The sequence below is a fragment of the Macaca thibetana genome, chromosome 4 (genome assembly GCF_024542745.1).
Source record: "Macaca thibetana thibetana isolate TM-01 chromosome 4, ASM2454274v1, whole genome shotgun sequence".
NCBI classification, from domain to species: Eukaryota; Metazoa; Chordata; class Mammalia; order Primates; family Cercopithecidae; genus Macaca; species Macaca thibetana.
In genome coordinates, this window is record NC_065581.1 from 36,367,479 (window position 1) to 36,635,563 (window position 268,085).

A 268,085-nucleotide genomic window follows, 5' to 3' on the forward strand; every position below is an offset into this window, starting at 1 on the left:
TTGTGCCATCTTGGGCTTCCTTACAGCATGGCAACTGCATTCCAAGAAGGAGTGTTTCAAGTATTGAGAGTGGAAGCTGCCGATGTCCTGGAGACCAGCCTTAAAAGTCACACAGCATCACTTCTGACGCCTTCTATTGATCAAAGCACGACACAGCCTGTCCAAATTCAAGGGGAGGGGAAACAGACTCCACTTCTTCATGGGAGGAGTGGCAAAGAAATTGCAGCCATCTTTATTCCATCACATATGGCTTGCCTGCATGATTCCTCAATTGGCCGCTTTTCCTTTGTTTCTTGGGTGTTCTTGCAGCTGCTGTTGATCTGCTCTAGTTGCTGCAAATAAGATTTTATTTATTTATTTATTTATTTGAGATGGAGTTTCGCTCTTGTTGCCCAAGCTGAAGTGTAATGACGTGATCTCAGCTCACTGCAACCTCTGCCTCCTGGGTTCAAGTGATTCTCCTGCCTCAGCCTCCCGAGTAGCTGAGACTACAGGCATGCTCCACCACGCCCAGCTAATTTTGTATTTTTAGTAGAGACGGGGTTTCTCCATGTTGGTCAGGCTGGTCTCGAACTCCCAACCTCAGGTGATCCACAATGCGCCCAGCCAAGATTTTATTTTAATACACTAGGGTGTGCCCCTCGCCCTCAAGGCATGCACTTTACTGCTTCTCACATTTGGGTGTATGTAAGGGGATGGGAAACCAGGCAGAGAGGTCATAGGCACAGACTCTGGGGCCAGATGGCCTGGGTTTGAATTCTGTGTGTGTCACCTGCTTACTGTGTGACCGTGCGCAGTCACATCATCTTTCTGAGCCTCAGTGTCGTTGCAAATGCTATGCAAGTATTTGCTTCTGCAGTTGCTGCTTCTCTATCTGCAGCCACAGGCACCCTCTGTGATCTTCCTTCTGCCCCTCTGCTGGATCCCTGCTGCTTTCAGCACTCTGGCCTATTTTAGTACTCAGGATCTTGGGTAGCTCCTAGGTTCACTGGAAATGGACTTTATGTTTCTGTATCTCATTCTCCATGTTGCTTCTAGTGATTTTTGAGAGGAGGGAGGAAAATGCCAATTTTATTCTACCATACACAAACCAGAAGTCCAACAAAAACAATTTATTTATTTTTATTTATTTATTTTTTTGAGACAGGGTCTTGCTCTGTCACTCAGGCTGGAGTGCAGTGGTGGGATCTGGGCTCACTGCAACCTCTGCCTCCCAAGTTCAAGCGATTCTCGTACCTCAGCCTCCCAAGTAGCTGGGATTACAAGCACAGGCCACCGCACCGGGCTATTTTTGTATTTTTAGTAGAGATGGGGTTTCACCATGTTGGCCAGGCTGGTCTTGAACTCCTGACCTCAGGTGATCCACCCACCTTGGCCTCCCAAAGTGCTGGGATTACAGGCGTGAGCCACTGCGCCTGACCCAACAAAAACAATTTTGAAGAGGAACAAGAAAAAGCTTTCACCACCAGCTATTATGATTAAAACTATAGTCTTGGCACATGGATAGCTCTTTTTCTCTCTGTCTCTCTCTCTCCATCTTAATAGAACAGAGTTGGCAGCCTAGAAAGAAATCCAACACGTGCAGGCCTTTGGCTGTGAGAGGTGGCATAACAAACCACGAAGGAAAGAATGGACTAAGTGGCACATGGTGCTGAAAAAGCTAATATTAGATCCTTACCGTCCACCATACAAAGTACATTCTAGATTAAATACCTACACAGTGTCCATTTAAATATAGAGGGCCGGGCGGGGTGCGGTGGCTCCCACCTATAATCCCAGCACTTTAGGAGGCCGAGGCGGGCGAATCACCTGAGGTCAGGAGTTCGAGATCAGCCTGGCCAACATGGTGAAACCCTGTCTCTACTACAAATACAAAAATTAGCCAGGTGTGGCCGGGCGCGGTGGCTCAAGCCTGTAATCCCAGCACTTTGGGAGGCCGAGACGGGCGGATCACGAGGTCAGGAGATCAAGACCATCCTGACTAACACGGTGAAACCCCATCTCTACTAAAAAATACAAAAAACTAGCCGGGCGTGGTGGCGGGCGCCTGCAGTCCCAGCTACTCGGGAGGCTGAGGCAGGAGAATGGCGTCAACCCGGGAGGCGGAGCTTGCAGTGAGCTGAGATCCGGCCACTGCACTCCAGCCTGAACGGCAGAGCGAGACTCCGTCTCAAAAAAAAAAAAAAAAAAAAAAATTAGCCAGGTGTGGTGGCGCACACCTGTAGTCCCAACTACTTGGGAGGCTGAGGCAGGAGAATCGTTTGAACCCAGGAGGCAGAGTTTGCAGTGAGCTGAGATCACGCCATTGCACTCCAGCCTGGGCAACAGAGCGAGACTCCATCTGAAAATAAATAAAAATAAATAAAAAATAAAAAAGGTGGGCCTAACGTACACTCCTCCCTATGGAAGCCCCTTTCCTCTGAAAAGACAGTAAAGGAATTTAAGAATTATAAAGCCAAAAGGACAAAGGGAATGAACAGGACAGGAGAGAGCAGCACACAGTGCTGGCAGAATTTTAGAAGCTGGAAAGCGGATGGCTGGAGGGTGACAGAGTCAGCAGCAGGGAGAAGGTGGCACCGAGTATGCAGACGACCTGACCAGCCAAAAAGAAGTGGGTTTGTAATGCAGAGCCTGCGCGAGGCAGCAGGTGCTTCTGAAGGCAGGGGTTCAGCATGGGGCAGAAAGAGAGGAGAAGCTGAAAGTCTTCCAGAGACCACTCCCATCGCATGCGGCCAGGCAGCTGCCCCTCCCTGCTCCAGGCAGAACTCTGGCCTCTTCTCTGGCAAGGCTGTGCCATCTACATGCTTGACTTGGTGACCTTGGCAATCCCAGACTCAGCTGAGGATGGAAGGAGGTAACAGCCTGGAAAGAGCATGGGTGAGTGGATGCTGAGTTCCAGGAAAATTCCTCTCTGGGGAAATGGACCAGCTCAAGAGGAAAGAGACACAGAGATTTCCATTCTGGTGCTTCCCAACAACCTTTCTTTTCTATTAAGAGACAGGGTCTCGCTGTGTTGCCCAGACTGGCCTTGAACTCCTGGGCTCAAGCGATCCTCCTGCCTCTGCCTCCTAAAGTGCTGCGATCACAGGTGTGAGCCACCGTGCCTGGCCCCTAATAACCTTTCATATGACAAGTTGCTAAGCCTCACCTATAATCAAGAACATAAAAATCAAAGCAACAGTGAGATATAATGTCCCATAAAATTGGAAAAAAATTAATGGATTTGCTAAAACCAAATGGTGGTAAATATGTAGGAAACCTGAACTCCTACTCACACTGATGGTTAGGTAAACTGGTTCAACTACCTGGGAGTTTGTCAATACCTAGTGAAGTTGCAGATGCTTAGACCCTATGTATACTTTCATACATGGATACAAGGAGACAGATGTACAACGATATGTATCATAGCACTCTTTGCAATAGTAAAAATATGGAAACAACCTAACTGTGCCCCAAGATGGAATGAATATAGTTGATAAGTTGTCTCTTAAAAAAAAAAAAAAAAAAAGGGTCTTGCTCTGTCACCCAGTCTGGTGTGCAATGACACAATCATGGCTCACTGCAGCCTCAAACTCCTGGGCTCAAGCAATCCTCCACCTCAACCTCCCCAGTAGCTGGCACTACAGAGGCATGCCACCCTAACCACCTAATTTTTACATTTTTTGTAGAGATGAGGTTTCACTGTGTTTCCCAAGCTGATCTCAAACTCCTGGACTCAAGTGATCCTCCCACCTCAGCTCTCCGGTAGCTGGGACTATAGGCAGATGCCACCACATGGGCTAATTTTATTTATTTTATTTATTTATTTATTTTTGAGTCTCGCTCTGTCGCTCAGGCTGGAGTGCAGTGGCGAGATCTCTGCTCACTGCAAGCTCCACCTCCCGGGTTCAAGCCATTCTCCTGCCTCAGTCTCCCGAGTAGCTGGGACTCCAGGCGCCTGCCACCATGCCTGGCTAATTTTTTTTTTTTTTTTTTGTATTTTTAGTAGAGATGGGGTTTCACCGTGTTAGTCAGGATGGTCTGGGTCTCCTGACCTTGTGATCCATCCGCCTTGGCCTCCCAAAGTGCTGGGATTACAGGCGTGAGCCACTGCGCCCAGCCTTATTATTTTTTTAAGAGACGAGGGTCTCACTATGTTGCCCAGGCTGGTCTTGAATTCCTGCTCAAGGGATCTTTCCACTTCAGCCTTCCAAAGTATTGGGATTACAGGCATAAGCCATCATGCCTGGCCAATCCTGTCTCTAAAATAAAAAATTTTAAAAGTCAGTTGCAAAAGCATCACCCTTTTCAACCAGATCCTTAACTGTAAGCAACAGAAAATCCTTCTGAGTTTAAGCAGGAAGAGGATTCATGGGAAGGATATTGGGTAGTTCACAGAATCACTGAGAGAGCTGAGGAACCACGATCCAAGACTAAACCATTTCTGCAGTCAAGCCCCAGCCCTTCGGCGGGTACAGCCATCACCTGTCAGCTCTGGGCAGGTACAAGGGAAGCTGCCTCTGCTACCCTGGAAACTTTCCACAATTGCTCTGCCTCGTGCAGTCTCTGCAACTCTAGTGCTGAATGCCAAGTTAGGGGAAGTGGGTCTGGCTGGCAGAGCCTAGGTCACATGCCTACCCCTATCACAAGGGCGGTGGGCAGGTGGCCTTTTAGCCTTTATGGTGGAAGTGGGCTCAGCCTCCTACATAGGAGGGGGTCTCAAACACTGAGCAGCTAAAAGAATGATAAATGGGGCTGGGCGTGGTAGCTCACACTTGTAATCCCAGTGCTTTAGGAGGCCGAGACGGGTGGATCACCTGAGGTCAGGAGTTTGAGCCCAGCCTGGCCAACATGGTGAAACCCCATCTCTACCAAAAATACAAACATTAGCTGGATGTGGTGGCAGGCGCTTGTAATCCCAGTTGCTTGGGAGGCTGAGGCAGGAGAATCGCTTGAACCCGGGAGGTGGAGGTTGCAGTGAGCCAAGATCATGCCATTGCACTCCAGCCTGGGTGACAAGAGCGAAACTCCATCTCAAAAAAAATAAAATAAATAAATAATTAAAAAGAATGATAAATGGGCACATCGCTATCATTTATGTAAAACTGATAAACACCCAAAGCAATGGACTAGATGGTGAATACGGAGATGGGTTGTTAACGTATAAATCACTAATAGGAATGATATACACTAACTCCAGGAGTGTAGGTACCTCTGAGAAGGGAAGGTAAAGGAAAAGATGTGGGACTCTAGTTGTATCCGTAACATTTTGTTTCTTAAAAATAAAACCTCTGGGCTGGGCGTGGTGTCTCACACCTGTAATCCCAGCACTTTGGGGGGCCAGAACGGGAGGATTGCTTGAGGCCAGGAGTTCGAGACTAGCCTGGGCAACATAGTGAGACCCCCATCTCTACAAAACAAAAACAAAAACAAAAAGTAGTGGAGAATAGTGGCGCATACCTGTAGTCCCAGCTACTAGGGAGGCTGAGGTGGGAGGATCGCTTGAGCCCAGGAGGCGAAGGCTGCAGTGGGCCGTGATTAAGCCACTGCACTCCAGCCTGGGTGACAGAGTGAGACCCTGTCTCAAAAAAAAAAAAAAAAAAAAACCTCTCAAAGAAGGCAAAAATGTTAATATCTGTCTATGCTAATGGTGGGTACATGGGTTATCACTATATTCTATACTTACGGAAATATTTCCTAATTTCAAATGGAAAAAATTTACTTCAGTGAATCAGAAATATGTCCCAAGCAGCTCAGGTCTCTGAGGTGTTTCCTTATGTGACTATTTACTTGTGAATTAGCCCTGTGCCCACCAAAGGAAGTAAAAAGCTTTGCTTGCTCTCACCTGCCTGTCTTTCCATGTGTCGCATTCTCAGTGAGAATGGCAGGGCGCTCTGCTGAAACTGTGAGGCTGATGAATACGTGGCCTAGTGCTGGTTACTGGAAAGGAGTGATTCATTTCATTACTGGAATTCTAAGTCTCTAGGCTGGGTGTGGTGGCTCATGCCTGTAATTCCAGCACTTTGGGAGGCTGAGGCAGGTGGATGGATCACTTGAGGTCAGGAGTTCAAGACCAGCCTGGTCAACATGGTGAAACCCGTCTCTACTAAAACTACAAAAATTAGCTGGGCATGGTGGCGCACGCCTGAAATTCCCAGCTACTTGGGAGGCTGAGGCAAGAGAATTGCTTGAACCCAGGAGGTGGAGGTTGCAGTGAGCTGAGATTGCACCACTGCACTCCAGCCTGGGCAACAGAGTGACTCTGTCTTTAAAAAAAAAAAAAAAAAAAAAATGTAAGCCCCTGAACAAGCCTTCTGAAAGTTATCTAGTTTGGAAAATCAGAGACAAGAAGAGAAGAGAGAACAAGAATCTCAGAAAAGTGGGAAAGATTTTGTCAAAAAAAAGCTTTTCTTCAAACATTGACTCTACTGCATCCAGGAGGAATGAATTAGTGTGTTTCTATATGATTTTTTCTTTTCTTTTCGTTTGAGTCAGGGTCTTGCTCTGTCAACCAGGCTGGAGTGCAGTGACACCATCATAGCCCCCTGCACCCTCTAACTCCTGGGCTCAAGTGACCCTCCCACTTTAGCCTTCCAAGTAGCTGGAACTACAGGCGTGCACCACCACTCTCAGCTAATTTTAAAATTTTTTGTAGAGACGAGGTCTCACTGTGTTGCCCAGGGTGGTCTCAAACTCCTGGGCTCAAGCAGTCTTTCCACCTCAGCCTCCCAAAGTGCTGGGATTACAGGCGTGAGCCACGGTGCCTGGCCTATATATGATTTTTAATAATAGGATATCAGTTTCTCCCTGTCCACCTTCCCACCCCTACCCCATAAATGTTTAGCGAATATTTAAAGACTATAGGTTTGAAAGGTGACCAAATTGTGAATTTGTCAGGGTTGCCACATCTCAGCTCGGCCCTGAGTATACTTTCTGGAACATAATGTGAGCGTAATATATATTAGCTATTGTTACTCAATGACCAAAAAAAAAAAAAAAAGAAAGAAACAACAACAACAAAACAAATAAAAAATGGGCAAATGCCCAGTGTGGTAGCTCATGCCTGTAATCCCAGCACTTTGGGAGGCCAAGGTGGGAGCATCACTTGAGTCCAGGAATTCGAGACCAGTCTGGGCAACAGTGAGACTCTGTCGATGAAAACAAAAAGCAGGATGTGGTGGTGCACGCCTGTAACCCCAGCTACTCAGGAGGCTGAAGTGTGGAGATCACTTGAGCCCAGGAGTTTGAGGTTACAGTGAGCTATGATCACATCACTGTACTCAAGCCTGGGTGCCACAGCAAGACCCTGTCTCTAAAACACAGAAGGAAAAAAAGGGGGGAAAGACTTGATTAGACATTTCTCTGAAGGTGATACACAAATGGTCAACAAGCATATGAAAAGATGCTCCATGTCGCTAACTTTCTGGCAAATGCAAATCAGAACCACAAAGGGGTAACATCTCACACTCACTAGAATGGCTGCTCTAAGAACAGAAAATAACAAGTGTTGGTGAGGACGTGGGCAACTGGGATCCTTGAGCACTGTTACTGGGGGTGTAAAATGGTGCCTCTGCTGTGGAAACTGTATGACGGTTCCTCAAAAAATTCAAAATAGAGTTACCCTTTGATCCAGCAATTCTACTTGAGGGCATAGAACCAAAATAATTAAAAGCAAGGTCTCTAGGAGATATTTGTGTAGACACGTTCATAGAAGCATTATTCACAATAGCCAAAGGTGGAAACATCCAGGCACCCATTGACAGATGAATAGACAAAACATGATATATGTATATGTACAATGCATGATTCAGCCTTAAAAAATGAAAACATTCCTTTCTTAGATCCAGGGACAGGCTGGAAAAAATTCTGACAGATGCTGCAACATGGATGAACCTTGAGGACATTATGCTAAGTGAAATATGCCAGTCACAAAAGGATAAATACCATAGCATTCCACTTATCTGTGGAACCTAGAGCAGTCACATGCATAGAAACGGTAGAATGGTGGTTGCCAGGGACTGGGGGGAAGGGGAATGGGGAGTTGTTTAATGGGTGCAGTGTGAGTTTTGTAAGATGAAAAAGTTTGAGATTGGTTGCACAATGTCAATATAGTTAACTGTGCATTGAAAACTGTTTAGGCTGGGCACTTTGGGAGGCCAAGACAGGAGGATCACTTGAATCCAGGAGTTTGAGACCAGCCTGAGCAACATGGCAAAAACCCATTTCTACTAAAAATACAGCAACAACAACAACAAAAAATATAGCTGTGCATGGTGGTGTGTGCCTGTGGTCATAGCTACTTGGGAGGCTGAGGTGGGAGGATCACTTGAGCCTGGGAGGTCAAGGCTACAGTGAGCCATGCATGTGCCACTGCACTCCAGCCTGGGTGACAGAGCAAGGCCCTGTTTCAAAAAAACAAGCGGGGCACAGTGGCTTGCACCTGTAATCCCAGTCCTTTGGGGGGCCGAGGTGAGTGGATCACCTGAGGTCAGGAGTTTGAGACCAGTTGTTGGAAACAAATGCTCGCTGCCACAAAGAGGAACCAGCACTGAGACAAAGGATCTCTCAGCAAGGCAAATTTGCTTCTGCAGAAGGGTGCTTCTCGTAGGTCTGGTTGCCACGAGAGCACCCTGAACAAAGGAGGGAAGGGGTTTTATTCCTAATGCAGCTTGTCCCCGCTACTGTGTCCTGTCTCCATTGGCTGGAGTTGGATTGCACAATCTAAGCTGAACCAGTTGGCTAACTTGAAAAGTACAGGAATGTGGTTACACTGGCAGGGGTGGGGGACAGTTTCCGCCAGAAGGGCCATAGCGGCAGGAGGGGTAATTCACAGAGTGGGTAGCAGATGTGGAATGTGGGCTCTGTAGATAAGGACTGGCGGGAAGGTCGTTTACCAGGACAGGGGGACACAGAGTAAGGAAGTCTGGTCTTGAAAGCGGGGAACAGAGGACAAGGAAACTGAAACAAGATAAACCTTTGAAGAAGAACTTCTTACTGTATTTAACAGTTCCTCCCTTCAATATTTTATAGTGCTTCTTCAAACTTTTAAAATATAATTTGGCTCTGTTGTTTTACGTGGTCTTTTAAAAGAAAAAGCTTATTTGAATAAGGAGGAAAAGGATTGAGGGAGGTTTTGGTGAGAGCTGTTTTAACAAGCTTTTGTATTAATCCTTGGGCACAGGGTATGATACAGCATCCTACAAGAATAAGCAACCCTATTTCCATGGTAAGAGAGGTGGGGATTGAGGACATAAGTCCCTTCCGTTTGCTGAACCAATTTCTCATTAAATTTGTGAAGGGGCCGTTTAGTCTAGAAGATTTGCTAACTTGTTGGATGAGGAGGTTAGGCCTTGCAAAGCCTTTGTTGTTGTTTTGTTGGGGGCTGTGTTATTAGGGATAAAAGTGTAAGATAAAAGTGTAAGATTGGACTTTCATTATGACACAGAATCCAACCTCTTTCGCTAGTATTATGTTGAATGCTATTCTGTTTTCCCAGGCCATTTGACTGGTGGGTCCTAATTGTTCAGCTATCATAGTATCTCTAGTATAATTAACAAATCGTTGTTGGTTGTAATAAACGTAATTTGTGTAATCTACATTTTTGTTTATAGTTGACAACTGAAACAGCACAGATTAAAATCCTGCAGCTATTTGATTCTGGGCTTTAAAGTTATCTGTTACTCTTTGTGGAATTCTAATAGCATCTATATAAACGTGAGGGTTAAAAGATCCGGTGAAGCACTTTTTTTTTTTTAAAACTCGGTTCTGACATTCTTGCTTACTGTGTTGGCGGAATGCCAGGGTGACAGGGATGGCCAATTGAACTGGAGCACAAGTGCCACTCCAGTTACTCGGCAGAGAACTTAATAGTAGTTTCCCGCAATACCACCACACGTCTGCTCGGGAGTGAGTAAGGGCAGCTTGACTGGGATTACAGGTGTGCACCACCAGACCTGGCTAATTTTTATATTTTTAGTAGAGATGGGGTTTTACCACATTGGCCAGGCTGGTCTCGAACTCCTGACCTCAGGTGATGCACCTGCCTCAGCCTCCCAAAGTGCTGGGATTACAAGCATGAGCCACCGAGCCTGACCTCTCTGATGTCTAATTTCTTCGTTGGCCCCCACCATGGTTTTTTAACCAATATAGCTTTCCCTGAAAATCACTTAAGCAAAACCAAAAACAATGGAAAGTCACATTTGTTTTTTTGGATTTATTTAAAGAACACACAAAAAAGTGCATCTAAATGATTAAAAAAAAAAAGTCTTTAATTCATCATATGCTGACTTGGCAATCCATATGCAGCCTAAAAGGTTGAAAGATGCCTGTGGACTTCTACACAAATTGTTTAAGATGACTGAATTTGATACCAGAATACGTGAAGTGTCTTCTTGAATGGTAATGGGCACCCTGTAGTTATTTGCCCAGAACCACTCACACACCCTTTCCCTCCCCACACACACTCTTGCCAGTTCCCCCTGGTGAAGCATAATACACACGTGAGAGACAGCTGGCACCATCTGAGTCTTGGAATAGCTTTCTTGTTTGTTATCTGCAAAAAGCTAGGTGGCCTTTTTAGTATCAAATTTCAATCTTGGCCTCACTGGAACCATACTCTACAGAGCTCTCCAAACAGTTTAACAAGTAAGCAAAATCAACGTTTGCTCTTCATATTTCGTAGGTGAGACTGGGGCTTTTAAAAGAAATATTTCATAAAAAAGACAAAAGCATAAATGAGAAATTAGAGGGATTTTAGTTATCATTAAAGGAAAAAACTCACAAATTGATTCCATTCATTCCGTGGAGAAGAAAAGTATTATAAAAGGTAATAACTTGATTTTTAGGTTTTAAGGGGGTCCTAATCTAATAATAAAAGTCTTTTGATAAAACCACCATAAAAATAAAAACTAATTTAAAATATAACTGCCAGTGTTTTTTAGGATTTAAAAAAGTGAGATGTTCCAGGTTTAAGCAAATGGTTCCTTGGGTTGCCAAATGCATTCCCATGAGTATTTCTTAGGCTGACGGAATAGAGAGCCATGCTCAATCTGTTTACCCGTAAGGACTGAAATTCAACTACATGTACACATTTATTTTAAGCCTTGCCCTAGTTCAATGCTCAGCTCAAGTACTGGAGATTGAGGCTGCTGGCTGGGTCCCGGCATGGGAAGCTGTCTGCAGCTCTTTCACAACTCACGCCAGAACAGAGAAGCTTGACAGGGCAGGAAAAGCGAGCAACTGTGTGTCAAACCTGAGGGTGAAACCCCTACCAGAGAAGAGCAACTACTTATTTGTCAACCCTATAGATTTTGTTTTTTAAAAATTAAGCTTAGTACTAAAAAGTCAAAATTTTTTTGCATGATAGAGGAGTGTAAATAAAGTTCCATAAACCAGTATACATATGCTTATGAGCCAATAATCTTAAAAAGACAAAAAAAGCTGCATGGATCCTAAATGGCTATGTAAATAGATCCACTCCAGGTCAAAAATATTGTAAGAACAAGTCTTAAATTCTTAATAGCAAGGATTAGAATGAAAGAAGCAGCTGAACAGTAGCAATGCTGGGAGGAAGTACTGTGTATTGAATATGATTTCCTAAAGGAATAGAGGAGGGAGAAAAAGCACAATTCTGACTGCTCTTTTCTTATTTCAGTATCTCAGACCTTCATCGAAAATAGGAAAAGGTAATCCAGAAACTCTCATCTGCTCATTATCATTGCTGAAGGTGTTTTAGGAATGACAGAATTACTCCCCCAGGGACAGGCTTCGTGCAGGAGAAACCCACTCTCACAAGGAGGCTGGCTGAGGAGGGGACTTTGGGGGGTGGCTAAGTCAGCAAGCAAGTGGCCTCTGAGGTTCTGGCTTTCACGTCTGTGACACTGCTGTGGAACTGGGGAGACATGAGACCCCTCTACTGTGGGTTCTGTTGGTTAAAAATGCAACAGATGACATTTATAGCACTTCAGTCATTTAAAAAAAAACAAGCTCATCCTCCTTCCCCTACCCTACCCAACTGTAGGAAAGAAGAAATTCATGACGCATTTTTTTAAAGGTTTCTGCAGTGCTATTAAAGTTCAAAGGTAAAACCTAACAGCCCCACATTGTTAGGATGATCTCAAGGGACCCTGAATTAGATACTGAAGGTTGATAGAAACTGAAATGAGCTGGACTTAAGCTGCTGGCTCACTCCCTCCACACCACAGTCATTTCTGTTTGTTCCACCTGGAGTGGTCCCATGCCACCCCTCAGTGAACCCTCCGGGCAGCAGCAGGGGGGCTGTTTTTGGGAAGCTACTGGTTTTGCCATTTGCTTCCAGAATCACATAGACTATAACAAACTTTACATTAAACACTGTTCAGTCCTGAGTTGGGGGAAAGCCCATTGAGGAGGGGGCCGAGTTCATTGGGACTCTTCCCTCCTTGGCGTGGCGTCATACGTGGCCCTCAGCTTTCTCTTCTTCCGCTGCTGGACTGTCTGTTCCTTTTTCATTAGTGACCCCTTCTGAAGTCTTCTTGCCCATCGCTTTATTGGCCTCTTCCTAAGGAAGAAATAAGCAATCAAGAAGGTCAGAGAAAAAAGAAGTGAAATAATTCCTGGCTCCTCCAGACTGTGTATCAGGTCCCAAACACAAGGGTATTCCAACGATCTTCTCTAGGTTATCCAGCTGGGTAGGTCAGTGCTGTGCTACGGGAGCTTCACCTTTCTTTGGTTGACACACAGGACAGCTGTGAGATAATGAAGTCTGGGCATTCCTGGAGACTGGGGACGGGACCAGAGTGCCAACTATGCTGTAGGGAGGCCGCCCTCTCTCCAGACAGACCTCTCCTGCCACACTTGCCAGCCTGGCTGCCAACCCTCAAGATAACAGGCGTGATGTTGGGGCTCCTATAACATCCCATTTCCTAGGAAAATCAGAAGTCTTAATGAGGAAGTATTACTTGAAAAAAAAAAAAATCCTGATGGGTTTACAATTTTTCAAAAATGACAAAAGGGCCAGGCATGGTGGCTCATGTCTATAATCCCAGCACTTTGGGAGACCAAAGTAGGAGGATTCCTTGAAGCCAGGGGTTCGAGACCAGCCTGGGCAACAAAGTGAAACCCTATCTTTACAAAAAATTTAAAAAAATTAGCCGGGTGTGGTGGTGTGCTTGTCCCAGCTACTCAGGAGGCTGAGGTGGGAGGATCACTTGAACCAGGGAAGTCAAGGCTGCAGTGAGCCATGACAGCACCACTGCACTCTAGTCTGGGTGACAGAGTGAGATTCTAACTTGGGGGTGGGGAGTTGGTGCAAAATTGCTGTTTTTACCATTGAAAGTAATGGTAAAATCCACAATTACTTTTGAACCAATCTAATACATCTGAAGGGAATTTACTTTTCTCATCTCTCACGACGTGTGCCTTTGGTGACTAGAACTGCCCTACTCAACCTTTGGATCCAAAGCATCCTCAGCCTCAGATCAGATTGGAAACCGTTTTTCCTACTCTTGAGCCTCTTGGGTTAACTGTTTCTGTCCCCTGAAATCAAAGGGGCACGGCAGGCTCTTGATCCGCCTGCATTCAGCGGGCTCTGCACACACCTTGGCATCCTGCTCTGCAAACTTCTTGAACATGTTGGCGTATATCCTGCGGTCCCGCTCGTTGTGCTCCTTGGCCTTTTTCTGGCACATGGAGATCTGCAGTCTTGCAGCCTTATTCTGGGGGTTTACTTCCAGCACTTTCTCAAAGTCACCCTTGGCTGACTCAAACTCGTTCATGAGCAGCTGGGCTTCACCCCTCCTATACAAGCCTTTCTCATTGGCACTGTCCAGTCCAAGGGCCTAGGAATAGATGGTTTATATTTTAGAAAGGATGAATTTTAATAAATTCAGCAAACAGCTTACCAAAGTTCTCTTGCCAAAGGAGATGGAAAAAGTGTATCTAAAAAATGGGGCTCAAGATAATTATATACTACTGATCAAAATTTACTACCCAAATTATTTTCTGCATTTAATGCAATTTCTAGAAAGATACCAAGGAGATTTGAGAGGGGGCTCTTGAGAAGTTCATTTTAAAGTTCATTGGAACAAGTAAGTGCCCAAGAATGGCTGAAAAAAAATGGGAAAAAAGAAAAAACTAAGAGGCATTGTCCTACCAGAGAAAAAGACAAACTTTAAAACTACTGAAATTAAGACAGTGTGGTTACTAGTATGTGGACAAACAGCTCAGTGAAACAGAACGAATCATTCAGAAACAGTCACGTGTCTGCATATAAAAACGTTTGAAAATGACAAGGGTGGTAATATGAATCAGTGGAGAGTTAACTTTAAAATAAATGGGGCCAGGACAGCAGCTATCCACGTAGAAAATAAGAGTTAAGGCTGAGTGCAGTAGCTCATGCCTGTAATCTCAGTACTTTGGGAGGCTGAAGCAGGTGGATCACCTGAGGTAAGGAGTTCAAGACCAGCCTGGCCAACATGGCGAAATCTTGTCTCTGTTGAAAATACAAAAATTAGCCAGGCATGGTGGCACGCGACTGTAATCCCAGCTAGTTGGGAGGCCGAGGCAGAATTGCTTGAACCAGGGAGGTGGAGGTTGGAGTGGGCCGAGATCATGCCACTGCACTCCAGCGTGGGTGACAGAGTAAGACTCTGTCTCCAAAAAAAAAAGTTAAATTCTAACCTCATATTGTAAGCATAAAAATAAATTCTAGATCAATCATATTTACATACAAAAAAACATTAAATGTTTCTATTGTTTTTTATTTTAAGATATTTAAAATCTAATTATTATTTTTTTGAGGCAGAGTCTCACTCTGTTGCCCCGGCTGGAGGGCAGTGCCTCAATCGCAGCTCACTGCAGCCTCTACCTCCTGGGCTCAGGCAATCCTCTCGCCTTAGCCTCCAAAAGTCTGGGGGTTACAGGTCACAGGTGTAAACCACTGTGCCTGGCCTCAGTTATTTTTATAATCTTGGTGTGGGGATGTCTTTTCTAACTAGAAAGGAGAAGATAAATTTGACTACATAAACATTAAAACCTTCTTTAAAGAGAATGATATAATCAACAAAGCTAAAAGAAAATTGCTGGGGTGTGGTGGCTCACACCTGTAATCCCAGCACTTTGGGAAGCTGAGGCGGCAAATCACCTGAGGTCAGGAGTTCGAGACCAGCCGGGCCAACATGGTGAAATGCTGTCTCTACTAAAAATACAAAAACTAGCCAGGCGTGGTGGTGGGCATCTGTGGTCCCAGCTACTTGGGAGGCTGAGGCAGGAGAATCGCTTGAACTCGGGAGGTGGAGGCTGCAGTGAGCCAAGATTGTGCCATTGCACTCCAGCCTGGGTAACAGAGAAAGACTCCATCTCCAAAAGAAAAAAAAAAAAAAAAAAAGGAGAACAGGCTTCCTATTGCCAAAAAATAGGGTTAACAGTGATGCTATATGACTGCTTCTGTCAATAGAAGACAGACAAATAATGTAGTCAAGGCTGTGCTGGGTGTGATACCTCACAACTTTAATCCCAGCTCTTTGGAAGACACCCATCTCTACAAAAATAAACTTAAAAATTAGCAGGGTGTAGTGGCATGCACTTGTAATCCCAGCTACTCAGGAGGCTGAGGTGGGAGGACAGCTTGGGCCTGAGAGTTTGAGGCTGTAGTGCATTATGTTCATGCCTATGAATAGCCACTGCACACCAGCCTGGGCAAAATAGCAACACCTTGTCTCTAAAACAGAAACAAAACACACACACACACACACACACTCTCTCCACTGTGTATGAAAAAAATGAAAAAATATGTATAAAATTAATAACCGGTCTTGGGAGACAGGATGCGATAGGAAACACTGATCCACAAAATTAAAAAATAATCTCACAAAGAATGTACAAAATAGTTGCCTTGTTTTTCTTTTCCTTTTATGTCTACCTTTAAGATACATCCAATGATTAGTTTTTACTTTTACCCACAGTATAATATACACTGTTCACCCTGAGACCAGATACCTAAAATAGTATCAGCTGGTGTATATCAGAATGACACATAACGATACAGATGATAAACCATTGTTATTACTGTGTGTAAGCACTCAAAGACCAAAGAGAGTATTAATAAGACAAATGTAAAAATGAAAAGGCTGCTGATGCTCTGTGGACCTTTCAAATTATTTATGCATATCAGTGAATAAATGATTATAATAAAAATTGACCTACATATATGCTTTATATGAACAGTTGCAGTCTGTTAAAGTCCAGAAAAGCTTAAGTTAAATTTGCTCTTATTAAACTGAACCTGAGAAGTTATACATCTACTCTGATATACATACTACAGTTATAAGGAAGGTCACAGATAAAATTATTTAATTTTAATCAAAACTTTTCTTCAGAATGCATTATGACAAACAGTCCTAGGTATCATAAAAGTCTGGCTATAATAAAAATCTTGCTCAATTTCCCAATTCATACTGAGAAACAATCCCAAACATTCAAATAAACAAAACAAAATGAAAAATCCTTCAATCTTTGGCTGAGAGGAAGCAAAAGACAGAGATGGAGAAAAGATCTGGAATATCTCAAGTCTATCTCACAGGAGACACGGCGTTACCTTGTCACAGCATTCGACAGCTTTGGTGTATTCTCTAAGCTTCAGGTAGCACATGGCCAGGTTCAGAAAGGCAGCAAGCAGAAATGATTCAGAAGCTTTTGATTCCTTTTCTGATAAACCATATTCCATCTCTAACCAGGATACTATCTTCCCATACTGAATCACCGCCTGCATGTATTTGCCTCCCTAGGAGAAAAAAGTGTCATTACTTGTACTCGGTCTTGAGGGTGTACAAAAGAAAAGCAAATCCTCAAAGGGAAGCAACCCCTCCAGCAAACCCTGGTACAGCTGGTTTCTTTCTTTCCTTCTGGAGGTAGCTCTCCAGGTGCCTTTCCCACTCCCTTGGAGGCCTCGGTGGCCTGCGAGCTGGTTTGGGGCAGTGCCTGAGCACTGTCTAGTGCTTCTCTCCAGCATTTCCATCCATCCCTTTGGCGTAGTACAGCCAGAGTACTACGGTTGTACTATCCTTTGGTGTAGTAGAGCAAGGCTTCTGGGCTACGTTCTTTGATGCCAATATTCTTTGGTGTTTTTTTTTTTTTTTTTTGAGACAAAGTCTCGACTGTCTCCAGGGCTGGAGTGCAATGGTGTGATCTCAGCTCACTGCAACCTCCGCCTCCCAGGTTCAAGCGATTCTCCTGCCTCAGCCTCCTGAGTAGCTGGGACTACAGGTGGCCACCACCACGCCCAGCTAAGTTTTTCTTATTTTTAGTAGAGACAGGGTTTCACTATGTTGGCCAGGCTGGTCTCGAACTCCTGACCTCATGATCCGCCTGCCTTGGCCTCCCAAAGTGCTGGGATAACAGGCATGAGCCACTGCTCCTGGCCTATTCTTTAGTCTTTCAAAAGGACTGTGAGCAGTTTTAGACCATGCCACTAAAAAAAAGAAGAGGAAGTTACTTTTCTCTTCAGCACTTCACAGCAAATACTACATTCTGGCAAGTGCTAGTTCCCAACACAGCCAATCTTATTTGAACCAATCTCTGTTGCAACTACTAAACTCTTGTCATTCATAGTGCAAAAGTTGCTCTAGACAGTATGTAAATCAATAGGTGCAACTGTGTTTCAGTTAAACTGTACTTACAAAAACAGGCAGAGACCAGATTTGGCCAGCAAACTGTAGTTTCTGACCCCTGATCTATAGGCAATGGGAATACGAATAGTTGGATAGTAGCATACAACATAAATCACAACTACAAAACAATATACATCAGAAAGGTCTTTCAGCTATGTGAGAAAAATCTTTCTCCTACTCATATTTTTGTTCTTACCTGATTAGAATTAGAATTCTAACAATTTTAACAATCACATCAATAAATTATATATACATATATATATGCATGCTCATATAAGAAACTCTGGGGGCCGGGCGCGGTGGCTCATACCTGTAATCCCAGCACTTTGGGAGGCCAAGGCCGGCGGATCACTTGAGGCCAGGAGTTCGAGACCAGCCTGGCCAACATGGTGAAACCTCTTCTCTATTAAAAATACAAAAATGAGCCAGGTGTGGTGGCACATGCCTGTAATTCCAGCTACTTAGGAGGCTGAGGCACGAGAATCGCTTGAACCCAGGAGGCAGAGGTTGCAGTGAGCTGAGATCATGCCACTTGCACTCCAGCTTGGGTGACAGAGCGAGACTCCTTCTCAAAAACAAAACAAAACCCCTCTAGGGCTGAGACAATGTGTTCACTGAGATTTAAGATGAATGAAAGAACTGGGGGATCGCTGGTAAACACGCAAATAGAAACAGGAGTGCAACTGGGGACTCTCCTTTGAGGAGGCGATAAGCTCAAAACCACAGAGGACACATCTTGCCAGATGGCAGAGGAGCAGCCAGACCTATTAGGACATTAAATTCAATGCCTGACCAACAGTGTTAAGACTGTGTTACTAGGATTTACCACCGTCAAAGGAGCGTGTACATCTCACCGCCGCGTTGTCTCTCCCCACAAATACTCCAACCCTCCCCCAAGGAATCTGAGTAAGAGAAAAACCATAGAGCAGGTGTAAAAGGATGCTCCTGTGACACAGGACTTAAAGCGGGTGACATAAGAAACGCGCTCTGCCTGTAGAAAGGAAGCCCCGGTGTAGATTTTCTGGTGATGAAGATGGGGCAGACCTGTTCCAGCTGGAGGGCCTGGGTGTGAATGAGGGCCAGGCTACATCCTCGAACATCCTTCTTCCCAAGTCACTCGCTTAGGAGAGAGGAGACTGGCACTAAAATCAAAGACTGTCACCCTCTCTGCCTCAGAAATGTGTGATACAGGTTATTCATAAGGACCCAGGGCATTTTATTATAAATGCTGAAATTCTTGAGGACATTAGATTTGCTATGGACTAAATTGTGTCCCCCATCCCAAATTCCTATGTTGAAGCCCTCACCCCCAATGTGACATCTGCAGATGGAGCATTTGGGGAGGGAATTAGGTTAGATGTGGTCATGAGGGTGGGGCCTCATGATGGGATTAGAGCCTTTACAAGAAGAAACACGGTGCTGGCTGCCCTCTGCCCTCTCTCCACTCACGTGCACATGGAAAGGCCACGTGAGGTCACAGCAAGAAGGGAGCTACAAGGAACCAGAGGAGAGGCCCTCCCCAGGCACTGACCCTGCTAACAACTTGATCTTGGACTTACAGTCTCCAGAAGTAAATTCCTGTTGTTGAAGCCACCCAGTGTAGGTATTTTGCTGTGGCAGCCCAAGCTGACTAAGACAATACTTACATTTTGTCATAGCCTTAGGCCTACCCCCTCCTTTTTTGGATGCTACAAAAAAATAAGAATAAAGTCCTCACCAGTTTCAGGTCGAAATTTTCTTTCTGTCACTGCCTATTCTCTTGCTGGTCTTTGAGGACAGGCAGCATTCTCCTCTCCCTTTTGGAATATTCAGGGTTTAGCACCAAGAGGTCTTTAATAAAGGTTTGTTGAGTAAATATTGAAATCAAAGGAATGTAAGTATGGAAACAAAACTTTTTCTAAAGTGGTGTGGTGGCTCACGTCTGTAGTCCCAGCACTTCGGGAAGCTGAGGCAGGAGGATCTCTTGAGTCCAGGAGTTCGAAGCTGCAGTTAGCTATGCTTGTGCCACTGCACTCCAGCCTGGGTGATAGAGTAAGACCCTGTCTCTCTCTAGAAACAATACCAACAACAAAACCTTTTGCTATCATTGGGAGCAAAAACGTGTGGGTGGGAATGAAAGGTGCTGTTTCATTGAGATGAGATGGGAAGGACAGGCATTTCCCCTGTCATGCCTCATTTCTTCATCCTCTCTCCTCCTCCATCTCTAATGTACCTATTAACTTTTCTGATTATCTCCTAATACATTGTGTAGGGAAAGAAAAGAAGAGCCAGGGAGGACAAAAACCTAGATCGTATCATTTCAGTAAGTTCTGAATAATCAGAATGGTAGAAGGCTATGGTAAAACAAAACACAAAAAAACAGGTATTAGACTTCTTAATAGTCCCTTTACATTTATAGGGCATTTAAATTCTTTGAAAGCTCTTGCATATATATCATGTAACTTTATTTAGACTTGAACTTCCAATGAGCGAAAAATCTGTCTTGTACTCCCTGCTTCTGAGGTACTAAAGCAGTTCTCAACCAGGGGGTGATTTTGCCCCCCCAGGGAACACCTGGCAGGTCTGGAGGCATTTTTAGTTGTCATAACTGGGTAGGATGCTACTGGCATCTAATGGGCAGAGGCCAGGAATGCTGCTAAATATTCTACAATGCACAAGACAGCCCCACACAACCGAGAATTATCCCACTCCAAATGTTGATAGTACCAAGGTTGAAAAATTCTGCACTAAAAGAAGAGATAAAAGAGGGTGGACTCCTCTTAGGAATTTTTTAAAATCTCAAATTCTGGAGTCATAAATGGCTTGTTTCTAAATCACACTACTGGTATCTTGGAAGAGCAAGGGTGGTGAAAATATAGCAAAGCCCGATTTATCTGAAGAGTTCAGAGGTTGAACGATTCTCCTCAACTAGTTTGTTTTAGAAATGTTTCTTTCCAGGAGAAGCACAAGGGGGCGCAAGAATCCCACATCACTTCAGTGTCCTTAGCCTTCTTGCCACTCTGCTGCCAAGTCAGAAAAAAAAAAAAAAAAAAACAAAACACTGACCAGGTGTGAGTTAATGCTCCTGTCCTGCAGAACACTGTCAGCTATGAGGGCAAAAACTGTGTCTGTTTAACTGGCTTGCACAATGCCTGGCTTAGTATTATGCTGTTACCTGTACTTAATAATTATTTTCAGAACCAAATAAAGAGTTCTCTATTTTTCTTCTCTTTGGTAGTCAGAGGTTGAAATGAGGATTTTACATCTTCAATGGCAAAATCATTCCCACTTAAAAGCTGAGTACAATTCAACCCTACTCAGGAGAGAGGCTTTACCCATTTAGGTATAAACCAAACCAACAGATCAATGGAAACAGAATTCCAAGATGCAGATGGCATGATATATAGATTTTTAGTTCAGCCCATCTCTGCTCTCACCTACACATCTGGACTCTGTGCAAATGCGTAACATGCCGAGTCAGACACCCTGGAGCGACAAGGCCCAGGAGGGCAGTATGGCAGCTGGAAACCTTCCCTGAAAGTTGGGAAGGGAATATGTACAGGAAACTATCTACTAACCATTTTGAAGCTAAAGCTAGGACTACTGCTGGGATCTTTTACCTATAATTATAAAGGTGCCTCCAGGGAAGTTTTTAGTGGTACAAAATGTTCAGAGACATTCTGGGAGAAAAATCTTAGGTCAGTGGTTTTGAACCTTTCATTAATTTTTCCCCAATGGACTAATGTTTTGAAAGATTTTGCCTATCAAATTCCATGCTAAAAATAATTTCTTCCGTATGTGTGACTGCTGATCCAGATTTTTATCCAAAGATTGGTAATTTTAAGAAGGTTCATAATAGTATCACTCTTGCAGTTGTGATGCTAATAAGCAACAAAGTTAAGTAACTGTACAGACACTTACTCATTGCTTTCCGCTACTGATTACTAATTCTGGCCATCTCTCTGTATATATTCAGAACACAGCTATATGACACATGGCTTCATAACATTATTTCATTACCAATAATGTTCTCCAAAATTCTGTATCATAGCAACCAATTAGAGCCTCTGAATAGCTGAGCTGCTTTACTACACTGAATCGATATGATTCTACTCAAAGGCCAAAAGCCTCAAATCTTCCCAAACTGTTAATATTCTACTTAGAAGTATTAAGAAATATGTAAAATATATAAAATACAGTTCAGGATTTTTACGGACTTCAGAAATATAGAAAATACCGTTAAGGACCCATGATCTTTTTTTTTTTTTTTTTTTTTTTTGAGACGGAGTCTCGCTCTGCCACCCAGGCTGGAGTGCAGTGGCCGGATCTCAGCTCACTGCCAGCTCCGCCTCCCGGGTTCCCGCCATTCTCCTGCCTCAGCCTCCCGAGTAGCTGGGACTACAGGCGCCTGCCACCTCGCCCGGCTAGTTTTTTGTAGTTTTTAGTAGAGACGGGGTTTCACAGTGTCAGCCAGGATGGTCTCGATCTCCTGACCTCGTGATCCGCCCGTCTCGGCCTCCCAAAGTGCTGGGATTACAGGCTTGAGCCACCGCGCCCGGCAAGGACCCATGATCTTAAGAAATTTTGTAGAAACATTTTTCACTCTAGTGTATTACGTATTTGGATATACAAACAACCCATTTGGAATCTTACTTGAATAGTTTAGAAGTATCCATATACCTCAATTAGAATTAAAAACAGGCCGGGTGCGGTGGCTCACGCCTGTAATCCTAGCACTTTGGGAGGCCAAAGTGGGCAGATCATGAGGTCAGGAGATGGAAACCATCCTGGCCAACACGGTGAAACCCCATCTCTACTAAAAATACAAAAAATTAGCCGGGCATGGTGGCAGGTGCCTGTAGTCCCAGCTACTCGGGAGGCTGAGGTGGGGGAATGGCGTGAACCTGGGAGGTGGAACTTGCAGCGAGCCGAGATCGCGCCACTGCACTCCAGTCTGGGCTACAGAGCGAGACTCCGTCTCAAAAAAAATAATAATAAAAAAATCAAAACAAAACAAAAAAATCTCCTTGTTCTTGAGAGTTTAGAAACTCACAGAAATTCAGGCTGGAAGGAAACTTGAGGAACATCTAACTCCCCTATTTTTCACTTGAAAATATAACCTCTTTGGACCTTAAATGACTTTAAAATAAAGCCCATTTTCCCCAATTCCGAGCTTATTCTATCATACCCCAATGCTTTCTGGTGATCCATAAAAGAGTTTAGTACACATAGTAAATAATGATAAAATAAGTATAAATATATAAATGTTATCTAAACCCATGATTTTAAATTTGTTTGAATACAACCTACAGTAAGAAATGTGCAATCCAGTACTTACTCATACACACGTAAAGTTTTATGCAACAAAACTGATCCTTATATTGCAATACACTTCCACAAAACTGATTTCACGACCCAATATTGTCTTGGCTCAAATTCTGAAAACACATGGTGCCCTCTGGCTGTGTTAATTTTGGGTTGATTATATATTCTTACATAATTCTCTAGTTGTTTCATTTGGATTAACATTGCCACCCCTCCCTCCTGACAAGGTTGTAACTTAATAATAGCATGGCTTATAGCAGATGCCCCATAAAGACTTGTTAAAGTACACTTATGCCTCACTGCTTTATACTGCTGAAAAACACTGCATGTATTGCAGTGGTAGAAAATGAAAGAAACCTTGACAAAACTCCCATTCTCCCTCTAATTCTCATCACTAAGCCCTTTCTGCTTGACATGGAGAAGGCATATATTTGGGGTGGGGAAGCAATGGGTAGAACACTGATTACAACAGAATAAAGTGCAGTTTCTTTTCTTCTTACATCTAGAGGTTTAAGATCTAAGTGAGAAAATATCACACTCCAGATGCTCCAAGAAGGGTTTTTGAGAAGCAATCTACGATGAATATCATTCAGGAATATCTGGAGATTCCTCACAAAAGCAAGTGTGCACGAATCATCTTGGCTGTGAGAAGCAGTCAATACTCTCCTGTCAGTTCTTTTTAAAATCTGTATATGTTCTCTTTCCCTTTGTCATATGCTCTAGTGACTTCATCAAGACAGTATAAAGGAAGATGGGCTGGGTGCAGTGGCTCACGCCTGTAATCTCAGCACTTTGGGAAGCTGAGGCGGGAGGACTGCTTGAGGCTAGAAGTTTGAGACCAGCCTGGGAAAGAAAAGGAGGCCCTGTCTCTCATACAAAAAAAAAGGAAGAAAAATGATAAGAAACTTACCCCTATGAATTCCATTCTTTGTTAATAATTATTCTATTCATTCTTTTTTCATTCCAAAAACACTTGTTGAGTGCCAAGTATGCACCAAGCAAGATGCTTTAGGAGTAAGTGATACTGTGGTGGGTGGGGATACCAGACCTGGTCTGCCTGTGTGGAAGGTTACAATCTAGAGCAGAATGTGTAAAAGAGGAATATGTACCTTTTTTTCCCCACATTATTCTTTTCTCACCATTTTTCATATTGAAAATGACAGATTTGTAAAAATTTCAGCTTATTCTTACCAAGCAGAGTGTTGATAAAATTCAGAGTAGGGAATATCAGCACAATTCACTGACACTTGAGTAAATTATTTGAGATGGAAAGGATTGTACAGGGACTCACACACCTTGAAGTATACGGTTCCCTTCTCTTTGACAATGGCAGCCTGCTCCAATTTTTCTTTGGTATCCATCTCCCAGGATTCTTTGGCCTGTGTGTAAATTTGTGACAATGGTTAGATGAACAGAGAGAAAAGCATCAGTTGAGCCCTATTAGAACAAAGAGCAGCTAATTCTAGAAGATACTCCAAACTGAAAACACTCTGGCTGTTGAAATTGTGTGTCAGTGCCAATTTACTGCTAGGCCAGTGCTTCTTTACACTGTTTTAAGAACTCACTTTCCATTATGACCAAGCTGCAGCTTGAACAATGTTGCTCAAGAGGGAGGAGCCGCAAAAACACAGCAAGGAACACACTCTGGTAAGCACTGCTACAAAGTGAATCTTTAGAAATATAAGGTGAAGACACAAAGTTAAGGTCATGCCTTATATCCTCCCTCTTGCAAGCCTCTCCACTAGACTGTTTCTCTCAAGCCTCAGTTTTTCAACTCTAAAATGGGAACATGACCGTAGTCAAGTTGTAGTTTGTATATTCATACAGAATTTTCAAAATTCTGGGTCAGGTTGTCTTGTCACTCTAAAACAACCAGATATACTAATAATACTGCTAAATTGTATCAACTTGCAGATGTATACTGGGGGACTTCAAGCAAAATATAACTGGGAGTTAAAGCTCATGCAAAAATATTACTTTAGAGCCATAAATAAATGATTTCATTATCATGTGCTAGCTTGTATTGTGTGTATTATTACTTCTACCATTACAGATACAGATCCAGAAATAACTGCACTTGCCATTTAAAAGCTGGATTTAGAAGGATCATAGAGTCAAGAGAACAATCTGGGATCCTTTAGGAAAAGTGACAGTGGGCGTGGTCAGTGCTATTTACTGGATATAAATTATGAAGTTTAAATGGGTAACCAAAATTCTCTCTATTCAAAAGATAAGGAGTGTGTGTTCCTGGTGTCACAGCCCCTGTTATCCTCTACTTTTATTATATTATTATTATTACTATTATTATTTTTTGAGATGGAGTTTCACTCTTGTTGCCCAGGCTGGACTGCAATGGCGTGATCTCAGGTCACCGCAACCTCCGCCTCCCAGGTTCAAGTGATTCTCCCGCCTCAGCCTCCAGAGTAGCTGGGATTACAGGCATGTGCCACCACGCCCCACTAATTTTTTGTATTTTTAGTCGAGACGAGGTTTCTCCATGTTGGTCAGGCTGGTCTCAAACTCCCAACCTCAGGTGATCTGCCCACCTCAGCCTCCTAAAGTGCTGGGATTACAGGCGTGAGCCACCGTGCCAGCGACTATCCTCTACTTTTTTTTTTTTTTTTTTTTAATTTATTTATTATTATTATTATACTTTAAGTTGTAGGGTACATGTGCATAACGTGCAGGTTTGTTACATATGTATACTTGTGCCATGTTGCTGTGCTGCACCCATCAACTATCCTCTACTTTTTAAAAGTGAATAATGAAAGGGTTACTCGTCTTGCTGGCAACTCATATAATTCTGCTTCCTAATAATGTAGCTCAATTATTCAAAAACCTAGTTATGGTTCAATTCCAGGTTTTAGCACCCAAAAAAACAAAAACAAAGAACACCTAGTTAATAAGTCTCTTTGTATTTCTTAGGTTGGCTTCAGTCTTTATGGAATATAAGTATACTCTTTTATTTTTTCTTTTTCTGAGACACGATCTTGCTCTCGTCCAGGCTGCAGTGCAGTGGCACGATCATGGCTCACTGTAGCCTCGACTTCCCAGGCTCAAGCAATCAATCCTCCTGCCTCAGCCTCCCGAGTAGTTGGGACCACAGGCGTGTGTCACCATGTCCAGCTAATTTTTTTTTTTTGTAGAGACAGGGCCTTACTATGTTGCTCAGGCTGGTCTCAAACTCCTGGGCTCAAGCCATCCTCCTATCTTGGCCTCCTGAGTAGTTGGGACTACAGAAACGTGCTACTACACCCAGGAAAATTTTAAATTTTTTTGTAGTGAGGGGGTGTCACTATGTTGCCCAAGCTGGTTTTGAACTCCTGGGCTCAAGTATTCCTGCCTCGGCCTCCCAAAGTGCTGGGATTATAGGTGTGAGCCACCATGCCTGGAATATAAGTATATTCTTTTTTTTTTTTTTTTTTTTTTTTTTTTTTTTGTCTCCCAGGCTGGAGTACAGTGGCACGATCTCAGCTCACAGTAACCTCCACCTCCTGGGTTCAAGCAATTCGCCTGCCTCAGCGTCCCGAATAGTTGGGATTACAGGCACCTGCCACCACGTCCAGCTAATTTTTGTATTTTTAGCATAGATGGGGTTTCACCCATCTATGCAGCCTGTTGGCCAGGCTGGTCTCAAACTCCTGACCTCAGGTGATCCACCCACCTCGGCCTCCCAAAGTGCTGGGCTTACAGGCGTGAGCCACAGCACCTGGCCAGGCCTAGTCTATTCTTAACAAGGCAAAGGATTAAATCACATTGCCCCGAACAACATCACATACCTTCATGTGATTTCAAATATACCAAGCAGCAGTGCATGAATATACTCTTGGAGTGATGACAAAGCACAGGCTTGCTGTGGTGTCACTGGGAGAGTGCTCCTAAATAAGCAATGTCCACTGGGCGATGAGAGGGAAGGGGCAAGAGGCTGCTTTATAAAAATGGAAATAGTAAAGCCAGAGGTCTAAATAACCACATGCTAAAGATTATCTTCTCTCTCTTTAACAATAAAAAAAACACAATATGCGATGACGACAGCATTGGGGCATCAGTGCTGAGCTAGCAGGTTTTCAGAAGAGGTTACATGACAATCAGTGGTCATAACCAGAGCATATGTCTGTCTAGGGGAACATGAAATGGAAGGGGTATGATTAGGAATGTCACTGTTGGGGGTGAATCCCAAAGCAGGCCTCCCCTCACTTTCTTAACCCAAAGGTACAGGCCCATAGGACCAGGATTTCCTTTCTGAATCTAACAAAATATAAATGGTCACATTTCCATTTATATTACTGTGCTTAAGGTGGCCAGGCACAGTGGCTCACACCTGTAATCCCAGCACTTTTGGAGGCCAAGGCAGGAGGATGGCTCGAGCCCAGGGGTTTGAAACCAGCCTGGGCAACACAGTGAGACCCCATGTCTACAAAAAATAAACAAAATTAGCTGGGCGTGGTGGCATGTGCCTGTAGTCCCAGCTACTTGGGAGGCTGAGGTCGGAGGATTGCTTGAGCCCAGGAAGTCGAGGCTGGAGTGAGCTATGATTGTGCTCACTGTATTCCAGCCTGGGTGACAGAGTGAGACCCTGTCTTGAAAAAAAAAGGAAAAAAAAAAACAACAAAAAAATCCTTAATGTACAGAAAGTGGAGGTAGCACTGTGCAGGAATAAAAAAGGAACACAAATGCGGTCCTTGAGAAGCTCCACAAAGGGCAGGGCTTTGGAAATGCCAGGGGCATGTGGCCGAAGACGACAGCATACCTAGCTCAGGTATATGCTGTGTGTGTCCAGTTCAGCTGCTGCTGGGAGCCTCCAGAGTGAAACTGAGATGAAAATATGTTCAAGGAGTCATACTGTTTCTGGAATCCAAGGCAACTGACAAATTCTCTCTCATCTCTACTTGGAGAAGTATGAAAAAAAAAAAAGACTTCGGGTTAGCCGGTTTCTTTCTCGTATCCCTGGTCACACAGCCTAGAGGCCTTCGAGGACTTGCAGTTGGGATAACAACTTGGAGTCACAGTGCAGGCCCCTTCGTGACTCCTGTGAAGGGTACAATCCGTTCAGCTCTGAAAAGCTGCACCCCACTCCCCCAAGGAGCCACTTGGCAGAACGTGAACCTTTCTGTCCTCAACCCAGGAAAAAAAAAGTACAAAAAGAACAAGTCTAGGAACAAATAAGGGAACAAGTCTTGGATTCTACCCAAAAAAGTTTAAAAAAAAAAAAAAAAAGCTGACACATAGGAACAAAATAAGAACACGGAGCTCCTTCGTTGTATATCAGCTGTGCTATGTCAGTTGTCCTATTCTTCAGCAGTAGTGTTGGAGGCAAGAGACAAACTTGATAATGAATAAACACCATCTATCTATACCACCTACTAAAATAAGATACTGATTTATAGGAAGTGGATGGAGAAGAAATCTACCATGATTTTAAGGAAGTTGGTATTTTCTCACCTTTTCGAAGCTCTTAAGTGTAACTTCATATATAAGCTCAGCATTAGGTTCAATGCCAAATTTAGGCTTCCCTGCCTCTCCAAAACCATATCTGAAATGGAGAGTAAAAAATAAAACTTTAAAAGAATTGGTGTATTTCCAGGCACTTCCTTCAGTATTTTGAGGCATCAACAGAGCTATCATTTGCAAGCTACATATGTCAGAGACCCTGAAGACAAACCAGATGTTGACCAGAAGATACAGTGTGAAGTATCTTCACTGCTACAGTTTTCTTAGAAACCAGGCTAGTTTAGTTTTCTTTTTTCCTTCACATTCACATGTAATGCAACACCTGTACTCCTTGGGGCAGCTTGATTCATGGGATTTTAAATGTCACTGCCTTTTTCTCTACTTGATTTTATATCTAGTGTTTTTTTTTTTTTTTTTTGTTTTTTTTTTTTTTTTTTTAAAAAATGGCCATGATTTAGCTGCCAGGAATTTTCCCCTAAGTTTTATCAGCAGAAAGGACAGAGAGGACACAGTCACTGTAATTGTTAGAGTGGTACTCGCTGGAAGGATGTTTTAATAAGCTTTTAACTTTAAAGTGCTGTCACCTTCTAGTAGTATCACTTCCAGTCACGTAAGTGAAGGGGAAAGGCTCACACATCAGGAGAGAAAAGTTTTCACACTATTTAAGTTTTGTAAAAGCACATGAAGAAACACAAATAACATAATGACATACTCAAAAATAGCTGTCCTAGCAAGTTCTGACACCTCCTCTAGAGACATATTCTTATGGCTTGTAGCTATTAGAGTGTAGGATTCTATACCTTTTAGCCAAAACTTACTGAAAAAAATAACTGAGGACATACAAATTTGCTTTTTTGGGATCATGTAAGATCTCCAGCAAATTAAATGTATTCCGGAAGCAGATATTTACTAGAATGGGAGCTGCAGCAGAGCTCTGTCTGGTTCGACTGTTTCCCAGTGTTTAGAAAAAGGCCTAGCATATTAGTCAAGTGTTCACCGGAATATATTCTGTTCCCATTTGTTGCAAGTCAAGCTGTTCTTTAATATATGAAACAGTATTACAAAAACTTAGTAAACTCAAGCTTTCAGGGTACAGGTTGAAAGAATGTCAAAACCAAGTTATCTAATACCTCCAGTTTTCTCTGGGGCAAAGGGACTAGAGTGGGAACACTCAAATTTTGTTGCTTGCACCACTTTATTTACCCTTTGCCTGAATTTTCCAGGAATAAAAATGCTTACTCACTCACCTCCACTGCTACACAGAAAATGGAAGCTGGAGCCAGAAAGAGGAATAGAGATACAAGAGCTGCTGGGAATGAGGAGCTGGGCAAAGGGTATCTTCCGCAAAGACATAAAAAAGGACATGATTACCAATGACCAATTTTAAGAAGTGATGCCTAATTTTCTACTTTGAGATCTTAGATGTATATATCTACTATCTTGTTTCTGCCATCTGATAAATTAAAAAAAAAAAATCCTTAACTACCCAGGTAGGTAGGTGAGTCCTTGCTAAGCACATGTTTACTGACAGCATGTTATATTTGGAGTCTTGTGCTAAGCAGTTGCAAATACAACAAATGATCTGGCATTTGCCTTAGACCAGTGGATCTCAACCAGGGTGATTTTAACTCCTCTTCCCTCCAGGAAACCTTTGGCAATGTCCAGAAATACTATGGGTTGTCACAACTATGGGGGTGCTACTGGTGCTGGATATTCTACAATGCACAAGACAGCCCCCTATGACCACGAATTAGCAAGCCCAAAGTGTCAACAGTGCTGAGGATGAGAAAATCTGCCTTAGAGGAAGGTGGGTGGGGAGTGTGGGGTTGAATGAAGAGAGGCACCAAGTGTCCTATTATTGATGGGATGAAAGAAGACTAAAGAAAAATATTATTTCTACACTCTCTCCCAGGTTAAAATGAAGGGATTCAGTCAAGATACATGTGGCGCACATGATCTTGCAGAGGTGAAAGCCCACGGCAAGATATTCTGGCAGCACCTATCCTGACTTCCATATTACACAGAAAGTTGTCAGCCTGGGTAAAGAAGGAACCAGGGCACTCAACTCATCTGACTGAAAAACAAAACACCACAAGAGGAATCCCAGGACCCAACCAAAAAATAATCTAGACTACAGTAACAAAAGGAATTCAGTGTTAATGCCCTTGAATTAAGTTTCCTCCAGAGATCAGAGATACAAATAATGACTTTTAATGACCATTAAGCCTTAATGTGCATATAAGAAGCACTTGGACTACAAGCTCTTATCAATCGCTCCATTTTTACAGATAAAGAAACAGAAGCTCAGAGATAAGTGCTTCCTGAGAAGTCACACAAAGAGGCAGTGGTAGAGCCAGGGTTTAAATTCAGACCCCGTGTGTCCCCAGAAAATCAGGGTTTTTTTGACTCATACTGCCTCATAACTAGACACTATGGCTCTTGGTAGCCGTTTTTTGTTTTTTTGTTTTTGTTTTTTTTTGAGACAAGGGTTTCACTCTGTCACCCCAGGCATCGTGCAGTGGTACGATCTCAGCTCACTGCAACCTCCGCCTCCTGGGTTCAAGTGATTCTCCTGCCTCAGCCTCCTGAGGAGCTGGGATTACAAGCATGTGCCCCCATGCCCAGCTAATTTTTGTGTTTTTAGTAGAGACGGGGTTTCACCATGTTGGCCAGGCTGGTCTTGAACTCCTGACCTCAAGTGATCCTCCTGCCTTGGCCTCCCAAAGTGCTGGGATTACAGGTGTGAGCCACCTTGCCCGACCAATAGCCTATGTTTTTGTTTGGAGTTCATGCATGACAGAAACATAAGGAAAGGAAGGAAAAAAAGTTAAAACTATATACACTTTACCTAAAACAAAAAAGATTTATTAGTCTCAGTATTTAAAACAATACAAAGGGAAGATATTGTCCCAATGAGGAGAAAGAAAAATGGATTGTCTGGAAATGTTTTATGAATTTCTTACTATGAAGACATTCTAGGCCGGGCGTGGTGGCTCACACCTGTAATCCCAAGCACTTTGGGAGGCTGAGGCTGGAGGACTGCTTGAGCCCAGGAGTTTGAGATCAGCCTGGACAACTTAGTAAGACCCTGTTTCTACAAAATGAAAAAAATTAGCCAGGCAGGGTGGAGCATGCCTATAGCCTCAGCTACCTGGGAGCTTGAGGTGGGAGGATCCCTTGAGCCCAGGAGTTCGAGGCTACCGATTATGCCACTGTACTCCAGCCTAGGCGACAGAGTGAGACCCTGTCTCGGAGGGTGGGCGAGGGAAAGAAAGAAAACATTCTTTCCAAGAGTCTATCAGAGTATCAGAGTCAAAGAGAAGGTCTGTCTTGGAAATTTTCTGGAGAATGAAATACAGATAACACTAAGAGCTATTTGCAGATTTTTTCTGCAACAGCCATACTTATAGCAACATTTAGCTACAATGTTTTATGAAAGTGGGAACCTGAATAAAAGAAGTAAATTCACTGCATGCACTGAAAACATGCTTAGCATGTAGGGGTTTTCTACACACACACAGGGTATGCATATAAGTACATATATATACACACACACATATATAGCATGTAGGGGTTTTCTACATATATATGTAGTACTACATAATGCATATGCAGCAGTCTCGTATTACAGAGAATGCACTTCACATAATTCTTCAACATACCAACACCTTGAACAAAAATAATGTTCCTTTCTAAATATGCTAAACTATTGCCATAAAACACATGAAAAATTTTTATACCTAGAAATTTATGAAAACCTATTGACAACTTTTATGCCTGAAAAGATCTGAAAAATCGATCTCATGTTAAACAGGATTTCCTTTTTCTTGTGGTCCGAGGGTAAAATGGAAGAGAAGGCAAGCTGTCACAATACCAACAAAAGCTCACACACCGCGGGCTCACTTGTGCCCTACATGTGCAGGATTTCATTTAGCTCTCCATAACTTTATGAGGTGGATACTGTCATCCCTATTTACAGAGGGGAAACTGAGGCTTAGGAGGGTTAAGTGCCTTGGCCAAGTGCACAGAGCAGGGTCTAGCCACTAATGAGACAACAAACAGTTTAAATCTGAAAAGAACTGTTTGCGTTAAAAAATATAAAGACAATTTCTATTTTTCTTTGCCATTACACTTGAGACATCTGTCCCCACAACTGCCTTGTCAGCCAGGCTAAAATGTAATGTATATAAACTGGTTCATATAACATTACATTGTCATAATACATACAGAATTTATCCTAAGGAAGCTTAAATTTTGAAAACATACATTACACATAAATCCACCTCTCTGAGTTTAAAACTACTGTAATTTTGAAATGCTGATTAAAAATAATCAGATATGGCCTGGCGCAGTGGCTGTAATCAATCCCAGCACTTTGGGAGGGTGAGGCAGGCGGATCACTTGAGTCCAGGAGTTGGAGACCAGCCTGGGCAACATGGCAAAACCCTGCCTCCACAAAAAATACAAAAAGTAGCTGGGTGTGGTGGTGCACACCTGTAGTCCCAGCTACTCCAGAGACTGAAGTGGAAGGATCATCTGAGCCCTGGAGGCTGAGGTTGCAGTGAGCCATGATTGTGCCACTGCACTCCAGCCTGGGCGACAGAGTGAGATCCTGTTACAAAAAAAAAAAAGTAATTAGAGATTATTTAGATATGAATTCTCTTTTTCTTTTTTTTTTTTTTTTTTTTTTTTCTTTTTTTTTTTTTTTTTTTTTTTTTTTTTTTTTTTTTTTTTTTTTTTTTTTTTATATTTTTTTTTTTTTTTTTTTTCTTTTTTTTTTATTTTTTTTTTTTCTTTTTTTTTTTTTTTTTTTTTTTTTTTTTTTTTTTTTTTTTTTTTTTTTTTTTTTTCTTTTTTTATTTTTTTTTTTTTTTTTTTTTTTTTTTTTTTTTTTTGAGATAGCTTTTTCTATGCTCTATCTGAATTTTAAGAAGTATCTCACAGAAACAGAATTAGTTTTACCTAAGAACAAACTACAAATATAGAGTAAATATTAATATAAATAAGACACATTGAAGTGGCGGCTATAGTTTGTGGAAAGAGGAACCAGGTAGAGAAAAAGAAGGCATTATACAAAGGGTGCCTCAGTGAGGGCTATAAAGAGTTCAAGGTAGAGCATTTTGGAAGGATTTTCAAGTGGTAGTTGCATGGCTAAAACATCACCTCAAAAATATGATCATGGGCTGGGCATAGTGGCTCACACCTGTAATCCCAGCACTTTGGGAGGCTGAAGTGGGAAGATCACTTGAAGTCAGGTGTTCGAGACCAGCCTGGCCAACATAGTGAAACCCCGTCTCTACTTAAAATACAAAAATTAGACGGGCATGGTGGTGGGTGCCTGTAATCTTCAGCCTCAGCTACTTGGGAAGCTGAGGCAGGAGAATTACTTGAACCCGGAGGTAGAGGTTGCAGTGAACCAAGATCATGCCACTGCACTCTAGCCTGGGTGGCAGAGCAAGACTCCGTCTCAAAAAATATATATATATGATTATGGATCAAGTGCTGGGGCAAAGGTAAACTGCCGTTGGATTACTACAGAGTCTACAAAATGACACCACCAAAGGCATAACATCACCTACTGGCAAGTGCAGGTCATCAAGATTCTCAGTAACTCAGAATCCCACTGTCTGAAATCCATGGAGCCAGGGGCAGGATACACTAGATAAGCAGATGCACTCTCATGCAGACAAAATAAAAACACCCTGGGTTCTCTCAGGGGTCTGTTTCTCAAGACAGAAGGGTTGGATTCATGGTATAATTTTAGATCTAAAAATAATACTAAACATGTTTTCATAAGAGAGACTGTCAGTGTCTGATGGCTTTAAGCTTGGAAGTGCTAATGGATATCCTTATGATGGGAAAAATTTAGGCAAAAAATGAGTCATCTCCGTTGCCTTTAGATCCAGGAAGAATGTTTTTTTTTTTTTTTTTTTCAGGGACTCTGTATAAGACCAAGTGACACAAGTTCAAGTGGTAGTAAATCATCCAAATGCTTCTTTGATCCCAACCCCCATGTTTTCCTGCCTCTTGCCTAGTTTAGAGAAAAGGAAAGAGGGGGTGAGAGAACCACATATGAGAAGAGTCCATAACTGCCTGTCTTGGCAATAATGCAGGCAAGACAAATCATCACAAAAGCAAAAAGTGCCTGTAAGTCCTATTCTGAACATATATCAATCAAGTAAACATGCTCACAAACCTCTATGATATTGTAAGGTCCATTAATTTATGTGATGACTAACTGCAGCCTGATTTAATTGTTTCCGCTGTTGGATTAACTTCACTGAAAATGCCAAAACACTGAATGAAAAAGCAAGCATATTCCTGTCCTTTAGGTGACTTCCTAAACTGTGTTCCAAACTGGTATGCTGCTTACCTTGGTCCAAGATATAAAATACACTGTTCTTCCCGCTGCATTTTCTCCAGAGCTTTGTCAATTCCAATTGGAATGTCGTGGTCTTCTCCTTCACCCACAGTGAATGCCACATCTCTGCAGTCAAACATCCTTTCACCACAGCGGCCTTCCAGGTGGACTGAGGGCAAGGAGACAGGAGTCAACAGAGCTGCTTCTTAGGACTGGCTAATTCAGTGATGTGATAAATGAGTGCCGACAATGTAGCAAATACCATTTCCCCTTTCTCATTTCATCAAGAGACATACACAGTATGTCTTGGTGAAGCTTAGTCTACCCAGTCTGAAAGTTTAGGAGCAACCATATTTCTGTTTTGGGTTAAACTTGTAATTACTGATATTTGTATCAATAAGACAGCTTAGTAGGTAACAAACCAGAAACATAGGTTTATTCTAAGCCTACTATGTGACAGAAGTTTCCTCACCTATAATACAACGTCAAGACATGCTGGATTATTTAATAAATAGTTATCAAATGCCACAAATTTAATATCAAATATATAATGGCTTAAACACCTGTAACTGCATCTTGGCTTCAGATGCCAAAAAACCAAACTAAATGGCTATTTCTCCAATGATATACAAAGGTTAAATGAATACAGATGCTCCTTCTTCTTTAAGAGTCCTAATCTCATTCACAAATATATCTGAATAACAATGGTAAATCCAAAGACAACAACATCAATAACTATCTTAGCTATATCCCTTACTGGAAATAATAAAGTGTGAAAGAATCAAGAGTCTACTATAACTTCACAAATCAAATTACTTAATAACCTCCCCTGAAATGTTAGGAGGTCAATTTTGGGAGGCCTAATTCCTTGTTCCACCCCAATTTACCAAGCTCATTACCAGGGTAATTGCATATTAAAATAAGAGGCTTTTTATCTTAAGACAAAATAGGAAAAATGCATACAGATATCTATTTTTTCTTGATCAGTTAAACTGTTTTTTGAGACAGAGTCTTGCTCTGTCTCACCTAGGCTGGAGTGCAGTGGCACAATATCAGCTCACTGCAGCCTCCACCTCCTGGGTTCAAGCAATTCTCCTGTCTCAGCCTCTGAAGTAGCTGGGATTACAAGTGTGTGCCACCACACCCGGTTAATTTCGTATTTTTAGGGTTTCACCACGTTGCCCAGGCTGGTCTCAAACTCCTGACCCTCAGGTGATCCACCTGCCTCAGCCTCCCAAAGTGCTGGGATTTCAGGCGTGAGCCACCACGTCTGGCCTAGACTCTTCATTTCTAGGAAAAACAATACTCTGAAACTTTACAACTGCTTTTAATATTAAGGGTATTTATTCTTTCTATTTAAGTTTTTGATGTAATAAGAAAAATGGATGGCTGGTAATATAGCATAACAGTCATCAAGCAATATGGTAATTTGGATTTCATAAGAAAATCCTGACTGGGCGCGGTGCCTCACACCTGTAATCCCAGCACTTTGGGAGGCCGAGGCAGGCGAATCACCTGAGGTCAGGAGTTTGAGACTAGCCTGGCCAACATGGCAAAACCCCATCTTTACTAAAAATACAAAAAATAGCCAGGTGTGGTAGCACGTGCCTGTAATCCCAGCTACTGGGGAGGCTGAGGCACGAGAATCACTTGAGCCTGGGAGGCGGAAGTTGCAGTGAGCCGAGATCATGCTACTGTACTCTAGCCTCCAGCCTGGGCAACACAGGGAGACTCTGTCTAAAAAAAAAAAAAAGAAAAAAAAAAGAAAGAGAAAATCCTTTATTTCTACTTCTGTAATATAACAGCCTATATTCAAAATTAGAGATTTCCTAAAATGCTTCTAACACTGGCTGATCTACTTTAGATCAATGACTTGTAGAGAGACTAAAAATCACTCGTTCTGTTATACTCATTTCATGCCCAATAAGACAACTATTATCTTCCAAATAAAAATTCAAATCTAACTCATTCTACTTTTGAACTACATGATCTCAATGAAGCTCTAAAATTCTATGATTCTATGACCTGGTAATATCACTCTCAATATCAATATAGCCCAGAAACCAGCTTCAAATCGAATTCCTGCAGTTAATCATTTAATTGAATTACCTCTAGCCCAGGCCTGAGAAATGAGAAAAACTGAAAAATGAACAGGAATGGTGTAGACACTAGGTGCCAGAATGTCCACAGGACATTTATGCTCTAAAGCTTTCTAACCTTTTCTTCTTCCTTTTGATTTGCTAAATCTTCTCTGTATTGTTCCAAGTATGTACTGCCGAAGTGAGTACTCACTATCCTTTTTTAACTCACCAGTATTAATACCATCTTGACGTGTTCCCCTTGCAGACACAAAATGGGGTCTAGGAAACTTGGGTCAAACTAGAAAGGGCCTAACTCTTGAGTCAGCTCCTCCAAACAAGGGCTAGAGCTGGAGTGTCTGGGTAGAGCTGGCATACGGCATTTTAGTTTATGTCCCACAGTCATAAATGCTGGTAATTCCTTCTATTATACTTACTTTTAGAATGCTCTAGATAAAATTAACTTGTGGCAAATTGAAAGTTCATTCTGGATTGGAAAACATTTAAAAAATAAATTCAACTTTAAAATTTTCAAATACAGTCATGCTTCACTTAAAGATGGGGATACATTCTGAGAGATGTGTCATCAGGTATTCTCATCATTGTGGGAGCATCTTAGAATGTTCTTACACAAATCAAGATGGAGCAGCCTACTATAACCTAGGCTAAGTGGTATAGCGTATTGCTCCTAGGCTACAAATCGGTATAGCATGTTACTGTACTGAATATGGTAGGTAACTGTAACACGATGGTAAGTATTTGCATATCTAAACATTGAGAAAGTAGAGTAAAAATAAGGAATTATAATTTCATAGGACCACTGTCCGATGTGCAATCTGCTGTTAAACAAAATGTTACGCAGCATATGACTGTACATGCATACTAGAGAGGTTCTACAGGGAGTCTGAGGTTTAAGATATTTTTATTGAATTTGCTGAGGGTGGTGACGCACACCTGTAAGTCCCACCTACTCAGGAGGCTGAGGTGGGAGGACTGCTTGAACCTAGGAGTTCGAGGCTGCATTGAGTTATTATTGCGGGAACTGCAATCCAGCCTGGGTGACAGAGTGAGACCCTGTCTCCATTAAAAAAAAAAAAAAAGATATTTTTACTGGAGTAAAAATGGATGTTTCTAAAGAGGTTACGAGTTCTAAATATTTAAAACTCTGCCCAAGAAATTTAGACTAATAACATTTTTCATTAAAAAAAAAAAAAAAGATTTGCTGAGCAAAGTAAATTTCAGCTCACGTATTGTGGAATGTCTCAAGCATAGAGATTTATTGTCCTAGTAGCTCACAACTTAGTTGACAGATTTTTTTTGTCTGAAGTTTATTGTTGGAAGTATCATCTTCCTCCCTTAAGGAGAGTACATTTAGTGGGGGAGGAAATTATCAGTACATTTGTTGTGGCTTTTGGTTGATCGAGTTTGAATGTTTTCAAAACAGGAAATCCAGAGACTCTGCAAGGATTCCTGCCTGTGCGTTAGTTTCCTACGCTGTTTTTCAGCTTGATGTATGTACTTGATATTAAAATTATATAAGCAATCTCAGAAGTTCTCTTTAGATGTGATAACCCATCATTAGTGAGGGAAAAAGACTGGCTACTAATAAACATGTTGGGAAAGATAAATGAAGTAACTGTGCCAAAAAAAAAAAGTCAAACTGTAACAAAGGCATAATTAAGAAAGCAAAACATTCATTGTAGCTCGTCTTTCTCAGAGAGACAATAAATGACAGAACTAGTGTCTGATGCTGTAATAGGACAGTAAACATTTGTGGTAGCTCTTATAAATATTTTCTACTTTACATGTGGACTAATCTTTTTTTTTTTCTTCCTGGTAAATCTAACCCTTCAAAATTGGACCCTGTAGTACTATAAAATCTTAAACGGATACACATCCAGATACATACACCCCAGTTTATATAAAAAAACCAAAACCATCACTTTGTAATACTGATAATATTCGGAATGTCAGAGTAAAAGGAGGTATCACAGCCTCATGGTGAATACAGCCGATTGATTCTCTACATCTACAAGTAGCAAAGGGCATTGCTGGGTTAACTGGTTTCTAAACTTGGAACACTGATGTGACAAGTTCTACAAGACTGCTGACAAGAACTCACATACTACTTGGAGCCACGAAAGACTGCTGATTGCCACAGTCAGGGGCCCCACTTGCGGTAACAGATGCAGATGTGACTAGTTCCTATAGCTCCACTTATTCTTTTTAATGTTATCTTTAAAACTGCTACCAAAAAAGCCAAAACAAAACAAAAACCATGGCAGCTCTGGCTGTGGAAGACCTGTGGTTGCTTTTTGACCTGGCATCTTTTAGTGCAAATACTAACTTAATAAATATTTAATAATAACCATCATGACTCACTGGGAGTGCAGCCTCTAGGGCTCAGGAGGTCTGTTGCTAATCCCAAGCAGCATGATTTACGGGAAGTAAATCATCTATGACGTGCCCAAAGAGAATAAAAGTACATACAGGATGCTTCTACTTAGGGCTTTTTTGGTAGAGAAAGAAATAAACAAGTTAAAAAGAGACAACATTTTTTTCCTGACTTAAAGACTATGTAACTTAAAGGGGGAGAGAGGTCCTCCAAATCCCCACAAACTCAAACCAAACCAAATTACCCAAGCTTAGCTGCGCAATCGGAGTGTAACCACATCAAGCGAGCTGCAAAACATCACTTAAACTGGAGCTCTGACTTATTGTTCTCTTACTGCCCTAGAGCAATTTTGTTTTGAAGAGCACAGAACACCCTGTTCTGAATGTGGCTGGCACATGAACTCGATGTGCTGACAGCAATTTGTACTCCGATTAAAATGGGGGGAAAAAAGGAAAGAGAGTGCACAGCAGTAACAAAAATGAAATGCAAGAACCCCTAAACCATGCAATTTGTATTTTAGGAAGCAAAACTGAGAAAGAGGCTCCATAACTTAAAAAACAAAAAAATCCCAAAAAGCTGTAAATGCTCCAGCCTAAAGACATTAGCTCTGGTAAGTGTCTATTTTTCCTTTTCTAATTATAGTAGTTGGTGTCTGATAGCTTTGCACTCATTCTCAAAACAATTACTGGGTCATGGGGATCTGAATGGGAATGTTGTAATGGCATTACTACTAGACAAGACTGGTTATGTGGCCAGAGAAAACCAGGTTGTGACAGGTTACTCCCACTGAGCAAAGGTTTTCTCTGTTGGTTGATTCATGCCAAGTGAGCTTCTCTCTGCCTGTGTCTCCTGCCTAATAGAGCATGGTATCCAAGAGAGTAGGATCTTAATAACCCCCTGAAAAAGCAAGCAGAGATGGCTTTCTAAAAGCAGGAGAATAAGAGAAACACTTCCATCATGCATGGTGGTCAGATTTCCCCTAAACTGTCCCCCTTCCTCCTCTGCACTGTTTTGTATTATTTAGGATGAACACACACCACTGTAAGATTGCTTCTGGAACTGACGGACAGATGCTAGATGCTAACAGGCATGAAACCTGGCTCCTGGAACTGAGTAACATTTATGCAAATGATTTCTTTTCCTTAGTCTAAACAAGAAGTACACATCTAGCAACAAATTCTCCATGAACACCAGCCCTTACCAGTCTTCCCTTCACACCACTATAGCACTTGCGTTAGACCTGGATTCCAGTCCCATTCTGGCACTTTGATTATGACTTTGGGCAAGGTAATTAAAGTGATTTGAAGCTCAGTTTCTTCACTGATAGAATGTGCATAATATACTAGCTAAATGATAATTGTGGAGAGGATTAAATTAGATACTGAATTACAGCTTTTAATCTAGCACCTGATATTCATTCATTCATTCATTCATTCATTCATTCATTCATTCATATGTTAGGGTGTCTATCATGTGAAAACGCTATTGTAAAGTGTGGATATACAGAGATGAACTACATGAATGTTAGCTGTAATTATTTTCCTCCACCTAGTGGTAAATTATACCAGATTAAACATGTTTGAGAGCTCTGTGTAAGAAAACATTTAATGGCTCAACACAGAAAGCTGTCAAAGTATGAATAAAATTCTTAGTAGGCAAAGGCAGTATCTTGTACTTCTTTTGTGCCTCACAATACCCAGCACAGAGTTCAGGGCCAGCAAGTAAATATTTATTTAGTGACTAATCTTAAAATAGGGCATTAAGGACAGGGTGGTAATTTTCACTAATTTATATAAATTTTCCTTTTTGACTCTATTAGTATTCCTATTTTAATAAATTCTAGGAAGCTATACAAATTCTATATTGACATGGAACCTTTGTTTTTTAATACTATTCTAAAATAAATGACCAACTGGCTGGAATTTTTTTTTTTTTTTTTTTGTAACAACAGCAGCAGCAGCAGTAGCAACAGAAGACTTTTTTTTTCTTTTTTTGAGACAGAGTTTCGTTCTGTTGCCCAGACTGGAGTGTAGTGGTGTGATCTTGCCTCACTACAACCTCCACTTACTGCAACCTCTGCCTCCTGAGTTCAAGGAATTCTCGTGACTCGGACTCCCGAGTAGCTGGGACCACCATGCCCAGCTAATTTTTGTGTTTTTAGTAGAGACAGGGTTTCGCCATGTTGGCCAGGCTGGTCTTGAACTCCTGACCTCAAGTGATCCTCCTGCCTCGGCCTCCCAAAGTGCTGGGATTACAGGTGTGAGCCACTGTGCCCAGCCTCTTTATTTTTTTGTTTTGAGTTGGGGGTCTCACTCTGTTGCCCAGCCTGGAGTGCAGTGGTGTGATCATGGCTCATTGCAGCCTCACACTCGTGGACTCAAGCTATTCTCTTTCCTCAGCCTCCCTAGTAGCTGGGACTACAGGCACACACCACCACGCCTGGCTATTTTGTTGTTGTTGTTGTTAAGAATGGGGTCTCACCATGTTGCCAGGCTGGTCTCATACTCCTGGCCTCAAGCAATCCTCCCACCTTGGCTTCCCGAAGTGTTGGGATTACAAGCATGAGCCACCATGGCTGGCCAGAAAGACTTATTTTCTACTATGATTTTTATTCTACCTGAAGACTTGAAGATACCTTTTTGGAAGAAAGAAATTACATAAATCCAAAGTATTTGAAAGAATAAACACTGGCCACTTTAGACCAAGTACCGTTATGACATTATTTTGTGAAAACATATAATAAAGTGGTTCCAAGAATTTGCTCTCTGTTCCTGGACTTACATCCCAGGACATTCATAAATACTTCAAAAGCATATGAAAAACAAAAATGTAAAGTCTCACAGCTCCATCAGATCTCAATATGGGCAGATGTAATCTTTCCTCTATTTTCAATTTTTGGTACATTTTTGGTGTTTCATTTATAAAGAACATGTAGCTAGACATTATTGTTGTTCTCACTTTATAAGACCTTTTTCCTTTAATAGGTGACTTTACCCCATTCATATTTTTTTGTAATCACTGACATGAGTGGTTTTATTCTTGTCTTAGGTTTTTCACACGATGTTTTCTTTTTCTTTTTTTTTTTTTTTTTGAGACAGTCTTGCTCTGTCTGGTGAGCAGTGGCGCGATCTCGGCTCACTACAACCTCTGCCTCCCGGGTTCACGTCATTCTCCTGCCTCAGCCTCCCGAGTAGCTGGGACTACAGGCGCCTGCCACCACGCCCAGCTAATTTTTTGTATTTTTAGTAGAGACAGGGTTTCACCATGTTAGCCAGGATGGTCTCGATCTCCTGACCTCATGATCTGCCTGCCTTGGCCTCCCAAAGTGCTGGGATTATAGGCGTGAGCCACCACGCCCGGCCAGTGTTTTCTTATTTTTTAAAACAACTTTTGCTCAATTGATGAAGTTTTCCTTGTTCCTCTATTTCCCCACTCCACATGGGGTGGTTTGGAAATTCTACATGCTATTCTTACTAGTACTTTCCATTAAAGTCTGAACAAATCATTTAAAGATATATATATATATACACACACACACACACACACACACATTTATCAATGTTCAGAATCAGTCAGCATAAAGCATTCAATAAAATCCAACATCCCTTCATTATAAAAAAACCCTCAATAAACTAAGCATCAAAGGAATATACTTCAAAATAGTAAGAGCCGCCGATGACAATAACTTTTTTTTTTTTTTTTTTTTTTTTGAGACAAAGTCTTATTCCATTGCCCAGGCTGGAGTGCAGTGGTGCAACCAAACTCACCGAAGCCTCTATCACCCAGGCTCCAGTGATCCTTCTGCATCAGCCTCCCAAGTAAGCTGGGACTACAGGGGCATGCCACTATGTGCGGCTAATTTTTTTTTATTTTTTGTAGAGACAAGGTTTCACTATGCTGCCCAGGCTGGTCTTGAACTTCTAAGCTCATGCAATCCTCCTGCCTCGGTCTTCCAAAGTCCTGGGATTACAGGTGTGAACCACTGCACTGAGCTGTCAATATCATACCGAATGGGCAAAAGTTGGAAGCATTCTGCCTAAGAACTGGAACAAAAAAAGAGTGTCCACTCCTATTCGGCATGGTACTGAGCCACAGCAATTGGTATATGGCAAGTCTTAGCCTGAGCAATCAGGCAAGAGAAAGAAATAAAAGGCATCCAAATAGGAAACCAGACCTCTACCTCTCACCATATATAAAAACAAACTCAAGATGGATTAAAGGCTTAAATGTAAGACCTCGAAGCATATAAATCCCAGAAGAAAACCTAGAAAATACTCTTCCAGGCCGGGCGCGGTGGCTCAAGCCTGTAATCCCAGCACTTTGGGAGGCCGAGACGGGCGGATCACGAGGTCAGGAGTTCGAGACCATCCTGGCTAACACGGTGAAACCCCGTCTCTACTAAAAAATACAAAAAACTAGCCGGGCGAGGTGGCGGGCGCCTGTAGTCCCGGCTACTCGGGAGGCTGAGGCAGGAGAATGGCGTAAAAACCCGGGAGGCAGAGCTTGCAGTGAGCTGAGATCCGGCCACTGCACTCCAGCCTGGGCGACACAGCGAGACTCCGTCTCAGAAAAAAAAAAAAAAAAAGAAAATACTCTTCCAGACATTGCCTAGGCAAAGAATTTATGACTAAGTCCCCAAAATCAAATGCAACAAAAAGAAAAACTGACAGTTGGGACCTAATTAAACTAAAGAGCTTCAGCATAGCAAAATAAACTACCAACAAAGCAGATGGACAAACTACAGAATGGGAGAAAATATTTGCATATTATGTATCTGACAAAGGACTAATATCCAGAATCTATAAAGAACTTAAACAAATCAACAAGAAAAAAAAAATAGCCCCATTAAAAAGTAGGCAAACGACACGAAGAAGCAGTCAACGAACCTGCAAAAAATGCTCAACATCACCAATCATCAGAGAAATGCAAATCAAAACCATAATGAGATACCATCTCACACCTGAGTCAGAATGACTATTATTAAAAAATCAAAAAATAACAGATGTTGGCAAGGTTGTGGAGAAAAGGGAATGCTTAAACACTGTTGATGAGAATGGAAATCAGTTCAACTCCTGTGGAAAGCATTTTGGAAATTTCTCACAGAACTAAAAATCAAACTACCATTTGACCCAGCAATCCATTACTGGGTATACAACCAAAGGAAAATAAATCGTTCTATCAGAAAGAGAGCTAGCATTTGCACTGACATGTTTACTGCAGCATTGTGTGTGTGTGTGTGTGTGTGTGTTTGAGACACAGTTTCACTCTGTTGCCCAGGCTAGAGTGCAGTGGCATGATCTTAGCTCACTACAGCCTCCACCTCCCAGGTTCAAGCAATTCTCCTGCCTAAGCCTCCCAAGTAGCTGGGACTATAGGCACCCGCCACCACGCCTGGCTAATTTTTGTATTTTTAGTAGAGGTAGGGTTTCACCATATTGGCCAGGCTGATCTTAAACTCCTGACCTCAAATGATCCGCCTACCTCGGCCTCCCAAAGTGCTAGGATTACAGGCATGAGCCACCACACCCAGCTTGTTTTGTTTTGAGACAGGGTTTAGCTTTGTTGTCCAGGTTAGAGTGCAGTGGTATAAATGTGACCCAAATGATCCTCCCACTACAGCCTCCTGATTAGCCAGCACTACAGGTATGCATCACCATGCCTGGCTTTTTTTTCCTTTTTTTTTTTTCTGTAGAAATGGGGTCTTACTATGTTGCCCAGTTCGGTCTCAAACTCCTGGGCTCAAGTGATCTTCCCACCTTGGCCTCCCAAAGTGCTGGGATTACAGGCATGAGCCACCATGCCCAGCACAGCACTTACTCTTAAGTACAGTTATATTCTTAGTAGCAAAGACACAGAATCAACCTAGGTGTCCATCTACGGTGGATTGGATAAAGAAAATGTGGGCTTCCTTCCACTACGGCCACCATTGGAGAGCAGCAGCCATGGCTCTGTGCTACCCTATGGCCATGGGCCTCAATAAGGGCCACAAGGTGACAAGAACGTGAGGAAGCCCAGGCACAGCCGCCCTGGCAGGCACAGCCGCCCTGGCAGGCACCTTACCAAATACACCAAGTTCGTGCAGGATATGATCTGAGAGGTGTGTGGCTTCACCCCATACGAGCCGTGCACCATGGAGTTATTGAAGGTTTCCAAGGACAAATGGGCCCTCAAGTTCATCAAGACAAGGGTGGGGATGCACATCCGCACCAAGAGGAAGCAGGAGGAGGTGAGCAATGTCCTGGCCACCGTGACAAAAGCCACTGCCAAGAAGGACAGAGCACTCTGCCCTGCCCTCTCTCCAAAGTAAAGAATAGCTTGACAGACTTGAAAGAAGAAAAAAAAAAAGAAAATGTGGTACATATACACCATGAAATACTATGCAGCCATAAAAAAGAATGAAAGGATGTCCCCTACAGCAACACAGATGCAGCTGGAGGCCACTATCCTAAGTGAATTAACACAGAAATAGAAAACCAAATACTGCCTGTTCTCACTTATAAGTAGGAGCTAAACTGAGTACACACAGACATAAAGATGGAGACAAGAGACACTGGGGACTCCAAAAGTGAAAAACGATGGAGGGGTAGGTACAAGGCCTATATTCTATGTTCACTACCTGGATGATGGGTTCAATAGAAGCCCAAACCTCAGCATTACAGACAATATATCCATGTAACAAACTGGCACATGTCTCCCCTGAATCTTAAAAATAAAATAAAATAAAATAAAAGAATTAATCAGCATAATCTCCCCTGGAACAAGAAATTAAGACAGCTAGTTGTGGTAGTACACTAGCTTGTAATCTCAACTACTTGGGAGGCTGCAGCAGGCAGATCGCTTAAGCCCTGGAGTTCAAGACCAGCTTGAGCAATATAGCAAGACCCAGTCTCTAGAAGGATAAAAAAAGTTAGCTGGGTGTGCACCTGCAGTCCCAGCTACTCTGGTGGCTGAGGTGGGAGGATGGCTTGAGGGCAGGAGGTTGAGCTGCAATGAGCCACAACTGTGCCACTGCATGCCAGCCTGGACGACAGAGCAAGACCTCATTTCCAAAAAAAATTTTTTTTTTTTTGAGACAGTCTTGCTCTGTCGCCCAGGCTGGAGTGCAGGGGCATGATCTCAGCTTACTGCAAACTCTGCCTCCCGGGTTCACGCCATTCTCCTGCCTCAGCTTCCCAAGTAGCTGGGACTACAGGCGCCCCCACCACGCCCAGCTAATTTTTTGTATTTTTAGTAGAGATGGGGTTTCGCCGTGTTAGCCAGGATGGTCTTGATCTCTTGACCTCATGACTCGCCTGCCTCGGCCTCCCAAAGTGTTAGGATTACAGGCGTGAGCCACCATGCCCGGCCAAAAAATGTTTTAAAAAATAAAATAATTTTAGACAATTTTGCCTTCCCCTCTTCATTTCCTACCCTCACCACCTTTTGTTAAAATAACCCAGAATCCAGACTGTTGTTATTGTTTTTTTATTATTTTGAGACAGAGTCTCCCTCTGTCACCCAGGCAGTGGTATAATCCTGGCTCACTGCTACCTCTGTCTCCTGGGTTCAAGTGATTTTCCTGCCTCAGCCTCTTGAGTAGCTGGGATTACAGGCATGTGCCATCATACCTTGCTAAATTTTGTATTTTTAGTAGAGATGGGGTTTTGTCATATTGGCCAGGCTGGTTTTGAACTCCCAGCCTCAAGTGACACACCTACCCTGCCCTCCCAAATTGTGGGGATTACAGGTGTGGGCCACTGTGCCCAGTCCAGACTGTTTCATTATTAATATTACTTTTTTTTTTTTTGAGACGGAGTATTGCTCTGTCGCCCAGGCTGGGGTGCAGTGGCCGGATCTCAGCTCACTGCAAGCTCTGCCTCCCGGGTTCACGCCATTCTCCTGCCTCAGCCTCCTGAGTAGCTGGGACTACAGGCGCCCGCCACCTCGCCTGGCTAGTTTTTTGTATTTTTTAGTAGAGACAGGGTTTCACTGTGTTAGCCAGGATGGTCTCGATCTCCTGACCTCGTGATCCACCCGTCTTGGCCTCCCAAAGTGCTGGGATTACAGGCTTGAGCCACCGCGCCCGGCCTATTAATATTACTTTTAACATTACAGCTCTACTGCTTCAGAGATCTTTCAGGATAAATGTATCTGATATGGGAATTACTTTTTTTTTCTCGCTACTGTTTCTTATGCCTTGAGTTGTTGCTTCTTATTTTTTTGTTTGTTTTGGTACATCTCACAGTATTTTTTTCAAAAATATGAGTCTGCAAATTCCAAAAAGTTAATTTTGTTCTCGTACATAAATGATAGTTTGGCTGAGTACGGAATTCTAGGTTCAAAATACATATAGCTATAGACAATGATCAAAAGCATTGTCTTTGGTGTAATGAGTAAGATTCTTATTCCTTTGCACATAGCTTGTTCTTCCTTGGAAGACTTCAGAATTTTCTTGTAAGCTACAGAATTCAGAAATTTCACCAGGATGTATCTGGGTGAAAAATCACTCCTTCCTCGTGGGTACCACTATCAACTGGCCCTTTCAATCTTAAGACTGTTTTTCTTTCATCGCCTATAGGAAATTTTCTATTAGATGTTTGATTAGATGCATATTACCTCTCCTGGATTTATTATCCGTATCTTCTAATTTCTTTTTCACTATTCATCCCTCTTTTTTCCTGTGTTCTGAGAAATCCTTGGCTGTCTTTCAGATCACCAGATTTCAGGGACTGTCCATTTTGCTCTTCAACCCTTCCTCTGAGTTTTAGTTTTGATTAATCATGGTCTAATTTCCAGAAACTTTCTTGTCCTCCCTTTCCTTTTTCAGGGAAGTTGGCTTTTTGACTTGTGAATTTGATGTCCTGTTAACAATTTCTGAAGACAATAATTAGTATTTTTAAAGTTCTCTTCTACTTCTTCTGTTAGTCCACTTTAGTGGTGCTTTTTTTCATGAGATTTGCTGATGATTCTTTATTGTCTGGCCATATTATAAAGGAAGGATTTGGGATGATCAAATGACTATGGTTAGCTGGCACCATTTTTCTAAGCAATTGGGTATGTTTCCATGGCAGGCCTTTCTGCAAAAGGATGGGCTGATTGCGGGGATCTAAGGGTGAAGATTTCACAAATATTTATTAAGCATTTACTATGAGCTGGGCATGATGGCACAGGAAAGCTGACTTCAGGAGCAGAATACTTTAGCATTATTTACTGTGAAAAGCTGTCTTTTCACTTTTTTCCCCTTTAAATTTGTTTTAAAAGTTCAAAAAAGGCCGGGCGTGGTGGCTCACGCCTGTAATCCCAGCACTTTGGGAGGCCAAGGCAGGTGGATCACGAGGTCAGGAGATCGAGTCCATCCTGGCTAACACGGTGAAACCCCGTCTCTACTAAAAATACAAAAAAATTAGCTGGGTGTGGTGGCAGGCGCCTGTAGTCCCAGCTACTCGGGAGGCTGAGGCAGGAGAATGGCGTAAACCTGGGAGGTGCAGCTTGCAGTGAGCTGAGATGGTGCCACTGCACTACAGCCTGAGTGACAGAGTGAGACTCCATCTCAAATAACCAAAAAGGTTTCAAAAACTGCATTCATTTTCCCTAGTCTAAGTCCCAACACTTGGAGTCTTTTGAGGCACATTTGATTTTATTATTTATTTTTAAATGTATTTTATTATTTTTCTATTTTATTTTAGAACCTGGTCTTACTGGTTTTAGCTTGGGAGAAAAAGTCACAGCCAGACCCTAGTCTAGTAGTTTTCAGTCCTTGCCTGCAAACTAGAATAATCTGGGAGTTTAAAAAAAAAAAAAAAAAAAAAAAAAAAGCCGGGCGCTGTGGCTCACGCCTGTAATCCCAGCACTTCGGGAGGCCGAGGCGGGTGGATCACAAGGTCAGGAGATCGAGACAATACTGGCTAACACGGTGAAACCCCGTCTCTACTAAAAGTATAAAAAATTAGCCAGGCGCGGTGGCGGGCACCTGTAGTCCCAGCTACTCGGGAGGGTGAGGCAGGAGAATGATGTGAACCTGGGAGGCGGAGCTTGCAGTGAGCCGAGATCGCGCCACTGCACTCCAACCTGGGCGACAGAGGGAGACTACGTCTCAAAAAAACAAAAACAAAAACAAAAACAAAAACAAAAAAAACTTGTGCCTAGAGTTCCACCTTCTGAGATTTGAGATTCTTATTTAACTGGTCTGGGTGTCAGAATTTTTTTTTTTTTTTTTTTTGAGACGGAGTCTGGCTCTGTTGCCCAGGCTGGAGTGCAGTGACCGGATCTCAGCTCACTGCAAGCCCCGCCTCCCGGGTTCACGCCATTCTCCTGCCTCAGCCTCCCGAGTAGCTGGGAGTACAGGCGCCCGCCACCTCGCCCGGCTAATTTTTTTTGTATTTTAGTAGAGACGGGGTTTCACCGTGTTAGCCAGGATGGTCTCGATCTCCTGAACTCGTGATTCGCCCGTCTCGGCCTCCCAAAGTGCTGGGATTACAGGCTTGAGCCACCGCGCCCGGCCTGGGTGTCGGAATTTTAAAAAGCCCCCTAGGTAATTCTAAATTCAGGAAAAGTTGAGAACTACTGCACTGGAGGTTTACTGGCCCCGCTGTTCCCATCTTGTTTTATAACAACCCTGATGATTGCTGCACAGCTTGCTCGGGCTGCCTCATACCAGCTGACTATGAGCTTGGAGTTCCGCCTAAGCCTGTTGAGAGGAACAGTATGTACCTCTGCATAAGTCCTCTTTACACCTGTTGGATTTGCTGAGACTAGTTTCCATTGGTCCAACTCCATCAACTTTACATATTCCAGAAATTCTCTATAATTTCTGATCCACTGTTACATTCCTCCCCTTTCCAGCACTATTATTGACTTCTTCTTCTTCTTTTGAAAATCTTTGCTCCCTCCATCTATCATTTCAGTGAGATTTGGAGAGGGAAAGGAGGTACACCAACAACTGGAACCTGTAGAACACTCTGTTGAAAATTTCACATTTAAAAATACTGCTGACTATCTGCATTCTTTGCATTCAAATGTGGCTGAAAGTACTGAGAGGCAAGAGAACCACACACAGCCAGCATTTTGATGGGCCTCTTCCAACCACTAAAGTTGACAAATCAGACGATGTGAGAGACTGGGGGATGGGGGAAGAGTAATTGGTAACTATTTAGAACCTTATGTAAGTCAGATTTGATTTTCTAAGAAAGCAAAGCTTAAAAGTAGCAATGTAGCCATGACTTGCAATTAAACTTAAGTATAAGGACTGAAGTATCAGTCATCATAATCATATCAATTAGAGTACCTTAGGACACAGTAACTTTTTAAATGAAAGGAAAACTTTGAATAAAAATTACAAGATGGTCATCTTAACTGACACAAGAAAAAGCATAGTGGGACAGATTCTAGAAACTGATCTGCAACCATTAGGATCCTCATATAAAGAGTAAAAATCAAAATTTCTTTGAGAAAGAATAATCCCATCAAACTAACCTAAGCTATCTCCTCCATACACAGACGAATTATGAAAAGGAAGTAAAAGTTTACAATTCAGTAAAAGCCTTCTTGAGTCCATAATGTTATTCTTCCCCCAGAACCTAGAGAAATATGAGTTAGATAAGATTACTATTAAGATACATGATTAATTTGAAGATGGTTATTAAAGGCAAATTAGGTCTCTAATAACCATGGTAGAGCCAAGAGGATTTGCTGATGGATGACGTGTAGTAGATAAGAAAAAGAGGAGACAGCCAGGCACAGTGGCTCACGCCTGTAATCCCAACACTTAGGGAGGCCAAGGTGGGTGGATCACCTGAGGTCAGGAGTTCAAGATCAGTCTGGCTAACATGGCAAAACCCCATCTTTGCTGAAAATACAAAAATTAGCTGGGTGTGGTGGTATTGCCTGCAGTCCTAGCTACTCGGGAGGATGAGGTGGGAGAATCACTTGAACCTGGGAGGCCACAGTTGCAGTGAGCTAAGATGTGCCATTGCACTCCAGCCTTGGCGACAGAAAAAGAAAAAGAGGAGTCAAGGATCTTTTTCCTTAGATCAATTAAAAGGAAGCAAAACAAATTAGTGAAACACAATATATAGGGTAGAAAAAATTAACTGTCCACTAAATGTCTGACATTCTTGTTCATAACTATTTGTATTAGTCCATTCTCATGCTGCCATGAAGAACTGCCCAAGACTGGGTAATTTATAATGAAAAGAGGTTTAATTGACTTACAGTTTCACATGGCTGGGGAAGCCTCAGAAAACTTATAATCACGGCAGAAGGGGAAGCAAACATGCCCTTCTTCACATGGTGGGAGGAGACAGAAGGGCCGGCAGGGTTTCCCTGCCAGACACTTGTAAAACCATCAGATCTCGTGAGAACTCACTCTATTATGAGAACAGCACGGGAGAAACTGCCCCCATGATTCAGTTACCTCCCACTGGGTCCTTCCCACGACACGTGGGGATCATGGGAACTACAATTCAAGATGAGATTTGGGTAGGCACATAGCCAAACCATATCACTGTCACACAACCTGTGGGAGTGAAAATTATTCCCATTTTACAGATTTTAAAAAAACTGGATGCTCCAGGTAGTTACGTAACTTGTCTAAAGTCATAAAAATATCAGGGAGCAATTCCAAGATTCGAAACTCAAGTCCATCACTTTCAAAGCCTATCTGTCCCCTCCTCCACACCACTTCATTGTCTCTTTACACAGAAATGGCAGAAATTTAGTAAATCACGTATCTATAACAACAAATTGTAATGGGTGATCAGTGTCTATTGTTCTTGTTCACTCTACAGCTGACTTTAGTTCCAGGTTTTATTGTATTTTATTTTATTTATTTATTTGAGACGGAGTTTCACTCTGTCACCCAGGCTGGAGTGCAGTAGTGTGATCTCTGCTCACTGCAACGTCCGCATCCCAGGATCAAGTGATTCTCCTGCCTCAGTCTCCCAAATAGCTGGGATTACAGGTGCCCACCACCACTCCAAGCTAATTTTTTGTATTTTTAGTAGAGATGGGGTTTTGCCATGTTGGCCAGACTGGTCTTGAATTCCTGACCTCAGGTGATCTGCCCGCTTCGGCCTCCCAAAGTGCTGGGATTACAGGCATGAGCCACCACACCTGGCCTAGTTCCAGGTTTTATATCTGGTTTCACATCTAAGTGTATCTGGTGATGCTATAAAGAAAAGGCAAACCAGTAAAGACTGAGAAGATTTCAAAAAGAACAAGGTGATCTTGGTTTTGAACAGGGACCACCTTTAGGGTAATCTTTGTTCTCCTCCCCCAGATAGCTAACTTGTTTAAAGGAGGAAAAACCAGGACATTTTAACCTTGATAAATGAAAGTATGACACAATAAATTTCTATAAAATAGATTTGTTCCAGAAAACCAAGGAAGTCTTTTGAGTGAAAAAGTAAAATCAACCATTTACTCTAAAATTTCCCAGGAAAGTACATTCTATCAAGATGAAAGACAAAAGATTAGTCATTGCCCTTTCTTTTGTTCTTTTTTTCTTTTTCTTTAAGCGGAGACAGAGCCTTGTTCTGTTGCCCAGGCTGGAGTACAAGTGGCATGATCACAACTCTCTGCAGCCTTGAACTCCTGGGCTCAAGAGATCCTCCTGCCTCAGCCTTCTGGGTAGCTGGGACTAGAGGCATGTGCTATCACACGTGGCTAAATGTTAAATTTTTTGTAGAGACAAGGTCTCTATGTTACTCAGGATGGTCTCAAATTCTTGAGGTCAAGCCATCCTCCTGCCTCAGCCTCCCAAATTGCTGAGATTACAGGTGTGAGCCACCATACCTGGCTCCCTTTGTTAACAGAAACAGAAGAAATAAAATGACATAAAACATAATAAAATACAGGAAGAAAAACCAGGATCTAATGACATAACTAATGAGACTGGAATAGGGTGGAAATAATGGGGAAATGGGAACAGGTTAATAGGGATGAGGGGGGGAATGACACTTTTGAGTATATTGTTTTTTGTTTAGTTTAAAATCATGATAATGTTTCACATATCTAAAATAAAACAAATAATTAAAATTAACCAGAGCATGGCAGGAACCCAAAATGGAATATAAACAGTAACAAATGAACAATTTGTTACAACTGAGTAACACAATCACATTGAAGGGGGTGAGGAAGAAAGAAGTTACCTCAGTTGGAAAGCAAGTGTTTTGAATATACACTATAAGGTCAATGACAAAAGGTACTATACACAAATATTTCCTAAAGTCAGTTTGTCACAGGGGTCTAGGTTAGCAATTCTAAAACCACCTTACATATACACTAGGATGGAGCCATGAGTATGCTGTGGAGAATGAGAGCACTTTCTCACTTCTGGAGAATGGTGTTTCAAATGAGCAAAGGGCAAGTAAACTTGCAGTGTTGGATTGGAACTGGAACTGCAACTGCCAGTGAGTATTCGTGGTTTTTCACATATATATACAGGCTGGCCAGGCACGGTGGCTTATTCCTGTAATCCCAGCACTTTGGGAGGCCAAGGCAGGCAGACCATGAGGTCAGGAGTTCGAGACCAGCCTGGCCAACATGGTGAAACCCCATCTCTACTGAAAATACAAAAAACAGCTGGGCGTGGTGGTGGGCACCTGTAATCCCAGCTACTCCGGAGACTGAGACAGGAGAATCGCTTGAACCTGGGAGGCGGAAGTTGCAGTGAGCTGAGATTGCACCACTGCACTCCAGCCTGGGTGACAGAGTAAGACTCTGTCTCCAAAAAAACAAAACGAAACAACAACCACTATACACACACACAGGCTGATATAGAAATACATACAGATGTATATGTATGTATGTTGAGGTTCATATGTTCTCTATCTCTCTGTCTGCTAAGAGGGTCTAGGAATGATGACATCTCATAGCAGGAGCAAACCTAGCACTCAGATCTTAGTTTCTAAATGCCTTTCTCCAATACAAGGAATCAGGGCTCTTTGGAGAAATGGTTGGTTCCAGGTCTGGGGCAGGAAAATTTTAAGACGAGCCATGAGTGTCTTGTGGTACCAGAAAGTAAGGAAGTGCTTTAAAAAAATGGGGATAATATTGAAAGGACACAAAAACAAACTCAAAGGAGTTTCCAATGGTCAAATCTGGGACAATCTGAACAACAAAATAAATAAGAATAGTAATGAATAATAACTTACAGAATAAATACACACAGGTCCATAATGATATAAATCAACTGAATAAATATACAGTAGGATTCAAATTAATGTAGAGAGAATAACAGCAATAGAGAATTTACCATTAGTCAAAAGGTACAGTAATAACTGTTGCATGCAAAAATCAGCAAATGTCAAAATGAGTGTGTAAAGTTGTGATATAAAACAAGATAGTACTTCCCTCCTAATATTTTTTAATTACAAAGGGAAAATAGTAACTTTGCAGTAGTGAAACATGGTTTCTCACCTTAACCCAGTGTTCCAAGGTAACATCACCAGTAATGAGACATCAGTATCATGTACCTCTTGATAATGATGAAAGGTACAACATCACTTCAGTGGTATTTTCAAAAAATGCATAACCTCAATCTAATTAAAAACATCCCAGAAACCCAAACTGAGGGATATTCTACAAAATGGTCAGTTGTATTCAAAATAGTAGAGTAGGCCAGGTGCGGTGGCTCATGCCTGTAATCCCAGCACTTTGGGAGGCTGAGGCAGGTGGATCACCCGAGGTCAAGAGTTCAAGACCAGCCTGAACAACATGGTGAAACCATGTCTCTAAAAAAAATTAAAAATTAGTCAGGCATGGTGGCGTGCGCCTATAGTTCCAGCTACTTGGGAGGCTGAGACAGGAGAATTGCTTGAACCCAGGAGGTGGAGGTTGCAGTGAGCTGAGATTACATCACTGCACTCCAGCCTAGGTGAGAGAGCAAGACTCCATCTAAAAAAAAAAAAAAAAAAAGTAAATACAATGCTGGATCTTGAGTTTGATCTTAGACCAGAAAACGACAGTAGTGTAGTAACTGGTGAAATTCAAATAAGATCTGGAAAACAGTTACTGGTACTACATCAATGTTAACTTCCTGATTTTGATAAATGTACTGTGATTAGGTAAGATGTTAACATTTAGAGGAAGCTGTGTGAGGCATATAAGGGAACACTGTATACTAGTTGCACAACTTTTCTGTAATTCTAAAATTATTTCAAAACAAAAAGTTAAAAAAAATTGACTCCCATCACAAGAATTACCAAAAGCAAGATTTGATTTAATTTAGTCTGCTCTAAAGTTGTCTCCACAGTAGTAATGTTGTGGTATTGTCCATAATTGGGAAAAGTTTTCCCTCTTAGTTGACAAAACCCTCCAGTTTAAAAATATAAATTACTGAATCTAGGGAGTTCCTATATCCATAGGAGTAAACCTCTACCTTTGTATATACATTTGAAATTTTTCATAATAAAAATTTAAAATACACATTATAGACAAGCTTAAGTGCTTACTAATATAGTGAAGATGATTTTCTATCACTCCTACAACTTTTGTAAATGTTTAGAATTCTATGATGGAGTTTTAGGGCTAGTAGGACCTTAAAAATTAAGCGGTTCCACCTTGCCTCACTGCATAGGAAGGATGCTAATGCCCAGAGGTGAGGTCTAGTTGGAGCCAGCCTGAGACCAGGGCTGAGGCTGGAACCCTATCTCCCAACTCCTAGTCTGGAGCTACTTCCCTGATATTCTACATTTAAAGCTCTTCATGTATTCTAAAACTTATCCTAAATGACAATTTGCGATAAGTAATATTTGTAACTGCTTCCCAAAACAACAGAATTTTAACTGACTTTCCAAACTCGTAGAAGTGAAATATGGGCCGAAAATAGTATATACTTTAAATATAAGAAACTCAGCTATTCTTGTTTTCTGTTTAAATGAACTCTATTTTATTTTATTTTTTAAGTCAAGGTCTCACTATGGTGCCTAGGCTAGAGTGCACTGGCTATTCACCGGTGTAATCATAGCATGCTATAGCCTCGAACTCCTGGCCTCTAGTGATCCTCCCATCTCAGCCTCCCAAGTAGCTGGGACAACAGGTGTACACCATTACACCTAGCTTTTTGAAATCTTTATTTTAAACAGAACTTTTATAATAGTTCATGTTCCCATCCTTGTTGAATGATTTGATTTTTGTTCTTAATGGAAGTATTTCTCTGTTTTCTCACAACTCTCTTTTGAAGGATTTCAGCTCACTAATGACACTTCTCAAGCATTTATCTATGAAGAAAGCCTTTATTGAACACCAAATGTGTGTCAGGCACTGCAGGTAATGCTGAAAACAAAAGGATGAAGAAAGATTCTGGTCCTCAAGCACTCATAGTATATTGGGATAAATGGGCAAATACTGATTACAATGTAAAGTGACAAGTAGTATACACAGTGGTATATATAATTTGCTCTGGGAGGGAAGAAGAGTTAGCTATCTCAGTCCTCAGAGATGCCCCTTCTCCCACTTAGCAAATGAAGAAACGGAAAAGCTTCAGGTTACTCAATAAACACCAAAGCAGGACTTGAACCTAGGTCTACTGATAGGGAATAGAATGAACATTATTATCCAATATTGATCTAAATGATGAACTATTTTTTATCTTGATGACAGCTGATGAGATGGATTTGAGTCCTAAAGAGGATTATAATCTACTGCTCTGTTTAGTAACTCTGTAACCCTGGGCAATTTATTTAAGATCTCTGAATTAACTTTTCTTATCTGGGGACAGGAAATTTTACCTCTTAAGGCTGTGAGAAATAAATGAACAAATATATCAGGCAACAAATATAGTTGCTGGCACACCAAAGAGTCCATAGATTGAGAATTTCTTGTGGATGGAATTACTTTGTATTCATTTTTGAGTCTGTAGAGGCTGGTAGCATGCCTGGCACACAGATGTTGAATTAATGTTTACTAAATAAAATTATTAAATAAATGTTGAATCTGAAACTATTCTTTTTTTTTTTTTTGAGACAGAGTCTCGCTGTCTCCCAGGCTGGAGTGCAGTGGCGCCATCTCGGCTCACTGCAAGCTCTGCCTCCCAGGTTCACACCATTCTCCTGCCTCAGCCTCCCGGGTAGCTGGGACTATAGGCACCCTCCACCATGCCTGGTTAATATTTTGTACTTTTAGTAGAGACGGCTTTCCCCGTGTTAGGCAGACTAGTCTTGACCTCCTGACCTCGTGATCCACCCGCCTCGGCCTCCCAAAGTGCTGGGATTACAGGCGTGAGCCACCACGCCCGGACTTTTTTTTTTTTTCCCCCCCACAGAATCTTGCTGTTGTCCAGGCCGGAGCCAATGGCACAATCACGGCTCTCTGCTGTAGCGCTGATCTCCAGAGCTCAAGTGATTCTTCCACCTCAGCCTCCCAAGTAGCTGGGACTACAGGGACGTGTCACCACACTTGACTAATTCTCTTGATGCTTTTTAGTAGAGATGGGGCCTCACTATGTTGCCCTGGCTGGTGCTGCATTCCTAAGCTCAAGAGATCCTCCTGCCTTAGCCTCCCAAAGTGCTGGAATTACAGGCGTGAGCCACTGTGCCCGGCTAAGACTATCTTTGAGATATATTCAATACTTTTTTTTTTTCTGAGGCAGAGTCTCGCTCTGTCACCCAGGCTGGAGTGCAGTAGCACCATCTTGGCTCACTGCAACCCCCACCTCCCCGGTTCAAGTGATTCTTGTGCATCAGTCTCCCAAGGAGCTGGGATTACAGGCGTGCACCACCACGTCTGGCTAGTTTTTTTGTATTTTTAGTAGAGATGGGGTTTCGCCATGCTGGCCAGGCTGGTCTCAAACTCCTGAGCTCAGGCAATCCGCCCGCCTCCACCTCCCAAAGTGCTGGGATTAAAGGCGTGAGTCACCACGCCCAGCCGATATGTTCATTTCCATAAACATATTTTTTTTAAGTCTCCATTTCGTCCACATAAATGGTCCAACTTTTAAGGACTAGTTCCCTCTTACTTTAATACTTACTTTCTACTGTTGCTCCTTCGTTTGGATTTGAATATCCCTCTCCTTTCCGTTTGGTTCTCCGGATAATGCCTCCATCTTCAAATAAGTCCTCTCCTTTGAAATCAAGGAGCTCAATCTAGAAAGAAAAAAGGAATTCAGCTGAGAAAAGACCAAATAAAGCCAATTTAACATATGTGAAGGCAAGGGCAACCAATTATTTCATTTTACAAAATAAAGCTGTTTCAAAATGTATACATTCATTTATGCATCTTAATTATTGGAAAAGTAGCAAAAAAAAAAACAAAAAAAACCCACTATACTTTTCCATACTTGGAAAGAATTTCACATAATGATAATGTCTAGGACTATATCCTAAGGGACTGCGGTGCAAAGACAGGAAATACTAGGAACACTACCCTGTGGGCAAGAACCCAGAGCTTTACAAGGTGCTGGTGTAGAACAGTTTGTCTGAGGCCACAACTTTCCCACCCTGGATTTATGGAGTTCCCTTCTCAAAATGTAAACATAAATTTCATGAATGTGACCTATGACTGATTAAAGGTATATTTTACCTAGCTGGGGTAGTTCTTAAAAATCAAGTTTTACCAAATATATGTAATTTCAACACAGGTTGAATAATGTTTTATCACCATCAAACACTTCTAGAGAAGTGAGATCTGTGACATACAAACCTTTATAATATGAAAATACCCTGCAACTTGACATAGGCATATTTCAACATTTATTGCCAACATTTCCATCCTGCATTCTGGTCAATTTTGAGTATGTCACACTCACACCATGGACCAGATTCTTTATTTCTAAGTGTAGTGTCTTTTGTGTATTTGGATATGACCTTTTTGTGGTGGAAACACGTTTCTCAAAAAGCACTGGCACGTGCACCCTTGAGTTTGTGGGAAACAATCCAAGAAGCCATGCTCCAAAATAAGTAAGTTGGATGTGATTCTCTATAGCTCCTTTTCCCACTGCCTGTTGCTTCAAAGCCATTCCTATTGTAGAGCAGATGCTGACAAGGCAACATCACACACATACTTGCCTCAAAAAAGAGAGTTGCATTCGAGGGAATTTTAGGGAGACTGCCAGCCGAGCCATATGCATATTCTGGTTTGCACAGTAAATGGCATATCTCTCCTTTCTTCATGGTAGCCACCCCAATGTCCCATGCCTTGATAACTTGGCCTAAGAGAAAGGAAAAGGTAGTTGAAAGCTATCAGCCCTATTTAAAAATATTTAACTTTCATTAAACAAAAGTTCAAATTTCCAGTTTTTCATACTACATATTCAGCTAGAAAGTATGGGCTACAAGATGACCGAGTGCTACATACAAATAAATAAATTATTATTTATTTCAAGGCTATCATAAAAGATTCCCTGTTGATCGGCCCAGCACTTTGGGAGGCTGATGTGGGAGGATCGCTTGAGTCCAGGAGTTTGAGACCAGCCTGGGCAACATAGCAAGACCTCATCTCTTAAAAAAAAACAACAAAAAAAACCCCCAAGGAACACAGCTGGGTATAGTGGTGCACACCTATAGTCCCAGCTACTCCAGAGGCTGTGGTGGGAGGACTGCTTAAGCCCGGGAGCCCAGGAGGTTGAGGCTTCAGTGAGTCAAGATTATGCCACTGCACTCTAGGCTGGGTGACAGTGAGACCTGTCTCAAAAAGGATTCCCTGCTGAAAGGGATGAAAGTAGTATAAATTCCTAAACTACTCAAAAATTAAGTCTTTGAAAACTGGTGGTAACATTATCCATGAAATATGGCTGTGTTGCAACTGTTGCTTAATTTATCATTTCAACTATAAGCAGCACACATTTTCTAGGCAAAGATAGAACAAAAATAGTATTGAAAAATAGAGTTTGTCTTAAGGAAGCTTGTAATTTAGTTGGGTAGACAAAAACAAAACAAAACAAAACAAAACAAGAAGTAACCAGAACAATATAAATTGCATAAAAGGGTCTATGAAACACATTTCTTCTCGAAATTTAGAATCAGAAAAAGGTTTCTTTAAACAAAAACGTATGTGTCTTTTTGTCAAACCACAACTACAGAACTTAAAATGTTTTATTTTTTGCCTACTTCCAGGAAACTAAGTTAAATTTACTGCTCAATTGTAGGACTATATTAGGCTATATAATTGTAATCTCAATGTTTACAGTTCCTATGATGTGCATCATTATCTTACTGTAAGCAGTATCAAGTCCTTTGGGAAACAATAGAAAATTCAGGCAATTTAAAAGGCGAATTACATTTTGGTGGGACATAGTGGCTCACGCCTGTAATCCTGGCACTTCAGGAGGCCAAGGCGGGTGGATCACTTGAGGCCAGGAGTTCAAGACCAGCCTGGCCAACATGGTGAAACCCCGTCTCTACTAAAAATACAAAAATTAGCCAGGCATGGTGGTATGTGCCTGTAATCCCAACTACTTGGGAGGCTGAGGGAGGAGAATCACTTGAACCTGGAAGGCAGAGGTTGCAGTGAGTAGAGATCATGCCACTGCACTCCAGCCTGGGCAACACGGCAAGACACTGTCCCAAAAAAAAAAAAAAAAAAAAGGCTACATTACAAATGAGGTACTTTGTTAATCAAAAACATTAAGTATCTGGGGGTTGGGCACGTTGGCTCACGCCTGTAATCCCAGCACTTTGGGAGGCCAAGGTGGGCAGATCTCTTGAGCTCAGGAGTTTGAGACCAGCCCAGGCAACATGGTGAAACCCCATCTCCACAAAAAAATATTGAAAAAATGAGCCAGGCGTGGTGGTGCTTGCCAGCTACTCAGGAGGCTGAAGAGGGAGGATTGCTTGAGCCCAGGAGGTTGAGGTTTCAGTGAGCTGAGATCATGCCACTGCACTCCAGCCTGGGCAGCAGAGTGAGACCCTGTCCTGTCTCAAAAAACAAAAACAAAAACAAAAATGTAAGTATTCAAAGTGGGATCAGATAAGAGATGAACCCCAGAGGAAGTGAATTTGAAGTGAGCTGGTGGTAGGATATTAGGACAAGTGAAACCCTACATAACCGTATGTAAGCAGGGATGGATAAACCATTTGTCATTCATGATTTTAGCTTAATCTTCATTAAATATTACAACTTTTCCAAATGTAAGCTACATTTATTTCAGTTAAAAATATATGTTAAGTGGCCAGGAACAGTGGCTCATACCTGTAATCTCAGCATTTTGGGAGGCCAAGTGGGAGCATCCACTTGAGCCCAAGAGTTTTAAGACCGGCCAGGGCAACACAGTGAAACTCCATCTCTACAAAAATTTAAAAAATTAGTGCAGCATGGTGGCACATGCTTGTAGTTCCAGATACTTTGGAGATTAAGACAGGAGAATAGCTTGAGCCCACGAGTAAGAGGCTACAGTGAGCAATGATTATGTCACTGCACTCCAGCCTAGGTGACACAGCGAGACCCTGTCTCTTACAAAAAAAAAAAAAATTATTCAAGTAATACATGCCTATTATTAAAACACCCATGAAAGAGATGGAAAGTCAAAGCAGAAAGGCCATCCATTTGTTCCTTATAAGTCACTGTTTTGTTTCTTTGGTATCCTACTGTGTGCTGTACCTTTTTAAAAAAATTTAAAACACAAATGACAGTGACCTAGACATTCAGTTCTAAACTACTTTTTCATTTAATATATATCTTCATCCTCTTTCTCCAACAGTAGAAAGGAGGATGTACATTTTAGAGCTCAAAAATGCAGCATACTCTAACCTCAGACTACCTGGATTTAAATACCAAGTTTGCCTTTTACTATCTGTGTAAACTTGTGCAAGTTACTTAAATCTCTGTGCTGCAGTCTCCTCACCTGCAAAATGTAGATAATAACAGTACTTGCCATATGTTTTCAGTTGTTTTAAGAATTATTAGACAAAACACATCAAATGCACGGCATGGTGCCTGGCACATAATATGTATTTGATAAAGGAAAAACATTATTGGGTGTATAATACAACAATCTCCTATTGATGCATATATTACCAACAATAATCTAATGAGACTACTTGTCCATTTATGTTTGCCTACTTTGCATAAGTATATTTGGAGGGTAAATTCCTGGAAGTGCAAAGGTGATATGCATTTTAAATTTGATAGTTATTGCCCAACTGTCTTTATAAAATGGTTTTGTTTTTTTTTTTAAGAGACAGGGTCTTGCTCTGTCACACAGACTGGAGTGCAGTGGTATGAGTATCGCTTACTGCATCCTCAACCTCCCAGGCTCAAGCAGTCCTCCCACCTTAGCCTTCCAAGTAGCTGGGACCTCAGACATGTGCCACCACATTGGGCTAATTTTCTTCTTCTTTATTTTTTTTGTAGACAGAGTCTCACCATGTTGCCCAGGCTGGTCTTGAACTCCTGGGCTCAAGAGAACCTCCTGCCTCAGCTTCCCTAGTAGCTAGGACTACAGGTGAATACCACCATGATTTTAAATTTTTCTGTAGATATGGAGTCTTGCTACATTGCCCAGGTTGGTCTTGAACTCCTAGCCTCAAGTGATACTCCTGCTTCAGCTTTCCAAAGTGCTGGGATTACAGGTGTGAGCCATTGCATCAGCCCAGTTTTTTTTCATTTTTAAGAGACAAGGTCTTGCTATGTTGCTCAGGCTGGATTCGAACTCCTGGCTCAAGTGATCCTCCCACCTCAGCATCTGAGTAGCTGAGACTACAGGCACTTGGCTTCAACTGATTCTTAACAAGAGTTTGAGAAAGAAAAAGTAGCCTCCCCAACATCTGGAAACTGCTTGAACACTTACAGCTAGACCTCAGTGTTGTTTGAAGCTGGCCTAGGGATCACAGGGAGGCCATATTATTCTCCTGTGGGACATAAACAATCTCGCAAAATATCAACATGAGACAAGGCCACTCTGAGACTGTGTCCAAGTGAGACAAAACAAAAATACTTCAAAATTTTGTCTGGCTGGGCATGATGGCTCACACCTGAAATCCCAGCACTTTGGGAGGCCGAGGCGAGTGGATCACCTGAGGTCAGGAGTTCGAGACCAGCCTGGCCAACATGGTGAAACCCTGTCTCTACTAAAAATGTAAAAATTAGCCAGGCGTGGTGGCACATGCCTGTAATCCCAGCTACTTGGGAGGCTGAGGCAGGAGAATTGCTTGAACCTGGGAGGTGGAGGGTGCAGTGAGCTGAGATCATGCCACTGCACTCCAGTCCCATTTCAAAAAAGAAAAAAATTTTTTTTTTGTCTAAGCCCAGAGGAAAAAAACAAGGTCACTGTGCATTTTGCAAAATACCAAACATCCCCCTCTCCTGGCTAATATGAGTGACTGCTGCTTCTCTACCAGTTCTAGTTTTGGTCTCACTCTAGTTGGCCCACCTCCTAATAAGATTTATTAAGATACTCAAACATAAATCAACCCACATCCTAACAGCATCCAACCAAGAAAGCTCTGCTTTCTTAAAACTCCCCAAAATCACCTAATACAAGCCCAAGTCCTTAAAATATTCCTTCTAACACTCTTACTGAGATACTCCACAGTTAGCATGGTATGCATCCTCCCTCACAACTAATGAACCAACGTGTTCAACTATAGGTGTGTTCCTAGTAGTCTGTGGCTGCAGGGCACTGATAAGGCCCACTCAACTGATGGGAGCAGTGTGTGGGACCACACCGCAGAACAGGAAACCAGCTGTATCACTCAGTATATTTGCAAACAGAATGGAGAGCATCAATTAGTCTGGAGTGGGTTAAGCAAGCTTCTACATCACATTTCCTTAAATTCCTAGAGGTAGAATTACTGCACCAAAAGCATAAATATTTTCCTTTTTTTGAGATAGGGTCTCACTTTGTTGTCCAGGCTGGAGAGCAGTGGCATAATCTTGGCTCATTGCAACCTCTGCCTCCTGGGTTCAAGCGATTCTCGTGCCTCAGCCTCCCAAGTAGCTGGGATTACAGGCACGTGCCACTACGCTTAGGTAATTTTTGTATTTTTAGTAGAGACAGGGTTTCACCATGTTGGTCAGGCTGGTCTCAAACTCCTGACCTCAAGTGGTCTGCCCACCTCGGCCTCCCAAAGTGCTGGGATTACAGGTGTGAGCCACCATGCCCAATCCCCAAAGCATAAACATTTTAAAGATTCTTCATCTTTAGGACCTCAGTCATAGGTAAAATACACCAAGAACAGGCCGGGCGCAGTGGCTCACGCCTGTAATCCCAGCACTTTGGGAGTCCAAGGCGGGCAGATCACAAGGTCAGGGGATCGAGACCATCCTGGCTAACAGGGTGAAACCCTGTCTCTACTAAAAATATAAAAAATTAGCCGGGCGTGGTGGCGGGTGCTTGTAGTCCCAGCTACTCGGGAGGCTGAGGCAGGAGAATGGCGTGAACCCAGAAGGCAGAGCTTGCAGTGAGCCGAGATTGCGCCACTGCACTCTAGCCTGGGCAACAGAGCAAGACTCCGTCTCAAAAAAAAAAAAAAACCACCGGGAATATATAACATCAATTTATTCTTACACTTGATCTAGACTTCAATTTTACTAGCTTATACACAATTTATCAATTTCAGGAGTCTTATTCCATTTGTAATAAAATATAAAATGAGAATATATATATATACACACACACACACAAATGTGTAATATAGCTATTACTAAATTTAAATGCTTTTTTATGTATGTAACTATAGGCAGGTGAAAAAGTTTAAAAGTATATAAAGCCTAGTATAAAAACAATTCATTATACTTTTTCTTCCTTCTGTAATGTAATACTTCTTTCTGGCTTAAAAAAATTATATAACATATTTTAAGATACAACATTTTAATCACTTAACACTTTCATTTATAATAAAGACTATAGTGACCACTTCAGAACATTCTGACTACATAATGTTTCCTCCTTGAGTTAAAAAAAATTGCTTAATTGTGGGGGGAAAAAAAAGAATTTACTACCTTAGGTATTTTTTAAAGTGCACAGTTCACTATTTTTAAATATATACACATTGTTATGCAACCAGTCTCCAGAACTTTTTCGTCTTGCAAAACTAAAATTTTATACCCATTAAACATTTCCTCCTTCCTGAACCTTTGGCAACTTCTATTCTACTTTCTGTTTTTATGAATTTGACTACTCTAGATAGATAACTCATGTAAGTGGAATCAGATAGTATTCGTCTGTCACTGGATTACTTCACTTAGTATAACGTCCTCAAGGTTCATCCATGTTGTAGCATCTGCCAGAATTTTTCTTTAAAACTTAAATATTCCACTGTACGTTTTTATCACCTTTTGCTTATCTATTCATCTATGATGGACACTTGAGTTGCTTCCACCTTTTGGTTGCTGTTAATAATGCTGCTACAAACATGAGTGTACAAATATCTCTTCAAGACTCTGTTTCAATTCTGTTGGTTATATGCCCACAAGTAGAACTGCTAGATCAACATGGTAACCCTATTTTCAATTGTCTGAGGAACTTCCATACTGTTTTCCACCGCAGTTGCACTATTTTACATTCCCACCAACAATGCATGAGGGTTCCAATTTCTCTACATCCTCATCAACACTTGTTGTTTTCTGTTTTTTTAATAGTACCCATTCTAACCAGTATGAGGGTGATATTTCACTGTGGTTTTGACTTGCATTTCCCTAGTGATCAGTGATGTTGAACATCTTTGCATATGCTTGTTGTCCATTTTTATATCTTCTTTGAAGAAATTTCAAGTCCTCTGCCCAGTTTAAAAAAATTTTTTAGACATAGGGTATCACTATGTTGCCCAGACTGGTCTTGAAAGCCTGGCTTCTAAGTAATCCTCCCACCTAGGTCTCCCAAAATGCTGGGATTACAGGTATGGCCACTGCAACTGGTCCTTTACATATTTTTTAATTGGGCTATTTTGTTGTTTTTGTTGAGTTATAGGAGTTGTTTGTGTATTCTGGGTATTAACCCCTTATCAGATATAAGATTTGCAAATATTTTTCTCCCATTCCATAGGCTACCTTTCATTCTGTTACTGTTTGATGCACAAAAGTTTTAAATTTTGATATATTCCAATTTGTTTAATCTATGATGTACAGTAGTTTATGTTTAATTGTTTTACTTTTGTTGCCTGTACTTTTGATGTCATGCCAAGAAACCACTGCAAAATCCAATGTCATGAAGCCTTTCCTCCATATTCTTTATTTATTTATTTTTTGAGACATTTCATTCTTGCTGCCTAGGCTGGAGTGCAATGGTGTGATCTTGGCTCACTGCAACCTCTGCTTCCCGGGTTCAAGCAATTCTCCTGCCTCAGTCTCCCAAGTAGCTGGGACAACAGGCATGTGCCACCATGCCCAGCTAATTTTTTTTTTTTTAGTAGAGACGGGTTTCACCATGTTAGTCAGGGCTGGTCTTGAACTCCTAAACCTCAGGTGATCCGCCTGGCCTCAGCCTCCCAAAGTGCTGCCATTACAGGTGTGAGCCACTGTGCCCGGCCTTCCTCCATATTCTTACGGGAGTTTTACAGGTTTAGATCTTGCGTTTAGGTCTTTGATCCATTTTGAGTTAATTTTTGCAGATGGTGTAAGATAAGGACCCAATTTCATTCTTTTACATGTGGATATCTAGCTTTTCCAACACCATTTGTTGAAAAGACTGTCCTTCCTCCCACTGAATGGTCTTGGCACCTTGTTGAAAAATCACCACCTTTTAAATGTACATTTACATTTGAATATGAGCATACTGAACACACTATAGGATGAAAGCTACACCATATCATACAGAAAAAAATTACTTTTTCATATGGGAGTAGTAAAGGAGAACAAGAAAGGTAAATATTTTAACTGTAAAAGATTTCCTTTCAAAATATAAAAGTTGACAAACACTTAAGGTTAATCACTTACTAAGCTTCAGGTAATTAAAAGTGCATCTTATTCATTCCTGCTTCACCTTCCTTGAGGGATTCCAAGGACTTAGTACCAATTTCTGATCTCTATTTTAACTACTTGCATATTCTACTAATTTTTATGTTAAAAATAAGAAAAACCTCATATAATAGGTAATACAGACATCCTTTCTTCTTTTTACACTAAACAAAGCAAATTATTTTTCCTATATACTTTTTCCTCATATATTTTAGGTTTTTTGTTTTTGTTTTTAGTTTTTTGAGACGGAGTCTCACTCTGTCGCCCAGGCTGGAGTGCAGTGGCACAATCTTGGCTTACTGTAACTTCCACCTCCCAGGCTCAAGTGATTCTCCTGCCTCAGCCTCCCCAGTAGTGGGATTACAGGCATATGCCACCCCACCAGCTAATTTTTGTATTTGTAGTAGAGACGGGGTTTCACTATGTTGGCCAGGCTGGTCTTGAACTTCGAACCTCAGGTGATCTGCCTGCCTCAGCCTCCCAAAATGCTGGGATTACAGGCATGAACCACTATGCCTGGCCTAGTTTTATTTTAAAATAGCTATAAAAGGGCTCTAATAATCATCCCTACCCCCTACCAATAGTAACTAATCATGAATTAAACAAATTAATTTATGTATTTTGTTTTGTTTGAGTCAGCGTCTCTGTCACCCAGGCTGGAGTGAAGGCGTGTGATCATAGCTCACTGCAGCCTTGACCTCCTGGGCTCCAATGATCTTCCCATCTCAGCCTCCTGATTAAAAGGCACCACCACGCCTGGCTAATTTTTATATTTTTTGTAGAGATGGGGTTTCACCATGTTGTCCAGGCTGGTCTTGCACCCTTGGGTTCAACTGATCCTCCTGCCTTGGCCTCCCAAACTGCTGAGATTACAGTAATTTATGTTTAAGACTCTTTTAAAGTGTTCATATCTTATGCTACATTGTATTTTTGTCATTTCTCTAACTACTAAGAGAACTAATCACAGGATAACCTCTCCCCACCTGCAAAGCTTATAATTAAAAAAAAAAAAAAAAAGGGAAAAGGGAAAGAAAACAGATATGGTATCATTATCTGTCCTGGGACAGCCTTAAGGATCAACTCTGCCAGACTAAATTGTTACACACTTGAAGGCAGGAGTCATGTTTTAATTACTCTTTGCAAAGAACTATAGCACTACAATATTTTACTCAAAAAAAGAACAAAGGCATAATGTAATATCGAATTTAAATGGAGTGAGAAATTTGCTCAGCTTTTCACAGGCTAAATCAGCTCCTCCCTGACATCCACTCAGCAGTGGAAACTGGAAGCATTCCTCCTCTATCGCAAAGTTCCAGGAAAAACCAAAGTAAGTACTTTCTTAAAGTTTGCTGTCTTTCTGGCTCACACTTTTGGGGACAATTAGAAAAATTAAATATTTTAGCCTAAAAGCTTTCCTTACAAATCTCCTGAATGCTCCTAAACTGAATGTAAAAAAAAGTAAACAGATATTAAGAACATATTGGCTGAGGGCAGTGACTCATGCTTGTAATCCCAGCACTCTGGGAGGCTGAGGCAGCAGGATCGCTGAAGCCTAGGAGTTCAATGCTGTAGTGAGTTATGATGCATTCCAGCTCTGATAACAGAGCAAGTCTCTGGAGAGAAGGAGAGAAGGAGGGAGGAGGAAGAGAGAGCGAGCGAGCCAACACAAGCGCCAGCACTTTTGATAAATCTTACTATGACATATCAATACTGGTAAGAAATGTCTTCTATGGCCGGGCATGGTGGCTCACACCTGTAATCCCAGCACTTTGGGAGGCCAAGGTGGGTGGATCACGAGGTCAGGAGATCGAGACCATCCTGGCCAACGTGGTGAAACCCTGTCTCTACTAAAAATACAAAAATTAGCCGGGCATGGTGGTGTACACCTGTAATCCAAGCTACTCAGGAGGCTGAGGCAGGAGAATCACTTGAACCCGCGAGACAGAGGTTGCAGTGAGCCGAGATCACACCACTGCACTCCAGCCTGAGCGAGAGCGAGACTCCGTCTCAAAAAAAAAGAGAAATTTCTACTGTATATCAGGCACTCGATAAATACTGCTAACCAGGACCTACTTCATTTCTATACCTGGTTTGGGCTATGCTTTAAACCTTAAGATCTAACATAAGAAAGACTACCTGGATTTGAATCCTGGCTCTGCCACTTACTGTAGAGCCTTGGGCAATTTACCAAGCTTTTCTGTACCTTAGTCTGTAATATAGTAAACAAAAAATCACCTCAAACCAAAAATGGTTAATAACAGTAGGTAACCAAACCATAAAAGAAAAAATTGATAAAACTGACTTCATCAGAAGTAAAAACGTCTACTTCTCCAAAGACCAATTAAGAAAATAAAAAGGCAAGACAGACTGGGAGATCATATTTGCCAAAGTGCTTGTCCTTTTAAGTACAACTCAATAAGACAAACAACCGATGTTTTAAAATGGGCAGAAGATCTGAACAGACACTTTACAAAAGAAAACATACAAATGCCCACTAAGCACAAGAAGAGAGACCCTCAATCATCACTAGTCATCAGAGAAATGCAAAAAAAACCCAAGTGAGATACTACTTCATACTTACTTGAATGGCTAAAATTAAAAAGATTGACAATACTACATGTTAGCAAGCATATGAAAAACTGAATAGCCCCAAATTGCAAACAACCAAATGTCCTGTTTTTGCATGGGTGAACAAACTGTGGCATTCCCAAATTGTGGAATACTTCTCAGGAATTCAACATGCAAGAATCCCAAAGTCATTATGTTAAGTGAAAGAAGTCAAACACCAAAGATAATACAAGATTCTGTTTATACGAAATTCTAGAAGAGGCAAAATTATAGGAACAGAAACCAAGTTAGTGACTGCCTGGGGCTCAGAGTCCACGAAGGAAAATGACTGCAAAAGGACATAAAAATACTTTTTAAAGTAAAGAAATTGTTTTATATTTTGATTGTGGTGGTAGTTACAGAAATATTATCAAAATTCATCAAACTATATACTTAAAAGGGTAAACTTTATTATATGTAAATAATACCTCAATTAAAAAAAAAACATTCAAAGTAGCTTTGACACAAATGTTAATATGATTGTCACCTAAATTATACTAATTGTACAAAGAATCAAGAAAATAGTAAGATTGAGGCCGGGTGCGGTGGCTCATGCCTGTAATCCCAGCACTTTGGGAGGCCGAGGTAGGTGGATCACGAGGTCAGGAGATTGAGACCATCCTGGCCAACATGGTAAAACACCATCTCTACTAAAAATACAAAAATTAGCTGGGCCTGGTGGTATCACCTGCAGTTCCAGCTACTCGGGAGGCTGAGGCAAGAGAATCGCTTGAACCTGGGAAGTAGAGGTTGCAGTGAGCTGAGATCACGCCACTGCACTCCAGCCTGGGCAACAGAGCAAGACTCCGTCTCAAAAAAAAAAAAAAAATTAATTAATTAAGATTGGTAGGTGAATTAAATGAGATAATACACATAAGTTCCTTGGCCTGGCACTGCAAGTACTTAAAGTACTAGCTTATTAGACTTTCAACATATATTTTCCCCTTCTTACCCCAATATGCTACTGGCTGAGTAAATTAACAGGTATTTCTACTAATGATCATAGATCATAATGCAACAAAAATTAAGATTTTATTAATGTAACAGGCAGAGTACTCATATTTACTTCATTATGGCTAACTCTCACTAATAAGAGAGTAGTATAAAAATGTGAAGAATCCAAAACTATTGGTTTATTTTTCTCTTACTCCTCAAATCTGAGGGAAAAGTATAAAAAGTAGGATTTTTATCTTAGTGATTCTCAGGCATGTTAGTCACATACCAAAAACATAAAAAACAACCTCAATCAAGTAGCCTAGTATCAGATATATCACCAGGCTTTTACAGGGGTGAATGGAGAGGGGTGAGGCTTTAGTACTCTTGGGATGTAGGCCCAGCACTTTGGGAGGCTGAGGCAGGCAGATCATGAGGTCAGGAGATCGAGACCATCCTGGCTAACATGGTGAAACCCTGTCTCTACTAAAAAATACAAAAAATTAGCTGGGCATGATGGCGGGTGCCTGTAGTCCCAGCTACTCAGGAGGCTGAGGCAGGAGAATGGTGTGAACCCGGGACGCGGAGGTTGCAATGAGCTGAGATCACGCCAATGCACTCCAGCCTGGGCGACAGAGCGCGACTCTATCTCAAAAAAAAAAAAAAAAAAAAAGAATAGGGTAGAAATAAATCTTTCATCTTCCAAATCTATTGCCCTCTTCCATTTTAGTGAAATATATTTGATGGGGTGAGGAGGGTAAAAGAACAGAACCCCTATTATAGATGTATGAAAATCCTCATTCTTAATTCAACTTCTTTTGTAAATGGGCTACGACCAGTTCTAATAATTCACAACCTCTAATATTTAGTTAAGAAAACCCACTTAGGGAAACCATCACCTCTTTACTCTAATTTCTGTAACATATTCCACAGTAGTAATAATCAGTTTCCTTAGATTGATTCTGTCTTTCCCAGCTGCCTAGGACTAAGCAAGATGGTTGAACATTGTTTCAAAGGTTTGTATGCATGCATGGTCAACAGATGAAGTCAGGACTCAAGATGTTATAACACAGCTTTTTCCATTATAAAAACAGTCAATAATCCTAACACTGCCACAATAATAATCAACATCTGAGTGCTAACCATGTGTTAGGCTGAATGCTAGGCGATGGTGTACATTATCTTACTTAATCCTAAACATAATAGTATATACTTATAAAATCATATATAATATATGTAGTATATATGATTATCCATAACCTTAGATGAAGAAAGTAAAGAACAGAGTTTAAAAGATGGTACGGCTGGCCGGGTGCGGTAGCTCACGCCTGTAATCCCAGCACGTTGGGAGGCCAAGACCGGTGGATCACCTGAGGTCAGGAGTTCAAAACCAGCCTGGCCAACATGGTGAAACTCCATCTCTACTAAAAACACAAAATTAGCCAGGTGTGGTGACATGTGCCTGTAATCCCAGCTACTTGGGAGGCTGAGGCAGGGGAATCACTTGAACCTGGGAGGTAGAGGTCACAGTGAGCCGAGATCACGCCATTGCACTCCAGCTTGGGCAACAAGAGTGAAACTCCGTCTCAAAAATTAAAAAAAGAAAAAAAAAAAAAGAAAGAAAAAAATAGTATAGTAAAAGCAACAGACATATACAAAGCAAGTGTAGGTATAGCTCGAATTTGTTTACATATGATATGTTTATCTTTTCAATGGGATTTTTACAAATAGGCTCTTATAGTTCTATGTTAAATACTGAAGTCATACTAGAATTCCCAAATTAGGATGACTTTCCATTGAAATATTTCTATTTATTCCCTTGGGAGAGGTACAATATAAGGGATCAGTGGAGTTAATGAACAATATTTATGCTACTGTCCATTTATATTTTCTTCATTTTGATAAATTACCTACTGCTATAAAATATAAGTATAAAACTACAGGCCGGGTGCAGTGGCTCACTCCTGTAATCCTAGCAATTTGGGAGGATAAGGTGGGCAGATTGTCAGAGCTCAAGAGTTCAAGACCACCCTGGGCAACATGGTGAAACCCTGTCTCTACTAAAACACAAAAAATTAGCCGAGCATGGTGGTGCATGCCTGTAGTGCCAGCTACTCGGGAGGCTGAGGCACGAGAATCACTTGAGCCCCACAGGCAGAAGCTGCAGTGAGCCAAGATCACGCCACTGCACTTCAGCTTGGGCTACAGAGTGAGATTCCATCTCAAAAAAAAAAAAAAAAAAAAAAAAAAAAAAAAAAGGAAAAAAACCCCCACAAAACTATAAACTGCCTAACCAATGTTTCTTGTTTTGTAGGCAACTAAATACGTTACGTCATAGATGTTTTACCAGAGGTATATTGCTCTATCCTAGTATTTCCAATTATCATCTTAAAGAGGCCTCTAAGGGTCTTTTTGTGTTGGTATTAGTCTTGTATGGTTTTTGTTCCCGCATTCTTTACAGAAGGAACAAGAATGGAATCACACAGGCTCCTACAGACTTCTTTTTACAGAAGCAGGGAAGATTAAGTGGCTTACTTATGTTAACATACCATAAGGAACAATGAAGACAGGAACCCTGGCTTCCTAACGCCTGGCTGGAAGCTTTTCCTGTGAGATCGCACTGGCTCTAGACAGGTGTGTCAGAGGTACAAAGTCAACTGAAAGTTATCTCTTTTTTTCTCCCAACTTGTATTTTAAAAAAATAACTCAGAAAATCTTCTCACTCTGCTTAAAATTATAGGAAACTGAAACTATTCACCATAGTGTTTTACTGAGAAAATCTCAGTACAGAAGATAGCAATCTAAATTCTCAACAATTCTTAATTCTGTTCACCAAGATAACTGCTAAAAGGATCTGGTATCTTAACTCTATCAACTTCTTTAAGACAGAAATTCTAAGGATAGAGTAAGGATTTAACGGGTGGCAGGAACAAGGGGATCTGACAAGGTCAGTCACTCTTAGGTCACCTAAATAATGATGCCACACCCATTCTGGCAGCCCTGGAGGTTCATATCCCTAAATCAACAACAACAACATCATTCTAAAATAACTGTCATAATTATCTGCCACAAGACTGTATTTGATTTTTACTGCTATCTTATTCAAACAAAAAATTAATATCACATGAGCCATTAACCTACTAAGGACCCAAAGGAGAAGGGAGCAGGGGCATGGCCAGAACTGGAGCTTGGAAAGAGCACAGCTGGATGGGAAGCAGAATTTACCAGGCACACAAATGATACAGGATGCAGGGAAGACTTAGTGGCAAGAGACAGAAAGTAACTCCTCAGTTCCTGCTTACTATATTTCCTTTCCAGATCCATGCTTAGTTAGCAATTCAACTAGATACAGAGCTGAAAGACAAGGGAATGAAGTCCACATTGAGCCATGGTGGTGAATAGGGGGAATACTTATTTTTTCCCTAATCTAGAAACAAACTACAATTGCTTGTCTGTGGCAGAAAAGAATAAAAGACGTAACTCAGCCACCAACTTCCAATAAGCCACATGGTCTACAAAGTTTAACTTGATGTATGGGCTATTACTCCTACAAGATTAAAAAATAAGAATATTAAATGAACTAAAGCCATTTAAAAGCATTTGAGGCCAGGCCTGGTGGCTCATGCCTATCTATAATCCTAGCACTTTGGGAGGCTGAGGCGGGCAGATTGCTTGAGCCCAGGAGTTCAAAACTAGCCTGGGGAACATGATGAAACCCTGTCTCTACAAAAAAAATTAGGCTGGGCATGGTGGCTCATGCCTGTAATCCCAGGTGTCTGGGGGGCTGAGGTGAGTGGATCACTTGAGGTCAGGAGTTCAAGGCCAGCCTGGCCAACATGGCAAAGCCCCATCTCTACAAAAAACATACAAATTAGCTGGGCGTAGTGGTGCATGCCTGTAGTCCCAAGCTACTTGGGAGGCTCAGGCATGAGAATCTCACTTGAACCTAGGAAGTGGAGGCTGCAGTGGGCCGAGATGGTGCTACCGCACTCCAGCCTGGGTGACAGAACGAGCCAGGCATGGTGGCACACACCTGTATTCCCAGCTATTTGCGGGGCTGAGGTGGGAGGATCACTTGAGCCTGAGAGATGGAGGCTACAGGGAGCCGGCCCAGGCGACAGATCGAGACCCTGTCTCAAAAAAAAAAAAAAAAAAAAAAGGCATTTGAAAATAAATTAGTAAAAATCATACTTAATACTTGAAAATAGTAGTTCTCAACCTTTTTTCCTCAGGACCCCGTAACATCTTAAAAATTGAGGACTCCAAACAGCTTTTGTTTATATGACATATCTACTGATATTTAGTTAAAAAGTAGTTTTTTTTTTTTGAGACAGTCTTGCCGGTCACCCAGGCTGGAGTGCAGTGGCATGATCTCAGCTCACTGCAAGCTCCGCCTCCCGGGTTCACACCATTCTCCTGCCTCAGCCTCCTGAGTAGCTGGGACTACAGGCGACCGCCACTATGCCCAGCTAATTTTTTGTATTTTTAGTAGAGACGGGGTTTCACCATGTTAGCCAGGATGATTTCGATCTCCTGACCTCATGATTTGCCCACCTTGGCCTCCCAAAGTGCTGGGATTACAGGCGTGAGCCACCGCACCCGGACAAAAGTAGTTATTTAATAATTAATTTTAGAATAACCCCATGTTAATGTAAGTAATTTAATTTTGTACAAAGTATTTTTATATTTTGTATTTTCCAAAACAAAAAAAAATTAGTGAGACAAGTGTCATTGTTTTAGAATGCTATACATGTAGAAATATGTTTGACTTGTAACACAAGACAACCAGATTCTCATATCTATTTCTGCATTCATCTACTGCAATTTTGATTGAAGTACATGAAAAAAAAATCCAAACCCACCAGGATAGTTGAAAAGGACAGGAGCCCTTTAATAACCTTTTAGATAACTGTGAATATAATTATCTGATACTACATCAAAACTGTACAAGTTGTAAGTTTCATAAAAGTCAATTACAATGTGGAAACTGAAAGTGTATCAGTGAACTTTTCATACTGTTAAATTAAAATCTGTTGTCTAACTTTGAATGAATTGTTTATTCACACATGATCTTGTAACATCTTGCATTGGTCACTGAGAAAATATTGGTTCTTTGTTATACAGATCTTCCAAATGGACACATTTCATTGTATATTTAAAACCACATTCATTAATACCCACCGATCTCATCAGAAGTCTTCGGAAGCTGTCAAGCACACAGTGGCAAATACGAGTTCTCCTAAACTATAATTTTTACTTGAAAACTTAATGGCAAAAAACATTGTCAGTTGTTTTTCCTTGAAGTGACAGATTCACTCCATTCATTCTCAGAAAAACACCTGCCAAATACTGAATCAAGTCTGCATAAGCAGATTTGCCCTTTCAAGTAAAAATGGTATTTCATGAAATAAATGCAGTTAGTTCAGATCTCACTAAAACAAGAGCACAAGTACTTTTCCTTGAGACAACCATCATATTTTGGGGTACAGAAGTGCTCTATATGTGTGTCCCTTTCTGTCACAGAATATCAAAGGGATGTGAAACTCAAGGATTGGGTTTTAATAAAACTAATAATTTTTACTTCTTTATCACGACATTCTTACGTGAAACTAGCTTTTTCTTTTATGTAAATAGTGAAGGAGTGGCAGTGGAAAATACCATGACTACTGGAAGAGCTGGTTACCACTGCCTTGATTTGTGTTAAGGAACCAGCAGTTTTTTACCACTGCAGCTTTTGTACCATCAGTGCAGATGTCAATACAGTAAAAAGTCAAATAATATCTTAGTATTGTTATGAAAATAAACGACATTTGGGACCCCCTAAAAGGATCTCAGGGAGCCCTAGGGATTCTCAGACCATTCTTTGAGTACTACTATTCTAAAATATCTTTACTTTTAGAAAGGATAGAATCCTCTGCTCCTATATGTTGCAAATAGCAATAAAGCTAAGTAAAACACAACTCAAAAAAATACCCTCTTACTTTTGCCAAGACTAAAGACAAATGGTTCATTTCTATCGTGACTGGAATCAAACTTCTTTCCATTTGACAATTTTCCTTTGTAATGGACATAAACTTTGTCTCCAATCATCGGCGTTTCCTCACCATTCCCCACTCTTTTGACAATCTAGAAAAGACAAACATTAAGAAAAAGGAGGTGAAACTTTTTACTTGTAATCAGAGAATAAAAAGGTCACACAGTCCAACCCAAGACATCCAGGCAGATATGCAAATATACTATTATCCATTCTTTCTAATGCCTTCCTTCATTCCTCACAATAACTCATTGTTAGAAAACTGTCCTTTACCAACCTGCTTTTATGTTATAGCTACTTTTATTGCTAATCACACTATTTATTCCTCAAAAAAAAAAAAGGCATTTGAAAATAAATTAGTAAAAATCATACTTAATACTTGAAAAAAGTAGTTCTCAACCTTTTTTCCTCAGGACCCCGTAACATCTTAAAAATTGAGGACTCCAAAGAGCTTTTGTTTATATGACATATCTATAGATATTTAGTAAAAAAGTATTTTTTTTTTTTTTTTTTTTGAGACATAGTCTTGCTCGTCACCCAGGCTGGAGTGCAATGGCACGATCTTGGCTCACTGCAAGCTCTGCCTCCTGGGTTCACGCCATTCTCCTGCCTCAGCCTCCCGAGTAGCTGGGACTACAAGCACCCGCCACCACACCTGGCTAATTCAAAGAATTAACCAATAAATCCTGTTCATTGGTTTAATGCCCTATATTTTGACACTAAACTCTCATAACACAGACTTGTGAGCTAGTCCATGTACGCACTGACTTAGACCAGAAAGAATGGTGGACTTTTAAAAATATTCAAAAAGAAGCTTAAGTAAAACTTCAAAGGTGTAATTTTATTTCCCTCCTTTGCTAAAAACATTAGCTTCTGAATAGATTCTGCTTGTTTATTTTCAGAAAGCCCAATTTCCTGGTAAAACAGGTTACATTTCCTATTATTTGACACACAGTCTATCTGTTAAAAAAATGAGTATCACTGCACAGTTTGATACGATACTGAATAACTTGTTTTCTAGTAAAGTATTTAGCTATTGTAAAATCCAGTGTATTTATTTTGTTCTTGGCAGAGCAAGCTGCTAATGTAGTTGGTCAGTTCTGGGAAAAGAAAATCAAATCCAGGTGTGTGATGGTGTAATTTGTCAATCATCTATGCCAAATTAATCATTTTTGGTAGATAACAGAGGATGGTAGCTAACATCTGATGAACATCTTTTTGGGGAAGGAGTTTGCTTTGAGTTTTATTTAAATGATTCAATGATTTGTTCCTAAATTCTTTTTTGACAAGTATACCCTCCGCCTAACATAAATATCACATAAACACTGTGAACCTAAATTCCACAGCTTTCTTAACTCAAAAGCCCAAACAACTTTATTTTATTTTTTGAGATAAGGTATTGCTCTTTTGCCCAGGCTAGAGTGCATACAGTGGTACAATCATAGCTCGCTGCAGCCTCTATCACCCAGCTCAAGTGATCATCCCACCTCAGCCTCCTGAGTAGCAGAGACTGCAGGCACATGCCACCATACCTGGCTAATTTTTTAATTTTTAGTAGAGATGAAATCTTGCTATGTTGCCCAGGCTGGTTTGGAACTCCTGAGTTCAAGTGATTCTCCTGCCTCAGAATCCTAAAGTGCTGGGATTACAGGTATAAGCTACCACACCCAGCCCCAAACATTCTTTAAAGGCAAAGAAACATTACTGACCTTCTAGGACTTCAAAAGAAAAAAATGGTTTTCAAAACATCAAAAGACATTACACAATATTCTACAAGTGCTCATGTTCATGGACTGCATGTGGTATTTGGGAGGCTATGCTCAACTGTCAGCCTCGTGTGGAAGGAATCTGCATTTCTACGACTATAAACAGTCACTGGGCATTTGGGATGAATGGCTACCAGAGAGTCAGAGAGCCATCCACACCAGCAAGTGGTACTATGGTATCACTTCAGGCTTCCCTAGCAAGATGAATTTGTGCCTAAATCTAGAGTTGCCTTAAGGACACAATCTAGGTTCTATTCATTTTTAAAATATAAATTCAATTTTTATCTTCCTCGGATAGTTACTGAATTTCCAAACCAGCACTGTTTTTTTTTTTTTTAATACGTAATAGTTAATAAGATAGATTACTATAGGACAGGCACTATACTAAGTGCTTCACCTAATCCTAATAACTCTATGAAACTGATGGCATTATTATTCTAATTTTAAAAACAAGAATTTAATCACAGAGAGGTTAACTAAATTGCCCTAGCTTGCACAGTTACTAGACCTATTTAAATCTTAACCAAAAGCCTCTTGGTGAAATCTGAGGCTCTAGACAATGATAAATGATGTAATTTAAAAGGCTTCAAATCTCCAACATTTCTTAATAAGCCTAAAAATCTTGCAATTAGATTTACTCCCTAGAACAAAACAGGGTCTGAGGCAAGTTGGGGATCATGTTCTCTGGGTGTGGGCACCCTGAAAAGAGGCAAGGGGAAGTCTTAAACAGAGGCAGGGAGATGCTGAGGACAGCCACGAAGTCTCCGCTGTGTCTAGAAGCTTCTTGGAATTTAGGATGAGCAACTATAGCTACAAGGTTGAGAAGTCCTCAAAAAGAAGACAATAGGATGTAAATCTATAGCATAAAGCCCTTATTCTATAGCTGCAAGTCTCCAAAATTTGACTTGGTACATAATGGCAATTCACATATATTCAGAAAAGAGCCAGGCACAGAAGAAAGGCTTTCACATAAGCAAGGTTAGAGAAAACAAAAATTCTTATTTGCTACTGCTGGCACAAGAGATATTAAAACTCAGCGTCCTGGTAATATTTAGAATGCATCAGATAATCTTTTCAGGAAAAACAAAACTTAACTATACAAAACCTGTATGTGTTAACAATGTTGTAGGAGAAATAACTACTTAATGGGACTAAAGCCACTTAAGCTTTCTCAGACTCAGTGTATTCACTTATAAGATGGAAGAATCAAGAGATGCTCTGATTGTCTCACCACATTGTTGTAAGAAACAAACAAACAAAAAAATTCATGTGAAAATGATTAACTATAGAGTAAAGAAACACACACAGTCATGCATCGCTTAAGGACAGGGATATGTTCTGAGAAATGTGTCCTTAGGTGATCTCATCCTTGTGTGAACATCGCAGAGTGTACTTACACAAACTTCGATGGCCTGGCCTACTAGTACACACCCACATTAGTTTGGTTTCGCCTATTGCTCCCAGGCTACAAACCTGTACACTGTGTTACTGCACTGAATACCGCAGGCAATTGTAAAACAGTGGTATTTGTGTATCTAAACATATCTCAACACAGAAAAAGGTACAGTAATAAAAGGTATAAAAGAAAAAAAAGTGTACACCTATACAGAACACTTACCATGAATGGAACTTGTAGGACTGGAAGTTGTTCTGGATGAGTCAGCAAGTCAGTAGTGAGTGAACGTGAAGGCCTAGGATTTTACCATACACTACCGTAGACTTTATAAACACTGGACACCTAGACTACATTTATTTTAAAAATTTTTTCTTTCTTTAATAATAAATCAATCTTAGCTTACCGTTAACATTTTTACTGTGCAAACTTTATGACTTTTTTTAGCTTTGACTCTTCTAATGTCACTTAGAACACAAACACACTATACAGCTGTACAAAAATATTTTTTCTTTATATCCTTATTCTATAAGCATTTTTCTATTTTTAAAATTTTTTATTCTTTTACTTAAAAAATTTTTTTTTGTTTAAAACAAAGACACAGACACATACATAAACCTAGGCCTGCAGAGGGTCAGGATCATCAATATCACTGTCTTCCACCTCTACATCTTGTCCCACTGGAAGGTCTTCAGGAGAATAACATGCATGGAGCTGCTGTCTCCTATAATAACAATGCCTTCTTCTTGAATACCTCCTGAAGGACCTGCCCAAGGCTGTTTTCTGTTTGTTCATTTGTGTTTGAGACAGGATCTCCCTCTCTCACCTAGGCTAGAATGCAGTGGTATGATCATAGTTCACTGCAGCTTGGAAATCCCAGGCTTACATGATCCTCCTGCCTCAGTCTCCTGAGTAGAAGAGAGTACAGGTACATGCCACTAGGCCTGGCTAATTTTTTAAATTTTTTTTCTACAGATAGGGATCTTACTATGTTGCCCAGGCTGGTCTTGAACTCCTGGCCTCAAGTGATCCTCTTGCCTTGGCTTCTCAGGGTGCTGGGATTATAGGCATGAGCCACCACACTCAGTCAAGGGTGTTTTACAGTTAACTTTTTAAAAAATAAGTAGAAGCACACTCTAAAATAATGATAGAAAGTATAGTAAACACATAAACCAGTAATATAAACATTTATTATCAAGTATTATGTACTATACATAACTGCATGTGACTGCAGCGCAGTAGGTTTGTTTACACCCACATCACCACAAACACGTAATATACTATATTACCATGTTACAACAGCTATGACACCACTAGGCCATGGGAACTTTTCAGCCCCATTATAATTTTATGGGACCACCGCTGAAGGTGTAGTCTGTCACTGACGGAAATGTCATTATATGGTGAATGACTGTATAGTGCTTTAATAAGTAGGAAAGCTAATTCAAAAGTAAGATATATTACTCTGAGGAAATCTCAAAAGATTTATTCACTGTACACAGGAACAATATTTACATATAAAAATAAACCCCTTTGGGCTGGGCACGGTGGCTCACGCCTATAATCCCAACACTTTGGGAGGCCAAGGCAGGCGGATCACCTGAGGTCAGGAGTTCAAGACCAGCCTGGCCAACATGGTGAAACCCTGTCTCTACAAAAATACAAAAATTAGCCAGGCATGGTGGCAGGTGCCTGTAATCCCAGCTACTCGGGAGGCTGAGGCAGGAGAATTGCTTGAACTCAGGAGGCGGAGATTGCAGTGAGCTGAGATCGCAACATTGCACTCCAGCCTGGGCAACAGAGGGAGACTCTTGTCTCAAAATAAAATAAAATAAAATAAACTCCTTTGAATTTTTCATGTTAGCTTTTCTTTCCTTAAAAAGTCTTAAAATTGTCATTAGCTAGCTTTAGTGTACTAAAAGGATACATTAAAATAGTAACCTATTTGTATGCTCTGAGAATAGGGAAACATAGCCCTTTAGAGTGAGATATAACTTGGACCTGAACCCCAGGTAAATCTGCATTACTAAGATATATGATGTTGGGCAAGTTAATTTACCTAGCCCAGTCTCAATTTCAACATCTATAATCTGGGATTAGAAATTAAAATATCTAGCTGGGCGCAGTGGCTCGTGCCTATAATCTCAGCTACTCAGAAGGCTGAGGTGGGAGGATCGCTTGAGGCCAGGATTTCAAGACTTGCCTGAGCAACATAATGAGATACCCTCTCTCAAAAATTTAATTAATTAATTTAAAAAGAAAATCCCAGCTACTCAGGAAGCTGAGATGGGAAGATCACTTGAACCCAGGAGTTCAAGACCAGCCTGGGCAACGTAACGAGACTCAACTCTTAAAAAAAACCTTGAAGTTATGAAGACAAAATGAGAATCTAGCTCTACTGTTTAGCACTTAGTAACCCTCAATAAACATTTTCCACCCCAGTCCCCCTCAGAAAGAGTATAAACAATCTTTCCAGACAGCAGATTTCCTTGTATGTCATTCAGCTTTGTGGCCTCACCTTTAATACTCCCCTGTCTTTTTTGGAGGTAATATCCTCTCCCTGCTCAGCAACAGTGGCTGTGGGGCTTTCTCCACTGTTCTTGGCACCTTCATCAGTAGTCATTGTCTTTTAAGTAGAGAACCTGGTAAGAAGAAAAATATTTTAGCTAGGAAAAAGATCACTTCTTTATGAATCTTCAATGTCCCTGGGAACTGAGCTCTACCTAACCTAAGATTTACTTAGGGCCAATAAGCTTAGATACTGAAAACGAAAACAAAGGCATTTGCTATGAGTGTGTAATGATGTCATCGGGCATGTAAATAAAACATCATCCAATTCTTTAATTTCCCACCTAGCTCTGGTCTCAAAACAGAGAACAGGACAAGTCAGGTTGGGTAGTGATTACATTCCTTAACATAACATGGTGAGAAGCAGTTCCTTCACAACTTTGAAAACATCCTTTTTCTATAGCCATATTCTTGACAGAGGGTTAAGACCTTATCGGTTCTTAATAAAAGAAGTGACAATATATCAATCACAGTGAGACACAGAGCAGGCTTAGTATGTGACAGACCCAAGTCTGGGTCCTAGCTCCAGCTCTTGACATTTCCAATTTCCTTAATCTTGCTGAGCCTTCCTTTCTCATCTGCAAAATGGACACAGTACACTATTCATGGAGTTACAGTGAGGCAGCAGTGAGATAACATTTGTTTAAAGATTAGCACAGATTGGTAACTTAAACATGTTTAACCATTTATCATCATGACTGGGCCTTCTGTAGGGTCATTTTTCATCTCCTGCCCAAAATACCTACAGAATGTTCTTCCATGTGGCATTCAAGGCCCTTCACAATCTGGCCCTAATCTACCTTTCAGTTCTAGCTGCCACTATTTTCTTTTACTTTCTTTCATGCGGCTCATGCCCTAGCCAAACTAGGCCAATTCCACTTCTACAACAAGCCCGGGGCTTTCCCATAGTCATTCTTCTGGTCACTCCCTTTCGTTTCCAAAACATCCACCTCCCTCAAATGCTACTTCTATCATACCAACCTTGACCCTCTATTTGTAGGCCATTTTGCCCTTTTATGTACTTCCTTAGCTCTTCTATCCATTTGTTGTCTGTAAGAGATTTATAAGTCTATGCGCCTGTTAGGTTTAAAAGATCTTTCAGAGCAAGGTCCATGCTTTGCTCATATTTAGATTCCCTAGAATGCCTCTACCTTTAAGAATGGTAAGACAAAAAGTGCAAGGAATTTGTAATGGAATTTGGGGGGTTCTTCCTCTGATCCTTACAAGCTGTTTGATGTTGGCTACCTTAACTTCTCTAAGCCTTTTTTCCTTACCTATGTGATTAGAATAAAAATACCTGTTTTCACAGATAATCTTCTGGATGAAGTGGTATAATGTGTATTTTTAAGGTATACTATTCAAATGTTAGTTCTTATTGTTATTGTTGGTCACCTGACATTTTTTTCATGTAAGGCAAGCCAATGTAACCAACAGGCTAATCATAGGCTAAACAAAACACACCTAGCCACTGCCATGATGAATTCCAACTGCTCCCTGCTTGGGCAGGGAAAATCAAGAAGGACTCACTCCTACAGCTATTACACATTAGGCTAATAACAAACTTAAGGCACCCTAAAGTCATCTCCTGAGCCTTCTTGTCCAGAGTCAAACAGTCTTTCTGCACTTGTGGAAAATGTCCTATTGATACAATTGTAACTAGACAACGAAAACATACATTGTAGTGTTTTAACTCATTTCCAAATGACCACTACTGATTTCAGTTCAACAAAGACACAAATCCAATTGTTGTGCCCAAAATCTTCAAAGAGAACACCAAAAACCAGGGGCTAAGTCCCTCTGCTTTAGTTTCTAGTACAGTTTATACCAAACATAAAAGATCCAAATGTTTGGCTCAGGATAAGGGAAAGGCCAGAACAAATCGTTCTCAAACAAACAAAAATTATGTACCTAGCTCTACATGAGGCTGGCTAGATAATCAGGAAAATCAGAAGAACGTCATTGGTTCCCAGCTTCCAGAAACCCACTGCTTATAACATGCTTCTGTGATGCACAGAAACTTGTAAAAGGCACCTCGATAACAGAGGGAAAAGATCTCTTAAATATTTGGAGAGTCCTGGACTGTATGCCTGGGAAAATATATGCACACAAAAAAATTTCCTGGGGATTCACAGAGATGCTGACATCCATCAATAGATCTCTGGGTAAACCTGGGTGTAAAGCATTGAACAAATTAAAACCACCAGGTGAGAGGTTGTTGGCAAAGTACCCCACAGATAACTAATTATTAAAAAAGAAAAAGGGCCTTTCAAATAAAATGATCTGATACCACTTTAACAAGTGATCTGCATCATAACCAAACTCTGCATCACCAATAATGAAAAAAACTGCTAGCCGGGCGCGGTGGCTCACGCCTGTAATCCCAGCACTTTGGGAGGCCGAGACGGGCGGATCACGAGGTCAGGAGATCGAGACCATCCTGGCTAACACCGTGAAACCCCGTCTCTACTAAAAATACAAAAACTTAGCCAGGCGAGGTGGCGGGCGCCTGTAGTCCCAGCTACTCGGGAGGCTGAGGCAGGAGAATGGCGGGAACCCGGGAGGCGGAGCTTGCAGTGAGCTGAGATCTGGCCACTGCACTCCAGCCTGGGTGACAGAGCCAGACTCCGTCTCAAAAAAAAAACAAACAAAAAAAAAAACAAAAAAAAAACTGCTATTACTCTGTCTCCTAATAGGATGTAGTGATGTGATATAGATGTGCTATCATCTATGTGGTATCCCTATCAAAAATGTTTAACCGGAAACTAATCAAGAAGAAAAGACAAAAACAGATTGTGGAGCATTCTACAAGACCATTGGCCTAGACTCTTGAAAAATGTTAATGACATAAAGAACCAACAAGGTGGTGTGCACCTGTAGTCCCAACTACTCAGGTGGCTGAGGTGGAAGGATATTGATTGAGCTCAGGAGTTTGAGGCTGCAGTGAACTGTGATCATGTCACTGTACTCCAGCCTGGGCTGAAGGGTGAGACCCCATCTCTTAAAAGATAAAAAAAGAGACAGAAAGAGAGAGAGAGAGAGAGAGAGAGAGAGAGAGAGAGAGAGAGAGAGAGAGAGACGGGATTGAAGGAGACTATATAGAGATATGACAACAAAGTGTAATCAGTGATCCTTGGCTGGATCCTGCATTAAGGGACAAAATATGATAAGAACTTGGAAAAGGAGACTGTGTATTAGCTTATTATTACTGTATGTTAGCCTTCTGGAGTGTGATATAATATTACGGTTTTATGTGGAGTAATATCCTTGTTCATAGGAGACACATGCTGTAGTATTTAGGGGTGAGGTGTCATGATATCTGCAACTTGCTTTCAAATCATTCACAGTGCTAGAGAGATCGCACATGCACAAATGTCACAAAAAAAATCAAAACAAAGCACTGAGCAAACATAACTACAACACATCCAAAGACAATGCTTTCTTTTGAATGTTCATCATTTGGAGTTCAGCTAAATTTTTAAATGAAAATACTGTCAATGAAGAAATGTTTTCAGGCTTGGCACAGTGGCTTATGCCTGTAATCTCAACACTTTGGGAAGCTGAGGCGGGTGGGATCACTTGAGGCCAGGAGTTTGAGACCAGCCTGGCCAACATGATGAAACCCCGTTTCTACTAAAAATAAAAAAATTAGCCAGGCGTGGTGGCACACGCCTGTAATCCCAGCTACTCGGGTGGCTGAGGCACAAGAATCGCTTGAACCTGGGAGGCAGAAGTTGCAGTGAGCCGAGGTCATGCCACTGCACTCTAGCCTGGACAACAGAGCAAGACTCTGTCTCAAAAAAAAGAGAGAGAAAAAAAAGAAACATGTTCTTTTGGTTCTCACACCTTGCTATTTTGAAAACAATGGCTTGTTTAAATCCAAGTAAATAGGCAACCTGTATAAGCTGATTTACTAGCTTTCTAAATCCCATTTGATAAAGGAATTAGCTCTTCATTTTTTGGCTCCAACACTTCAAGGGATGCAAGTCATCTTAGTAATCTCAGAGGACGGCTCTTGTCAGCGGTACTGAGTCCATATGAAGAGAAGTACTATGAATAATTAAAACACAAAGATAAAAACAACAAGAAAACAAACTTTTGAACTTTCAAAAGCAGATAAAGCTGGAAGAATAAAGAAATAAACTGAATTTTCCAAGTATTTCCCTTAATTCCAACTAAGCCATTAGGAGTATAAGTTTTTGTAAGCTAACAAAACAAAGGAAACTTTTTCCTTGATTGAATGTTATATAAAAAAGACAGTAAGGACCGACAATTCCTAAAAACTGTAATGACACACTGAGACAGTTTCACCGTTTTTGTAAGAGAGACTTTTCTTCTTTCCCTCACCCTAGGTTTATTCTGGATTTAATATTACTATGTAGCTATGGATATTAATCTATGATAAAGCTTATTGTGCTGAACTGTCCAAAGGCGAAAAATTGCTATCCAGTACATCAGAAAGGGAATACACAGTTCGTTCTGTTATGGACATGGCAGATAAGCATATACTCTCCAAAGTGCTAGTCAGCAAACACCTGAGATATAACAGAAAAATGAGAATACACTTAATATTTTATCAACAGTGTACTGAAAACTTCAGTTAACATAACTAAACTATCAGGTCCCCCAAATGAGAAGTCATTTTAAAGCCATATCCACCAATTCCCTATGTGTATTACGTAAATTACTGTATTGTTCTCTTTGTTAAAATATCAGTGTCTTGCCTCAGATTATGCTACTAACAGGAGAGTTTTCAGAAAGATATTTCTTTGGTAAACTTATTTTTCTTCTCAGTACAAGTAATTACTGAAGAAAACAAAGCTAACAGACCACACTTTCCCTGACTCTGAGTGCTGAGTTGGATAAATTACTATTTTTAAGTAAGCAGAAAGCAAAGGATTATATTAAAACAAACAAACAAAAAAGCCAGAAAATATTAGACTATCCAAATGTTACTATTACATACTAAAGGATGAACCTGAATACAATATTATTCCCCTTAATATGATTTTACCCTATTTGGCCTCAAAAAAGTTGAACGACAGGATTAAGTCATCAACTTCCTCTCCCCAGGAAGATGCTGGGATGACAAGAAAGTTTTTAAAATTTGCAAAACTCTGAGGTGGAAAACAAGTGTTCCTAACCGAACCAGAACTTTGGGGGAATTTCTGAACACTACACAGCAGATGAGGTCAGACCGAAGGAGAGAGCAAAGAAGAGAAAGTTGCCTCCCAAACACCAACTGTTAAGAGCAGCTCTTCCCAGGGGAGGCTGGAGAAGCTCTAGGTCTGGGGTCAGCCCCAGAAAGCAGGAGTGAGCTAGGGGAACGCATTAGAGAGCGGCATCTGGGGGAAAAAGCAGAACCTGTGTTTGGATCAGTTAGGCCAGGTAGGTTTCTTTCCCTCCAGAGTGCACACTGCGGCTCCCATCTTTTCTTCTCTGGAAGACATAATAATCCTTATTTTTGGAGTTCAGACCCATTGCAAGGATATGTCAAGGTACTTGTCTTCTTTCCTTAATTCCTGCAGGGGCCTTGATATTCTGGCCCTTAACTGCTGAAGACAAGTCTTTGCGGAATCTCCAGAAAAATTTTCTAGCATTATTTCTTTTCCTTTGATGTCTCTGTCCTCTACTTCTAGAAGTATTATTAGATAGACTTTGGACATTTTGGTTTTATCCTTCAGGTTTCTTAAGTATTTTTCTAAACCTAGGCTAAACAATAGAATCACCTGAGGAACTTAAAAAAGCTACGGATGCCTGGACTGCAGCCCAGAGAGTCTGGATTTAATTTGTCTGTGGTGGGGCCAGGGTAATGGTGTTTTCAAAAAGCATGTTAGATGATCCTAATGTGCAGCCAGATATGGTTGAGAACCATTGGACATTTCTCCCGTTTTTCATCTTTGTCTCTGGTTTTATACCCTAAGAGAAAATCTTTGATGGAATTTTTATTTCTTACTGTCTCTTAAGAGATAGGGTCGGCCGGGCGTGGGTGGCTCACGCCTGTAATCCCAGCTCTCAGGGAGGCAGAGGCGGGAGGATAGCTTGAGCCCAGGAGTTCGAGACCTGCCTGGGTAATATAGCGAGACCCCGTTCTCCACAAAAAGGAAAAAAAAAAAAAAAAGACAAAAAGAGATAGGATCTTGCTCTGTTGCCCAGGCTGGAGTGCAGTGGTACCATCATAGCTCACTGCAGCCTTGAATTCCTGGGCTCAAGCAATCCTCCCCCTCAGCCACCCTAGTAGTTCAGACTACAGACATGTGCCACCACACCTAATTTTTTTTTTTTTTCTCAGAAGAGACAGGGTCTCGCTATGTTGCCCAGGCTGGTCTCAAAGTGATCCTGGGCTCAAGTGATCTTCCTACTTCATCCTCTCAAAGTGCTAGGATTATAACAATGAGCCACCATGCCGGGCCTAATGGAATTTTTACATCACCATTTGGTCATCAACTATGTTCAATATATCATTTAGTGTGCTCAAGGGATTTTTAGAAGAATTTAGTGGCCAGGTGAGGTGGCTCAAGCCTGTAATCCTAGCACTTTGGGAGGCCGAAGCGGCCAGATGACTTGAGGTCAGGAGTTCAAGACCAGCCTGGCCAACATGGAAAAACCCCGTCTCTACTGAAAATACAAAAATTGGCTGGTCATGGTGGTAGGTACCTGTAAGTCCAGCTACTTGGGAGGCTGAGACAGGAGAATCACTTGAACCCCGGAGACAGAGGTTGCAGTGAGCCAAGATCGCACCATTGCACTCCAGCCTGGAGGAGAAGAGTGAAACTCCATCTCAAAAAAAAAAAAAAAAAGGCCAGGCTGGGATCATGCCTGTAATCCCAGCACTTTGGGTGGCTGAGGCAGACAGATCACGAGGTCAGGAGATCGAGACCATCCTGGCTAACATGGTGAAACCCCATCTCTACTAAAAATACAAAATATTAGCCAGGCATGGTGGCGAGCGCCTGTAGTCCCAGCTACTTGGGAGACTGAGGCAGGAGAATGGTGTGAACCCAGGAGGCAGAGCTTGCAGTGAGCCAAGTTCATGCCACTGCACTCCAGCCTGGGTGACAGAGCAAGACTCTGTCTCCAAAAAAAAAAAAAGAATTCAGTAATAATGTTTTTTATTTTACATATTCTTATCGGGTTGCTCATTTTCTTAGCACTTAGTCTTTATTTTGTAGATGCAATTACCTCTGAAATCTTTCTTTTTTTTTTTGAGACAGAGTCTTGCTCTGTGCCCCAGGCTGGAGTGCAGTGGCGCGATCTCGGCTCACTGCAAGCTCCGCCTCCCGGGTTCACGCCATTCTCCTGCCTCAGCCTCCCAAGTAGCTGGGACTACAGGCGCCCGCCACCTCGCCCGGCTAATTTTTTGTATTTTTTAGTAGAGACAGGGTTTCACCGTGTTAGCCAGGATGGTCTCGATCTCCTGACCTCGTGATCCGCCCGTCTCGGCCTCCCAAAGTGCTGGGATTACAGGCTTGAGCCACCGCGCCCGGCCTGAAATCTTTCTGAAGATACTACTGAGAAAATGGAGCATTTCTTAGAAGTGTTTGGCTAAAAGGTTTTTTTTTTTTTTTTTTTAAGGAAAAAAATGCCTCGACCTTCTGGGAGGTGGCATTTTGTGTATCCTCTAGCATCTCCCAAGAACACTAGGCAGTGGGGATTCTCTGAAGTTGGAGAAGGTAAGAAGTGAAAATAAGAGAAAGATAGAATATTGTGAACATGAAAGTTAAAAGTAGAAGAGAGATGTATAGAGAGGCAGAAGTCACAGGTGAGAAGTTTGATACTTATACTATGGTTGTAAAGGGGAAACATGAAATGCTTTGGGTGAAAGGGAAGTAGAGAGCAAAGGCTTGAGAAAAGAACCAGACAGGCTTAAATGCATATAGGGGAAAGAATCAAGGGGAGATGAAAAAGTCATGATGCAAGAACAGGAAGAATGCAAGCATGGATCGGTTCATCAACTAAACACAGATCACTTAGTTCCAGCCAAATTTTAACTGTATGGCTAAATAAAAGTATTTCAAAGTTTTTCTTTAAGAGGATGGTCATGGGAATGTTAGAGTAAAATTTGGCAAATGCATACTCATAAAAATATACAGTTTTTAAAAAGGATGAGATAAATCTATACAGTAGAGAATCATTTAGCTAAGAGTCTAAACAAAAACATCCAAACAACTGAATTCGGAAAATATTTTGTAGATGTTCATCCATTATAAAAGAATGTCAGGCGCAGTGGCTCACACCTGTAATCCCAGCACTTTGGGAGGTCAAGGCTTGAGCCCAGGAGTTCAAGACCAGCTTGGGCAATACAGTGAGACCCGATCTCTGCTAAAAATAAAAAATACACGCCTGTGGTCCCGGCTACTGGAGAGGCTGAGGCAGGAGAATCATGCCATGGTTGAACCACTATGCTCCAGCCTGGGCAACAGAGCAAGATATTGTCAAAAAAAAAAAAGGAAAAAAGAATAGCATTGTAGTAAATGAAGTGTATTGTTATGGTGCATAGTGCCCAGTGATGATTTGGTTATCTGGACCATTAAGAAAAAAAAAGTCAGTTGATGATGCCACAATGGGCTAATATATGTAACACAAACAGTGTAATTTTTTTTTTTTAATCTTTTGAGACAGAGTCTTGCTCTCTTGCCCAGGCTGCAGTGCAGTGGCCTGATCTTCGCTCACTGCAATCTCTACCTCCTGGGTTCAAATGATATTCCTGCCTCAGCCTCCTGAGTAGCTGGGATTACAGGTGTGAGCCACCAATGCCCAGCTAATTTCTGTATTTTTAGTAGAGATGGGGTTTCGCCATGTTAGCCAGGCTGGTCTCGAACTCCTCGAGCTCAAGTGATCCGCCCGCCTCAGCCTCCCAAAGCCTCCCAAAGTGCTGGGATCACAGACATGAGCCACCGCACCTGGCACAAACAGTATAATTTATAGCAATTATTTGCAGCCACCAACCATGGTTCCTAGTTGTTTGTAGATTTTGGTGGGTGTGATCATTTTAGAGCACTGGATTACAATTATGCAAATATTATTCATTACATGCCAAAATGTCTTTTTCATTGTTTCCCTTTAAGACAGCTAACCTCGGAAAATATCACTAATATGGAGCAGGTGGGGTCTTACCCATTCCACATAAACAATCTTCTAATAATCACATGAAAAAGCAGATGGATTTTCAAGATGTACTGTTAAGTGAACGGTGAGTTGCAGAATGATTTGTAACATGATCCTGTTTCCAAGGGGGAAAAAGTATATATGTGTTTGTATATTTGCTTATTTATAAGAAGTTTGGAAAGATAACTTACCTAACTACTAAAACAGTGTTACCTCTAGAGAATGAGATTTGGGAGGATAAGAAGGAATTTTCACTTCTTAGATTTTATTTTTATATTATTTAAATAGTTTAACATTAAACATGTATTACTTTCATGATCTTTTTAAACTTAGGGAAAAAAAGATGAAACATTTCATGGTTCCACTTATCAGGACTTTGTATTCTTTCTCTTCAATTTAATTCAAACATTTTAGAGTGCTTTTTATGGAGAGCAAGAGAACTCTGGCTGGGGTGTGTTGAACAAGGGATGCTTGTGCGATGTCCAGAAGGTTATTAGAGATAAGGCCTGAGCTCAGGAGAGAAGTGTGGGTGACATGTCGAGGAGTCATCAGATTCTACACAATAACTAAGATAAAAAGTACTGTTGCAATTATGTACTTACTAAGCAAATAAAACCGTGGCTTTCAAACTTTTAATGTCCAAGTCTCACTTCTGATTAGGTTGAGCATTCCTAATTGGAAAAATCCAAAATCCAAGATGCTCCAAACTCTGAAACTTTTTGAATTCTAACATGATGCCACAAGTGGAAAACTCCACACCTAACACTTCTGCTTTCTAATGGTTCAAGGTACACAAATTTTATTTCACGCACAAAATTATTAAAAATATTGTATACTGCACTGTTTTTAACTTGTGGACAAAGACTTATGGATAGGTGCAAAAAATAAATCCTCTTTTGCAACCCAGAACTCATTGTTCAGTATGAGTTTTGATACACGTAAGAAGGGATATTATGATACCTGAGACAGTTAACTGATGGGAGTATTGATAGCCGCAAAGGTTGGTTCCAAGCCAGGCACAGTGGCTCAAGCCTGCAATCTCTACACTGAGGCGGGAGTATTGCTTGAAACCAGGAGTTCAAGACCAGCCTGGGCAAGAAAGTAACACACACCTCATCTTCACAAAAATTTAAAAATTAGCTGGGTACTGGGGCATGTGCCTGTAGTTGCAGCTACTCAGGAAGTGGAGGCTGACGCAAAAGGACTGAGCTCAGAAGTTGGAGGCTGCACTGAGCTTTGATGGTACCACTGTACTCCAGTCTGGGTAACAAAGACAGACCCTGTCTCTTAAAAAAAAAAAAAAAAAGACTGATTCTAGGACTGTAAAATACATAAACAGCATGGGATATAAGGGAAATCCTCAGCAGTATTTTTTTTTTTTTTTTTTTTTTTTTTTTTTTTTGAGACGGAGTCTCACTCTGTCCCCCTTGCTGGAGTGCAGTGGCCGGATCTCAGCTCACTGCAAGCTCCGCCTCCCGGGTTCAGGCCATTCTCCTGCCTCAGCTTCCCGAGTAGCTGGGACTACAGGCGCCCACCACCTCGCCCGGCTAGTTTTTTTGTATTTTTTAGTAGAGACGGGGTTTCACTGTGTTAGCCAGGATGGTCTCGATCTCCTGACCTCGTGATCCACCCGTCTCGGCCTCCCAAAGTGCTGGGATTACAGGCTTGAGCCACCGCGCCTGGCCAGCAGTATTAATTTTGCATTACAATTTCATGTTGACGATACATACGATGGCTTTTTGTTTTAATGGCTTTTATCTTGAGAACATGATGTCCAGAGTTAAAGGTACTGGCATATTCCACACATCTGTACTATTCCTGAGTGTGATTGCTTAGGAATGAATATGATTTGAACTCATTCATGTTAAGGGAGGGTGTCAAATTGAGAACCAGGCAGATCCACACCTACAGTAAAAAGGACCCTAAACTAAACTGGTTGAAGAAATTAGATCCCAAAGATTCTTGGTGAATTTTCAAGTCTTCATCAGTATATCCATATTAAAAGGAGATGACAGAAGCCAAAGTAAAAGAATTATGGGCTGACAGACAACTGGATTAAAATAAGCATCAGTTTCATTAAAAAGGGCTAACTTGAAGGTAAATCTTTTGACTCCAGCTCTTTAGTGGATCTAAAGTGGCCTTGATGGACAGTGGAAGAAATCACAACATGGAATTCCTTGAATAAAAATGTATTGACTTTAAAAAAATAACAAATAAAAATAAAAAAAAATTGTATAACATTACCTTCAGGTTGTGTGTATAAGTACATATGAACATAAATAAATTTCATGTTTACACCTGGGTTCCATCCCCAAGATACTGTATCTTATGTATACATGTATGTACATATGGTCAATCGACAATGTCACAATGGGCTAATACATGTGATACAGTGTGGTTTGTCATAGTTATTTGCAGCAGACCACCACAGTTCCTTATTGTTTGTAGATTCTGGTGGGTACAATCATTTTAGAACACTGGATTATAATTATGCAAATATTATGCATTACATGCCAAAATATCTTTTTTCTCTTAGAGAAATATGCAAATATTTCAAAATTTGAAAAAATCCAAGATCCAAAACACTTCTGGTCCCAAGCATTTTGGATAAATGATACTTGACAACCTGCAGTACTTTTGGCAGCATAACTGAATAATTAAAACTCAAATCGTCACTAAAGAAGTCAGCAAGACGACTATGATGGATTTTTAAAGATCTACAGCACAGGCCGGGCGCGGTGGCTCAAGCCTGTAATCCCAGCACTTTGGGAGGCCGAGACAGGCGGATCACAAGGTCAGGAGATCGAGACCATCCTGGCTAACACGGCGAAACCCCGTCTCTACTAAAAACACAAAAAATTAGCCGGGCGAGGTGGCGGCGCCTGTGGTCCCAGCTACTCGGGAGGCTGAGGCAGGAGAATGGCGGGAACCCGGGAGGCGGAGCTTGCAGTGAGCTGAGATCTGCAAAAAAAAAAAAAAAAAAAAAAAAAAAAAGATCTACAGCACTTAGAAAGTGTCTGAAGTTACTGCACTATTCCTCTCAATGTCTTTTAATACCATACCATACCATTGTTCAAATAAAACTATTTACTGCTCTTTTACCCCCTGAAGCAACCTGAATCCTTCTCTGGCACTTTCTTTCTCGACTTTATGCATAGCTTTTTATTTTTTGAGATGGAGTCTTGCTCTTGTTGCCCAGGCTGGAGTGCAATGGCACGATCTCAGCTTATTACAACCTCCGCCTCCCGGGTTCAAGCGTTTCTCCCGCCTCAGTCTCCCGAGTAGCTAGGATTACAGGCATGTGCCACCATGCCCAGCTAATTTTATGCATTGCCTCTTATCTCTCATAAGCTGTATCCAGCTTTGCACCAAGACAAGAGACCCCTTAGCTCAAAGGTACATCCCATAGGCATCACTGTTAAAGTTATGGCAGCAGCTGGGTCCAGTGCCACGTGCTGTACCTCCAGCAACTTTGGAGGTTGAGGTGGGAGGATTGCCTGAGCCCAGGAATTGGAGTCTAGCCTGAGCAACATAGTGAAACCCTGACTCTTAAAAAAAAGTAGTTGTGAGCCAGGCTCAGTGGCTCACGACTGTAATCCCAGCACTTTGGGAGGCCGAGGCGGGCAGATCACTTGAGGCCAGGAGTTCAAGACCAGCCTGGCCAACACAATAAGACTCCATCTCTAAAAAGAAACAGAAATTTAAAATAATAATAATAAATTAATTGAAAGCTGAAGGATAAGTAGAAGCCATTCAGCTATTTATTCAACAAATATCTACTGAACACCTACTATGTGCCGGGCACTGTTGTAGTGGAGATACAGCATTAAACAACAGGAAACAGTTTCTGTCTCCATAGAACTTACATTTTGGTAAGGGTGAAGACAGTAGGAATGAGCCCCTATTATTTGTCTAGGTTTTTTATAGAAAGTCAAATTTCTACCTGTGCCACAGGGTAAAGTACCTTGACGTGATTCACTAGGGCCGAAGAGTTTGGTCCTAAGTCTCCTGATGATTTGTAGGAACCAGCCAACAAGGTAACATATGAGAAAAGTCTATAAACACTATACATATAGAGAATGTGTCCTATTCATTCTGTACTCCCACCACCTAGTATAAATAAATGACATAGGAGCAGTACTCAATAAATGATGAGATGAATCACAATTTTCAAAATCACAGTCAATGTAAAGAAGGCAAAATATTAGACACTATAGAGTCAGTGCTGAAATACCATTACAAGCTAAGTACATTCCTTCTCTAAATTTAATCTGAAAAATCTAATCTGGAGAATTACACTGTACCTGAGTGTTCAACTATAAAAGTAAAAATAAAATTCTGTTCTAATCAGGAGTACTAATTAAGAACACCCAAGCATAATTAAAATCTATCTCTGAAGTGCATTATAAGAATATGCCTGTGCATACACAACACACAGAGAATTACCTTATTAACTGGATTAGTGTGGTTTAAATATGGACAGTCAAGAACAGAGGACCACACCTAGCTGCCAATATTTGAGTATACATTTACTAGCAACTGGAGGAAGAGATGTTTCAGACTTGAGACTCAGAGGGAAAAAAACCCAAGACAAAAGTTTTACATAATACTGCATCCTCTTATAGTACTATCTCATTAAAACACTATTCTAGAAATTGTTTCCCAAAATCCATTATATGCCTAAGAGAAAAACTGTACAAGAATAACATTTTGAGTCTGTGTAGAAAGAATTAAAAACCTTGGCCATCTTAAATCCCCACCATGAAAATATGGAAGGAAGAAAGGGCCAGTAACTGGCTGTGGAATCTTTGGCTCTCACTCAGTTTTTCCATCTATACCTTTCGGGGGTTAGACTAGAATCGTATCTAAGGTTTATTCCAACTCTATTATTTTGTATTTATTCATTAAAAAGTAACTTATATGTTTTACTTCTGGGGAAAATGAGGTTTGCTATGTGGAAGGAAAAACAATTCCCAAGGGATAGAAAGTTATCTTAACAATACAGAGTTCACTTTCCATTGCAATCCTCTGGCACAATATGAATTCTGAGTTTTACCCACTTACATGTGGTATTAGTTATCTAAAGATGCCATACAAATTAACACAAACAGTCCGGGCAAAGTGGCTCATGCCTGTAATCCCAGCACTTTGGGAGGCCGAGGCAGGTGGATCACTTGAGGTCAGGAGTTCGAGATTTGAGACCAGCCTGGCCAACATAGTGAAACCCCATCTCTACTAAAAATACAAAAATTAGCCAGGCATGGTGACGCATGCCTGTAATCCCAGCTACTCGGGAGGCTGAGGCAGGAGAATCACTTGAACCCAGGAGATGGAGGTTGCAGTGAGGTGAGATCATGCCACTGCACTCCAGCCTGGGGAAACAGAGCAAGACTCCGTCTCAAAAAAAAAAAAAAAAAAAAAAAAAAAAAGAAAAAGAAAGAAATTAACACAAACTTAGTGGCTGAAATAACACCAATTTATCATCTTAAAGTTCTGGAGATCAGAAATCCAGAATGGGTCTCACTGGGCTAAAATCAAGGTGTTGGCAGGGCTGCATTCCTTCTGGAGGCTCTGGGAAAGAACTCATCGCCTGGCTTTTTCACATTCTAGAGGCTGCCCACATTTCTCGGCTGGTGGCCCCCTTCCTCCATCTTCAGCCAGGAATACTGCATTTCTTTGATCATTCTTCTGTAGCCATCTCTCTCTCTCTCCGACTATAGTTGGGAAAGTTCCTCCACTTTTAAGAACCCATGTGATTAAGTTCAGCCCATCTGGGTAACCCAGGATAATCTCCCCATTTCAAAGCCTTTAACCTTATTCACGTCTGCAAAGTCCTTTCTGCCCTACAAGGTGACATATTTACAAGTTCCATTTTTGAGGAGCCATTATTCTCTCTACTACCGATACCTAATCATCCAATCAAGATCATAAGAATTTATCTCAAGCTTGGAAGTCCATTGACTTCCTCCATTTTGTACTTAGGGGGTCTCACTACATTCTTTCCTTTCTTTTTCTTTATTAATCATCCAGTTGGACAACAATATTCTAATCTAAAATAAAATTTAACATTTTATATCATTCTGAAAATGCATTCAGAAATTCAGAAAACAAAGTAAAACATCTGGTTTCTCAATTTTGTAATAAAGCTATAAGGCCAGGCGCAATGGCTCACAGCTGTAATAAAGGCTATAAGGGAGTTCGAGACCAGGCGTGGCCAACATGGTGAAACCCCGTCTACTAAAAAAAAAAAAATACAAAAATGGCCAGGCGTGTCCATGTCCGTAATCCCAGCACTTTGGGAGGCTGAGGCAGGTGGATCACGAGGTCAGGAGATGAAGACCATCCTGGCTAACACGGTGAAACCCCGTCTCTACTAAAAATACAAGAAAAAAAAAATTAGCCAGGCGTGGTGGTGGGCTCCTGTAATGCCAGCTACTCGGGAGGCTGAGGCAGGAGAATGGCGTGAACCCGGGAGGCGGAGCTTGCAGTGAGCCGAGACCACGCCACTGCACTCCAGCCTGGGCTTCACAGCGAGACTCCGTCTCAAAAAAAAAAAAAAAAAAAAAAAAATTAGCTGGGCGTGGTGGCGTGTACCTGTAGTCCCAGCTACTCAAGAGGTTGAGGTGGAAGAATCGCTTGAACCCTAGAAGCGGAGGTTGCACTGAGCTGAGATCACGCCACTGTACTCCAGCTTGGGCAACAGAGCGAGAGTCCGTCTCAAAAACATAATAATAGGCAAATCTGCTATATATAATGCATGAGTTACCTCAAACCCAATCACTGAAAAATTATTTTAAAAATTAGTCTCAATCCCTTATGTGATTCTGAAATTTGAGCAGCAAGCAATAAACACATGAAGTATATTTTTTTTACAGATTTTGAGACATAATTAAGCTATGATAAATTACACATTTAAAATATACAATTCGATAAATTCTGACATATGTACATATATCCATGAATTCATCATGACAATTAGGATGATGAACATACCTGTTACTCACAAATATTTCCTTCATAAGTCATCCGTTTGCAACTCAGGTCTCCAGGCAATCTGATCTGCTTTTTGAGTAGATTTTATAGAATTTCATATAATGTGCCATTTTTTTCTGGCTTCATTTCCTTACTATATATTGAGAATAAAATAAGTTGTATCAATTGTTCATTCCCTTTTATTGTTGAATAGTATTCCATCGTATGAAGATACCACAAATGTCCCTGTTGATGCACATTTGAATAGATTCAATTCTTGCCTATTACAAATAAACCTGCCACGTATTTGTAAACAAATCTTTATGTGGTCATATGTATTCATTCCTCTTGGATAAATGCCTAGGAGCAAAATAGTTGGGTCACTTGGTAGTGTCAATTTTAAGTCCTTAAGAAAATGCCAAACTGTTTTCCAAAGTGGTTGTACCATTTTACATTCCCACCACAAGTGTATGAGAGTTTCAGCTGCTCCACATCCTCACCAACACTTGTTACTGTCAGGCTTTTAAACTGAAGACACTGTAATGTCTTCTCTAAATTTAATCTGAAAAACCTTATCTGGAGATTAGACACTGTAATGTCTTCAGTTTAAAAGCCTGACAGTAACAAGTGTTGGTAAGGATGTAATGGTATATTCTTATAGTTTTAGTCTGCATTTCACTAATGACTAATGATGTTGATCATCTTTTATGTGCTTATTTGCCATTCATGTATCTTTTCTGACAAAATATCTGTTCAAATCTTTTGCTTATTTTTTTTACTAGGTTATGTGCTTTACTGAGTGTTTTTTCTTTTCTTTTCTCTTTTTTTTTTTTTTGTTGGAGATAGAGTCTCACTGTGACAACCAGGCTGGAGTGCAGGGGTGCAATCTCAGTTCACTGTTCACTGCAACCTCTGCCTCCTGAGTTCAAGCGATTCTCATGACTCAACCTCCCAAGTAGCTAGGATTACAGGTGCCTACCACCATGCCTGGCTGATTTTTGTATTTTTAGTAGAGATGGGGTTTTACCATATTGGCCAGGCTGGTCTCAAACTCTTGGCCTCAAGTGATCTACCCGCCTTGACCTCCCAAAGTGTTGGGATTACAGGCGGGAGACACTGTGACTGGCCTTATTGTTGAGTTTTGAGAATTCCTTACATATTCTAAATACAAGTCTTTTATCAGAATATCTTCTATAAATATTTCCTCCCAGTCTGGGGCTTGTCCTTTATTCCCTTAAACACGGCATTCAAAGAGATATTCTTAATATTAATGAAGGCCAATTTATCATTTTTTTCTTTTATAAATCATGCTTTTGGTGTTATACCTAAGAAATCTTTACCAAACCTAAAGTCACAAAGATTTTCTTCCAGAGATTTTATAAATTTGGGCTTTACATTTAGGTCTATGATCAATTTTGAGTTAACTTTTATGTATGATGTAAGGTATGAATCAAGATTCACTTTTTTATATATGAAGACCAAATTGTTCCAAAACCTTTGTTTTTGAAAGGACAATACTCTTTCCATTTAATTGCCTTGGAAGCTTCTTCAAAAATCAATTGACCATATTTTTTTTTCTGGACTTTTCTATTCTGTTCCATGGATCTGTTTATCTTTACACCAGTTACCACAAATACCATGTTTTAATCACTGCAACTATAAGTTTTGGAAATCAGTGTTAAATCTTCCATCTCTGTTGTCCTTTATCAAAATAGTTTTGGCAATTCTAGGTCTTTGCATTTCCATATGAATTTTAAAACCAGCCATCACTTTCTAAACTTTCTATTATCTATGGGGAAAACTGATGACAATATTGAGTTTTCCAATCCTTGAACGCAGTATCTGTACGTTTATTTAGATTTTCTTTTTCTCAACGTTTCATAAGCTTGCAGTTAGAAAAGATCTTGCATTTTTTTTTGTGAAATTCATCATTAGACATTTAGTATCTTTTTCTACTGTCAATATTATTTTTAAATTCCAACTCCTGATTGTTCATTTGTTAGTATATAGATACAATTGACTTTTCTATATTGATCTTGTATCCTGTAACTTTGTTAAGCATATTTAATTGTTCTAATAGCATTTTTGTAGAAATCATAGGCAATCATGTCATCTGTGAATAAAGAGAATTTTACTTCTGCCTTTCCAATCTGGAATACTTGTTCTTATCCTATTGCACTAGCTAGAATCTCCAGAATAATGCTGAATACAATTGGGAATAGCAGATATCTTGACTTGTTCTAAATATTATATAGGGAAGGCATTCGGTCTTTCAGCATTAACTATGATTTCAGCTATTGGTTTTTCACAGATGCCCTTTATCAGATTGGGAAATTCCCTTCTTTTCCTAGTTTGCTGAGTTTTTATCAGCAAGGCATGCTAAATTTTGTTAAAAGCTTTTTCTGCATCTATTGAGCTGATCATGTGCTTTCTGTTGCTAATGTGGTACATGACATTGGTTTTCAAATGTTAAACCAACCTTGGATACCTGGAATAAACCCTATTTGGTCATTGTATTTTATTGTTTTTATATGTTATTGGATTCAATTTACTAAAATTTTGTTAAAAATTTGCTGCTGGGTGCGGTGGCTCACACTTGCAATCCCAGCATTTTGGGAGGCTAAGGCGGGTGGATTGCTTGAGCCCAGGAGTTTGAGACCAATCTGGGCAACATAGTAAAACCCCATCTCTACCAAAAATAAAAAAATTAGCTGAGCATGATGGCACGCAACTGTAGTCCCAGCTACTCAGGAGGCTGAGGTGAGAAGACGGCTTGAGCCCAGGAGGTGGAGGTTGCAGTGAGCCATGATCACACCACCACACTCCAGCCTGGGCAACAGAGCGAGACGCAGGAAAAAATAAATAAATAATAAATAAATACATAAATACATAAATACATAAATAAAAATTGCAACTATGTTCATGAGGGATATTGATCTATAATTTTCTTTCCTTGTAATGATTTGTCTAATTTTGTTAGATTAGATTTGTCTAGTTTGCCATTTGGTAGTACCAGTATCACAGACTGACTTATGAAATATTCAGTCTCTATCAATTTTATGGAGGAGTTTGTGTAAAATTGGTATTATGACTTCCTAAAATGTTTGGTAGAATCAGGAATACCACGTAGGCCTACAGTTTTCTTTGTGGGAATTCAATTTTTTTTTTTTTTCAAGACTGAGTTTCACTCCTGTTGCCTAGGTTGGAGTGCAGTGGCGCAATCTTGGCTTACTGCAACCTCTGCCTCCTGGGTTCAAGCGATTCTCCTGCCTCAGCCTCTGGAGTAGCTGGGATTACAGGCATACGCCACCACACTCAGCTAATTTTGTACTTTTAGTAGAGACAGGGTTTCTCCATGTTGGTCAGGCTGGTCTCGAACTCCCAACTTCAGGTGATCCGCCCGCCTCAGCCTCCCAAAGTGCTGGGATTACAGGCGTGAGCTACCACGCCCGGCCTAATTCAATTTCTTTCATAGATATAGGACTTTTCAGGTTGTTTATTTTTTTTGTTTTGTTTTGTTTTTTTTTTTGAGACGGAGTCTCGCTCTGTCGCCCAGGCTGGAGTGCAATGGCGCGATCTCAGCTCACTGCAAGCTCCGCCTCCCGGGTTCACGCCATTCTCCTGCCTCAGCCTCCCGAGTAGCTGGGACTACAGGTGCCCGCCAACTCGCCCAGCTAGTTTTTTGTATTTTTTAGTAGAGACGGAGTTTCACTGTGTTAGCCAGGATGGTCTCGATCTCCTGACCTCGTGATCCGCCCGTCTCGGCCTCCCAAAGTGCTGGGATTAGAGGCTTGAGCCACCGCGCCCGGCCTTCAGGTTGTTTCTTCTTCAGTGAGCTTAGGTATTTTGTATATTTCAAGGAATTTGCACATTTCATCTAGCTGTCTAATGTATTGCTATAAAGTAATTCATATTATTCTCTTATGTATCCTTTTAATAATTATAGAATCTGAGCTTTGTTAGCAATTCTTTCATTCTTGATATTGGTAATTGACATCTTCTCTCTGTTTCCTGATTAGTCAGGTTAGAATTTTATTAATTTCATTGTTGTCAAAGAACAGCTTTTGATTTCACTGACTTTGTCTTACCAGTTTTCTTTTTTTCTATTCCACTAATTTTGGCTTTTATCCTTAACTCTTTTCCTCTGTTTACTTTGAGTTTAATTTTCTCTTCTTTTTCTAATTTCTTAAGGTGAAAGCTGAGAACACCGATTTGTGATTTTACTTCTTACCCAATACAGGCATTTAGAGCTATGAATTCTCCTGTAACATTAGAATTAAACACAACCCACATATTCTGATATGATTTTCATTAAGTAAAAAATACTTTCTAAATTCATCTTTGATATTCTTCTTTGACCTGTGGGCTTCTTAGGAACATATTAGTTTCTAAATATTTAGTAATTTTCCAAGTATCTTTCTGTTATTGACTTTTAATTCCCTTTTGGTCAGCATACGTACTTTATGATCTAAGTCACTTTAAACGCATTGACGGTTTTTTGGTTTTTTTGAGACCAAGTTTTGCTCTTGTTGCCCAGGCTGGAGTGCAATGAAGCAATCTCGGCTCACCCCAACCTCTGTCTCCCAGGTTCAAGTGATTCTCCTGCCTCAGCCTCCCAAGTAGCTGGGATTATAGGCATGCACCACCACGCCCAGCTGATTTTGTATTTTTAGTAGAGACGGGGTTTCTCCATGTTGGTCAGACTGGTCTCAAACGCCCAACCTCAGGTGATCCGCCTGCCTCGGCCTTCTAAAGTGCTGGGATTACAGGCGTGAGCCACCGCACCTGGCTAACACTGACACTATTTTGCGAACAAAAATACGATCTATCTTAGTAAATGTCCTGTGTGTAACTGAAAGGAATGTGTCTTCTGCTTGTATTGGGTAGAATACTATGTAAATGTCAATTAGGTTAGTTGATAATGTAGTTCACATCTTCTAAATTATTTTTTGTCTACTTGTTCTATCAATTATTGAGAGAGGCGAGGTATTGAAATCTCCAACTATAATTTTAGATCTATTTGTCCTTTCAGTTCTGTCAGTTTCTGATTCATATATCTTGAAGCTCTGTTATTAGGTGCATATTTACAACTATTAATTTCACTTGAAAGCAGCCAATCATGAAAGGCCATACATTATACGATCCCATTTATACGAAAGGTTCAGAATAGGCAAATTCTCTCTGTAACACTGCTATGAACATTTTTGTGCCTAAGCTTTTATCATACGTAACTGAAAGTATGGCTTCTTGGCTGGGCGCGGTGACTCATGCCTGATCCCAGGCACTTTGGGAGGCTGAAGCAGGCAGATCACCTGAGGTCACGAGTTCAAGACTAGACCGACCAACATGGTGAAACCCCGTCTCTACTAAAAATACAAAAATTAGCTGGGCATGGTGGCAGATGTCTGTAATCCCAGCTACTCAGGAGGCTAAGGCAGGAGAATCTCTTGAAACCGGGTGGCAGTTGCAGTGAGCAGAGATCGAGCCATTGCACACTCCAGCCTGGGCAACAAGAGCAAAACTCCGTCTCAAAAAAAAAAAAAAAAAAAAAGAAAAGTATGGCTTCTTGAACACAGTCTGCTTGAGTGAGAGAATGTCAGCTTGACAACACGGCAGCAGTATGGTGTTGTGCAAGTCACTCACCTTCTCTGTGCCACGGTTTCCCTGTCTAAAACACAAGGCTATCATTTACCAACGTCTCTTGGGATTGTGAGGACTAAAGTAATGCACATAAAGGACTTTTTACAGTGCCTGTTACATGGTAAACTTTCAACACTAGTAGCAGTAGATGTTGTAATTATCATTTAGTTTGTGTTACTTTCTCTTTTTTTTAATTTTTTTTTTTTTTTTTTTTTTTTTTTTTTTTTAGAGAGACAAGGTCTTGCTATGTTGCCCAGGCTGATCTCAAATTCTTGGGCTCAAGTGATCCTCCTGCCTCAGTCTCCTAAGTTGCTGAGATTTACATGCAAAAGCCACTGTGGCTGGCTAGTTTGTATTATTTTCTTGAGAAGATTTCCAGAAGTGGTATGACCTCGTCAGAAACCATGAGCATTTACACGTCTGATTTTTTTTTTTTTTTTGAGACCGAGTTTCGCTCTGTTGCTCAGGCTGGAGTACAGTGTCACAGTCAAGGCTCACTACAGCCTCAATCTCCCAGGCTCAAATGATCCTCCCACCTCAGCCTTCTGAGTAGCTGGGATTAGAGACATGCACAACCACACCCAGTTAATTTTTTATTTTATTTTTTTTTGTAGAGACGAGGTTGCATTATGTTGCCCAGGCTGTTCCTGAACTCCTGGGCTCAAGTGATCCTCCCACCTCAGCCTCCCAAAGTGCTGGGATTACAGGTGTGAGCCATCACACCTGGCTGTGTCCAAATATATTTCAACAAACTATATCTCAAACTGGGTATACTAATATTTGGTGCCACTAGTAAGTATATATAAATATATAAGAGAACAAGGATTACCTAGCTATCATAATTACAGTAAATTTGTTTTGTTAATAGGAATCTCATTTCAACTGTGCATTCATTTTTGCTGCTTTTGGCCCTTAGTTGTTTAAAAGCCAATAGTTTTCTAATTATCCTGTGAATCCTACACACCATGAATACCTACTGAATATGAAATGTCTGTAAGACCCTCTTCTAGAGGCTACACAGAAAACTGAAATAAGTTAGCCCAAGGATTTTTTGTGAAGGCAAAGAAACATTTTAATTCCAAATAATTATGATTAAGTAGAAAAGAGCTACAAAGTGTTTCTGAGGGTCCAAAGGAGGCAGAAGATGGCAGTGTCTGAGCTGGTCCTCAAAGGATGGGCATACTTTCAACCGGCAAGGGTGTGGCAAGAGTAAAATCAAGGCTGGTAAAAGAACACAGCACGCTTCAAGCCTAAGCAGCTTAAGTACAAAGTAGCTCGGGGCAGAAGTGATGAGAGAGCAAAAGCACAAAGAGGACCGTCTAAAACAGAGCCAGTGACCATATGAGCTGAGGGGGAGGGCTTCTCACAGGGCAAACTGTACAGAAAGACACGAAGACACAAAGCATCATGACCCATCCAGGGAGCTTCATGTGATCCCATTTGGCTGAAGTGAAGGGTACATGTGGGAAAGAAGCAGATGATGCTAAAAAAACAGGCAGAGGCCTGACTGTGAAGGACCTTGTGTGCCAAAATAAAGTATGTGAACATTATTCCAAAGGCAACAGGGAACTGAGGCATTTTTAAGAAAAGAAGTGACAAGCAGACTAGCTTTAAGAAAAAAATTACTCTGGAACTCCAATAGTTTCCCATCTTACACAGGTAAAACCCAAAGTCCTTCTTATGCTTAATACCCTATATATGCTGATCATTGGCTATCTCTGAAATTATTTCTCCTTCTCCCCTCATTCACTGCTCTGGCTACAGTGGCCTTCTTGCTGCCTCCTCCCATGTGCCCTTTCCTCAGGGCCTTTGCACTTGCTCTCCCCTCTACCTGGAACTCTTCCCTGGATAGCTGCAGAGCTCGCCCCTTACTCCCTTCAGGTCTGCCTTCATGTTCAAACCTTTTCTCATCAGAGTTGCTTTTACTGTTACCAGAAACAAAAGAGCAAAAATCGACTATAATCAGCCCCACTATGTTTTCCTCCAGTGTATTTATAGTATTTGTATACTGCCTGTTTCTCCTTACTAGAATATAAGCTCTATGATGGATCCCTTCAATAAAAATGTGACATTGAGATTGTTATTACTGCCACGTCCGGACAGCAAATCGAAGGGACGAGCTCAGTAAATCTATCCATGGATATACTGCTAGTGAACAGTGGAACCAGGGAGAATGACTCCGGAGCTTGCACTCTAACTATTTTACATACTGACTCCCCCGTAGTGTCACAGGTCCCTGACTCTGATTCTAAAGCATTTCCTGTGAACAGGCTCCATGCTGACAAGCACTAAGCCAGCAAAAACTCTGAATTCATAGTATGTCCTTCTAAAAAGATGGTGATTCTTATAATTTGTATTTGCCAGGTTTTAAATGCCGGGAATATTTTTTAAATAATCAATTAAAATGTACAAAGTATCTGGACTTTTACCTACCCAAAAATTAGCCATTTTTTTTTTAGACCCACAGATATTGTTCAAACAAGATGAAAATATTTTATGAACTAAAAGGAACACAGCATATGACACCAAAAACTACTTTCCCAAGACCCTTTTTCAGGTACCACATTCAATTTCAGGAATAAAACTCAACATCTTTAAAATAATCATCAAAATTTTCTGACATGCCACTCCCGGAGGAAGAACAATGTGGTATCTACAGGAAAACATCCAGCAAATATAATATCATATGCACAGTAAAAGAATGAAAGGTAGGCCGCAGTAACATTTCTCTTTATTCTTTCCCCACTCCTGAAATTATTAAATTTCCTCTCTGCCTGGGCATTCTTTCATCCCATCTCCCATTACTATCAATATCCTCTCCTTAAAATGTAGTTCTCAATCTTAACAGCTGTTCCCATCAACCACTTCATACCAGAACTCATCCACTCTTAATTTCAACTACTACCTCTATTAGTATAACTCCCAAATCCTAATAGAGGTAGTAGCTGAAATTAAAAGTGGCATAATTTCTCCCTCTTTCCTTCTCCAATCTTTGATTTCTCTCACTTCAGGACCCTTTTATTTCCTGATGTTTTTAAGGAAAATTAACTTTTTCAAAATTGGTCCCTTGTCCATTTACTTCATAATCTGTATTATCTGGCCATTCTCCTAGGTTTGCACCTTCAGTATAATTTTTCTCCACTTAATCAATAGGACCTGCCAACTATTCACTGTGTTTCTTATCTTACTTTCGGCTCCATAGCTATCACCACATTTTGCGTTTTCTTCCTTTCCTTCGTGAATTACTATAGTTCTCCAGAGGACCTGCCTACCTCCAGACGGCTCACTCACTCCCACTCATTCTGTATACACTGCTAGTGAAGGCTTTCTGACAGCACACCCACCATATTACTCACTAATTTGCAGACCTTAAATAGTGCCCCAGCACAACAAATCTAAACTTCTCAAACCAGCACTCAGGGTCTTCCGCTCCTTTAGAACGTTACTAGTAAATGTTCATCTTTTTTTTTTTTTTTTTTTTGAGACGGAGTCTCGCTCTGTCTCCCAGGCTGGAGTGCAGTGGCCGGATCTCAGCTCACTGCAAGCTCCGCCTCCCGGGTTCCCGCCATTCTCCTGCCTCAGCCTCCCGAGTAGCTGGGACTACAGGCGCCCGCCACCTCGCCCAGCTAGTTTTTTGTATTTTTTTAGTAGAGACGGGGTTTCACCGTGTTAGCCAGGGTGGTCTCGATCTCCCGACCTCGTGATCCGCCCGTCTCGGCCTCCCAAAGTGCTGGGATTACAGGCTTGAGCCACCGCGCCCGGCCATCTTTTTTTTTTTTTTAGAGGAGTCTCGCTCTGTCACCAAGCTGGAGTGCAGCGGTGCGACCTCAGCTTACTGCAACCTCCGCCTCCCAGGTTCAAGCAATTCTCCTGTCTCAGCCTCCCAAGTAGCTGGGACTACTGGCGCGAGCCACCATGCCCAGCTAATTTTTTTTGTATTTTTAGTAGAGATGGGGTTTCACCATGTTCGCCAGAATGGTCTCAATCTCTTGACTTCATGATCCGCCCCCCTCAGCCTCCCAAAGTGCTGGGATTATAAGCATCAGCCACCGCACCGGCTGTAAATGTTTATCTTAAACATTCTAAAAAGATAAAAACCTAGAAACCCAACATTCTGATCTTCCACATCTGAATCTGTACAAAGCACACTATGGGTCTGTGGAGGTCATAGTACAACATCTTCCACCTAACTTCAACAGATCACATCAGGCAATGGAACTATAGATAGTCCCCAACTTATGGTTTGGGTTACGAGTTTCAACTTTATGATGGTGAGAAGGCGATACACATTCAGTAGAAACAGTACTCCAAGCACCCACACGACTATTCTGTTTTTCCCTTTCAGTTTTCAATAAATTATGTGAGACATTCAACACATTATAAAATAGGCATTCTATTAGATGGTTTTGCCCAACTGTAGGCTAATTTAAGTGTTCTGAGCACGTGTAAGGTAGGTTATGATGTTCAGTAGGTTAGGTACATTAAATGCATTTTCAACTTGTGATATTTTCTATTTACAATGAGTTTATCAGGAGGTAAAACCACCATAAGCCAAGGAACATATATATTACCTAATCTATCATCTTCTGAACATCTCAAGTTACCATGACAAGGATTCATTTTCAGAAGTTTAATCCTTCTAATCCACAAAATGAAAGTGTGTACAGTTATCAGAAAAATAACACTTCATATCTTTAGTAAGAGTACAAATTAGTAGAATATTTTTAAGGGCAAATTTCCCAATATCTACTGAAAGTTTATGTGCAAATATCCTTTAGCCCAGCAATACCACTTCCAGGAAATAACCTGCAGATATTCTCACAGAAGCAAGTAAAAATACATGCAGAAACACTACTATTATAGTTTTAAAAAAAGGGGGGGGGAGGGAGTGGATTTCCTTAATAGACTTCTATTATACATCTCTACAATGGAATATTATACAATTAAAAATTAAGACACAGTTACAAATAAACTGATATGGAAAGTTTAAGAATGCCATGAAGGGGGAAAAAAAAAGCTATTTATAGAACAGAATATAAATATTCTATTTGTGTAAAGAAAATGTATATGAAGGCTGGGCGCGGTGGCTCACGCCTGTAATCCCAACACTTTGGGAGGCTGAAGCAGATGGATCATGAGGTCAAGAGATCAAGACCATCCTGGCCAACACAGTGAAACCCCGTCTCTGATACAAATACAAAAATTAGCTGGGCATGGTGGCGGGCGCCTATAATCCCAGCTACTCGGGAGGCAGAGGCAGGAGAATCCCTTGAACTCAGGAGGCGGAGGTTGCAGTAAGCCGAGATCGCACCACTGCACTCCAGCCTGGGAGACAGAGCGAGACTCTGTCTCAAAGAAAAAGAAAAAGAAAATGAAAAAAGAAAAGAAAATGTATATGAAGAGAAAATACCTAGAAAAAAATATAGTAAGCCATTAATAGTAGCTAATTCTGGAGAATGGGGCTCAGGGGAAGAAACAATAAATTTGCACTTGTTTTGTGTGTGTGTGTGTGTGTGTGCATACATACATGCATGCCTTTTAAAAAAATAATCAGTTTATTAAATTTACATTAATAAAGAAAACTGAGTACAGCAAAGGCTCTTAACCTTAGATGAATATAATTGAACTTGATTATCCATAGTACAAGAAATATGAGCTACTAAAAGTGCTTAATGAGAAACTCATCCATTCATTCAACTATTTATGGAACACTTACTATGCGTCAAGCATTGTGCCTGACACAATGGTGAACAAGAAAGACCTAGTCCCTGCTCCCAAGGAACTTACAGAAAGGCCTTTTGGACTCCATTTTTCCTGTCTCCCCTGTAAGAACCACTCTGACTTACAAGTGTGTGCTCTCATTATGCCTATTATGCTTATGGCTCCCATAAGACAAATATTAATTAATAGAATCATTATATCAACAAAAAAGAATCCTTAAAATGATTAACCCATTTCCTCCATAATTAATTTTTAAAGTTATTAGAAGCATAATCTGTGGAAAGAACAACTCAACAAGCACTCTTTCAAATAAACAAGAAGTAACCTAGTTGGCTGGGCACAGTGGCTCATGCCTATAATCCCAACACTTTGGGAGGCCGAGGCAGGTGGATCACCTGAGGTCAAGAATTTGAGATCAGCCTGGCCAACATGGTGAAACCCCATCTCTACTAAAAACATAAAAATCAGTCAGGCATGGTGGCGGGCGCCTGTAATTCCAGCTACTCAGGAGGCTGAGGCAGGAGAATCACTTGAACTCAGGAGGCAGATGTTGCAGTGAGCTGAGATCCCGCCACTGCACTCCTGCCTGGGTGACAGAGTAAGACTCTGTTTTGAAAAGAAAGTAACCTAAATGTTAAATGAAGTTTAAGGGAAGAACATTCAAAAATTAGCTAAGAACATTCAAAAAGGGAAAAAAATTATAGGACATTTTTATTTTATTTTCTTCACTAATTTAATTTTTCTACAATGAGTATGTAACACAGTAAGAAAGTAACAGTTATTATTCAAAAAGAATCCCCTATGGCAACAACAGATCAGCTACTGCATAAAATCCAACTCTTCTTCCCACTATACCTGGCCCTTTATGGTCTGGCCTTGCTGAGACTCCTTGTGTCAGCCCAGAGCCCATTCCCCTTTATGCGAAACAGCATCCTGGGACTTTCCTCTGGGAAGCCCTGCTCCTCACCTCTTAGGCTAGGCCCAGTGCCCATTTTTTGTCCGTCAGTGCTTTTTATCCCTTTGGTTACCACAACAGTTCAGGGGTAAACACACGACCCTAACAGACCAAAACCAAAATCAATCTTGAAAAGAGACTAATTTTAATGAAACTATTAAATTGATTATAAGTAAGTGACATGCAATACACCTAAAAATCCTTTTAAAAACCTTTGTAATAAATGGAATTTTCACTTAATGTGGCCCCTAAATATTTTGTGTGACTATAATTTCTTTTGTTAAAATGCACAACAATAACACAACAATATATAATGACACAATTTCCATTTCTAAGAAGCTATTAGAACTTCATGATTGTCTTAAAGAATTGGAATGTTCAATTCTTATCAATCACATCCTGTTAAAATACTAAGTATAGGAACAGTAAGAAAATGCAGCTCAAACAGGCATATACATTAGTCACATTTCCTCTGACAATTTTTTTTATAACTTCAAAACTAAAGACTCCTGTAGGAAGGATTTTATAAGGAACCTAAAATGCAACAATACCTAAGAAAACATTTGAGATGCAATTAACTTTCCAAAAAAAGTGTGATCAATTAATCATTTTCTTCTCAACTCTAAGAAAGCTATAGGCCGGGCGCGGTGGCTCAAGCCTGTAATCCCAGCACTTTGGGAGGCCGAGACGGGCGGATCACGAGGTCAGGAGTTCGAGACCATCCTGGCTAACACGGTGAAACCCCGTCTCTACTAAAAAATACAAAAAACTAGCCGGGCGAGGTGGCGGGCGCCTGTAGTCCCGGCTACTCGGGAGGCTGAGGCAGGAGAATGGCGTAAAAACCCGGGAGGCAGAGCTTGCAGTGAGCTGAGATCCGGCCACTGCACTCCAGCCTGGGCGACACAGTGAGACTCCGTCTCAAAAAAAAAAAAAAAAAAAAAAAAAAGAAAGCTATAGAATATAATAATAAATCACAGGAAAACAAAGTTAAATTCAGTGTATGAAAACAGAAGTTAACCATTAGAACTCCTTAAGACTGAAATAGGCTATCCTGTAAAACAGGGACCTCCTCTTCCTTGGAACTAAGCTAAAACTAAAACTCTGGAATTCTCTGGAAATAAGACATCCTTGAGGAATTCAATTGATGTGCCAGCTGTTTTGTTTCTTGAAAGAATATAGCTGAATACATACAATAATCTGTTGCCTTTTTTTCTAGCATTGCACAATGTTCCTGGCCTACAATGCACATATTGTATCTATTATCATATTTAAGCATCTGACAGCATTATTATAAGAATCCTTAATATTCATCTCTAATTAAATACATATATAAATTTTTCAGTTTTCAAAAGAGCACGGCTTTCAGTAAAGTATCATATACATTTTTTCCACAGTCTAAATACAATACATTTCCTGAACTTTTAGCTTTCAGTTTCCTGTTCGTCAGTGGCTACAGCTCTAGAGGCAATACATAAACACACCCCAGCCATGGTATTTCCACTTTTGACAACAGTGGACATGAACTTAATATGACCAATATAATTACACTGCATAGAATGGTACCTGATGGCTAAGAGAGCAACAGAAGAAATTCAATAATTTTCAAAATTGGAAATATAAATTATATTCCATATGTAAGAATTCACATAACAAACCTCTTCTAACTTATGACTCAGAAAAAGTTTCTCTCTTCTGAAAAACTGAAAAAGCTTTCTTTATTGGACAATAACTATAAAACCCACCCTGTTTCCTTTTTTCTCTTGCTTGCCAGGAAGCTCAGAGCTAAATTTAATATTCAAACACAGAAACTATCTTGCCTCAGATTACTGGTGTAAAGATTTCTTCCCATTCCCTCATTCTGCTCATTATTTCTCAAGTGATTTATGCTCATTTTCTGTCTTTGTTTTTAATGGTCTTTGCCTGTTTTGCTTTAATCACAAACTATCAAATCCTTTTCAATGAATAGGTTAATATAAATTATAAATTAAGCAAAACTTAATGACCTTAGTTTGTATCTTCACATCACTGCATAACTTGTTAATGCAATTTATAAAAAATGGAGGTTCTAAAAGGTATCTTTGCTGTTTTAAAGTTAATTATTTCACAATTCATGATTCACTTTTAGAAAAGCCAATGACATGGCCGGGCGCGGTGGCTCAAGCCTGTAATCCCAGCACTTTGGGAGGCCGAGACGGGCGGATCACGAGGTCAGGAGATCGAGACCATCCTGGCTAACACGGCGAAACCCCGTCTCTACTAAAAACACAAAAAATTAGCCGGGCGAGGTGGCGGCGCCTGTGGTCCCAGCTACTCGGGAGGCTGAGGCAGGAGAATGGCGGGAACCCGGGAGGCGGAGCTTGCAGTGAGCTGAGATCTGGCCACTGCACTCCAGCCTGGGCGACAGAGCGAGACTCCGTCTCAAAAAAAAAAAAAAAAAAAAAAAAAAAAAAAAAAAGCCAATGACAATTTTTTAAATAAAAGAATGATAGAATGAAACAAGGATCAAAACTTAAATTACTAAATTAGAGACACTGAATTAGGAGGATTGAAAATTTTTTAATGTTTTAAATTTACTGACAAAATTGGTCCGGCAAAGCTGGATAACTATCATAAAAAATTAACTTACATAAAGTGTATTAAATTATCAGCAGGCACAGTGGCTCATGCCTGTGATCCTAACACTTTGGGAGGCCGAGGTGGGTGGATCACTTGAGGTTAGGAGTTCAAAACCAGCCTGGCCAATATGGCGAAACCCCGTCTCTACTAAAAATCCAAAAAAATATTAGCCGAATGTACTGGTGGGCACCTGTAATCCCAGCTACTCGGGAGGCTGAGGCATAAGAATCGCTTGAACCTTGGGAGGTGGAGGCTGCAGTGAGAAAAGATCATGCCACTGCACTCCAGCCTGGGCAACAAAGCGAGACTCCGTCTAAAAAAAGAAAAGAAAAGAAAAACTCATATACTGCTATCTGTGTCATTAGCTGCAGAGTAGACAACAGGTATAAAAAATATTGAAACAGTCTAGGAATCTAAGAAAAAGGGGAAAAACTCAGTCACATATTTAAAAAATATAAACGCACACATACACACGAAAATATTTCATATATGGTAATACCAAAGTTTGTTGAATGGAGATAAAAGCAAGGTATTAATGAAATTAATAAGCCAGCTGCAGTGGTTCATGCCTGTAATCCCAGCACCTTCCCAGGCCAAAGTGAGACGATCCACTGAGCCCAGGAGTTTGAGACCAGCCTGGGCAAAATGGTAAAACCAAACTCTGTCTCCACAAAAAATAGAAAAGTTAGTTGGGCATGGTGGTGTGCACCTGTAGTCCCACCTACTTGGGTGGCTGAGGTGGAAGGATTGCTTGAGCCTGGGAGGCAGAGGATGCAGTGAGCTGAGATAGCATCACTGCACTCCAGCCTGGGTAACACAGTGCAACCCTGTCTCAAAAAATAAATAAATAAACAAACAAACAAAAACAGTTAGGTTAAAAGAAACTACAATCCAAAATGACAAATCTGGCCAAAATCTTAAAAAATGTATCATGAATTGGCCGGGCGCGGTGGCTCAAGCCTGTAATCCCAGCACTTTGGGAGGCTGAGACGGGCGGATCACGAGGTCAGGAGATCGAGACCATCCTGGTTAACATGGTGAAACCCTGTCTCTACTAAAAAATACAAAAAACTAGCCGGGCGAGGTGGCGGACGCCGGTAGTCCCAGCTACTCGGGAGGCTGAGGCAGGAGAATGGTGTAAACCCGGGAGGCAGAGCTTGCAGTGAGCTGAGATCCGGCCACTGCACTCCAGCCTGGGTGACAGAGCGAGATTCCGTCTAAAAAAAAAAAAAAAAAAAAATATATATATATATATATATATATATATATATATATATAATAAATGAATTAAAGAAAATCTAGTCATATTAAAAATGGAAAAGTGAAATGAACATATTTTATAACGGAAAAGACAGCCTATAAAGCACCTACCATTATATTAAAGGTCCCCACTTTTAGGAGACACAAATAAAATAATAATAAAGGGAAGGAACAAGGTAGCCAAATCGTAACTATAAAATGAAAGTGAAAACGTCAATTATCCCTCTCTCTCTCTCAAGTTATCAGAATTGCAGGGTAAATACCTAAAGAAGTTAAATTACAAAAAACTTCATATTCTAAGAATGAAGTTAACAGCAAAATGTATTACTATGTAAATTGGTAGTACACCCATAAACATAGTTTAACAAATTTTTTTCAAACAGCAATAAAATAATTCAACATAAGAAAACATTTAAAAAAAAGAAACAGAAGTTCCAACACATTATATGAAGGGGCTAAGAGAAACCCACACACACAAGCTCAGCCCTCAAAAGAACCCTAAAATCTAATTTTGAAGCATTTATCTTTTTCTTTTTCTTTTTTTTTTTTTTTTGAGATGGAGTCTCGCCCTGTCGCCCAGGCTGGAGTGCAGCGGCGCGTTCTCGGCTCACTGCAAGCTCCGCCTCCCGGGTTCACGCCATTCTCCTGCCTCAGCCTCCAAGTAAGCTGGGACTACAGGCGCCCGCCACCATGCCCGGCTAATTTTTTGTATTTTTAGTAGAGGCTAGGTTTCACTGTGTTAGCCAGGATGGTCGCGATCTCCTGACCTCGTGATCCGCCGGCCTCAGCCTCCCAAAGTGCTGGGATTACAGGTGTGAGCCACCGCGCCCGGCCGCTATCTTCTCACTTAATAGAATAATTAGAAGATAAAATTTGTTGTAAAGGGCAATCATCCAAATACAAAACAAGTTACAGATCAGAAAAGGGTGAAAAAATCCCCTTTTACCTTCAGAAAAATGAAGACAAGAAAAAGAAACTAAACCATGAGAAACATAAATAAATAATCTGATACAAGGTATTGAGGACATGGAAAAAAGTTTTGTATAGGCATTTGTGAATTATACAATTCAACTTCACAGTGTTTAAAAATAATGAAGAAAAATCAATATTTCAGTAAAAAGCAATCTAGTCCAGAAGCTTGTTTTTTTCTTTTTCTTTTTTTTTAGAAATAATGTGGCAGATTGCAGAGGTTTAGGACATCTTTATGTAACCCAGGCCAATTTTTACTTCTTTAATCATGGGAAAGAATACAGAACATGAAAAGTTTACCATTTGCAAAATGATTTTGATTATGCTTATGGCAACTAAAAAGTATCTGTGGCGGGACACGGTGGCTCACGCCTGTAATCCCAGCACTTTGGGAGTCCAAGGTGGGTGGATCACAAGGTCAGGAGATCGAGACCATCTGACCAACACGGTGAAACCCCGTCTGTACTAAAAAAAAAAATACAAAAAATTAGCTGGCGTAGTGGCGGGCGTCTGTAGTCCTTGCTACTGGTGGGCTGAGGCAGGAGAATGGCATGAACCCGAGAGGCGGAGCTTGCAGTGAGCCGAGATCGTGCCACTACACTTCAGCCTGGGCAATATGCAAATGTTCAAAATGCAGAGAGGGCAAATGTATTTAAACATACACTTCGAGGGAAGAAAAGGAAGTGACATGATAGTGAATTGGGGACTGGGAATTAATATATATGAGAAAAAATTACCAGCCCTGTAAAAAGGGAAGATGGTATTTATTGAGCAACTGGTATGACCAGACACTAAGCTTAGGGCTTTATATATACATTCTATCACATTACATCTAGGTAGAAAAACAATGTAGAAGAAAATGCTTGAATACATAACATACCATTATGTGTTGTGTGTGGCATATATTAAAATCTGAGAGACTGGCTGGGTGTAGTGGCTCCTGCCTGTAATCCCAGCACTTTGGGAGGCCAGGGCAGGCAGATCACTTGAGGCCAGGAGTTTGAGACCAGCCTGGGCAACAGAGTGAGACTCCATCTCTATAGAAAATTTAAAAATTAGCCAGGTGCAGTGGTGTGCACCTTTAGTCCCAACTACTTGGGAGGCTGAGGTGGGAAAAACGCTTGAGCCTGGGAAGGAACTTTGATTGTGCCACTGCACTCCAGCCTGGGCAACAGAACAAGACCCTGTCTCAAAAAAAAAAAAAAAGAAAAAGGAAAAAAAGTCCACTCTTTTGAGAATACTACTTATGTTTATAATACTATTATATTTATAATTTACAACTCCAAAAATGAAAGCAAGAAACCCTCTTCTTTTCAAAGCAGATTTTTGAGTCTTGGTTTTAAGCATTAAGAATAGTGAGGCTCATCTGAGGAATACAATCATGGGCTTATTAATAAGGTTGAATTATTATCTTACAGTTTCTGGTAGTAAAATTATTTTTTGTCTTGGTGCTTAATAGTAGTAACAAAAAATTTATTTATTGTACTAGTATAATTCCCACCCAGATGGCTGAGAATCACACTGAGATGATAGTAAAAAACAGCCTTCGTCTAGCCCTGAAAGGGGCAGCCCTGCTCATTCATTAGCTGTGGATCTTGAGCATGTGTCTCTACTTCCTCTGAACCTCAATTTCCTCATCTGTAAAACAAGATGGCTGGACTAGAGGATAGTTCCCTTCCTTCTTCCCCTTCTCCCTCTCTTCAGTCCTTTCCACTTCATGGCTTGATGATTTAGGATCTAGACTGGGGTTTTGAGGACAGAGAAGAAACACTAGCAGAAACCCACTAAACTTTGAAGAAAAGAAGTAAGGATTATGTAAACAACTAGAATACGGAGAAACAGAGAAAGGCAAACACATTTACAAAAATAAATGAACAAATAAAGAAGCATAATGGCTCAATTTAGAAGATTATGAGCTTTACTATCAACATTAGCTTGAATAGAAGTTTCAGTTATTTTGAAATCAAGAAAGGTAGAGATGCTGGAGATACAGACTTAGAAATTATCTGTAACACATAAGAGTTGACAAATAACCCAAGAATCTTTCCAAGTTCCCTCAGCACGTATGGAAGAGATGTCACACTTCTTGGCTTAATCATTCATAACTCTGCCCCGACTTATTCATCCACTATTTTCCCACAAGCTATCCCTCTGGCCAATTTGGCTTCATCATTTCAAACAAACCCTCCATTATTACTCAATGTTCTATCTGAAATGCATTCTCCCTTCTCTCAACTTATTAATAATAATTTATCAAGCCCTAACAATGTTTGCAGAACTATTCTAAGTGTTTTACATGTATTAACTCATTTAATTCTCTCAACAATCCTAGGAGTGAGATCATATCACTTGCTTAAGATGACACAGTAGCAGAACTAGGATTCAAACACAAGCAGTCTGGCTCCAAGGAGACTGTCAACTTGCTAATTAGTCCTTCAAAGCTGAGATCAAGCTCTGTCACCTTCCTAAAGTTCTCATTTGCTGAGCAATTATTCCTGCCTCTTGAACCCTTAAGTAAACCACTCCTTTGCCACTTACCATTGGATCTAGGTTGTTAATTATCTTTTGCATGTATGTTCTGTCTTTTCTGAGAGCAGGATCATGTCCTGTTCATTTTGTTAACCCTACTTAGAACCTACCAGAACTTAATCAATATCTGCAACAGAGCAGTACTTATTAATGAAACTACAATAGTATTTAATATTTACTGAAGACATACTAGGAGCTGAGCTAAGCGCTTTACACGTATTGTCTCATTTAATCCTCACAACAACCTTGAGATAAGTGCTCATTTTGTCTCTCTCGCATGTTATAGATGAGGAAACTGAGACTTGGAGAAAATAAGTATTTTATCCCATATCACAAAGTGGTAGTGATAAGATTCACTGAAGTCTTATAGGAGTCTATACCATACTATAGGCTGGGCGCGGTGGCTCACGCCTGTAATCCCAGCACTTTGGGAGGCCGAGGCAGGCGGATCACAAAGTCAGGAGTTTGAGACCAGCCTGACCAACATGGTGAAACCCCGTCTCTACTAAAAATACAAAAATTAGCCGGGCATGGTGGCACGTGCCTATAATCCCAGCTACTCAGGAGGCTGAGGCAAAAGAACTGCTTGAACCTGGGAGGCAGAGGTTGCACTAAGCCAAGATCACACCACTGCACTCCAGCCTGCGTGACAGAGAAACACTCCATCTCAAAAAAAAAAAAAAAGAGTCTATACCATACTCTTAATCCCCAGCCTACCACATAACACCTCGAGGGAAGAAAGCATCAATCCTAACAATTCAATTCAACTTGCACTTAGCAGCAGCAATACTTTAGCATTACTGAATGCTGTGGATTTAGAATTAGAAGTTCAGCTCTGCCTTCAAGAAACTCACAGTCCATTATGACTTCAGGATCAAACTTTTATCATTACAAAAGTCATCATCATCAAAACTTAGGACTTTAACTTATATTTTAGGGGCAAAATCAAAACAATCCTTGGAATTCTCTTTTACACCATTCCTTCTACCCTCAGGCTTGCCCACCCCCTCTAACCCTAGGACTCATCTCTCCAAATGCTGTGTAACACAGTAGAAGGGTCCTATTAATCCTAACAACTATTGGGACACCTGGATTAAATCAGTAATAGCTTAGACTCAAGGATCTATCTGATAAATTCCAGTCATAATGAAATATGAGTAATAAAGGATAGCTGGAAAAAAGCAGCAACAAGAAGAGAAAAGAGGGATTTGACATCATACTGTAAAGCAAATAGAAAAAGAAAAGGCAAGAAAAGCAGGAAAGTGGATACCAATATTAATAGAAGGTGAAAGTAAGGGTCCAGGATAAATTCAGTGGAGAAACATAGATAAATCTAAATCCACTTTACAAATGCTGACTCCTTTAATTATTTCTTTTCCTAACTGCTAATGGAAACAAAAAAATATGTATGTGAAACAGCCCCTGAAAAATCATTAACTAGGAACATATTATAAATTAGGAGTTTTTTTCCTGAGAAACCACTCGTCTTAGAATTTCAGAACTGCAGAGGGTCCTTAAGACACTACCTAAAATCCAACCCGCTCATTTTATAAATAAAGGCTCGGAATGGTTACGTAATTTTAACACGCCCAAGATCATACAGCAATTTAGTGGCAACAGTCCTGAATCTCATTCCAGTGTCTATTCCTACCATACCAGGCTTCCTAGGGATGGTTTATTTTTCTCCTTTTTCCACCCTTAATAATCATTAAATTAATTTCTGCATAAGCATTTCCAAATCCCTATATTATCTGTAGTTCCGCCAGAAGAAAATAATCAGATACTCTGAATTATCCAGGGTAATATAGTATTTCATTCTCTTATCCCCAAAGTCAGTAATTACTTAAACTGGGTCTTGGTTCGTACCAGGAGGAAATTTTAACATTTCCCCAAAGGGCAGAAATAAGAAAGAAATCTCCATAAACTGACCAAAAACAAGTCAAAACTACTGACCATCTGGAAAGGAATCAGGCCCAAGACCCCTGGAAGCTAGACAACTGCTAGTGGGAAGAACAAAGGAGATCACTTAAAATCTCATTTCTATTTTATCTCCTCCCAACTAAGCTCAAGCTCCTCTCTTTCTGACAAACCAATTCCAGAAGCCTGCAAAGAGAAGGCAGAGTAATGAAATAGAGTGTCATGTCATTTTCAGCAAAGGTGGATTTTTTTTTTTTTTTTTTTTTAAGACGGAGTCTCACTCTGTAGCCCAGGCTGGAGTGCAATGGTGCAATCTCAGTTCACTACTAGCTCTGCCTCCCAGGTTCACACCATTCTTCTGCCTCAACCTCCCAAGTAGCTGGGACTATAGGTGCCTGCCAACACAGCCAGCTAATTTTTTTGTATTTTTAGTAGAGACAGGGTTTCACCGTGTTAGCCAGGATGGTCTCGATCTCCTGACCTCGTGATCTGCCCGCCTCGGCCTCCCAAAGTGCTGGGATTACAGGTGTTAGCCACCGCACCCAGCCCAGAAAAGGTGGATTTTTAAAGGGCACTATCTTGGTCAGGAAATATGAGACATGGGATAAGAAAAGAGTCTTCAAGTAAAACCAAAGACCTGTACTTTCTCCCATAAAAACATTAGAAAGTCCTGAAAATGTGTTATATATACTCAGTTCAGCATTTCCCCTACTACAAAGCACTTGCAGATATTCTGGGCTGGGAGGAAGTCATCCTGGGCCGCAATCTGTGGTCTAAGAAAGTCTGCTGCTCAAACTCCTTGAAAAATCATGGGCATTGCCAGTCACCACTATTCACCAGGTTATTTGAGCTGAGTGATTTGGCAATCTTCCATATCACCTTGGTTTAAATATAATTATTACCTAGTCCTTAAAAATGATGTGTCTGCCTAAAGGCTGACTGAAGCCTTTTTTTTTTTTTTTTTGTAATTTGATTTTTTAAAACAGAGGCTGTCTCTGTCATCCAGACTGGAGTGCAGTGGCGCGATCACGGCTCATTGCAGCCTCAACCTCCTGGGTTCAAGTGACCCTCCCACGTCAACCTCTCGAGTAGCTGGGACTACAGGCATGTGCCCCCACACTGAGGCCTTCTCTGGAAGGGAAGAAAACGTCCTATTTTACATCGGGGGCATATCTTAATTTTGATATGTATGAAGTTCATTATAGATTCAGGATAACATCCTGCTTTAACCAAATTAGGACAAGTGTAGTGAAAATCAAAAGGACAAAAAGATAAAGAGACATAAGTTAGAAACAAAAGAATTTAGTGACTCACTGAGTTTAAGAAGGAAAAGTCAAAATGACCAATAAGAATAATGGAGTCATTAACAGCTAAAGAGGGAAGTCGGGAAGATAAGTGTTTTGGCTAGAAGGAGTGGGGAGGGGTCATGTTGGCATACAGCTGCTACAGAGATGGTATTTAAATGCATTTCAAGACATAGGTGAATAAATATTTAGACCTCAAGGTTAGACAGTGATGTAGGTTTGGGGCCTAAAAAAGGGGTGGCAGTTAAAGCACTACAATGATTAAGGTTTTAGAGAAAGAAAAGGCAACAGAAGAACATTTAGACAATTGCATTCCTAAGATATTACACTAACCTAACTTTCCAGATAAACAGTACCTTATTCTACAGATACAAGTACTTAAACTGATTTATTCTAATGAAAAGCATAAAAATTAATCTTTCTTTATCTTTTCCAGGCTATGAATTGACAAAAAGAAGCTAAAGACAAAAACAGTTTCATAATTACCATTTGTCCAAAGTCAATCTCTGACCTAAAACACAATGTTTTTTACGTTTCTCTACTTATAACAAAATTTTGGGCAAAAACTCAGAAAAAATGGGTACACCAATACTACCACTGTTTTATGATCTCTGTGAGAATTTAACAGTTTAAAATAGCACATGACTGGACACAGTGGCTCACGCTTGTAATCCCAACACTCTGGGAGGCCAAGACAAGAGGACAGCTTGAGCCCAGGATTTTAAGACCAGCCTGGGCAATACAGTGAGACTCTGGCTCTACAAAAAAACTTCAAAATTAGCCGGTCATGGTGATGCATGCCTGCAGTCTCAGCTACTGTGGAGGCTGAGGTGAGAGGACTGTTTGTGCTTAGGAGGTCAAGGCTGCAGCGTGCTATGATTTTACCACTGCACTTCAACCTGAGCAACAAGTAGGACCCTGTTTCAAAAAAATATATAAAATAGGCTGGGCGCGGTGGCTCAAGCCTGTAATCCCAGTACTTTGGGAGGCCAAGACGGGCGGATCACGAGGTCAAGAGATCAAGACTATCCTGGTTAACACGGTGAAACCCCGTCTCTACTAAAAAAAAAAATACAAAAAACTAGCCGGGCGAGGTGGCGGGCTCCTGTAGTCCCAGCTACTCGGGAGGCTGAGGCAGGAGAATGGCGTAAACTTGGGAGGCGGAGCTTGCAGTGAGCTGAGATTCAGCCACTGCACTCCAGCCTGGGCAACAGAGTGAGACTCCGTCTCAGAAAAAAAAAAAAAAAAAAAAAAAATATATATATATATATATACACACACACACACACACACACATATATAAAAATAAAAATAACCAAAATGTCAGTAATTAATGAATCTGGGGAATGGGTACATGGAGGTTCATTAAAGAATCTGGAGTGGGGTATATGGAACTTCATTAGACAATTCTCTACAGTTCTGTGTATGTGTGCAACTTTCATAATAAAAAGTCTAACAAGGTCTACTTACAGATACTTTTTAAATCCTATCTTCAGGTAAGGCTGACCATTCTAAACAAAATTCTGGCAGATACTTTTCAAATGTTTTCTTCATTCTTGATAGATCAATTAAACACCATAGTGAAATGGACCATAAAAGGGGAAAAGGCCTAGTCTGTCATTTCAGAGAAACATGAACATGTTTATTACATGGAAGAAGTTAGTCCTTTTATCCATGTTGACTGATATCAGACATGTCAATCTTCAAAGAATTATGTTTTTGTTGAAAAATATATAGGTTAAATGAGTAAAGAAAACGTGGTATACATACACAATGGAATACTACTCAGCCATAAAAAGGAATGAAATCATGTCTTTTACAACAGTGTTGATACAGCTGGAAGCCATTATTCTAAGTGAACTAACTCAGGAATGGAAAACCAAACACTGTATGTTCTCACCTATATGAGTGAGGAGATACACTATGAGTACAACTGGCATACAGAGTGATATAATGGACTCTGGAAACTCAGAAGAGGGCAGGGGAAAGGGATAAAAAACTACATATTGGGTAAAATGTGTATTACTCAGGTAACAGATGCACTAAAATCTCAGAATTCACCATGATATAATTCATCCATGTAACCAAAAACCACTTGTACTCCAAAAGCTATTGAAATAAAAAATATATTAAATTTAAAAACTTATAAATAAAAATATATAGGGCATATAACTTTATTATTTTCATGAGTAAAGGCAAAATAAATGTTTATCTTGAATATCAATGATCAATTTGTTGAAGCATCTGGTTAGCCCACCAGTTACTTCAAACATCTTCTACTCTACTATATAACCAAATAAACAACTTTCTGATGTAGATGGAAAAAAAAAAAGATTAAAAAAACTGAAACAGGCCAGGCATAGTGGCTCATACCTGCAGTCCTAACACTTTGGGAGGCCAAGGCGGGAGGATCACTTGAGGCCAGGAGTTCAAGACCAGCCTGAGCAACCAGCAAAACTCCGTCTCTACAATTTTTCTTTAACTAGCCAGACATGGTGGTGCATACCTATAGTACCAGCCACTCAGGAGGCTGAGGCAGGAGAATCATTTGAGCCCAGGAGTTCCAGACTGCAGTAAGCTATGATCACACTACTGTACTCCAGACTGGGCAACAGAATTAGACCCTGTTTCAAAAGAAAAAAAAAAAAAAAAAAGAACCAATATCCATTAATTATGCCTAATACTAAATTGTAATGAACACATACTAAAAATTATATAAAATAATAAGCAGAATGGGAAAGTTGAATTTTTTTAGTCATTATTGGTTAAGCTATGATTTAAGTTGATTTAATCTAAATCAAATCATACTATTGAGGCTGTAGGAACATTAAAACTAGTAGACAGTGACAGATTCACCACTTAGATTTACCACTTACCAATCATCAAGAATAGTTTACGAACACCAATGTCTTTCCTGCCTATGAAAAATAGCACCACCCAAAAACAACAACCAGATTTGTATGCCTCCTCTTCTTTGGTTAAGTTCTAGGATAGTAAAAACTGTTCATGTCTGTGCAACAGCTAGCACACTGTAGGTATACAACTCTTTTAACAGAAGCAGTCACAACTTCCAATTCCCAGAAAGCTATTGCTGGGTTTGTCGCATTCCCTAGGTGACATGTGTAGGATAACAAAATAAAGCAGGTTTTCCTTGCAGGCAGTTCTACCTTGAATCATTTCGAGGATCCTGTTTCTTCTAACAGAAACATGTCATGAGTCTTTAGTGAAAAGCAGTATACATTTACATGAAGACAAAAGATAGTCAACGATTCTTTTTCTCATCATTATTAAACCACTGGTTAATTCCTAAGTGAGGTATTTCATGTTTTTTAGATAACAAGATCATCCTCATTTTCAACAAATTTTTTTAGCTTTCTTTCCTTTATTAAAGTAAAATTTATGTACTATAAAATCTTGTTTGAATCAGTATGTTTGAGTAAATGTATATAACAATTGACAAAACTGGATAAAGGTATATGGAAGTTCTTTATACCAGTCTTGCAACTTTTCTGTAAGTTAAAAATTATATGAAAACAAAGTTACCAAAAAAGTATATAATTGAATTACCATCACCCAAGTCAAGCTACAGAATATTTCCATCATGCCAGAAAGTTTCCTTGTGCTCCTTTCCAGTCAACCACAACCCCTACCCAGAGGCAACCACTGTCCTGATTTCTATCACTATACCTTAGTTTTGCCTGTTCTTGTATTTTTCATAAATGGCATCATAAACACTTACACATACTCATCTGTGCCGAGGTTCTTTTTGCTATGAACAGTATTTCTGAGATTCATCTATGTTGCTATGTGAATCACTAGTTTATTCCTACTGTGAAAAAAGCTGCTATGACCCAGTCTTTTTGTGGACATACACTTATTCCTCTTGGTACAATAAGATTTCACTGAAAAAAAGTTTTGCATATAAATATGCCTAGGAAATGAGGCAGTATAGATACTGCTACATACACATAAAACATACAGCAACTATATATACTGTTATATATAATGTAAAAAAGATATTTGATATTTATACATATGTGTAACATATGTGTAATACACACATACACATAAGCTTGAATAATTCTGATCATGCCACTGCACTCCAGTCTGGGCGACAGAGTGAGACTCCGTCTCAAAAAAAAGAATTTATAAAGTTCATAGTGAAAGTAAATCTAAGATGGGAAAGATGAGCATCTCAATTTTTCTAAGTTTATGTTTTAACCTAACAATAATTCAAAAGAGAAACAAGTATCTCTCCCTGTAAATTGCCAGGTTACGTTTCAGTGAAACACCTTTTCTCTTGTAGCAAACATCTCCTCCAAGCTAGAATTTCAACACAGTGTTACCATCCACTAGGTAATAATTTTTATGCTAACCAACAAAACCCAAAATATGTGTTCAGATTACAAGACTGTTTTTATTGTCTTGCTTTTTTAAAAAAGTTAAACATGGAAAAACTTAATTGGTTAATATCTAACATGGGTAAAGAACATTCCATGCTCATTCAGAATATATTCTGATGCAGACTCAATCTCTAGGATGTCTTCTCCATTCCAAAAAGTAACCTATCGCAGCACTATGTCCGTGCCTGGGACATCTTGACTTTCAAATTCACTGTGCAATTTTCAGCTAACAATGGAGGAAGTTCTTTAGTTTTCAGAGATAGGAACACTGAGAAACAAGTACAAATCTAACTTTTTTTTTTTTTTTTTTTTGAGACAGAGTCTCGCTCTGTCGCCCAGGCTGGAGTGCAGTGGCCGCATCTCAGCTCACTGCAAGCTCCGCCTCCCGGGTCTACGCCATTCTCCTGCCTCAGCCTCCCGAGTAGCTGGGACTACAGGCGCCCGCCACCTCACCCGGCTAGTTTTTTGTATTTTTTTAGTAGAGACGGGGTTTCACCGTATTAGCCAGGCTGGTCTCGATCTCCTGACCTTGTGATCCGCCCGTCTCGGCCTCCCAAAGTGCTGGGATTACAGGCTTGAGCCACCGCGCCCGGCCCAAATCTAACTTTTGAAAAGATCAATCTGAAATTTGCAACCCTGCTTTTGACAATGAAAGGACCATTTTCTGGGGACCACTCATTTATAACATCTTTAAATTGCCAAGATTAAAACAGAATGCTACAAATGATTCTAGAAATTTACCACTGCCCATTTAGGATTTGCAACTACAAAAGGGAAAAAACAACCCTCTTCCAGTCTGATTTTTCTTCATCTCTTATTCTTCTTTCCCAAAAATGAACAATTTCAAAAAGATACAATTCAAACATACATTTTTAAGCCAGGCATGGTGGCTTGAGCCTGGGATCCCAGCACTTTGGGAGGCTGAGAAAAGAGGATCGCTTGAGCCCAGGAGTTTGTGTTAAGGCTGCAATTAGCCACCACACTTCAGCCTGGGTGACAGAGCAAGACACAATCTCTTCTTAAAAAAAAAAAAAAAAAAAAAAAAAAGCTATGTGTGTGTGCGTGTGTGTATATATATATATATACACACATATATCCCAATTTCTTTAAAAAAAGTTTAAAAACATACATAACCCAATCTCTTTACAAGTATGTATGTGTATATATATCTCTCTCCCAATCTTCCTTAAAAAAAGTATAAAAATACATATCCCAAGCTCTTTCTTTAAAAAAAAAAAAGGTGTGTGTGTGTGTGTGTGTGTGTGTATATACATATGTATGTATATATATACATATATATACCTCCCCAAAGTGCTGGGATCAGACACAAGCTACCACACCTAGAGAACTTTGTATTTTTTGTAGAAATGGGGTCTTACTATGTTGCCCAGGCTGGTCTTCAACTCCTGGGTTCAAGCAACCCTCCCGCTTTGCCTGCCCAAAGTGTTGAGGTGCTGAGATTACAGGTGTGAGACATCATGCCTGGTATATATACATATATATAACATTTTTTTTTTAATTGAGATGGAGTCTCACTGTGTTGCCCAAGCTGGAGTGTAGAGGTGCAATCTCAGCTCATTCCAACCTCCACCTCCCAGGTTCAAGTAATTCACCTGCCTCAGCCTCTTGAGTAGCTGGGACTAAGGGCATGCACTGCCATGAGGGGCAAATTTTTTTTTTTTTTTTAGTAGAGATGGGGTTTTGCCATGTTGGCCAGGCTGGCCTCCAACTCCTGACCTCCTGGCCTGGCCTACATTTTTAATCTTAAAAAACATTATTAGAATTTCGCCATTCCTAGGCTGGGTGTGGTGGGTCACACCTGTAATCCCAGCACTTTGGGAGGTCAAGGCGGGCAGATCACCTGAGATCAGGAGTTCAAGACCAGCCTGGCCCTGGCCAACATGGCAAAACCTCATCTCTACCAAAAATACAAAAAGTAGCTGGGCTGGTGGCACGCACCTGTAATCCCCGCTACTCAGGAGGCTGAGGCAGGAAGAATCACTTGAACTGACGGAGGTTGCAGTGAGCTGAGACTGTGCCGCTGCATGCCAGCCTGAGCAACAGAGCAAGACCCTGTCTCAAAAAATAATAATAATAAAATAAAGAATTTGGACATTTCTTAGCTTTCACAGATGTGTGACTGTTTACTTAACCCATTATTTCACTTTGAAAATACATCATTTTCATTTTTCCAGTAATTGTACTTTTTTTTTTTTTTTAAAGGCAGAATCTCATTCTGTTGCCCAGGCTGGAGTACAATGGCTTAATCACGGCTCACTGCAGCCTCAACCTCCCAGGCTCAAGTGATGCTCCCATCTCACCCTCCCAAATAGCTGGGACTTCAGGTGCACTCCACCACACCTGGCTAATTTTTGTATTTTTGTAGAGAGGGGGTTTCACCACATTTCCCAGGCTGGTCTTGAGCTCCTAGGCTCAAGCAATCCACCCGCCTTGTCCTCCCAAAGTGCTGGCATTACAGGCGTGAGTCACTGCACTTCGCCACCTAGAAATTTTCTAAGAAGAAAAACAGCCTTGATTAAGCCTTGATTTTGATCACAAAAATGACAGCAACTCCAAACAACTACAATCACAATTTTCAGTACCTTTTGCCTGATTGCTTTAGAGAACTAAAATAAAATTTTATTCTTAGTTTTTAAATGTTTTGATTCCAGACCAAGGGTAAAAAACAAATACAACAAATATATAGACCCCACACTCCCTCTGGTGGACCTTCACTCTCATTAACCAAATGTTTTCCAAAAGGCCATAAGTAGGCCTAGCACTGTGGCTCACACCTATAATCCCAGCACTTTGGGAGGCCAAGGCAGGATCACTTGAGCTCAGGAGTTGGACACCAGCCTGTGCAACATAGTGAGACCTTGTCTCTACTAAAAATGGTTTTAAAGATTAGCCGGGCGTGGTGGTGTGTGCCTGTAACCCCAGCTACTTGGGAGGCTGAGGTGGGAAGATCACTTGAGACCGGGAGGTTGGGCAGGAGGATCTTCTGAGCCTGGGAAGTCTGCAGTGAGCCATGATCACACCACAGCACTCCAGCCTGGGCAATAAGCAAGACCCCAACTCAAAAAAAAAAAAAAAAAAAAAAAGACTAGAAGTAAATACTAAATTAAGCATAAAATGTAGGTTCTCAAACTGCTATAAGAAGTACAAATTATTTTGAGTAGTGGAATTTTAGTGTTCTAAATATTGTTAAAATATCCTTATTAATCTGTTAGTAACCTGGTAGTACATATGGCCGTACTGTAAATTATTTTAACCAGTCTCATTTGGCAGTACTGTCTTTTACATAGTAAATAAACATCTCATTTGCAAATTAAATCACACTTAAGTGGTTATTGTTTTAAATCAATAGTTCTGTGACATACATACCACCATCCACCCAGTCGCTACTGAATGTAGATTTAATTTTCTTTATACTTTTGGGGATATGATGTCAGAATTTTAAAATGCACTAAAATGTACTGCAGAAAAATTTAGAAATATAAAATACTGAAAAAACAAAATCTATTAATCAGCTAGGTTGTAAAGTTCAAATAGTTTCATTATTATAAAATGCAGATATTTAATTGTTAAACATGAATTACAAAATTTAGTCTGTCAAATATGTATAATATAGATTATTCTTTAGGAATTATGAAAACTTATTTTAATTAACGGTCTTTAGAGGAATTCTTCATGCCAGGTACAGCAAGCATATTACCGTTAAATAAAGCAATACTAGGCAAGGCACAGTGGCTCACGCCTGTAATACCAGCACTTTGGAGGCCAAGGCGAGTCGATCACCTAAGGTCAGGAGTTCAAGACCAGCCTGGCCAACATGGCAAAACCCCGTCTCTACTAAAAGTACAAAAATTAGCTGGACGTGGTGGCAGGGGCCTGTAGTGCCAGCTACTCAGGAGGCTGAGGCAGGAAAATCACTTGAACCCAGGAGGCAGAGGTTGCAATGAGCCGAGACTGCACCCTTGCACTCCAACCCGGGCAACAAGAGCGAAACTCCATCTCAAAAAAAAAAGGGAATACTAATGTGTATAATAGTGCCATTTGATCTATCCTCAAAGTTAGCTGTTTTAATATTAAATCCCTGTTTTCTGTAGCTTTATTTACTTAAAAATACTTACTATCACCTCCAAACACAAAAGGAGTTAAACCTGAGGGTAAATGGCTTTAAAAACATTCCCAATGTTTATTGTGTGGATTTGAGAATTCAACTTATGCTTAATTTTGAAACTGAAATTGTGGTTGATAATTTTATGATATCATCTATTACAAGTTAAAGTAGACAACAGTCAGTAATTAAAATATCTAAAAACTGAATTTTAAAATGGGCTTTTAATTAAACTTAAAGTTAATAAAACTTTAACTTTTACAGTTAAAATACTAAAATGTACTTATATGTAAATAAATATGAAATACAACTTTATTGTATGTGGTATATATACATACATCATCATAGAATAAGGATAAACAACTAATTATGAATAGTATTTAAATATTCAAGTACACTAAAGAGCAATTATATAAATGATAAAAAATAATGGAAGCTACAGTCTTATCCAGCTCCTTACAACTATTTACACAGAATAAGCCTTCCGTACGTGAGGATGAATCATTGTTCAACCTATCTATCCACACTAAGCATCAAAAAGCCAACTTAGCTTTTAACAGTAGTAACTTCTTCTACAGGTATACAAACAGGATGTTCTTTCTTCTCCGGACTAATTCATCCTAAGCAGAGAAGCCTTTAGGAAACTAAACTGAACCCAAAATATGCATTATTTTCCAAGAATAAACAGAAAACTAAAGATTTAATTAGTTGCCTAATGCAATATTTTAAGTTTTTCATGTTGAACTGATTAAAATTATGTTTTAAAAAAGAAATTCACCCAAAATTCCCATAACTAAAAGAATTAAAGATTCAGAAACATACAAAGACCTCATAGCTTGTTTTGGAGAAATAAAACAATAAAGACCATTTTTTTTTTAAATCTAAAATAGTCACAATTAATGATTAAAGAGTTGATGGTTCAGTGGCAACTCTTATCAGTCATCAGCTAACTTTAATTACCTAGGCAAATAAGTAAAATGACCATTCAATGAATAATAAGCTAGCATAATTAAATCAAGATTAGCAACTTTGTTCTTAACTTAATCTGAAGTATAAATCATACCTAATACAGATATCAACCAAGACACATTAGGAGAAAAAAACTTGGTAACTAAATCAAGTGTTTCTCACAAATGATGAGTATTAATAACCCTCGTTTTAAAAATGTTATTTGTATGGAATCTCTAAATTGGTCAGGGCCATAATTGCAGATTGTCAGGCAGAGGTCAGCTGGGGGAGAGATAAATAGAAAATGGTGAAGTGAAAGTATGACAATAAAAATTTCCCACCAGAATAAGAATTTTTTCAAGTCGATTCTTGGCTCTTGATTCAAACACCAAGAGAAGCAGCTCCCTTTAGAGAATTACTTTATAATTCTTTAAAGTAAAAACCCTTATAGGGGAGGTGGATAAAATCCCAGACTATTAAAAATACTTAACCAAAACATGCTTTAACTTTTCCCTTGTCCACAATCTAACAAAATGGGAAGACAATGAAAATAAACACTCCTGTCTACCCTCAGAGAGGCAAAGAAAGCTCCCATTCAGTAGTAAGCCTTATTCCACTGGAAAACATACTCCTGAAAAGTAAATCCAAAACCACGAGCTCAAACTGCTTCATGCAGAATTTACTGAACGGCGGCCAAACGCTGAACACACTGTCCTGAACCACACTGAAGGGTATCTAGAGTTCTGCATCTCCGCTTACAACTTGAACCTTACTACGCTTTCGCCACCACTGCAGAACCCGATTTTAGTGACTACGATGTTCCTGCCGGTTCGCTGATCGAAGAAAGTCACTCTGCACCCTGACGCTCGAAGTGTCTTTTTGGTAATACCGGTTTTTGACTCTTATACTGTGACCTGTACACCTTTTTGGACGCTCAATAAGGCGGCAGGCGTTTTCACGTCCCAGAACTGAAGAGCATAAGGAGCTCTGGCACAGCGTTCAGCCGCTTCGGTATGGCCTGGGAGTGACGCGGATCACCTGTTAGACGGCGCTGCGCGGACTCCTCCACAAGCGGCCGACGGCGGCGATGCGGTTCCCCAACGCTTGTCCCGAGGCGGCAGGTGAAGGCGGGGACCGCCCGTCCACACCCGGAGTGCGGCCACCCCGCCACCCTCCCCTCCACGGCCCCGCCAGGTGGGCGAATCCGCCCCGCGCCCGCGGCGTCCCGGCGCTCGGCTCGCCCTGGGGTACGGTCGTCCCGGCGCCCGGACCCGAAAGCGAAGTTTGGCTCCCGCCTGCAGCGGTGCCGACTTAGGGTCCCGCCGCCTGTCCGGGACGAACCGGCGGCCAGAGACCGGAGGCGGCGCGGGACCTGTCATCCCGGGCGGGAAACAAAAGCCCAGTGAGGACGGGCGGGCGCGACCCGCCTCGCCTCTGCCGGGAGAGGCCGGCGGGGGCGGGGGCGGGGAGCGGCGCCCGTGGCCACTCGGCTCTGCGCCTCCCGCGGGGAGCACCGGCCCCGCAGCCCCCGGGGCGCGGCGAGGGGCGCCGCAGTGGGGCTGAGGCCTCCCGCGCGCTCCCCTCGAGGCTTCCGGACCCCGCTCCCCCGCAACACGCGGCTCCTGGACTGCGAAGCCGCGTGGGGGTGGGAGCTGAGGCAGCGAGTGCGGCCGCGGCGGGACCTGAAAGGAGGGCGTTCGGCTCCCGGGGCGCCGCGGCCGGCCGCCCCATCTCCGCGGCCATGGCGCCTGTACCTGTCGCCGCGGGGGCTCGCCGACTCCGTCACTCTCCGCCTCGCCCGCGCTCCGCTACGCCCAGCAGGCCGCCCGCGCGCCGGACACCGCCGCCCGAGACTGGCAGCGCCCGCGAGCCGGCTCGAATCCCCGGGGCAGCGCCCGGCGCCGTCCCGCCCCCGCCGGCCGCAGGACCCGCCTTCCATAGGGCCCCGGGGCTGTCAGTCCGCCCCCAAAAGCCGCGCGGGCTGTCGATCCGCCTGTCCGGATTGGTGGCCGCTCGCCGTCCATGCAAATGAGGCCCCGCCCCCATTCATTGGCTTCTCCGCCTCTCCACGCCAGCCCACGTGTCTGGCCCTTGCCCTTTGTGGGGGCCATAGAGAAGGGATGGTGGAAACTGACACCCCCTCACAACATCTCTTACCTCCCGAGAAATTAATGCCTAAGCAAGCTAGTTGACTTCCCATCTGTATCGTCTCTCTGAAGGCACTGCCCCTCCTATCTGTCCACCGGGCCTACCCAGAGGCTGGAGAGGGGCAGGCCAGGCTGTTTGTTAGGTCAGCTGGCCGGGTTCGCCCTAGGAAGCAACCCCATGAAGTCTAAGACGCCCAGTCGGGACTGGGGAAATCCCACCTCGAGAACCAATTTAGCAGATATCACCTCCCTCTGGACACCCAGTAACTGTAAAGACCATACTTTCTCTTGGCTTGTTACCTTTCAAGCAGGAGCCCAGGAGATTAAAACACGAAGAGGCCTTATGGCTGAGTTCGGCCGGGTGGGGTGGCTCACACCTGTAATCCCAGCACTTTGGAAGGCAGAGGTGGGCGCATCACGAGGTCAAGAAATGGAGACCATCCTGGCCATATGGTGAAACCCCGTCTCTACTAAAAATACAAAAATTAGCTGGGCGTGGTGGCGTGCGCTGTCCCAGCTACTGGAGGCTGAGGCAGGAGAATAGCTTGAACCTGGGAGGCAGAGGTTGCGGTGAGTTGAGGTCATGCCACTGCACTCCAGCCTGGTGACAGAGCAAGACTCCGTCTCAAAACAAAAACAAAAACAAAATGGCTGACTTCTTCCGCCAACTCCAAAGGGTAAACTACTGAGCAAAAGCAGGTTCAGGATGAACCTACCTTCCTCCAACCAGATGGCTACCTCTGAGTCGCTCCCATAGAGATGCAGGAGCTGCACCTGGGCCTTAGGGAATCTCTTAACGCCCTCATTTTTGAGGAAACAGAAACCTGATGTCCCATAGCTAGTTACCCGTGGGACCTAATAGTTACCTATGGAAACCTAATGTCCCATACCCAGATTAGAACATGTCTCCTGGCTCCAAACCTGCTCTCTTTGCACTATATTGCATTCAAATATTTATGAAGAACCTCGTCTACAAATCAACATGCTGCCTTGACGAGATGATGTCTGGGGGCTGGGTGCAGCGGCTCACACACCTGTAATCTCAGCACTTTGGGAGGCTGAGGTGGGCAGATCACCTGAGGTTGGGAGTTCGAGACCAGCCTGACCAACATGGAGAAACCCTGTCTCTACTAAAAATAATAATAATAAAAAAAATAGCTGGATGTGGTAGTGCATGCCTGTAATCCCAGCCACTCAGGAGGCTGAGGCAAGAGAATCACTTGAACAGAGGTTGCAGTCAGCCCAGATCACGCCGTTGCACTCCAGCCTGGGCAACAAGAGCCACACTCCATCTCAAAAAAAAAGAGATAAAAAAAAAAAAAAGAGAGCGAGATGGTGTCTGCAGAAAAGACAAATAAAGGCAAGACTGAAACCACCTCAAGGGCAGGGGTTCTGTCCCAGTCATTTGTCTATTCTCAATGCCTAGAAGCTTCCCCGTTTACCAGTTGCCAGGGAGAGTCACTGAAACAACTTATTCATTCATTAACACAGAAAGACAAAGTTGATCAAAATTCCTCTGTATACTAATACCAATTGATTAAGCATCTACTATGCTTAATAACAGCACATATTAGGCTGGGCACGGTGGTTCACACCTGTAATCCTAGCACTTTGGGAGACTGAGGTGGGCAGATCACCTGAGGTTGGGAGTTCGAGACCAGCCTGACCAACATGGAGAAACCCCATCTCTACTAAAAATACAAAATTAGCCAAGTGTGGTGGCACATGCCTGTAATCCCAGTTACTTGGGAGGCTGAAGCAAGAGAATCGCTTGAACCTGGGAGGCGGAGGTTGCAGTGAGCTGAGATGGTACCATTGCACTCCAGCCTGGGCAACAAGAGCAAAACTCTGTCTCAAAAAAATAAAATAAAAATAAAAATAAAATAAAATAACAGCACATATTAAGCTCTATGCTATCAGGGTATATATGTCCCATCCCTCAAGGGCTTCAGTCTAGGAGACAGTGACATACACGTAACATGTCAGTTCTCCTCTTCATGTTACAGGGGTTGTGACAGATGTCTGCATAGAGCACAGTAGAAGGCGCCAAGGAAAGAGGAATCAGCTCTTCCTACGAGAGGCAGGGAAGGCTTCATTGAAGAGGTCACCTGACAGTAGAGCTGAATCTTAGAAGATGAAGTAGGTGTTTGCCAGACAGAGGAGTGTAGACAAGGAGGAAAGGGATTCCCAGGCAGGAGGGGACAGCATGAGCAAAAAGCATGCAGACCTGGAAAAGCCTAATAATTGAGGGAACAGTGAGGAGCAGTGTGGGCAAATCTGCAGAGGGCTGTGTGGACGTGTCACATGTCTGGGACCAGGCTCTTCCAGGAGGAAGACAGAAAGGCAGGGGAGGCTGCCAGACTGTGTTGTAATACACCGCAGCAACAACAACAGGCCCTGTAGATACAGCTACAGGGTTCTTTTTTTTCTAGGCCAGAGTCTGTGGAGAACAGTCAGTTCCACAGTTCCGATGGCAGCCTTGCTAGCCCCACCCACTCTCCCAGAAAACCACTCCGGTCACTGCACTTGCCTTCCTTGGCATTTGGAAACATGTGTGCTTGCATTTTCCCAAAACATTGCTGCCCTTCAGAATTCAAAGATGACATGGGCTATGGCTGCAGATACCTGGGTGTGGGGTGAGCAGCCCTTTCCTAAGGCACAGTATGGTTCTTTGCAGGGTCTGTCACTAAAGCCAGCTCCATGGGTATGTGACCTGTGCAGAATACAGGGCCCTGTACTTAGAAGAGCCCTGTGCTGGGTTTAATGCTCTACTGCCGCTGTCTTGAAATTCTTAGTACTTTCTTCACAAAGGGCCCTGCACTCTCATTTTTCACTGGGCCCTGCAAATTATGTGGCCAGTCCTGCCTGTCACTGGTAGTGACCCTGGGCATGCTTGTGGAACTGCTCAAACCACATCTCATTTTAAAAGCACTTGGAATTCACTAGACTCATTCACATGCATTTTATCGTTTGATTCTCTTTTTCTGTTTCTTTTAGAGACGAGGGCTCACTCTATTGCTCAGGCTGGTCTCAAACCCCTGGGCTCAAGAGATCCTCCCACCTTGGCCTCCTAAACTGTCAAGATTACAGGTGTGAACCACCTTGCCCGGACTTATCATTTGATTTACACAATAGGGTAGGCCGGTGTTACTCTTTATTCTCATTTATTACTTGAGAAAATTGACGTTTGGCAACTTTCTCCAGGTGGCACAGCTAGGAAGTAGCAGAGCTTGTACTTGAACTCAGCCCAGGCAAGCCCTGCTCCACCTACTACCGAGCTACCTTCATCTTGGTTTCAGAATCCTTTTAAAGGCGGCTTTGTACATTAAGGTTTTTAAGAGTCAAAATATGCCAGGCGTAGTAGTTCATATCCCAGCACTTTGGGAGGCCGAGGTGGGCGGATCACCTGAGGTCAGGAGTTCAAGACCAGCTTGGCCGACATGGTGAAACCCTGTCTCTACTAAAAATACAAAAATTAGCCAGGCATAGTGGCGTGCGCCTGTAGTCCCAGCTACTCGGGAGGCTGAGGCATAAGAATTGCCTGAACCCAGGCGGTAGAAGTTGCAGTGAGCCGAGATTGCGCCATTACACTCCAGCCTGGGTGACAGAGTGAGACTCTGTCTCAAAAAAAAAAAGAGAGACTACATGGTAGAGTAGATATCTGTCATTTCACAGCTGCCTATCGCCTTTTGAATAGTTCAGTTTTGAACAATTTTCAGCCATTATGTGTTCAAATACGGTTTCTGTCCTTTTTCTTCTTTCTTTCTGGGGCTCCAATTGAAACACACTCAACCTTCTTACTTCATCCCTTTCTTCTGTATTTTCTGTCTTTTATCCTTCTATGCTTTGTCCTAATAAGTTTCTTCTATTTTCAGCTCACTTAGTCTCTTTTCAGGAAAAAAAAAAAAAAAAAAAAAAAAAAAAAAACTCTTCTTAAACCCCAACTATTGAGCTCCATTTGTTTATTCTATTATTTAAGTCTATAATTTCTATTTGGTTCTTTCTCTCTTTCTCCTTCCTTCCTTTCTTCCTTCCTTCTTCCTTCTTCCTTCTTTTCTTTTCTTTTTTTCTTTTCTTTCTTTGACAGAGTCTTGCTCTGTCGCCCAGGCTGGAGTGCAGTGGCACAATCTCGGCTCACTGCAACCTCCACTTCCCAGGTTCAAGCAATTCTCCTGCCTCAGCCTCCCAAGTAGCTGGGATTACAAGGCACATGCCACCATGCCCGGCTAGTTTTTATATTTTTAGTAGAAACAGGGTTTCGGCATGTTGGCCAGGCCGGTCTTGAACTCCTGACATCAGGTGATCCACCCGCCTCGACCTCCCAAAGTGCTGGGATTACAGGTGTGAGCCACTGTGCCCCGCCTCTATGTGGTTCTTTTTCAAATCTGCTATGCCACTTCATGTATCTCCCAGTGCCCTGCTATAATTTTCAGGCTTATCTTTTCCATCCTTAAACATAGTATTGTTTTATGGTCTATAACTGATAATTCCAATCTGGAGTTCCTGTGAGTCTGCTTCCATTGTCAGATATTGTTTTTGCTTTTTACCAAAAAAAAAAAAAAAAGAAAAAAGAGAGAGAGAGAGAGAAACAGAGTCTCTCTATGTTGCCCAGGCTGGTCTCAAACTCCAGGGCTCAAAGCATCTTACTCTCTTGGCCTCCCAGAGTGTTGGGATTACAGGCATGAGCCACTGCAACCAACCAGTTTCTATTTGTGTTTTCATTTTCAAGACAGGGTCTCACTCTGTCACGTAGGCTGGAGTGCAAGGGTGTGATCATGGCTCACTGCAGTCTTGACCACCTAGGCTCAAGCGATTATCCCACTTCAGCCCCCAAGTAACTGGGACTACAGGTGTGTGCCAACATGTCTGGTTAATTTTTTTTATTTGTAGACACAGGGTCTCACTATTTGCAGAGACCAGGCTGGTCTCCACCTCCTGGCTTCAAGTGATCTTCTTGCCTTGGCCTTCCAAAGTGCTGGAATTATAAGTGTGAGCCACCACTCCTTGCCCCATTATCAGTTTTTACTGATTCATTCTCATGTCACCATATACCTGGTTATGTTTTGGACATTGTACTTTTTTTTTTTTTTTTTTTTTTTTTTTTTTTGAGACGGAGTCTCGCTCTGTCGCCCAGGCTGGAGTGCAGTGGCGCGATCTCGGCTCACTGCAAGCTCCGCCTCCCGGGTTCACGCCATTCTCCTGCCTCAGCCTCCCGAGTAGCTGGGACTACAGGCGCCCACAACCGCGCCCGGCTAATTTTTTGTATTTTTAGTAGAGACGGGGTTTCACCATGGTCTCGATCTCCTGACCTTGTGATCCGCCCGCCTCGGCCTCCCAAAGTGCTGGGATTACAGGCGTGAGCCACCGCGCCCGGCCGGGACATTGTACTTTAAAAAATCATTTTAAGTAACAATAATAATATCTTCCTCTGGGAAAGATTTCCATTTGCTTCTACCAGGCATCTAGGGGCACTGGCAGTCTGGGATCATCTTAACTCAATTTCAGGGCTCCAGATTTTCTGAGTCACCTGATGACTCAAAGCTGGACTATGTTTATGGAAGGGTTTTTGTTTTGTTTTCTTTTGTGTGTGTGTGTTTTTTACAGTTCCCCTTTACTCAATTGTGCAGTTCTTTGGGGTCCCAGTCTAAGATTGGTAGTTTTTTTTTTTTTTTTTTTTTTTTTTTTGAGACAGAGTCTCGCTCTGTCGCCCAGGCTGGAGTGCAGTGGCCGGATCTCAGCTCACTGCAAGCTCCACCTCCCGGGTTCACGCCATTCTCCTGCCTCAGCCTCCTGAGTAGCTGGGACCACAGACGCCAGCCACCTCGCCCGGCTAGTTTTTTTTGTATTTTTTAGTAGAGATGGGGTTTCACCTTGTTAGCCAGGATGGTCTCGATCTCCTGACCTTGTGATCCGCCCGTCTCGGCCTCCCAAAGTGCTGGGATTACAGGCTTGGGCCACCGCGCCCGGCCAGATTGGTAGATTTTTAAGTTATGTATTGCTTCATAGCAAACTACTCCAAAATTTAGTGGCTTAAAACAGATGTCCAGCCAACTTTTTTTTTTTTTTTTTAAGGACCAGATAGTATATAGTTTAGACTTGCAAGCAATACAGTCTTTGTCACAACAACTCAACTCTGTCATTATAGCAAAAAGCAGTCATATATAATAGATAAACAAATGGCATGTCTGTGTCCCAACAAAACTTTATTTACAAAAACAGGCAGCTGTCTTCAACCTGATGAAGGGCATCTGTGAGAAACCTACAGCCAATATCACACTTAACAGTGAGAGAATGGATGCTTTCCCCAGGAAACAAGACAACGATAAGAGAAGAATGTCTATTCCAACCACTTCTACTTATTTTTGTTTTGTTTTTTTGAGACAGAGTCTCGCTCTGTCACCCAGGCTGGAGTGCAGTGGCTTGATCTCAGCTCACTGCAACCTCTGCCACCTGGGTTCAAGGGATTCTCATGCCTCAGCCTCCCAAGTAACTGGAATTACAGGTGCACGCCACAACACCTGGTTAATTTTTTGTATTTTTTTAGTAGAGACTGGGTTTCACCATGTTGGCCAGGCTGGTCTCAAACTCCTGACCTCAAGTGATCCACCTGCTTTGACCTCCCAAAGTGCTGGGATTACAGGCATGAGCCACCACATGCAACCATTCCAAACACTTCTATTTAACATTATACTGGAGGTTGTATCCAGGGCAATTAGGCAAGAAATACAAATTAAAGGAATCCAAGTAGAAAGGAAGACATAAAACTATCTCTTCACGGACACACAATCTTGTATATGGAAAATCTTAAGGAATCTACTAAAAAACTATTAGAATTAACAAACAAATTCAACAAGGTTGCAGGATACAAGAAAAATTAACAAAAATCAATTGTATTTCTACATACTTGCAATGAGCAATCCAAAAATGAAATTAAGAAAACAATTTCATTTATGATAGCATCAAAAAGAATAAAATACATTTTATTGGAGTACATTGAATGAAAGAAGTGTAAACTTAGAAAACAACAAACATTGTTGAAAGAAATTAAAGACGGTCTTTAGGCCAGGTGTGGTGGCTCACACCTGTAATCCCAGCACTTTAGGAGGCTGAGGCAGGTGGATCAGGAGGTCAGGAAATGGAGACCATCTTGGCTAACACGGTGAAACCCTGTCTCTACTAAAAATACAAAAATGTAGCGGGCGTGGTGGCGGGCACCTGTAGTCCCAGCTCCTTGGGAGGCTGAGGCAGGAGAATGGCATGAACCCGGGAGGTGGAGCTTGCAGTGAACTGAGATTATGCCACTGCACTCCAGCCTGGGCGACAGAGCGAGACTCATCTCAAAAAAAAAAAAAAAAAAAAAAAAAAAAAGACAATTTTTAGTGGAATGTATGCAGAGCTTTTTAAAAAAAGAAATTAAAGACCATCTAAATAATTGGAAAAACTGGCCAGGCATGGTGGCTCCTGCCTGTAATCCCAGCACTTTGGGAGACAGGTGGGAGGAGTGCTTGAACCCAGGAGTTCAAGACCAGCCTGGACAACATGACAAGACCCTGGCTCTACAAAAAATTAGCCCAGCATGGTGGCATGCACCTGTTGTCCCAGCTACTCGGGAGGCTGAGGTGGGAAGATCGCTTGAGACCAGATGTTGGAGGCTGCAATAAATTGAGATGATGCCACTGCACTCCAGCCTGGGCAACAGAGCCAGACTCTGTCTCAAAAAAAAAAAAAAAATTGGAAAAACATCCTATGTTTATGGATTGTAAGACTTAACATTGTTTAAAATGCCAATTTTTCCCAAATTGATCTTTTGATATAATGCGATCCCCATCAGAATCTGAGATGACTATTTTATAGCAATTGACAAGGTGATTTTAAAATTCATATGGACCAAGAATAGCCAAAACAACTTTTAAGAAGAAAAACAAAGTAGGAGGGTTCATATTTCCTGATTTCAAAACTTACTGCAAAGCAGCAATAATCAATGCAATGTGGTACTGGCACAAGGATAGACTTATAGAGAAATGGAACACAATTGAAAGTCCAGAAATAATCTCACTCATCTATGGTCAACTGATTTTTGACAAAGGTGCCAAGCATTGGGGAGAATATGGAGAAACTGGAATTTTCATGCATTAGTGATGGGAAAGTAAAATGGTATGGCTGTGGAAAACAGTTTGGCAATCCTAAAATGTTCAATATGGAATTACCATATATTCCAGTAATTCCACTCATAGGTATTTATCCAAAGGAATTAAAAGCAGGAACTCAAACAGATACTTGGATACCAATGTATATATATCAGCATTATTCATGATAGCCAGAAGGTGGGTCCAACTCAAATGTCTAACAGTTAATGAATGGATAAACAAAATGTGATATATCTGCACAATGGAACACTATTTGGCCATAAAAAAAGAATGAAGTAAGACTAGGCTCAGTGGCTCATGCCTGTAATCCCAACACTTTGGGAGGCCAAGGTAGACGGATCACCTGAGGTTGGGAGTTTGAAACCAGTCTGACCAACATGGAGAAACCCTGTCTCTACTAAAAATACAAAATTAGCCAGGCATGGTGCCACATGCCTTGTAATCCCAGCTACTCAGGAGGCTGAGGCAGGAGAATCGTTTGAATCCGGGAGGCAGAGGTTGCAGTGAGCCGAGATTGCACCATTGCACTCCAGCCTGGGCAACAAGAGTGAAACTGTCTCAAAAAAAAAAAAAAAAGAACGAAGTACTAATAGATGCTACAACATATATGAACCTTGAAAACATAATAAATGAAAGCAGTCAGTCACAAAAGATCTCATATTATATGATTACATTCACATGGAATGTCCAGAACAGGGAAGAAAAGAGACAATACATAGATTTCCTAGGGCTGGGGTGTAAAAGAAGGGAGGATGGGAAGGTGATAGGTAAAGGATACAGAATTTCTTTTTGAGAAATTATTATAAAGTTGACCATGGTAATGGTTGCACACATATGTGAATATACTAAAAACCATTGTGCTGTATACTTTAAGTGGGTGAACTGTATGGTATGTGAATTATATCTCAAAAAAGTTGTTAATAAAAATAAAAGAACAAATAACCAGCCATGGGTCATAGTTTGCCTACTCCTGGCTTAAAACAACAGCTGTCATATTTACTCACTGTTATTTGTCCGTTCTCACATTGCTATAAAGAAATACTTGAGACTGGGTAATTTATAAAGAAAAGAGGCGGCCGGGTGCGTTGGCTTATGCCTATAATCTCAGCACTTTGGGACGACAAGGTGGGTGAATCACCTAATATCAGGAGTTCAAGACCAACCTGACCAACATGGTGAAACCCCATCTCTACTGAAAATACAAAATTAGCCGGGCATGGTGGTGCATGCCTGTAATCCTAGCTACTCAGGAGGCTGAGACAGGAGAATCACTTGAACCTGGGAGGCGGAGGTTGCAGTGAGTGGAAGTCACGCCATTACACTCCAGCCTGGGCAACAAGAGCGAAACTCCAAAAAAAAAATATATATATATAGTAATAATAAGGCCGGGCACGGTGGCTCACGCCTGTATTCCCAACTTTGGGAGGCTGAGGCGGCGGATCACCTGAGGTCAGGAGTTCGAGACCAGCCTGGCCAATATGGTGAAACCCTGTCTCTACTAAAAATGCAAAAACTAGCTGGGCTTGGTGGCAGAAGCCTGTAATCCCAGCTACTCGGGTGGCTGAGGCAGGAGAATCGCTTGAACCTGGGAGGCAGAGGTTGCAGTGAGCCAAGATTGTGCCACTGCATTCCAGCCTGGGAGACAGAGCAAGACTCCATCTCAAAAAATAATAAATAAGTAAATAAATAATAAAAGAAGTTTAATTGGCTCGTGACTCTGCAGGCTATACAGGAAGCATAACGATTTCTGCTTCTGCTTCCAATCATGGCAGAAGGCAAAAGGGGATCGAGGCCTCTCACATGGCAGGAGCAAGAGAGGGAGCGGGGCAGTGCCACACATTTTTAAACAACCAGATCTCACGAGAACTCACTCACTATCACAAGAACAGCACCAAGGGGATAGTGCTAAACCACGCATAAGAAATCCACCCCTGTGATCTAATCACCTCCCACTAGGCCCCACCTGTAAACACTGGGGATTACAATTCAACATGAGATTTGGTGGGGACACAAATCCAAACCACATCATTTGCTCATCATTCTGCAATTTGAACAGAATTCAGCAGGGACAGCTGGTCTCTAGTCTATGTGGCAAGGGTTGAGGCAGCTTGAACAGGGCTGAATGATCCACTTTCAAACTGGTCTTACATGAAGGCACGGAAATTGTCAGGCCTTCTTAAGGTTTACGCCTGTAACTGACACAGCATCGCTTCTACCACATTCTCTTGGTTAAAACAGGTTACAGCCCAGTCCAGTTTCAATGGGAGGGAACTAACAATGGTGTGAATATTCAGATATATGGTTCTCTGGGGACCACTAAGTTTACTCTCTATCCCAGTCTATCTTCTGTCTCCTAATGATTCACTTGCTGTTACATGTACAATACACTCACTGCCCCTTAATTCCCCCCAAGGTCTCACCTCATTAATGTGCTAGTATTGAGCTTGACGTCCATACTTTCCTCATCTAAATCAAGGCCAGGTACGAATGAGTCTTCAATTTCAATTGATGCTGCTTTCGGTCTGAAGACCTTTGAACTTCAGGTTATCCACTCCCCACACACAGTGGTGAGGCAGGGAAGGTAAAATCATAATTGACACTCACTAAAAAGGAGGAAATGGCCGGGCATGGTGGCTCACGCCTGTAATCTTATCACTTTGGGAGGCCAATGCAGGTGGATCACCTGAGGTCAGGAGTTCAAGACCAGCCTGGCCAACATGGTGAAACCCTGTCTCTACCAAAAAAAATACAAAAATTAGCCAGGGGTGTTGGCGCATGCCTGTAATCCCAGCTACTCAGGAGGCTGAGGCAGGAGAATCTATTGAACCGAGGAGGCAGAGACTGTAGTGAGCTGAAATTGCACCACTGCACTCCAGTCTGGGTGACAGAGACTCTGTCTTAAAAAATAATAATAATAATAATAATGGCCGGGTGCGGTGGCTCAAGCCTGTAATCCCAGCACTTTGGGAGGCCGAGACGGGCGGATCATGAGGTCAGGAGATCGAGACCATCCTGGCTAACACGGTGAAACTCCGTCTCTACTAAAAAATACAAAAAACTAGCCGGGCGAGGTGGCGGGCGCCTGTAGTCCAGCTACTCGGGAGGCTGAGGCAGGAGAATGGCATAAACCCTGGAGGCGGAGCTTGCAGTGAGCTGAGATCCGGCCACTGCACTTCAGCCTGAGCAACAGACCAAAACTCCATCTAAAAAATAAATTTAAAAATAAATAAATAAAAATTTAAAAATAGAATGTCCAGTTAAATTTTAATTTCAGATAGCAACAAATACTTTTTTTAATGTTAAGTGTATCCCAAATATTGCAGCAACATAATTTGCACATGAAAAAAGTATTCAGTGTTTATCTGAAATTTGAATTTAATTGGGACACACACTGAAAAGTTATCCATTAACTGAAATTCAGATAAGAATTTAACTGGGAGTGCTGGGTTTTTGTTTGTTTGTTTGTTTGTTTGTTTTTTGAGACAGGGTCTCACTCTGTTGCAAGGCTGGAATGCAGTGGTGCAATCTCAGCTCATTGCAGCTTCAACCTCCCATGCTCATGCAATCCTCCCACCTCAGCCTCCTGAGTACCTGGGACTACAGATGTGCACCACCATGCCCTACTAATTTTGTTTATTTTTGGTAGAGACAGGGTCTCACTATGTTGCCCAGGCTGGTCTCGAACTCTTGGGCTCAAGCACACCTCCCACCTCAGCTTCCCAAAGTGTTGGCATTATAGGCGTGAGCCACCACACTTGGCCAGGAACGCTGTATTTTTTTTTTTTTTTAGTCGGAGTCTCACTCTGTCACCCAGGCTGGAGTGCAATGGCATGATCTTGGCTCATTGCAACCTCTGCCTCCCAGGCTCAAGCGATTCTCATGCCTCAGCCTCCCGAGTAGCTGGGATTACAAGCGTGTGCCACCACACCCAGCTAATTTTTGTATTTTTAGTAGAGATGGGGTTTCACCGTGTTGGCCTGGCTGGTCTGGAACTCCAGACCTCAAGTGATCCACCCATCCTGGCCTCCTAAAGTGCTGGGATTACAGGCGTGAGCCACTGCATCCAGCCAGGAATGTTGTATTTTTATCTGGCAACCCTAACCTAACTCTTACATTTTCTTCTATCTTGGTCCAATAATTTCTCACTGTCTCATTAGGTTTTTGATGCATTTAAGATTTAAATCATAATTCCTGAGTGATTAAATAATCTCTACAACAAACCCCTGTGACATGAGTTTACCTATGTAATAAACCTTCACATGTACCCCAAACCTACAATAAAATTAAAAAAAAAAAAAGAAAAGAAAAGACAGTCTTTTGACAAATGGTGCTGGAACAACTGGATAATGGCATGCAAAATATAAACTTTGATTTACATCTTACACCATATAGAAAAATTAACTAAAAATGGATCCTGGACCTAAATGCAAAACCAAAAGCACTAACATTTCTAGAACACATAGAAAATCTCTGTGACTTTGCGTTAAACAAACATTTATTTGATATGAAACTAAAGGAATAATACATTAACAAATTGTATTTTATCAAAAAAAAAGTTTTTTTCAAAGTTAAATTCAGGCTGGGCGCCGTGACTCATGCCTGTAATTTCAGCACTTTGGGAGGTCAAGGTGGGCAGATCACCTGAGGTCAGGATTCAAGACCAGCCTGGCCAACATGATGAAACCCCATCTCTATTAAAAATACAAAAATTAACTGGGTGTGATGGCAGGCACCTGTAATCCCAGTTACTTGGGAAGCTGAGGCAGGAGAATTGCTTGAGCCTGGGAGGCGGAGGTTGCAATGAGCCGAGATCATGCCACTGCACTCCAGCCTGGGCAACAAGAGCGAGACTGTATCTCAAAAAAAAAAAAAAAAAAAAAAGATTAGCCAGGTGTGGTACTGGGCACCTGTAATCCCAGCTACTCGGGAGGCTGAGGCACGAGAATCACTTGAACCTGGGAGGCAGAGGTTGTAGTGAGCCAAGATCAAGCCACTGTCTAGCCTGGGCGACAGAACAAGACTCCGTCTCAAAAAAAAATAAAAAATAAAAGTTAAATCCCAACACATAGAAATGATATTCAAGGTGATTGATACCCTAAATACCCTGATTTGATCATTACACGTTCATGCATGTAACAAAATATCACATGTACCCCATAAATATGTACTAATATTATTTATCAATTTTATAAAAGATTTAAAGATATTTGTCTAGCATATGTAGTTGTCTTTGGAGTATTGGTCCAATTCTAATTGACCTTTCTGTACTGGGGAAATTCCTCTATTATGGGTTTTGCCTCTCAAACTAGAAGTCAGAACTCAGATTCCCAGCCTCCCTTGCAGCTAGAACATTGACATGTGACTCAGTTCTACTAATCACACACCCAAGAAAGGCTTCAATTCTGAAGTGCACAGAAGGAGGCTTGGTGATCACAATGGCAACAGAAGTGGTTTCGCAGGGTTGTAAGGTCAAGTTCCTGAAGTCGAATTTGGCATTGGTGCTGGAGGCAGGAGTGGCTGTGCTAACATTAAGTTCTCAGCATCAGTGTTCAGCAACGGTGGTAGCAATCATTTTCTCTGCGATGTGATTTTAGGCATTACCCCTGGAAGCTTAGCCTGGAATCTGTCTCTCTCCTCCCTCCCAATGATTCTGTGAGTTACCTAACAACCTGAAATAAGTCCCCTTTCTGCTCATTCTAGTCAGATAGGACTCTGTTGTTTGTAACTAAGATCCACTAACGATACACCTGGTCTCTGGGCTCTGATCTTTCACTAAATAGTTGTGCAAACTTGAGAAATTTCTCTCCCCTCCATGCTGCAGTTTCTACTTCTATAGAGAAGTGGGGTCAGGTATCTAGAAAGGAGTTCCAGGCCTACAGAGTCACAGACAAGTAATTGAGAGCCCAGAGAAGCCTGTTGCCCGCTGTATTTCCAGGATGACCACTGCCAGATCTGAAGCTGCTTCTTTTTGTTCTTCCTAAGGTGCTGAACTCCAATGCAGCACCTACTGCCTTCACTTGGTTGTACCAGTGACACCTCAAGAGGAAAGAATGGTTTTCCATCTTTATTGCTCAGAAAACTAGGAATATATCTGGGTGGCTGGATTTAGCTCCTGAGGCAATTTCCCAGTTGCAGAAGCTGCTTTGAGACACCAAGATCACTGGGAGCCTCAGGAGAAGGCCTAATAGCTTGTCAACATGTTTTGTGGGATTTATAGATACCATATATCACTTATAGGCCTTTGTTTATAAATTGTATATTTTTGTAGACTGAGGTACAAAAATACTTACTGTTTGCAATCCCAATGACAATATATTTTTTTTGCCTTGACAAACTGATTCTAAAATTCACTTGGAAAAATATGCATGTAAAGATTGCTATGAAAATTCTGAAAAAGAATTATAGCCCCACCAGAGATGAAAACATAGTACAAAACTGTCACTAAAACAATTTGATTCTGCCATGTGAAATGCAAATATATATATATGTGTGTGTGTACATATATATATATATATATACACACACATAAATATATATATTTAGACAGTGTCTCACTCTGTCACCCAGGCTGGAGTGCAATGGCGTGATCTCGGCTCACTGCAACCTCCGCCTACCAGGTTCAAGCGATTCTCCTGCCTCAGCCTCCTGAGTAGCTGGGATTACAGGCACACACCAATGCACCCAGCTAATTTTTGTATTTTTAGTAGAGACAGGGTTTCACCATGTTGGGCAGGCTGGTCTCAAACTCCTGACCTCATGATCCACCTGCTTCGGCCTCCCAAAGTGCTGCGATTACAGGCGTGAGCCACCGTGCCCGGCCTGCAAATTTATTTTAATGAAATCATACAAATGAAATAATATAAAACATAGAAATAGTTCTAACTACCTATGGACATTTCAGAGCAGTGAGGAAACATTTAAGTATTCAACAACAATGGTGGAAAAACTGATTAGCTATCTGGGGGTGAGGAGGGTGAGGGGAACTAGGTCCTTACCTCATTTCTTACAACAAAAATGCTCCAGATGAATCAAAGATCTGAAGGTAAAAGATGAAACTATAAAGATAATATAAGAGAAAACACTGGCTGGATGCAGTGGCTCACGCCTGTAATCCCAACACTTTGGGAGGCCCAGGCACGTGGATCACTTGAGGCCAGGAGTTAGACACCAGCCTTGCCAATGTGGCAAAACCCCGTCTCTACAAAAAATACAAAAATTATCCAGGTGTGGTGACATGCACCTGTAATCCCAGCTACTCAGTAGGCTGAGGCAGGAGAATCACTTGAACCTGGGAGGCGGAGGTTGTAGTGAGCCAAGGTCGTGCCATTGCACTCTAGCCTAGGCAACAAGAGCGAAACTCTGTCTCAAAAAAAAAAAAAGAAAAAGAAAAAAAGAAATACATAAGAGGATACTGAACCTCACTCATAATGAAAATTATGCAATTTAATATAATGATATGCCATTTGTATCTACTTGATTTAAAAGTTTGATAATATACAATATAGGTAAGGATGTGGGAAATAGGGCAAAGCCATTTTCATTTGTGAGAGTGAAGATTGTGTAACCTCTTTGGCAGATAATTTAGCAATGTTTATCAAATTTTAAAACCCACATACTCAATGACCTAATATTCCACTTCCAGGAATTCATTCTATAGCTGTACTCCTACATGTTGGCCAAACTGTATATACAACGATGTTCTTTGCGGTATTTGTAACAGCAAGAAACTAAAGATAATTTGATCATCAGTAGTAGGAGATTGTTTTACTAAATTATGGCTTTGCCATTCAACATATGCAACAATTTAAAAGAATATGATATGTATCTATGTACTTACATAAAAAGATCTATAAAATATATTAGGTGAAAAAGCAAAGCATAGAACAGAATATAATGGATACTCCCACTTCTACTTTTTAAAAATGTTATATGTATAGTTAAATGTAATTAAAGTTCCGGTGGAACTTTACGGAAAGATATGCAAGAAACTCTTAATGGTGGTTATGCCTAAGGGGATGGGACTGGGAATCTAGGGTAGGAAAAAGGTCTAGTTTTTATTGTATTTCTCTTTAGATTGTTTTAAGTGTATTACCAGATACTTGAACTACTTTCATAATTTAGATCACTGGTAAGTATGAAAAGACTTTTGACCTAACTTGTTTTTTTAACTTTTATTTTAGGTTCAGAGATACATGTGCAGGTTTGTAATACAGGTGAACTCATGTTAAGGGAGTTTGTTGTACAGATTATTTTGTTACCCAGGTACTAAGTTAGTACCCAATAGTTATTTTTTCTGATCCTCTCCCTTCTCTCTCCTCCCACCCTCCACCCTCAAGTAAGCCCCAGTATCTGTTGTTCCCTTCTTTGTGTCCATGTGTTCTCATCATTTAGCTCCTACTTACAAGTGAGAACGTGCGGTGTTTGGTTTTCTGTTCTTGCATTAGTTTGCTAAGGATAATGGCCTCCAGCTCCATGTTCTGGCAAAGGACATGATCTCATGACTTCTGACCTAACTTGTGATAAGAGAAATGTAAACCAAGACCATGTTATACCTGTCAGAAGGATACATCATTTTCTCCCCAGAAGATTGCTACAGTTTTGTAATACAGTAGGTTGGTCAAGGTGTGGGAAAATATTATTGGTAAGAGCAAAGGTTGATGAAACTTCTTCAGAGGGAAATTTGGCAATAACTAACACAGTCTTTGACCTAATAATTCCACTCCTAGGAATTTTTCCTGCAGAAATATTCCCATATATGCCAAGGAAGTAGGTAGGTATAAAGATCTAGTTCCTTGCAGCATCATTTGTGCTGAGTATAAATAACTTAAGGCCTGCCAACTGGTTAAATAAATAATGGTACATTCGTACAATGGAATTCTTTTTCTTGAGACAGAGTCTCCCTCTGTCGCCTAGGCTGGAGCGCAGTGGTGTGATCTTGGCTCACTGCAACCTCCGCCTCCCAGCTTCAAGAGATTCTCCTGTCTCAGCCTCCTGAGTAGCTGGGACAGGTGTGTACCACCATGCCTGGCTAATTTTTGTATATGTAGTAGAGGTGGGGTTTCACTATGTTGGCCAGGCTGGTCTCAAACTCCTGACCTCAGATGATCCACCTACCTTGGCCTCCCAAAGTGCTGGGATTACAGGCATGAGCCATCGCACCTGGCCTTGTACAATGGAATTCTATATAGCCTTTTTTTAAATGAGGCAAATCTATGTATACTTATAACAGAGATTGTTAGTTGTGCCCCACTATCCATCCTCCTCTTCCCCTCTGATTTTTGAGCTGGGTACATGGCTATTTGAAATAAAGAATAAATTTTCCAGCCTCCTTTGCTGGTAGGTGGGCCCCTGTGTTCTTGTTAAAGTTTTTTTTTTTTTTTTTTTTTCTTTTTCTAGATAGATGCAGATGTAATGGCAGGAGCTCAGACAGTCATGTTGGAACATGAGGTAGAAGCCCCATGTTGAAGATGGCATAAAAATGATAGAAGGATCCTAGGTCCCTGATAATTATGGAATCTTAGTATTGCCTGGCCACTTACCTTTGGACTTCATTAGAGAGACAAATCAATGTCTAATTTTGCAAGGCATTGATGTTTTTAATTTTCTTTCACCAGCAGCCAGATCTAATCTTAACTGATACATATTATATTTGTCTGTTTTCACGCTGCTGATAAAGACATACCTGAGACTGGGCAAGTTACTAAAGAAAGAGGTTTAATTGGACTTACAGTTCCGCATAGCTGGCGAGGCTTCACAATCATGATGGAAGGCAAGGAGGAGCAAATCACATCTTACGTGGATGTCGGCAGGTGAAGAGAGCTTGTGCAGGAAAACTCCCCCTTAAAGAACCATCGGATCTCATGAGACTTATTCACTATTATGAGAACAGCATGGGAAAAACCTGCCCCCATGATTCAATTACCTCCCACCGGGTCCAAACCATATCACATATAATGACGTGGAATGATTTCTAAGATAAATTGTTAAATGCAAAAGCAAGGTGCAAGCAATGCATACAGTATGATACTATTTTTGGAAAAAAGTGCAGAAAGATATAACTATGTTTGCATATGGGCAGCATTTTCCAGAAGTATATACTGTTTGAATTTTTCACCATGTGCAAATATAACTTATTCAAAAGTGAACTTTAAAAAATCAGTTTTAAACTAATTAAAAAATGATTTGTATTTCTAAACCATAACAATTTGATTTTTTAGAAATCAACATAGTTTGATGAAACTATGGTTGTTTTTTCTTTTCTTTCTTGTTTCATATATTTGTAGGATTTTAAGATATTTACATGCAAAAGAGAACAGTCCCAGACAATAAAAATAACTTAGGCTTTAAATATTTCTGATGTGATGTTATGCAAACGCTTTCATTCCCAGGACCCCAAAGGTCAATATGTTGAACATACATTTTAAACTTGCAAGTCCATTCAGCAATATATATTGAGCATCTGTGATCTTTAAGGCACAGCTTTTAGGTAAACAAAACAGACAAGATATGTTTGTTCATGGAGCTTATGTTCTCACGGGACAAACAGGGTAATGTGATAAAAAGTGTTGAGAATTCCATTAGAGAGGGTAGTGAGGGAAGACCTCTGAGGAGGTAACATCTGGGCTAAGGCCCAAATGATGAGAATTCCAGGAAATGATCCTAGCACATGCAGAAGCAGAAGGATGCTCAGAGCAGTTGCGGAAGACCAAGGGGCAGGAAGAGTAGCTTCAGAAAAGGTAGCAGGGCAGCATCTGTGTGTTTCAGCGAGAGATACTCCGCACCTAACCAGAAGTGCAAAACATAGGGCTGGGTGCAGTGGTTCGTGCCTGTAATCTCAGCTCTTTGAGAGGCTGAAGTAGGAGGATCGCTTGAATTCAAGACCAGCCTGGGCAACTTAGGAAACCTGGTCTCTACGAAACATAAAACAATTAACTGGGCATGGTGGTGTGTGCCCATAGTTCCAGCTACTCAGGAGGCTGAGGGGGAGGATCACCTGAGCCCAGAGAGGTTGAGGCTATAGTGAGTCATGATTGCACAACTACACTCCAACCTGGGTGATAGAGTGAGATCTTGTCTCAAAAAAAGAAGAAAAAAAAAGTGTGAAAAATAAAAAGCCAATGATACCAAGAGCTGGCCAAAATGTGGAACAGTTGGAACTGTCATACTTTGCTGGTGAGAACATACAGTCACTTTGGAACACAGTTTAGCAGTTTATTTTGAAGTTAAGCATACACACATTTGCCATACGACTCAGCAATTCTGCTCCCAAGACAAATAAAAACATGTGTCCACAAAAGGAGTTGTACAAGAGTGTTCACAGCAACTTTTTCATAATAGCCCGAAACAACAAACAACCATAATGTCCATCAACAGAAGAATGAATAAATAAACTGTAGTATAACCATCTAGTGGAATACAATACAGCCATAAAAGGGAGCAAACTACTTAATATGTGCAAAAACATGAACAAATCTCAAAAACATTATGTTGAGCAAAAGAAGCCAGATACAAAAGAGTACATACTGTATGACTCCATTTATGTAAAATTCTAGGAAATATAAATCTAATCCATACTGATAAAAAGCAGACTGGACCAGGTAGGGATGGGCCCTTGCTTGGACCAGGTAGGGATTGATTGCAAAAAGAAACAAAGACAGCCGGTGCAGTGTCTCATGCCCATAATCCCATCACTTTGGGAGGCTGAGGTAGGCAGATGACTTGAGTCCAGGAAGTCAAGACCAGCTTGGGCAACATGGCGAAACTCTGTTTCTACAAAAAGAAAAAAAAAAAAAAAAGCCAGGTATGGTGGCTCGCACCTGTAGTCCGAGCTACTTGGGAGGCTGAAGTGAGATGATCACTTGAGTCTGGGAAGTGGAGGCTTCCCTGAGCTGTGATATCACCACTGCACTCCAGCCTGGGCCGGCCAGAGTAAGTCCCTGTCTCAAAAGAAAAAAAAGAAGGCCGGGAGCTGTGGGTCATGCCTGTAGTCCCAACAGTTTGGGAGGCCAAGGTGGGTGCATCACCTAAGGTCAGGAGTTCAAGACCAGCCTGGCCAACATGGTGAAACCCTGTCTCTACTAAAAATACAAAAATTAGCAAGGCGTGGTGGCAGGTGCCTGTAATCCCAGCTACTCAGGTTCCGAGGCAGAAGAATTGCTTGAACCCGGGAGGTGGAGGCTACAGTGAGCAGAGGCTGTGCCACTGTGCTCCAGCCTGGGCAAGAGAGCAAGACTCCACTTCAAAAAAACGAAAGGAGAGGAAAGGAAAGAAAAGGAGAGGAAAGGAGAGGAAGGGAGGGGAGTGGAGGGAAGGGGAGAGGAGGGGAGGAAAGGAAAAGAAAGAAAGATAAGAAAAAGAAATGGGGAAACTTTTAGAGTGGAGGAACTAATCTACATTGTGATAGACATTACATAGGTAAACATTTGTCAAAACTCATCAAACTGTATACTTAAACAGGTGCATTTTATTTTATGTAAATTATGCCCCTGTAAAGTTGATTTAAAACACACGGTGTGTGTGTGTACTTACTAGTCTGGTACATTATGTTTCTACTTCTGTCTGTTTTTTTGTTTTTTGTTTTTTGAGACAGTCTCGCTCTATCGCCCAGGCTAGAGTGCAGTGGTGCAATCACAGTTCACTGTAACCTTGAACTCCTGGCTCATGATCCTCCTACTTAAGCCTCCCAAGTTGCTGGGACTACAGGTGCATACAATCACACTGGGCTAATTAAAAAAAAAAAAAATTGTAGAAACAGCATGTCCCTATGTTGCCCAGGCTGGCCTCAAACTTCTGGGCTCAAGCAATCCTCCCACTTCAGCCTCCCAAAGTGCTGGGATTATAGGCATGAGCCACCACACGGGGCCTCTCTGTATTTTCTAGAAAATAGCTTGCAAATAATTGTTTGTTACCCGCTCTCTATTTTCCCTTTATCCCCTGCACCAAAGTGAATTAAGCCCGTCACCTGGAATTTCTAACTATTAAGGCCAACTCCATCCTCTCAGCCCTCGCCACAGAGATGTTTGTTTCCATTTTACAGCGGAATCTTAGAGGAGGCTTTTGTAGAATGGGAGGTGTCAGGAGAAAGCCCCAGAAGTGGGTAAGGAGGGTAAGTATGGTAAGGTGGTAGTTATCTTGCAGGGAGATACACCTGGAAGTTCAAAGAGAAGCATGGAGGCCCTCATGGTTTGCTCAGGAACAGCTCGTAGGGCCTGGCACTAGGAAAGGGCCCAGGCTCCGTTTTGTAAGCCAATCCCCTCACTACCTGCCCCTTCACAACAAGGAGCCAGATGTGTCTACCATCCCAGCCTAGTTCCCAGAGATCTGAGGGTTGCCATTGCATAGCCAGATGCTGCTTTCACCCTGGCATGCAAACCACCAACAGGTATCTCCCAAGCCTGGCAACGTGCAGGGCGGCAAGACGGCTCCCCTCAGGGAAATGCTGAGGCACCAGTGCCTTGCCTTCTGAGACTCACTTCTGACGGCAGGAACTGGGCCGACCCTAGAACTGAAGCTGGCCGTGTGGCCTGGTCACTCCCCAAAACTATTTAGTAAACTCTCATCACAGTTTTGCTGTCCTGTCCAGGTCCCGTGGGCACAAAGCAAAACTAATTTTATCCCAAAGCCGGGTGTGGTGGTGGGTGCCTGTAGTCCCAGCTACTCGGGAGGCTGAGGTGGGAGGATCACTTGAGCCCAGGAGGTTAAGGCTGCAGTAAGCCATGATCACCCTACTGCACTCCAGCCCAGGTGACAATGCAAGATCTGGTTCCTGCCCCCCAAAAAAAGGAAGAAGAAGAAAGAAAGAAAAAATCTTATAACAAGAAGCCAGTATCAGTAGAGTGGGCATAAGTGGGCAGGGGCAAAAAGAGGGGAGTGACTCCTTGGGGCATGTGGTGAGTGAGAAGGATGTGGCTCAGGTCAACGGGAGCCACACTTGTTGAGGGAACCCTAGGACTAGAATGAGGCAGCAGCCAAGGCCAAATCCTGTGGCCTAGAAGAGGGACAGTCCAATGGAATTTTGCCTCATTATGAAGACAGTTGGATCCAGTGACAATATTAGCTAATGTCTACTAAGCCCTTAATGAAGCTGGTGGTCTAGATGATCTAAGGTGCCTTAACTAATTTAGTCTCCAACAACAACCTTATGAGATAGACACTACCACCCTTTGACAGTTAAGGAAATGGAGGCACAGAGGTTTTAAAAGACCTGCCCTTCTAGCAAGCAGCGGAGCTGTGACATATACTCTAAGCCACAACACCTCTCAGAAGTCAGTGTACCAGGCTGAAGCAGCTTAGCTGGAGGGTGGGGACCCAGGGATCAGCAAACGCTCCTGCCCTGGGGATTCTCATGTGAGCTTTTTCCCAGACTTAAGTGCTCAATTTGCATAAACGGTAGCAGAGAATGTAAAAAGCAACCACTTGTCCAAAACTGTGCAGCCACCCAGGAGGGCTGTGACCTGCCTCTCTGGACTCACACCCTCACATCCTCTCTCCCCTGCGTCCCTGCCCTGCCTGTCCAACTACTAAGCCTCGGGGTCCAAATATTTTCTTGACTTCCTGCCCTTCTCCCTTCTTTCTGACTGTCAAAATCTGTCAAGACTCAGCCCAAATCTCACCTCTTCCAGAAATCCCTCACAGACATCCCTGATTGGAACAATCTGTCCCTAGTCCATCTACTGAGACGTGAGGCTCTTTCAACTGAGGCCTGGGGTCACTTCTCAGTGGGTCTGTCTCCTGGGGGCATAAAACCACAAGGCTTGCTAAGTAAGGGGCTGACACCCATCCATGGTTAAGCAGGTCCTTAGGGGGTTATGAGGACATCTCTCTTCACTGACTTGAAAAATCTTAGGCGGCCGAGCGTGGTGGCTCACACCTGTAATCCCAGCATTTTGGGAGGCTGAGGTGGGTGGATCACTTCAGGTCAGGAGTTCAAGACCAGCCTGGCCAACATGGTGAAACCCCATCTCTAATAAAAATGCAAAAATTAGCTGGGCATGATGGTGCCTGCCTCCCGGGTTCAAGCAATTCTCCTGCCTCAACCTCCTGAGCAGCTGGGATTACAGGCGCCTGCCACCACACCCTGCTAATTTTTGTATTTTTAGTAGAGACAGGGTTTCAGGGTAATCCTGAATCCCAGCTACTCAGGAGGCTAAGGCAGAATCACTTGAACACAGGAGCAGAGGTCGCGCCCCTGCACTCCTGCCTGGGTGACAGAGCAAGACTCAGTCTCAAAGAAAAGAAAAGAAAAATCTTAGGCTTGGAGATTCACATGAATTCTATTTAAAAAGCAAGATGGGCTGGGCAAGGTGGCTCACACCTGTAATTCCAATGATTTGGGAGGCTGAGGCGGGAGGATTGCTTGAGCCCAAAAGGTCCAGGCTGCAGTGAACTGTGATCATGCCACCACGCTCCCACCTGGGCAATGGAGTGAGACTCAGAAAAAAACAAAACAAAACAAAAAAAAACAAAAAATAAGGCCAGACACGGTGCCTCATGCTTCTAATCCCAGCACTTTGGGAGATTGAGGTGAGCAGATCACCTGAGGTCAGGGGATTGAGACTAGCCTGGCCAACATGGTGAAACCCCGCCTCTACTAAAAATACAAAAATTAGCAGGGTGTGGTGGCAGGTGCCTGCTTGAACCCGGGAGGCAGAGGTTGCAGTGAGCTGAGATGGAGACATTGCACTCCAGCCTGGGTGACAATAGTTTTTTTGTCTCAAAAAAAAAAAAGATGTATAGCATTTTACTCTCAAAATGTATTTTCTTCAAAAATACTCTGTGTTCTGCTGGGCGTGGTGGCTCATGCCTGTAATCACAACACTTTGGGAGGCCAAGGTGGGCAGATCACCTGAGTTCAGGAGTTTGAGATCATTCTGGCATCCGTGTGGAGAACGGAGAGAGAGGATGGTATAAACCTGAAGGTGAGATCCTTCTAGCCCCTGTGCTATTAGAAGCCCTGGGAGGGAAGTGGTGAGAAACGCCAAGGCAGTGGTGGTGAGGCCTGAAAGAGGGGTTGGATGGAAAGGATGGGACAAGAATAACCCATGGGATGTGAGGACTGATTGGATGGGGTAGGGGAGGGCAGAATCTAGGGTGGCCCAGAAGTTTCTGTCCTGGGCTGCCATGTGACATTAGTTACCAAGATAGGGGAGACAGCTGGGGGCAATGGCTCGAATCTGTAATCCCAGCAACTCAAGAGGCCGAGGTAGGAAGATTGCTGGAGGCCAGGAGTTCGAGCCCAGCCTGGGCACAAGGTAGGGAGACCTCGTCTCTAAAAACATTTTAAAAAATAAGCTGGGTGAGGGCAGGGCGCAGTGGCTCAAGCCTGTAATCTCAGTACTTTGGGAGGCCAAGGCGGGTGGATCATCTGAGGTCGGGAGTTCAAGACCGGCCTGACCAACATGGAGAAACCCCATCTCTACTAAAAATACAAAAATTAGCTGGGCATGGTGGCGCATGCCTGTAATCCCAGCTACTTGGGAGGCTGAGGCAGGAGAATCACCTGAACCCAGGAGGTGGAGGTTGCAGTGAGCAAAGACCGCGCCACTGCACTCCAGTCTGGCAACAGAGTGAGACTCAGTTTCAAAAAAAAAAAAAAATTAGCTGGGTGTGGTGGCACACACCTATAGTCCTAGGTACTCGAGAGTCCAAGGTGGGAGAACCACTTGAGCCCAAGAGTCCAAGGTTGCAGTGAGCTATGATTGTGCCACTGCACTCCAGTCTGGGCAACAGAAACCCTGACTCTAAAAGAAAAACAAAATAGGGAAGATAACAGGAAGATCAGGCAAGTGGCAGTGTCTGTATGCTCTGGGAGGGGTGGGCAGAGGCGATGGCCTGTGTGCAGCACGTTGTGTTTGAGTTCCGCTCTCGGGAGTTCTTCTGCCTATGTGATGTTCCCCAGTCTCTCACACCAAGACACACGCACCCTTAGAAGACAGTTACTGTGTCTTGTGATTTCTGTGCCACCCCTCACCCTTCCTACCTGCCCCAACCCATCCCAGGTACATGCTCTGTACTCAGTGACTGCAGCTGAATCGGGTTTAATTGAATCCAAGCTTCCTCCCTGCCCAACTCTCGAGATCTGGTAACTGGGTCGCAAACATTTTCCCCTAACTGGCTGGTCTCTGGATTTCTGCTGTGCTGCCCTGGAGGAGTCTGAGAGAAGCCACCCTTCTGTTGAAGGGGTCTAGACAGCTTGGAACCCTGCTGCCAGTCCCAAAGCTGCCACATCAACCTTGGGACTGAGCCCTCTTCCAAGCCTTCCCACCTCCCCATAGGGGAGAGCATGGGCCTGGGGCATCTGCAGCAGTGGGAAGAATGGATGGGCTGGAGGGAGGAGTGTGGCAGTGAGAGGAAAGACCAGCCTTGTGTTTACTGGTCTCACCAAACCTCAGCTCCTTGGAGACCTTTGTTCCTAGAAGTGATGGAATCCTTACCCCGCCCCCCCATCCCCATTCCTGCCAGGCACCCAAACAAGGTGCTGTCTCAGAGTAAACCCACAGCTCTTGTGCACTCTCTCATTCCCATAGAGCCATCAGGAGGAAAAATTAATAGAAAAGACTCCAGTTGGATATAAAGCCAGAGGCAGCTGGGAACCAGCAACTGAGCCCACATTTCCCCTACAGCGTCCTCAGCTCGAGGCATGTGAGCTAGGCTCGCCTGAGAGCTGAGGGTGGAGAGGAGCCCCCTATCATGAGACAGCGTGTGAGTGTGTGTGCCTGTGCGCCCGTGTGTGCATACATGTGCCTGTGTGCCTGTGTGTTCATGTATGTGTGAGTGTGTGCTCCATGTGCACATGTGTTTGTGGGGCTATGTGCCCATGTATGCATCTGTGTGTATGCATGCATGTGTCCACATCTGTGTTGCCCATTATGCGCCCACGTGCATGTCTGTGTGTGCCCTGTGTGTATGTGCAATGAATGTGCACCCGTGACAATGCCCACCCACGGGAGGGGCAGGGGAGCTGTGGGAGCAGTGGGGGACATTTTCACAAACTTGCTGTTGTGGGCAGGCAGGTAGGAGTGGGTCTGGATATGGTTGTGGGAACAGGAGTCATGTGTTTGTGGTGGAAGGAGGATTTCTGCTCGGGTGTTTGTGAATGAGGATGGACAACTGAGGTGGGGCAGCTGTGCTTCTGGCTGAGGCCCCGCTGTCCTTCCTGGGGTCACCTCCCAGGGCAGCCACCTTTGCCAGAAGTGCCCAAGTTTGATGCTCCAGCCTGGGCTGGCATGGCCAGCAGAAAGCACAATGTCTTGGAGGCCCAGCAGAAGGACGACATCAGTCTCTGAATGTTGAAAAGGGGCATGTGAAAGTGTAGGAAGGGAGGAATAAATCCCTTAAATTCCTCCAAAAGTGACTGACCCCATCTCCCTGGAAGGCTGTGCCCTAGGATGGGAGGGTTGCAAAATGGAGGAGGCTCTGTCTGTTCTGGTAGTGGAGACCTGGGTGACACCACTCCCCAGATGCCCAAGGACTGGGGGGCCTCTGGGGGTGGCATTTGAATTAGGCCATAAATGATTAGGAGAATGTCAGAGGAAGGAAGTGGGAGGGGAAAGGGGGCATTCCAGGCGGCAGAAACAACCCGAGCAAAGGCACAGAGGCAGGAAAATGCAGGGTGTGCTTGCGAGAGTCAGAGGTCCTCTGCAAGCTGCCTCCCGCGTGTTCATGGAAGAAAGCTGAGACCCCCACAGAGAGGAAGTGTTTCTAAGACCTAGCAGTAGAAATGAGGTCCTCTTACTCCAGGTCAGTGCTTTTTGTTATCCTAAAAAGCTTGCAGGAGGGAACACCGGGGAGTCGGCTGTTGGTTTGGTTTCCTTTGCTTTCTTGTCCCCATCTAGGGCTGAATCAGGGATCCCTGTTCTTTGCCTTCCTCTGCCTGCAGCTAGTTGTGTGATTCTGAATAAGTCACTTCCCCTCTCTGGGCCCCTCATCTCCAATATGAAGGAGGTATAAGGCCTGGCCTCACCTGGGAATGCCAACTGGGACTCCATAGCAAGCTAAAATGTGGCTTAGTTATCCTCCTATCCCCAGCACCTGGCAGAATCTACGGCACGACATAGGTGCTCAAATAACTGTTTCTGAATGAAGAAAGGAAGGACAGAATGAAAAGCATCGTGACTCTTCCCTAGCACTGTACTTTGACAGCCTCAGCCTCTCCCCTTCCCAGGCAGGACAAAGGATGTAGGAGTCCCAGACCTTGAAGAGGAAGGCAAGAAAAACAAATAACCTAACTACACAGGGGCCCTAAACTCTCCCTCTGGGGGGATGCCCCTGAGAGAACCTTTCCTTGCAGCCTTGGCCTTGCTGAAACTGTGCAGTGGGGAGGGCCGGGAGGAGGGGCAGGGACCTCTAGCAGAACAGGAGGCAGCTGGGCCTGAGCCACGGCTGGCCCTCCCCTTGCCCCCTCCCAACTCACAGCCTCTCTGCTCCAAGAAGTGTCCCAAGCCCTCTTGTCCCAACCCTGAGGGGTTGGGCTGAGTCTGAAACCTCCTGTTTCCCAGGCCAATGATACCTTCATTTTTTTCCAGTTCCAGTAACCCCCTGTTTTGAGGCCTCCCTTTCATGTTAAGAACTTTATTGCTCATTTCCCTCTTCTATGACAGCAGCTGTATTTCTTTTAACTTTGTAAAACACACACATGATCTATGGTGATAGATAGAAATCAGAATCAGTTGCCTCTGCGGTGGAGACTGACTGGAAGAGGGCACAAAGGAATTTGGAGGTGGTGAAAATGTCTGAAATCTTGATCTAGGTGATGGTTACATGGGCAGATATATTTGTCAAAATTCATCAAGCTGTACACTTAAGATTTGTGCATTTTACTGTATGTGGAATGTAGGTACATTATACCTCATAAAGCACTGCTAGCATCTAAAAGATACACATAGGGAAAAATACAAGGAATGGACATGCTCAGTTTAATGAATTATTTAGCCAGCGCCTGTGAAACACCACCCACAATGCCTGGTGCCCCTGTGTAGTCCACAGAGCCTGGCTATAACCAAACAGTTTCCCAGGGATCCCATCAACACCCACAGACGGGGCACTCCAGACACCGTGTGCCTCTCGCTTCCCGGATTCATGGAAACACAGAGACCAGGAATGGGGCAGAGCCCACACATAGGCTTTGGAACCTAGAATTTCCCATCAGTTCAACCCCAAGCTTGACTGCAACTCCCATTCTAGTGAATTGAAGGAACAGAAAACACACCATTTCCCCTTTCTGGGAGGGGGGTTTCCGTACCCGGCCTCCTCCAGTGAGTCTTGGCTGGGGGTTGGGGGTTGTCCCTAGTTAAAGTCAAGGAGAACTGTGCCTTCCCTGCATCCCTGCTAAAAATAACCCGAGGCAGTGTTGCTGCCACTGAGCAGCAGGAAGGACAGAGTCATGTTTTGCTTTAAACCTAGAAGCAGCTCGGCAGTTGGGGGCTAGGGCGGGGTGGGAGAGCAGACTAGGGATCTGAGAGCCCTGGCTGTGCTCTGTGCACCCCCACCCCCAGCTGCAGCTGGTCTTCCGGGGGTGCCCGGGAGGGGTGTGTGTGTTAGCGCGTGCACGCGCATGTGTGGTGACAGGGCCTCCCAGCAGCAGAGCAGGAAGCCAGGGAAGGCTGGGAATGGCTGGGGAGGGGTCTCTATCCTGCTAACTGGAGCATGCAGCTGGAGGGCCCGGTGTCACGTACTCCATGGGGTCCCTACCTCCTCTGAGAAGCGTTCTGTCCCTGCAGCCCACGCCGGGCTCCCTGGGGGTCGGTGAGGCTAGCCTTCTGCAGCGTGGCTGCCTGCCCCTCGGGGGCTCCTTGAACACACAGGGCTGGGGATTGTCGCTTCGTAGTCCCTGTCTCTGTCTGGCTTCTGCTCTGCCCAAAGAGATTGTGAGGTCCTCAAGGGTGGGTGCAGTCTGGCAGTGAGGAATTTCCCTGGAAACAGGAAGTACAAGATGTGTCAATGTAGGATCCTAGCAGAGGAGTGAGAGGCTGGGTAAAGGGAAGGGAAGAGGCCCTCCTGGCTGCTCACTCTTGCTCTCTCCTCCCACCACTCCCCTGCCTGTCTCATGCATCAGAGGCCTCACATTGTTGGTCTCTCTTTCTCTGTGCATGTTTTGGGTCCCCAGCTGCTTGGAGCTACCATCATCCTGCAGTTGGCCTCCACTTCCCAAGGTAACAATAAAGAAGAATCGCCATTAATTTCACAGGTATGCCATTCCGGGCACTGTGCTAACCCTGATGTGGATGATCTCATTTAATCCTCCCAGCAAGCCTGTGATATTGGAATGATTACAATTCCTCCCTATTTACAAATTAGGAAACTGAGGCTTAAAGTGCTAAAATGCTAGTCTAGGATCCCACTGGTAGTACATTACAAAGACAAGGCTTGAAGTCATGTTATGGAACACAGAGCATGTCCAAGATGACTGTCCAGGAGACAGTAAGAATTTTAGGGCCGGGTACGGTGGCTCACGCCTTTCATCCCAGCACTTTGGCAGGTTGAGGTGGGTGGATCATCTGAGGTCAGGAGTTTGAGACCAGGCTGGCCAACATGGTGAAACCCCGTCTCTATTAAAAATACAAAAATTAGGCAGGCGTGGTGGCAGGTGCCTGTAATCTCAGCTGCTTGGGAGGCTGAGGCAGGAAAATTGCTTGAACCTGAGAGGTGGAAGTCGTAGCGAGCTGAGATCCTGCCACTGCACTCCAGCCTGGGAAACATGGGAAACAGAGTGAGACTCTGTCTCTAAAAAAAAAAAAAAAGAATTTTAGAAATTTGACCATTCTAGATAATTTAGGACACATGGTTGCTGAACTTGATGCTTTTATTTAAAAAAAAAACACACACATACGTGCACACACCCCAAAATACCCCAAAAATAGTGGCTTTTTTTTTTTGATGGAGTTTCGCTCCTGTTGCCCAGGCTGGAGTGCAATGGCATGCTCTCGGCTCACCACAATCTCCGCCTCCTAGGTTCAAATGATTCTCCTGCCTCAGCCTCCCGAGTAGCTGGGACCACAGCCATGTGCTACCACACCCGGCTAATTTTGTATTTTTAGTAGAGACGGGGTTTCTCCATGTTGGTCAGGCTGGTCTCAAACTCCTGACCTCAGGTGATTTGCCTGCCTCGGCCTCCCAAAGTGCTGGGATTACAGACGTGAGCCACCATGCCCAGCCGACAATAGTGGCTTTACAGCCAAAATGTGTACTCCCAGTTGTGATTCTGATCAACAAACTAACCTTCCTGACCAAGCCTCAGTTTCCATCTCTACAAAATGGGTATAATAATCCTTGCAGAGGATTACTGAAGAGTGGTGGATTTGAACCCAGCCTTTTTTCTAAACCTGGAAAACACAAAGCTCTTTCATGCCTTGAGGACTTTGCATGTGCTGTGCTGTTTCCTGTGCCTGAAACCCTCAGCCTGCAGATGTTCACATGACTGGTTTGTTCTTGTCAACCAGGTCTCAGCTCAAACATAACCTTCCTCAGAGCAGCCTTCCCTGACTACTCAGCAGACGCCCATCACACTCCATTGCATCCCTGTTTCATTTTCTTATTTGCACATATCGTGATCTGAAATTTTCTTTCTTTGTTCTGTTTGGTTTTTTATGGTCTGTCCCCTTCCCAACTGCCAAGGATATATGTTTCTTGAAAGCTGGAACCTCTGTGGGGTTTAATGACCCATTCATGGTGCTCAGAGCAGCACCTGGCAAACATCAGAGCTTGCTAAACATTTATGAATGAATGAATGAGCTTTGGAAATAGCATTATATTTAAGTGACTAACTCTCACAGGCCTTGCTGAGGGCTATGAATGTGGGCTAATGGGGGATCAGAGGAGAGTGCTTTGGGCCTGGCTCTGACCCAGACTCAGCTCTGAAGCTCCCGGGCTGCAGGGAACCATGAGGCTGCCTGGGCTTTCGGCTGCTCCAGGATAAAGGTCAACTCTTGTTGGAACACAAGGTTCTGCACCATCTGGGCTTGCCTGCCTCTGGCCTCATCTCCCCGGGCTCTCCAACCTGCACTCCATGTCCCGCCAGACCAAACAACTCCCAGTGCCCACCAGAGAACACCGGGCTGCTTCACGCCTGTATGCTTTTATACACACTATTCCTTCTACCTGGAACGCCCTGCACCCCTGCTCTGCCTGGCCAGTTCCTCTCTCCCTGAACCTTCTGCTCTGGTCACACCCAGTCCCCAACTTCCCAAGACATTATAATGATCTGTTTTTAAGTAAACTAGGGACTCAGACTTCCCAAGTAGCCCATAGGAGGGCAGCGACCAGGTTTTGTATCCCCAGTTTGTAGCACAATACTTGGCACACACACAGTAGGTGCTTAATAAATGCTCAGGCACGGCCAGGCGTGGTGGCTCACACTTGTAATCCTAGCACTTTGGGAGGCCAAGGTGGGTGAATCATGAGATCAGGAGATCGAGACCATCCTCGCCAACACAGTGAAATGCTGTCTCTACTAAAAATACAAAAAATTAGCCGGGCGTGATGGCGGGCGCCTGTAATCCCAGCTACTTGGGAGGCTGAGGCAGGAGAATTGCTTGAATCCAGGAGGCGGAGCTTGCAGTGAGCTGAGATCACACCACTGCACTCCAGCCTGGGCAACAGAGAGAGACTCTGTCTCAAAAAATAAATAAAAATAAAAATAAACAAAGAAATGCTCAGGCACAGGTGTTAGACTTTGGTTCCTAGGGCATTAACTCAATTCCTGGGACACACAGTAGGTGCTCCATAAGTACCCACTGGATTAACAAGGCTGAGCAATCTGACACTGGAAGAAGCTTGGGACAAGGTGAGGCATAGGGCATGGGGGTAGGAACAAATGGAAGATGCTTTCTGGGAAACAAGATGGTGTCGGAGGGAAGAAGGCAGAAGGGATCTTGGGAAAATTCCCAGAAGACTGGAAATATAAAAAGCAAAAATAAAAAGTAAACACAGATAGATGGAGGCAAACAGGACTCTCAGTGAACAAGGAGAGAGAAATTCAGAAGGAAAGATAAACAAAGAAAAATGAACTCAGAGAAAGAAGAAGTTCAGAAAGACAAAATGTGCCCATGAAAGCCATAGAGGACAGATTGCCAGAGACCAGAACAGGCCAACTAAATACATTATGTCTGGTGTTCCTGCTTCATCCCCTGGGGGTAGGCAGATAAGGTTGGCATGGGCAGCGTGGTGCTGTGGTCCCTTCCTTGGGTGATAGGGCTGAGTGAAAGCCCACACATCATCAGGACATCTTGGAAAACTTTTCCTCTCTTAGCTCAGGAGAGGCCCTGTGATAGGAAACAAAGCACCCCAGACAGCAACTACAAACCTAGTTTCTTGCCCTTAGGCATGCAACTTAGCTGCTCTTGCCTCAGTTTTCCCAGCAGGAAAGTGGGTCTGATTCTTACTTTAGAGGCATATTAAGATCATACTGAGTTAAGGCAGGTACATTAAATGTACACAGCCTGATACAAATGCCAGGGATTGACATAATGGTGGTGCTTTCTCCCAAAGGTCTGCTGTGAACAGGTCCTAAGAGAGGCTGTGTCACTGTCACTGGGTGCCACAGATAGACCTGACTTCAGAGCCCCGGAAACCAGGCTCAGCCATGGTTTCTGGATCCCAGAGCCAAATCAATACAACCAGGCAGTTTATTCCTGGGTGAAGGGTGAGGGGCAGCAGGCATGCCAAGCAGCCAAGAGACACACGGAGCCCACAGCCAGCAGGCCTGTCTGTCCAACTCCACTGCTGAGACTGTCCTCTGGGGCCTTGCTAGCATCCAGATTGCTGCCTGTCAAATGGGCTAAAAACAATTTTCTAGCTGTCAGATCACACCTCAAGGCATGTAGGAGCTCCAAGGAGGCAGAGTTCTCCTTCATTTGAAGGGAGGAGGGAGTAAGACTGGAGGCTTGAGAAATGGAAGATTTGCATTTTAGGTACATAATCTGAGCAAACTCAAAGACTATTTTGAAGTGCGGGCTTTGGCCAGGTGTGATGGTACACACCTGTGATCCCAGCTACTTGGGACATTTACTCAGGAGGCTGAGGTGGGAGGATTGCTTGAGCCCCAGAGGTTGAGGCTGCAGTGAGCCATGATCTCCCCACTGTACTCCAGCTTGGGCAACAGGGTGAGACCTTGTCTCAAAAAAAAAAAAAAAAAAAAAAGGGCTGGCTTTGGTGTCAGACAGACCTGAGTGTGAATCTCAGCTGAGCTCTGTTGTTTTTCTGAGCCTCAGTTTCCTTAACTGTCAAAGAGGGCTAACCATAGCGTCCACACCCCAGAATTGTTCTGAGGAGTAAATGAGATCCTGTAAATAAAGACCTGAACCTCAACCATGGGTCTAGTAGTGAGTCTCCTGCGCCACAGTCTTTGCGTTCCAAACACTGGTGGGGGTTGCTGTGCAGAGATAATTCTCCATATAAGCAATCAAGATTAGCCATCGATGTGAATAATAATATCCCATGCTCCTGTGGGAGGAAGGCCAGATCATAAACATATTAGTCTCTCAATATCTAAGCCACTTTGAGGAGATTAAACTGATCACAACTCAGAAAATCATTGAGAAATCATCAAGCGTCAAATTCCATTAGGAATGTGTGACTCCTGCGGGTGACAGTATAGGTAGATTCCCCTCCCTGCCGCCAGGCCCCCACCTCTGCCTCTGTTCTCTGTGACTGACAAGGAAGGATCTGTGATTACCAGGTCTGCCAAGCTTTTGGAGGCAACTTACATAGTGCTGTCACTGGGCTTGTCTAGCTGGGCTCGGGAATATTGCTAAAATGCTTGGGAAACAAGGCTAGCAAGGGGAGAGGGATCAGCCTCAAGGGTCCAGAGAAACTCCAGACCTGGTGTGGAGATTCCACAGCTTCAGAGGCAGTTTCAAGGCTGGGTAATGGGAGAAAGGACTGGGGACTTCACCCTTCTGGAGTCTTAACTTCTACAGGGTCTCTCTGCACCTCACCCTTCCACCCCCAGCAAGAGTTTAGAACCTAAAGACTGGGAGTGGGAAGCAGGAGACTCATTTCTTGATCCATGGGGGGTTGGGGAGCCCAAGTGGAAGATGGGGAGATGAGAGTAGGGGTAACTGACAGCAGGATGCCACAGCTAAAGAAGGAAGTATAAATATAAAGCGGCCAGTGTAGGACTGGACAGAGGCCATATGAAACACACGGTACATTCCGGCCCCAGCGTAACAAACTGTACCAGCCTTTTTGAGAGCTGTGAGCACTAAAAAGGGGAGGGAAGAGAGCAGAGGTTCCTTCGAGGTTGGCCCTGCCTCCTCCTCCCCCACTTCTCCCACAGCTCGGGGCACCGCAGGGAAAGTCCTGATGTTCCTTTTGCAACCACAGGAAACCTACCATCCCTGCTCACACTCTGTACCCTGTTCCTCTCAGCAGCTTCAGACTGGGAAGGAGCAATAAGTGTGTATGCATGGGGTGTTTGGGGGAATGTGGGGTGCAGACAGCCACAGCAGCCTAGGTGACACCCGGAAAGGCGGCAAACATCACTTGGATACTGGCTGGAAGTCACAGCCTGTAAGGGCTGCAAGAGAGGCACAGATGACGGCGAGGAAGTGCCTTGTCCAAGGTCACACAGGCAGTTGTTCACCAGGGTGGGACCAAAGTGCATCCAGAACTAGGCAGTGCTGGGCAGCTCTCTTGGGTGTAGTATGTAGGAGTGGCAGGCCAGAGAACAGACAGGGCCCAGGGACTGAGGGTGGGGAGCCCAGATCCAAGGCTGCCTCTGTGCTCTGGTTGGCTTTGGGAAGGCGGGCCTGGCTTGGGCACCGTGCCCTCCAAGCCTCCCAATCCTATCCCCCCAACCTTAAATATTAGAGATAATGCATGTGAAGTGCCTAGCGTGGAGGTTGTTTTGTGGTGATGTCAACCAGAATGAGTCACATCCACCCCTCCCCTCTCCTCCTCCTCCACACACACACACACACAGCTCAAGGCCTAGAACCTCCTGGGATCTTTCTCCCATATCACCACCTTCTTTCTTCTGAGTCCCTATAGCTATTACACACATTTGGTACTCACCACCTGCTGGCTTGGGTTATTATTTAACCTAACATGCAGTGTGTTTGTCTCTTCAATTGCCCAAGGGGAGGATATCATTTCAATACACCCAATATTTATTGAACATGAACTCCGGTGCCGAGCCTGGCCTGTGGGGGATGAGTTGGAATGGTGGCGGGAGGCGGGGGCAGTAGAGGAGAGGGCTCAAAGAAGAAGCAGACTTTGTTTCTGCCTCAAGGACTTTCTAATCTGGTTAGAAGAACAGGATTAGTAAACAGATCGCTAGAATATGAGACAGGCCACACGCTGTGCCGTGAGAAAGGTACAAACTGAGTGTGCTGGGCGTTCAGAGGAGACGGGAATCAGATTTGGCTGGCACTGTTTCAAGGAAGCTTTATGAACTGGAGCAGCAGAGATGGGTAGACAGGGAGGACGGGCACTCCTGGCATGAGAAATGGCACAGCAAACTGTGAAGGTGGGAAGGAGAGAGAACAAAGGACTTCAGGACTGTGTCTTAACCTCATAGTGACATTCTCTAGCAGGACCCAACACAGAGCCTTCCTCATGGCAGACGTGCTATATAAATGCTTTGTCCCCTCCCTGGTTTGGAGACAGTGGGATCTTTAGGACCAGCACTTAGTGATGTCTTTCCACAGAAGGATGGAGAAAACGTGGCTCTGAATAAACCGGGGGTTTGGAGCTAAACACAGGGAAGGGTCAGATTCCAGGGTCAGCTTGGGGTCGTCTTCCTTGGCCTTGCCCTTCTTCCACCCTGTCGTCCACACCCACCCGCCAGTGTCTGGGCTCTCCCTACTCCCGGCGTCCTGCCAGGGATTTCCCAAACCGTCCAAAAGGGCTGGGCTTGGTTTGCCAGCCCCGGGAATCCCTGGAGTCTCCGTGTTCCAGGCTGCTGTGAAGGATCAGGGAAGGGAGGCTAGGAAAGGGGAGGCTCCTCCTGGGGATTGCTTGAATTGGCCCCCTCAACACGGGCTTCCGTTGTCACATGACTGCGTCCCAGGTCTCGCAAGTCTGGGGCTGGCGAGCTCCAGCTATCCTCCTCTTGCCTCCTGGACTAAGCGCTGGAGAGGCACGGACTGAGCGCTGGAGAGCGCTGGCGGCAGCCTGGGTGGCTCCTTCTGCTCGTAGAGCTCCCCACACCTGCTCCCTCCCCCAGCTGTGCTAATCCAGGCGCCACCCAAGCCTGGGGTACCCAACCAGGGGCAAATGGGGGATGGCTAGGCCTGGGTGCTCCAAGGCCGGTGAGTGGGCAGGGCTGCGGGGCCCACGCGCACCCCGGAGGTTGCTGGCCAGCCCCTGCCCCAGCGTGCAATCGCATGGTTGCGGCGGCCGGGAGGCTGCGCGCCGAGCGCAAGCCGCGAGCACAAACAGGGCGAGGAGGCTGGTGTGAGCGCCTGGGCCCGCTGCCAGCGCGCCGGGGCTGGAACACAATGTCCCGAGCGGGCGGGCGGGCGGGCGAGCGCGAGCGAGAACAGCCTGACTCAGCAGCTGGGTAAGTGGGTGTGCTCGCTCACCAGATCAACCGCTCTTGCAGCCTGCGGTCAGCGACGACCCGGCACTCGGCGGCTCCCTGGAACGGGAGGGGCGAGCGTACGGCCCGCTCCTCTGCTTGCGCCCGAGCCTACCGCGCTGGACCTCCACGTGGCCGGTTTGCGCATCTCTCTGCCATCTAGCCCCTGTATTAAAGCGTTTCCCAGCCCCCAGCCTGAGCGCAGCAGGCTCTGCCCACCTGGGAGGAGCACTCTCCTCACCCCACCCGACAGGTGTGGCCAGGCACACAGCTGCTGTGTACATGTTCTGTTTTCCCCAAACCTCACCCCTCTGGGACGCCTCGGAAGGTCTTGGCATGGGGGATGTAACTCTTAGTTGCAAACAGAGGTAGGAGTTTGTTCTAGGGTAGTGGCGGAGTAGAGAGCCCAGGAAGAGGATCCTAGGAGAAAAGTGGGACATAGGGCAAGAGGATCTCCCCTATCTCTGTCCTCAGCTGACCCAGAGTTCAGAGTCTCTTCCTGCCCCCTCCCCTCAAAACCACAAGGCCCCTGAAGATTTCCTCCTCGGAGGGAGGAACAGGCAGGTGGTGTGGTGTTTTGAAGCCTGAGACCCTGCTTTTCTGCCCCCACCCCCAAACCACAATAAAGACCCAGGAATCCTGCCACCTAGCCACAAACCTCCTCCTTCCACCTCTATGCAGGGGAAATGGGGTCCCATTTGGGGTCCCCACTGGGGACTTATGCTGTCCCTATGCTGTCTCCTGGCATCTTGTGGGGCCATTGTGATGATGACAGCAGCCCAGAGCAGGGCTCTTCCTGGGGATGGGGACCTGCCCCACGTCCCAGCTTCCTGGGGTGCTGCGCAGTGCCCTGAGGGATGCTTTGTGCCTGGAGAGTGCCAGGGCAGGCGGGGAGGAGTGGTTCCGGGAAAGGCCCTGGCAGGCAGCATAGGCCTGGGCTCCAGGGCCTTTGAGGGTGGGCCTAGGGGAGGGACCTCAGGCTGCTGAAGTGCCTTACCTGGGCCTCCTGCCATCTGATGGCATCTCTGGCACCCTCTGTGGCTAAAGATGCCAACACAGGCCTGAGCCGTGGACCCCCTTCCCATACATACATCACACTTCCCACACAGGCTCTCACCCAGCCAATGCACACTGCATCTCCCAGTTGGGAGGCACCTTCACTGCCATCTACTCCCACCTTCTTCCTGATGCTTGAAATCTGTCCGTGATCCCAGGTCAGTGATTGCTCGAGGCTATGACAGGGACACTCTCAGACAGCAGCCCACTGCTCTTCTGGACTTCCCTATCTCCAAGTCCAGTCACCTACGGGACACCTGCCCTTACATGGCCTAGAAGTGACTGAACTCATATTCATGTCCCTCACACCAGCTCCTCCCCATTGCCCACCATGACCCTCCCAGTCCTGAAACTCACTGCAAAGGTAGATTAATGTTTAACTACTTTCTCTCCTTCATCATCCTTATGTCTGATATCTTATCAAATTCTTCCCTTTGTTGCTTTTATTTCAAAATATATTGTTTGTTCATTACTTTTCTCCTTCACCCTTTCCCCTCCAGCCCCATAGATTCCACCTTTGGCCCAAATTCTCACAGCAGCTGCTACACTGTCCTTTCTTTTTCCTTCCTCCTACACACCCTGCTGGAATAATCTTTCTCAAACATCATTTATTGTGTATGTTATCAACTTCAGACTCCTCAACCAAGCACAGTGAGTACACTAGCTAAGCTGTGTATTCTCTGTGAGATGGGACCTGAATTCACTCATGGCATGTCCAGGCCACAGGGTTGAGTGCAGTGCCTCCTGCACAGCAGGAGGGCAGCAAATGTTCCTCAAGTGACCCATCCATTTGGTGGTGTTCCCTTTCCACCGTTCCAATTCTCTCTCCTGCCTTGGTCTCCCCAGTCCCATCAAGCCTATTAGCTTCCCAATGCTCACTGGGGCCCTTTTGTTTTGAAGGGCCACTGTTTTTCATTTCCCCAAAATCTTAGGTGGCTGGAGGTGGGGAGCTGGTGGGGAAGGGAGAGGCTGACATCCAAATTAATATCAGGAAGGTTGTGGCAAATACCAACTGCAAAACCTTGGGTGCAGAGTAGAATGAGGGCAGATGCCTGCTAGGAGTCCCTGTTCAGTAAGAGACAAAACCACAGAGGAGGGCAGAATGTGGAAAGGAGAGTGGCATAACTAGTGGCTTCCCTCTGAGCCTGTGAGCTGCCTTTAATCTTTTCCTTTTTTTTTCTTTTTTTGAGATTTGAGTCTTGCTCTGTCGCCCAGGGTGGAGTGCAGTGGGGCGATCTCGGCTCATTGCAACCTCTGCCTCCCCAGTTCAAGCAATTCTCCTATCTGAGCCTCCCGTGTAGCTGGGACTTCAGTTGAACACCACCACGCCCAGCTAATATTTGCATTTTTAGTAGAGACGGGGTTTCACCATATTGGTCAGGCTGGTCTCAAACTCCTGACCTCAGGTGATCCACCCGCCTCAGCCTCCCAAAGTGCTGGGATTACAGGAGTGAGCTACCGTGCCCCACCTAATCTTTTTTATGTTTTATTGCTTAGTTATGTCCTGCAGTATTTTAAACCTCTTCTCCCATAGACTGTAGGCTTTTTAATGGCAGGGACAGTGTCTTTTATTTATTTGACATCATCTACTTATTTTGAGAAGCAGGCACGAAATACTTTGGAGGGCACATAAAACTTGGGTCTGGATCCTGGTTCCAACACTTAGCTGTTTGGCCCTGGGTAAGTCTCTTAACCTCTCTGAGCCAGTTTCTTCGTCTGTAAAAGCCGCTAGTGACACTCGTTTTGCAGAATGAGGGGCAAAAATTACAGAGAATACAAAGCACCAGGAAAGTGCCTGTTGTACCCAATAGTTTATATTCCTTCCCCATATGGTTGGAGCCTTTTCTGAATTGGGAGAAAGGTGTTCCTTAACTACTGCTCATACTGGGACACTTTAAACTTGAAAAGGGGCACTGTTAATAATTACGTCCGTTCCAGGGACGCAGAGCCACCCTACCGTAGTTCACAACAACTGGCAGGGTTCGGATGGCACGCAATATCCCAGTGCCTAAGCACAGCCCCAAGCATAACGCTCAATAAATGCCTGTTGAATCAAAGAGCGAACAGAAGCTGACCCTCACTCCGTTTTTTGGACATCATTGACTGAAGCAAATTGAAAAGCCCGCCCCTGCTGCGCCCCCACCCCCACCCCGTCCCAGAGCCACCGGCAGCCTCAATTCCCTGAGGTCTGCCCTTCAGTAGCCCACCGTCCCGCCCCCGGTTGCCTTGACATCAGTGACGTCGCCGAGGGGCGTGGCCTCTCTCCATCCTCTGCTGGTGCCCTGGGCCCCTCCGCATCCGAACCTGGGGGGAGGATGAGGTTGGTGGCCCTTGACCCTACTCGCCCCCCGCCGGGCCAGCATCTAAGCCCGCCTGGCCGCCTTTCTTGGGCGCGCAGCTGTCTCGAGTGTGGGTACCCATCTCCACCCCCACCCTTACCCGGGTGAACTAGCGGGGGTTCTAGAGTGCCGGATCCCGGTGAGCCCTCTCCACCAGCTGCGGGCTAAAGGATCCTGAGAACCTGGGCCCAGCGCTCAGCTCAGGCCCGCCCCTTCCCGGGCAGCCCCCTCGCTCCACGTCCTGGGGGGCGGGCGGGAAGGATGGGACCCCCGCCCAGGAGGCGCACAGGCGCCAACGAGCGCGGGAGAGAAAGAGTTAAATTAGGTGCCGGCGCCGGGCGCGGCGCGAGTGGGGGAGGGGAGCGAAGAGAAAGTGAGAGCGGGGGCGGAGCGGGGACGGGAGCGAAAGAACATCCTGTGCCCGTCGCCGGATGCGCGCGGGGGGAGGAGGTAGTCCGGGGAGGGAGAGCAAGACGGGGGGAGGCCCGGGGCGGGGAAAGGCGCGGCCTCCTTCCCCCCCCAACCTCCTCCTCTGGGGGCGCTGGCCCCCTCTGCTTCCCGCGCCTTAGCCGGAGCTACCCGGAGGCCCCAGGATCTGGTTCCTGGGCAGGAGTAAGCGCTAGCTGGGGAGAGATGATCTCGGAGAGTATGGGATGCACGTCAAGGCAGGGGCGGCCCCCAGCCTTTCATCTCTTGGTTTTCTGCAAGGGAAGCTCGCACGTGTTGAGCGTCCCCTGTGCACCGAAAGTACACACATTATCTTAGTCAGTCCTGACAGCGGCACTTCCAGGCAGTAGACAGGAATTCATAGACTCGCGTTCTAGAAGAGGAAACAGACTCAGATTATGGAATTTGTCCAAACCCCACACTGCTGGGATGTGAATGCAAGCCTGTCGGACTGCAAAGGGCTTTTCACTGGAGTTTAGGGTAGGGCAATTTCCCCTTAGCTTCTATGCGCACAAGTACTGGGCCGCTGCAGTATCACCCTCGGGAATGGCGGTGTCTTTTCGTAGAGGACCCCCAACAGCATCTGGCTGGAGCTTCTGTCATTAACTAGGCTCAAACAACCATTGCCAGGATATTGGTAAAGAGATGAGGAAGGGGCCTTAGGGTTCCACAGGTAGTTGGATGGTTCTTAGAAACACAGTTTAGGGGAATGTGTTGTAGCGCTCCTGCTCCTCTTTTAGGTATTTGTGGGGGCTTCAAAGAAGGTTCCAGAGTCACTCAAAGCAGTTACATGGATTACAGGAATTCGGATTGATTCACTTTAAGAAGACCAGGGAGGTCTGGTGTGGTGGTTTACGCCTGTAATCCCAGCACTTTGAGAGGCCGAGGCAGGCAGATCACCTGAGAGCAGGAGTTCGGGACCAGCCTGGCCGAAATGGTGAAATCCAGTCCACTAAAAATACAAAAATTAACCAGGCGCGGTGGTGCACGCCTGTAGTTCCAGCTACTCGGCAAGCCGAGGCACAAGAATTGCTCGAACCTGGGAGGCCGAGTTTGCAGTGAGCCGAGATGGCGCCACTGCACTGCAACCTGGGAGACAGAGCCAGACTCGTATCAAAAAAAAAAAAAAAAAAAAAAAAGACAACGACTAGCGTGAGAGGTAGTGGGTAAGTGGAAGGAAGGGCTGACTCATGTGCTTTTCAGGCTGGGATGCATTGAGGGCTACCATCTGTGTTCTCACTGCCTGCTCACACCCCACATGTTGTCCAGGTGAAACCTGCGGAGATAATTAGGATTATAGTCAACATTTGTTGAGCTCTGTGTGCTGGGCACTGTTCCAAGTGCTTTACTTAATCCTCACAATCCCATGAAGTAAGTCTTATTGTTTCTATTTTACAGGTGGGGAAAATGAGGCACAAGGAGACCACAAAGCTAAATCCGCGACTAAACTGGTTTTGAGACGGAGTCTCCCTCTGTTGCCAGGATGGAGTGCAGTGGTGCGATCTCGATTCACTGCAGCCTCCGCCTCGTGGGTTCAAGCAGTTCTGCCTCAGCCTCCTGAGTAGCTGGGATTACAGGTACACATCACCAGCTAATTTTTGTATTTTTTAGTAGAGACGCGGTTTCCCCATGTTGGCCAGGCTGGCCACTCTGACCTTGTGATCTGCCTGTCTCCGACTCCCAAAGTGCTGGGATTACAGGCTTGAGCCACCGCGCCCTGCCCTGAACTGGTTTTGAACCCTGGCTAGAACCCGTACTTATTTACTAAACTCAAATGTACTTAACATGATGAGAACATCGGCCTTGAAGGTAAAAATGCTGGCATAGATGGCAAAGAGGTGTGTGCTTGAGCAGCCCATGTCCTTTTCCTGGGTAAGGCAGGTAAGTAACTCACAGCTGGCTGTGTGTATTTTGCCTGTCAGACTTCTCTTTAACCAGTGGTTCCAGATTTCTGGATTTGACAGAAAAAGCAAGAAAACAAGTGAAAGCCAGGTTCCCATAAAGAGCTGCAGCTTTTAATTTATGCTCCCTAAGAGCACACAGAACGTACCTACCATCTATTATCACCATCATTAAAGAAAATACTTCTGTTTTTTTGAGACAGAGTCTGGCTCTGTCACCCAGGCTGGAGTGCAGTAGTGTGATCTCAACTCACTGCAACCTCTGCCTCCCAGGTTCAGGCAGTCCTACCGCCTCAGCCTCCAGAGTAGCTGGGACTACAGAGATGCACCACCATGCTGAACTAATTTTTGTATTTTTTGTAGAGGGGGGGTTTTGCTTGAGCCCAGGCCAGGCTCGAAACTCCTGGGCTCAAGAGATCCACTCACCTCAGCCTCCCAAAGTGCTGAGACTACAAGTGTGAGCCACCACGCCTGACCTAATAAATACATTTTAATTCTCAAAATAGGAATGACATCATCTGAATCTGTTAGTCCCAGCCAGGCACGGTGGCTCATGCCTGTAATTCCAGCACTTTGGGAGGCCAAGGCGGATGGATTGCCTGAGCTCAGGTGTTCGAGACCAGACTGGGCAACATGGCAAAACCCTGTCTCTACCAAAAATACAAAAAATTAGCCCGGTGTGGTGGCGCATGCCTATAGTCCCAGCTACTTGGAAGGCTGAGGCGAGAGGATTGCTTGAGTCTGGGAGGCAGAGGTTGCAGTGAACCAATATCACACCACTGAGCTCCAACCTGGGTGAGAGAGTGAGACCCCGTCTCAAAAAAGAGAAAAAAAAAAAAAAAAAAAGAAGAAGGAAAACAATTATTCCCAAGAAAAGATGGTCAATGGACTTTATGCCAACAAATAGATATTCCATTGTCTTTTTTTGTTGTACTGTGGACTAGTAAAAATGTCACTCTAGGAATAACTCTGCCTCTAATCTCTCTGAATCATTTGAGGGCAGAACCAGAAGAAATGGGCCTTAGGTGTGGCAGGAGGGAGTTAGGTTGCAGCCAAGAAAGAACACTTTTTGCAGGTCTTTAAAGAATAGGTGAGCCTTACATGTGCTTAGGAAGTGAGGGTTGCAGAATCAGCTCCATGGGATGGAGGGGCCAGTAACTCTGGGTCCCACCCTGGAGAAGGGCAGAGCAAGGACATTGCCTTGAAGAATTTATTCTCAGAGCCACCAAAGTAGTCTTGGAACCTAAATAACAGCTCCCATCAGGCAGCCGTTTTCTGCCCAGAGTTCAGTGGAGATGCGATGGGGTTGCATGGCAGTAGGGGGGCTTCGTGGGCTTCTACTCACCCCTCACCCTAGGGAGTTCATGCAGTCATCCACCTTGGGGCTGAGTGGAGTGCCAGGAATGACCCTTGAGGAGGATGAGGACAGGAAGAGAATGGCCACCCAGGAGTGTTGCTTGTTCCCCGCCTGCCGCCTAGGGTGTACTGGGCCAAGGCTCTGAGTGGGCAGGCCTGGCTGGCCATGGCATCATTGGATATGCTGTTTGCCTGTTTCTCTACCTCCTTCCATCCTGGGTGCAGCCCAGGACTCAGAGCCTTCTGTCCCCGTTCTCCCAGAAAAGGGCTCAGGGCCAGGTGGGTGAACACCTGTTCTGGTGCAGCATGCTCAGCACTGGCCATGGGCGTCACCCTAGTTTGGAACTGGCCACTTGCCTGTTCTGTGACAGAGAGTGGGGTCAGAGGGTGTAGGGAGACCATGGTGGGGAAGAGGGAAGGGTCTGGTCTCACCTGCCCCATCCTAGTGGTGGGGATCAAGGCCTCCACAGGTAAGCTCACATCCTCTGGGGTGGTGGCATCTTCTGACTCCAGCCTCATTGTACTTCTGGGGAGGCTGAGAGTTGGTACTTCCAGATTTAGCTGAAAGGCACAGACTTACTCACATTTTAATCTTTGAGTTTTACAATGGTAAATCTGAATCCCTTTAGGTTACAAATGCAGAAACAGACTAAGGCAAAGGCAATCCTTTCTCCTCCAAGGTCACTCTGGTTAGATGGGTCTGGAGCCCCAGTTACTAGACACTGTCATTGTTCTGCCCCCAAGTCCTTAAAGAATGGTAGAACATGACTTAAACCACCTGCTAAGTACAAGATTCTAGGCTGGAGATGCAAAGGTTGCTGTCCTCAAGAGCTTTTTATCAAACAGGTAAACTTTAGGGCAACGCGCAGATGCTGGAAAAGGGTGGATTTGCCTCAGAGTCTGTGCATGCTTTCTAAGATGCTCCCCTCCTTTTCATCCTCTGATGCAGGGAGGGAACCCTACCTGAAGAAACACCCTAAGGCCCAGGGGTAGATCTCGGGTGGAGCGATCACAGATGGGAAAGCCCGGAAAGAAAAGGAACAGGGTTGTCAATAGGCATACCCCAAACACCCCTCCCAGAAATGCCCTAAGGGCTCAGCCCAGAAATGGACCTCTGCTGCCCTCTAATGGCAGAAGGGCAGCCTCTGGCACTACCTACTGGGGCCCCACCTTAAGGAAAAGGGGATGTGAAGGACCCTTCTGCCCTCTCCCCTTTTATTCCCCTTCCGTCTTATGTTTCATCTCCTGTGGTCTCTAAAGCAGAATCTTCTCTTTTTTTTTGAAATGGAGTCTTGATCTGTTGCTTAGGCTGGAGTACAGTGGCATGTCGGCTCACTGCAACCTCAACCTCCCACGCTCAAGTGATTCTCCTGCCTCAGTCCACTGAGTAGCTGGGATTACACGTGTATGCCATGACGCCTGGCTAATTTTTTTGTATTTTTAGTAAAGACAAGGTTTCACCATATTGGCCAGGCTGGTCTCGAACTCCTGACCTCAAGTGATCCGCCCACCTTGGCCTCCCAAAGTGCTGGGATTACAGGTGTGGGCCACTGTGACTGGCTCCATCTGTTCTCAAGCACCCCTGGCTGCCCCATTTCCTGACCACTACCCTCCATCCCATCATCTCCCCAGTTTCCTTTGTTGCCTGGGTTCCAATTCTGGTACCCTGGTTCCTGACCCTGCCAGAGTTCTGGTTCCGGAAGGCCCCCCATAGGTGCCTTGGGCCTAGCTCTCACCCGGGCCCAGGGCAACACTGAAGTCATGGGCAAGAGCATCCCCCAATACCTGGGGCAACTGGACATCCGCAAAAGTGTAGTGAGCCTGGCCACAGGCGCCGGGGCGATCTACCTGCTCTACAAGGCCATCAAGGCCGGCATAAAATGCAAACCGCCCCTCTGTACCAACTCACCCATCTGCATCGCCCGTGAGTGTCCGGGCCCTGGGGAGAGGGCTCTGCCCCAGGAGGCACCTGCTCCCGAGGCCTCTGCTGTGGGAGGGCCCAAAGGTGACACCTCCAAGTTCCTCTTTCCTTTGTCTTTCTCTTCTCCACCTTCCTCAAGCCCACCCTGCAGCGTCCTAGGCAAGGCCCTGCTAGAGATGCTAGCTCAGGGTCCCTGGATCTCACTCAAGTGGATCCTCAGACTCATCTCGCAGGTCTCCAAATGCTACATTTCCTCTGGCTCGCAGGATTCCACTTCTCGGAAACTTGGTGTCAGCAGCTCCCTGCATTTTCTGCCCCAGGAACTTGAGGCTTTAAGGAAAGGGAAAATTGGAGGACTTACTATAGGCCCAGAGCTTCCACTAGTCCACATGTTCTTTTGTGCAGAGTAGGAAAATGAGCCCCTTCTGCAAGACTCTTTATTGCCATCTACTGGAAGATCATTACCATATACGGGTTATGATAAAATACTACTTGTTACCGCCAAATGCCAGACAGTTGTTAGAGTAAATGGACAAATCTATGATGGTACGTTATGGACAATACCACATTAGATAGGGTGCCCTTGTGCAGTAAACATTCGTTCAACTGTACATGGTGGTCCTGCATATGGCGAGAAGGCTTCTCCGAAAAGGCAAGGCAAGGCAAGGCAAGGCCGGGCGCGGTGGCTCACGCCTGTAATCCTAGCACTTTGGGAGGCCGAAGTGGGCGAATCATGAGGTCAGGAGCTTGAGACCAGGAGCTCGAGACCATCCTGGCTAACACGGTGAAACCCCGTCTCTACTAAAAAATACAAAAAAATTAGCTGGGCGTGGTGGCAGGCACTTGAAGTCCCAGCTACTCAGGAGGCTGAGGCAGGAGAATGGCATGAACCCAGGAGGCAGAGCTTGCAGTGAGCCGAGATCGCGCCACTGTACTCCAGCCTGGGTGACGGAATGAGACTCTGTCTCAAAAAAAAAAAAAAGAAAGAAAAGGCAAGACAGCCTTGTCCCCAGGTCTCTGTCCCCCACTTCCCAACCCCATTCTTTCATCACTTCTGAGTCCACAGCCTGAACTGGGCTGGGGTGGCTGTCTAGGCCTGGCAGTCGAACGAGAGCGGCACGGGCGGGACTCGGGTGAGCTCCGGAGGCTCCTCAACTCTTTGGAGTGCAAACAGGATGAGTACGCCAAGAGCATGATCCTGCACAGTATCACTCGCTGTGTGTACTTGCTGGAGGCTGAGGTGAGGGAAGGGAAGCAGGAGGTCCCCCCTAGCCGGCCCGGCCCCTGGGGGTTACGGCCGATCCCTGCCCCTGGAATGGCCAGACTGTATCCTGGGACCTCTCTCTGGCTGATAGTGGGAGGGGTATGCTGAGGGATCTTGGTGACGTGGGGGTCAGTGGGCCCAGAACACCCGCTTCTCCTGCCTCTTCCATCTCTCCCCACGTACTCCAGGCCTCTGCTTGTACTACGGATGACATCGTGTTGTTGGGCTACATGCTGGATGACAAGGACAACAGTGTCAAAACCCAAGCTCTGAATACACTTAAAGCTTTCTCTGGCATCAGAAAATTCAGGCTTAAAATCCAGGTGAGCCTAGGGATGAGTGGTGGGGCTCGCAGGATGCCTATAGTCCTTAAGTCCTTTAATTGCCATAGGATAAATGGGCATGTTCCAGAAGTTTGTTTGGGTGTGAATTTGTAACCCAGAAATAGGTGGGAAAACGGTGGTCAGATTCCCAGCAGGGTCATGAAGGCCTTTGAATTTCAGGATGAAACTGAATTGAGGCACTAGTGGTATCTCTCCACCCCAAATAGAAGGACCCCCGCTACCCCACAAGCTCCCTGCTACTGCCACTGCCACGTTTTTCTGACACCAACCAATTCCCAACACTGGCTGGGTGTTCAACAATTCAATTCAGTTCAGACACTATCCATAGTTAGAGCAGACCTCACAGGTTAAGTGCTGAGTCCCCCAAGACTTCCCCCCAACTTCAGGTACCAGTCATAGGTCTGACTTCCGACTGGCCCACTATGAATTCGGGGGTTCCCACAACTCCCTTTTTAGATTTAGTAATTTGCTAAAATGGCTCCCAGAACTCAGGAAAGTACTTTACTTACTGCTACTGTTTTTCAATAAAGGACACAACTCAGGAACAGCCAAATGGAGGAGACACATAGGGCAGGGTGTCAGGGACGGAGCTTCCAGGCCTGTTCCCAGACCAAACTGAGGGTCGGGCTGCTATTGCTCGTGGCCCAATAACGAGATGCAGATGAACTGGGGAGGAAGAGAGTTTTTATTTCTGTAACCGGTTACAGGGAGAAGGCCTGGACATTATCGCCAGACCAACTCAAAATTACAAAGTTTTTCAGAGCTTGTTACCTTCTAAGCTATATGTCTATGTGTAAGTGTGCATTTATCTAAAGACATAAGTGATTAACTTCTTTTAATCTATAACTAAGGTCTGAGTCCTAAAGACCTTCCTCTGAAGCCTCAGTAAATTTACTTAATCTAAATGGGTCCAGGTGCTGAGGTGATTACCCTTATTTTGTTTCCTGCTAAATGAAGGAGTTTTGAGGAATTCCTTCAGACCCCCAATAAACTTGTTTGTGGAGGCCTGGGGAGCTTCCTCAGACCCCCAGTAAAACTTGTTTAATCCTGAATGGGTCCCATTAAGAATTCCTTCATTATTTTGTCATGCTTTAAGGTCCAGGAAAGGCCTAAGCAAAACTCTTGGTGGGCTTTTGTTACATCCCAGCCTTTGTGTAACGGCACTGGCTTTTAACATTTAACTTAACCACGCAGTCAGCACTGAAACAGTTGTTATGGAGGCCTGCCACAGGCCCACTTCAGGAGCGCCCTGCTGTTCCCAGTACCTCCATGTGTTCAACAACCAGGAAGCTCTTTGAACTCCATTGATTAGAGGTTTTTATTATGTAGTCTTGATGAATTAAATCATGTCCAGCTGCTCACCCCTCCCCAGAAGTTGGGAGCGAAGCTGAAAATCCCAACCTTCTAATCATGCCTTGGTCTTTCTGGTAACCAGAAGCTATCCAAGGGCCCTGCCTGGAGTCACTTCATTAGCATAAGCTCTGTTGTGACCAAAAAGGGTTGGTTTGCAGTAACAAAGGACACTGCTGTCACTCAGGAAATTCCAAAGGTTTCAGGAGCTCTGTTCCTGGAACTAGGGACAAAGATCAGATGTATTTTTTATACTCCATCCCCTGTGGCTGTGTTAATCGGAGGTTGGTGTCAGGGCCAAGGATACCTTCTCCATTTCTCCATAGAGAAAATGTAAAATACCACATGTCACTTCCCCCTTTCCCTGCTATTATACCCCCAAACTTATAGTATCCACACCCATCCTCCCTGCTTTCCTGCTGCTGCCATGAAAAAATGGCTTTCTCCTGGTCTGTGGCCAGTGATAGTCTCAATCCTGCCTCCCACCCCTTCCTTAAGGGCCTCTCTGATTGCTTATGCTCCCCGTCAGCACGCAGTAGGCTCCAACCCCTCCCATCTTACAAAGCATAAACCAAAAAACCTCTTCCTTGACCTCCACATCTCTTCCTGGCAAATAGTCTGTCTCTCCCAAATTAAAAACAAATGAAATACGTAAAACTCGCAAATATCGTATATGTGTAAGGTAGAAGGAATAACAATAAAACAGAACATGCCCAGGCCAAGAAATAGAGCACAGCCCCCTCCCCCATCTCAGCTGCCCCCACCAGAGGCAGTCATTGCCCTGCATTTTGTTTAGCAGTTCCGAATTTTCTTTGTAGTTTTACCATATATGTATGTGTCCTTGCACATTCTAGCAGGGCACAGCAGATAATAAAGAGGTAAGATATAGTCTGGTATGTTTTTAAGCTTCATGTACATGCAAGTAGATGGTTTCTGTTCTGTGGTTGGGCAGCTCTGCCTCCTTTTTTTTTTTTTTTTTTTTTTTTTTTTTTGAGGCAGGTCTCATTCTGTTGCTCAGGCTAGAGTGCAGTGGCGCGATGTTGGCTCACTGCAGCCTTGACTTCCTGGGCTCAAGCAATCCTCCACCTCAGCCCCACTAGTAGCTACGATTACAGGTGTGCACCACCATGCCTGGCTAATTTTTGTATTTTTTGTAGAGACGGGGCCTCGCTATGTTTCTCAGGCTGGCCCTGAACTCCTGGGCTCAAGGGATCCTCCCGCCTGGGTCTCTTTCACCGCTCTGTGGCAGTCTCTTTCGTGACACTCTGCCACTTGCCCGTTGGTAGACATTTGCATTGTTTCCAGGTGCTTGTCACACTCACATTATGCTGTGAACATTCTTGTGTTCATTTCCCTGTGTGCCTGAGAGGATTACAGGGTGTGTACGCAGGCGTGGAATGGTTTGGTCAAAGGGTATGCCCAACTTTTCCAGGAGAGTGGTATCCATTTTCACCCCACCAGCCCTGCACGAGTTTTCTGTTGTGTCATAACCTCACAACATTTGATAATTTCGCGTTTTTTTTTTTAAGACAGAGTCTTGCTCTGTTGCCCAGGCTGGAGTGCAGTGGCATGATCCCGGCTCACTACAACCTCTGCCTCCCAGGTTCAAGCAATTCTTGTGCCTCAGCTTCCAGAGTAGCTGGAATCACAGGCGTGCACCACCACGCCTGGCTAATTTTTTTGTATTTTAGTAAAGACAGGGTTTCACCATGTTGACCGGGCTGGTCTCAAACTCCTGGCCTCAAGTGATCTGCCTGTCTGGGCCTCCCAAACTGCTGGGATTACAGATATGAGCCACCGTGTGTGATCCACATTTTACTTTTTGGTATCAAACTTTTTTGGGGAAAAACTTCTCTTTACATGTATCCTCAAAATATGCACAACTATGATATATCAATAAAAGCAAACACACAAAAGAATAAAAACAGATTGAGAAACAAACAGAAAAATATACCTGGAGAGATCTCTGCTTGCTGCCTTATCCCTCAGCCTTCTCAAGTGCAGTGGTGCGATCTTGGCTCACTGCAACCTCCACCTCCAGGACTCAAGTGATCCTCCCGCCTCAACCTCCCTAGTAGCTGGGATTACAGGCATGCATCAATACCCCGGCTAATTTTTGTACTTTTTGTAGAGGTGGGGTTTTGCCATGTTGTTCAGGCTGGTCTCAAACTCCTGAGCTCAAGTGATCCACCCGCCTCAGCCTCGCAAAGTGCTGGGATTGCAGGTGTGAGCCACCACGCCTGGTCAGGTTGTGATTCTCAAGCATATTATAATCACCTGGAGAGCTTGTTAAAAGCAAATATTTTGGCTGGGCATGGTGGTTCAAGCCTGTAATCCCAGCACTTTGGGAGGCTGAGTTGGGCAGATCACCTGAGGTCAGGAGTTCGAGACCAGCCTGGCCAACGTGGTGAAACTGTCTCTACTAAAAATACAAAAATTAGCCAGGCGTAGTGGCGGGTGCCTGTAATCCCAGCTACCGGGGAGACTGAGGCAGGAGAATCACTTGAACCCGGGAGACGGAGGCTTACAGTGAGCCAAGATAGCACCGTTGCACTCTAGCCTGGGCCACAGAACGAGACTCCATCTCAAAAAACAAAAAACAAAACAAAGATTTTGGGACTGCATGCCCAGAGAGTTCAGTTCAACAGGAGAACTTTTTCACAAATCCCCCAGGAAATTCTGATGCAGGCAGCCTGAGCCCCTTTCTTCCTTTTCTCCAGTGTCTTTTTCCTGAGGGCCTGACCCCTGGTTTCTTTTCAGGTGAAAGTAGTTACTCCTTGGTCTAAATTTCCATCTAGCTGTGCCCTTCTGGATCTCTGCAGCCTGTGGGCTCCCCTGCCTTCCCCATGGCCAGCTGCTACTAGGCATATCCACTTAGATGCCCTCCAAGTTCTCTAACCCAACATATCCAAAATGGAGCTCACCCCATTCCCTAAATCAGCCCACTCTCTCTAGGGGGCTCTTGGACCATCAGGCTCTTTGGGTCTGCCTCAAGGCTCTCAGCATAAAGTGCATGATTGGCGATGGGCTGCACCTCCTTGCCCTAACCCCAGCAATGTACAATGCATGCTTTGCGCTCTCACATGCTCCCCTGCTGCTGTTCCCTCATTCTAAAACCCTGTCCCAGACTTGCTGACTCCCGCCTGTCCTGCAGGTCTCCACGGTTTTTGAGGGGTAGGGGAAGGGAAGAGCAGGGTACTGATGGGAGTGCTCACTTCCACTCCAGAACTCTGCTTACTTCTTACATGGCTCATAAAGGTGCAGCTCGTGAGGTTACCTGTCTTTGGTAATACCTCTAGGTCTAAGCATCTTACTTTTTTTTGAGACGGAGTTTCGCTCTTGTTGCCCAGGCTGGAGTGCAATGGCGCGATCTCGGCTCACCGCAACCTCCGCCTCCTGGATTCAAGCGATTCTCCTGCCTCAGCCTCCCAAGTAGCTGGGATTACAGGCATGCGCCACCACACCCGGCTAATTTTTTGTATTTGTAGTAGAGATAGGGTTTCTCCAAGTTGGTCAGGCTGATCCCAAACTCCCAAGCTCAGGTGATCTGCCTGCCTCGGCCTCGCAAAGTGCTGGGATTAAAGGCGTGAGCCACCGCGTCCTGCACGCATCTTGCATCCTAGGACCCAAGATCCCTTTATTCACTCAATAAATGTAATATTGAACACTTTGTGCCAACACGCTCTCTAAGTACAGGAGAGAAAGCAGTAAACAGAACAGGGAAGATCCCTGTGCTTGTGGAATTTATATTCTAACATGGCAAGGCAAGCAATACACAAATAAGTAAAATATATAGTGTGTTTCATGTGGTAAGTGCCATGGAGTAAAATAAAAGTTGGGGAGTGGATAAAGGAGACTGGGTAGGGGTGATGTAGTTTTCAAGAAGAAAATCTTGAATCCAGGAGGCCTGTAATCCCAGCTACTCAGGAGGCTGAGGAAGGAGAATCACTTGAACCCAGGAGGTAGAGGTTGCAGTGAGCCGAGATCACGACACTGCATTCCAGCCTGTGTGATGGGAGTGAGATTCCATCTCAAAAAAAAAAAAAAAGGGGAGAAGAAAATCTCTTGGGATGTTGGGCTTGGTGAAGAGTTCATGACACCAAAAGCATGATTTATAAAAGGAAAATCAATACATTGGACTTTATTAAAATTAAAAACATTTGCTCCATGAAAGATCCTGTTAAGAGGATGAAAAAAGCTGCAGACTGGGAGAGTATAATTGTTTTTTTGTTGTTTTTTTGTTTGTTTGAGATGGAGTCTTGCTCTGTCACCCAGGCTGGAGTGCAGTGGAGTGATTTCGGCTCACTGCAACCTCCGCCTCCTGGGTTCACGCCATTCTCCTGCCTCAGCCTCCTGAGTAGCTGGGACTACAGCCATGCACCACCACGCCTGGCTAATTTTTGTATTTTTAGTAGAGATGGGGTTTCACCATGTTGGCCAGGATGGTCTCAGTCTCTTGACCTCATGATCTGCCTGCCTTGACCTCCCAAAGTGCTGGGATTAGAGGTTTGAGCCACCGTGCCTGGCTGGGGGAGTAGATTTGAAAATCGCATATCTGATAAAGGACTCAGCTAAATTATATCAAGTCCTTTCAAAACTGAATATTAGGCTGGGCATGGTGTATCATGAGGTCAGGGGTTTGAGACCAGCCTGGCCAGCATGGTGAAACCCCGTCTCTACTAAAAATACAAAAACTAGCCAGGTGTGATGGTGGGCACCTGTAATCCCAGTTACTCAGGGGACTGAGACAGGAGAATCACTTGAACCTAGGAGATGGAGGTTGCAGTGAACTGAGATCACGCCACTGCATTCGAGCCTGGGTGACAGAGTGAGACTACGTCTAAAAACAAAAACAAAAACAACCCTGAATGTTAAAACAAGCAGTCCAATTAGGAAATGGGCAAAAGACATGAACAGATATTTCACTGAAGAGAATATATGGATGGCAAATAAGCACATGAAACCATGTGTAATATCACCAGCCATTAGGGAAATGCAGTGAAGACCACGCTGAGATATTACTGTGCACCTATTAGAAGATCTAAAATCAAAATTAGTGACAATACCAAATGCTGGCAAAGATATAGAAAAACTGGATCTTTCCTATATTGCTGGTGGGAATATAAAATGGTACAGCAGCCACTCTGGAAAATAGTTTGGCAGTTTCTTTCAGAACTAAACATACATTTACCAACCAGCAGTTGAACTCTTGGGCATTTATCCTAGAGAAATGAAAACTTACATCTGCACAAAAACCAGTACACGATTGTTGATAGCAGTTTTATGTGGAATAGACCCAAACTGGAAACAACCAAAAATGTCTGTCAATAAGTGAATAGTTAAACAAACTGGTATAGCCATTACCATGGAATGCTACTTAGTAATAAAAATAAAAACGTAATATTGATATGCACAACAACTTGGATGGCTCTCAAGGGCATTATGCTGAGTGAAAAAAGCCGATCTCAAATGATCACATAAAGTGTGATTTCATTTATATAATATCCTCAAACTTAAAGGGTCATATATAGAGATGGAAAACACAAGTGGTTGCCTGGGCTTTGGGCTGGGGGAGCAGGTGGGAGTGACTCTAAAGGGGTCTCTTGACAGAGATCTTTGTGGCAATGGGACAGTTCTGGTGGGATAATCTGTTGGCTGCAGTTGTGGTTACACAAATATATGCATGTGCTGAAATGACATAGAACTATGCACACATATTGCACCAACACCAATTTCTTAGTTTTGAAATTGTACTATAATGCAAGATATGACCATAGAGGGGAACTGGGTGAAGAGCACTGGGACCTCGCTGTACTATTTTTGCAACTTCCTGTAAATTTATAATCATTTCAAAATAAAGGCCGGGCGCAGTGGCTCATGCCTTGTAATCCCAGCACTTTGGGAGACCGAGGTGGGCGTATTACCTGAGGTCAGGAGTCCAAGACTAGCCTGGCCAACATGGCGAAACCCCGTCTCTACTAAAAATACAAAAATTAGTTGAGCACGGTGGTGTACACCTGTAATCCCAGCTACTCAGGAGGCTGAGGCAGGAGAATCGCTTCTACCCGGAAGGCGGAGGTTGCAGTGACCCGAGATGGCTCCACTCCATCCTGGGCAACAGAGTGAGACTGTCTCAAAATAAATAAATAATAAAAAACAAAATTTAAAAAACGAAAATGTGTGTTACACATGACAATGCTATAGAGAAAAATAAAATAACAGTGGGGGGTGGTAAGGAAGGCTGGGATGGGGGTGGTTAGAGAAGGCCTTACTGAGAAGGTAACATTTTAATGAAGTCTTAAAGGAGGTGTGAGAGTGAGTTGTGAGTCTCTGGGGATAGAGTGTGCTAAGCAGAGAGCACAGCCTACGCAAACACCCTAAGACAGGTGTGTACCTGGCATGCTCACAGAATGTGTAAGAGGCCATTGTGATGGGAACCTTGGTCATGAGGGAGAGAAGAGAAGATGGAGTCCAAGAAATAGTAGGGAGAGCAGGGCAGATCACATTGGACCGTATGCCACTGTAAGGACTTTAGCTTTTACGCTGAATGAAATGGGGGCTCTTGAGCAGAGGAGTGACATGTCTAACATGTCAGCTGCTCTGAAAGTAGATGCAGAATGGAAGCAGGGAGACAGGAGGCTATTGCAGAAATCCCGGTGAGATGCCAGTGGCTTGAAAGAGGGCGGTAGAAGTTGGGGTGAGGAGAAGTGGCTTGAATTTTGATAGATTTTGAAGGTAGTGCCTACAGGATTTTCTGAAGGATTGGAAAAGGAGTGTGAGAGAAAGAAAGGAGTTGAATCCAACAATTTTTGGCACGAGCCACTGGAAGGAAAGTGTAACCCATAGCTGAGACGGGGAAAGCTATAGAAGGAGCAGGTCTGGGGATGGGGGAGCGTGTTAACTCTGAGAGCTCTGTTAGACATTCAGGGAGAAAAGTGGAATTGGCAGCTGCATATATGAGTCTGGAGTTCAGGGGAGGGGCAACATAGCTGGAGCTAGAGACATAAAGGGGAGAATCACTAGCATGTGGATTGTATTTAACACTGTGAGTCTGGATGATACCGGTACAGGAGTGAGGAAGGTAGAAAAGAGGAGGTTGGGCAGAAGAGCTAGGAAAGAAGTCTGTAAAAAAAAAAAAAAAAAAAAAAAAAAGCCAAATAAAGAATTTCAAGGTGTGGGAGTGGGTCACTGGGTCAAATGATGTTGAGAGTTAGGGAGAATTGTCTATTGAGTTTGGCCCAGGGGACATCCATGGGGAGAGTGAAGAGTAAAGTCAGATACTGGGATAGTGGTGATCACCTGTAAAAGTAAGCCCTTTTGTTCTTCCCCACCCTAGGAACACTCCATCAAAGTACTCGAACTGATCTCCACCATCTGGGACACAGAATTGCACATTGCGGGCCTCAGACTCCTCAACAACCTTCCGCTGCCCGACTATGTGCATCCACAGCTGCGACGGGTGATGCCTGCCTTGATGGAGATCCTGCAGTCAGACTACATCCTGGCACAGGTGCCTGAGGACCATGGCCAAGGCCCTGTCTTGCTGACCAGCCCTAGCACAGCACTTAGAGAGAGGAGCAGAGGTTCATGTCTTCCTTGCTCAGGCTCAGACTCACCTGCCTTCTCATGCTTTACTCTTTCCTTTATTCAGGTGCAAGCCGTACGACTGCTGAGCTACCTGGCACAGAAGAATGACCTTCTCTATGACATTCTCAACTGCCAGGTGAGAAAGAAATTGAAGAGGGGCTGATGAATGGCAACTCAGGTATAGGGGGAGGGAAGAATCATAGCATCTCCAGACAGATTTACCCCTGATGAGTTGTTTTAGTTATCTTCCTGCCTCTGCACTAAATGCATTGAAAATCATCCCTGTTCTGTTCCCTGCAGTAGAAGGAGATGCCATTTTGTTGGGAGAGGGATTCCCCTTTTTTTTTTTTTTTTTTTTTTTTTGAGACCGAGTCTTACTCTGTCGCCCAGGCTGGAGTGCAGTGGCGCGATCTCAGCTCACTGCAAGCTCCACCTCCCGGGTTTGTGCCATTCTCCTGCCTCAGCCTCCCGAGTAGCTGGGACTACAGGCGCCCACCAGCACGCCCAGCTAATTTTTTGTATTTTTAGTAGAGATGGGGTTTCACCGTGTTAGCCAAGATGGTCTCGATCTCCAGACCTCATGATCTGCCCACCTCGGCCTCCCAAAGTGCTGGGATTACAGGTGTGGACCACTGCGCCTGGCTGGGATTCCCCTTTGAGGAGTTTCCTGAACTCTGAGAGTTAGGGACACAGGAGACAAAACAAAAGTTAATGTAGGTATTTTAATATTGGGGGGAAATTACTATGGTAAAGAGCCTTATTAGGGATAGAAAAAGTTACTCTGTGATAATCAGTGGTTCAGTTCACCAGAAGAGTAGGGCAACTCGAAACTTGTATGCACCTAATAACATAGCCTCAAAATATATATGACAAAAATTGAAAGGAGAAATTGACAAATATACCACTACAGTGGGAGATTTGGAATATTTTTACCACTCTGGCAGCAACTGATAGATTAAAAAACCAAAACTAGTGAGGATATACTCTTAGTGAATAACACAAATAAGCTTGAGCCATTAGACATACCCAGAACAGTCTACAAGGATTAAATGCACAGCCCTCTCAAGCGCACACACAATATTTAAGAAGTTACACACTAAGCCTTAAAGTTTGTCTCAACAAATTTTCCAGAATGAATATTATCATATCACTCTTTTTTTTTTTTTTTATCACAAGGCAATTAAGTTAGAGGATAATAATGAAAGAAAAACTAAAATATTACTACATACCTGAGTCTGAAATTTAGGCATGTTTGGGAGTTTAGGCAATAGGAGTATACAAGAACAAGAATTTTATAACTTGCCTAGGAGTTTATTCTCATTTTTTCTCTATTCCCATCACAGGTTCACTCCAACTTCCTAAACCTGTTCCAGCCCACACAGCCAGGGAGTCTCCTGTATGAGGTACTGGTGTTTGCTGAGCGGCTGAGTGAGGGCCGGAACGCACCCCACTACCGCGCGGTGAAATGGCATTACAACGAACAGTCCCTGCATGAATCCCTCTTTGGGGAAGAGTCGCGACTGGCAGACCGACTGCTTGCCCTGGTCATCCACCCTGAGGAGGATGTTCAGATCCAGGCATGCAAGGTCATTGTCAGCCTGCAGTATCCCCAGGACTTGAGATCCCGGCCCTCCTCCTGCCAGCCCAGTCGTTCATACTTTAAAAACACGGAATAAAATTAAGGAGAGCCAATAAATGAGTATGGGATAGAAACTTGAAGTTTCCTGAAGTTTGATTGTCTGTCGGTGGCCTTCCAGGGCTGGATGGAGATTTCATTCAGCATAACTTCTGCTCCAGAGTGTGGCACAGCATGGGCTTATCTCCCAAAGCACATCCCCGCTTCTATGTTTGGGGGACTGGCTCCCCTCTCCTCCCTCCCTTCCTCTCTCTCTCTCTCTCTTTCTTCTTTCTTTTTCTTTCGATGGAGTCTTGCTCTGTTGCCCAGGCTGGAGTGCAATGGCAGTGGGGGGGGGGGGGTGGGGGGGGGGGGGGGTGGGGGGGGGGGGGGGGGGGGGGGGGGACAATCTTGGCTCACTGCAACCTCCGCCTCCTGGGTTCACGCCATTCTCCTGCCTCAGCCTCCTGAGTAGCTGGGACTACAGGCGCCCACCACCACGCCCAGTTAATTTTTGTATTTTTAGTAGAGATGGGGTTTCAGCATGTTGGCCAGGCTGGCTCTTGCTGCTTTTCAAATCAGTGTGGAGCCATTGCTTTCAGGGGGTTGGAAGAAGGCAGGCTTGGGGATTGAAGCCAAAGATAATCAACAGGATACAGGATAGCATTGGGTTAATTAGGATGGGCGAGGCTATGCCACAGTAACAACACTCGCACCTCAGTGGCTTAAACATGGCAAAGACTAATTCTTGTTTACACTGCATGCCCATTGCAGATCAGCGGTGGGGGTGGAAGGGCAGGCCTCTGCTTCACAACAAACTCACACAGAGACCCAGGCTGAGGGAGGCTTCTTCATTGTGTTTCTACAACTATTACAGAAGGACAGGTTACGTGGCAGTGATAAATGTCATCACTTCTGCTCACATCTCATTAGCCAAAGGGAGTAAGGAAGATCATTCTTTCCACGTGTCCAAGCAAGAACTGATGATACTTGGTGACAGCATTAATGACAGAGATCTGGGGCATACTGGGTCAGAAAGGGAGCTCTGGAATCAGAGTGCTATCTTGAAGTCCCAGCTCTGTCACTTACTAACTGTGTGACCTCAGGGAAGCCATTAAACCTATTCAAGCTTCAGGCCCCTCATCTGTCAAATGCATATAATAATAGTACTGATTTCATGAGGCTGTTGGGAAAAAGAAAGGGGGATTGTATGAGTTAAAGAATGTAAGCCACAGTGTTCTGCATGCATTCCTCAAAGATGGGCTCTGAGGAGCTATGAAATCATCACTGAGAAAGCCGGGCGCGGTGGCTCATGCCTGTAATCCCAGCACTTTGGGAGGCTGAGGCGGGCAGATCACCTGAGGTTGGGAGTTTGAGACCAGCCTGACCAACATAGAGAAACCTTGTCTCTACTAAAAATACAAAATTAGCCAGGTGTGGTGGCACATGCCTGTAATCCCGGCTACTTGGGAAGCTGCAGCAGGAGAATTGCTTGAACCCAGGAGGCAGAGGTTGCAGTGAGCCGAGATTGCACCATTGCACTCCAGCCTGGGCAACAACAGTGAAACTCCATCTCAAAAAAAAAAAAGAAATCATCCCTGGGGAGGTCCTTGGAGAGTGTTGCCTCCAGCGTTTCTCCAGTCTCTTCAGGTTATAGGCACTGGGGAGTCCTGAAGTCCTCCATGAAGCACCCTGAAAAGTCATTGAAACTTAAGCTTTGGAAACCAGAACAATGGTGTGAGGAATATAACGCCATAACCACGAAGTTTCCTGAAACAAGAAGACTGTCAAACCAAATATGGTCACCTGGCCCTTATTCATTGTTTTATCTGTGAATCCTTGCTGGGAAACAGTAGGGATTGCTAATGGTTTAAGAAAATGCTAGGCCGGGCGCAGTGGCTCAAGCCTGTAATCCCAGCACTTTGGGAGGCCGAGACGGGCGGATCACGAGGTCAGGAGATCGAGACCATCCTGGCTAACACAGTGAAACCCCGTCTCTACTAAAAAAATACAAAAAACTAGCCGGGAGAGGTGGCGGGCGCCTGTAGTCCCAGCCACTCAAGAGGCTGAGGCAGGAGAATGGCGTAAACCCGGGAGGTGGAGCTTGCAGTGAGCTGAGATCCGGCCACTGCACTCCAGCCTGGGCGACAGAGCGAGGCTCCATCTCAAAAAAAAAAAAAAAAAAAGAAAATACTATGTGAGAGAAACCTAATGTTGGAGCTATTCCCAGCCTGAGTCTGCTCAATCTAGGACAAAGAAGCTGGTCCAGCCACGGGCTCCTGGTGTTCTTCAGAAGTAGGATTTGAAAACCAGTCTCGTCCAGGACCAACCCTGGCATGGAAAACAAGCCCAAAAAGGAAAAGTGACTTGCTCAAGGTCACATGACTGGTCTAGGGCAGAAATAGGATTAGAACCTCCTACTACTGAGCTTTTCTTTTCCCCTCACATGCTTTGATCCAAGCCCCCTAAGAGTGGGTCATGGATTCTAAGCCAAAACCTATGGAAATTGAGGAGGATCTTGATGCTTCTGGATTTTAGAGGCCAGTTTAGGACTGAAGTACTTAAGGAAATCTGTCACCACTTAATCCCTGGCCCAAGGTCATATCACTCAGGTGGAATAGGGAGGGTGTTTCTTGATGAGGATGGGCTGATGGGAAAGAGCCAGAGCCTATAGAGAGGCCAGCCCCGTCACTGTCTCCCAGAATGAGTGGGCAGTCACTACCAGATCTGAATCAGCACCCCTTGTCTCCCTCCTGAGTTCAGGCCTGAGGCTGCTCCTTCTTGCTGCTGGATACACTGCAGCCACCCCAGTGGAACTTGTCCAATGCCAGCATTGCCTTTCGACCAGCTACATGTGTGCCCGTGTCACCAACAAGGTGTTGGGCATCACTTTCAAATTCTCCTCCCCACCACATCCACCTCGTTCCCCCATTTCCATTGCTACTGCCCTGTCCTCCACATCAGGACTTGCCTACTTTTTTTTTTTTTTTTTTCTTTTTTTTTGAGACAGGGTCTCACTCTGTCTCCCAGGCTAAAGTGCAAACACGGCTCACTGCAGCCTCAACCTCCCAGGCTCACGTGATCCTCCCACCTCAGCCTCCTTGGGTAGCTGGGACTACAGGAATGTGCCACCGTGCCCAGCTAATCGTTTGTATTTTTTTGTAAAGACAAGGTTTTGCACGTTTCCCAGGCTGGTCTCAAACTCCTGGGCTCAAGCAATCCACCCTCCTCAGCCTCCCAAAGTGTTGGGATTACAGGTGTGAGCCACCACACTGGGCCTGACTCTTCCCCCTCCTGGTTTCCATCCTCTCCAGCCCTACACACTCCAGGCTAATTTTATAATCCCACATGGCACCATTCTCAAAAACCTTCAGGGGCTCCCCATTGCCATGGTGAAATCTTTCTCAGCCTCAAAGCAAAGTCATGTGATCTCATAGGTATAAATGTATTCTCAGCAAAAGGTTGAGTTTTGTCCTCAAAGATGTGGTCACTGGCCCCCCCCTTTTTTTTTTTTTTGAGATGGAGTCTCGCTCTGTCGCCCAGGCTGGAGTGCAGTGGCCGGATCTCGGCTCACTGCAAGCTCCGCCTCCCGGGTTAATGCCATTCTCCTGCCTCAGCCTCCCGAGTAGTTGGGACTACAAGTGCCCGCCACCTCGCCTGGCTAGATTTTTTTTGTATTTTTGGTAGAGACGGGGTTTCACCGTGTTAGCCAGGATGGTCTCGATCTCCTGACCTCGTGATCCACCCGTCTCAGACTCCCAAAGTGCTGGGATTACAGGCTTGAGCCACCGCGCCCAGCTGGACCCCTTTTTTACATGACAAAACCAAATGAATTAGCTTTGCATTCAAGGCCCTTCACAATGTGATCCTCTTGCCTGCCTCAAGCCCACTGTGCCAAATCTCTGCTCCAGCCAAACTGGAGCAAACTAGTCATTGCTGCCCTAATCATACCATGTGTACTTTTGCTCCAAACGTGTTCTCTTTTTTTACTTTAAATTACTATTATAAAAAGAATATGCCTCCAAACTTTTTTTTTTCTTTTTTTGAGACAGAGTTTTGCTCTTGTTGTCCAGGTTGGAGTGCAATGGCGCAATCTCGACTCACCGCAACCTCCGCCTCCCGGGTTCAAGCGATTCTCCCTCTCAGCCTCCCAAGTAGCTGGGATTACATGCATACGCCACCACACCCAGCTAATTTTGTATTTTTAGTAGAGACAGCATTTCTTCATGTTGGTCAGGCTGGTCTCAAACTCCCGACCTGAGGTGATCTGCCCGCCTCAGCCTCCAAAATGCTGGGATTACAGGCATGAGTCACTGCGCCCGGCCTACTTTTGATACAACTTTCCTGCTGCTTAGAGTGCTAGAATGGCCTTCCCTCTTCTTCCCACTGGACTGTGCCTTCTAGTGTCATCAACGTTGACGTCCCACTGCAGCCGAGATCTTTTTTCAAGCATACCAGCCTTTGGTGCATCCTGCAGCACTTCTCATCTGAACCTCTCACTTGGCATTTGGCAAATTAAAGCTTGAATCTTACATACTTTGTACTTTTATTCTTTTTTGAAGTAGGACATATGTTTTTGTTTGTTTGTTTTTGAGACGGAGTCTCACTCTGTTGCCCAGGCTGGAGTGCAGTGGCGTGATCTTGGTTCACTGCAACCTCTGCATCCCCAGGCGATTCTCCTGCCTCAGCCTCCTAAGTAACTAGGATTACAGGTGCCCATCACCATACCCAGCTATTTTTTTGTGTTGTTGAGATGGAGTCTTGCTCTATTGCCCAGGCTGGAGTACAGTGGCACGATCTTGGCCCACTGCAAACTCTGCCTCCCAGGTTCAAGCAATTCTCCTGCCTCAGCCTCCCAAAGTAGCTGGGATTATGGATGTGCACCATCATGCCTGGCTAAATTTTGTATTTTTAGTAGAGACCAGGTTTCACCATGTTGGCTAGGCTGGTCTTGAACTCCTGACCTCAAGCGATCTGCCTGCCTCGGCCTCACAAAGTGCTGGGATTATAGGTTTGAGCCACTGTACCCAGCCTGCCTGCAGTAGGACATACCTGACTGCTTATCAAAGCCTTGAAAAGGCTGCTCAGGGCAGGCACATGATAGCAATCGGCTGATGGTAATGAAAGGAATTGGCAGTGGGCAGATCAGATGGGAGTGGTGTATTAGTTATCTGTTGCCATGTAACAAATTATGAGAAAACTTGGTGTATCAGTCTGGGTCTGATCAAGAGAGAAACCGCATAGTAATTTAACAGGAAATTTGAATATGATTATTAAAACAGGGAATTGGAGTAACAAAGAATTGGTTAGTAAGGAGTTATGAGAACCCTATGGAATAATGAATAGCTGGCATGAGGTGCAGCTCCTACCTCCCAAGGCTGAGATATAGCACCCAAGAAAGAGGTATCCTCTCCCCACCCAGGGCTGAGATCCAGACCCTGTTGAGTAGAGCACAGCCCACAGCTCACTAGGTGGCAGAAAAGTCACTGTACTGTCATGCCAGTGGAACTTGCCAGATATATGCCCTCTAGGATGCCAGGGAAAGCTCTTCCCCAGGGAGATGTGGAACTAGAGACTTTCCACTACGGAGCTAACTGAGTGGGGTGCAGGGGAAGCTGCTGCTCACTGGGTCCTGCTGGTCTTCATGTGCTGCGGGAGCCGGCACTGGAGAACCTGTGGGTGCTGCAGGAGCCTGATGCAGGAGAAGCCACATGCACACAGGTGCTATGTGAGGCAGAAGTTGGAGCCATTCTGCTTACGCTACAGCCCAAGGTGGGCAGTGCCAGGAGAAGCTGCTAGCCTCTGGGTGTTGCTGGCTACTCCAGAAACTGAGCACTGAAAGCTGTTTGCACAGTAGGAGCTTGTCAATCAAGCACACTGGAACCAGGAAGCAAAAACCTCTTCCTCCCACAATGTCTCTCCAGCTCCCTTCCTCTTAGTCATTTAAATATCAATAAACATATGTTACCTCTCACAGGAATTTGAGAGCATCTTGACTGGGTGGTTCTGGCTCAGTCAAGCTGTGGTTACAGTTATGCTTTTGCCAAGGACTGTTGTTATTTGAAGGCTTGACTGGGGCTGGAGGATCCCCTTCCAAGACAGCACAGTTATGGGACTGACAAGTTGGTGCCAGCTGTTGGCAGGAGGCCTCAGTCTTCCTACACGTGGGCATCTCCACAGGGGTGTTTGAGAGTCTTCATGATGTAGTAGGACGAGCCGCAGACAAAACTCCTTAGACACCGAGTTAAAGAAGGAAGGGGTTTATTCGGCCAGGAGCATTGGCAAGACTCCTGTCTCAAGAGCCGAGCTCCCTGAGTGAGCAATTCCTGTCCCTTTTAAGGGCTCACAACTCTTTAAGGGGGTCTGCGTGAGAGGGTTGCGATCAATTGAACAAGCAGGGGGCACGTGACTGGCGGCTGCATGCACTGGTAATTAGATCGGAACAAAATAGGATAGGGATTTTCACAGTGCTTTTCTTTTCTTTTCTTTTCTTTTCTTTTCTTTTCTTTTCTTTTCTTTTCTTTTCTTTTTTTTCTTTTTGAGACAAAGTCTGGCTCTGTCGCCCAGGCTGGAGTGCAGTGGCGCGATCTCAGCTCACTGCAACCACCGCCTCCCGGGTTCACACCATTCTCCTGCCTCAGCCTCCTGAGTAGCTGGGATTACAGGTGCCGCCATCATGCCCGGCTACTTTTTGTATTTTTTTTTTAAGTAGAGATGGGGTTTCACCATGTTCGCCAGGATGGTCTCGATCTCCTGACCTTGTGATCTGCCCGCCTCGGCCTCCCAAAGCACTGGGATTACAGGAGTGAGCCACCATGCCCAGCCTCACAGTGCTTTTCTATACAATGTCTGTAATCTATAGATAACATAACTGATTAGGTCAGGGGTCGATTTTTAACTACTAGGCCCAGGGTGTGGCACCGGGCTGTCTGCCCGTGGATTTCATTTCTGCCTTTTAGTTTTCACTTTTTCTTTCTTTGGAGGCAGAAATTGGGCATAAGACAATGTGAGGGGTGGTCTCCTCCCTTATTCCCCACCTTTGAGACTCTCACTCAATAGTGGGAGTTCTCACTTTCATTTTTACTACTCATGTCTTCTTGCAAGACAGATCGATAGTGATTCATATAGTACACTTGTGCTGAAGCATTTTGGTGAACTAAGGTAGTGATCAAGCTTTTTTATCATTTGAAGAAGTACAGGTAGCAAACAACGGGGCAGTAAGCAGGTTCCTATTACTATTATAACTCTTATTATAACAGTTTTAAATCCTCCTAGCGCTGGGAACCATTTTTCCAAACATGGCCCCAGGATCAAATCCATGCCACACTTGCACGGGCACATGTGCCAGTTTTGTCATATCTCTAACTATATCTTCAACTACTTGCCCTTGATTATGTATGTGTAGGCAGCAATTAGTAAGGTTAAATTTCCTACAGACCTCTCCTTCAGCTGCTAGCAAGTAGTCGAGAGCTAATCTACTTTGATAGATAGCATTTCTCATCTGAGTTTCTTGCCTGGCCAGAATAGTCAAGGCTCTGCCAGTTTTATTAGTGATTTTTTTTTAAGACAGCTTGTAACCGCATGATTCGGTTGATCATGTAAATGGGGGTCCAACATCCCCACGAGCCATTTTGTGCCTAAGTCGCAGGCCTATAATATTGTATGATTCTCTCAGGGGGCCATTTATCATTTTTTCAATTTCCTATAGCTATGCTTCTCTTCTTGTGGGAAGCATAGACAGGGAAGCCCAGGAGTTCACCCGTTTTTATGGGCAGTAGGAAGAAAGATGGTTTAATAGTGCCAATAACACAACTACCTGCCCACTGGTCAGGTAATTTGGCATAAGCTCTATGCCCACATATCCAGTATAATCCAGTGGGGGCTGTCCAGTCCCAGTGGGACTCCGGGTGGGTCCACACGGTTTGCAACTTTGGGAATTTACTAAATGGATTTCTCTCTGTGTGATTTGAACTCCGCCAAGTGACTGTTTTTGTGGTACCATTGCACAGTTTCTGTCTCAGGCAACTAAATCGTCCCACAGGGTTAGTAAATTCTTTTCCTTCTCTAGCTATGCAATGTTGTCCAATAATTGAGGCTTTTAGGACCCAGAAATTATCAGGGTGATTCTTTTGAGCCAGGAATTCATCAGGAACTGGGTCTGTAGGTACTAATTCTCGGGCTTGCCATGGCCATTGATCTCTTATTACAGTTCCTCCACATACATAACATGAAGTGACATTGAGACACTGGGCTACACACTCAACTAATTGCAAAAACAAATTTTTTGTTTTTCCTGGAATTCCTGGTACTGGCACATTTAGTTCATCATAGAAAGTTTGAAACACTGGCTCAGGAGAGCGTTTGTAAACTTCTCCTCAAACCAAGATATTTACTCGAGGATCCAGTCTGGCCCCATCGATTCCTAAGGTCACACACTCCCGTTTTTTCCAGCGAGGATCAAGGGGATTGGTTATTACTAGCTCTAAGGGGTTACATTGTCCTTTAGTACAGGGAGGGCCATTTTTTCCTTTCTGAAGGTGGACTGGATCCTTTTCATTTTTTTTTTTTAATCCAAGTGGCCTAAATGACATAAGACCAGTATTTACATTTATTTCCACACAGTCCTAATTTATGACGGATGGACTTATTTTCTGCCATATAGCCTCTTTTCTAATTAAGAGAACCACATCTTATTCCTAACTTATTACTATTAATGACAGCACAGGCATCAAATTTTAAGGTGACTTGTTTGGGCATCCCTTTTTCTTCTGTTTTGGCTAACACTTTACTCGCATCATTTATGAGCCCCTACCAGCCCTCAGTCTTTAATCTTATTTTTAAAACTGTGGTCATGGGAGGCTCAGATGGGTCATAACACACATCAGGTTGGTCATTTCCTGGGCTACATACCTTGGATAGAATAACATTATAAAAACAAGTTCTTTTTAGAGTTCAGTACACTTATAATAACCATAAAATAATAGGACCATAGCAACCTTTGGTCCTACCTCAGTGACTTGATGTATACACTGGGAACAGTCCTCAGTCTGAGGAAGGTCAGTTGAAGTCCTTACTGTAAAAGTCCAAATTTTAAGGAAAATGAGTCCTGCAATGAGTTTTCTCATGCTTCGGCCGTGCGTGGACCAGTCAGCTTCCGGGTGTGACTGGAGCAAGGCTTGTCATCTTCTTCAGAGTCACTTTGCAGGGGTTGGCGAAGTTGCTCCGGTCCATGTACCGCTTACAGTCTACTCATGTTCAAGGATGGTCTCGGAGATTGGGCCTGCTAGAATAAACTGAGTCCAGCACCTCTACACAGTTATGTTCAACTGGGCTCTCTGATACTGGGAGCAAGGTGGCGGGGTTTAGGGTGTTGCAAACTTCAATGGTTATGCGGAGATTTTCACATAGCAAGCTTTGGTACTTGGTTAATCTAGCATTTGTCAACCAATGATGTCCTTTGGTAGTCATTAAAGTTACCACAGCATGGGGGCCTTTATATTCAGGTTTTGCCTAACGGTTAGTTTATCTGCTTCTTGTGCTAACAGGGCCGTTGCTGCTAGGGCCCTTAGACCTGGAAGCCAGACTTTGGAAACCCTAACTAGTTGTTTTGAGAGATAGGCCACTGGCCTTGGCCAGGGCCCCACAGTCTTTGTTAAAACTCCAACTGCCATTTTTTCTCTTTCTGACACAGAGTGTAAAGAGTTTTGTCAGGTCAGGTAGCCTCAGGGCTGGGGCCAACATGAGTTTTTCTTTTAACTCATGAAAAGCTCATTGCTATTGGTTGTAATAGATGTAGTTTATCTAATCTACATTTTTGTTAACTGTCACCCATAAAAATATTGACTCAAATCCTGCAGCTATTTGATTTCAAGCTTTAAATTGATCTGGTATTCCTCGTGGGAATCCAACTGCATCTAAGTAGACACGAGAGTCGAAAGACCCATAACGGGTTTCTCTCGCTTTATGATGTCTTATTTTTTTCCTTCTGGTTGATGAAATGCCAGGGTGAAAGGGATAGCCAATTAGACTAAAGCACAAGTGCCACTCCAGTTATTCGGCAGAGTGCCCAGTAAAGGTCCACCACAATACCACCACACATCCTCTCAGGGATGAACAAGGGCTGACTGATTGATAAGGTCTTGAAAATTCTTAAGCTCACTGCATCCTTTGAGGTCTCCAAGGAACGCTAAGTTTCCTCCCTGTCGTGAGAGACACGAAGTGAACTTAGTATTGGGAGATGGAGGCTGGATGGCCCTCTGGGGCTGACCTGCAGGGTGCTGGACTTTGGGATATAACAGAGAGAGCCTGGCACGACTTATTACTCCAGGCTGTAGAATCCTGGAAAAGAGCTACCATGCAGCCCACACCTGGTCGACTGGAGGACCACCTTAGTGGAAAGGGGACAATCTGGGCCTCTGGCCTGCCATGAACACAAGCATAGCAATTGCTTTTGTTTAATGTGCAGATGGAATATATGATCCATTTTAACCAGGCATTTGCATCTTGGTATCCTGTCTTAATTGCTAAAGTTTGTTTTAAGTCTTTAACTTCTATGATCCTCTAGTAAAATGAATGTATGATTTTAGAAAATTACAAAAACCGGTTGGGGAAGTCCATCCTTGCTCTTTAGTGGTCCACAGAACGTTGGACCAACTATGGCATGAAAGCCCTACATCGGGGGGCAAGATTTCTGGCTGGCACTGGAATCTTGATCGAAATCTCCCTGGATTAAATGGTCCTAGTTTACTAATGCCGTCTGAGGAGACTCAGGAAGGACAGAAGTACTTTCTGAAGTAGAGGGCTGTCTTTGACTTGGCAAGTCCCCACAGGGCATAACAAGGCAGGCATTAAATGCAATCGTTTGAGGCAAAATTGACTTGGTTATGTTAATAACTAGATGGTCAGCAACAGAATGAGGAAAGAAGAAAGAGTAATAGAACAGACGAAAATAGTTAAATTTTTCTTAGCTTTAGTTTGGTAGGGTTTTCGCCTGGGACTATGGCCCACAGCTCTGGAGCGGGTGGCGCTTTCTTGACTTGGGTGTGATGAGTCCATCCTTTTTTGCTGTATGAACGGCAGTCTCGGTGGTTAGCAGCACAAGGTAGGGTCCTTCCCAGGCTGGCTCGAGTTTTTCTTCTTTCTACCCTTTGATGAGAACATGATCTTCAGGCTGGTGCTGGTTTACCGGAAATTCTGGGGGTGGTACATGTGCTAAAAGACTTTTAGTTTTTGAGAGAAAGGAAAGTGGAAGATAAACCAAGTAAATAATTGTTAAGAAATTGACCTTTTGTTTTAAATGTGGGGACCTTGGCAGTGGACTTTATAGTCCTTAGTGCCTTTTTACTGAGAAATTTCCTTTAGCACCTATTTTTATTAGTTTTTAAACCAAAGAAAGCCGAATACGATTTTATATTTAACAATGCTTCTCGGCCGGGCGCGGTGGCTCAAGCCTGTAATCCCAGCACTTTGGGAGGCCGAGACGGGTGGATCACGAGGTCAGGAGATCGAGACCATCCTGGCTAACACAGTGGAACCCCGTCTCTACTAAAAAATACAAAAAAACTAGCCGGGCGAGGTGGCGGGCGCCTGTAGTCCCAGCTACTCGGGAGGCTGAGGCAGGAGAATGGCCTGAACCCGGGAGGCGGAGCTTGCAGTGAGCTGAGATCCGGCCACTGCACTCCAGCAAGGGGGACAGAGTGAGACTCCGTCTCAAAAAAAAAAAAAAAAAAAAACAATGCTTCTCGTATGATTTTTATACCAGATAAGCTAAATTTTATCTTTATATTAGTGTGTTATTAATGTTAAACCTAATTTTAATAAAACCTTATAGACATATTTATCTAATTTTTAATGTTTGACCATAAGGTAAGATTTTATAGACTCTTTTTAACCTTTTATAATTTTTGCTAAAGAGCAGGTTGGCACCTTAAGAACAACCTGTTATGTTTTCACTTTAATGTCCAGTTCACAGAAAAACTGGATGATACTTCTTTAACTTTAGCTAATATGTTTACACACGGAATTTTCTTTACAATTAACATTTTAAAACTTGCTTAAACCTTCAAAACAGTAATTTTTTTTTCAATAGTTTTACATTCAGGAGGGCTACTTTTAAATTACACAACTTTTTTTGCATAAATTCTTTTTTATAACATTTTTCTCTTTAGTGACTTTCGCAGACAATTCTTAGACATGCCTCAACTTTCTGACTTATTACAAATATTTCTTTCTTTAAACAACCAGTTAATTTATTTCAGGACAAGAATCTACCGTATAATACTCTTTTTATGTAAATTCCGCCCCCCTTTATTTTCCCTTTTTTTTTTTTTTTCCCTTAGGATTCTTCTGAACTGGTGTGGTGTGCTCACAATGAAGTTTCCTCTAAAAGTTATTTTTTTCCTTTTTTTTTTTTGTTAGCAAAGCAGTTGCCACTACAGATTGAATGTATTTGGGCCATCCGCGGGTTACTGGGTTAAGGATTTTTGATAGGAAGGCTTTAGTGCTTTCGGGATACGCCCTTGTTTACACTGATAACAAAGTGGTATTGGAGTGTTATAGGGTTAGGGAGAATACCTTCAATTATCAATTACAGGTTTTAAATTTACCTTGGCTTTTAAAGGAATAGGGTGCACTTTTTTTTTTTTTTTTCCTTAACTACTTGTATCTCTCTCTCTCTTTCTCTCTCTGCCTCTCTGTCTCTTCCTTTCTCTCTCTCTGCTGGTCTTTCCTTGCCTTTGCCAGCCTCTTATGCTGCTGTTCTCTCAACCACTGTGTGTTGGGGGTGGGGGGTCTAAAGCCAGCTGTAACCAAGTGTCTATGTATGGGAACTGGTCTGGGTTCCCTGGCTTACAGGTTACCTTGTGCCACACCTTTGAAACAAGGGACCTGTCCAGGCTTCCTTCTAATGGCCAACCTACCTCTAATGCTGGCCAGTCTATCTTACACAAAGTTTTAAGTTTTCCTGGTGTCATAGTACTCCATAGTCTCCCTTAAATTCTTTTTTGAAATTTTTCAACATAGTTCCTAGTAGGGTGGGCTTATTTGTGCCTGACCTATGCTTCTCTGAGACAAAACACCACACTCACACCACACGCACACCACAAAACAAAGAATGGGTAAAAAGGGTACACACACACTTTTGCAGTTTGCACCAAACCAAAATCAAAACCAAAATCAGAGTATCCAGAAATCCAAGCCAGGTCAAAACCAAAACCAAAGTATCAAGCAATCCAAGTCAAGTCAAAACCAAAAACCAATGTCCTGGTACAGGCACACCATGGGTGATCAGGCCACGCTTCCACTCAAATCGAGTAGGCAAGTTCCCAAGACCAATCCTGTCAAGCAATCCAAACCAAGTCAAAACCAAAACCAAAGTGCCGATAATGGCATGCCGTGGGTGATCAGGCCACGCTTCCACTCAAACGGAGTGAGCAAGTTTCGAAGACTAGTCTTACCAAGTTTTAGATGTCCAGACTCCAAGTGCCCATTCCTTCCTGGTGTTCAGCCACCGTGTTGATCCTCCATGGGGGCCTGCCACACACTGCTCTGGTGAGGTGTCCCACTGGGGCAAATGCCTACCCAGGAGCGCTCTCAGGATCTGCCTCACTCAGGCTGGTTGGAGTCCCCCGCAGGGATGTTCCAGAGGGCAGGCTTAAGCCGCCTAAGGAGCTGCCTCGAACATCTGCCAATCACCTCGCTTCCCAGACAGGAAACCAAGAAATGTAGCAGGACGAACGGCAGACAAAACTCCTCAGACACTGAGCTACAGAAGGAAGGGGTTTACTCGGCCAGGGGCATCGGCAAGACTCCCTCAAGAGCCGAGCTCCCCGAGTGAGCAATTCCTGTCCCTTTTAAGGGCTCACAACTCCAAGGGGGTGCGTGTGAGAAGGTCGTGATTGATTGAGTGAGCAGGGGGTACGTGACTGGGGGCTGCATGCACTGGTAATTACATCAGAACAAAACAAGATAGGGATTTTCACAGTGCATTTCTATACAATGTCTGTAATCTATAGCTAACATAACTGATTAGGTCAGGGGTCGATCTTTAACTACCAGGCCCAGGGTGTGGCGCTGGGCTGTCTGCTTGTGGATTTCATTTCTGCCTTATAGTTTTTTTTGTTTTTTTGTTTTTTTTTTTTTGAGACGGAGTCTTGCTCTGTCGCCCGGGCTGGAGTGCAGTGGCGCAATCTCAGCTCACTGCAAGCTCCGCCTCCCGGGTTTACGCCATTCTCCTGCCTCAGCCTCCCGAATAGCTGGGACCACAGGCGCCCGCCACCTCGCCCGGCTAGTTTTTTGTATTTTTTAGTAGAGACGGGGTTTCACCGTGTTCGCCAGGATGGTCTCGATCTCCTGACCTCGTGATCCGCCCGTCTCGGCCTCCCAAAGTGCTGGGATTACAGGCTTGAGCCACTGCGCCCGGCCTGCCTTATAGTTTTTACTTTTTGTTTCTTTGGAGGCAGAAATTGGGCATAAGACAATATGAAGGGTGGTCTCCTCCCTTAATGACATAGCAACTGGCTTGCCTTATAGTAAATCATCCAGGAGAGAACAGAGCAGACGCTGCAATGCCTTTTCTGACCTCACCTCAGAAGTCATACACTGTCATTTCAGCCACATTCTATTCATTAGAAGTCAGTCTAGCCCCCATTCAAAGGAAGGGAATCAGGCTCTACCTATTAATGGAAGAATATCAAGGAATTTGTGAACATTTAAAAACCACTACAAGTACATTGTCAACAAGGACTAATTGGACACCTACTGTGTGCTCAGCAGCTAGATGCATCTGTATCCCCACAGAGACATTCCCTGCCAAGGAGAAGAGAAATTTTATAACCAGTAGTTGACACTCCATCCTTCCCCTGTGTCTTTTTTTCCAGCTGTTTAGCTTGTTTTCTCACTTGCAGGCCTCTTTGACCCTCAGGCAATTCTATTTACAAAGAAACATCTCTTCCCATCTTCTCATTGAATTCTAACGTTTCAGAGAAGAGGAGTGGCTTGAATTGGATCTCCAGCGAGGAGAGAGAAGAGCTCTCCAGGTTGGGAGACTTGGACTTTACAGGAAGGGAAACCAATTAGAGTTTCCCTCTGATGGGCTTGTGATAGGGGTAGGGTGCTGGTAGATGATTTTGGCCAGGCTGATTGCCAGTTACTTCTCTCACTGATTACCTGAAGGAGATGTATGAGAGACAGAGACAAAGGGAACTCCAGCCCCACTGCATGGCTTCCAGTAGGACCCCAACACAGGGTTCTCAAGCAAAACTGGGCTGGAGTAGCCAGGTGTGTCTTAAAACTTAAAGCAGGGGCCGGGCACCTGTAATCCCAGTGCTTTGGGAGGACAGGCAGGGGGATCACTTGAGGCCAGGAGTTCCAAACAAGCCTGGACAACACAGCAAGACCCCCATTTCTTTTTCTCTTTCTTTTTTTTTTTTTTGAGATGGAGTTTCACTCTTGTTGCCCAGGCTGGAGTGCAACAGCATGATCTTGGCTCACTGTAACCTCCGCCTCCCAGGTTCAAGCAATTCTCTTGTGTCTCAGCCTCCTGAGTAGCTGGGATTATAGGCGCCCATCACTAAGCCTGGCTAATTTTTGGTATTTTTAGTAGAGACGGGGTTTCACCATGTTGGCCAGGCTGGTCTTGAACCCCCGACCTGACCTCAGGTGATCCATGTGCCTTGGCCTCCTAAAGTGTTGGGATTACAGGCGTGAGCCACTGTGCAAGACACCCCCATTTCTTTTTTTTTTTTTTTCTTTGAGATAGAGTCTCGCTCTGTCACCCAGGCTGGAGTGCAGTGGCGCGATCTCGGCTCACTGCAAGCTCCGCCTCCCGGATTTCACACCATTCTCCCACCTCAGCCTCCGGAGTAGCTGGGACTACAGGCGCCAGCCACAACGCCTGGCTAATTTTTTGTATTTTTAGTAGAGATGGGGTTTCACTGTGTTAGCCAGGATGGTCTCGATCTGACCTCGTGATCCACCTACCTCAGCCTCCCAAAGTGCTGGGATTACAGGCGTGAGCCACCACGCCCGGCTAGACCCCCATTTCTACAAAATATTAAAATATTAGCCAGTTGTGGCAGCGTGCACAGTAGCCTCCCAGCTACTTGGGTGGCTGAGGTAGTAGGATTACTTGAGTCCAGGAGTTCAAGGCCGCAGTGATCTGTGATTGTGCTACTGCACTCCAGGCTGGGCAACAGAGTAAGACCCTATCTCTGAAAAAAAACGAAAACAAAATCTTTAAAGCAGAGCCTTTCATTTTCTCTAAACTCACATGTTACCAACGATGGCTCTCTGAGCCCAAAGCAATAAGAACTCTAGAGTTGCTCTTATGAGTGAAGAAACAAAGAAGAGAGAAGAAAGAGATTGGTTTCTTTTTGTTTGTTTGTTTTTTTGAGATGGAGTCTTGCTCTGTTGCCCAGGCTGGAGTGCAGTGGTGTGATCTCGGCTCACTGCAAGCTCTGCCTCCCAAGTTCAAGCAATTCTCCTGTCTCAGCCTCCCGAGTAGCTGGGACTACAGGCGCCCGCCACCACGCCCAGCTAATTTTGTTGTATTTTTAGTAGAGACAGGGTTTCACCGTGTTAGCCAGGATGGTCTTGATGTCCTGACCTTGTGATCCATCCACCTTGGCCTCCCAAAGTGCTGGGATTACAGGCGTGAGCCACCATGCCCAGCGGAGATTGGTTTCACTTTTATGAAATAAGAATTTTTTTTATATTTCATAATATATTTGTATACATTTTTTGTATAACCTTTATACATCTCTGATAATAATAAATGGCAAATGTGGTAGGTAGCCTTCTAAAACTATCCAGTGACCCCAACTTCTTAAATATGCCCTGTTTAATTTGCTGCCCTTGAATCTGAGCTGGACCTAGTAATTTTCTTCTAACCTAGAATATGGCAAAGGGAGAGCATGCCCCCCCTTTTTTTTTTTGAGATGGAGTCTCGTTCTGTCGACCAGGCTGGAGTGCAGTGGCACAATCTTAGCTCACTGCAACCTCTGCCTCCCAGGTTCAAGTAATTCTCCTGCCTGAACTTCCCGAGTAGCTGGGATTATAGGCGTCTGCCACCATGCCCAGCTAATTTTTTAAATTTTAATAGAGACGAGGTTTTGCTGTGTTGGCCAGGCTGGTCTTGAACTTCTGACCTCAGGTGATCCACCTGCCTCGGCTTCCCAAAGTGCTGGGATTACAGGCATGAGCCACTGCGCCTGGCTGCATGTTACTTTTGAAATTAAACTACGAAAGACTGTGATTCCTCTTGTTTCCCATCTCTCTTGCCCTTTCACTTGCTCATGCTGATAAAGGCAGCTGCCAAGTTGTGAGCTTCCTTGTGGACAGGCCTACATGGTAAGGAACCCGGGAAGGACCCAGGCCAACAGACTGTGCAGAGCCAAAGTTGTCAGTCCAACAGCTTGTAAGGACCCAAAACCTGCCAATAACCTATTGAATAAGTTTGGAAGCAAATGCACCCCTGAGTGGAAATTGAAGATGACTGCAGCTGCCGCCAGCACCTCGACCACAGCCTTGTGAGAAACTCAGAGCCAGAGTACATGGCTAAGCTGTAATAGATTCCTGACACATAGAAACCGTGAGATAAAAAATAATGAGTTAGGCCACTGATATGGTTTGGCTCTGTGTCCCCACCCAAACCTCCTGTTGAACTGTAATTCCCAACGTTGGGAGAGGGAGCTGGTGGGAGGTGATTGGATCATGGGGGCAGATCCCCGCTTGCTGTTCTCATGAAAGTGACTGAGTTCTCATGAGATCCGATGGTTTAAAAGTGTGTAACACGTCCCCCTCTGCTCTCTCTGCCATGGTAAGATGTACCTGCTTCCCCTTTGCCTTCCATCATGATTGTAAGTTTCCTGATGCCCCAGCCATGCTTCCCGTACAGGCTGTGGAAGTGTGAGTCAACAAACCTCTTTTCTTCATAAATTACCATCTCAGGTAGTTCTTTATAGCGGTGTGAGAACAGACTAATACAGCCACTAAACTTTGGGGGAATTCGTTTATGCAAGAAGGTAATCAATACAACAGGTGATTGTTCCAAGGGTCCAGGCACTGGGTCAGTTCTCTTCTTCCACTCAAGGATGGGAAGAAGAATACTCAATGCGACAAGTATAAGCCTTTAATGCCTGTGACTCCTCCCCACAAGTAACTATGGCCTTCTGTGTGTCCTGGAACATGACATGGATTCCTTCCAGAGAAGCAGGACGGGCATGGAGGGAGCTTCCCCTTCTACAACACCTGCTCCCCCTGAGCCCAAGAATAAACCAAAACCCCAGCCTGGGAGGCCCCCTTTCCTCTCCGATGTCTTCCTTTCCTCAAAATCCCCTTATTGCCCCTGAGCTGCTCAGTAATTGTGACCTTAGAATGCTCTTTCCCATGAGCTGGGCCAAGGAGTTCTACAGTCAAAAGGAAGTGATCGCCAGGGACAGTGTCTCATACCTGTAATCCCAGTACTTGGGGAGGCTGAGGAGGGCAGATTGCTTGAGCTCAGGAGTTTGAGAATAGCCTGGGAAACATGGCAAAATCCCACCTCCACCAAAGAAAGGAAAAGAAAAGAACAATATAGCTGGGCATGATGGCGCACGCCTGTAATCCCAGCTACTAAGGAGGATGGATTGAGACAGTAGGTCGAGGTTATGGTGAGCCATCATTGTGCCACTGCACTCCAGTCGGCGAGACAGAGTGAGACTCTGTCACAAACAAACAAATAAACAAACAAAGTGATGCTTATTTTTGCTGGGTGTTGTGGCTCACGCCTGTAATCCCAGCACTTTGGGAGGCCGAGGTGGGCAGATCACTTGAGGTCAGGCGTCCGAGACCAGCCTGGCCAATGTGGCAAAACCCCATCTCTGCTAAAAATACAAAAATTAGCCAGGCGTGGTGGTGCATGCCTGTAGACCCAGCTACTTGGGAGGCTGAGGCAGAAGAATCACTTAAACCCAGGAGGCAGAGGTTGCAGTGAGCTGAGATCACACCACCGCACTCTAGCCTGGGTGACAGAGCAAGACTCCAACTCAAAGAAAAAAAAAAGTGATGCCTATTTTTCATCATGTGGAAGGAAAAGTTAAGTGAATAGATACTTTTTCCCATTTTCCCACTTGCTACGGCTTATCTGCTGATGAGTAACAGATGGCCAAATGAATGAGCAAGAAGCAAAGAGTATTAGAAAAACACAGAAATGTGATTTCTTTTTTTTTTTTTTGAGACGGAGTCTCGCTCTGTCGCCCAAGCTGGAGTGCAGTGGCGCTATCCTGGCTCACTGCAAGCTCCGCCTCCCGGGTTCACGCCATTCTCCTGCCTCAGCCTCCCAAGTAGCTGGAACTACAGGCGCCCGCCACCGCGCCCGGCTCATTTTTTGTATTTTTAGTAGAGACGGGGTTTCACCATGGTCTCGATCTCCTGACCTTGTGATCCGCCCGCCTCGGCCTCCCAAAGTGCTGGGATTACAGGCGTGAGCCACCGCGCCCGGCCGAAATGTGATTTCTTAAAATAGTTTTTGTATTGGCCATGTGCAGTGGCTCAAGCCTGCAATCCCGCACTTTGGGAGGCTGAGGCAAGCAGATCACTTGGGAGTTCGACCTCAGGAGCCTGGCCAACATGGTGGAACCTCGTCTCTACTAATAATACAAAAAAAAATTAGTCAGGCGTGGTGGCACGCAGAGGTTGCAATGAGCTGAGATTGTTCCACTGCACTCCAGCCTGGGTGACAGAGTGAAACTGTGTCTCAAAAAATAAAAATAAAAGTAAACCCAAAAATAAACAAAAAAAAAGTTTATGTGTTTTTTGAGATGCAGTGACCTAGTTACATGCAATAGAGTGAGAAGAGGGAATGAAGACAGAGAGAAAGAAAACTGAGTTCCTGAGGTGGGATTAAATCTCCTGATGTTTCCTGGTTTCTACAGAGAGCACCAGAAGGTCCAGATCATCAGGACAAGCATGAGAATCACAGCTGCTTCTAAGGGAGTGAGCTGATTCCTAAAATTTGACCCATGGGTGGAATCTGGGGGAAGATTCCCCAAGGCAGAAGGTACTCCAGGCCACATCCCTGGAAAGTGAGGAGGAGGCACTGTGTAATGTATCCTGTCTGCTAACACTGGAAACCATCAAAGCTAACTGCTGAGCATCAGTGACATCCTCTCAGGACATGGTTGGCAAATTTTTGTTGTTTGTAAGAGCTGGAAATGTGGGTCACTGTGTCTGGTACAGCCCTGTCAGTGGGGGTGAGGCAGGATGACAAAGGCAATCTAATTCTTACTATGGAATCTCTCCATTCTCGTATCATCCTGGATAATTGTATTCTGGGGGATGTTGGAGTCAAATATGAGTCTAGGAGACAAAGAGGTCATAGAATGGAGATTTTGGGCCGGGCACGGTGGCCCAAGCCTGTAATCCCAGCACTTTGGGAGGCTGAGACGGGCGGATCACGAGGTCAGGAGATCGACACCATCCTGGCTAACACGGTGAAACCCCGTCTCTACTAAAAAAAAATACAAAAAACTAGCTGAGCGAAGTGGCGGGCGCCTGTAATCCCAGCTACTCAGGAGGCTGAGGCAGGAGAATGGCTTAAACCGGGGAGGCGCAGCGTGCAGTGAGCTGAGATCCGGCTGCTGTACTCCAGCCTGGGCGACAGAGCGAGACTCCGTCTCAAAAAAAAAAAAAAAGAATGGAGATTTTGTAGTTAAGGAGCTTAGAGACAGGACTCTTAGGCATAGGTGGGAGTGTAACTTGTGGAATTAGAAGGCATGCTCCATACTACCTGTATCGGTTCATTTTCACACTGTTACAAAGAACTACCTGAGAATGATTATTCATTTATTTATTTATTTATTTATTTATTTATTTATTTATTTTTGAGATGGAGTCTTGCTCTGTCGCCAGGCTGGAGTGCAGTGGCACGATCTTGGCTCACTGCAACCTCCGCCTCCTGGGTACAAGCAATTCCCCTGCTTCAGCCTCCTGAGTAGCTGGGACCACAGGTGTGTGCCACCACACCTGGCTAATTTTTTTGCATTTTAGTAGAGATGGGGTTTCACCATGTTGACCAGGATGGTCTTGATCTCCTGACCTTGTGATCCACCCGTCTCGGCTTCCCAAAGTGCTGGGATTACAGGTGTGAGCCACCACGCCCAGCCCAGACTGAGTAATTTATAAAGAAAAGAGGTTTAATTGAGTCACAGTTCTGCATGGCTAGGGAGGCCTTGGGAAACTTACAATCATAACGGAAGGTAAAGGAGAAGCAAGCACCTTCTTCATAAGGTGGCAGGAGAGAGAGAGCGAGGGGGGATGTGCCACACTTTTAAACCATCAGATCTCATGAGAATTCACTCGATATCACCAGAACAGCACGGGGAACCTGTCCCCATGATCCAATCGCCTCCCACCAGGTCCCTCCTTTGACACGTGGGGATTACAATTTGAGATGAGATTTGAGCGGGGACACAGAGCTAAACCATATCACTACCCAAAGCAATCTACAGATTCAATGCAGTTGTTATCCAAATACCACTGATGCTCTTCACAGAAATAGAAAAACACTAAAATTTGCATAGAATCACAAAAGACCCCAAATAACCAAAGCCATCCTGAGCAAAAGGAGCAAAATTGAAGGTATCACATTACCAGACTTCAAAATATACTACGAAGCCATAGTAACAGCATAGTACTGGCATAAAAACAGACATGTAAACCAATGGAACCAAATAGAGAAACTAGAAATTAATTAATGTGTTTGGAGTAAGTACCCCAAAATCTGGCCATAAACGGTCCCAAAACTGGCTATAAACAAAATCCCTGCAGCACTGTAACATGTCCATAATGGCCCTAATGCCCAAGCTGGAAGGTTGTGGGTTTACGGGAATGAGGGCAAGGAACACCTGGCCCCAAAAACCCCTTGAAGGCATTCTTAAGCCACAGACAAAAGCATGAGCAATCTGTGTCTTAAAGGCATGTTCCTGCTGCAATTAATTCGGCCCATCCCTTCGTTTCCCATAAGGTTATGGGATACTTTCAGTTAATTTAATATCTATAGAAACAATGCTAACGACTGGTTTGCTGTTAATAAATATGTGGGTAAATCTCTGTTCGAACTCTCAGCTCTAAAGGCTGTGAGACCCCTGATTCCCCACTTCACACCTCTATATTTGTGTGTGTGTGTCTTTAATTCCTCTAGCGCCACTGGGTTAGGGTCTCCCCGACCGAGCTGGTCTCAGCAATTGGCGTCCATCGTGGGGGCTCGAATCCAGGTCGAAGAGTCCCCGGAGAGATGGTTGGAACGGAACACTAGCTGGAGGACACCCGAGTACTCTTAAAGCAATCCTCGTGGTAAGGAGGGGAGCTCGGAAGCATCAGGGTAACAGTGGGGCAAGTTTGGGGTCTGGTTCGTTCCACCTTGGAACTTTTTCACACTGATGAAGAGGAGGAACAAGAGTATACTGAAGTAACAGAAGAGGTTACAGAGCATGTTTATTTGCCAGCTGAAGGTAAAGCGCCAAAGGAAGGAGACGTTCATCCTTCCCCTTCTGCACCCCCTCCTTATTATTTTGAAGAAAATGACCCCCCAGATCTTTCTTTTCCGGAGGACACTGGGCGAAAAGTAGTTGCCCCAGTGACTGTTCGAGCAGCACCTCGAGTGACTGCTGTTAGTTCTATTCAGGCAGGAATTCAGCAAGCTAGGCGAGAGGGTGATTTTGAGGCTTGGCAGTTCCCTGTTAGAATACACCCCCCAGATCAAGAGGGAAATGTTACAGCTACTTTGAACCTCTTCCTTCTAAATTACTCGAAGAATTAAAACAAGCAATGTCAGTATGGACCAGGTTCTCCTTTTGTAATGGCCTGCCCCTCCACACCTGTAGGCGTTTCTCGTCAGGTGGAACGAGAGACTTGAGAAAAGAAAGAGACACAGAGACAAAAGTATAGAGAAAGAAAAGTGGGCCCAGGGCACCAGCGCTCAGCATACGGAGGACCCGCGCCGGCACCCGTCTCTGAGTTCCCTCAGTATTTATTGACCATTATCTTTACCATCTCGGAAAGGGGGAAGTGGCAGGACAATAGGGTCATAGTAGGGAGAAGGTCAGCAAGAAGACATATGAATAAAGATCTGTGTCATGAATAAGTTTAAGGAAAAGTGCTGTGCTTTGATGTGCATATATGCAAACATCTCCATAAACATTTTCAGGGCATAAAGAGCAGCACTGCCACTAGCACGTCCCACTTCCAGCCCTAAGGTGGTTTTCTCCTATCTCAGTAAATAGAACATACAGGTTTTACACCGCGACATTCCATTGCCCAGGGATGGGCAGGAGACAGATGCCTTCCTGTATCTCAACTGCAAAGAGGCCTTCCTTCCTCTTTTACTAATCCTCCTCAGCACAGACCCTTTACAGGTGTCAGGCTGGGGGACACCCGTCTTTCCCTTCCCATGAGGCCATATTTCAAACTATCACATGGGGAGAAACCTTGGACAATACCTGGCTTTGCTAGGCAGAGGTCCCTGCGGCCTTCCGCAGTGTTTGTGTCCCTGGGTACTTGAGATTAGAGAATGGTGATGACTTTTAACAAGCATGCTGCCTTCAGGCACTTGTTTAACAAAGCACATCTGGCACAGCCCCAAATCCATTAAACCTTGAGTAGATACAGCCCACGTCTCTGCAAGGACAGGGTTGGGCGTAGGGTTACAGATTAACAGTATCTCAAGGCAGAAGAATTTCTCTTAGTACAGAACAAAATGGAGTCTCTTACGTCTACTTCTTTCTACATAGAAACAGTAACAGTCTGATCTCTTTCTTTTCCCCACAGGACTGTCAAAGAATGTTACTGTTTCCAGTCAAATGATACCTACTAACTGGGATGCTCTTACTTGAGCTTGTCTAACTCCTCCTCAGTTCTTTCAATTTAAAACTTGGTGGCCAGATGAAGCTTCCATTCAGGCTGCTCGCAATGCCCAGGCCCAACCTCAAATTAATATAACTGCAGACCAACTTTTGAGGGGTTGGCGGCTGGGCTGGTTTAGATGCACAACTGGTCATGCAGGATGATGCCATAGAACAGCCTAGAGGAGTGTGCATTAGAGCCTGGGAAAAAAATCACTTCAGGTGGGGAACAATACCCTTCCTTTAGTGCTACAAAACAGGGACCAAAAGAACCATATCTTGCCTTTATAGCTCGGTTACAGAAGTCTCTTAAAAAGATGATTGCAGATTCGGCTGCTCAGGATATAGTATTGCAGTTATTAGCTTCCGACAATGCTAATCCCGATTGCCAGGCTGCTCTGCGACCTATCAGAGGGAAAGCACATTTAGTTGATTATATCAAGGCCTGTGATGGTATCGGAGGTAATCTGCATAAAGCTACCTTGTTGGCACAGGCAATGGCAGGACTGAGAGTGGATAAAGGAAATACTCCATTTCCTGGAGCTTGTTTTAACTGTGGGATGCATGGTCATACTAAAAAAGAATGTAGAAAAAATCAGCAAGTCAGGCTGCCAGATAGGGGAAAAAACTGCTGATCCTGAAATACGTCCAAAATGTAAAAAAGGAAAACAGGGGTTAGGCAGTGTCACTTTTGATAAAAGTGGGAACTTTACCACTTTTGATAAAGAAGGGAACCCAATTTCGGGAAACGCCATGAGGGGCCGGTCCCAGACCCCGTTCTAAACTGGGGCATTTCCAGCTCAGGCCATTCCCTCACCCCTGTACAATGTCTGTCCCCCGTCACAGCCGGTAGTGCCACAGTAGATTTTTGCTGCACAAAAGCTGTGAGCCTTCTGCCTGGGGAACCCCTGCAAAAGGTCCCAGCAGGAGTCTGTGGACCCTTGCCAGCAGGGACAATAGGATTACTTTTAGGAAGGTCTAGTGTAAGTTTAAAAGGCGTACAAATACATACAGGAGTCATCGATTCAGATTATAATGGGGAAATTCAAATTGATATATCTACTTCTGTTCCCTGGAAAGCAGAGCCAGGAGAGTGCATAGTACAGCTACTGATTGTGCCGTATGTGGGAATGGGAAAAAGTGAATCGACCTACATGTCCAACAGCAGATGAGTGGGTAAAGAAAATGTGGTATAGGGCCAGGTACAGTGGTTCATACCTGTAATCCCAGCTCTTTGGGAGGCAGAGGCAGGAAGATCCCTTGAAGCTAAGAGTTTGAGACCAGGCTAGGCATGGTGGCTCATGCCTGTAATCCCAGTGATACAGCTCCGATGACTGGAGAAACACCAGGGTTCTGTGTCTCTTGCTGATTAGATAAACAACGCGGACACACGTGGAGTGGTTTCAAAGGGCGGAAAGTTTAACAGGCAAGAAAGAAGAAAGAAGAAAACGGCTCCGCCATAAAGAGGGAGCGGGGCTCCGAGCGGGGCTCCAAACGGACAAACCCCGTGTGCTGCGGAAAAGTAGTCCTTTATATTGGGAGGCTGGAGGAGGCAGTCTCTGATGTGCATAGGGCCCAGGGGATTGGCTTGTTCAGGTGTGTCATTCACAGAGCCTGCGGAAAAACCTGGCCCTCCCACCCTGGTCTTTTAATATGCAACTGCAGGTCTCCGGGATGTCCTGCATTCTTAGAGTCATCTGGAGGTGGTCACGACAGCTGGCACACTTTGGGACAAGGAGAAGAGGGCAGGAATTGCCACGCTGGATGGACCCAGATTCTAACCGCTTGTGTTGGTGTATCAAAGCTTGCAGGCCTGGCTTTTCAAGCTGCTTTCTGTTAGCAGAGAAATGTTGTGGCTGGGCGCGGTGGTTCACGCCTGTAATCCCAGAGCTTTGGGAGGTCGAGGCAGACGGGGCGGATCACGAGGTCAGGAGTTCGAGACCAGCCTGGCCAACATGGTGAAACCCAGTCTCTGCTTAAAAACACAAAACATTAGCTGGGCTGGTGGCAGGCGCCTGTAATCCCAGCTACACAGGAGGCTAATTCAGGAGGGAGAATAGCTTGAAGTGGGAGGTGGAGACCGCGCCACTGCACTTCAGCCTGGGCAACTGAGTGAATCTCAAAAAAACCCTGAAATGTTTGGGGGAGTTGCTTTTATTAAAAGAAAAAGCTTTACTGAGGACTCCTTACCCTTACTATCTGCCTAAAATAATTTCTTAATAACTCCTATATTACCAGCACTTTGCTAGGCCAAGGTGGCCGGATCACCTGAGGTCAGGAGTTTGAGACCAGCCTGGCCAACACGGTGAAACCCCATCTCTACTAAAAATACAAAAATTAGCCAGGCGTGGTGGCAGGCGCTTGTACTCCCAGCTACTCAGGAGACTGGGGCAGGAGAATCTCTTGAACCCAGGAGGCAGAGGTTGCAGTGACCCAAAATCGCACCACTGCACTCCAGCCTGGGCGACAGAGCCAGACTGTGTCTCAAAAAAAGAAAGAAAGAAAAAAAAAAAGTTTAAGACCAGACTGTGCAACATGTCCCATCTTTACAAAAAATAAAAAATAAAATAAAATAATTTAAAAAAAAAAGTTCCCTTCCCACTGCGGCGCAGATGCCTTGGTAGCCCGCCCCTTTCCCACGCCGCCTCTCCGCCCCACGCAGCGCTGGCCGCTGTCAGCCCCCTGAGCTGAGGTGCGGTGCAGGCTGAGCCGCTGCCTGAGCCGCTGCTCCACGTCCTGGGCCTTAGCTTCCCGCTGCAGACCCGCAGGCCGATTCTTCTCTGCCCTCCCAGTCTCATGAAGTCGCTGGTGGTGTTTGTCCAGGGCGGTCCCGGCGCACAGGCATCCTTGAGAAAGATGACTACACGCACCTTTCTGCAGGAGAGTTGCTTTATGATGAAAGGAAGAGCCCAGATTCACAGTATGGTGAACTCACTGAAAATTACATTAAAGAAAGAAACATGGGACCAGTGGAGATAACCATCAGTTTATGACAATGGCTGTCAGTACTCAAAAGAGTACATCCTTGATGGATGGGTTTCCAAGAAGTCAAGACAACCTTCAAGGTTGAAACAATAGGCCGGGCGCGGTGGCTCACGCCTGTAATCCCAGCACTTTGGGAGACCAAGGTGGGTGGATCACCTGAGGTCAGGAGTTCACGACCAGCCTGTCCAACATGATGATACCCCGTCTCTACTAAAAATTCAAAAAACTAGCTGGGCCTGGTGGCGTGCACCTGGAATCCCAGCTACTCAGGAGGCTGAGGCAGAAGAATCTCTTGAATCCGGAAGGTGGACATTGCAGGGAGTTGAGATCCCACCACTGCACTCCAGCCTGGTAACAAGAGTGAGGCTCCATCTCAAAACACACACACACACACACACACACAAAAAAACAAGGTTGGAACAAGACAATGGATGGGAAGGCAGATAGATGTATCTTTCATTCTGTGTGTATATATATATATATACACATATATACTGTAATAATAAGATCTGTATTGAATGATGTCCTGGGAGAAGAAAGAGTGATGACAACACAGAAAGCTTGGGAAGGAGAACTGAGCCCCACCTTCAGACTACAAAGCCAGTTATTGACTTATATAAAGAAATGGGGAAAGTCAAGAAAATAAATGCTTCTCAATCTGTTAAGTTTTTGAAGTTGTGAAGATTTTTGACAAGGAAAACTAATTCTAAACCTGAAAGCATCCTTGAAATCTTGCTTGAATATTGCTTTGATAACTGCTATCGCGACCCCCTTTTAAGGCAACTTTAATCTTTCATAACTACATCTCAATTAGTGGCTGGAAAGTATATGGTAAGACAAATTAAATTTTCTGTTTTTTTTTTTGGTCACAGGAGAGACAGTAAATTAAGAGACATAACTTCATCTAGTTACAGTGATCACTAAACAAGCTAGTTTTTTTTTTTGTTTTAACTCAAAAAGACTATCCCTTTTATAGTTTGTGCCTTCTATGAGCAAAACTTTTCAGTATGCTTGTAATTTAGTAATTACAACATGTTAGGATTTAGGGATACCCACTTCCTCCTTTTCTTGCAAGTTTTAAATTTCCAACCTTAGGTGCATTTGTGGACCAGATTTCAAAGGAACTTTTTGTGGAGTCAGTTCTTGCACACAATGTGTTTAGTAAACAAACTCGAAGTGGATTCTTAGCAGTGTTTTAGTACATATCAAATAACTAACCATTTCCTATAGAAAAGTAAGAAAACATAGGCTTTGTTTTACCACAACTTGTACAATGTTGTATGACAGGGCATATTCTTTGCTTCCAAGTTTTGGGTTGGAGGCACTAGGGGTTCAGAGCCTGGCAGAATTGGCAGCTTTATTCTGACATAATCTAAGGGTATGGGGCAAGGATCACATCTAATGCTTGTGTTCCTCATCCTCTATTATATGGTGTTACTCATGATTCAACTGATCTTAACAAAATTTCTAGCAGTGGAACCTTGAAATGCATGTGGCTAGATTTATGCTAAAATGATTCAATTAGCATTTTAGTAACACTTCAAATGTTTTTTTGTTTGTTTTCTAGACCAAACACAAGGTTAGGATTAATTAGAAGAAGCAATCTAGTTAAATTTCCCATTTGTGTTTTATTTTCTTTTTTTTTTTTTTTTTTTTTTTTTATGGAGACGGAGTCAGTCACCCAGGCTGGAGTGCAGTGGCCGGATCTCAGCTCACTGCAAGCTCCACCTTCCGGGTTCAAGCCATTCTCCTGCCTCATCCCGAGTAGCTGGGACTACAGGCGCCCGCCACCTGGCCCGGCTATTTTTTGTATTTTTTTTAGTAGAGACGGGGTTTCACCGTGTTTAGTCTTGATCTCCTGACCTCGTGATCCACCCGTCTCGGCCTCCCAAAGTGCTGTGATTACAGGCTTGAGCCACCGCGCCCGGCCAGTGTTTTATTTTCTTGAATACTTTTTTTTATAGTTGTTTAAAAAAAATTAAAAATCATTGCACTTTGGTCAGAAAAATAATAAATATCTTATAAATGTTTGATTCCTTTCCTTGCTATTTGTATTCAGTCTATTGTTTTGGCATCATGTTGAAGCACTGAAAGACAAATAATCTTTAAAAGGCTAAAAAAAAAAAAAAAAAAAAAAAAAAGCCAGATGTGGTGGCGTGCACTTATAGTCCTAGCCTTGGGAGGCTGAGGAAGGAGGATCACTTGAGCCCAGAAGGCCAAGGCTGTAGTAAGTTATGATCATGCCACTGCACTCCAGCTTGGGCAACAGAGTGAGACCTTGTCTTCAAAAAGAAAAAAAAAAAAGTGATTTGCAGTTGTAAAAACTGAAGATTTCAAATAGGAAGTAGAAAACTAACTTCACCCTCTCCAAGTAACCTGTGCCACTTCCAAGCACTTTTCCCTATAGTGGCTGCTGTAGCACGGCTTGTTCAGCTTTTCTTTCATCTCCTTCTGGTGTCCCTTCCTGCACTGCAGGGCAGGAAAGCTAAACACTACAGTGGTAGACCTAGGTGTGATTGCTGATCACAGGCACGATCTAAAGCCTAATCTTCGTGGAGGTAAAGGAGGGCAGTGGCATTTGTAGGAGGCATACTGTTTTTGTTTTGTTTTGTTTTGTTTTTTTTTGGCTAGGGAAGACGCAGGCAATACTTTTTTTTTTTTTTTAGAGACAGGGTGTTGCCCAGGCTGGAGTGCAGTGCTATGATCATAGCTCACTGTAACTCCAAACTCCTAGGTTTAAGTGATCCTCCCACCTCAGCCTCCTGAGTAGCTGGGACTATGAGGTGCACACCATCACACTCAGCTAATTTTTTTTTTTTTTCCTTGAGACGGAATCTCGCTCTGTTGCCCAGGCTGGAGTGCAGTGGCGCCATCTTGGCTCACTGCAAGCTCCGCCTCCTGGGTTCACGCCATTCTCCTACCTCAGCCTCCGGAGTAGCTGGGACTACAGGTACCCGCCACCATGCCCAGCTAATTTTTTGTATTTTTTTAGTAGAGACGGGTTTTCACCGTGTTAGCCAGGATAGTCTTAATCTCCTGACCTCGTGATCTGCCCACCTTGGCCTCCCAAAGTGCTGGGATTACAGGTGTGAGCCATCACATCCGGCAATTTTTTTTTTTTTTCCCCCTGTAGAGACAGGGGTATCCCACACCTACCTACAGGCAATAGTTTTGCTGGAGTGCAGTGATGCAATCATAGCTCACTACAGCCTCAATCTCCCAGGCTCAAACGATCTTCCCACCTCAACCTCCCAAGTGCTGGGACTACAGGTGTGACTACAGCTGGGACTACAGTTTAATTTTTAAATTTTTTTTTGTAAAGACCAGGCCTTGCTATGTTGCCCAAGCTGGTCTTGAACTCTTGAGCTCAAGCAATCTTCCCACCTTGGCCTCCCAAACTGCTGGGATTACAGGTGTGAGCCACTGCACCTGGCAGGCAATAATCTTTCATGGCAGCTTCCTGAACCCAGTATCACAGCTAACGTGTGTGTTCCCGGGACCACAGCTGCAGTGACGACTACCTGCCTCCTCGCCTGCCTGATGGTGGCAGGGTAGTAGCTCCCCTGGTAGCTCAGTTCTGCAAGGTTGTTTTGTTTCGTTTTTTAAGTCATTCCTGGAGGCTCAGTCTGGTTTTCACTCTTCCAGTCATTTCAATGTCTTTGTCAGCCCTCGATTATCTGTATTACATTCCTTTCTGCTTAAAATAAGTACGGTGGGCCGGGCGCAGTGGCTCACGCCTGTAATCCCAGCACTTTGGGAGGCCGAGGCGGGCGGATCACAAGGTCAGGAGATCGAGACCACAGTGAAACCCCGTCTCTACTAAAAATACAAAAAATTAGCCGGGCGCAGTTGTGGGCGCCTGTAGTCCCAGCTACTCGGGAGGCTGAGGCAGGAGAATGGCGTGAACCCGGGAGGCGGAGCTTGCAGTGAGCTGAGATCGCGCCACTGCACTCCAGCCTGGGCGACAGAGCGAGACTCCGTCTCAAAAAAAAAAAAAAAAAAAAGTACGGTGGTATCTCTTATCTGCAACTGAGCTCTGATGTCAAGGTACCTGACATATGATAGGTATCACTAAACGTTTGTTGAACACATGAATGAATGATGAATGAATAGGTAAATGGAATGGAGACCACCAAGATGTATACAGTCAGTTGGACAGACGAACCTAGTGGACTCAACAGACTGGTAGAGCAACTGATGGATGGTAAGTGGGCAATGAAACCAATTTGGTGCATCCTAACCAGCTTTTTTTTTTTTTTTTTTTTTTTTTTTTTTTGAGACGGAGTCTCACTGTGTCACCTAGGTTGGAGTGCAGTGGTGCGATCTTGGCTCACTGCAACCTCTGCCTCCCGGGTTCAAGCGATCCTCCTGCCTCAGCCTCCTAAGTAGTTGGGGGTTACAGGCACATGCCACCACACCTGGCTAATTTTTGTATTTTTTTTTTTTTTTGAGACGGAGTCTCACGCTGTTGCCCAGGCTGGAGTGCAGTGGCGCGATCTCGGCTCACTGCAAGCTCCGCCTCCCGGGTTCCCGCCATTCTCCTGCCTCAGCCTCCTGAGTAGCTGGGACTACAGGCGCCCGCCACGGCGCCCGGCTAATTTTTTTATTTTTATTTTTTTAGTAGAGACGGGGTTTCACTGTGGTCTCGATCTCCTGACCTTGTGATCCGCCCGCCTCGGCCTCCCAAAGTGCTGGGATTACAGGCTTGAGCCACCGCGCCCGGCCTTAATTTTTGTATTTTTAGTAGAAACGGGGTTTCATTATGTTGGTCAGGCTGGTCTCAAACTCCTGATCGCGTGGTCCGCCCGCCTCAGCCTCCCAAAGTGTTGGGATTACAGGCTTGAGCCACCGCGCCCGGCCGCCTTCTAGGGATTTCTAGATGGGTGCTGAAGGGAGGTGCATAGAGCTGTGTACAGCTCCCTGCTGCCCCCACAGGGAGGCAGTCTCCCCCCTGAGAGGAAATGAGACTGCCTGAAGGCTGACGCTGGAGAGAGAGACACCTGTCAGTGGTTCCTCTTTGGAGCCCTGAGGCCAGCCTCACATGGCGACTCACCCAATACTGTTTCTTTTGCTTTTTAGTGTGAAAATTACATAATTTGGCTGGAATTCTTTCACTTGCAGCTGCAGGAGTTGTGACTCCCTCATGGCTCCTTGAGGTAAGCAAGGGGCCCTCACTGCCAAGGCAACTGGGCACAAATGTGGCTCAGACTCACCGAGTGGGAGAAGGAAGGGACTCTAGTGCCAGCAAGTCTACACACGCACCCTACGCACAGGCGGCGTGGCAGGATGGCAGAACGGGGCCTTCCCTTGCTATGTCCCCTCTGGAGACCTCTCTGTGCATGAACCTTTTGCCTGAACACAGAGGTTGTAGGGGGCCCTCCTTGGCCCCTCTGAGGAAGGCCCCTGTCACAGGCTAAGCTGCTTAGAAAAGCTCAGTCCCCTCCCATGGGTGAAGGCAATGGGGCAGCACACCTGGTCTCCAGACACCACCGCCCACTCTGTCCTTCAGGCCAAAGCCCTAGGGTCAAAGGGCCAGCCCAGTCCAGGAGGAGGCGGCAGGTCAGCTCCCTCCTCTCCTTCCAGGCCTGTCTTTCTCCCAAGCTGAGCTGATAGCCTCTCAGCAGGGCCAGCCTGTCCCGGGAAGAAATAAAATGAGAAGTGTGTGTGCTGAGCCCTGCCCCTGGTTCAGAGTATGTTGTGTGGGTGGGGTGACTAGAAGCTGGGAAAGAGCTGATGTCCCTTGGGCATGCTGGGCCTCTCCTTCTAGAGACCTTACAGACAGAGCCGGGCAACCCCACCCTCACCCTGCACCCCTGGCTCAATGGCTCAGGTCCCCCTGCTCTGACTCTAGCACTGCCGCCACCAGCCCAGCTTTCCACCGAGGAGCCACCTCAACAGGGGCTATTCTCACAGACCCTCAAGTTCCCCGGCACGTTGACCGCCCCATCTCCAATCTGTATCCTCCACAAGCAGACACCATCTCCTTGCTGTTCTACTCACAGCTATTCACTGTCACCTCCAAACCTTTAGCCACCCTGTACCCCTGCTTGGAAACCCTTAGTCTCTGCTTACCAAATCCCAGTCCCCCTTCAAGGCTTAGCGAAACAGCATGGCCCTCTCCTGCCAGAGTCCGAGACATACAAGCTTGAGGCCTCCACCTCCTCACCTCCAAACACTTCCTACTCTGGTCCTCTTGTCTAGGAAGGCTTTGAGGATCTATTTTCGCATTTCAAACTCTTAGGGCACCCACTTATTCCTCACTCTCCCCAGATTACTTTTAGAGTTCCTTTAGGAGGACTTGAGTAATGCGCAATTTTCACAAGGTCAGTTTTCCCCAGGATTTTATTTTGGATTTCAAAGACTGATAAGATCTCCAGAAAATTTTGAGGACTGAGAATTTGTGCACATATATTTAATATATTGGCCAAAAGCCAGTCTCGGTGGCTCAAGCCTGTAATCCCAGTACTTTGGGAGGCCGGTGGATCACCTAAGGTCAGGGGTTCAAGACCAGCCTGGCCAACATGGTGAAACCCCGTCTCTACTAAAAAGACAAAAATTAGCCGAGCACGGTGGCAGGTGCCTGTAATCCCAGCTACTCGGGAGGCTGAGGCAGGAGAATTGCTTGAACCTGGGAGACAGAGGTTGCAGTGAGCCAAGATGGCACCACTACACTCCAACCTGGGTGACAACACAAGACTCAGTCTCAAAAAAAAAAAAAAATATATATATATATATGTGTGTGTGTGTGTGTGTGTGTGTGTGTGTGTGTATATATATATATATATATATATGCCCAAAAAAAGAACATGAACAATGAAACAAAACTACTACTGTATCGTGGCTATTATTGCTTTTTTAAAATATTTTTTTAAATATTTTATTTGTTATTTTTTACCTCCAAATACCATCACCATTTTATTTATTTTAATTATTATTACTTTTTTGAGACAGTCTATCTCATGGCTCACTGCAGCCTCAATCTCCCAGGTTCGAGCTCCTCTCACCTCAGTCTCCCATGTATTTGGGACCATAGGCAGATGCCACCACGCCCAGTTAATTTTTTTATTTTTTGTAGAGACAGAGGTCTCACTTTGTTGCCAGGTTGGTCTTGAACCCCTGATGGCCATTATTTCATAAAAGCACATTTTAACACCAAAGAAGTAGAAAAGACGTAATTTCAAAATAAATAATCACTTTTTAAATTAAATACATTTCTTTGACTGGGCAGTATGTTGAGACGCTACCTCTACTAAAAATACAAAAATTAGCCAGGCGTAGTGGCGCGCACCTGTAGTCCCAGCTACTTGGAGGGCGGCTGAGGCAAGAGACTCTTGAACCCAGGAAGCGAAGGCTGCAGTAAGCCAAGATCGTGCCACTGCACTACAGCCTGGGTGACGTCTCAAAAATTTTTTTTTGTTTAATAATAATAAATTTAATATATTTACCTTTAACAAAAACACTACTACATTATCCTTATTGTTTTCATTTTGCTGAAGACCAGTGAGAACATTGTCATGGAAACCACCACTTGGGCCACCAGAAAGATGCAGAAGAAAAGAAGTGAGACATTAAAGACTATCAGAGGAGGGGAAGGTGAAGGGGCAGGAAATAGGGGGAAAGAAGTCCACCAGCAAGGTGCTCCCCTGTCCTGAACTGACCCCCTTCTGCTCGCTGAAGTCTGAGGTGGCCAGTTTTGGGCCCTGGGCAGAGCTGTGGCCATGCCCACAGGTCAGGCAGCTCAGTGATTCCCAGCGCTGGAGACCCTGGTGATATGGTTCCTACTCCCCCGAAACGCAGAGGTACCCTGGACATGTGCCTGTGACCAGTGCTGGCAGGCCATGGTACAGGAGAAAAAGCACAGGACTTAGAGTCAGGAGCAGAGCTAGGCCTGGCTCTGCTACTTACCAGCTGAGTCACTGGGAGAAGTCCTTGCCCTCTCTGGGCCTCAGTTTCCTCAACTGAAAATAAAGGTTCTGAACCAGTTGTTTTTGAGGAAACCAGAAGATCTCTGGCTTAAGAAAAAGAAAAAGGGCCGGGCGCGGTGGCTCAAGCCTGTAATCCCAGCACTTTGGGAGGCCGAGACGGGCGGATCACGAGGTCAGGAGATCGAGACCATCCTGGCTAACACGGTGAAACCCCGTCTCTACTAAAAAATACAAAAAAAAAACTAGCCGGGTGAGGTGGCGGGCGCCTGTAGTCCCGGCTACTCGGGAGGCTGAGGCAGGAGAATGGCGTAAAAACCTGGGAGGCAGAGCTTGCAGTGAGCTGAGATCCGGCCACTGCACTCCAGCCTGGGCGACACAGCGAGACTCCGTCTCAAAAAAAAACAAAAAAAAAAAAAAGAAAAAGAAAAAGAAAAAAAAAATCCATGCACATAATATTTTGTACAGAATTCCAGCGGCTTCACCACCCCTCAGAGCCTTCAGTGGGTTCCCCAGGGGCTGCCAATCCTGACACACAGTTGCTGGCCCCTTGCCTTCAAATTTGCCACTTTCCTAAGCAGTCAACAATACTTCTCAAGTGTCTAACGGTCATGGGGGTATGGGCAAAGGAAGCCAGTGAAGCAGTACAAGAAGTATCCGTCCCCAGGCCTCATCTCCAGTTTACAAATGATCTGCGTGGATGGGTCGCTAGTTAGCCAAGGTAGCAGAACACACATATGAAGAGAGCTCAGACCACGACTGCTGGACCCCCCTTAATAGTTAATGATGGGAACCCCCTTACTAGGGGCAAAGCCCTCTGGCCGCTCCCAGTGTAGTTTAGTGGTAAGAACTTGGACCCAGGAGCTAGAATGCCCTGGATTTATATCTGACTCTGCCATTTCATCTTGTTACTTGGGCAAGTAACTTTATCTTGAGCCTTCAGTTCCCTAGTCTGTAAAACAGAGCTAAGAGTTACACAGCAGAAATGAGAGTAGATGCTAAATATTCCAAGACTCCCTTGAATTTCCCAGCCTCCCTTGCAGAAGGTTAGAAGGTTGGGATCATGTGACTAGTTCCAGCAGGTGGTTTGTGAATGGAGAAGGCAGGTATTCCATGGAGACCTTGGACGCTAGTTTTTTTTGTTTGTTTTTTTGTTTTTGAGACAGGGTCTCACTCTGTTGCCCATGCTGGAGTGCAGTGGAGCGATCATAACTCACTGCAGCCTCAGCCTCCCGAGTAGCCAGGACTACATGCATGTGCCACCATGTCTGGCTAATTTCTTAAATTTTTTTTGTAATGATGAGGCCTCACTATATTGTCCAGGGCTGGCCTTGAACTCCTGAGCTCAAGAGACTCGGTCGGGCATGGTGGCTCCCACCTGTAATCCCAGCACTTTGCGGAGGTTGCAGTGAGCCGACATTGTGCCATTGCACTCCAGCCTGGGCAATAGTGTGAGACTCTGTCTCAAAAAAAAAAAAAAAAAAGAGAGAGAGAGATCCTATCACCTTGGCCTCCCAAAGTGCTGTGAATACAGGTGTGAGCCACCATGCCCAGCCAGAGGCAAGTCTTATAGATGGTGTGGCTACAGGATGGAAGAAGGGTCTCTTGCCCCAAATCAGACTTTGCATAAAGCATTATTGTGCCAAGCCACGAAATTCCAGGAGTTCTGTTGTGACAGCCAGTGTTAATTACTCTGTGACAGCTAGTGTTAATACAGGGAGGGCTCACGGAAATAATGGATACAGGGCCCTCTGAGTGCGGTGGGGGCTGTTATTCTTGGCTGTTATTCCCCACCAAGACAGGATTTCTCAGTCCATTTCTTAAGCAAAACTTCAAAAGTAGAAGCAGGCTGGAGTGGTGGCTCACGCCTGTAATCCCACCAGTTTGGGAGGCCTAGGCAAGAGGATCTCTTGAGCCCATGAGTTCAAGACAGCCTGGACACATAAGGAGAACCTGTCCCTATAACAAATATTAACAATACAAAATTAAAAAAAAAAAAAAGAAATTAAAAAAAGCAGAAGCAGGCAGGCTGGGTGAGGTGGAAGCTTCATCCATAGGGAAGTCCTGAGGAAGACCTGCCTCCCCCAGTTCCAGGATTGCTCTATGCAGCTCTCCCTTAACCCTCTTCCCCATTCTGAGTTTTCTTCTCTTCCCACCCCTCCATTTTGCCCCCACATCTTGACTTTCACACAATTCACAGATGAATCCTTAGACAATTAATAAAATGATTAGGACTGCACCAGATTTAAGACTTAGAGACCATCTTGTCCCACCTCCTGGTTCTTACAGAAGAGGAGAATGGGGCCTGCAGCGGGTGTGAGCAGCCCAGAGGGTGGGGCTGGATTATCCTGAAGTTAAGCGGAGGATCTGGGGCTGCGAGGGCAGACAGAAAATCAGCAGCACGAAGGAAGCTCTTTTTCTTTCAGCATATATGTTTTGTGCCGTTTATAAAAATAAAATTTTGGAGGCCAGGTGCGGTGGCTCACACCTGTAATCACAGCACTTTGGGAGGCTGAAGCAGGACGATCACTTGAGGCTAGGAGTTCGAGACCAGCCTGGGCGACATGGGAGACCCCCGTCTCTACAGAAATTTTAAAAATTAGCTGGGTGTGGTGGCGCACACCTGTAGTCCCAGCTACTCGGGAGGCTGAGGCAGGAGGATCACTTGAACCTGGGAGGCAGAGATGGCAGTGAGCCGAGATCGCGCCACGGCACTTAAGCCTGGGCGACACTGTGAGACTCCGTCCGTAAAATAAATAAATACAATAAAAACATAGTTTTATCTTACAGTTTCAAGCTCCTACTTGGAAGTAACACGTATGGAGGCCCCTACAGTCTAGAATCCCAGCCGTGAGAGCCTCAGCGCGGTTCCTCCCTCCTTCCCTTCCGCAGGCGTCCGCGCCCTCCACGCCCCTCCTCCGCGGGGGCGGCCTGGGGCGCCGGGTCACGTGGCCGGCGAAGAGGGTTTATCTCGCTGCCCCTCCGAGCTCCGCCGCTGCTCTGCCGTCCAGGCCCATGGCCGCAGCCCTGGCGCTCGTGGCGGGGATCCTGGCGGGGGCGGTGATGCCCCTCTGGAGCGCGCTTCCGCAATATAAAAAGGTGAGGCAGGGAACGCGCCCAGCCCGCCGCGACCGCAGGGGAGGGTGGCCCCGCCGCAGGGGCAGTGGGGCCCGAAGGCGCCGGGCAGCCTGAAAGGGAGAGGTGGGTCCGGAACCACACCTAGGCGGGCAGCTTGGGGCATCCTCAGACGGACTTCAAAAGCCGCTTCACTCTCCCCTGGCGGCCTCGAGGGGAGAGAAATTGGCCTATGACCAGCACCCTCGCTCCCCCCACCTCCCCCCGCCCGTGCCTCTTCCGATGGCCTCAGTCCTGGGCTCACTTGCCTCCCCAAAGTGCTCACAGCCAAACCCTCCCTGCCTGCTCTGGTTTCTCCCCCTCTTTCTCCGCCTCGCCTCACTGTCTAGTGATTCTTCCAGGCACGAGGGCTCTCCCCTCTTCTCTTTCTCTCCCTCTTTTTCGAGCCTGCAGTCCCCTCATTCTCACCCCCCAAGCCCGCCCCGCAAAATGGGACACACCCTATGGGACTCATGGAGGTGAGGGCGGTCCAGGAAAGGAGAGGCCGAAGGAAAAGTGCTAACCCCCCTCTCCTCCTCTCGTCTGCTCCCCCGGGTCCTGCTGAGGGGCCGGGGTAGGGCTGGGGGGGACCAGTACCCCCAGGGGGCGACAACCTCATAACTTCTCCTGGACCCCTGGGCTCTTTGGCAATGGTGGGAACCCTCTCCTACCCTCCCACACAACTCAGGGATTGTCCCCAGCCTGGCAGACATCCTGCCTGTCCCCACAGAAAATCACAGACAGGTGCTTCCACCACTCTGAGTGCTACAGTGACTGCTGCCTCATGGACTTGGAATCCGGTGGAGCCTTCTGTGCCCCCAGGGCCAGAATAACCATGATCTGCTTGCCCCAGGTGAGGCCCTAGGATAGGGCAACTTCTGGCAAGTAGAGAAGCGGGCAGAGGAGGTTAAAAAAAAAAAAAAAAAAAAAAAACACACACCTGGCCCCACCTGTTTTTTCACCTCTGTCTGGGGTGCCCTTCCTCTTCTCCACTTGGCAAACTCCTACTCATGGTACAGAACAACTCCAGCCACCTCCTCTGAGAAGCCTTCCCTCCTTGGAGCTCCTGTACCCTGGGGTCAGACATGTATCTCCCTAACTAGCCATGTATTTTCTCTGCCTCTCCCAGTGATTAGAACTCTTCAAGGGCAGGGATTGCATCATATTCATCTATGAAGCACCTACCTCCAGCTTAGTGTCTGCACATAGTAGGTGCTCAATAAATGCTTATTTTTGTTTGTTTATTTTGAGATGGAGTCTCGCTCTGTCACCCAGGCTGGAGTGCAATGGCATGATCTTGGCTCACTGCAACCTCTGCCTCCTGGGTTCAAGCAATTCTTGTGCCTCAGCCTCCTGAGTAGCTGGGATTACAGGGATGCACCACTATGCCTGGCTAATTTTTGTATTTTTGGTAGAGATGGGGTTTTGCCATGTTGGCCAAGCCAGTCTCGAACTCCTGACCTCAGGTAATCCACCTGCCTGGGCCTCCCAAGGTGCTGGGAATATAGGCATAAGCCACTGTGCCCAGCCAATAAATGCTTGTTGAATGAATGAATATCTCTTCTCTCATATCACTGAGGCAGGGTAAGTAGGAAATGACCTTCCCCTTACTAGTCCCTATCTCCCTGCCACAGTGACATGATTTCTTGAGAGGAGCATGGCGCTGTAGTGGCAGGACCACAGCTTTGGAGTTGGACCTGAGTTTAAATCCTGACTTTTTCCACACCCTATCTTTGTGACCTCAAGCAGGTCATCATGGCTTTCTGAGCCTTAGTTTCCTCATCTACAAGGAGAGGCTAAAGTACCTACCCCACAGGCTGTTGGGAAGATTATGTGGTCCTGGGAAGGACAGCGTGCAGACCAGCATGGTTGTCACTCATTTTTAGGAATGCAGGGAGAAGAATGCTCAGTATGCCCTGTTCCTGTTCACCTGGCCCTGGGCCCAAACCTTTCTAGGATGAGTGGGCTCAGCCTCTATGTCCCTGTGTGGGGAGTTGACAATGCCCTAAGGAAGCAGCAGGGCCCCTACCATGGCCTGACCGTACAGCTGAAGTGGCTAGAGGGTTTTTTAATTTTTTTGAGACAGAGTTTTGCTCTGGTTGCCCAGGCTGGAGTACAATGGCGTGATCTTGGCCCACTGCAACCTCCGTCTCCTGGGTTCAAGCAATTTCTCTACCTCAGCCTCTGGAGTAGCTGGGATTACAGGCATGCGCCACCATGCCCAGCTAATTTTTGTATTATTAGTACATGACCATGTTGGCCAGGCTGATCTCAAACTCCTGACCTCAGGTGATCCACCCGCCTCGGCCTCCCAAAGCGCTGGGATTACAGGGGTGAGCCACCGCTCCCGGCCTAAAGGGTCTTTTTATTATCACCACTTGATCTGCTCTATCTCATTTAGTCCTCACAACAACCCTATGAGATGGGTTACTATTACTGTCCCCATTTGACAGATGAGGAAACTTCATTGACTTGCTGAAGGTCATGCAGTTACAAGCTGTAGAGACAGCCTAGGTCTGTCTTACTCCACCCCTGGTACTCTTGGTTCTGGTCCCTAAGAAGTTTAAGTCCCCATCCTTCCTGCATTCTGGTGACTCCCAATTCTCATACCCACTCCCTGCAGACCAAGGGAGCTACCAACATCATCTGCCCTTGCCGGGTGGGCTTGACATGCATATCCAAGGACTTGATGTGTGCCAGCCGGTGCCATATGATTTAGAGGAAGATGCAGACTGATCACTGCTTCCTTGGGGCCAGAGGCCCTGGGTGCCACCAACTTGCACCAAATCCAGCTCCTGAGACATTAAAGTCACTTCCTGGCCTGGCCTCTGTCTGTACTTTCTGGGCGAGGCGACCTGGTGGGGATTGCACCAGTCTAGGGGGCAGGCAAAAGGGGAGACTGGAGGCATGAATGAGCTTCTCATGGGATTTGGCTCTGTCCGGAGCTCAGGGTAGAACTCTAGGAAGGGAATGTCGCAGGGAGGGTGTGGTGGAGCAGGGGCTGGGTCTGGGAAAGGGCCGATTCTCTGGTTGGAGGGCTGGAGGGCTGTGTGGGAGAGTTGGGATTGAGGAATATGCCTGTAGAGTGTACGTTGGGGTGCCTATCAAGGGGTGTGTGGTAGGTAGAGACTAGGTGGAGGTATCTGAATATTTCACGGGGCGGGTTGGGGGGCACAAAAGGGTAGAGGTCATTAGAGAGTTGGTGAGAATGTGCAAAGTATAAATGCAAAAATACCTGTGGTGGGAAAGGGACCTGGTGCATCGATGCCTCCGCTGTCTCAGGTATTGTCAGTTCCACTGCATGGACAAAGAAACTGAGGCCCAGAGAAGCGACATGACTTGCCCTAGGTCATATAATTGCAGTAGCAGTGAGGCCTGTTTCTGCTGCAAGTATCTTAAAAACCAACCCAAATTGGTCTAGGTGAGGAGGGGATTTCCTGGTGATCAGAAGTGGAAGTCCAGAGGTTGGGCAGCCCTCAGGTGGGGCCAGAGCCAGCAGCTCTCAGGCTGAATTCCTTCTCAGTACTCACAGACATTCCAGGTGTCACCTAATAACAAGTAGGATTTATTGAGCATTTCCTGTGTTCCAGACACTGTGCGAGGTGCTTTCTTTTTCATTTAATTTAAAAATTTAAGACAGCACCCAGGCTGGAGTGCAGTGGCTCAATCGCAGCATACTGCAGCCTCAACCCCCTGGGGTCAAAAGATCCTCCCACGTCAGCCTCCCAAGTAACCGGGACTACAGGTGTGTGCCACCATGCCCGGCCAATTTCTTTCTTTCTTTCTTTTTAATAGAGACAGGGCCTCAGTATATTGCCCTGGCTGGTCTTGAACTCCTCGGTTCAAGTGATCCTCCTGCCTCAGCCTCCCAGAGTGCTGGGATTACAAGCATGAGCCACTGCGCCTGGCCCAAAGTGCTTTCTTAACTGTATTGACTCATCTTTCTGTCACAACAGGGCTATAGTAGGTGTTATAATTATCCCTATTTTACAAACAGGGTATTGAGGCTCCTAGAGTAAGGGTTGGAACTGAGACTTGAACCCAGACAATCCTGCCCCAGAGGCCAGGCTCTTAACCACAAATCCACCATGTACATCAATATTGTGCCTTTCAGAGAAAGAAAACATCTCCGTTCCACAATTCTCAGCAAACATCCTGAGATCGGTTCTGATTGGATTGGCTTAGTCTGCCTGAACTAATCACTGTGGTGGAATTTGCTGATTGGCCTGGCCTGAGTTTTGTGCAGGATGGGAAAATTCTGACAGGGTTGGGTGCTGGTTTTACCTGGTGTTCCCACAGCTGAGAGCACACCCACATGGTTGGTGTGCAGGATATTTTGCTGGACCTTAGAAAAGCCGCCACCACTTGTGGGCCATGATGCTACCCCAATGGCTACTGCTGCTGTTCCTTCTATTCTCCTTTCTCTTCCTCCTCACCAGGGGCTTTCTCCAACAAAATACAACCTTTTGGTAAGAAAGCTGGAGAGTGCAGTCACCTCCTCCTCCACTGTCCTAAGGCCTGTACTATTTGGGGAAGTGAGTGGGCATGGAGGCTGGTGTGGGAGAAGGCCAGAAGTGGGGGCAGCAGGGAGTGCTGGGTGGAGGATGTCTCGGAGGAAAGAGAAGACACCCTGGTCCTGGGAGCTGTGCCAGGGCAGTGCCAGGTGCTGCTGCCACAGAGGTGAAAGTGAGAGAGCCCCCCTGCCCACGCACACATGTGGTGAGGGAGACAGGTATTCACTCATGCAACACATTTTTATTGAGTACCTGCTATATGTAAATTATTTTTCTACATTTAGTGATAGGTCTGTGAGCAAGAAAGATAAAAATCCTTGCCCTTGTGGAGCAGTCACTGTAGTGTGTGAGGCAAAGAAGTAAAACCTTACAATAGATGCTGTTAATAATGGCATCTATCTCAGGTGATAAGCAAGGAAAGTGAAAATAAGAAACGGGCTAGGGACGTGGTGGTATGAGAAGGGTTTGCAGGGTTTTTTGTTTGTTGGTTGGTTTGTTTTTTTTTGAGATGGAGTCTTGCTTTGTCACCCAGACTGGAGTGCAGTGGGGCAATCCCAGCTCACTGCAACCTCCGCCTCCTGAGTTCAAACGATTCCCCTGCCTCGGCCTCCCAAGTAGCCGGGATTGCAGTCACCCACCACCATGCCCAGCTAATTTTGGTTTTTTTTTTTGTATTTTTAGTAGAGACAGGGTTTCACCGTATTGGTCAGGCTAGTCTTGAACTCCTGACCTCAAGCAATCCACCTGCCTTGGCCTCCCAAAGTGCTGGGATTACAGGCATGAGCCACAGCACCCGGCCAGCGTTTGCAGTTTTAAATGGGGTGCTCAGGGAAGAGCTTACTAAGAATGGGAAATTTTAGCAAAGGCCTACAGGGAGGGAAGTCCTTCCTAATGGGCAAAGCAGGCAGGTCTCTGGGAGAAGAGCGTTCCAGATGGAGGGAACAGCCAGGACAAAGGTCTGGGGGTGGAAATGTGCTGACATATTCAAGGAATAGCAAAGAGGAGTGGGAGAGAGTGGAAATCATGGGAGATATCAGAGAGATAAATGGAACAGAGTTACAATATTCTCATTTATTCAACAGTTATTCATTCAGCACCTGCTAAAGTCCTTACACATTACAAAGCACCTGCAATGTGTAAGGACTTTAGTCCAAGGGGCTAAGAAATACAGCAGTGAATATGAGAGCAGAAGATCTGTGTCCTAGAGCTGAGGTGCTAGCAGGGCGAGATAAATTATTTTTAAAACATATAAATAAGATGATTTCAGAGAGTCATAAGTGTTGTGACCAAAGTACAACCAGGTGATGGGGACTGCTCTGCTGGTGTCCAGGAAGTCTTCAGCCCGAGGCAGGAGCGGGAGACAGCCGGGCAAAGAGTGCAGGACAGGGTGCTCTGGGCAGAGGGCCAGCAAGCACAGATGCCCTGGGGTCAGGCCAGGTGTGGATTCAGAGCCCCAGTGATGGCTTTGAATCCAGAGAATGACATTGTGGAAATTATCTTTTGAAAAAGACTCCTCTAGCTGTTCTGGGAAGAACTGACTTGAGGAGGTTGGGGAGGTGGAAGCGAGAATGGGGATGGTGAGGGGGCACCTGGGGGAGGTCACTGGCAAGGGTGGAAGCAGGGGGGCCGGGAGGCGGCTATAGCCAATCCTCCATTCCTGCTTTATTTTCTTTATAGCACGTAATCACACATAATAGGATTATACATATATAATATAAATATTACTTGCTTTATATATATAACATATATGGTAAAAATTACACCTAACTAGGTGCCCAAATCTTGAGTTTACATAGAAATCAATGGATTTGAATCTATGCAGACCCCCTCATCACTGCCATCAGAACAAGATATAGGACATTTTCAGCACCCCAAAAGGCTCACTCTCCCCTAGTCAATAGAACCAAAGGCAACTGTCTCCTGACTTCTATTATTATTATTATTATTATTACTATTATTATTTTTGAGATGGAGTCTCGCTCTGTCGCCCAGGCTGGAGTGCAATGGCGCAATCTCGGCTCACTGCAAGCTCCGCCTCCCAGGTTCACACCATCCTTCTGCCTCAGTCTCCTGAGTAGCTGGGACTATAGGCGTCCACCACTACGCCTGGCTAATTTTTTGGATTTTTAGTAGAGACAGGGTTTCTCCGCGTTAGCTAGGATAGTCTCGATCTCCTGACCTCGTGATCCACCCACCTCAGCCTTCCAAAGTGCTGAGATTACAGGCATGATTACACCGTGCCCAGCGACTTCCATTATTATAGACTGATTTTGAACTTTGTATGATAAAATCACACAGTATGTACTTAGAAAAAAAAAAAATCTGGGTCAGGCACAGTGGCTCAAGCCTGTAATCCTAGCACTTTGGAAGGCCGAGGCAGGTGGATCACCTGAGGTCAAGAGTTCGAGACCAGCCTGACCAACATGGTGAAACCCCATCTCTACCAAAAATACAAAATTAGCTTGGCATGGTGGCACATGCCTGTAATCCCAGCTACTTGGGAGGCTGAGGCAGGAGAATTGCTTGAACCCGGGAGGCGGAGGTTGCAGCGAGCCAAGATCGTGCCATTGCACTCCAGCCTGGGCAGTAGAGTGAGACTTTGTCTCAAAAAAAAAAAAAAAAAAAAAAAAAAAAGGCGGGGGTGTGCAGGGTGCGGTGACTCGTGCCTGTAATTCCAGCACTTAGGCCGAGGTGGGCGGATCACAAGGTCGGGAGATCGAGACCATCCTGGCTAACACAGTGAAACCCCGTCTCTAATAAAAATACAAAAAAATTATCTGGGCATGGTGGTGGGCACCTGTAATCCCAGCTACTTAGGAGGCTGAGGCAGGAGAATGGCATGAACCCGGGAGGCACAGCTTGCAGTGAGCTGAGATTGCGCCACAGCACTCCAGCCTGGGCGATAGGGCGAGACTCTATCTCCAAAAAAAAAAAAATCTGACTTATTTTGCTCAACGTTTTATCTGTGACACCCTATCATTTCACTTATGTATCTCTTCCCTGTCTTCCCTCTTTAGAGCTTTACTTGTCCAATAGTGCAGTTACTAGTGTGAACCCAAAATATCTGAGACAGGTCTCGGTCAATTTAGAAAGTTTATTTTGCCAAGGTTAGGGACACACCCGTGATACAGCCTCAGGTGGCCGGGGTGCACCTTGCTTTTTTTTGTTTTGTTTTGTTTTGTTTTTTGGGGTACAGCTTGCTTTTGTACACATTAGGGAGACATAGTACATCAATCAGTACATGTAAGGTTTACATTTGTTCAATGTGGAAGGGCGGGACAACTTGAAGTGGGCGTGACTTCCATTCCAGGTCATAGGTAGATTTAAACATATTCTGATTGGCAATTGGTTGAAAGAGCTATTATCAGCAGAAGGGAATGTCTGGGTTAAGATAAGGGCTTGTGGAGACCAAAGTTTTATCATGCAGATGAAGCCTCCAGGAACAGGCTTCCTAGAAAATAGATTGTACATGTTTCTGATCAGACTTAAGGTCTTTGTTAATGGTAATGCTGAATGGGGTATTAATGAGGCATGTCCAGCCCCCACTTCCCGTCATGGCCTGAACCAGTCTTTCAGGTTAAATTTTAGAGTGCTCTGGCCAAGGAGGGAGTCCATTGAGATAGCTGTGGATTGGTGGTGGTGGGAGGCTTCAAATTTTATTTTTGGTTTACACTAGCCACATATAGTTACTTAGATTTAAATTTATGAAAATTCAACAAAATTTAAAATTCAGGCCAGGTGTGGTGGTTCATGGCTGTAATCCCAACATTTTGGGAGGCCAAGGTGGGAGGATTGTTTGAGCCCAGGGGTTCAAGACCAATCTGGGCAACAAAGCGAGACTCCTGTCTCTTACTGGTGGAAGGTATCTGAGTTATTGGCAATGAATCTGCATGCATTTGCAGCAACCTCAATTCTTGCCTCCTCAGAAGAAAGAATTTGACTGAGGGGCATAAAGCAGACAAAGAGACTGAGGCAGGTTTCAGAGCATGAGTGGAAGTTTATTAAAAAGCTTTAGAGCAGGAAAGAATGGAAAGTACACTTGGAAGAGTCCCAAGTGTGCAACTTGAAGGACAAGTGCAGTGTTTAACCTTGGCCACCTCCAGCGTCGCGTGCCTCTCTCCCCTGATTCTTCCCTTAGGGTGAGCTGACCACATGTGCAGTGTCCTCCTTACCCTTGGGTAGTGAGCACACGCAGTGTGTTTAGGAAGTTGTACGCATGCCCGTCTGAGACTTTCTTCCCTTTTCCAGTGGAGTGCGCCCACGGAAATTCATACTCCTCCATTTTTTCTCTTAATGTGCGTTCCCGGGCTCACTCACCCAACACCTGAGATTTTACTGGAAGCCCTTTTTGCTTCTCTCTGGCCCCTGCATTCAGTGAACACTTTTTTTTTTTTTTTTTTTTTTTTTTTTTTTTTGAGGCGGAGTTTCGCTCTGTCTCCCAGGCTGGAGTGCAGTGGCCGGATCTCAGCTCACTGCAAGCTCCGCCTCCCGAGTTTACGCCATTCTCCTGCCTCAGCCTCCCGAGTAGCTGGGACTACAGGCGCCCGCCACCTCGCCCGGCTAGTTTTTTTTTGTATTTTTTAGTAGAGACGGGGTTTCACCATGTTAGCCAGGATGGTCTCGATCTCCTGACCTCGTGATCCGCCCGTCTCGGCCTCCCAAAGTGCTGGGATTACAGGCTTGAGCCACCGCGCCCGGCCAAGTGAACACTTTAATGTTAACAGCTATGGACCATTAGATTGTCTCTCCCTGGAGCCTAGCTGCCAAATTGTCATTTTTGGAGAGGCAATGTGATAACTGTTGAACCATCACCTGACATTCCTGGTGGGAGGGGGAGAGCCCTCTCCTACCCCGCTCATGCCTGTCTAACTACCTGTAACATCTCTACAAAAATAGAAAAATTAGCTGGGCATGGTGGTGTATGCCTGTGGTCCCAGTTATGTGGGAGGCTGAGGCAGGAGGATTGCTTGAACCCAGAGGCTGAGGCTACAGTGAGCCATAATTGCACCACTGCACTCCAGCCTCGGTGACAGAGTGAGACCTTGTCCAAAAAAAAAAAGGAAAGGAAAGAAAGAGGGCTGGGCGCGGTGGCTCACAGCTGTAATCCTACTAGCACTTTGGGAGGCTGAGGCAGGTGGATCACCTGAGGTCAGGAGTTTGAGACCAGCCTGGCCCATGGTGAAACCCTGTCTCTACTAAAAATATAAAAATTAGCTGGGCATGGTGGCGCACGGCTGTAATCGCAGCTACTCGGGAGGCTGAGGAAGGAGAATTGCTTGAACCCAGGAGGTGGATGTTGCAGTGAGCCAAGATCGCGCCACTGCACTTCAGCCTGCGCGATGGGAGCGAGACTACATCTCAAAAGAAAAAAAATAAAAAAGAAGAAAAGAAAGAAAAAAGTTTTAAATTCAGCTCCTCAGTTGCACTACCATATTTCAAGTGCTCAGCAGTGGCTAGTGGCTATTGGACTGAGCAGAAAAAGCACATTTTCATCACTGCAGAAAGCTCTGTTGGACAGTGCTGCTCCGGAATGTCAGCTGCAGGTGGACAGGGATTTCTGTTTCTGTTGTTCCCAGCTGTATTCCCAGTGCCTGGAACAGTGCCTGGCACACAGTAGGTGCTCAGTATTTGCCTGTTGAATGACTACTGAAATTGTCAGAGATGATGGGTGGCTGTGATCAATAATGTTAATTACTGTCCTAAGCCCCAATACTGGGTGGAGGTCATTGATGTGTGTGGCGGGGGGGAGTGGGTGGGGGGAATGTAGGTGACCATCAGCCACCGGTGAAAGGGTAAGTATGAGTTTTCGGGAGAGAAGACTGCAGCAGAATGAAGTGCAAGAGAGAGACAGGGAAGTCTAGACCACCCTGGTGTGTATGAGAAGCAACCTGTGTTGAGGGCACCAAGAGTAAACCTTTTAAAAACCGTTCAGTCCCCTCCAGGCACCCTCCATCTGTACAGACTTACCCTGGCCCCCACGTAGAGACCGCCCTGCCTGGCAGGAGCCAGAGATGATGGTGGGAACACAGTCTGGGGAGAGCCCCGTAGGGAGAAAGCCCCGGGCGGCAAGGGCGGAAGGCGGGCGGTGGAGCTTGGCGGGGCCGTGTCCCTCCCTGCAGGGCCTCAAGGAGGTTTGCATCCGGAACCAGGACTGCCAGACTGGGTGCTGCCGACGGGCTCCAGACATCTGCGAGTCGCACTGCGCGGAGAAGGGGTCCGAGGGCAGCCTGTGTCAAACGCTGGTGGGTATCGGCGCCTGGGGGGAGCCAAAGGGGATTCAGGGGAAGGGGGAGACGGGGCGGGCCAGATTCCTGGGGAGGAAAGAAGGGTAGGTGGGCGGAAATGTCCCGGAGCCTGGAATTCCCCCGTGGGACTGCACCTCCAAGCCTTCTGGGGGAGCCTGTGGACGGAACCAAAATGGCAGCCCACCCTAGGATCTTGGAATCCTGGTTGGGGGCGGGGAGGCGATGCTTCACTCCCTAATGTGGGTTCTCATTCTCCAGGGGTCCTCTCAGCAAATGCCGAAAGTAGTACAGTAAATGGGCACAGCTAGGTCTGGCCTCTGCCCCAGAGCCCCGTCTTCATCCAGTACAGGAGTTCTGCTGTGGCCCCGGGTGTTCCTAGTGGAGGATGGGCAGAGGCAGCCTCTGAGCTGGGTGTGTAGGGGAGGGAGTGGATTTGCCCATAGAAGGATTTAAAGACAAGACATGGAGGCCTTACAATGGTGTGTCCATGGACTTAGGACAGGCAGATGGATCAGTGACAGGCAGGGTTACAAGGGCTGGAGCTGGGAGGGCACTGAGCAATCCAGGAGCCAGCCTGGAGAAGGCAGCCAGAGGTGCCACTCTGAGCAGCTGTCAAGTTATCCTTTATCCCTGGCTCCTGGCTGTGGGCAAGCAGGGAAGCCCTGGAGCTGGGCTGGGCTGGGCTTGGGGGCTCAGGGACGAGCTGCCCGCAAGGTCAAGGTCAAAGTCCTGTCTTTCCCAGGTATTCTTTGGCCAATATAGACATTGTCCCTGCCTGCAGAACCTGACTTGTGTATATTGGAAGAGTGAGAAATGGTCTGCCATTGCCTTTGGCCATTGTCAGAAAATTGGAAGGCAGAAGCTGGATGAGGAAATGTTCTTCTAGTGCTCCCTCCTTCTTGCTGCCTCCTCCTACACCTGCTGTCCTCCCTACCCAGAGCTCTGTGCTCCGCCCTGTTCCCCAGAGCCTCCGCCCTGAGTGGAGGGAAGGGGGAAGGAGTGATGCGCCATCACTGAAATAAAGAGCTTTTTTAATGTTTGCTGCCCACAGAGTTGGGGCCTGGGTGGGCTGGGCTGGGGTGGGCATGGTGCAGGTTTCGGGGGGGCGGGAGGTGATATGAGGGAGGAAGCAGGAAGGGACACTGTTGGGCTTGGGGTCTTTTCCCAGTTGGGGCATGAATGAAAGTCCCCCAGAGGAGACCAAAGCTCCCTTCCCACCCCAACCCCTTTCTGCCTTCAGCCCACTCTGTAATCTACCCCCCGAAAGCCCAGTTCACACGTGATATTTCAGTTCCACGACCTTAAATTTCAGAAATGTGAAAGAAGGTACACAAAACATCCATGTGTATGAAGAATTGATGATGTTTATGGAGCACTTACTAGATGTTAGGGGCAGCTCTAGGTGCCTTATGCACATGATCTCGTTTCGTCCTACAACAAACCTGTGGGGTCTGTCCTGTTATCGCCTCTGTTTTGCAGGTAGGGACACAGGGGTTGAGCAACTTTTTCAAGGTCACACAGTTGGAAAGTGCAGAATCTGAATCTTCTGGGAGGCAAGAGAAAAGAGGGACAAGAAAAGAAGAAAGGAAGGAGAGCCTAGGAAAGAGTGAGAAAGACTGGAGCAGTGACTGTGGTGTGGGGTTGGGGAGAGAATGAGTCAAGTGGAGTTTTAGGAAGTCTCAGTGTGTGGTGAGGCTTTTCGAGTTAGATGATAGCTCGCTTGTTTGTGCGTGGTGCCTGTTATATTCAGGTTACATTTTGGAGTTAATTATTTCAGATTTTGGACCTAAGGTTCCACATTCAGCCACCAGAACTGAGCCAAACGTGCGGTCCTGGATGTTGGGCTTAGGATGCAAGGGCTGGGGAGTTTGGAGGTAATCTATGGTTGTACTTAGAACACCCCCTTGTAAGTCACGGCAAAACAATGTGAACCATACCTTGGTAGAATATGCTGTCCTGTACTAACTGTATCAGACTGATAACCAGACTTCCATTGTGTTACATGAGCTCTCCCCATTCAGAGAAAACCTATGAAGGAGAGATGGCAAGCTGGAAACCCAATGATACCCAGTGTCTAAGAAGTTCCCAAAGATACCCAATGTCTAAGAAGTTAGAAGGGGAAGGGGAGAATACAGAGCCCAGAAATAAACCCAAGCCTGTACAGTCAATTAAGTTTCAACAAGGGCACCAAGGAGACACCCTAGGAAAAGGATAGTCTTTTCAATAAATGGTGTTGGGAAAACTGAATATTCACATGCCAAAGAATGGAATTGGACCCTTATCTTATAGCACACACAAAAATAAACTCAAAATTGATTAAAGACCTAAATATAAGACCTGAAACCTTAAAACTCCTAGAAGAAAATATAGGGGAAGTATTACACAACATTAGATTTGACAGTGATTTTTTGGATAAGACACCAAAAGCACAGGCAACAATAGCAAAAATAAGCAAATGAGACTACATGCTGAAAAGCTCTGGACCCAGTGCGGTGGCTCATGCCTGTAATTCCAGCACTGTGGGAGGCCAAGGCATGTGGATCGTCTGAGGTCAGGAGCTCGAGACCAGCCTGGCCAACATGGTGAAACCCCATCTGTACTAAAAATACAAAAATTAGGCTGGGCGCAGTGGCTCATGCCTGTAATCTCAGCACTTTGGGAGGCTGAGGCGGGTGGAACACGAGGTCAGGAGATCGAGACCATCCTGGCTAACACGGTGAAACCCCGTCTCTACTAAAAATACAAAAAATTAGCCAGGTGTGGTGGCGCATGCCTGTAATCCCAGCTATTCAGGAGGCGAAGGCAGGAGAATCACTTGAACCCGGGAGGCGGAGGTTGCAGTGAGCCGAGATCGTGCCACTGCATTCCAGCCTGGGTGACAGAGTGAGACTCTCCAAAAAAAAAAAAAAAGAAAAAAGAAAATACATTTAATGGGTAGGTGTGGTGGCTCGCGCCTGTAATCCCAGCACTTTGGGAGCCTGAGGTGGATGGATTGCTTGAGCCTAGGAGTTCAAGACCAGCCTGGGCATCATGGTGAAACCCCATCTCCACTAAAAATATAAAAAAATAAGTCCGGGCCTGGTGGCTCATGCCTGTAATCCTAGCACTTTCGGAGGCCGAGGTGGGCAGATTGCCTGAGCTCAGGAGGTCGAGACCAGCCTGTGCAACACAGTGAAACCCCATCTCTACTAAAAATACAAAAAAAAAAAAATTAGCTGGATGTGGCGGCATGCGCCTATAGTCACAGCTACTCAGGAGGCTGAGGCAGGAGAATTGCTTGAACCTGGGAGGTGGAGGCTGAAGTGAGCCAAGATCGTGCTATTGCACTCCAGCCTAGGCAACAGAGAGAGACTCCATCTCCACCCCCGGCCAAAAAAAAAACAAAATTAGCCAGGTATGTTGGCACACGCCTGTAGTTCCAGCTACTTGGGGGACTGAGGGGGGAGGATCGCTTGAGCCCAGGATGTCAAGGCTGTAGTGAGCCATGATCATGCCACTGCATTCCAGCCTGGGTGACATAGTGAGATCCTGTCTCAAAAAAAAAAAAAAAGCATTTAATACACCTAACCTACTGAACATCATAGCTTAACTTAACCTACCTTAAATGTGCTCAATCAGAATGCTTACATTAGCTGAGCAAAATAACACAAAACCTATTTTAGAATAAAGTGTCGAATATCTCATGTAATTTACTGATGTTCTACTGAACGCATGTCACTTTCACACCATCATAAGGTTGAAAAACAGTCAAACCATTGTAAGCTGGGACCATCTGGTTCTTTGAGCTGTGGTTAGATTATGCCCCTGCTGTGCAGGCGTGTGATGCTGAAAAGCAACAGAAATTGAGAGTCTACAGCAGTACTGGCCGTTGGAAACAAAATGCAAGCTATATAAAGGTTGGGCTCTTGGTCACTTGCTTCTGCAGAGCCCAAAGCCCAACTGCCTACTTACTTTTGGAGACCAGGGACATTTTGACATTTTCCTTATGCCCCCCACAGTCCAAAACATGGTGCCAGGCACACTATGGTCATTCAGTGAACACATGAAGAGGACATGAATGCAGATCTCTAGGACTGAATGTGGCACCAAGAAGCATGACTCAGCCCTGCCTCAGGGCCTGAGACTCCTCCTGGGTTAAGGTATTGAAAGTTTCTCTTGTTGAGCACATAATTCACAGACACCATTACCTGGTTTCCTAATAGCCATTGCCCCCTTCCCTGCCAACTGAAACCCAATATTGTTTGGGCATCAATATGTGTGGCTCCAGGAGAAGGATCTTATTCCCTTTGCTTTCCCAGCATCCCTTGCAGCTAGAGGTAGTCAGATAACCAAGTTCTAGCCTCTGAGATATGAAGAGAAGTCGGCCTTGAGCATTTGGGGAAAGACAAGAAGAGAGCATGGGCCAGGCGCCATGGCTCACACCTGTAATCCCAGCACTTTGGGAGGCCGAGGCAGGTGGATCACCTGAGGTAAGGAGTTCAAGACCAGCCTGGCCAAAATGGTGAAACCCCGTCTCTACTAAAAATACAAAAAATTAGCTGGGCGTGGTGGCAGGTGCCTGTAGTTCCAGCTACTCGGGAGGCTGAAGGCAAGAGAATTGCTTGAACCCAGGAGGTGGAGGTTTCAGGGAGCCGAGATCACGCCACTGCACTCCAGCCTGGGCAACAAAAGCGGAACTCCGTCTCAAAAAAAAAAAAAAAAAGAGGGTGTGCAAGAAGAAACTCTCTGCTCCTTCTCCCCCATTCCCAGCCGCCAACTACTCCATGCTTCCTGCCTTTGAGTATGGTGGGAACATGAAGTCAGGAGCTGCTCCTAAGGCATGTGGCAACCTTGAAGAGAAGGTCAAGAGAAAGGCAGAGCTACCAGCCACCAAAAGAATGCCAGCACTTCCTATGTCTAGGCTTTGGATTCATGAGAAATATATGTTCCTATTTGCTTCAGCTGTAATTACTTGGGTTTTTCTGCAACTTACAGCTGAATGCAATCCTAACTCATAAGCCTGTGGTTAAAAGGGGATTCACTGATCACAAAACTGCAAGATCCTAGGGCCGGCACGACATGGAAGTTTCTTTCTTTCTTTTTTTTTTTTTTGAGACGGAGTTTCGTTCTTGTTGTCCAGGCTGGAGCACAGTGGCACGATCTCGGCTTACTGCAACCTCTGCCTCCTGGATTCAAGAGATTCTCCTGCCTCAGCCTCCCGAGTAGCTGGGATTACAGGCATGTACCACCATGCCCGGCTAGTTTTGTATTTTTAGTAAAGATGGGATTTCTCCATGCTGGTCAGGCTGGTCTCAAACTCCTGACCTCAGGTGATTCGCCCACCTCGGCCTCCCAAAGTGCTGGGATCACAGGTGTGAGCCATCGCCCCCGGCAACATAGAAGTTTCATTCAGTTCACTGTCCCTCACTCTCTGGGCATCTCCACCGAGGGGTCGGTGAGCTTCTGCTTGCATACCTGGAGGATGGGAACCTCAGTACTGCCTAAGGTAACTCATGTTTGATGGCTCCTGGGCATATACAATCTTTATATTAAGGCAAAATTAAATTCCCTGCAATTTCCACCCATTTTTCTTAGTGTGAATAATTGGGAAAGAAAAAGGAATCATAAGGCCAGGCATGGTGGCTCACGCCTGTAATCCCAGCACTTTGGGAGGCTGAGGCGGTGGATCACCTGCAGTCAGGAGTTTGAGACCAGCCTGGCCAACATGATGAAACTCCATCTCTACTAAAAACACAAAAATTAGCCAGACATGGTGGTGGGCACCTGTAATCCCAGCTACTAGGGGAGGCTGAGGCAGGAGAATTGCTTGAACCTGGGAGGCAGAGGTTGCAGTGAGCCGAGAGATCAAGCCACCGCACTCCAGCCTGGGCAACTCTGTTTCAAAAAAAAAAAAAAAAAAGGAATCGTAGAAGCGGGGCAGTGGAGTTAGATGGTAGAGTGCCAACATTTTCTGATTATGTGAAATTGGGCAAGCTCCTCTCTGAAACTTGGTCTCTATCTATAAAGTGGAGATGAGAAATTCTCCCTCCTGGGTTCCTTGTGAGCATTTGCTGGCAGAGAGTAAGCTCATAGCAGTTGAGAGTGGTCTGACCCCTTAACACATGAGTTGTGTCAGCTAGCTGTCACATTTGAGAATTGTGTCCAGAAAAGAGGTGAGAGCCCAGGACACTGATGCCTCTGATGCAGGGTGACTAACATGGGCCATTAAAACTCCTTACCCGCAAGGGTGTGTGTGTCTGTGTGTGCACATGTGCCCGCTTATCTCTTTGAGAACCAGCGGGACAAGGAGGGCATCCCAGGTAGGCGTGACTGCTCCCCAGAAATGGAGGGCCTCCCAGGCTGGCTGGGCCTCCTTCACAGCTTTGTCTCCAGTATCCAATCTGTTTGGCCACATCCTCTCCAGCCCCAGACCCATCCCTTGTTCTTCTGACCTGCCTGAAGCCTGCCCTGGTGGGCCAAAGGCCTGATGCAACTTCAGAGAAGATGCTGACTCAGAGAGAATATGCAGGAGACTGGGAAATTTTTGCAGGAGGCCTTTAATTGTGAAGAGTCCAATCAGAAAACAGAGGTGCTGGTCAAGGAGGTGGCCAGCCCGGGAGATGCTCTGGAGCAGGGGGAGAGGTGCCCCTGGGCCTAGTGGTCTGCAGCATTTTGGGCTAGGTATGGGAGTGGGTGGGCGGTCTCACTGCTTGGAGCGTCCAGTGTCCCAATGTCGTGGCAGACGCCGAAGTTGGTGTTGGTGATGGCGCCCACAATGGTCTTGTCTCCCTCACAGGTCAGGCCACGCTCACAGGGACACTTGTAGTAAATCCCGTAGAGCGTCTGCAGAGACACAGCCAATGAAGTCAAGGCTATGGGGGGATACTTTGGACATCAATTGTCCCCTGCCTGACCTATAGAACCAGTAGGCCAGCCTGTGTTTTCAGGGAGTGCCTCTCCCACCTACCTCCCCAGGGGTGCTGTGGGCCCTAGAGACCCCAGTTCTGACCTCTGCTCTGGCTCATTTGCTCTTACTGGCTTGATCTCTCTGGGGAGCCTCTACTTACCCAGTCATGAAATGGGGATAACAAATCCTCACCCCCATCCATCTCACTGGTCACTCGGGTCAAGAGAGATGATGGGATGGGAAAGTGCTTTAACACCTGTTGACCTCCCTCTCGTCTCCTCAACATTCAGTGTCCAGGCTGACCCTCCTCCCTGATCCCACTCACAAGTGTTCAGGGCCCTCCTCCCCATTCTCCCGGACCCATGCCACGTCCTCAGGCACCCACCTTGACAGAACACTCGCTGTTCTCGCTGGCCAAGGGTATGCAGCGGGCCAGGTCCAACGCACCCGTGTGTTGGCAGCATTGGCTCTTACACTGGGCACTATTCATGCAGAGCTCACCGTTCTCCTGCAAGGGGCAGCCAGTCAGCCCAGGCCCCGCTCCCTCAGGTCCCTTCTCCATTCAGACCCGCACCCACCACGCACTACTGCTAACAGTGTCTCCCCTGTTGGGGATGTATGTGAAGGAGTCCAACCCGTGGGTCTGGTGGCCTCTGTGCCCCCCCCACCCACATGAGAAGTGGGCATGCGGTGACAGAGAAGCAGCCTGCACAGAGGGTCAGGACCCCCGCATTCTAGTACCGGCTGTACTACCAACTCCCTGCGTGACTCTGGGCAAGTCACTGCCTCTCAAGCCTCAGTGTTCTCATCTGGAATGTGCACATGAGGCCCCTAGACAGGCTCTCCAAATCTCTCTGGGTCCCACACACCTTTAAGGAGGCAGTGAAGATTGCCTCTCCCTGCAAGACTCCTTCCTCCCGCAACAGATCTGATCTACCATCTCCAGGGTCCTGGACCTCCAAGTCCAGCCATGGCCCCAAGTTAAGAGAGTTCACAATCTTTCAACCTTATGGACGTTCTGGAAGGGCTTTCCCAGCCAAGACCCATGGTGGAGAGGTGGTGTGGGCCAGTCGTAGGGCCCCAGCTTAACCACTTTCCAGCTATGTGACCTCAGGCAGGTTGCTCACCCTCCCTCTGTCTGAAGATAGGGCTGACTATGAAAGCATCTCCCTCAGTGGTTATTACGAGGACAGAATGAGCAAACATCTCCGCGGCATCTCGAACTGTGTTGGACACACAGTAAGATGCCACCATAAGTTAGAAGCTGGAATGATTGGCACAAAGCATTTTCTCAGGATGGAAGCCCAGGGCTCTGGATTTTTGTGAAGTTCCCTCATAGGGCCAGGCGAGGTGGCTCACGCCTGTAATCCCAGCACTTTGGGAGGCTGAGGTGGGTGGATCATGAGGTCAGGAGTTCGAGACCAGCTTGGGCAACATGGTGAAACCCCGTCTCTACTAAAAATACAAAAAATAGCCGAGCGTGATGGTGGGCGCCTGTAATCCCAGCTACTCAGGAGGCTGAGGCAGGAGAATCGTTTGAACCCAGGAAGCGGAGGTTGCAGTGAGCTGAGATTGCGCCACTGCACTCCAGCCTGGTGATAAAGTGAGACTCCATCTTAAAAAGAAAGAAAGAAAAGAAAAGAAAAGAAAGAAAGAAAGAAAGAAAGAAAGAAAGAAAGAAAGAAAGAAAGAAAGAAAGAAAGAAAGAAAGAAAGAAAGAAAAAAGGTCCCTCATAGCCAGGTTGAGCTGCTGCTCTGAGCATGCTCCAGTTGGAGCTGGAGAGGGGCTGATCAGCCTTTCCTGTGGCCCCTGGGAAGAGGCATACAACAGGCTATGGAAGTAAACAGATGGATGCAAGATGCCACTCCTCCCAGCCCCCGCCAGTCCAGGTGGGGACATCAGAGGTCAAGGTCCAAGCTTAGGACGTCTTCACCTGGGGACTCAGGAGGCCCCTTCCCTGAAGACCCTCTTACCAGGTTGATAATGATCCCCCGTGGGCCAGGAGCTGCATAGGCCACAGAGAGGGCGACAAGCAGGAGGATCAGGATCTTCTCCATGGCGAGTGGGACAGCTGGTGTGGGTGGCAGGAGACAGAGCCAGCTGTGGTGATGGGGCTATAAAAGGGGCCTTGACCTCACGTGACCCACCTACATCCCACAGGGCTGGCCGTGGGCAGAGGTGCAGCTGTGGCCAATCTGCTGGGGGGCGGGTCCTGATAAGGAAGCTGGGTGAGTACCTGGTAGCCTTTTGCGCGTGTGTGTGTGTGTGTGTGTGTGTGTGTGTGTGTTGGTGATAATTGTGTTGCATCATGGTTAAGAGTGTGGACTGTGTACAAGTTATTAGTGAGGCAAACTTACTATCTGTTCCAACTATTCTGCCTTTCATCTTATCTGTCAACTAAGGATAATTTAAAGAGTTGTGAGTGTTGAATTAATACACATTTATATGTGTTACATATATAAACATGATTATATACAATTATAAGAATATATTTATATTGTATATTCCCATATGCCACATAAGCAGTGGGTAAGGGCAGCTGCCCTTGTGTCCTGAGCTCCTGGGCAGTGCCTGGATGAGTCTGAGGCAAGAGAGGCACCTATAGTGTGAGTGCCTGCTTACATTCTGTGTATTCGGGGCCTCTCTGTCTCACCATAGTTAGGTCTTGCCTTTGGCCCACCCAAGCCCGGGTGTCTAGCAGTGTCAGACTCCAGGTATGAGGATCCCAGCCTCCCACCCCTCAACCTTCCTTCAGTCTCCTCGGGGGATTCCAGACCAGGCCCAGATCCCTGGGGCTGACAGTTCTGCAACCCCCAGCAGGCCAGGGTGTGTGTGCTTTTACTCTGGCACCCTCCCCCTGCCCTCACACCAGGGGGCTGCCTGCAGGCTTGACTCAAGGGCCCTTAGGAGGCCCTTCCTAAATGCCTCTCACCCCTTTTCTTTCTACCTCACTTACTATCTGCAATTCCAGCATCAGATACACCTTTAGTTAAGGTTTCCACTCACGCTGCCCCCTACCCAAGGCCACATGTGCGCATGAGCAGTCGCTAGTCCTGGCTGAGAATGAAGAGGTCTTGTCAGCCTCGGAGCAGGGGCCTCAGGAAGCTGGGAAGGGCACAGCTGCCTGAGTTTGCTTAGGCATGGGAACAGAGCAGCTTTTCCTGAAGGACTAGTCATGGCAGCCAGAGGCCCGTGCCCTTCCCCTCTCCATCCCAGGAGGTAGAAGACAGCTCCACTGAGAGGCCCAGGCCTCAAGCACAGCTTTAATTTAATTTAATTTAATTTTTTGAGACAAGGTCTCACTCTGTCACCTAGGCCAAAGTGCAGTGTGCCATCTTGGCTCACGGCAGCCTCCACCTCCTGAGATCAAGCAATCCTCCCCCTCAGCTGCCCAGGTCTCAAACTCCTGGGCTCAAGCAATCCTCTCACCTCGGCCTCCTAAAGTGTTGGGATTACAGGTGTGAGCCACGGTACCCAGCCTCAAGCACAGCTTTGATCCAGACCAAGCTGGCTTCAAAACTCAGCATTTACTAGAGCTACATGGCCTCAGACACATTATTGAAAGTGAAGCTCCCTGAACCTCACTTTCCTTATTTACCTTAGGGAGATAATGCCTCCTACTTCCTGAGGCCATGATTAAGACAATGCATGTGGAACGCCTTCGGAAGTGCCTGACACATGGTGGGTGCCCAGCCATATAATATGACCCACTTCCTCTCACCTTTACATCCCTGGGGTGTGGAATGTAGAGGAATAGCTGGAGGAACAGCCAAGAGACTCTCAAAAGAAAAACCCATTTGGTTCCAGCGATGCAGAAATACCACTGATGAAACAACACTATCCCCTCTCTCTTTTACAAAACTCAATGTTTGAAACCACTTTTTCCTATGAGCTCACTCTGATCCTTCCTTCTCTTTACCTGCTCTCCACCCCCGGGACCTCTGTGAGGTGAGCCACAGGGAAGGGAATCACTACTCCCTCCTCACAAGTCAAGATGGAGACTGGCGGAGGCACCGGAGGAGAGATTTCTGTCCATGCAAGGAGCCGTGAAAACCAGCAGCCCTGTCCCTAGTTGGTCTCAGCCAAGCTCACAGAGGAAAAAGACTGGAGTTTTTTCCATCACAAATGAAGTATAGCAAAGAGAACTTTGACATTGTATGTGCTTCTAAAAGGAAAGCAAAAATTAAGTACCTGTCGATGAAAAGAGTCAAACTCTGTACAATATTTGAATAGATTTCTTCTGAGCCAAATATGAGCAACCGTGGCCTGTGACACAGCCCTCAGGATGTAACTGCTCACGGGGTTCACCTTACCCACTACCTAGACAGAGCTGATTCATCAAGACAGGGGAATTGCAGTGGAGAAAGAGTATTTCATGCAGAGCCAGCTGTGCAGGTGCGGGAGACTAGAGTTTTACAGAGTTCTTGTTGTTGCTGTTGAGACAGAGCTTCACTCTTGTTGCCCAGGTTGGAGTACAATCGCGTGATCCCGGCTCACTGCAACCTCTGCCTCCTGGGTTCAAGTGATTCTCCTGCCTCAGCCTCTCGAGTAGCTGGGATTACAGGCACGTGCCACCATGCCTAGCTAATTTTGTATTTTCAGTAGAGACAAGGTTTCACCATGTTGGTCAGGCTGGTCTCGAACTCCAGACCTCAAGTGATCCACCTGCCTCAGCCTCCCAAAGTGCTGGGATTACAGGCGTGAGCCACGGCGCCCAGCAGGGAGCAGAGTTTTTAAAGATAACTTGGTGGGTGGGGGAAGCCAGTGAGCCAGGGGTGCTGATTGGTCTGATATGAAATCATAGGGACTCACAGCTACCTTCATGCACTCAGTCAGTTCCTGGGTGGGGGCCACAAGATCAGATGAGCCAGTTTATTGATCTGGGTGGGGCCAGCTGATCCATCAAGTGCAGGGTCTGCAAAATATCTCAAGCCCTGATCTTAGGAGTGGTTTAGGGAGGATCAGAATCTTGTAGGTTCCAGCTGCATGACTCCTAAGTCATAATTTCTAATCTTGTGGCTAATGTTAGTCCTACCAAGGCAATCTAGTCCCCAGGCAAGAATGAAGTCTGCTTTGGGAAAGGGCTGTTACTGTCTTTGTTTAAACTATAAACTAAGTTTCTCCCATAGTTAGTTCAGCTTATGCCTAGGAATGAACAAGGACAGCTAGGAGGTTAGAAGCAAGACGCAGTCAGTTAAGTCAGATCTCTTTCACTGTCTCAGTCATAATTTTGCAAAGGGGGTTTCAGAATAGGAGAAAACAAAGCAAGTGACCCCCTTTTGAGCACTCTGTAGCTTTTATGGCATCTCTACTTGCCAAAGTTTATGTAAAATTGAAATAACATGGTCTTTGTGCACATTTACGTTAAGGAAAAAGAGCCCTAAAGTTGACCTGTAAACTATAGAATTCCTAAGTCGTCTTTTTCTCTGTTTTTCTTTTCTGCCTGCTCTAAATCTGCTTGCTTGCTTTTCCTTCCCTCCTTCCTCCCTCCCTCCTTCCCTCCTTTCTCTTTTCTTTCTTTCTCTTTTCTGTCTTTCTTTTTTCTTTCTTTCTTTCTTTCTTTCTTTCTTTCTTTCTTTCTTTCTTTCTTTCTTTCTTTTCTTTCTTTTCTTTCTTTCTTTCTTTTTCTTTCTTTGCCTCCCTCCCTCCCTCCCTGCCTGCCTGCCTGCCTTCCTTCCTTCCTTCCTTCCTGTCTCTCTCTCTCTTTCTTCTCTCTCTCTCTCTCTCTCTCTCTCTCTTTCAGACAGAGTCTTGCTCTGTCGCCCAGGCTGGAGTGCAATGGCACAATCTCGTCTCACTGCAACCTCTGCCTCCAGGGTTCAAGCCATTCTTCTGCCTCAGCCTTCTGAGTAGCTGGGATTACAGGCGCCTGCCACCATGCCGGGCTAATTTTTTGTATTTTTAGTAGAGATGGGGTTTCACTATGTTGGCCAGGCTGGTCTCGAACTCCTGATCTCATGATCCGCCTGCATCGGCCTCCCAAAGTGCTGGGATTACAGGCATGAGCCACCGCACCCAGCAATCTGCTGTTATTTTTCTCTTAAGATAAAAACCGCTGTTTTAGATCCAACAGGTTCTTTTTGCAAGCCAGTGAATTTGTATTTATCTCATGGCTAAAAGTTCTGAAGTAAAAGCTACAGGGTGTGTGTGTGTGTGTGTGTGTGTGTGTGTGTGTATTTAAAAGGCCTTTATAATTTCCATAATTTTATGTTTAATTGGTAATTAAATCTGTTTTAATTTCCCTCTGGAACACCAGACTTTTCTCACCGCACCTTATAATGTAAATTTTGCTATTTGACTTTCACCTGAACTGTTCCTTTAATATGCAAATTTAAGGCTATTTAGCTGTCAGCTGCCTAGGGTTGTGAAACAGGTTATGAAGAATTTGAAAGTTTAAGGCCAGGCACGATGGCTCACACCTGTAATCCCAGCACTTTGGGAGGCCGAGATGGGTGGATCACCTGAGGTCAGGAGTTTGAGACCTCCCTGGCCAACATGGCGAAACCCCATCTCTACTAAAAATAGAAAAATTAGCTGAGTATGGTGGCAGGCACCTGTAATCCTAGCTATGGCTGAGGCAAAAGAATCACTTGAATTTGGGAGGCAGAGGTTGCAGTGAGCGAAGATTGCGCCACTGCATTCCAGCCTAGGTGACAGAGCGAGACTCCATCTCAAAAACAAACAAAAAGAATCTGAAAGATTAAAATAGAAAAAAAAAAGATTTTTATAAATCTATAAGATGTACTTCTATAGGCATGCCTGATATGTCTATGTATTTATGGGTGATGTGCACAATGTTTCACTACTGAAAATAAATAAAAGAGCTCTAATTGGCTTAAGAAAATAAAAGCACTTGAATCGAACACTTTATCAGGAAAAAATAAAAGACTAGTCAAATGCTGTTTCAAGTTTATGTAATGTCAGTAAAATCTTTAATAAATAAGCTAGCTTCATAATTATTATTAATGTTGGGATTATGACATTAATCCCAACATTAATAATGAGCCACCACGCGTGAGCCACCGCGCCCAGCCACTTTTCTTACTATTAAAAACAACCTGAGCCGGGCGCGGTGGCTCACACCTGTAATCCCAACACTTTGGGAGGCTGAGGTGGGCAGATCACTTAAGGTCAGGAGTTTGAGACCAGCCTGACTAACATAATGAAACCCCGTCTCTACTAAAAATACAAACAGTAGCCGGGCGTGGTGGCACATGCCTGTAATCCCAGTTACTTGGGAGGCTGAGGCAGGAGAATCGCTTGAACCTGGGAGGCGGAGGTTGCAGTGAGCCAAGACTGTGACATTGCACTCAAGCCTGGGCATCAAGAGTGAAACTTCGTGTCAAACAACAACAACAACAACAAACAACAACCTTACTGGCCAGGCACAGCTGTAATCCCAGCACTTTGGGAGGCCGAGGCGGGAGGATCACTTGAGGTCGGGAGTTCAAGACCAGCCTGACAACATGGAGAAACCCCGTCTCGACTAAAAATACAAAATTAGCCGGTTGTGGCGGCTATGCCTGTAATCGGGAGGCTGAGGCAAGAGAATCACTTGAACCAGGAAGGCAGAGGTTGCGGTGAGCCAAGATCACGTCACTTCACTCCAGCCTGGGCAACAAGAGTGAAACTCCGTATCAAAGAACAAAAAACAAAACAAAACAAAAAACTAGCCAGGCGTAGTGGTGCATGCCTGTAATCCCAGCTACTTGTTAGACTAAGACAGGAGGATTGCTTGAACCAGGGAGGTGGAGGTTGTGGTGAGCTGAGATCGTGCCATTGCACTCCAGCTTGGGCAACAAGAGTGAAACTCCGTCTCAAAAATAAATAAATAAATAAATAAATAAAAATAAAAATAAAATAAAATTGTACATACATCATCCAGTCGTGTAAAGGAGTATGTTCAGAAGGGGGAAACTGCAAGGACTAACAGTGGTAATAACAGTAATCACCAACATTTTTGAGTACTTTCTCTTTTTTTGTTAAAGCCAGACTGGAGTGCAGTGGTGTGATCTTGGTTCACTGTAGCCTTGACCTCCTGGGCTCCAGTGATTCTCCCACCTCAACCTCCCAAGTAGCTGTGACTACAGGCGGGCACCACCATGCCTGGCTATGCCTGGCTAAGTTGTGTATTTTTTGTAGAGACGGGAGTCTTGCTATGTTGCCCAGGCTAGTCTAGAATTCCTGAGCTCAAGTGATCTGACTGCCTGGCCTCCCAAAGTGCTGGGATTAGAGACCACTAATGTGCCTTTGAGCACTTTAAAAAAAAATTATTATTATTATGTTTTGAGATGGAGTTTTGCTCTTGTTGCCCAGGCTGGAATGCAATGGTGTGATCTTGGCTCACTGCCACATCTGCCTCCCAGGTTCAAGCGATTCTCCTGTCTCAGCCTCCTGAGTAGCTGGGAATACAGGCGCCTGCCACTATGCCTGGCTAATTTTTGGCATTTTTAGTACAGACGGGGTTTCACAAGGTTGGTCAGACTGGTCTTAAACTCCTGACCTCAGGTGATCCGCCGGACTTGGCTTCCCAAAGTGATGAAATTACGGGCATGAGCCATCATACCCAGCCCTTTGAGCACTTTTATGTGTGCCCCGGGCTAAAGATTTTATACATGTATTTTACTTAGCCATTGTGTGATCGATACCATCATTTCCTGCATTTAATAGATGGAGAAACTGAGGCTCAGGAAGAAAGGTTAAGTCCATGGATGGTTACTTAGTAAGTAGCTCATTCAAATCCAGGCCTGTTGAACACCAAAGTCCATGTTTTTAAGACTGTCTTGTCTTTCCGTAGCTCCTGACGTTGGTGTTATGATTTTATTCTTTTGTGTATACTTTCCTGAATTTTCCTAATTCTTTTTTCGTTTTTCTTCTTTTTTTTTTTCAATGTTATGACTTTATTTGCTGTATTTGACGATCAACGATTAGTTCTCATCCACATTGACTGTCTGTAGATTTTTGAAAGTGGTAACAGGTACATAGGTAACCAAAGTATAGAGCTTATTTGGTGAATCTTCATCCTCATTACGTTTTCTGGACAGCCGCACACGGATTCGGTGTGGGACATTCCTTATTCCTTTGGCCCAGACAGCTTTGTTGAGCCTGGTATCAATGCGCACATCTAGAGTTCCCATCTCCTTCATGGCAAATTTCCGAATCTCTTTGAGTGCCAGAGGGGCACGCTTCTTGAAGCCCACTCCATGGATGCACTTGTGAATGTTGATGGTGTATTCTCGGGTCACCACCTCGTTGATGGCAGAACGGCCCTTTTTCTTCTCACCACTCTTCTTTGCGGAAGCCATTCTGCCGGGTCCAAGTTGGAAAGGAAGCTTTTTTTTTTTTTTTGAGATGGAGTCTTGCTCTGTCGCCCAGGCTGGAGTGCAGTAGTGCGATCTCAGCTCACTGCAAGCTCCCCCTCCCGAGTTCGAGTTCACACCATTCTCCTGCCTCAGCCTCCCCAGCAGCTGGGACAACAGGCGCACGCCGCCATGCCCGGCTAATTTTTTGTATTTTTAGTAGAGACGGGGTTTCAGTGAGTTAGCCAGGATGGTCTCGATCTCCTGACCTCGTGATCTGCCCACATTTGCCTCCCAAAGTGCTGGGATTACAGTCGTGAGCCACCGCGCCCGGTGGAATTTTCCTAGTTCTTTACACTAGCCTTGTATTTACCTATAAAATCAGGAGAAATATGTATATATATAACATATAAAAACATACATATATTTAAAGGGGGAAATATGTAACAAACACATAGAAACAAGGGGAGAAAGGCATTGTATTGAACAAAACATATGTTCAGGTCTGAGAAGGCTCATAAAGAATGTTGTGTGCTATACTTTGTAGTTGCCTCTGTTATCACACAGTCTGCATATACAGGCGTTTTGTATATATATATTTATATAGACTACATATATACATATATTATATATGTAAATATTTTGGTTAGATGTCCTCTAACGTAACCTTAACACATAGTATGCTTTTAGAAATCGTTGACTGAATGCTAAGGACGAAAAACCAGTGACCAGAAGGCAACCAGGAAAGGCTTTGCTGACCTCCGGGGTGGTGGGATTGGAGGTTCTGGGAAGGCGACTATGGAACCAGGGAGGGGTGGGGTGGAATGGGATGTGGACAGCGCTTTTGCGGGGGGAAAGCGTTTTTGCGGCTGGAATTGAGCGGTAGGAATGTGTCAGCCACAGCTCCACTTTCCCAGTTCTTGTCATCTCGGTTCAGGAAGGTGAACTGGGTTCTGATTCCCCGCGGGGGGGGCCTGCAGTGGGCGCTCGGTCCCTTCCCCGCCTCGGCTGCAGGCCCCGCCCCTCGCCCAGAACCCCGGGGCGCTGGCCGCGGTACTGAAACGGCGCCCTCCGCGGACGGAGGAGGGGGCGGGGCTCTCGGGAGCCTTGAGCCGGGAAGGGAGAGGAGCAGGGCGGCGCCAGCAGGCCCGAGACCCTGGGGGGCTTGGGAGGCGGCAGGATACTGGAGACAGCCTCGGCTAGAGCGGACACAGGCACCTGGCAAGCTTCCCCTGATCAAGCCAAGGTTGTCCTTGTCCTATTAAGCCTCTTCCCCTTGCCTTGAAGGGACCTCACCTGGTGCCTTGACCTCAGCCTCCTCCCCAAACCCCGCTGGGGAGTGACCTGCTTCTAGGCCTCCATCCACAAAGCCACGGACTTGCAGCTCACGGGACCCCAGCCCAGGGCCTGCTGCCCTCACCATGGTGAAATTGCTGCCGGCCCAGGAGGCAGCCAAGATCTACCATACCAACTATGTGCGGAACTCGCGGGCCGTGGGCGTGATGTGGGGTACACTCACCATCTGCTTCTCTGTGCTGGTCATGGCTCTCTTCATCCAGCCCTACTGGATCGGCGACAGCGTCAACACACCGCAGGCAGGCTACTTCGGCCTTTTCTCCTACTGCGTGGGTAACGTGCTCTCCTCCGAGCTCATCTGCAAGGGCGGTCCCCTAGACTTCTCCTCCATCCCCTCTAGAGCCTTCAAGACTGCCATGTTCTTTGTGGCCTTGGGCATGTTCCTCATCATTGGCTCCATCATCTGCTTCAGCCTGTTCTTCATCTGCAACACGGCCACAGTCTACAAGATCTGTGCATGGATGCAGCTGGCTGCGGGTAAGCAGGGATGGTGGGAGGGCAGGCAGGGGCCCACCCCGGGGCCACAGCTGCAGCTGCACCATCCCACCCTCTGCTGGGGCTCTGGGCCTTAAATTTAGCTGTTCTCCTACAGCCCAGTCCTACTCAGTGCTCTGCAGAAGATTCTGAGGAGTTGAGAATCTTAGAATGGCGGAGGCAGAAAAGACCTTAGAGATCAAGCTGTCCAACCCTCTCATCTGTAAGGGGAAGTGACTTGCCCAGGAACACACAGTTGCTGGTTCTGACTCCCAGGCCATCACATCAGTTTTTGCAGCTGTGAGAGAGAGAAAGAAGGAAGCTTCTATTGTTGGCCACGTGGGAATAGGGCTCAACGCCAGCACAAAGTAGTGACACCAGTCAAGCACATTCTAGATGCCCTCATCTCCCACCTCTGGGCTTTTGTTCTTTTTAAGAGTGCCCAGAACTCTGTCCTCATTCTTTCTCTCCCACTCCAAACTGCTCTCAGATTCTAAGGTCTCTTGCTGATTTTGGAGTGTTACTATTATGCAGGGTATGACCTTGGCTATAGAAACTTTCATCTAAAGTCCCCTCTTTCATTGTGGAGTGAAAGTCTTTTCTCCTTGATTATGGGATTTTATACTTAAGGCAGCAAATGGAGTGATACTGAGTGATACTGTGTGAGGAGGAAGCTATTTAGGGTCCTGTTGTTGTTGTTTGTTTGTTTTTGAGACAGAGTTGGCCCAGGCTGGAGTACAGTGGCATGATCTCAGCTCACTGCAGCCTCAACCTCCTTGGACTTAGGTGATCCTCTCTCATCAGCTTCCCAAGTAGCTGGGACTCTAGGTGTGCACCACCATGTCTGGCTAATTTTTTTGTAATTTTTGTAGAGATGGGGTTTTGTCATATTGCCCAGGCAGGTCTCGAACTGCTGGCCTCAAGCGATTTGCTCGCTTCAGTCTCCCAAAGTGTTGGGATTTCAGGTGTGATCCACAGCACCTGGCCTAGGGTCCTTTAAAACAATGTGGGGGCTGGGCACAGTGGCTCACACCTATAATCCTAACACTTTGGGAGAGAGCATCACTTGAGCTCAGGAGTTTGAGACTAGACTGGGCAAGATGGCAAGACCCTGTCTCTAATAATAATAATAATAATAAATAAAATGAAACAAATAAAACTGTGGGGTAGGCAGCCACTTTTGTCCTGAGGCAAGACCTCCCTGGTCCTTTTTCCTGCTCCTAGCTCAGGAAGGCTTCTTGGTCCTTGTGCCAAGTGATTTTGCTCTTCTCTGTAGCCCAGGAAGAGGGTTAAGACCTTGTGCTACAGGCTCTGGTACCTTGGTCCCTGCCCACCTCAGGGACCACACACAAACTGTCCATGCCAGTGAGATGTCCAGGAGTAGTGCCAGGGACTGGAAACTAGAGTGAAACCATCTTGATATCATTGGTCAGAATGAGAAGTGCTGTCAAGGTCAGGAGATGGAGACCATCCTGGCTAACACGGTGAAACTCCATCTCTACTAAAAAGACAAAAAAAAAAAAAAAAAAAAGGCCGGGCGCGGTGGCTCAAGCCTGTAATCCCAGCACTTTGGGAGGCCGAGATGGGCGGCTCACGAGGTCGGGAGATCGAGACCATCCTGGCTAACACGGTGAAACCCCGTCTCTACTAAAAAAATACAAAAAACTAGCCGGGCGAGGTGGCGGGCGCCTGTAGTCCCAACTACTCGGGAGGCTGAGGCAGGAGAATGGCGTGAACCCGGGAGGCGGAGCTTGCAGTGAGCTGAGATCCGGCCACTGCACTCCAGCCTGGGCGACAGAGCGAGACTCCGTCTCAAAAAAAAAAAAAAAAATTAGCTGGGTGTGGTGGTGGGTGACTGTAGTCCCAGCTACTTGGGAGGCTGAGGCAGGAGAATGGTGTGAACCCAGAAGGTGGAGCCTGCAGTGAGCCGAGATCGCGCCACTGCACTCCAGCCTGGACGACAGAGCGAGACTCCATGTCAAAAAAAAAAAAAAAAAAAAAAAAGAGAAGTGCTGTAATCTTTAAGAGGGAGACTGAAACAAGCCTCTGAATCCCAGGCCACCAAACACACAGAGTCAAGACTGCAGAGTTGGAGGGGACCCCAGAGAGTTATATCCACCCTCCAACTATAGATGAGGGATCTGCTGCTGAGAGGACCAGACTTGGCCAAGGCTATAGCAGATCAGTGGGCAACTGAGGACCTGGAAGAATTAAGGCAGCAGTTCCCAAGAAACTAGATGTATTCCTAAGATGTTTTTACTGAGCCACATATTTACATAAGTATAATGATTTATGAAATATCTTTACATATATTATCTGGAGGAGCCCTAGCAAAACCCATTGAGGTGGGTATTTCTCCATTTTACAAAGAAGGCCCCTAGTGGGTAACTCGTTTTGAGCATGCAAGTAGGAAGGGATTCACCTTTGATTCTAAATCTTGCACCCAGGCTACTCACATGGCTTCAGAGCTCCCCCCATGGCTTCAGAGCAAATCGCCTTGCCACCTCCCTCTTCTCTGTAGTCTCTCTGTATGATAAGGGAGAGTCTGGGGCAGGGGTGGGCAGTGGGGAGCAAGGTAGGTAGTGGCCATGTCAAGAATGATGGTGGGGGCAGGCACAGTGGCTCATGCCTGTAGTCCTAGCACTTTGGGAGGCCAAGGAGAGGGGACTGCTTGAGGCCAGAAGTTCAAGACTAGCCTGGACAACATAGTGAGACCCTATCTCTATTTTATATATACACGTATATATTTAATGTATGCATACATTAAATTATATGTATTATATATATGTTTATATATTTATATATGTGCATAATATATTTTATATGTATATATATAATTGACATATATATGTCAATTAAAATAATAATAAGGCCAGCTGCAGTGGCTCAGGCCTGTAATCCCAGCACTTTGGGAGGGTGAGGTGGGCAGATTGCTTGAGCTTGGGAGTTTGAGACCAGCCTAAGCAACATGGCGAAACTGTGTCTCTACAAAAAAATACAAAAATTAGCTGATTTAATATAAATATTGAGTATATATATATATTCTTTAACATGTGTATTCATTTTATATATATATATATATATATATATATATATATATATGAGAGAACAAGGGGAAATGAAGATTTAGCAGTTTTATGCCAAAGAGGAGTGAAATAGACCCTAATAATGCTTGCCAGCTGTTCTTCCATATCAGGGTTATGGGATGCTGGAGACACAATCATCTCTCTCAGTCTCAAGGCTGTCTGCAAACCCCCCTCCTCCAGAAACATCCCCCAACAGGTGCCATGTGTGAGCAGGCAGTGCCAGGAGCGGGAGGGGTTGCCAGGCCATCTGAGTCAGACACTATCTGGGTCGCAGAGCTGGAGACACTGATAGCAGAGGTGGCCAGGTGCCATCTCATGCAACATTTAAGTTGGGGAAGGCAAGACTGGTGTCATGTTCCATTCTGCTGTGCTGCAGAAGGGGAAATGAGCTGAAGGGAGAGATGCAGAGTGGGTGGGTCCCACATTCAGCAGCTGGGAGATACATCCATTTATTAGTACCCTTGCCAAGAAGCCTGGGAGCAGGGAAGGGACAGGGGTAGGGGAGGATGAAGACTGATGCTTGGGTGATGTGGGGCTGCAGCTTAACAAGATTAATTGGGCTTCTGGGTGCCAGGTGCAGGCTGGGAGTGGTCCCAGCCCCTAGAAACACAGGTAGGCCAAACTGCTTGTCTTCTCTGAGTCTTGGTAACCTCATGTCTTAGTCAGTTTTACTTAGTTCTATTTAGTCAGGCCTGCCATAACAAATTACCACAGACCAGGGGGCTTAAACAACAGAAATTCATTTCTCACACTTCTGGAGGCTGGAGGTCTGAGATATGGGTGCCAGCATGGCATTAGCACAAGATATCTGGTGAAGGCCTCTTCTAGGCTGCAGACTGCTGACTTCTTGATGTCCTCACATGGTGATAAGAGGGTGACAGGGCTCTCTGAGGTTCCTTTTATTTATTTATTTGCAATGATGATGATTATTATTGAGTCAGCTTCTCAAAAATTGTTATTTTTACCCAGGCTGGACTGCAGTGGCATGAACATGGCTCATTGCAGCCTTGACCTCCCAGGCTCAAGTGATCCTCCCTCCTCAGCCTCCCAAGTAGCTGGGACTACAGGTGCATGCCACCACGCCCAGCTAATTTTTGTAGAGATGAGGTTTCACCATGTTGCTCAGGCTGGTCTGGAACTCCTGAGCTCAGGCAATCAACCTGCCTCAGCCTCCCAAAGTGCTGGCATTACAGGCGTGAGCCACCACACCTGGCCTTATTATTATTTTTAATTGACATGATAATTGTACATATTTATGGGTTACAGTGTGATATTTTGTTACATGTATACAAGTTGGGCTTGAAATCCAGGCAGCCTGGTCTAATGTTTCCTAGCTTTTCCTACTGAGAAAATTAAGGTAATTAGCATATCCATCACCTCAAACATTTAAAACATTTCTTTGAGTTGGGATAATTTCAAATTTGCTGTTCCAGCTATTTGAAAATATACGATAGATTGTTGTTGGTTATAGTCACCCTACAGTGCTAGAGAACACTACAGCTTATTCCTCCTGTCTAGCTATACTTTTGTATCCATTAACCAACCTTTAGCTGCTCCCCCTCCCCTCTGGGGTCCCTTTTATAAGGGTTCCAATCCCATTCATGAGGGCCCTACCCTCATGACCTAATTGCCTCCCAAAGGTCCCACCTCCTAACACCACCACGCTGGAGGTTAGGATTTCAATACAGGAATTCTGGGGGGAACAAACATTCCACTGTACCCCATCTGTAGAACATAGCAGCAGGACCCGCTTCATTGGGGTTCTGTGAAGATGGGATAATAGAATGCATGTAAAACACCTTGCACATGGTAGGTGCTCAGTACCTGTGAAAAACACAAACAACGACTTTATCAGTGAGCATGAGAAGTGATGCCATAGTAACAGACCACTCCCAAATCTTGGTGGCTTAGAACAAAGGTTTATGTATTTCTTGCTTATGGTCCACGCCAACTGGGGATCGGTGGGGACTCTGCTCTCGCTGCTCTCTCCTGGGACCATCGCTAGGGCCATGAGTCACCATCCGCTGTCCTCGCATCGGAGGGAAGGGAGCTCTGGGAGGTCTCCCACTGCAGCTAAGTGCCATGACCCGGAAATACACACATCTCTGCTCACATGTCATTGGCCAGAGGAAGGCAGATGGCCTCACTTAACCTCAAGAAAGCGGGGCAAGGAAGTACAACCTTGCCTTGCATCTGGAATATTCATGAGCAGCTCTAATGGCATCCATGTCACTGAGGCAGCTTCTGTCTGACTCCAATGTCAATAATAATAGCAGTGACTAACATTAATTGGCCACTTACCATGTACAAGACATCGTAGTAAGTGTTTTCTGTAAATGATCACACTTAATCCTCACAGTGCGGCTATGAGTCAGGTACGTTAGAGACAACAGGACGGTAGTCAGAGAGAGGAAGTAATTCGGCCTGAGAACACTGTGCTGGCTTCTACTTAGAACCTTGAAATGCCACAACTGGGGCTGACACCCACTGTCCCCAGAACCATGGGTGGACGGGTGGAATGCTCACAGGGGACTGTGGCACCCACACCTGTTTCCAGGTCAGAGGCCCTGGGCTTTTTAACGGAGCCCCCACAGGAAGATGGTGCAGGAGGGGAGGGGCCAAGGGAGGAAGTGATAGAGAGAATGCAAAGCCTGGAAGGGCAGCTCCTTCCCACCTTCACCTCTGCCCTTGAAGCCAGGGGCCCTGCCAGGCACTGGAGGGCTGGACTCACACCAAGTCGGGGAAGGGCTGGCTACATAGGTTTCACCACCGAGCTGTGGATGGCTCCCTCTCCTCCACTGTGGGTATCTTCCTGAAAACTTAGTTTATCGCTGAACATGTAGGAAGTCTGAAATGTCACCACTAATTACATTCAGCTCCTGGGAGAGGCGTCATGTTCTGGGGGTGGAGGGAATAAACTTTGAAGTCAGGAAAGTCAGGAATGGAGAATTCAGGCCTTGGTCCTATCATAGCTGGATGACTGGATGGCTGGTAAGTCACCTGGTTTCTCTGAGCCCTCAGTTTTATTATTATTTATTTATTTATTTATTTGAGACAGAGTCTCGCTCTGTCACCCAGGCTGGAGTGCAGTGGATTGTTATCTCGGTTCACTGCAAGCTCCGCCTCCCGAGTTCACGCCATTCTCCTGCCTCAGCCTCCAGAGTAGCTGGGAGTACAGGCTAATGTTTTTGTATTTTTTAGTAGAGATGGGGTTTCACTGTGTTAACCAGGATGGTCTCAATCTTCTGACCTCATGATCTGCCCACCTCAGCCTCCCAAAGTGCTGGGATTACAGGTGTGAGCCACCGCGCCTGGCCAAGCCCTCAGTTTTCTAATCTGTAAAATGAGGATATTAATAGCTGGCCCACTTCACAGAACAGTGGTCACAGTCAAGATGGTACATGAAGTATTTTGTGATCTATAAAGAACTATCTAAATAAGCTTCTCCTAAAAAAAAAAAAAATTGGAGGAAGCATGATACATTTAGGTGGGGAGGTGGGATCCTGATATTTCCATTTACTGTGCATTTGTTTGACCTCCTGACCTTTTTTGCAGAACAGGCTGGGTACAGGGAAGGTAACTTTGGGCCTGAAGAGGTGCTTCTCTGAGCGGCTTCTGAGTAGGGTACAACCTTGGGACTAGAGAGCCTCCAGACCTGTGGGAAAGCGGCATAGATAAGGGGAGCACCCCCTGCCCGTGGGGCAGCTGTGCCTGGGGCTGCCCCAGTTGCATCCTGGATTATGTCACCTGTCTGTGCTTCACCCCAGCGAAGCTAAGTTGAGGGAGTGGTTTGATGGAAAGGGATGGAAGAAGTGGGGGGAAAGTGGGGGCAACCGAATTTTTAGCTGTAAATACTAAGTCAAGGAAGGCACAGAGTGGGATAATAACTCTCACAGTCAACTCTTATGGAGGGCCAAGTCTGTGCCAGGCACTGTTCTACACTCTTTTCCAGTATTAACTCATTTGAACCTTGCTGTAACCACAACAGGAAGGTTGGGGTTATTATTATCTCCGTTTTATAGATGAGGAACTGAGGCAAAGAAAGCTTAAGTATGGCTGGGCACGGTGGCTCATGCCTGTAATCCCAGCACTTTGGGAGGCCGAGGTGGGTGGATCACTTGAACCCAGGAGTTCAAGACCAGCCTGGCCAACGTTGTGAAACCCTGTCTCTACTAAAAATACAAAAATTAGCTGGGCGCAGTGGTACATGCCTGTAATCCAGCTACTCGGGAGGGTGAGGCAGGGGGATCACTTGGATCCGGGAGGCGAAGTTTGCAGTGAGCTGAGATCGCGCCACTGCACTCCAGCCTAGGCGACAGAGACAGACTCTGTCTCAAAGAAAAAAAAAAAAAAAAAGAAAGCTTAAGTCACTTGCTCTGAGTCACATAGCTAGGTAGTACAGAGCTGGGCTTGAAATGCAGGCAGCCTAGTCTAGTGTTTATCAGCTTTTCCTACTGAGAAAATCACCTGGAAGAGTGTTTTTGAAAACAGAGATTATTGAACCCAACCATGACCTAGGAACTAGCTTTTTACCTTATTTTTTTGTGCATAGGTTATAGGTGAAGGAACCAACATTAAAGATTCCACGGGATTTTTTTTTTTTTTTTTTGAAATGTAGTTTCACTCTTATTGCCCAGGCTGGAGTGCAATGGCACAATCTCGACTCACCGCAACCTCTGCCTCCTGGGTTCAAGCGATTCTCCTCCTTCAGCCTCCCAAGCAGCTAGCATTACAGGCGTGTGCCACCACACCTGGCTAATTTTTGTATTTTTAGTAGAGATGGGGTTTCTCCATGTTGGTCAGGCTGGTCTCAAACTCCCAACCTCAGGTGATCCACCCGCCTCAGTCTCCCAAAGTGCTGGGATTACAGGCATGAGCCACTGCACTCAGCCTCCAAGGGATTCTTAAATTTAGGGACGTGTAGCAACTGGACTATGCTGTACTGGGTAAGAGTGAGGAGGAAACCTGTTTGCTTGAATGGAAGGCTTTTGAAGGAAGCAGCCAGGGACAGTCTGGAAAACTTTCCTGTATTCATCAAATTTAAGATACCTGAGTTGTAGGACACAGTGTTATTCTATGTACTATAAAAACAAAAAATACTGATAATCCAGCCACGGCTTGACACTTTCTTTTTCTTTTTCTTTTTGAGATGGAGTTTTGTTCTTGTTGCCCAGGTTGGAGTGCAATGGCGTGATCTCGGCTCACCACAACCTCTGCCTCCAGGGTTTAAGTGAGTCTTCTGCCTCAGCCTCCCGAGTAGCTGGGATCACAGGCATGTGCTACCACACCCAGCTAATTTTGTATTTTTAGTTGAGACGGGGTTTCTCCATGTTGGTCAGGCTGGTCTCAAACTTCCAACCTCAGGTGATCTGCCCGCTTCGACCTCCTAAAGTGCTGGGATTACAGGTGTGAGCCACCGCGCCCAGCCTAGACACTTTCTTTTTTTTTTTTTTTTTGAGACGGAGTTTCGCTCTTGTTGCCCAGGCTGGAGTGCAATGGCGCGATCTCAGCTCACTGCAACCTCCACCTCCCGGGTTCAAGCAATTCTCCTGCCTCAGCCTCCTGAGTAGCTGGGATTACAGGCATGCACCACCACGGCGGGCTAATTTTGTATTTTTAGTAGAGACGGGGTTTCTCCATGTTGGTCAGGCTGGTCTCAAACTCCCGACCTCGGGTGATCCACCCGCCTCAGCCTCCCGAAGTGCTGGGATTACAGGCGTGAGCCAGTGTGCCTGGCCGACACTTTCTTATTACACTTATTTCACAGATGTTTTAAGTATGAAGAAATGTGCATCTCAGCAGTGATGAGTTCTTTGGGCTGGGACCAGATACTGGAGGGCTTTGAAGCTAGGGCAGGTGGTACGTTGTTGAGTTCAAGGTGAGGAGAATGGCTGAGGGCCTGGGAGGACCACCTGGTGCGGTGGCAGAGCCTGCCTGGGCTGAGGAGTTCACCTCTCTGCCTCTGCCCCAACCGCTGAATCTCAGGGGCCAGTTGCTTTAACTCTCAGAGCCTCAGTTTTCTCACCTGCGTTCTGCAAGAAGGATGGTAGAAGCTACCTCTCATGCCTCCTGAGGCTGTTAACAGAAGGAGAAGGGAGGTGACAATATAACAGCAGTGCAAAGTGGGAGGTAGTGGACTGGGCACACTCAGCCTGATGCCATCTGCACCCCTCCTTCTCCCTCAGCCACAGGTCTAATGATTGGCTGCCTGGTCTACCCTGACGGCTGGGACTCAAGTGAGGTACGGCGCATGTGTGGGGAGCAGACGGGCAAGTACACTCTGGGTCACTGCACCATCCGCTGGGCCTTCATGCTGGCCATCCTCAGCATTGGCGATGCCCTCATCCTCTCCTTCCTGGCCTTCGTGTTGGGCTACCGGCAGGACAAGCTCCTCCCTGACGACTACAAGGCAGATGGAACTGGTAATCCCCCAACTCCACAATGGTGTCCCCTGTCTGGAGACCCTGGGGTGTGGGTAGGGGTTTGTCTTAGCCAGTTCTCTAAGGCTTGGTCCCTGGCCAAGGGATGGGGACAGTCAGACACAGCCCATGTCCTCCCTGAAATCAAAGGCCAGTGGAGGGTTGCAAGCTAGCAGGTGATAAGGTGATCTGTGATAAAGGAATGTCCCCCTCACCCCTCTACACTCTCAGAGGCTATAGGGGAGAGAGCTGCAATCCAGCCTTGGGGGCTAAGTGTGGTCTCCCCTAGAAGGAGGCACTGAGGCTGGGTCTCGAAGTAATATTCCTGGGAGCTTGCTCGGTGGAGAGGGGAACAACAGGGGGATGAGTTGCTGGGGAGGAAGTAGGAAGGCAGGGACCTTTAGAACAGATCAATGAGGGTGCAGAAGTGACAGCTCCTGGAGTGCAGCTGGTGGGAGCCCAAGATCCCTGGAGGAACAGCAGCCTTGGGATTCTTGTAATGTTCATCCTGTTTCAATTCCCTCACATCCAAATCCTACCTGTCAGTCATAAAAGTTAGCTGTAGCTGATCCTCGAGGCCCAAGCAGACCCTCCAGGAAGCCCTCCCTGACTGCTTCCCATTACCTCCCTTCTTCCTAGGCTGCTTTTCACTTCTGTTTCTTATTGGGCTCTTCCCCTGCCCATTTTGAGAGGCTAACTTTTTCAGAGCATTAATTTCTTCCCTGAGTCAAGGGCAAGGACTGTCTTGCACCCCTGTGGATCCCCAAATGCCTGGTCTCAGCAGGTGGCCATCACTGGGGACCTGTTACATCTCAGGGACCTCTCCAGTCTCTTTTCCCCATAGCTGTCTTCACATTAGCCCTTGGACTAGAAGAAGCAGCCAAACTCCTCTATCCACTATAACCAAGGACTCTTCCCACATGAGGAACTTGAAGCCCAAAAGGGAGAGTCACTCAGAAGTTCCCAGAAAGGCAGTGGCAAAGAAGAGCCCAGAACTCAGGTCCCCTCTGGCCAAGACTGGGGCCCACTTCTCCATAAAGAAGTGATAGGAAACATTTCATCCTTCTTTGGGAGTGGGACAAGGATAACCCACCTGTTATGTGGTTAAAGATGTAAACAGGCCAAGTGCGGTGGC

General features: G+C 44.6%; 7 protein-coding genes and 3 pseudogenes across 8 annotated transcripts; 7 read left to right on the forward strand and 3 right to left on the reverse strand.

The window, feature by feature from the left end:
- Positions 1 to 10,172: 10,172 nt before the first annotated feature.
- FKBP5 (FKBP prolyl isomerase 5) lies at positions 10,173 to 169,050 on the reverse strand. Its single transcript, XM_050787705.1, has 12 exons — positions 169,041 to 169,050; positions 132,538 to 132,638; positions 82,272 to 82,395; positions 76,542 to 76,686; positions 59,196 to 59,338; positions 58,160 to 58,274; positions 34,753 to 34,909; positions 28,371 to 28,461; positions 24,224 to 24,307; positions 16,553 to 16,738; positions 13,557 to 13,796; positions 10,173 to 12,517 (listed from the first exon to the last, which is right to left on the reverse strand). Exons 3-12 carry the CDS (start codon positions 82,374 to 82,376, stop codon positions 12,410 to 12,412), a joined length of 1,374 nt encoding a protein of 457 aa, XP_050643662.1. The 5' UTR covers positions 82,377 to 82,395; positions 132,538 to 132,638; positions 169,041 to 169,050; the 3' UTR covers positions 10,173 to 12,409.
- On the forward strand, positions 43,815 to 46,276 carry LOC126952816 (60S ribosomal protein L36-like; annotated as a pseudogene).
- LOC126954078 (uncharacterized) lies at positions 92,263 to 92,379 on the forward strand (annotated as a pseudogene).
- A 6,273-nt stretch (positions 169,051 to 175,323) lies between the features above and the next one.
- On the forward strand, positions 175,324 to 195,218 carry ARMC12 (armadillo repeat containing 12). 2 transcript variants are annotated; one of them, XM_050787796.1, is made up of 7 exons: positions 175,324 to 178,616; positions 179,708 to 179,853; positions 180,066 to 180,200; positions 188,908 to 189,081; positions 189,223 to 189,294; positions 190,502 to 190,561; positions 194,847 to 195,218. In XM_050787796.1, exons 1-7 carry the CDS (start codon positions 178,454 to 178,456, stop codon positions 194,979 to 194,981), a joined length of 885 nt encoding a protein of 294 aa, XP_050643753.1. In that variant the 5' UTR covers positions 175,324 to 178,453; the 3' UTR covers positions 194,982 to 195,218. The 2 variants fall into 2 exon arrangements, with proteins under 2 accessions (XP_050643753.1, XP_050643752.1); XM_050787795.1 differs by lacking the exon at positions 194,847 to 195,218 and having other exon boundaries at positions 190,502 to 190,877.
- Positions 195,219 to 215,771: 20,553 nt separating this feature from the next.
- Positions 215,772 to 218,338, forward strand: LOC126953368 (UMP-CMP kinase-like; annotated as a pseudogene).
- A 10,212-nt stretch (positions 218,339 to 228,550) lies between these two features.
- Positions 228,551 to 231,489, forward strand: CLPSL2 (colipase like 2). The gene is made up of 3 exons (XM_050787883.1): positions 228,551 to 228,655; positions 229,401 to 229,523; positions 231,294 to 231,489. Exons 1-3 carry the CDS (start codon positions 228,572 to 228,574, stop codon positions 231,387 to 231,389), a joined length of 303 nt encoding a protein of 100 aa, XP_050643840.1. The 5' UTR covers positions 228,551 to 228,571; the 3' UTR covers positions 231,390 to 231,489.
- A 1,555-nt stretch (positions 231,490 to 233,044) lies between these two features.
- On the forward strand, positions 233,045 to 240,354 carry CLPSL1 (colipase like 1). The gene is given in 4 exon segments (XM_050787881.1): positions 233,045 to 233,111; positions 233,114 to 233,139; positions 239,304 to 239,426; positions 240,172 to 240,354. Coding segments are annotated over 4 exon segments (360 nt in total). The 3' UTR covers positions 240,316 to 240,354.
- A 5,597-nt stretch (positions 240,355 to 245,951) lies between these two features.
- On the reverse strand, positions 245,952 to 248,712 carry CLPS (colipase). Its single transcript, XM_050787875.1, has 3 exons — positions 248,290 to 248,712; positions 246,701 to 246,823; positions 245,952 to 246,251 (listed from the first exon to the last, which is right to left on the reverse strand). Exons 1-3 carry the CDS (start codon positions 248,371 to 248,373, stop codon positions 246,063 to 246,065), a joined length of 396 nt encoding a protein of 131 aa, XP_050643832.1. The 5' UTR covers positions 248,374 to 248,712; the 3' UTR covers positions 245,952 to 246,062.
- A 6,475-nt stretch (positions 248,713 to 255,187) lies between these two features.
- LOC126952821 (60S ribosomal protein L31-like) lies at positions 255,188 to 255,643 on the reverse strand. The gene has a single exon (XM_050787880.1). The coding sequence runs from the start codon at positions 255,619 to 255,621 to the stop codon at positions 255,244 to 255,246; it is 378 nt and encodes a 125-aa protein (XP_050643837.1). The 5' UTR covers positions 255,622 to 255,643; the 3' UTR covers positions 255,188 to 255,243.
- A 1,010-nt stretch (positions 255,644 to 256,653) lies between these two features.
- On the forward strand, positions 256,654 to 267,853 carry LHFPL5 (LHFPL tetraspan subfamily member 5). Its single transcript, XM_050788842.1, has 3 exons — positions 256,654 to 257,448; positions 266,717 to 266,953; positions 267,795 to 267,853. Exons 1-3 carry the CDS (start codon positions 257,037 to 257,039, stop codon positions 267,851 to 267,853), a joined length of 708 nt encoding a protein of 235 aa, XP_050644799.1. The 5' UTR covers positions 256,654 to 257,036.
- Positions 267,854 to 268,085: the final 232 nt, after the last annotated feature.

What these genes read in the sequence shown, in the direction of transcription:
- LOC126952821 (XM_050787880.1), bottom strand. Translation starts at nt 255,621, where the DNA reads ATGGCTTCCGCAAAGAAGAGTGGTGAGAAGAAAAAGGGCCGTTCTGCC.
- ARMC12 (XM_050787795.1), top strand. Translation starts at nt 178,454, where the DNA reads ATGGGCAAGAGCATCCCCCAATACCTGGGGCAACTGGACATCCGCAAA. An exon ending in CTCACCCATCTGCATCGCCC is followed by an intron (nt 178,617 to 179,707) that starts GTGAGTGTCCGG and finishes GTGGCTGTCTAG; the next exon opens with GCCTGGCAGTCGAACGAGAG. An exon ending in AATTCAGGCTTAAAATCCAG is followed by an intron (nt 180,201 to 188,907) that starts GTGAGCCTAGGG and finishes TCCCCACCCTAG; the next exon opens with GAACACTCCATCAAAGTACT.
- CLPSL2 (XM_050787883.1), top strand. Translation starts at nt 228,572, where the DNA reads ATGGCCGCAGCCCTGGCGCTCGTGGCGGGGATCCTGGCGGGGGCGGTG. An exon ending in CGCTTCCGCAATATAAAAAG is followed by an intron (nt 228,656 to 229,400) that starts GTGAGGCAGGGA and finishes CTGTCCCCACAG; the next exon opens with AAAATCACAGACAGGTGCTT. An exon ending in CCATGATCTGCTTGCCCCAG is followed by an intron (nt 229,524 to 231,293) that starts GTGAGGCCCTAG and finishes CACTCCCTGCAG; the next exon opens with ACCAAGGGAGCTACCAACAT.
- LHFPL5 (XM_050788842.1), top strand. Translation starts at nt 257,037, where the DNA reads ATGGTGAAATTGCTGCCGGCCCAGGAGGCAGCCAAGATCTACCATACC. An exon ending in ATGGATGCAGCTGGCTGCGG is followed by an intron (nt 257,449 to 266,716) that starts GTAAGCAGGGAT and finishes CTTCTCCCTCAG; the next exon opens with CCACAGGTCTAATGATTGGC. An exon ending in CTACAAGGCAGATGGAACTG is followed by an intron (nt 266,954 to 267,794) that starts GTAATCCCCCAA and finishes TTTTCCCCATAG; the next exon opens with CTGTCTTCACATTAGCCCTT.
- FKBP5 (XM_050787705.1), bottom strand. Translation starts at nt 82,376, where the DNA reads ATGACTACTGATGAAGGTGCCAAGAACAGTGGAGAAAGCCCCACAGCC. An exon ending in TGTCTTTAGTCTTGGCAAAA is followed by an intron (nt 59,339 to 76,541) that starts GTAAGAGGGTAT and finishes CCTTTCTCTTAG; the next exon opens with GCCAAGTTATCAAGGCATGG. An exon ending in CACTTAAGAGCTTCGAAAAG is followed by an intron (nt 24,308 to 28,370) that starts GTGAGAAAATAC and finishes ATTTACACACAG; the next exon opens with GCCAAAGAATCCTGGGAGAT.
- CLPS (XM_050787875.1), bottom strand. Translation starts at nt 248,373, where the DNA reads ATGGAGAAGATCCTGATCCTCCTGCTTGTCGCCCTCTCTGTGGCCTAT. An exon ending in GGGGGATCATTATCAACCTG is followed by an intron (nt 246,824 to 248,289) that starts GTAAGAGGGTCT and finishes TGCCCCTTGCAG; the next exon opens with GAGAACGGTGAGCTCTGCAT. An exon ending in ACAGCGAGTGTTCTGTCAAG is followed by an intron (nt 246,252 to 246,700) that starts GTGGGTGCCTGA and finishes GTGTCTCTGCAG; the next exon opens with ACGCTCTACGGGATTTACTA.